This window comes from Acipenser ruthenus, chromosome 44 (assembly GCF_902713425.1).
Source record: "Acipenser ruthenus chromosome 44, fAciRut3.2 maternal haplotype, whole genome shotgun sequence".
Lineage (NCBI taxonomy): Eukaryota > Metazoa > Chordata > Actinopteri > Acipenseriformes > Acipenseridae > Acipenser > Acipenser ruthenus.
The window spans coordinates 1,374,160-1,662,517 of NC_081232.1; the positions used below are offsets into that span (position 1 = coordinate 1,374,160).

Here is a 288,358-nt window from a genome sequence, read left to right on the forward strand (position 1 = left end):
TGAAGTTGCACATGGATAAATGGTGTTAGTAATTGTAAATGAGGTAAGGTGAATGAAGGAGTAACATGAATTTGTATTTGAAAACGAAATTAGATCTACCATTGTAAATAATAATAATAATAATATTAATAATAATAATAATAATAATAATAATAATAATAATTGCAATTTACTTGTGTGTAGTATAACAGTGTCTGTTACATTATTTGGACATGTTAATAAAAAAAAATACTTTTAAATAAGAGGGAATGCACATACCTGAATGTAAATCTTCTTCTTTCATACGTGTTTCTTGCGTTATCATGTCTTTTAACCAAACCTAAAAACAACATCCAACAAAGCAAGACACAGAGAAAAGTGTAACATCCAAACATACCTGGAAACAAATGGTGTGTCTGAAACAGGTTGATTCACATACCAAAAAACATGCAACCTGAAAACACACCTACAAGATGTACTTACCAAAAACACACCTCAAAAAGAAGCCTATTATTATTATTATTATTATTATTATTATTATTATTATTATTATTATTATTATTATTATTATTATTATTTATTTGGCAGTCTTTATCCAAGGTGATGTACAGGTGTTACAGGGCAGTAAAGGGTTACAATGCAAGCTTAATATATAAATAGTGTAGTTTACAGTAAGTGCAAATAATATGACTAAAATATAATATGCGATAGGATGCAACAAGTTAGGATTACAACAAGTTACATCTACAAATGACATATTAGCAGTGCAATAGTGCAAGGATAGCGCATCATCTGAGGATCCAGTAACGTGGTGCTGAGGTCAGGTGAGTCCAGTGCATAGTAGGAGGGGTAGAGTAATAGATCTACAAGTTAGAGTCTAAACAGATGGGTCTTGAGGAGGCAGCGTGTGACTGGTTCCACCACAGAGGGGCTAGGGAAGAGAAGGAGCGGCACGGGAGGATGGAAAGTGGAGAGGGTAGTGTGTTGAATGCGAGCAGAGATAGGGAGCCAGTGGAGGGTGCGAAGCAGAGGGTAGCATGAGAGTAGCGAGGTGTGGAGAATACAAGACAAGCAGCAGTTTTGAATTAACTGAAGGGGGCAGATAGCCGAAGCAGGGAGACCAGCAAGCAGAGAGTTACAGTAGTCCAATCTGGGAATACAAGAGCTCGGACCAGGAGTTGGGTGGAATAAGTAGTGAGAAAAGGACGGGTTCTAGATGTTGCTAAGAAAGAAGTGGCAAGTGGGTGTCAGGGAAGAGATGTGTTGAGAGGAGAGGGAGGGGTCAAGAGTAACACCTTGGGTTTTAGCAGAAGGAGACAGAGAGAGAGTGAAAGTCAATGGAGACTGTGATAGAGAGGTCAGAGGAGGGTGAGAAAATAGAATAAAAGTAGAGGTCAGATTTAGAGGTTGAATTTGGGGTTGGTGAGAATGCGTCTGAGTTGAGATAGCCGAGAGGCATTCTGAGATGCAGGTGAGATGAGGAGTCAGAGGAGGTAAAGGAGAGGAAGATCTGAGCATCATCAGGGTAGAGATAGTAGGAGAAGCCAAAAGATGAGAGTGCCTAGCGAGCGGGTGTAGAGCGAGAAGAGGAGGGGGCCCAGGACAGATCCTTGAGGTACACCTGTAGAGAGGGGGCAAGGAGAAGAGAGAGAAGTAGTGAAAGGGAAAGGCTTTGGACGGGTTGGCCTGACAGTTCATTCCCTGGGTGGGAAAGTCAGTGAGCCTGGAAAAAGGCAAGGCTCCGTTGCAGGAACGTATTAACCCGGAAGGTAAACGAGGTAGCAGTTGCAGGCAATAGTCAGCTGTAATCGTTTACCAAGGGGTCATGCATGATTACATAAAGGGGGCTGGAGAATTGTAAATCTTTTCCTTTGCTAGGGTTCAAAGATGCACAGAACTGGAAGGGCCGGGAGAGTTCCCCAAAATAAATAAAAAGTATCTGTGAGTGTTTTGTTTGTTTGAAGCACTGTTAGTAATTGTCTTTTGTTTGTAAATTCACTAGACGGCTAACACGTCTCCAGAGCTGTCACCTTGGGCCAGCACTACCCGGAACAACAACACCACAGTCACTGTTATTTGTTATCACCCACCTTGAGCACTTCTGCACGCACCCGGACTGGTGATTTGTGTTCGTAGTATTGTGGGAGCGGATAATGTGTTATTATCTGTTTTGTTTACAAATCATTATTATTATTTTCTTGACGAGCTTTACACCAGGGGTGTATTGCCGGAGGATTATTGTTTGTTCACCCGACCAGGATTTGTGTAATAATAAAAATAACATTTCCAAATTGGATTACAGTTTTCACTTGTGATTATTTCTGCACTGCATCACCTCTGCACCTGTTCTTAATCAGCAACCACTTTGCCACAAGAAGTCAAGGAGGATTAGAATGGAGGAGAGGGAGGCAGTTAAAGATAGGAGGGCCGTTTTTGTGGAATGTGCCGGACGGAACCCGGATTGGAGAAGGTCAAGCAGAGAGTGCTCGGTGAGGAAGGATGCCAGCTGGAGGTGGATCCTATGCTTTCTCCTCATATTGTTATTGCCTTTGAACTTGTTGGGTGGGCTGGATTATGTTGGCTTGCGAGGGAGGGGTGTATGTATATTTCTGGCAGCTTTTCACTAGTGCATTAGCGCCCCTAGATTGTTTTATGATTATGACTGTGATTTTTATATATGGGGTTTCATTTGTATTTTAATAAAGGCTCTATTAAATGACTTCTGATACTAGACTGCTGCTGTAACCCCTGGGCAATCTACCTGCCTCTTAATGAATACAAGCATACCTTGTCAAGCTACTCACCCAACATGGCTTTCAGTCACTCATCCGTGGCTTTGTCACGCAACTTAAATATAAATAAATCATTAAATATTTCCTGAATGACACCTCATACTGAAACCCTTTTCTGTATTTAGGGTGCAGCCAACTCGAAAAAACAAAACTGGCAGCTAACTATATTCTACAACCTCAATCAAGGTGGAAGGTTCAAACAAATGCTGACACGAAGGAGTCATAAGAAAGGGCTTTCCAAATATTGGTTTTGGATAAAGAATAAATGACAAATCACTTCGACTTAAAGGAAAAGTGGAAAAAAAATAAAAGAAAAAAAACAAAAAAAAAATGACACTATAAGCTGACACATTGAAACAGAGCCAATTGAAGTGGATTTTCTTGTCCTTCTCGGCAAACTGCATGCCATCACTTCTTGTAGAATAAGAGACACCTACACAGGATATACAGGTTTTTTTTGTGAACAACAGCAAAGCATTGGGTGTGGGTGTTCCACCTTTTGAAGGGACAGTGACCCCTAGTCATCAACGTGTCGGGGTTCAGAATTTTGTCAGAAATGTTTTCTGAAATTTCGTGTTTACATTTCTTCTTAAATGGGGAGTGATTCGTCAATGTTTTATTTGTAAACCCTGAAATTCGGAAAGCCTTTTCTGTCACTCTTTCCACCTTTTTCATGAATAGATTAAAGGAAACGTTTCCGTGGACCGCCTGCAGGACAGCCTAATCTACATAACAAGGGAGGAAAGTCGATCACTTATTGTCTATGATACGGGAAGAACAAGCGATGAATCAGTGCAAGAAATGTTAAGGCAGGTAGGGTCAATTGCAGGGTACTAGTGATTTAGTTCACATCAGGTTTAATGTCACATCAGGTAATGTTGTTGAAGCTGACACCCTGGGATCCTTCAAGAAGCTGCTTGATGAGATTCTGGGATCAATAAGCTACTAACAACCAAACGAGCAAGATGGGCTGAATGGCCTCCTCTCGTTTGTAAACGTTCTTATGTTTTTAAGTGGACTAACCCTGCTCAATGCACTAGTTAGACACATCAAGTGAATAAATGGTATGCTGCAATTGACATGTAAATTTTTTTTTTGTTGCTGTAAACAAGATTCAATTTAAATATTAGGATTCACTGTTTTACTGTAGGTCCAGGTTATTGTTTGTATTCCTTTTGAAGTGTTCAACATCCTTTTTTCAAGTTTTACTTGAATGTTTCTTTTTTCTTATTTTGTATCCAGCCATGGTAGGTGTTTTTCTGTTATTGTTTTATATGTGAGTAGCTCAATAAAGCCACCTCATACATGGATCATTATGCGAGCTTGCATGTGAATACCTTCTCACGTCTGAAACTTTGTTATGGAATAAGGCAGGAATCAAGGCAAAAAAAAACTAAAAAAAAAAACTACCCAGTAAACCACCATCAGGATATCTGTCTGCCTCAAAAAGATGATAGGAGCTGGAGTGCATTAGAATATAAGAGCCGTGGCATGATCCAGGAAAGTTTGCAGAAACACTGGTGGTAATACAATGGCGTCACAAACTACCTGCACGTCAATACATGGGAAGCCCCTGCGGTTGATAAACCCTGCGGCCCCCTGTGTCGGTGCACTTAGTAAATACAATGAATGGATAAGAATGATTTCAAATAAGAGCAATTACAAAAAATGTGAATACGGATACCTATAAGAGTAAAATCAAGTACAAGATGCAGGAAGTAGTTATAATTAATAGCAGTAGTAGGATACAGCAAGGTATGGAGCAGTTCAGTGCAAGTACAAGCTGGTGTAAGTACTGGACCATATATAAGCAGATGCAGTTAGAACTACACGCTTACTGCTACATGGAGGCGAGATGGCTTGTGTTATTTTTATGTTTTGCTGTATTGAGTTTTCAGAGAGCAGATGCTGCTTAAGTTTGTTGTGTTAACAGAGGCCATATTGCAAAACATGACTATGTGCTTGGTTGCTAGGATACAGATTGTCAGAAGTTAAGGCAATCTGGCCCTGAATATCAAAAAGTGTCTACCAACAGCCGAAACTCAAAACTACAAAAAAACAAAAAAATGGAATAAATTATTACAGACTATAAGCAGCTCAAATTGTGTAATGTCCCCAAAGTCCTTTCAGGCAGGTTTCAGTCCCCTTCTTCCCAGTCCTTATTTCCTCCGCTCTCAGCTCACAGGTTTCCCCAGGAATGAGTCTCTGTGGTGAGGTATAAAGTAAAAACAATACTGAGGACAAAGTTAAAAGCAACACTCTCTTCTGTACCCCTGGTCTCACTGCCTCTTCCTTCAAGTCCAGCCAGAGGCTCCAGGAAAGTTAGGTCCCTATACATTAGGAGACCCCACCTTACCAATCAGCCTGGACCTATAGACTAAAAGTAGAGGTCCTTACCAATATGGCCCACCAGAGAGAGGTACCTCTTTGTCTCTACCTTACCTGACCTCACAAAGATGGTGATCTTTAAGGGCTATCTCAGCTATCCATGTGAGGGAAGCCTGCAGTTGACATCAGCGTCACTTATAGTTGGGAGTCCGGACATGGTTAAGTGCTTTCACCCTGTTACAGGTACCCACTTCATTTGCCTAACATTCCTCATACTGTCGGAATTGGGGTTTTGCAACTGTTCTCATTCTTCCTGGCCATTTTTTATTTCTGCTCAGAACACGAAAAACAGTCGGAAAGTTAAAATCCCGCCACAAAAGCCCTCTCCGATGGTCAGAAAAGTTTTGATATTTACAGCCTGTGGATCTGTGTGACTGAGAGCAAAATAAAGCTGTTGATTTTTCAGTGAACTCTTTGTATTGTGTGTTCTCAGTGCATGAGCACCCGATTCTGTCCTGAGTCTTTTGTTCGTGTTCCCAACTACTAATATGTGTGAGACGGGATTCTCAAGCCTGCTGATGATCACAACGAAGCATCGGAGCAAAAACCTAATCACAGGGAGAGTGAATCTACAGTGTGAGGGTGTCAGGATGTGGGGTCCTAATACCTGCTGCACAGGGTGAGTGAATCTACAGTGTGAGGGTGTCAGGATGTGGGGTCCTAATACACCTGCTGCACAGGGAGAGTGAATCTACAGTGTGAGGGTGTCAGGATGTGGGGTCCTAATACACCTGCTGCACAGGGAGAGTGAATCTGCAGTGTGAGGGTGTCAGGATGTGGGGTCCTAATACCTGCTGCACAGGGAGAGTGAATCTGCAGTGTGAGGGTGTCAGGATGTGGGGTCCTAATACCTGCTGCACAGGGAGAGTGAATCTACAGTGTGAGGGTGTCAGGATGTGGGGTCCTAATACCTGCTGCACAGGGTGAGTGAATCTACAGTGTGAGGGTGTCAGGATGTGGGGTCCTAATACACATGCTGCACAGGGAGAGTGAATCTACAGTGTGAGGGTGTCAGGATGTGGGGTCCTAATACACCTGCTGCACAGGGAGAGTGAATCTGCAGTGTGAGGGTGTCAGGATGTGGGGTCCTAATACACCTGCTGCACAGGGAGAGTGAATCTACAGTGTGAGGGTGTCAGGATGTGGGGTCCTAATACACCTGCTGCACAGGGAGAGTGAATCTACAGTGTGAGGGTGTCAGGATGTGGGGTCCTAATACCTGCTGCACAGGGAGAGTGAATCTGCAGTGTGAGGGTGTCAGGATGTGGGGTCCTAATACCTGCTGCACAGGGAGAGTGAATCTACAGTGTGAGGGTGTCAGGATGTGGGGTCCTAATACCTGCTGCACAGGGAGAGTGAATCTACAGTGTGAGGGTATCAGGATGTGGGGTCCTAATACCTGCTGCACAGGGAGAGTGAATCTACAGTGTGAGGGTGTCAGGATGTGGGGTCCCTATTACCTGCTGCACAGGGAGAGTGAATCTACAGTGTGAGGGTGTCAGGATGTGGGGTCCTAATACCTGCTGCACAGGGAGAGTGAATCTGCAGTGTGAGGGTGTCAGGATGTGGGGTCCTAATACCTGCTGCACAGGGAGAGTGAATCTGCAGTGTGAGGGTGTTAGGATGTGGGGTCCTAATACCTGCTGCACAGGGTGAGTGAATCTACAGTGTGAGGGTGTCAGGATGTGGGGTCCTAATACACCTGCTGCACAGGGAGAGTGAATCTACAGTGTGAGGGTGTCAGGATGTGGGGTCCTAATACACCTACTGCACAGGGAGAGTGAATCTGCAGTGTGAGGGTGTCAGGATGTGGGGTCCTAATACACCTGCTGCACAGGGTGAGTGAATCTGCAGTGTGAGGGTGTCAGGATGTGGGGTCCTAATACCTGCTGCACAGGGTGAGTGAATTTACAGTGTGAGGGTGTCAGGATGTGGGGTCCTAATACCTGCTGCACAGGGTGAGTGAATCTACAGTGTGAGGGTGTCAGGATGTGGGGTCCTAATACCTGCTGCATCGGGTGAGTGAATCTACAGTGTGAGGGTGTCAGGATGTGGGGTCCTAATACCTGCTGCACAGGGTGAGTGAATCTACAGTGTGAGGGTGTCAGGATGTGGGGCCCCTGATACCTGCTGCACAGGGTGAGTGAATCTACAGTGTGAGGGTGTCAGGATGTGGGGTCCTAATACCTGCTGCACAGGGTGAGTGAATCTACAGTGTGAGGGTGTCAGGATGTGGGGTCCTAATACCTGCTGCACAGGGAGAGTGAATCTACAGTGTGAGGGTGTCAGGATGTGGGGTCCTAATACACCTGCTGCACAGGGAGAGTGAATCTACAGTGTGAGGGTGTCAGGATGTGGGGTCCTAATACCTGCTGCACAGGGAGAGTGAATCTACAGTGTGAGGGTGTCAGGATGTGGGGTCCTAATACACCTGCTGCACAGGGAGAGTGAATCTACAGTGTGAGGGTGTCAGGATGTGGGGTCCTAATACCTGCTGCACAGGGAGAGTGAATCTACAGTGTGAGGGGGTCAGGATGTGGGGTCCTAATACCTGCTGCACAGGGAGAGTGAATCTACAGTGTGGGGGTGTCAGGATGTGGGGTCCTAATACCTGCTGCACAGGGTGAGTGAATCTGCAGTGTGAGGGTGTCAGGATGTGGGGTCCTAATACCTGCTGCACAGGGAGAGTGAATCTGCAGTGTGAGGGTGTCAGGATGTGGGGTCCTAATACCTGCTGCACAGGGTGAGTGAATCTACAGTGTGAGGGTGTCAGGATGTGGGGTCCTAATACACCTGCTGCACAGGGAGAGTGAATCTACAGTGTGAGGGTGTCAGGATGTGGGGTCCTAATACACCTACTGCACAGGGAGAGTGAATCTGCAGTGTGAGGGTGTCAGGATGTGGGGTCCTAATACACCTGCTGCACAGGGTGAGTGAATCTGCAGTGTGAGGGTGTCAGGATGTGGGGTCCTAATACCTGCTGCACAGGGTGAGTGAATTTACAGTGTGAGGGTGTCAGGATGTGGGGTCCTAATACCTGCTGCACAGGGTGAGTGAATCTACAGTGTGAGGGTGTCAGGATGTGGGGTCCTAATACCTGCTGCATCGGGTGAGTGAATCTACAGTGTGAGGGTGTCAGGATGTGGGGTCCTAATACCTGCTGCACAGGGTGAGTGAATCTACAGTGTGAGGGTGTCAGGATGTGGGGCCCCTGATACCTGCTGCACAGGGTGAGTGAATCTACAGTGTGAGGGTGTCAGGATGTGGGGTCCTAATACCTGCTGCACAGGGTGAGTGAATCTACAGTGTGAGGGTGTCAGGATGTGGGGTCCTAATACCTGCTGCACAGGGAGAGTGAATCTACAGTGTGAGGGTGTCAGGATGTGGGGTCCTAATACACCTGCTGCACAGGGAGAGTGAATCTACAGTGTGAGGGTGTCAGGATGTGGGGTCCTAATACCTGCTGCACAGGGAGAGTGAATCTACAGTGTGAGGGTGTCAGGATGTGGGGTCCTAATACACCTGCTGCACAGGGAGAGTGAATCTACAGTGTGAGGGTGTCAGGATGTGGGGTCCTAATACCTGCTGCACAGGGAGAGTGAATCTACAGTGTGAGGGGGTCAGGATGTGGGGTCCTAATACCTGCTGCACAGGGAGAGTGAATCTACAGTGTGGGGGTGTCAGGATGTGGGGTCCTAATACCTGCTGCACAGGGTGAGTGAATCTGCAGTGTGAGGCTGTCAGGATGTGGGGTCCTAATACACCTGCTGCACAGGGTGAGTGAATCTACAGTGTGAGGGTGTCAGGATGTGGGGTCCTAATACCTGCTGCACAGGGAGAGTGAATCTGCAGTGTGAGGGTGTCAGGATGTGGGGTCCTAATACCTGCTGCACAGGGAGAGTGAATCTACAGTGTGAGGGGGTCAGGATGTGGGGTTCTAATACCTGCTGCACAGGGTGAGTGAATCTACAGTGTGGGGGTGTCAGGATGTGGGGTCCTAATACACCTGCTGCACAGGGAGAGTGAATCTGCAGTGTGAGGGTGTCAGGATGTGGGGTCCTAATACACCTGCTGCACAGGGAGAGTGAATCTACAGTGTGAGGGTGTCAGGATGTGGGGTCCTAATACCTGCTGCACAGGGTGAGTGAATCTACAGTGTGAGGGTGTCAGGATGTGGGGTCCTAATACCTGCTGCACAGGGTGAGTGAATCTACAGTGTGAGGGTGTCAGGATGTGGGGTCCTAATACACCTGCTGCACAGGGAGAGTGAATCTACAGTGTGAGGGTGTCAGGATGTGGGGTCCTAATACCTGCTGCACAGGGAGAGTGAATCTACAGTGTGAGGGTGTCAGGATGTGGGGTCCTAATACCTGCTGCACAGGGAGAGTGAATCTACAGTGTGAGGGTGTCAGGATGTGGGGTCCTAATACCTGCTGCACAGGGAGAGTGAATCTACAGTGTGAGGGTGTCAGGATGTGGGGTCCTAATACCTGCTGCACAGGGTGAGTGAATCTACAGTGTGAGGGTGTCAGGATGTGGGGTCCTAATACCTGCTGCACAGGGAGAGTGAATCTACAGTGTGAGGGTGTCAGGATGTGGGGTCCTAATACCTGCTGCACAGGGAGAGTGAATCTACAGTGTGAGGGTGTCAGGATGTGGGGTCCTAATACACCTGCTGCACAGGGAGAGTGAATCTACAGTGTGAGGGTGTCAGGATGTGGGGTCCTAATACCTGCTGCACAGGGAGAGTGAATCTACAGTGTGAGGGTGTCAGGATGTGGGGTCCTAATACCTGCTGCACAGGGAGAGTGAATCTACAGTGTGAGGGTGTCAGGATGTGGGGTCCTAATACACCTGCTGCACAGGGAGAGTGAATCTACAGTGTGAGGGTGTCAGGATGTGGGGTCCTAATACACCTGCTGCACAGGGAGAGTGAATCTACAGTGTGAGTGTGTCAGGATGTGGGGTCCTAATACCTGCTGCACCGGGTGAGTGAATCTACAGTGTGAGGGTGTCAGGATGTGGGGTCCTAATACCTGCTGCACAGGGAGAGTGAATCTACAGTGTGAGGGTGTCAGGATGTGGGGTCCTAATACCTGCTGCACAGGGAGAGTGAATCTACAGTGTGAAGGTGTCAGGATGTGGGGTCCTAATACCTGCTGCACAGGGTGAGTGAATCTACAGTGTGAGGGTGTCAGGATGTGGGGTCCTAATACCTGCTGCACAGGGTGAGTGAATCTGCAGTGTGAGGGTGTCAGGATGTGGGGTCCTAATACCTGCTGCACAGGGTGAGTGAATCTACAGTGTGAGGGTGTCAGGATGTGGGGTCCTAATACCTGCTGCACAGGGAGAGTGAATCTACAGTGTGAGGGTGTCAGGATGTGGGGTCCTAATACCTGCTGCACAGGGAGAGTGAATCTACAGTGTGAGGGTGTCAGGATGTGGGGTCCTAATACACCTGCTGCACAGGGAGAGTGAATCTACAGTGTGAGGGTGTCAGGATGTTGGGTCCTAATACCTGCTGCACTGTGCAGTCTCAAATGCAGTGTTATATTATACAATGATTTATACAAGAAACATATTATTTATAGAATATATTTGTATGTGTGTTTTGTTTTTATCAGTCTTTGGGCAATTCATAAGAATATAAGAGCATAAGAAATTCCAGAACGAGGAAAGGTCATTCGGCTCACCTATGCTCGCTCGCTTTGGTGCCAGCGTGGTCCGTTAGCACTCAGGAGAGGGAAAAAAAAAAAAAAAAAAAAACCAGGGTAGTAAGGGAAATGAAACCTCTGGGAATCCCTGGCTAGACCGGACCGCCCTTCCTCCAGGCAGCTAGCTAAAGGTCTTATTGTGGTCACAGAGAAGGTTATACAGTATTGATCATGACATCATCCAGTCTATTGAAGGATCCGATAGTCTCTGCTTCAACAACTCTGTCCAGCAGCCTGTTCCAGTGGGTCACCACCATTTCCTTGAAAAAGCTCCTTCTCCCCTCGGTTCTGAATGTGCCCTTCTTCAGCTTCCACCCGTGGCCTCTGGTTCTGTTCTCTGTGACCTGTGAAAAATAATTCTCAGCAGTTACTGGTCATCCTTGCTTTGATTTCTATTTTTTATTGGTTAAATGTAATTACTGTATTTGTTAAATGTTTCCATTAAGATTCCCATGTAGCACAAAAGAGATTTGTTCATGTGCTATGCTAAAGTTGTGCCAATAGGCTATTGCCATTACTAACTCAAGTGAAGTTAATTTTTTAAAGTTAAAATCGATTGTCTGGTGAAAAATACATGATTTCTAATTCCAAACCAATTCAGTTTTCAAAGCAATGTACAGTACGATGAGGGTATGATGACATCCAAATTCTAGAAAGAGAATGCTCCATTCTGGGTGCCACGAGTCACTGTAAACAAAGTAATCAACTTCCAAACTAGCCCTAAGATATCAATTTGAACTGGAACTTTCACCCAAACACTTGGCATAATCCAGTACTGAAAAATACAATCTAAGCATTGAAACCAGAGAGGTTTACCAAAATATGAATACAACGTCAATATGCCAACTCATAATTCTAAGAATCAATTAGTTAAGTTGCCTTTTGCTCTAATATTTAAATGACATGTTGCTTGGTGTCTACTTTTTCTGACAATATAAATGACTAATTATAAGTTCAATATTATACATTTCATGAATAATACAGACAGTACAGTATATTTCTATAGAATAACTAAGGCAGCAGTGTGTAGTAGTGGTTAGGGCTCTGGACTCTTTACCGGAGGGTCGTGGGTTCAATCCCAGGTGGGGGACACTGCTGCTGTACCCTTGAGCAAGGTACTTTACCTAGATTGCTCCAGTAAAAATCCACCTGTATAAATGAGTAATTGTATGTAAAAATAATGTGATATCTTGTAACAATTGTAAGTTACCCTGGATAAGGGGGTCTGCTAAGAAATAAATAATAATATCATTGGTTGTCTGTATAATAATATAGCTATCTTACAGTTTATGAGTGTTTCTTTAAGTCTGACTTGATATGTCTCTAAGCTGCTTTGTTTTGTGTTTGTCCAGAGAAACTGAACAGAATTTTTCATTCAAATCATGTGACAATGTAACCTTTGAACTATCTTGGCCCCATCTGTAGACAGATATGGCGAACCCTTATAATAACTCACTATCGGGGCACCAAAATGTGGCATTTAATATTTAACCATTTCACTGACAGTTGTTGTGTTTTTTCCCCACTTTTTACAGTATTTCTATTTCTTTAAATGCTTGCTAATAGCAGAATCATGGGATCTAGAAATATGGAGCAAGCATATTCAACAGTCATCAACACAATGAATATGATACACAAGAAGGTAAGTACCCCCTTTTATCAGAGCTCAATCGTACCATCAAACAAACACAGCTACTCAAAAGAGCTTAGAGCTGCTGTGACCCTGCCTGGAGGCATTCATCTTTGTTGAGATTTTATTTATTTATTTATTTATTTATTGCATTTATATAGGGCTTTTTATACCAAAGTATCGCAAAGCAGTGTACAGTACATAGCAGAAAAAAAGAACAGACCACAATACATTTGTATAGCATGTCACACATACAACTGCCACAGCCAGACCATTTAAATAACACATTTAAATAACAGTATACACATAATACAAAAGCAGCAGTTTTAAAGTTACATTAAAACCCACTAAGATAAGAAAGCCATTTTATAAAAGTGTGTTTTTAGTCTTGCCTTGAAAACTGTAACGGTCCCAGCTTCCGTGACAAACGAAGGCAGAGCATTCCATAATTTCAGAGCTCTTCGAGATAAAGCCCTACCTCCCGTGTTGCTCTTGTTGACCCTGTGAATAACCAGCAGCCCCGCATCCTGAGATCTCAGAGTGCGGTTTGGAATATACAGGGTCAGTAACTCCTGCAAATAACTAGATGATGGTAACAGTTCATATTTGGAAAAAGGCAACCCACCCTCCGAATGCCTTTCCATTCACTTGAATGGGCTGAGATGTTCATTCATTACAATGTGAATCTATAGAAATTTATAGAAATATACAGAAATCTAAAGACAAGTATGTATTTCGTCTGACCTCAGTTCTAGCAGTGCCACTGTCATGTATGAATGGCCCTCTATACTTGCTGGTCATCTTTACGTGGTGTAGGGGATGAGACACATCTACCTGTGTCTTTCAAGAATCAGCTATTCGGTGTGTCTGTCACAGGTAAACAAAGGCATGATTATTGTAGTTCTCTACTTTAAAATACTGTAGACAAGATACTGGAGGCATGGGGGTCTAGCGGTTAGAGAAATGGGCTTGTTCCCAGTTCAATCTTGGCTCAGCCACTGACTCACTCTGTGCTAGCCTGAGCAAGTCACTTAACCTCCTTGTGCTCTGCCCTTCGGATGAGACGTAAAACCAAAAGCTATTACACTAAGGACAGTAGAAGTAATTCACGGATTGTATTCATTTTAATTTTGCTTTCTCTATTATGAAAACAAAGGTTTTAACTGCAGATGCACATGTGCTTTTTCAAGCAGCATCCTTCATTATAAACTTAGAAAGTCGCTTTGGATAAAAGTGTCTGCGGAATGACTAATTCATAATAACAATAACAATAATAACAATACCAGGACTGTCACAGGTAATACATGCCAAAACATTCAAGCACTATATATTATCTACAGAGACTGCAGATTGTTTGCTATCGTACCCCATGGTTAACCATGGTCCAGTATAGCAAAGCACAGTAGGAAGCCATGGAAAAAGTGTGTAAACACTATGATAAATCCACCACGGTAAACTTTCATAAGGGTATTTTACAATCAAAACTGCATTTTCTTTTCTTGTCCTTTTAATTTTTTTATTCCAACTTCATTAAATTTTAGTTTTAGACTTATTTAATGGTTCTTCTTCTACAAACTAGCTTTTTTACAATAGAAAACACATTTTGTATCTCTTTTTTTAATTTGTTTTATCAAATTCTGTATTAAGACTGTTTTTTAATTTAATGGTTTAATTGTTCATTTGTGTGTGTGTGTGTGTGTGTGTGTGTGTGTGTGTGTGTGTGTGTGTGTGTGTGTGTGTGTGTGTGTGTGTGCGTGTGTGCTTGTGTGTAGCGTTTTGGGATCCTTGTGTTGAAAGGCGCTATAGAAATGGGAATTATTGTAGCTGCTGACTCCCAACAGTAACCACCACTTTCCAATGACTGGAAGAGAAACACCTGCCATAACTGTCAATAGAAAGTAGGTCCACCAAGGCTGTTATTCAATGTGACATGATTAGATTAGACAGATTAGACAGATTTACTGTACTCTTGTTTGTTTCATGCAGATAGATTTGTAAACTTTAAATGTCATCTTGGTAGTGAGTCGTCTATACGTAGTGTCAGGGTGTCGCAATGAAAAGGGGTCCCCTTCTTACAAACCTCTGGTCTGTGCAAGCCTGCATTGGAATTTACCTGATCGAAAGCATCATTCATTATGAATACAAAGAATATTAAAACACTTATCAATATAAGAACAGAAGAAAAGTTTGGGGGAACTAATTTAAAAGCACAGCATCTTGTCTTTTTTAAATGTTCACAGTGTTTTAGATCCTAATGCTTCACATATTAGGCTATTCCATGCATTTAAACTGTAAAACAAAACCGTTCCTTTTAATTGCAGTGGGCTACCGGTACGATGAGTTCGCTTATATTTTCAGGAAGTTAGAGAAAGAGAGTGAGAGGTGAGAGGTGAGGCCATATACATTTTTTTTATGCTTTTTATTCAAAGCAATAATTCACTATTCTAAAACAAATGTACATGTCAAATAAAAAATAAAATAATAAAATAATAATAAAAAAAGAATCATTGAACCTGGAAGGAATTGGAGTCGCAGAGGAGTGGGTGCAAAGAGAGTCAGAGGTGAGTTTGTTTTGTGCATTATAGTATTTATTTCAACTTTAATAAATAATTTGTTCTGCTTTTTATTGTTCTTTTAATGCCAATGTGGGACAAACACATGACCCGACAACATAAAACGAAACAAAAAAACCTCAATAACCTCGACAAAAGGTTAAAAATATATGCACCATTCTTTTTTTTTCGTTAGGCTTCAGTTACGGAAACAGCAAAAATAAGCGGCCATCTTAAATCTCAAGAAGACAACAAAACAGTCACACACAATACCATAGCAGCCACACTGATGGCTTAACAGGTATCATCAATTGCATTCTTAAAGGGCAGTAGAAAAGTTTTAGTAAATCAGAAGCCCTAAATATACAGTACCACAGAACACTAATTTGAAAGTTATTATTCATGGAACCTGCATTAAGATAAGACTGCAATGGGACCCAACACAAGATACATGCCTCCTTAGTAAGAGCTAAAACGGATCGTATCCATGAAAAAGAACAATCTAAGAAGAGCACAGAGATTAAAATTACTGCCTCTCATGCACACCACAGCAAGAGACTTTTTTTTAATCTGTCACAACAAAAGGAAATCAGCTTGAAATAAGAGATGGAGCCCGTAGAACCTAGTCCAACAGCTAAAAAAACAACACAAAAATGAGGGTGAACTTTCAACACTCAAGAAAATTCAAAAAGGAGATTTGAAACACGGAATACAAATAGAGCAATATCACAGGATTTTAATACTTCCTGAATACAAATGCTTCCTGAGCTACAAACTGTGTCTACATATCCTCCGATACACCACATGGAATATGCAATACAGTGGAGAAACTGGAAAAGTCGTCTATCTTACACCGGTTTTACTACATTTCTCACAACATAACAATTCATTTTTAGAAGCATCACCTATTTGTTTTCTGCCTCACTAGGACAACTGATGATCGTAAATAAAAAGAGCAAGACAGATTCTGACAGATTATCTCACGAGAATGAACAAAATCACACTGGCTTACCAAAAACTCTCCTCTACCTAATCCAATTCATTCTTTCTTTCTTTCTTTCTTTCTTTCTTTCTTTCTTTCCATTCTCTTACTAAGTTACTTTGTAAAACTCTGTAAACATGTCTCCCTCTTTCCTTCCCTCCCCACCTTTTGGACCTCTACCCCACTCCCGATCACCCATCATTAACAGACTAATCACAAGGATGGGTGCTGCTCACACACAGATCTCAGAGGGAGGTACTATCATCCCTACATGATAGACAGACACCAACATGTGCAGTTTGAATCAGTACACTGAAGTGCTTGTGACCTTGGCTTATAATTTTATCCGAGACCTCTGATCTGAGTAGTATGGATGACACCTGTCAAGGCAGTCACCATTTCACAAAATCATTTTATTCCCACCCAGTTATTTAGCATTGGCCATAAGTGAATTACATTGGGCTACCACTGCACATAGGGGACGTGCTTCTTATTAAAATGTTTATTATTTTTAAATGGGACAATCACTTATTCAGGGCTTCCAAGATGTTTGATTGACAAGAGGTCTGAGTGATTGTGATTTAATGGGTAATAAAAAAAAACACCCCTAGTTGTTCTGTACTCCTGGAAAATGGGAAACGTTTTGGGGAATGGTTGCATTTCTCATTCAAATCATTTGCGTATTTTTAGAGATGACGTCTCAGCGATAGAAAGATATTTAATAAGTAAGGGGTCTGGGGGATACAGGGGGCGATGCAACACCCACCCCTGTTCATTATGTTATAAGGCTGCTGTCCCAATGTATTGCTTAATTGTATTAATACTTGTACTGTGATTCTTGAAATGTATTTTTGTTTATGACTGTAAGTCGCCCTGGATAAGGGCGTCTGCTAAGAAATAAATAATAATAATAAAATAATAATAATGTGTGTGACTTTTGGCAGGGTAGTGTATATTGCAAGGAGATTGCTTTTTTTTTAGTCCTGGACATAATCTTAACAATCTTTTCTTCTTATATACAGACCTCAACGCAACATCAACACTCATATGGTAAGTAACATTGCTCACATATAAGAACTTCATTTTACAGTACTTGACTTGAGGCTTGGAATAGAAAAGTGTAGCCTTTAAGGTGTAAAAGTGACACAGCACAGTCAGTAACTGCTTTATTATTTACTTATATCTATCTATTTATCTATATCTATATCTATATATATATATATATATATATATATATATATATATATATATATATATATATATATATATATATATATATATATATATATACAGACGTGCTCAAATTTGTTGGTACCCTTACAGCTCATTGAAATAATGCTTCATTCCTCCTGAAAAGTGATGAAATTAAAAGCTATTTTATCATGTATACTTGCATGCCTTTGGTATGTCATAGAATAAAGCAAAGAAGCTGTGAAAAGAGATGAATTATTGCTTATTCTACAAAGATATTCTAAAATGGCCTGGACACATTTGTTGTTACCCCTTAGAAAAGATAATAAATAATTGGATTATAGTGATATTTCAAACTAATTAGTTTCTTTAATTAGTATTACACATGTCTCTAATCTTGTAATCAGTCATTCAGCCTATTTAAATGGAGAAAAGTAGTCACTATGCTGTTTGGTATCATTGTGTGCACCACACTGAACATGGACCAGAGAAAGCAAAGGAGAGAGTTGTCTGAGGAGGTCAGAAAGAAAATAATAGACAAGCATGGTAAAGGTAAAGGCTACAAGACCATCTCCAAGCAGCATGATGTTCCTGTGACAACAGTTGCAAATATTATTAAGAAGTTTAAGGTCCATGGAACTGTAGCCAACCTCCCTGGGCGAGGCCGCAAGAGGAAAATCGACCCCAGATTGAACAGAGTGCGAATGGTAGAAAAAGAACCAAGGATAACTGCCAAAGAGATACAAGCTGAACTCCAAGGTGAAGGTACGTCAGTTTCTGATCGCACCATCCGTCGCTTTTTGAGCGAAAGTGGGCTCCATGGAAGAAGACCCAGGAGGACTCCACTTTTAACAGAAAAACATAAAAAAGTCAGACTGGAATTTGCTAAAATGCATATTGACAAGCCACAATCCTTCTGGGAGAATGTCCTTTGGACAGATGAGTCAAAACTGGAGCTTTTTGGCAAGTCACATCAGCTCTATGTTCACAGACGAAAAAATGAAGCTTTCAAAGAAAAGAACACCATACCTATAGTGAAACATGGAGGAGGCTCGGTTATGTTTTGGGGCTGCTTTGCTGCACCTGGCACAGGGTGCCTTGAATGTGCAGGGCACAATGAAATCTCAAGACTATCAAGGCATTCTGGAGCGAAACGTACTGCCCAGTGTCAGAAAGCTCTGTCTCAGTCGCAGGTCATGGGTCCTCCAACAGGATAATGACCCAAAACACACAGCTAAAAGCACCCAAGAATGGATAAGAACAAAACATTGGACTATTCTGAAGTGGCCTTCTATGAGTCCTGATCTGAATCCTATCGAACATCTATGGAAAGAGCTGAAACTTGCAGTCTGGAGAAGGCACCCATCAAACCTGAGACAGCTGGAGTAGTTTGCTCAGGAAGAGTGGGCCAAACTACCTGTTAACAGGTGCAGAAGTCTCATTGAGAGCTACAGAAAACGTTTGATTGCAGTGATTGCCTCTAAAGGTTGTGCAACAAAATATTAGGTTAGCGGTCCCATCATTTTTGTCCATGCCATTTTCATTTGTTTTATTATTTACAATATTATGTTGAATAAAAAATCAAAAGCAAAGTCTGATTTCTATTAAATATGGAATAAACAATGGTGGATGCCAATTACTTTTGTCAGTTTCAAGTTATTTCAGAGAAAATTGTGCATTCTTTGTTTTTTGTGGAGGGGTACCATCAAATTTGAGCACGTCTGTATATATATTATATATATATATATATATATATATATATATATATATATATATATATATATATATATATATATATATATATATAATGTTTCCACTTTAACCCCACAAATCTGCTGGTCATAGTTGTTTTGCTATTTACTTAAGACAGTTCCTACACACTTGTTAAAATCCAACTTAGATTTCTGAATACCAGTATGGGAAGTGAACCTTGAAGAGACGTGAAAAGGTAGAAAAAAAGAAAAAGCTGAGAGGGTGGAGGAGAATTGTAGATTTGGTGAGATCTTAAGTGGGAACTATGTTCTGGTATGCTGGTGTTATTGTGTTCATTCCGAATGGAATTAGTTGTGCTATCGATTGCTGCTGCTTCTTTCTGAAGTGCATTAGTGGTGGTGGGCTCTTTCCCATTCCCTTACTATTGCATGTTTGCAATAATTCCGGGTGCTTCTGGGATCTGTTGCTCCAACACTGAGCTTTTATAATGTGATCCTAACTCAAGCTCTGTGTTCCAGGAGCCCATGGACTGTGATGAACAAGGAGCTGGCACTGCAGACTGCTCTCAGAGCGAGGTGAGGGTTAGGAACACAAGTACTGTACAAGGCCAGGGCCCAGTTACACAACACAAAGACGTACACACTGCCAGTGGGGTCATACTTCATTATGGAAAGCTATAAAAGCCATGTGGCTGATTGTGAGCATCCCAGACAACAACTTTGTTACTGCTTCACTTAGTGAAAGAAAGAATAACACAGAGAAAAACTCATGACACATCAGGGCCAACGGTGCCCACATCTCTTTATCGTTTGCCATCCCAATTCCGTTCAGCTGAAACCCACTCTTTTCTTTTTTTGCTTCTGACTTTAACATGTGATTCTGTGTATTTGTACCAGTAGTACTAGCATGCTGGTGTAATAGTTATGTACTTACACAGTACTGAATGTGTAATTACTGCCACTTCAAATAAAGCAGAGCCTTCTGTGCACTGTAATGGAATTAGTTGTGCTATCGATTGTAGCTCCTTCTTTCTGAAGTGCTTTGTTAGATGTTGGCTCGTTCCCTTTCCTTTACTATTGAATGGTGTTTGGCAGTGTTGGGCATGTTACTTAAAAAAAGTAAACTTATTACTTTTACTCATTTCTTCAGAAAAAAAAAATAATATAATGTCCTTACTTATTACTTAATACAAAAAGTAGGGCGTTATATTTCTTTCTCTTGTCTCATCCTGCGAAACTGTGACTATTGTTTACTATTTAACTGTATGTCTGGTATTTAAGAACATAAGAAAGTTTACAAACGAGAGGAGGCCATTCGGCCCATCTTGCTTGTTTGGTTGTTAGTAGCTTATTGATCCCAGAATCTCATCAAGCAGCTTCTTGAAGGATCCCAGGGTGTCAGCTTCAACAACATTACTGGGGAGTTGGTTCCAGACCCTCACAATTCTCTTTATAAAAAAGTGCCTCCTATTTTCTGTTCTGAATGCCCCTTTATCTAATCTCCATTTGTGACTCCTGGTCCTTGTTTCTTTTTTCAGGTCAAAAAAGTCCCCACATGCTTTAAATGTGTCAAACAGGCTTTTAAAATGTTTGTAGTGTAACAACTCTTAATATTTTACTGGACACAGCAAATAGTAAATTGTAATCATTACAATACATGTGACTGTGCACAACAGTGCGAAAAATAAACTTAAGTTATTTTAAGGCTTTATATAAGAGAATAACGAGCATTAGTTGGAAATAAACTGACTAATGTATATAAAACATTGTGTTATATAAATTATTTAACATAACAGATACACACATATTTTGTATATACATACTTATGCATCAACTATACTGAAATGTACAAACTTTTTTTGTGGAAAGTAACTAATATTATTACTCCCTTTAAAAACTGAACACATTATATTACCTTGTTATTGACACAAGTAATATTATAACAGTAATGCGTTTCTTGAGTAACTCTGCTGCTTGCAATCATTCTGGGTGCTTCTGGGATCTGTTGCTCCAACACTGAGCTTTTATAATGCGATTCTAACTCAAGCTCTGTGTTCCAGGAGCCCATGGACTGTGATGAACAAGGAGCTGGCACTGCAGACTGCTCTCAGAGCGAGGTGAGGGTCAGAATTAAACACACTCAGAATTGGATTTGGATAGTTTATCTGTACAAGGTTTATATATAAGGTAACCATATGCCTCCATGTTCACCGGGACAGTTTATGACAGTTGAAGCTTTTTTTACTCACAACCCAAGGCATTCTGGTACGTTTAACCTGTCTCAGGTACCATTTCCTTTTAGAGAAGCAGGACTACGCTTACCAGAATGCATTGGGTTGTGAGTTGAAAATCCTGAACTAACCCAAACTGTCCTGCTCAACACGGAGCCATATGGTCACCTTATTTATATATTATAAATCGGGCTTCTGATTTTCGGTTTTACCAGATAAAAACCGACCCCAGACACAAAAACAATTTAAATCGGTGTATAGCCAATAAACACCGAAAACAGTGAAAAACACTGGGAATGGTTACACAAATCACGTTGACTTCACCCCTTTCCCCATTAAAAAAAAAAAAAAAAACTACTACAAAAACAAACTACCTTTCCATGCTGCTGGGCAATGTCCCTCCTTCCTGACTTGTATCTATTACTGATACCGTTCTGAATACTTTAAACCCACCTCAACTACTGAGTGACAGCAAATTCTACATTTCTGCTGGATGATTCTACACACTTGCGACATTTAAAACGAGATTACAATTAATTGCTCGCGAGATTTAAAACTATATTACAGTTCGATATGGTTGATTTACACGCTTGTGGAAACAGAATTGCAAATTCAGGTACCTGTCGAGTTACTATACATATTGTGACAGAAAAAAAAACGCGCAAGAATTTTGGAAAGTAACCGAAAACAATAATTTCATACAGTATATCAAAAATAAAAACCCCGAGAAAAAAAACGATTTACACGAAAACAGCTAAAAATAAGCACAGAAAAATTAAATTAATAAAAACCAAAAAACAGAAACGATAAACCAGAGGACATGAATGAGACAACGGTACTTTTCTTAAACAGTCATTAACTTAAGCGATACCGTAAAATAGCGAATTTTGGAATAGTGAGCTGGAATATGAAAAGGAAAAGCATTTCAATGTTTTTTTTTTCTTTTTGTAACATTTTATTTCAGTATTATGACTTCATATAAACCCTGGTAACACATTATTTTAAGCACTACATATTAGGCATATTAGGAGGCTGTGTGGTCCAGTGGTTAAAGAAAAGGGCTTGTAACCAGAAGGTCCCGGGTTCAAATCCCACCTCAGCCACTGACTCATTGTGTGACCCTGAGCAAGTCACTTAACCTCCTTGTGCTCCGTCTTTTGTGTGAGATGTAGTTGTAAGTGACTCTGCAGCTGATGCATAGTTCACACACCCTAGTCTCTGTAAGTTGCCTTGGATAAAGGCGTCTGCTAAATAAACAAATAATTAATTAATTAGCACATAATACATCATGTATAGCCTCCTAATAAGAGTTTGTTAGGTACTTGTTATGCTTATTCTCAAACATGCCTTACTAACAGGTTACTGGACATTAATAAAGGATTTGCATGCCTTGCAGTGAAGTGAAGACTCTTCTTGGCCATATTAGGTCCTACTAGCTGCTTGTATATGATTAATACCTTGGTAATAAAGCAACAAAACAAAGTGGACCATGCATGGATAGCACTCTATTCCAGAGTTGGACTTTGTTTCCAATAAAGAGCTTATTAGGATGATGTAGGTCACTAGTAAAGAGTTTTGCAGCCCCTATTCTGAAGTGCAGGTTTCATTTTCATTAATTAACAGCATATTAGAAGCATATAGGTCATTAATAAAGACTTTTGCAGCCCCTATTATGAAGTAAAGGCTTCTCTCACATTACTTAAGAACTTATTAGCAGCATATGTTATTAATACAGTTTTGATCTAACAAATAATGCACAAAGAAGCAATTACCACCAGGGCATCAGTTGTGTAACCTGTATACTGAAGTGAAGACTCCAGGCACCCCGTGAAGCTCTTACTCACATTAATGAACCTCGCAAAAAAAAAAAAAAAAAAAGTTGAAGTAAAAAAGAAACATACAAAATCCTTTTAATTAGGAGTTTATTTCGTTTTTTTTTTTAAAGAACTGTTAAAACTTGTAACAAACTCCTGTATAATTATTTTCCCAGTAAAACATACAATCTTAAATTGGAAATATGTTTTTTTTTTCTAAAAAAAGGTCAGACACATTCTGCATTCCTAAACAGATATAGCACCCACCAGTGCAGTGCATAATGTATCATTTTTTTTTTCTCATCAGCAGTCTTTTGTAAAGGGATAACATGTGCAATAACATTGGAAATTTAAACAAAGTACTATTTATTTTTTTCAGTATTCGGTATTGTTGGCATTACAGAAATCGGGATAATTGCAAAATATGTCCTTTTAGTTGACAAATATCTGTCTTCATACTTAGAATTATCTACAACTTGAAAAGCGCTCAGTGCCTCCTGGCGCTGGTGTGTAACACCTGTAACATGTTAAACCAGCGCTCAGTGTATAACACCTGTAACATGTTAAACAAGCGCTCAGTGTGTAACACCTGTAACATGTTAAACCAGCGCTCAGTGTGTAACACCTGTAACATGTTAAACCAGCGCTCAGTGTGTAACACCTGTAACATGTTAAACCAGCGCTCAGTGTGTCACACCTGTAACATGTTAAACAAGCGCTCAGTGTGTCACACCTGTAACATGTTAAACCAGCGCTCAGTGTGTCACACCTGTAACATGTTAAACAAGCGCTCAGTGTATAACACCTGTAACATGTTAAACCAGCGCTCAGTGTGTAACACCTGTAACATGTTAAACCAGCGCTCAGTGTGTAACACCTGTAACATGTTAAACCAGCGCTCAGTGTGTAACACCTGTAACATGTTAAACCAGTGTTCAGTGTGTAACACCTGTAACATGTTAACCCAGCGCTCAGTGCCGCACCGCCGCGGACCAGCAGCCCATTGCAAGCTAGCAAGCCAATATAGAAAGTGTCGCATGACAAGTGTTCGTGTGAGTGTTTTAGCTTGCTGAAATCATCTTCTTTAGAAACTTTATTTTTATTTTTGATGGCGCACATTGTAAGTGATATTCTGGAAGACGAAACTCCCTTTTCAAAGCGTGTAGAAACAACCAATCAGCAGCGACAGTGCTTCCCGGCAGCTTTTGTCGAAATTCTCTTTTTATATTTATTTTCTGTTAACATTAGTTTATGGATAATCTTGTTTGCTTTTAAACCAATTAAATTGTTAAAAAAAAATATTTTAATTCCGTACATGGTCTTGTTGTACTAGTGCTCAAATATACACTCCCTTTTTTCTTTATATATTTACCCGAAACCTCGGTTAATATAATTTTAGGAAATGACATGTCAGCACTGTACTTGCATCCAGAGCGCGTCTGCCGATGAAAATAAAAATACGGCTAAAAACAAAACAGTATTCGGTTCAACAGAGACAGTCAGTAGCTTAAAAACACATAAGCGAAATACTCCGTGTGTGTCTGTACAGTTTGAATTTTGAATGTGCCGCCCCTGCTAGCTCTGCGGCGCTCAGCCAATAGGCAGGGACGGGACGTTGAAAGGAATTGTGGGAAATGTCGTTTTAAGACCTTGACATATACCTTTGCTTCTATGCCTGATCCCACATTTCCCACAATTCCTTTCAACGTCCCGTTCCTGCCTATTGGCTGAAACTGTACAGACACACACGGAGTATTTCGCTTATGTGTTTTTAAGCTACTGACTGTCTCTGTTGAACCGAATACTGTTTTGTTTTTAGCCGTATTTTTATTTTCATCGGCAGACGCGCTCTGGATGCAAGCACAGTGCTGACATGTCATTTCCTAAAATTATATTAACGTGTTATACACTGAGCGCTGGTTTAACATGTTACAGGTGTTACACACTGAGCGCTGGTTTAACATGTTACAGGTGATACACACTGAGCGCTGGTTTAACATGTTACAGGTGTTACACACTGATCGCTGGTTTAACATGTTACAGGTGTTACACACTGAGCGCTGGTTTAACATGTTACAGGTGTTACACACTGAGCGCTGGTTTAACGTGTTACAGGTGTTACACACTGAGCGCTGGTTTAATGTGTTACAGGTGTTACACACTGAGCGCTGGTTTAACATGTTACAGGTGTTATACACTGAGCGCTGGTTTAACATGTTACAGGTGTTACACACTGAGCGCTGGTTTAATGTGTTACAGGTGTTACACACTGATCGCTGGTTTAACGTGTTACAGGTGTTACACACTGAGCGCTGGTTTAACATGTTACAGGTGTTATACACTGAGCGCTGGTTTAACATGTTACAGGTGTTACACACTGAGCGCTGGTTTAACGTGTTACAGGTGTTACACACTGAGCGCTGGTTTAACATGTTACAGGTGTTATACACTGAGCGCTGGTTTAACATGTTACAGGTGTTACACACTGAGCGCTGGTTTAATGTGTTACAGGTGTTACACACTGATCGCTGGTTTAACGTGTTACAGGTGTTACACACTGAGCGCTGGTTTAACATGTTACAGGTGTTATACACTGAGCGCTGGTTTAACATGTTACAGGTGTTACACACTGAGCGCTGGTTTAACATGTTACAGGTGTTACACACTGAGCGCTGGTTTAATGTGTTACAGGTGTTACACACTGAGCGCTGGTTTAACATGTTACAGGTGTTATACACTGAGCGCTGGTTTAACATGTTACAGGTGTTACACACCAGCGCCAGGAGGCACTGAGCGCTTTTCACCTCCAGCGACAGTGTGTCACTGACGCGGGCATGCGTATCGGGTGCATTTACAGTATATGCTATGACAGCCGTATTTTGCGTGTGTGTTTTTTTTAAATCCCAATGTATTACAGTGCTTATTATTTCAACCACTTGCATTTCAGTTTGAGCCATTTCAGGTTTTACGAGATGCAGGCTCTATTCACATTGTACTGATGCAGCAGGAAAAAAAAATGCTTACAGCTCGTAAAGCGCTTTTCTATAACCACTGGACCACAACACAGCCTCATATCTCCCCAACCACAGCAGCTACAGTGAATCTTTTCACAAGCTCTCTTTTACATGTGAATCCTAAGAATAATTTGTGAAAAATAAAATACCGCATATATGTCCTGGCATCAATGAAAAGACTTTATACAGGGCAGCAGTGTGGAGTAGTGGTTAGGGCTCTGGAACGGAGGGTTGTGGGTTCAATCCCAGGTGGGGGACACTGCTGCTGTACCCTTGAACAAGGTACTTTACCTAGATTGCTCCAGTAAAAACCCAACTGTATAAATGGGTAATTAAATGTAAAAATAATGTGTGAAAAATAATGTAATTATATGTAAAATAGTAATAATATTGTGATATCTTGTAACAATTGTAAGTCGCCCTGAATAAGGGCGTCTGCTAAGAAATAAATAATAATATCCCTAATCACAGCAGCTACAGCGTTCAAACCAACTTTAATTTAAAGGAGGCCAAATGTGAACTGTTTCACAGCTTCTGCTTTACATGTGAATCCTAAGACAATATGTAAAAAACAAAACATATCGCATATGTGCACACTTACATGCGTAAAATGGCTTGATATGACCAACCATTTGTTTTTCATAAATTATTTGTAGGATTCACATGTAAAGAAGAGCTTGTGAAACGATTCACAATTGGTATTCTTTACATTTAAGCTGGTTTGAGCACTGTAGCTGCTGTGGTTGGGGAGATAAAGCAGTTTTCATTCATGACGGGTTAGCGGGAGTCGAATATCAAACGAATATCAAACGTCAAGCTAACTTTACCGCTGTGTGTTGATCGGGTGATAACAGATTTTCAGTCCAGCAACGGCCTTCACCCAAGTATTAAACGAAAATAAATGACTAAGCAAGCATTGGTTTGTGATGTTGATAGTCACTGTATTTTTTGTTATTTATATACAAGTAGGTATTTCAGAAAAACAACTTACCAGTAGTTTTTATCACCTGATGCGGTCCAGTCCAGTCTTCTTAATCACTCAAGTCTTGACGAGAAATTAAAACTCCTGCTCGATTCATACTGCAGTTTATTGGTACTATTCTCATAGTATTCTCCTTCCTAGGGCGTCAATTCAGACTCGGCTGAATCATTACTGTCATTGGTGCCAGAGTTTCCTTTGCTCGGAAGCTGAAAGTGAATAGTCATAATTAACAGCTTTTATTATAGGCCCATGCACATGACTCGGTGTGATCTGTGGTTTTCACTGTGAATACCACGTAGACTTCTTTATTCAAGACTGAATAGATTCAATTCTTTTAGCCTGTCTGCATACGACATGCCTTTTAAACCCGGGATAATTCTGTTTGCTCTTCTTTGCACTCTTTCTAGAGCAGCAATATCCTTTTTGTAACGAGGTGACCAGAACTGAACACAATATTCTACACTTTTCTCTATTAAATGTCATTTGCCATGTGTCTGCCAAGTTCTGAATGCTGTCTAGATCATTTTGAATGACCTTTGCTGCTGCAACAGTGTTTGCCATTCCTCCTATTTTTGTGTCGTCTGCAAATTTAACAAGTTTGCTTACTATACCAGAATCTAAATCATGAATGTAGATTAGGAATAGCAGAGGACCTATTACTGCTCCCTGTGGTACACCACTGGTTACCTCGCTCCATTCTGAGGTTTCTCCTTTAATCAGTAATCAGTACCCTAGTTTGTTGCCAGATAACTTCACTCAGACGACTTGCTCACTAAATATCGTGGTATCCCTGAATCTAAAGTAAACACAGATTATTTTGTAATCATTTAAACATAAACCTTCTGTGTACTTCTGTGTTTTTTCTGTACACTAGTTACACCTCATTTCAAACATTATATACATGAGAGAGAGACAGAGAGACAGAGTGAGAGAGACAGAGAGAGCTCAGCAAAACAGGAATTTCTATTCTGAATCAGCAAAAAAGTACCGCAATACACTTCCATATGCGAGCATGCACACCCCCTCGATGTTACACACTGCCCTTTCCTTCTCCAGCCCCTGTTAATTACAGACTCAATTTAGGGCATCAGGATTTTAAATCCTTCTTCTCAGTTCATATATAAATGATACAGAACAAGGTTTAGTTACAAAAATACATTAATTGTAATGATCTAAGCCAACGGTTCTTGACTAGTGTGTCGCCCCTCTCGTTCTTGTTGCCTAGTCCAAATTTGCCAACCGAATTCTCGTCTTCTTGCTGGGCTCCTATTTTGGCGTTGAAGTCACTGATGATGAACTTATAGTGTCCCTTCCCATTTTTGTATAGTTCTTGTACTTCATAAAAATCTTCAACTTCTTCATCCGAATAGCTTGTTGTTGGTGCATTACTTAGATGACCTGAAGTTCATACTTCCTTCAAACTTTCACTGTCAGTCTTGCGGACCTCTCTGACGCACTGTCAATCTGTACTACATTATTCTTGATTCTCTTGTGGACAATGAATCCAACGCCTCCTGTTCGTCCATCTGTAGTACCTCAGTAGAAATGAAGATGTCCACTTGTAGTTGTTTGTCTTTTCGCCGTACTTCGCTTAGTCCCACTTGATTCTTCCAAGTTCTTCTTCTAGCTCTTGAAGTCTTGCTTCATCTGAAAGAGATCTGCAGTTGTACGTGGCCAGGGTCAGTGTTCTGTGGCAGCCTAAAATTGTAACCCGGTGATTCCTGCCGTTGCCTTGGTCGGCGGCAATCCAGCCTCCGGGGAATGCTTTTTTCTGTGCTTTCATCATGGGTGGGGGGGGGGGGGGGGGCAAGAGCCCGTTGTCACCCTCCTGCCACTTTGAGGCAGTGGAAGTTGGACTTCAGGAGGGATATATATATATATATATATATATATATATATATATATATATATATATATATATATATATATATATATATATATATATATTTATTAGCTGACGCCCTTATCCAGGGCGACTTACAATTGTTACAAGATATCACATTATTTTTACATACAATTACCCATTTATACAGTTGGGTTTTTACTGGAGCAATCTAGGTAAAGTACCTTGCTCAAGGGTACAGCAGCAGTGTCCCTCACCTGGGATTGAACCCATGACCCTCCGGTCAAGAGTCCAGAGCCCTAACCACTACTCCACACTGCTGCCCATATATATATATATATATATATATATATATATATATATATATATATATATATATATATATATATATACAGACGTGCTTTCTCTGAAATAACTTGAAACTGACAAAAGTAATTGGCATCCATGTTTATTCCATATTTAATAGAAATCAGACTTTGCTTTTGATTTTTTATTCAACATAATATTGTAAATAATAAAACAAATGAAAATGGCATGGACAAAAATGATGGGACCACTAACCTAATATTTTGCTGCACAACCTTTAGAGGCAATCACTGCAATCAAACGTTTTCTGTAGCTCTCAGTGAGACTTCTGCACCTGTTAACAGGTAGTTTGGCCCACTCTTCCTGAGCAAACTGCTCCAGCTGTCTCAGGTTTGATGGGTGCCTTCTCCAGACTGCAAGTTTCAGCTCTTTCCATAGATGTTCGATAGGATTCAGATCAGGACTCATAGAAGACCACTTCAGAATAGTCCAATGTTTTGTTCTTAGCCATTCTTGGGTGCTTTTAGCTGTGTGTTTTGGGTCATTATCCTGTTGGAGGACCCATGACCTGCGACTGAGACAGAGCTTTCTGACACTGGGCAGTACGTTTCGCTCCAGAATGCCTTGATAGTCTTGAGATTTCATTGTGCCCTGCACAGATTCAAGGCACCCTGTGCCAGGTGCAGCAAAGCAGCCCCAAAACATAACCGAGCCTCCTCCATGTTTCACTGTAGGTATGGTGTTCTTTTCTTTGAAAGCTTCATTTTTTTGTCTGTGAACATAGAGCTGATGTGACTTGCCAAAAAGCTCCAGTTTTGACTCATCTGTCCAAAGGACATTCTCCCAGAAGGATTGTGGCTTGTCAATATGCATTTTAGCAAATTCCAGTCTGGCTTTTTTATGTTTTTCTGTTAAAAGTGGAGTCCTCCTGGGTCTTCTTCCATGGAGCCCACTTTCACTCAAAAAGCGACGGATGGTGCGATCAGAAACTGACGTACCTTCACCTTGGAGTTCAGCTTGTATCTCTTTGGCAGTTATCCTTGGTTCTTTTTCTACCATTCGCACTATCCTTCTGTTCAATCTGGGGTCGATTTTCCTCTTGCGGCCGCGCCCAGGGAGGTTGGCTACAGTTCCATGGACCTTAAACTTCTTAATAATATTTGCAACTGTTGTCACAGGAACATCAAGCTGCTTGGAGATGGTCGTGTAGCCTTTACCTTTACCATGCTTATCTATTATTTTCTTTCTGATCTCCTCAGACAACTCTCTCCTTTGCTTTCTCTGGTCCATGTTCAGTGTGGTGCACACAATGATACCAAACAGTAACTACTTTTCTCCATTTAAATAGGCTGAATGACTGATTACAAGATTGGAGACATGTGTGATACTAATTAAAGAAACTAATTAGTTTGAAATATCACTATAATCCAATTATTTATTATCTTTTCTAAGGGATACCAACAAATGTGTCCAGGCCATTTTAGAATATCTTTATAGAATAAGCAATAATTCATCTCTTTTCACAGCTTCTTTGCTTTATTCTATGACATACCAAAGGCATGCAAGTATACATGATAAAATAGCTTTTAATTTCATCACTTTTCAGGAGGAATGCAGCATTATTCAATGAGCTGTAAGGGTACCAGCAAATTTGAGCACGTCTGTATGTATAATATATATATATATATATATATATATATATATATATATATATATATATATATATATACACACACACACGTGTGTGTGTGTGTGTGCGCGTGTGTATGCAAGTATTGTAAATACTGCATTAACAAATGGTGCTATGGCAATAAATAACATTTTCTAAATCAACCAATTCCCACCAGTGAATTACCTTCAAAAAAACAACATGAAGGGGACAGATTAATCATGTGAAAGAGTAAAGCACTTTCCCTTTTACAGTTTTGTTTTACAAATTAAAGATGAGTGAAGACGATACCACTTTTTCAGGAACAGCAGCTTGAAGCCTGGTTCCAGGAGACCTAGCTTGAGGCAACTGCTGAATCAAACCCCAAGTCTCCTCTTGTCTACCGTACAGTGGCCTAAAACCTAGTCTCCTTAAACCAAGTTCCAAGCCCCAAAGTGTCTTCGTGTATCTTCAGCTTTAGTCATTAATGCTCTCTTTGCCTTTTAGCCGGAGCCGATGGACATTGGAGGAGAAGGTGGTGACAGAAGAAACAACATAATGAAATGCACACTTGAAGTTACCATGTCACTGTTTTATGATGCTTAACTTTATTGCAATAGCATTAAAAAAAAATCTCCCTCTCTCTCTATCAAACTTTAATTTTAGCAATATCCAAATGAGAAGCACGCTTGCATACATAAAGTTATATGTGATATTAATTATAAAATCACATTCAGTGTGTTGATATCGTGCTTATTCAGATAGACCTTGCAATAAAATGAGCTTAAGGTCAGTTATTCGCTGCAGCGCCCCTACCGAAATTTATGTGACGTCGAGTATATCTCACATACCAAGTTTGGTGGTCCTAGATCAGTGCTGCCCAAACACGGTCCTGGAGAGCCCCTATCCAGTAAGTTTTGTAGGTCACCCTAAATCGCTAATTTCTAAAGACTGGGAACACATGGAAGTTATTGATCGATTAAGCAAATAACTTGTTCAATTAAGGGAACTCTGGTCACTGGGCCAGTTTACATGCTGGGAAAATGTCATGACTTGTTTACTGTCATGACTTATTTAAGGTGGTATGGTCTGGATTACAATTTTAGTTAGTTTTGGTTTATGTTTAGTTTATGTTTGAATACAAATATAATACATTATACAAAAATCAAATACAACATGAAGTTTCAAAGCAGGAATTGTTAAATTAAACAAACCAAAACGATCTAAAATTATAATTCAGCCATACCACCTTAAATAAGTCATGACAGTAGACAGATAAGTCATGACATTTTCCCAGCATGTAATCCAGGCCATTGAGGGCTGAAAAGGGTAGTTCATTTTTTGTACCAAATGATCTCTAAATGACTTCATTTAATAAATCACCTGCTTAATTGATCACAATGAAATTGTTCCAGGTGTTAAGAAATTGATGATTAAAGGTTACCTATAAAACCTGCTGGATAGGGGCTCTCCAGGACCGGGTTTGGGCAGCACTGTCCTAGATGATCGGAAAGTATGTCAAAAAAGTCAGTTAGCTATTTGCTGCAGCGCCCCTGTAGGTGGCACAGCAATATGAATGGTACCGAAATGTAGGTGACGTCGAGTACATTCACATGCCAAGTTTGGTGATACTAGTCAAAGTAAGTCAAAAAAGCCAGTTAGCTATTCAGTTAGCTGTTCGCTGCAGTGCCCCTATAGGTGTGTGGCAAAGTGGTGAGTGAATACAGGTGAGTGCAGTGCAGAGCGAATATAAAACAGACAGAAAATGATGTCCAGGTGCAAGGGTGTTTATTGATTTAATTAACAATGTCCAGAGCCTTATGGCAAACACCTGTAAATAATAATGTTGGAGTGATACAGCGGCGTGTATCACTCGGTATTTGTAATTCCCCGGGTTTGACCCGTAACCAAAAAGTCCAGATTTACACACCAACACTAAACACAAAACACAAACACAGTTCTTAGTGACAGTGAATACGTGCAAGTGTTGTAATACAGTTCACAGTGAAATGTACGGGTGAAAGTGATGTCCGGGTTTATGCTGGCTTTCGCTACAGCTCCGGATCGTGCAACTGGTAGTCTATTAAAAACAGACGACAGTTAACAAAACACTAACAAACACAAGACAAAACTCACGGTTCACGAAACAGCACAGACTCCTTGTAAGTTTTCAACACTAACCATTTACCAAGTAACAGACCACGTATGCTAAGTCCCCTATATCCTCGCTCATGACCCCTAGGTTAACGAGCTCATCCGCTCCTCCAGTCCTCAGATGCCACACCGTTTACCGTCTGGGTCATTGAGTTTGGATATCGTAGCTGCGCCCCTTTCCTAAATGACCAACTTCCACCTACCCTACGGAATAAATTGTCGTGCCATTTAGTTAAGGGTACTCTGTTCCCATTACACAGTGCCCTCACAGGTCGAGAGGGAGATCTAACACCAAGCACCATTCGATCTCTGTCACAAGGTGCTACAGCAATGAATAATAGCAATCTGGAAACCCTAATAGCAAGATGGTCAGGAAGGAGGCAGTGTAAATACCCCGGGCGGAATTACATTCCATGGTGATGTGGGCAGGGGCAAACCCGAAAAGCCTCCCCTAGATCAAGGACAATATATTATATATGTTTTTATATGATTATCCGAGATGTGTCTCTACTTTTTTGTTATTGGGCGCTGCAGATAGTGAGTAGTTCACTGGTGCCCTCAAATCCTGTGCATTCAGCCAATAGGAAAGCTCGTGATTCCTGCAAACAGACAGAGAGCCTTCCCATTGGCTGTCTGGTGTGGAAACAGCGGTACGAGCTGCCAGGGGGGCTGCGCGGTCTGCAGCCTCAGTGACAGGTAAGTTACCAGATGAGACAGACTGGAGTTAGTAAGAGGTGAGCCGCTCATCATTTCCACAACGTGTATTTATTTTTGTGCACAATAATTGTAAACTTAAGCAAAATCAAGTGTTCCTAATATTTGCACCATATATATATATATATATATATATATATATATATATATATATATATATATATATATATATATATATATATATATATATATATATATATATATTACCGTGCGCGTTATAGATATCAGCTCATTACATTTTCTCCACAATTTTTTATTTTATTATTATTATTTATTTATTTATTTATTTTTTTACCGTTTTCAGAAATTGGAAAACTGAAAATATTGTTTGTACTTTTCATTTTTCAGTTTTTTCATCTACAGTTCGAAAATGGAATAGCAAGCTGTAAAAATCAATAGCAAGGTGTAGAAACGGTCCGTGTACATTCCGGCCAATCGTTTTTGCATTCTAAATCGGAAATCGGAAAACCAGAAAACGACTCGTTTTTCTATTTCGTTTTTTTCATAAAAACAAAAATCGACCCGTTTTTCATTTTCCAACTTCTGAGTTTAAAATACAAAAACGGATTCAGGCTTGTTTTCCCATTTTTCATATTGCTTTTTGTAACGAAGTATTCGAAATGGAATAATCTAATACAAAAATAAATAACAGACTGAAGAGAGGGAAAATGAAATCAATCTCCAAGAGTCGGTGATAAAGAAGGTAGTCTGTATTCAAGCAGATATCTGGAGAGACAATACTTCGCAGGGAATCTGTTAATGCTTCTCTAACAGGTACACACTTAAACAATGATAGATATACTAACGTACCGGAAGAGGGACAGACCTATTCAGCCAAGCGTGCCACCCCCCTTTAGTGATCCTATGGCAAGCTCTGTAAGATGCTAACATGTGCCCTCTCCCTGCGGTTTGCAGCGCTTACAAAAGACAGAACTGCGATACAGTGCGAAACTGTAAACAGAATTCACCCCCACCCTTCACCATATTCTGTTACCAAAGAACCACCCACTGCAGCATGAAAACACTCCACAACATTTAATATCTTAAAAATGATGTAGCTCCTTCAAGACCTTTAAAAAAAAGATCAGACACGGCCAGCTCTCTGTGTCCCGCTGTTATGACGATGCGCCTGTGCTTATTGTCGTGGAAGTGTTCTGTCTGTTTACCAACATTATTTATTTATTAATTAATTTAGCAGTTGTTACAAAGTACTGTATTACAATACAGCCGTAGGTCTACTTTAAGTTAATATAATAATCATCATTGTATCACTTAGGTACAGTGCATTATAATAATACTAAAAATAATACGCCTTCACATGAAGGGGAAAAAAATCCAGGTAGCCTACAGTTCTTAATATTTATATCCGGCTTTATAAACTTAACTGGATTATATTATCATAGCACATGTGTCAAGGGCGCTCACGTATGTTTAGAGCTCCCCTTTCACGGGTACCCAATGTGTTACAAGATATCACATTATTTTTTACATACAATTCCCCATTTATACAGTTGGGTTTTTTCTGGAGCAATCTAGATAAAGTACCTTGTTCAAGGGTACAGCAGCAGTGTCCCCCACCTGGGATTGAACCCACAACCCTCCGTTCCAGAGCCCCTAACCACTACTCAACACTGCTGCCCTGTATAAAGTCTTTTCATTGATGCCAGGACATATATGCGGTATTTTATTTTTCACAAATTATTCTTAGGATTCACATGTAAAAAAGAGAGCTTGTGAAACGATTCTGTAGCTGCTGTGGTTGGGGAGATATGAGGCTGTGTTGTGGTCCAGTGGTTATAGAAAAGCGCTTTACGAGCTGTAAGCATTTTTTTTCCCTGCTGCATCAGTACAATGTGAATAGAGCCTGCATCTCGTAAAACCTGAAATGGCTCAAACTTATCCAGGGCGACTTACAATTGTTACAAGATATCACATTATACATTATTTCACATTATACAGATATCACATTATTTTTACATACAATTACCCATTTATACAGTGGGGTTTTTACTGGAGCAATCTAGGTAAAGTACCTTGCTCAAGGATACAGCAGCAGTGTCCCCCACCTGGGATTGAACCCACGACCCTCCGGTCAAGAGTCCAGAGCCCTGACCACTACTCCACACTGCTGTCATAACAACGAGACACATTCGATACGAGTAGAGCACGCATCAGTAGTTTTTTTTTAATGTTCTATTATTTAGTTTTGTATTACAGATTATTCCATTTCGAATACTGTGTTACAAAAACCAATATGAAAAATGGGAAACAAGCCTGAATCAGTTTTTGTATTTAATATAGTCAATCCGATTCATTGGGGCCAGATATTGTCTCTGTCAATACGACAGTAGCTTCAATACAATAAGAATCACTCAGAAAAAATTGAGCTTGCTGTTATACAGAGAATCGCCACAAGGTGGTGATGGTACTCTATACCATAAACCATAATCAGGGTACTAATCAGGGTATTAAACCAGATACGTGGGGGGCAGTAAGTAATGACACTATAAATATAGAATTAAAAAAAAAAACATCAAACAGCACTATACCCTCTCTATATAAGAGAAATGTGGATATAACAGGATACCTATCAATCAACTGATATATATATATATATATATATATATATATATATATATATATATATATATATATATATATGAGATATATATATATGTATATATATATGTGTATATATATATATATATATATATATATATATATATATATATATATATATATATATATATATATATATATATCAGTTGATTGATATATTGGTCATAATTAATACTAAGAGTCAATCAACACGTTAGCATGGTAAAATGGGTGTCGTTACATAGAATTACGTAGTTTTTGAACTTTGAAAGTTGGAGGACTGACTATAAAAATTAATGTTGTCTGTGAAGCAGAAGGACAGACAGCATAGTGTGCATGTTTGAAAGAAATGCATGTTACAGCACATTGTTCAGAACTGTCTGCTGGGTTACTGGACCTCTGGGTGACCAAGGAAGCATGGCTTTACTATAATATGTGCTTCTTTGAAAACTAGACCTATAAAAACCACGAGTGAGAGAGAGAGAGAGAGAGAGAGAGAGAGAGAGAGAGAGAGAGAGAGAGAGAGAGAGAGAGAGAGAGAGAGAGAGAGATTGAGATTGAGATTGAGATTGATTTTCATACTTCATTGAAAACGCCCGCAGTCTCGGATTATGTTGTCATGTCCTGTATTCCTCTTGTGATCTGGATGTATCGAAAACTACAATCTTCACCACGGAGCCGTAACGGTGAGTTTATTGTTATTATTATTGATTTAGCAGACGCTTTTATCCAAAGCGACTTGGAGACTAGGGGATGAACTGTGCATCACAACTGCTGCTGCAGAGTCACTTCCAACAGGACCTCGTTTGTTTTGCATCTCATCCGAAGGACGGGATTAGTAGTCGTTGTAGTAGTGTAGTCATTACAAACTAATCAAGTATATGTTAAATTTAGCATATCCTTGTGATCGTTAAAAACACATCTATACTAGTGATTTATTTTTACAATTAAAATCTCTTTTTAATCGCTGTTTTCAATATATTCTTTACCGTTTTTAATGTAATGGTCTAACTGTTGTACTACAAAATGAACCTTATTGTGATTTTCTTTGCCTTTGATTTGATATTAGAATTCTAATACAGAATATACCAGCAACACCAATACTACTACGACTACTACTACTACTACTACCATTAATAATAATAATAATAATAATAATAATAATAATAATAATAATAATAATAATAATAATAATAATAATAATGTGCTCTAGTAATAAGAAACTGCACTTTTGAAATGATTAATTTGTAAAGCATGAGCTGAATATTTCTATAAATAGATTACAGAATGTAAAGAAGTGTAGAGTAGAGCCTCCTCTTATTTTAGGGTTATGGATTTTGTTTAAAATATTATACATGAGCGCTATTTATTTATTTATTTATTTATTTATTTATTTATTTATGTGTTCATTTAAATTTTAATTGACCCTTTTCTACCACGGCCTGCCTGTGTCTCTGTTCTCTGATATTTGTGGTTTGTTCGTCTTACACTAGCAGAATTAATCATTTATTGATGTTATTTTGTAGGGGGAAAAAACAGCTGTACCGGGTTTTGTTCTTAAAAATATTCACGTTGAGCCAAAACAACTCAAACTCAAACTACGAAAATGGTTTACCTTGTTAAGATAGGACAGGTTTGTGGGTGTATTGAAATAGCAGGGCGGTCATACCTCCAGATGGTCTCTTTCTGGGAGCTCGCGGTTATGGTACACAGGTCTCTTTGTAAACCTATCGCTTTCCCAGCGGGATGACGTTGTTTCAATGTGTATAATCCGATTAATTCCGCACCCTTGCGGTTTACCATTACATCATCCGCTTCGAAAGAAAGGAATGCAGAGACAGGCTTACATTTACCTGACTTCTTACCATTATTACTGGCTTTTATTGTGCTCTAAACTAGGTTCATTCAGGGTATGGAAGTATTTCAGATCCATCGCTGTAGATAAACTGCTGCTTCCTGTGCTGTAGGTCACCGTGGGAGTGAGTTTGACCTACAGCACAATGAAGTGATTATGAAGCAGGAACAGCAGGAAACCGGTTCAATGAATACTTATACTCGTGCTACCAGTATAATACAAAACTATCTGTCTCATTACCATCAAAGATCATTTAATGACAGAATCTTCTGAAAACAAGACACGCAGATTTTTACGGACGTGTCTTAATTTAGCTTATGGCAGTACAGTGTGAAGAAATCGTCTGGGTGTCTGATTAATAATGATTCGAAAATGTCACACTCTTAGTGAATGTGCAATTTGTCTCCCAAATGGCCCACAGCATCGATATTGTAAAAGAGCAGCTGTCTTAAATACAGATGGAAGGAAGCACCTACCAACCAAGCACTCCCTCTGTCAAATCTCATCTGATCTGGTGACATCCTGGGGCCGTTTTTTCAAAACGCGCAATCTGGATAACAGCGATCCCGATTTTGTAATCCTATTTATTGTGATCGAGATGACTTTAAAAAAAAAGAAAAAGGATTTTGTAATCTTAATTATTTGTAATCTGGATAACTATAATCCAGTAGTGACATTTAAAAAAAAAAAAAAAAAAAACCTGATCAAAACGATCCAGATAAAAGTCATCTCGGTCACAAACAATAGGATTACAAAATCCGGATCACCGTTATCCAGATTAAAAGTTTTGAAAGCCGACGCCAGGTGACTCAACAGACCTTTCAGAATTGTGTCTAACCTACAGAATATCTGGCACACCAGAGTGTAACCACTGACCTGTTCCCCTGCAACACTCTGCTCACTAGTGGATGAAATAAATACTATATTTGTTCTATGTGGTGATTTTTCACTTCTAGGGCAGAGTGTTGTGGGGGGGGGGGGAGGGGGGGCAGGTTAATGGTTACACTCTGGTGTATAAAGAAGACATGTTTGGGAGCTCCATAGAGGCCACCGGGGGTGCTTTTAATATCCAGGACTCATGTTGCTTTGACTCTGCGTTCAGGAGCTGCTCTTCAGATTTAGTTGCCTGTCATAGATATATGCTCCTAATACCTCCAGATCATCAGGACCATCGGTGTAGCTTCTGAGGCTGTCACTCCAAGGGTTCAGGTAATCTGATCCATTGTCTATCTCTGTTAATACTAGCGGCATGTATTGTATCTAAACAATAACGCTCCATGTAGAATGTAATGTGGGTATTTGGAAGTAATAAATGGTAAGCATTGCAAAAATTCAAAACGTGATCTGGTCTCATCCTTATAGCGAATATAGAATCCCTAAGTGAAATATTTCTCTGAACTGTACACTACAGAACTGTGCCTGTGCTACTACCGACTGATGTGACAATCACACCAAGTTTGTGAAATGCAGAAATGCAGGAAGCAGTCAGAAGTATACTAAAACGTTGCATAAACTCTGCAGACATCTTACCAGAATGAATACAAGCAAATAGTAATAGCAGATCACCGATATTCATTCTGATAAGACTGCAATTCCATTTCTAAATGCTTAGTGATGTTATATCATTCATGGATTACAAGCTCATGTTTAGGACAAGAGGATGTAGTCCTACACTGGCTTGAATGGATGTGTATGTGTGGCTGCTTCTGAGGATGCTTTTTGTATCGGTTAGTTTCTGGGAATGTACAGTACTAGTTTTCTCTGTAGTGAGTTTTTATTGGGTTAGCTGGGGATGTATTAGCCTCTGGTACCTGCTTGGTAACACTTTATATTAAGTCTCTAATTACTGTGTATTTACATAATGGTTACTTAGTAAATACATGTGCTCTTACACCGAATTACAATGTTATTATGCATAGTTACAATGTACTTAATGTGTACATTTCTTTGCACGATATATGTAAGTACACAATTGTATCAGAAAAGGGTTAGTGTTAGGTTTAGGGTTATAGCATGCAAAAAGATTTACACATTAAGTACTTTGTAACTATGCATAATAACATTGTAATTATGTGTAAGTACACATGTATTTACTAAGTAACTACTATGGAAATACACAACATTTGGAACAGTCGCGTGGCCCTCACTGTTTGTGAACCTCTGCTCTAGTCTGTTGATAACCATGTCTTGTTCTTTCTTTCTTTCCTTACAGATAGACTCTTGCATAACATTCCACCAATGGAACTAGGAAGCCATCAGTTTCATTAAGAAACATCTCAAGCAGCTTCTTGGTGGACATCCATAATTTGGTGCAGCGTCTCAGTTTTGGAATCAGCATTATAAGTAAAAGAGGACCTTCTGGTACCTTCTTCTTTGGAGTAGGATCATAATACTTGCTCTATCCAGAACTTTGGTTGACTTTCATAATTTGGTTAAATGGTTTGATTCTAGTCTAAAAAGGACTAGCCTTTGATAGTCAGATATCTTCTTGGTCTGTTTAGGAGTTCCTACTATACTTTGTATGCTAGTGGACATCCATAATTTGGTTGAACAAGCTCACTTCTGGGTGTAAAATCTATGCAAAAAAGGACTTCCTGGTATCTTGGTCTACGTTGGAGTTTCTGAGGATCAAATTGTTTGCAGAGGCTTTCATCAAGAACTTTGTATTTTGGTGGACTTCCATAACTTGGTTAAACATCTCAGTTGCTGGGGGCAAAATATAAATAACAAAGGACTAACCATTCAAAATTCAAAATTTGATTCTAGTCTAAAAAGGACTAGCCTTTGATAGTCAGATATCTTCTTGGTCTATTTTGGAGTTCCTGAAGATCAAACTACTCGCAAATACTTGTATCCAAACTTCCTATCTTGGTGGACTTCCATAACTTGGTGAAAGATCTCAATTCTGCTGTCAAAATAGTCAGAGAGGACTACCCATTCAAAATCTTGTGTCTTCGTGGTCTAGCTGGTAATACATCTCAATTCTAAAGCATGAAGTTGATTAAGTTCTCAGTAGTTTTGATTCTGAGTTTGAAGTTCATCTCAGTCCACTCTCAGAATGACACGGATCCCATTGTCCTGGAGGGGAAGTGTCTGGTGGTCTGTGATTCTACTCCCACTTCAGAGCCGGCTGGGACGGCGTTGGGAATGTCGGTGCGTTCCGGGACTGGGAAAGTGGCTTTTTCCGCAATTCGGAAAACCAACCATGAACCGTCGGAAATGAGCAACCGTACAATGACGATCTACTTTGATCAGGTAAGGCTGTGTTTACATGTTTGAATAGACTATAAGGACAACAGGTAGCCTTTGGTACATACAAGTCTACCATGGTAAATTTACATGGTCATTTTGCAGCTTTCCCCATGCTTTTCCCATGTTTATACTATGCATTTACTGTAGTTTATCATGATTTATTTTTAATATGCTTTACCACACCTCTCTGTGCTTTATAATGCTTCCCTATGCTTTACCATACCTCTCTGCGCTTTACAATGCTTCCCTATGTTTTGCCATACCTCTCTGTGCTTTATAATGTTTCCCTATGCTTTACAATAGCTCTCTGTGCTTTAATGCTTCCCTATGCTTCACCATGCTTTCACTGTGCTTTTTCAATGGAATTGAAGAAGTGTTTATTTCAACTTTATATCCACCGTGGTTTTCTCCACAGATCCTGGTTAATGTCGGGAATCATTTTGATCCAGCCAGAAGCATGTTCATCGCCCCGAGGAACGGAGTGTACAGCTTCTGCTTCCATGTGGTCAAAGTGTACAACAGACAGACCATACAAGTAAGAGGCAAACCCCACTATAATTAATTCAAGTCTTTCTCTGTGTCTTCAATGACAAATGTTTCGACATGAAGTCTTTCTCAGTGACTTCAATTAAATGACAAACGTTAGAAATCTTTCTTGTGTCTTCAATTCAGTGACAAACATTTCCACTGAAGTCTTTCTCTGTGTCTTTGGTTCAATGACAAGTTTATTGACGAGTTGATTCATGCAACTCGACCTGCCTGGTACATGGATTCTGATGCTGTTTGCAGTTAGACGGGACAAAACTAAATAGCGATTGGCAAGTACATTGAAATGCTAGTTTGCTGATGTAACTACATTAGCTGGTTGAAGGAATTCATTTTCTAAAGTGTTCAGTGGTTGATTGAAGTGAATTTAGATAGCATGTAAACTGTACCAGCTCTAGACCTGCAGGACAGTATAATTGGCAAACAGTGTCTTAGAATGCCATCCATCTAAGCGCCAGCCAGTCTAAGGGCCACGTGTCCAAGAGCAGTCTGAGCTTTGGCAGTCCGAGCGAGGACAGGTAGAGCGAGGACCTTATCCATATCTCTCCCAGTGGCTACTAGAGGCCTAATTCTCACTCTGACACCTAACGTCTGGATCCTCCGTGGTCAAATCTTCCTTCTACCACCTTCAAAACATCACCAAAGTCCGTCCCTCCTTTCCCTCCTAGATGCGGAAATACTCTGTCAGGCATTTGTCTCGACTCGACCTTGACTACTGCAACTCTCTCTATGGCGGTCTTCCAGCACTCAAAATTCAACTGACTGCAGCTAGTTCAGAATGCCGCTGCCAGGATCCTTACCAGATGTAAAAAATGTGAACACATCACCCCCCGTCTTGCCCAGCTGCACTGGCTACCTGTAAAGTTCAGGATTATTTTCAAAACTCTCCTGCTCACCTACAATGCCCTTCATCACACAGGTCCTCAGTACCTCCTCAACCTGCTGACCCGCTATGTCCCTGCCTGCAAGCTCCGAGGTCCTCCGACTCTAGCCTACTCGTTATCCCCAAGCAAAAGCGCCCCACACTTGAAGAACGCTCCTTCAGCTTGTCCTTTCTGGAACTCTCTCCTAGCCTTGGTGCTTTAAATCAACTCTCAAGACCCGCCTGTTCTCTCTTGCTTTCCATGCTCTTTAAGCCTGATATCTGTTACTAGCTGTTGTGTCTTTGCTATTTCTAACTTTTTTAGTTTTTAGTTTTTTTGTTTTGTTTTACTATACTTAATGTATTATGCATTCTTTTTATACTGTATCTTGTAAAGCGCTTTGTGATGGTGGTCCACTATGAAAGGAACTATAAAATAAAATAAAGATTGATCAATTGATTGATTGATTGACAAGCGTTTCCCCTAGAAGTCTTTCTCAGTGTCTTCAAATAAATGGCACACGTTTCCACTAGAAGTCTTTCTAGGTGTCTTTAATTCAGTGACAAGTGTTTCTACTAGAAGTCTTTCTCAGTGTCTTCAATTCAATTATTCCATTTGAACAACCGCTCAATTCCTTGTGTACCTTAAGGGGTTAAACCCTATATTGTCCCATTACAAAATTACAAAATTACAAAATTAAAATAGAAATATGGTAGCAATCGTCTGTTTGGCACTCTGTCTCAGTGAGTCCCTCTCCTTCTCCAATCAACCCCATAATGAGCCCAGTGGGTCCTTTTATACTGTTGCTGGAGCCTTAACTAGCCATCAATAAATCGGTCAGCTCATTGAGGCTCCAGCCACATTCTTCACAAGGTTTTTTATTGGATGGAGAATTAACCCCATCCGTGCCACCACACACAATTCAAAATAATATTAATAATACCTAATGGAAAATAATACACTATAATAACACCAATAACAGTAATATTAAATGCATAAATATATAAAATGGGAGGGCACCGTGTCACAGGAGTTCCGTAAGCTTGCTGTCACCCCAGACTGGGATACTATCTGGGAGAATATTTTTATATCGTCAGCTTCAGCTTATTCATTTTAAAATGGCTCACAGATTCTATGCTACTCCACTTAGGATCTGCTACCATTTTCATCTGGACTCTCCTACCTGCCAGGCTTGTGCCTTGGGAGTGACAGGCACATACAGGCATATGTTCTGGGAGTGCCCGTAACTTTTGGCAGTCTGTTGTAGCTACTCTCTAGTGGTCATGCCCCTCTCTCCTGAGGTGCTTTTGCTGGCTGATGACTCTCAGTTAGCATTGCCATTACAATCTAGGAAGATGGTGGCAGGGATGATGGCAGCCAAGAAAGCTATCCTGAAGGGTTGGGTGGAGCCGTCTATCGCCTTTTCTTCTGTCTGGTTGGACTATTTACATGACATCATTCTTTTGGAAAGATCCAAAGCTCGGCTACACTTAGCCACTGCTAACACGATGGCAACATGGGATACTGCTGCCGATAGTGGCACAGCTGTTTGAGTTAGATCAAGTTCATCAAGTGCATATTATTATTATTATTAAATTAAAGTTATTATTATTATTATTATTATTTTTATTATTATTATTATTATTATTATTATTATTATTATTATTATAAGGACAACTTTCATTTAATTAATTAAAGAATATTCTTAACATTTGAGTTTCAATAGTTTATTGTATTTTGTTGTAATATTCTTGTTTTTGTCTGGATATTATATTGTATTTCTGTAGTAATGTGAAGTTTTTTTTTAATTGTACTGTCTCCCCCAGTTCCCTTTTCCCGAAGGGTGGGGAAAATAATAAGAAAAAAAAAAAATCATTAAAAATAATTGTTCACAAAAAAAAAACATCTTTCAAAATTGCAAATTCGAGACCTATATGGTCAATGGGTGTGCATGGCAGAGAAATGTTATCAAATACAATTGCTTAGCAAGTTACTTCTGTCTGATAGATATGAAATTCCCTTTCAGTGATGTCACTCAGATGAACTGTGATGCTGGTTCAGTGATGTCACTCAGATGAACTGTGATGCTGGTTCAGTGATGTCACTCAGATGAACTGTGATGCTGGTTCAGTGATGTCACTCAGATGAACTGTGATGCTGGTTCAGTGATGTCACTCAGATTAACTGTGATGCTGGTTCAGTGATGTCACTCAGATGAATTGTGATGCTGGTTCAGTGATGTCACTCAGATAAACTGATCGTGATTGTTCTCTATTTCCTCTTGTGTTCCAGGTGTCTCTGGTGTTGAACGGCTGGCCTGTGATCACTGCCTTCGCTGGGGACCAGGATGTCACAAGAGAGGCTGCCACTAATGCGGGGCTCATGACCATGGAGAAGGGAGACAAGGCCTACCTGAAACTGGAGAGGGGGAACCTGATGGGGGGCTGGAAATATTCCACCTTCTCTGGCTTCCTGGTCTTTCCACTGTAATCCCAGAATTAAGAATGGTTAAGATTAGTTAGGAAGTATGAAACAATAATTCCCATTTCTATAGCGCCTTTCATCACAAGAATCACAAAGCGCTTCACACACACACACACACACACACACACACGCACGCACACACGCACGCACACACACACACAAAATGTGTCTAATACAGAATTTGATTAAACAGAAATTCAAAAGTAGATACAAAATGCAGCTTTGATTGTAAAATAGGAAAACTAAGATTTTAAAACAAAGTTATTTTACAAAAATACGTTTTCAATCCCAGCTCACCTGACAGAAGAAGGCAGAGCATCCCATAATTCAGGAGCTTCACAAGTAAAAGCCCTTCCTCCCTTGTCATTTGTATTCACCCTGGAACAGCCTGTAGCTCTGCATCCTGTGATCTAAGAGTGTGGTTAGGAGTATACAGGGGCAGACATTCCCCTTGTAAAAGTTTCCCATAGTAAAGGCAGAGCAAGTCTATGAGTGACACAGACCCATGCCATTGCTCTACAAAATCAGAGCTATCAGTGTGATGAAAAAAGATGATGCAGTACAGAATAGAATAAGAAATCAAATGTTTCATCGCTATCGGATAAGTGGTTCTCCAGATAGATCACAGCAAAAATCTAAGTGTGATATACGGATGGACAGATGTACAGACAGACACCCCTCAATGCCCCAGAATCTGATACTCTCAATAACTTGTTAATCATGTTAATAGCAAGTTTCATCACAATTGGATAGACAATAGCATGTGGCAAATTTGTATAAGGGTACATATCAGATAAGACCATTTTAAATTAATAAACAAAATCCACTTTCTTCACTCTAATTGTGCAACATTTTACCCCCTTCTCCCTCTGCATTACAGAAGTGTTAACCAAGCTTTTCAAATCCATTTCTATTCCTCTCATTAACTGAAGACTGAAGCTTTCAAATCAATTTCCTTTTTTTTTTTTTTGCACAAGCAACATTTTCTCTGACATCAGAGTAATTTACAATAATCCTTTATGAATTGTTCACAATACAACAAACATTTGCAAGTTTTTTTTTCTATAAAGAATATTTCTTTTAATATAATTTGATTTCATTTTGTGTAAATGTTACATATTTTTAGGATGTTTGCAATCTTTCTGAGGTGTTAAATCTGGAGAATCCGAACTGCCAGGCACTGGACCGTCATGTGACAAGGAGAGCAGCTCCTGAAGTCATAGTTAGCACTGACTTACAAAAACACAGCATTTGAGTTCATAAGAAGCACACAGAATGATTGCAAACATAAGACTGTAGGGGGCAGTAGAACTAAATGAAATCTGAAACTAGCATAAAGCAGAATTAACCGGATTTCAAAAATCCACTTTCCCTTAAAGAAGACATTGTAGTTTATAAATAATTAGGGCTTCTAGTTTGGGGTTTTATTTTCCATCTCTCTCCCTCCCTTTAAACATTAATTAATAGTTGTTAAGCTATTAATTACTGGGTAGCAGTGTGGAGTAGTGGTTAGGGATCTGGACTCTTGACCGGAGGGTCGTGGGTTCAATCCCAGGTGGGGGACACTGCTGCTGTACCCTTGAGCAAGGTACTTTACCTAGATTGCTTCACTAAAAACCCAACTGTATAAATGGGGAATTGTATGTAAAAATAATGTGGTATCTTGTAACAACTATAAGTCACCCTGGATAAGGGCGTCTGCTAAGAAATAAATAATAATAATAATAAGCCTTAACTGAAAACCAGATTGTTTAAATTAGCGATGCACTAATAGAAACGAAAGCATAGGAAATTAATAAGATGAATTTGGCGTTTAGAGCCAGATTGTAATGCAGGTTCAGATAGAATCAGGTGAGATCAATGCGTGTCATTTAACTCAATCAAGATATGAGGGTAAAAAGAAACAACTTCCTTTGAGAATTAGAGCTTGATTAAGAAAGTGAATCAGCTCAAAATATGTTTAAAGAGACATCACATGATCAAAAATAAACCCTGGAAACTAGAATCCCTATTTATAATCCATCTTTATTTATTGAAAATAATCTTAAAGCATGCATTGATGTCAAAGGTATTGTCAAGAATATTAATAATGTAGATATTTTTCTAGGTTTATTGTAAGACATTAAAGTTATTGTAGCTCACACAAATTATTTCCACCCATTTTTAACTCCTATTAGCTACACAGGTCTCCAATGTGCAGTTTTAACAAACAGTGAAGGGGTGTGGCCAATTTCACCCTCACCAATTTGACCCAAGAAGTGCGACACTAAAAGCATGGCTTGTGCAAACAGAGGTTTATTTAACCTAGTGTACTTCCAGATGTTTCCAAATGAACATACAGTCCTGTGCAGATCTATTAGAACACCCCATTGCTTCTGTAGTTTTGATTTGTTATGCAATATAGGCAAAGTAGTGACTGTCTAATTGAATTGATGACTTTAATAAGCCACACATGCAATTCATTTAAAATAGTAAGAGAAAGGGAACACAGAGCCACAAATGGTGAAATGCAGGAGGCTTTTTAGAAGTTGTTTAAGATGCCTAATTAAAGCACAAAGCGGTCTAACATTTTCACACACCAGTGCCTATTGTTTTTAAAGCACTGAGTGGAAATTGAAATTCTCACACCCAGAGGTTTTCATGCAGGTGGGTGTATAAAGGATATAAATGATAAATCTCGGGGTGTTCTAATAGATGTGCAAACTACAGTACATGCTTACAATAATTGCACATTTTAACCTGTATAACATATAAACGTGCACAACAGGTACAATCTATGGAAATATGTTGTTAGTGAAACTATTTTAAGAACTGCCATATTCCTGTATTAATGTCTTTTAATAAAAAAAATATCTAAATAAAAACAATAAATTATTCCAACAAAATTCTGTTTTTATTATTATTTAGCTTTTAAGAGGAATATAGGAAATAAAAATGTTGATCGATCGGAGATCCTATTTAAAATACATTTCCTTGAGTCTTATTAGGACTAATAACATTAACATTAACAAGACTGCTAGTATTAACAGAGATAGGCAATTGATCAGATTAGCTGAACCCCTGGAGAGACAGCCTCAGAAGCTACACCGATGGTCCTGATGATCTGGAGGTATTAGGAGCATATATCTATGACAGGCAACTAAATCTGAAGAGCAGCTCCTGTCTGTGTCGCCTCTATACTCTAGTACGCTCAGAGCTCACGTGACTACAGTTTTGTGTTATCCTATTAATTATAATAGAAATGATGTATTCAGCTGTTACTTCATTCAAGTGCAACCAACCACTAACTACCCTCTTTCACAAAGTTACGGTGGTTAATTCTTTAGAATATTTCTCCTTCCCAATCATTCCTGCACGCGCTTTATCACTCAACATCTAAGGCCAAGCGAGTCATTGCCTTAGCCACTCTACTTATGCCGAAGTCACTTTCAGCAAACTGGTTTAACATCACTGTGAAAGGATGGCATCAGGAATGAGACTCAGAGTTAGGAAGCTGCAGTGAAGGTGCTGTTGCACTCGTTTATTAACAGAACTAAACAAAAAACACTGGAGCAAATAAACCAGGTACAATGACCAAAATACTGATGTGGTTTTAGACAATTCCTGTTAGGACATTTTCCTGCCGAAACCTGGAACTGGGTCCATGATTGGAGAAGTCGAATCCATAATGCGAAGGTAAGAGACAGCAACCTGCAGGATACGTGACCAAAGGATACGTGACCCTTTATTGTGAACAAAATTAAACTTGTTCTTTCAGCAAATAACTACTTACACTGATCTTGGATTTAAAAAAAAGAGAAATATTGGCCAGAAAACACAGTGCAGTCGTATCCGTGTACAGAAACACCTCCTAAGAGAACACTTCGCCTGGTGGTGAAACTGATTTTTCCCATTGTAAATGCTCCAGCTAAAGGAACAGGCACTGCTCTTAAAAGATCACCTTCTTGACACCGACAGCGATTCGTTCACAATGGATACAGAAAGTTTTGTAAAAAAACGATTTCCACATCGCTACAAAATGGCATGTAAACAAACATCAAAGTGTGTCGCTGTTTCTCTTGCTGCACACAGTGGGAAATTGTTCGAGTCACTGAACAATTTGGTGTTTCCCGTTCTGGTGAGTTGCTTCACCATTCTGTTAAATAATGCGCATGCCTTGTATATGCTGCCGCATTTTGTAACGTGTGTAGGGATGCTGTGTTAATTTAGTTTGACAGTTTATTAACGTTAATTAACGCTCATTATTTTTGCCTCTGCCATTTTGATACCCCGAAACACACCCGTCAGCTAATACCTAGCGATTGAGGTTTTTGACCATGTTGTTTTGCTTTAGTTTTATTATCGTTAGTTTGTCTGTTACTTTATTATTATAGTTGATTTGCATACACCTTTCTATTGTTTTGCTTTTACTTATTCAGTTCATTTCATATGTTGATGCACGTGCGTCATGACAAGTAATACAAATGTTTTTATTTATTTATTGATTCATATTGTGTCTGGTGGCTCACTCTGTCTTCGAGAACACTTCGGCTATATGAACACTTCGCTTGCTTCCCGAGGGGTGTTCTCTTAGCCGGAGACTGCTGTACTTATATACCTAGGCTACCACAGAGGCCAGGTACTAACCTCCAGCCATACACTCAGAGCTCCTCATACTGACCTCTTTTATACCTTATCTCAGGTATTATTATTATTATTATTATTATTATTATTATTATTATTATTATAATATAGGCAAGATTAAATGTCCCCTGTATGGAAAAGGTGAACGCGACCCCGAGAGAACCGCGCATAAGCAGGAGCCTCAGGCACGAGCTTCCCTTCCCACACAGACAACAGCCGGGCACAGACTTGCATTACCTGCGCGCCTTAAATCCAATTTAGCATTATGTCTAAAACTAATTCTTAACAATCTTACAATTCACAACTTATTTATGCAAAGAATCAGTAAAAGATACAAGTTCACTTTACTGGCACCTCGCTACCCAAAATACCCCAAATACCCAAAATACATCGCACTTAAAAAACAACAACAAATGCATCTATTAAAATACACGAGTCATTCTTCTACCATTCCCCCGATTCCTGACAAGCAGATACACACAGGCTGAATAAACATTAATGTATGGAGTAGTTTTATCTGTCCATTTATAAAGAGAAAGTCAATCATTTTCAGCAGTTTCTTTTTTAAAGCTACTGTGGGCAGAAAACCGCCTTCTGGCTGAGTGATGGATCTCTTGCTACAGTCAGACAGAGAATTACATTTCGCTATCATATGACACAACATGCTTTCAAACTTAAAGAAACTTTTTTTGGGGTATATTCCAGGATCCACCAGATAAGACAGCTTGCAGGTTACTTTAATGGAGAGCAGCATGCTCTCTCCAGGACTTGAATGTTGGTTGTGAGTGAAGCATACAGATACATTATTATTTATTTATTTCTTAGCAGACGCCCTTATCCAGGGCGACTTACAATTGTTACAAGATATCACATTATTTTTACATACAATTACCCATTTATACAGTTTGGTTTTTACTGGAGATGTCATTAAAGACATAATCACTTCAGGACAGGCAATCACCACTTCCTCAAGACAATGACTGTGAGACCACCCTTGCAACTCTTTCTTTCTTTCTTAGCAGACGTCCTTATCCAGGGCGACTTACAATTGTTACAAGATATCACATTTGTTTTTACATACAATTACCCATTTATACAGTTGGGTTTTTACTGGAGCAATCTAGGTAAAGTACCTTGCTCAAGGGTACTGCAGCAGTGTCCCCACCGGGATTTGAACCCACAACCCTCCGGTCAAGAGTCCAGAGCTCTATCCACTACTCCACACTGCTCCAACTCTCCCAGGACTCACAGAATGCTGGTTCACACAAAATAGAGTCTGGCTCCATGACTGCAAAGAATAGTCTACAATAATTGATACATTATAACTTGACCAAAATATCCTTCCAAAAGTGTCTTTCTCCATCTTGTCAGAATGCTTTACTTTATGTACGTGTCGGTGTGTCAGTGATAAGCCTTGGAACGTTAAAATAAAACTTGTTTTCAAGGCTAAATTGTAGGAAAACTCATTTTAATTTATTGTATCTGTTTCCCTTCCTATTATGATGTCTGTCAACTATTCTGAGTTGTTCTGTTGTTTTCAATCTTGAGTTCATTTTTCTCTAAATCTGCCTTTACCCGGCTGAGCTGCTCTGAGCTTGTCTGGAGAATCCTAACTGCTGGGCTCTGAACAGCCTTCCGCATTCCATTCAGATCATGTGATAACCTTTCAACTCTGCCAGCCCCCCACTTTACATTCATACAGACAGAGAGAGTATTGGGGGTGTAGGGCGGAGAGCTGAAAGGTCACACTGACAGCCTTCATGCCAGCATTGAAATAGTTACATGATCAGAATAGAAGTCCCTTCTGAATAGCACAGTACGCAAACATTCAAAATCAGATTACTTTGAGAATATTCTGCCTACCTAATTTGAATTAGCTTGTTGTAATTGAATCAGCCGCATTAATTTAATAAACACTGTCTTGCTGATACAAAAACTCTGGTCACTTTGACCCCAAAGTGCTGGGTCATCAATTCTCAAACCAAGCACAGTATAGAAGTGGATTTATACTGACCCCTAGAGGTGAGGCCATGTTACTGCACGCAAGGACAAACAGTTGTGTAAACTGCATGAGGCTTTATATTGAAAAGATAGTATGACATTAACATCCAGAAATCATTCCTTCCCATCAAAAATGTTAATACAGGAGCACACCACTAATAACGGATCCTGTTAGAATGGAGTTCTGTTTACAACGTATTGATGAGGCGTGTCCCTGCCAAACAACATGGGTTTTAATGGAGAACTGCTCTGGTTAAAATGGACTGGTCTATAATGTATATACCGTTTAATACATCAGTTTTCCTGCTCCACAGGAAGGTCTTTTGCATTTAATACATACAGTATCACTTAATACATACAGTATCATTTTATAAGTACAGTTTTCCTGTTCTACAGGTAGATATTTTACGCAAATAAGGTACACTCGGCACAGTAAATGACAGTCATGGTAGCATTTGTGACATCAGGCAGGAAAAACAGACTGTTTTCTATGTTGCCAAAGTATTTTTTAGTATGCAGCGCCATCTAGTGCACAGCTAGTGTATTGCCAGCTAAACAAAAGGTAATCCAAAGTGACAGATCACTAGATGGCATTCAGTATGATAATGCACCCGTCCAGCAGAACTGGTTTGAGGAGCATGACATCTTCCATGGCCATCCCCAGATCTCAATCCAACTGTCTGAACGATTCGTCATCCCCATCCTCTGCCTGCCTAAATATTAATGAGTGAATGGATCACTGGAGACACCTTCCAAACACCTTGTGGAGTCTGTGCCATGTCAATAATGAGTGAATGGATCCCTGGAGACGCCTTCCAACACCTTGTGGAGTCTGTGCCATGTCAATAATGAGTGAATGGATCCCTGGAGACGCCTTCCAGCACCTTGTGGAGTCTGTGCCATGTCAATAATGAGTGAAAGGATCCCTGGAGACACCTTCCAACACCTTGTGGAGTCTGTGCCATGTCAATAATGAGTGAATGGATCCCTGGAGACGCCTTCCAACACCTTGTGGAGTCTGTGCCATGTCAAGGCTGTGATCACAGCAAACGGTAACCTGACCCTGTTAATGCTTCGCCACACTATAGTGAAGGTGAATTTTTAATGGAGACATACATTAGTGTACAAAGTGTGTGATTGTCTAAGTATTGGTTGACTTTAATAAGCCACACATGCAATTAATTTAAAGTAGTAAGAGGAAATGAACACACAGCCACACATGGTGAAATGCAGGAGACTTTATAGAAGTTGTTAAGATGCCTAATTAAAGCACAAAGTGGTCTAACATTTTCACACATGAGTGCTTATTGTTTCTGTATCACTGATTACTGAGCGGAAATTGAAATTCTCACCCCCAGAGGTTTTCACCCAGGCAGGTATATAAAGGATATAAATGACAAATCTTGAGGTGTTCTAGAAGCTAGGCACAGGGAGAGTCATTGTCTAAAAAACAAAATGTTCAGAATTGGGCCCATGAGTATGAAAGTGATTTTGAGATACATGCATTTTTCCAATGTCTGGATCCTAATTTAATAGTACAAAAATGGGCTAAGCTGTGTATATTAGCTAGGGGTTGTTTTATTACTATGTGATGTTATGGGATACTCAAATTGAAAAATGGGCTATGTCAAATTACAATGTGAAAAAGTAGTCTATGTCACACAGTAAATAAAAAATGACGTCTGAGAGAGGAAAGGAGAAAGCTCAGAGAAAAGTTTTTACAACTCCTCAGCTTCATTCACCCATTTTTGAAGATTCTGATTCATCTTTGGAATATGATTTGTCCCTTAGTGGATCAGGTAAACCCACACAAAAAAATACAAATACAATTAATGTTGTCTGTTTTTAAGTAGTAAACTGGTATGCAAATAGATAACTAAATTAAATAATGGTGCTTACTTTGCAAATCTGTCACAAATTTTACAGAGTGGATGAAATTGTGGAGGCTGTGTGGTCCAGTGGTTACAGAAAAGGGTTTATAACCAGAAGGTCCCCAGTTCAAATCCCACCTCAGCCACTGACTCATTGTGTGACCCTGAGCAAGTCACTTAACCTCCTTGTGCTCCGTCTTTCAGGTGAGACGTAGTTGTAAGTGACTCTGCAGCTGATGCATAGTTCACACACCCTAGTCTCTGTAAGTCACCTTGGATAAAGGCATCTGCTAAATAAACAAATAATAATGAAATTGGTTTCTTAGCCTCAAGAGTTTAAATTTGTTAAGATTTCAATGCTTCTCTGCTTGATATGACACTGTGGAATGTATATACTAATCATGTTACAAATTATATATTTAAATTTGCTTTGTGTTTGTATTTCAAATGAATTTTTATCTGCTTTGCTTAAGCACAATATATATATTTTTTTTTTAGCTCGGGAACGTTATTAAAAAGTGTAGCTGCATCGGTACTGCAGTCTTGAATCCGTGTGCATTAATTGCCATGTTAGTTCTTCAAAAGATCTCAAGACCTCTAGCAATGATTAGATTACCAAGACTGCAAGTTTTGAAAAGTGTAGCGAAGATTAGACAACCTAGACAATATACCTTTCTCATCATTTTTTGAACAGAATATGTGAGGATGAAAATGGGGTCAAGTGCAGCTGAGACAGTGCAGCCAGAAGCTAGTCAGGAAAACGAGAATCATTTTAATGAAGGGGAAGAAGTTGTTTTTGTGCCTAGTGAGTTACCATCTGGAGAAAGTGAGGAAAGGACAGTCAGAAATGGAAGGAAGCGCACTAGAGATGAAGCTAACTGGAAAGCAAATCAGTTGAAATTCAGGGAAAGCCTGCATCAACTACAAGGGAAAAGACATTCCTGCAACAGAATTAAACCCAGCTGAACATAAGTGCAGGTGTAAATGTGCCAATAGACAAAAAGCATTAATTTGTGGCAGTGTGAAAGAGGTACGTCCTAGACAGAGGTGTTCTGATCAAGCAACAGATTATCAAAATAACTTTTCCAGAGGGTATAATTTATCCACTGCAAGTGGAACTGTAAGTGTGGGCAAGAAGTTCTTTCTACAAACAATACAAATAAGTAATGAGCGACTGGACCGTGCCTTGAGGTCACAACTGTTGAATGATGGTGTTCCTAAGCCTGATGGAAGGGGAAAACACAGTAAACATCATAGGCTTGATCTTACTTCAGCTTGTGAACACATCGGCACTTTCCCTCGATATGAAAGCCTCTGGACTAGAACTTATCATACAAATGAAAAGCGTCGCCAGTTCTTGCCTCCTTACCTAACCATTTCATAAATGTATGTGCTGTATTGTACATGGTGCCTAGAGAAATGCACTGAACCTGTGAAGGAGTGGGCATACCGTAAGGTTTTTAATGAAGAATTCAGCCTGAGCTTCCATCAGCCACTGAAGGACACTTGCAAAGCATGTGACAGCTACAGAATTCAAATAACTGCTGAAATAACCACAGAAGAAAAACTGTGCCTGCAAGCTGAATGGAATCTCCATCTCAGAAAGGCACCAAAGCAAGATAATCTCTGAAGTTTTCAAAAACCAAACTCTTCACCTTCGACTTAGAAAAGACATTTTCTACTCTTACACAAGCACTGGTGTTGCCTATTATGCCCGTCAGCTCTGGACATACAATCTAGGTATTCACAGAATGACAGACGATGATGTTTCCATGTATATGTGGCATGAAGGACAAGCATCCAGAGGCCCAAATGAGATTGTATCTTGCATCATGGATTACTGCAGTAAACGTCTTCATGAAGCAAAGACAAGGTTTACAGTGTTTTCAGACAGCTGTGGTGGACATAACAGGAACTTTAAAATGGCAATGGTTTGCTCTTACTTGGTGGTGCAGATGTGGTTGAACAGATGTGTATGACACCTGGTCACAGTTATCTTCCCAATGATGCAGACTTTGGGGTTGTTGAAAGATCTAAATCTAAACATCATGATATATTCATTCCTGAACACTGGATGAAAGTAGTTGAAACTGCCAAAAAGAAGAACCCATCACAAGTTCTACTGGGATCTAACAGTAGATGGTAACAACTACAGTCAGGAATTCCATTCAGATGATGTACCAGTGACTCAGAAGACTGCAGTTTATTATTATTTGTTTATTTAGCAGAAGCCATTATCCAAGGCGACTCACAGAGACTAGGGTGTGTGAACTATGCATCAGATGCAGAGTCACTTACAACTACGTCTCACCTGAAAGATGGAGCACAAGGAGGTTAAGTGACTTGCTCAGTGTCACACAATGAGTCAGTGGCTGAGGTGGGATTTGAACTGGGGACCTCCTGGTTACAAGCCCTTTTCTTTAACCACTGGACCACACAGCCTCCTTATGTTTTTGATGATGAGTCCTAGAGTGAGAAGCTTGAAAATGACTGAATGGTGATCATACTGTAAAGGATGTAAATGAATCAATCCTAGAGGAAGATCTCCAACTAGATCACATCTTTACAGTGGAAATAAATCTGAAAGACTGTAATATAGTTGTTTTAAAGCTACCTAAAAAGGGAAAACTTAGATGTGTCACAGCAAAAGTTCTTTCTTTTTCACAAAGCTGAAGATGATCCACTTTATTATGTTATATTATTTTTCTTTTTTACATAAACTTTCTTTATATTGCATGAGAACAAAAAACATCCTTAGAATAAAACTGGACTATGTTATAGTCTTGGCCAAAAAAATATAAAAATGTTTCATTATTTTAAGTTTAACAATTATCTGCTGTATTATTGAATTGTGTTTTGTCACACTTGTACTTTGCTTGAACAAAAGTTATTGTATTTCTTGCTCTTATTGTATTACTTGTATTGTAACACTTGAAATGTATTTGCTTACGATTGTAAGTCGCCCTGGATAAGGGCGTCTGCTAAGAAATAAATAATAATAATAATAATAATAATAACAATTAGAACTTAAAGACCACAGTGTAATGTTCCTCTTCACATTAAAACAAATTTTCTGATTTTTCTGCAGTCATTAAACTTTGACCTTTTTCTACAAAGTGATGATAATAGACATTAGATTTCCTGGAATTATTTTGTCAACTATATGTACTTAGAGGCAGCTTTTAAATCAGAAGAATACAAATGCTGTGAATGTATTGCCAGGAAAATGTCAAGGCTGGCGCAATCATTTATAAATAGCAGTTCTGCAAATCATAGACTGCAGATGGAACCGGCTGCAGCCCCAGTTTGATACTGCAGCGAGATGAGATTGAGTTCTACACACTGCCACTACTAACAGATGGGGCCTCTTTCTGTGTTCATATCAAATTAAGACAGTTGGGGGTGGAAGTAAGTAAGGATTTGGCTTCATCATGTAATACATTACATCATTGTTTACACCGGTATTGTAGCTGAGCCACACTGATACTTGTAAAGGACAGGGTAAGATAGTGACATAGCCATCACCTTATTTAATTCCAGTGGACTTTACGTAATAACATTTAAGAACGAGAGGCCATTTGGCCCATCAGTGTGCATCCGGTTCCTGGTAGCTGATTGATCTCAATACCTTGTCAAGTTGGGTCTTAAAGGATCACAGTGATTCAGCATCAACAACATGACTAGGTAACCCATTCCATCCCCTCCCCACTCTCTGTGTGAAGAAGAGTCTCCTTCAGCAACATGACTAGGGCAGCCCATTCCATCCCCTCACCACTCTCTGTGTGAAAAAGAGTCTCCTTCAACAACATGACTAGGTAGCCCATTCCATCCCCTCACCACTCTCTGTGTGAAGAAGAGTCTCCTTCAACAACATGACTAGGTAGCCCATTCCATCCCCTCACCACTCTCTGTGTGAAGAAGAGTCTCCTAATCCTAAGACTATCTCCACTTCATTTCCAGCTGTGTTCTGAGGTCCTGGTTTCTGTGCTGTGCCTAAAGTATTGGTTAGGGTTACTGTGTCAACTCCTTTCAAGATTTGAAAGACTTCAGTCGTGTCCCCCCGGATTCTTCTTTGTTCAGTTCTTCCAGCCTTTCTTCGTAGCTCACTCTTTAAGTCCTGGGATTCGTCTGCTTGCTCTTCGCTGGACTCTATTTTGTATAAGTGCTTGTTTTCATTCATTCCACTAGAACATGCTATATTCAGTAGTGTTAGCTGTTAATGTGTATAATAACTGAACTCAGGAAAGGGTTAAGTTTGGGCTTTGATTTAAAATACTTCCTTTTCCATGTGAGAATGTGGATGGAATGGAGTAAAATGTGGACCTTGATTGGAGGTGAATTATTCAGTGTGGTTTAAATGATGCAGGTGTGTATAAAAGGCTGAACCTGGTCTGTATGTTCAGTCCTATAGATGCTGGGGTTAAGAAGGCGCGCCAGTGGGGTTGGTGTGAAATGAAATGAAATGAAATGAAATGAAATGAAATTCAACGTGTGACTGTATATTGTTATTATTTGTTTAGAAATAATTTGTTTTCCTTTATTTTTGTTAAATAAAAATGCTCTGTCAGTAGCGTCACGACTTCAATGGCTGCTTGATCTCATGCGCCAAACCCTCGCAGCACATACATATACATATATATATGTGTGTGTGTGTGTGTGTGTGTGTGTGTGTGTGTGTGTGTGTGTGTGTGTGTGTGTGTGTGTGTATCTGTGTGTGTTAAATGTTTTATTTAAAATGTTCACAGTTTAAAAACGAACTGCCACACCTTTTAGTTTTCATGTGTAGCTAGATGGTGTGTAGCAATTCCTAGATAGTTCTACTTCACCTGGTAAATGTTCCATGATACTGGCTGCTTTCACTCTCACTCTCCTAACCCTGTGCCCCTGCCTCTCAGACAAACCAGCCTCTATCTCTCTTTTAGATACTAACCCCTCTAGGGCTGTCTCTTTTAGACCTTCTAACCCTGTATCTCTCTCCCTGTCTTTTAGACATTCTCTCTCTCTCTCTCTCTCTCTCTCTCTCTCTCTCTCTCTCTCTCTCTCTCTCTCTCTCTCTCTCTCTCTCTCTCTCTCTCTCTCTCTCTCTCTCTCTCTCTCTCTCTCTCTCTCTCTCTCTCTCTCCACAGTGGTTTCGTCTCCCTTTCTCTTATGGGGGGCCGTCTGTGTAGTGTGTGTGTGTGTGTGTGTGTGTGTGTGAAGGAATTCTATGTGATTTCCGCGCTCGGTTTGAATTTGGGTTCCCGCCGAGCATGCAGGACAGCGAAGAGCAGACCGCAGGGAAACTTTACAACACATATCCGACGACCGACAGAGTGCAGACGTGCGAGGGAGGAAACTGCAAACACAGAACGTACACTCGCCCACACAGATCACAAAATGCAGAACTTGTATTTGTTCTAGAAAGACTTGTGGAACTCTATTCCGGTTGACGTCAGGCAGGTTGAAACTTTGGATTATTTTGAAGTCTAAATTGAGAACACGATTTTTTTAATGTGCTTTTATATAATTGGTTGTAACTGCAATGTATTGAGCTATAGACTTATCAAAGTGCTACCATTGCCCCTTGGTATATTACAGAACTATTATTGCATTGTCATTGTAGTGCCACTGTCTGTATGCATTGCCGCTGAAGATCATTTGGGAAGGGAACAGTTAGCATGCTGTGGTACCATTCTACCAGCCTCATCCCATTGCAGCTGACCCTCATTGTAATACAGAACCCGGGCCACTGTCTGTCTGCATTACCATTGAAGATCCCTTTGATTTCTCTCTCATCACAGTTAAAGGGTTTCTGTATTAACACAAGCTGGCTCCTGTATGTCCCACTGCATGGTGGGTGAGGTGATGTAGTGAGCAGATGGATCACTCTGAGTGCCAGGATCCCAGAGTCTCAACACCAGCCTTGTCACAATCTGTTTGCTCTCTTCTTCTAACAAGCCAGAGGCACAGTGGCATTGCTATACTGAAACACCCTTTGCCTGGCAGCCTGCCACATGTATGTCTGAGTTAACCCTTTAAAGACATGGTTGATGAAAGGAAAGCTTGAAGGGGTGGGACAATTCCACCCTCCAGGGGACCCAGGAAGTGCAACATTAACTGAAAACATGGTTTGCAAACAAATAATTATTTAACCTTGTGTACAACTAGATATATCGTGTTTTAAAATTAAAATACATGTTTGCTATAACATGTGTTTCTTTCAAAACTGCACAGTTGAGACCTGTGTCGCGAATGGAAAACAGAAAAAGCACATGTTTTATATTATCAGTGGTATTAGAAATGCTTAGGTGGGATAAACAATACATAGTGGTGAATCACAGTGTGTCAAACAAGAGAAATCCATCTTCAACGTGAAATCAATGTGAAAACGGCTTGGAATACAGAACCCGTTGATTGAGCACCCTCTTGTGGTCATTAAGGAACATAACCGTTTCGTGCACGGCTACTGCTTATGGGGACAGCTAGTCCTTATATGTGGACATTAGGAAGACGCAAATGCATGATAGCTTCATATCAGCTGAGCTTTGAGCTAGCCTGTGTAAAATCAATAGCAGCCAACCAGCAATGAAGCGCAGCTCCTGGACTCAGATTTATAATAAAACACAACAACACAGTTGACTAATTGCAATAAGAAGCACTCGAATGATTGCGAACGTCATAAAACAGAAAAGGGACAGAACAACAAAAGAAACTACATTGAAATAAAGCTGCTAATTAGAAAACATACTAGAAAACTGAGCTCATCGAAACTCACATGATCCTATCACTGGGGCGACACGGAGCGCGTGTAGCAGGTGACAGCTTTCTATTGCGAATGGCATGCCTGACTCAGACGCGATAGAGAAAGACCGAAACAAAGATAAAATGTTGAATCACCCATTCCAAGTCAATTTAAGACAGATAGCAAACATACGTTTATTGAGTGTGTGTGTATATATATATATCCAATGTACCAGCCAACAAAATACAATTCGTAGAATATTTTAATTTCAGTGTTTGCTTGACTCACAAAGTTAAAGTGACACTGATAAGTGATACGTCGGTAAAGGAAGAGTACCGTGCGACTCCACCAGAAGAAAAGGAAGCATCTGTTTTTTATACATTGGGCAGAAAAGATTTTAGAATAGTATGCTAATATACATTGGCAGCCATGTCACCAGCTATGAAACGGAATCCATTATCCACTGTCAGGAATGTGAAACGACTCAGTGGGGCTTTTTAGATCATAAATAAGTGCAAAACAATTGAATTCAAAATCCGTCCCACCGGGTGCAGTGACTGTGCGGGACAGTTGTTCTTCTGTTTACCCCCAAAACATGTTTCTGTAATGGTGACAGTCAAGACAGCAGGATAACAACCTCTCTCCTCCGACGCTTTCACAGCTTGGTCGATTGGTCCCGTCACCCCGTCTTGGTTCACCTCTGGCGGCATCAACTCATAGTTAGATTGCTCCTTTTAAGCCTGGACCACAAAATACAGTTGTGTCACTGTATTTGTTCAAGAAGTAAAATGCATTTTCCATTTTCTAAATAACTAGAACCAGTAGAACATCTACTGGCTGCTGCATTGTTGGAGTTTCTTAATATCGGTGAGACGCCTGCGTTTTCTTTCTTTTTTTCGAAAGACGGCTGAATTGGAAAGTCAAATATATCTCTGTTTACGCGCCACACTATTTTCTCCCAATAAAACCGTGATGTAGACAGGCTTGTTGTTTGACTCGGTTACCGTGATGTACTCCGGCTTATTGTTTTACTTAGTTAGCGGCACGAAAGCGTCACATTTATTTTTTAGCAATTCGATATATAGTTTTTGACGTGAAATTCTGTATCGGAAATGTAAACTAATCAATGAGGTATCGCTGCCCAGAAAGACTTCGATAATATTGAATAAGCAATAGAAGTCAGACCAAGTAAAACACAAGTACTGAGCAGCGTGTCTTTTTTTAATTTATTTTACTCTTCTGTTAAGTTAAAGCTCTCTTGCAGACTGCAAATAAATCTTTGGCTGCGTTCACATTACTCCTAAAAAGTCTGCGTTGCAGTCGGGAGTCTTTTGTACAGACTGTCCTGTGAGGTATGAGTTCATTTGTATTAAACACTGGGGTCCCCCAATATTCTACATGGGTGGGGGTACAGTATAGCTATTGAGTACAGTCTGTACAAAAATCATATGACACGAGCCATTAAACTGGTCCATGGGGTACCAAAATCAGCGATTCGCCTGAGCAAACCCTACTGCCAATATTACTGAGTCATCGGGGATGCACATCTGCAGCACTCACAGCATCGCGCTTTTACGTCTCATCTGGATAAGTGCCTTGCTCAGGGTCACACAGTGAGTCAGTGGCTGAGCTGGGATTGAACCGGGGACCTTCTGGTAACTTCTTTGACCAATGAAACCACAACAAGAGTGTTGCCAATAATTTAACACCAGGGCTGGTGAAAGAAAGGCGTTTCTGGCCAAATATGTTTGTATACAGAGGTTAAGTGAAGTGTTAAACACACTGCTTATGAAAGGCGACTAAAACTTTACAACACATAGCGAAACTCAGACTAATCATTTCAGGGCGCTGCTGTAAATACTGCGCGGAAGTGGAATGCGAAGGTTAAATAGGAAGTTCCCAGCGCCCAGTGACGTCACTGGAATCCCCCGAGAACCAATCGGAAATAATCTAGAAGTACATCATCCATTATGTAAAAACAGACAAAACCAAACCCAAAAAATATTCTGCTGTTTCATAATAACAACATGCATCAATATATTTTGCAACCATGTGTTGATCCTGTAGTGAACTAAAGCCAGCCTACTTAATTCACGTCTGTATCCACACGCTTAAACCCAGAGGAAACACAGGAAATCGCAATTTAACTTTGAAGACAGAAAAAGAGAAAATACAACCAAACACTACCGGACTGTTTTCACTGGGGAGCAGGTCTATGCGAGCTGCATTTCTGAAATATGAATCTTTTACTGATTATAATATATCATTGATTATTATCGAACAATTAACAACATTACATCGACAGAGTAGCCTGGATGCTGTCAGTTGGTGAAATAGTTTATTTCCTTATTTTTTTGCACAAAATACAATAGACTTCTTTTGGGTTTAAAATTTAAAAACGATCGATTGTTTTAAGCGATATTCCTATTTGACTTATTTAGGTATAAGATCGTTTACCTGTAGCCTATTCGTATTGCTATTTGTGTGTCGCTAAAGTCGTTTGTTTAAAGTCTGAAGGTCGGTGTACCTTTTTAGTTTCGTTTCGTGTTTCCACACAGTAAGCCAACTTTTAAAAGACACGTTTCATTGTAAAGTGCAGCTACCAGGTATTTCTTGTTTCGTATTTAAAATTAAATCTTGTTTTCGGAAAGAAAAAAAAGAAAAAAAAAGGTTTTCTGTTGCTAAGTTTAGTGTGTGTCGCAGGTCACACTTTTGTTGTCAGTTTTAAACGGAACTACACGGCCATTTAAAAAATATATATATATATATATTTCAGGTAGGCCCACAGTATAATCAGCAATGTGTTTGCGCTTATAATTGTACTTTATTACCCGGTTTATATTATATTTGTTTTATCTGTGTATTCTGAGGGCGTTTACATCTGTTATTACATCTATTTTTTATGACTTGACCTTTTAATTTTTTTTGTGTGTGTTTTGTTATTTAGAACTTGCCTAAAAAGCCATTTTTAAAGTTTCAAAAGATATAGTTTAACACCTAATAACGTACACTTTATTATTTGGCCTAACGTGTAGTGTTTATTATTATTAATAATAATAATAATAATAATAATAATAATAATAATAATAATAATAATAATAATAAAACCCAACTTTAAATTGATAAGATTAATTTGATTTTTGGTTGGCTGTTTTATAAATATATTGCTTTAAGGAGAAACAAAATTTCGCAACCCCTTCCCTGAACCCAGAGCCTTTTTCTCGGACCCCTGGCCGTTTGAAATGAACCCGAGTCCCGCTGACTACCAGGTGGAGTTGGACGAGTTCGCCGCGCCGGCCGCGGTGGAGGGCACACTGCGGGACAACAAAGAGCGAGTTGAGGATATTTTCAGGGTAGCGTTTAATATTATCGGGGTGCTTTCCACGGCAGGGGAGCCCTGTAGTTCACAAAGCTTGGACTGTAACGAGGAGGACCGGCAGACATGGCTGCAGCTCCGAGGGAGACGGGCCGACGTGCACTCAGCCAAGGTATTATTAGCTATTTAGCAGACGCTTTTATCCAAAGGGACTTACAGAGACTAAGGGGTGAACTATGCATCAGCAACTGCTGCTGCTGCTGCAGAGTCACTTACAATAGGACCTCAGTTTTATGTCTAACCCGAAGGACGGAGCACAAGGAGGTTAAGTGACTTGCTCAGGGTCACACAGTGAGTCAGTGGCTGAGATTTGAACCAGGAATCTCTTGGTACACAAGCCCTTGATTAGAAAGAAGGAGTCATAGCTGACTTAACGGCCGAAACTGAAACATGGTTTTCATTCCAACTGAGCTCTCAATTACTTAAACCATTAATTGAACTGATAATTTGTTTAATTATACTTTTTTACTTGTTTTCAGCTCTTAAACAGTTGCCGATTTCAAGTTAGCTATAACATTTTATAAGTAACTTGAACTCTAACTGTTTAGAGCTGAAAACAATTAAAAAGTTCTAATTAAACAAATTATGAGTTCAATTAAGGGTCTAGTTAAGTAATTGAGAGCGCAGTTAAAATGAAAACCAGACCCACGGATTGGGAAACTGCTCTAAATCACTGCAGGAAGAGCGATTAAAAAAAAAAAAAAGTTATAAGTGTGAAAAGTTATCAGGATGTGAACAATGAAAAGAGACTTACTCTTTAAAGTTATTTATCCTACTCTCCTTCTCTCTCTCCCTACCCTTCTCTCTCTCCCTCTTTCTCTCACCCTCTTCTTCCTACCTCTCCCTCTCTCTCCCTCTCTGACCCTCCCTCCCTCCACCTCACACTCTCCTGTTATCTCCCCCTCCCTCACTACCTCTCTTTCCTTCTCTCCCCCTCTCCCCACCCCTCTCAGGTGTTTATCAGGGGGCTGTGCTCCCAGGAGCTGCAGATGGAGGTGCTGTACCCCTGGGACCTGCACTGCGTCTTCACCGGAGCCAAGCAGCTCTTCCTGGAGTGCCTGATCAGAGGGAGCGGCGCATTCATCGCGGTGAGAGCCAGCCGGCACACAGACAGCTGCTGCTTTAACTGCTTCCACACACTGACTGCACTGTCCCAGCAGAGAATCAGAGTCTCACAGCCTGCTCTGCTCACACACTGACTGCACTGTCCCAGCAGAGAATCAGAGTCTCACAGCCTGCTCTGCACACACACTGACTGCACTGTCCCAGCAGAGAATCAGAGTCTCACAGCCTGCACACACACTGACTGCACTGTCCCAGCAGAGAATCAGAGTCTCACAGCCTGCTCTGCACACACACTGACTGCACTGTCCCAGCAGAGAATCAGAGTCTCACAGCCTGCACACACACTGACTGCACTGTCCCAGCAGAGAATCAGAGTCTCACAGCCTGCTCTGCTCACACACTGACTGCACTGTCCTAGCAGAGAATCAGAGTCTCACAGCCTGCACACACACTCACTGCACTGTCCCAGCAGAGAATCAGAGTCTCACAGCCTGCTCTGCTCACACACTGACTGCACTGTCCCAGCAGAGAATCAGTCTCACAGCCTGCTCTGCACACACACTGACTGCACTGTCCCAGCAGAGAATCAGAGTCTCACAGCCTGCTCTGCACACACACTGACTGCACTGTCCCAGCAGAGAATCTGAGTCTCACAGCCTGCACACACACTGACTGCACTGTCCCAGCAGAGAATCAGTCTCACAGCCTGCTCTGCACACACACTGACTGCACTGTCCCAGCAGAGAATCAGAGTCTCACAGCCTGCTCTGCACACACACTGACTGCACTGTCCCAGCAGAGAATCAGTCTCACAGCCTGCACACACACACACTGACTGCACTGTCCCAGCAGAGAATCAGTCTCACAGCCTGCTCTGCACACACACTGACTGCACTGTCCCAGCAGAGAATTAGTCTCACAGCCTGCTCTGCACACACACTGACTGCACTGTCCCAGCAGAGTCTCCCTGTCCGTCTAATATATCTAGAGAACAGCTTTTCAAATCTCATCATCATCTGGGGGTGTGTGGACGTTGTCTGTTCAACTGTATGTCACTCCCCTCTCTCCAATTTTCGAAAGAAATGTGAAAATAATAGTCACCATAAGGATGGTAGGCATCAGGGGGTTGCTAATGCTTTGAGAAGTATTTATTGGACAGTATTAAATAATCCATTCTTTAACGTGTTGATTTCTGAATGAGAAAAGCTGTCCTTCCCTCACCTTTACAACTGGAAATGCTTACTTGAAAAACAATACATGCTAAATTGTAGAATATTTCATTTTTTATGTACAACTTTTAAAGACATTCTATTTTCACCATCAGTGAATTATCAAACAAAATAATAAAACAACAAAAAAAAAACCATAAATACATCTAAAAATAACTTTGATGCCACTTTTACATTTTAAAGAAACTGTGCAGCTCTATGCAGTGTGTGTTCAATCATTTACTGGAAGCAAACTAAACCGGCTGCCAGGTTCCTAAATGCAGTGTAACTGGCAGTGCGTCAATCAGGCAAACGTTTGCTGTATTTATTTTTAAGTGATAAAAATAATGTGTATTTATTATTTGTTTATTTAGCAGACGCCTTTACCCAAGGTGACTTACAGAGACTAGGGTGTGTGAACTATGCATCAGCTGCAGAGTCACTTACAACTACGTCTCACCCGAAAGACGGAGCACAAGGAGGTTAAGTGACTTGCTAAGGGTCACACATTGAGTCAGTGGCTGAGGTGGGATTTGATCCGGGGACCTCCTGTTTACAAGCCCTTTTCTTTAACCACTGGACCACACAGCCTCCTACCATAGTCTCCTATTTACGCTATTCTTTCAGAAACAGGAGTTTTCATGAGGAACTACATATTACGGCAATGGGTACATTTCACGGAAATTGTGAAATCTGTAATAACCATGAAAAAAATACAGAAGCAATGGGGAGTTCTAATACATTTGCACACGAATTTGACTGGAGAATAGCTGACACAATTGTAATAACTTCATTGCTTATTCTATACTATTCTCTCTGTTGATATACATGATGTACCATATGCGATGTATGTTAATCTCTAGTTTCACTCCAGGTGCAGTCTCAGGGTCGTCTCCTCCTCTTGGGCCTCACTGAGCCTGTGGTTCTGGCCAGGAGCAGGATTCTGGACCTGGTGGAGAAGTACGAGCGCAATCAGCGCATACCAGAACCACATGAAACAGCCACCAAGAGCAGATTCAAAATGCTGGTGGAGAGCAGAGCGGACAAGCACACCCTGGACCTGCTGCTGCTGCCCAGTGCCGTGAAGGAGGAGCTGCTGGAGCTGGCATCAGCATGCACGGAGCCGGGGAGCCCCAGACTGAAGCACAGAGCCTGCGCCCCCACATTCAACACCCCGTCTGTGACACAGCATGCTGAAGAATCCACAGAACCCAATTTTTATCCCCAATTTGACATTTTGGATCTACCGAAAACAGCCACAGAATCCGTGAGCGAGGACCCCCAAACACCTCCGTTCGACCCTTGTCATCCCCAACTGCACCAGGCCTCGGGGGACAGCCTGCTCCTCTCCTCTGGCACGGAGAAGGAGTTTCAGATCCTGCTCAAGTTCTTCACCACCATGGGCTACCAGGAGGAGGTGGTGGGGAAGGTGCTGGCTGAGTCTGGGCTTGTGGAAGCCTCTCAGATTCTGGATAGGATTCAGCAGGAGCAGGAGAGCAGTGTCCCAGAGGAGGAAGAGGAGCCCGACTTGGGCAGCGATGACTTCGTCTTGGGGGTTATCAAATCAGCGGCCGCACGCTGTGGCTACACGGAGGAGGAGGTGCTGGAGGTATACAGGGAGTCAGGAGGGGCCTCCATCCACGGGCTCCTGGCTCAGCTACAAGCAGACAGGGAGGGGGAGACAGGGGGCCCCCAGTCCGAGAGTGCTAGGAGAGCGAAGGACAGAGGAGCCGTGGAACCAGAGTGTGAGACTAAACCCAACAAACTAGAAGAATCTCGAGAGACAGTGGACGAGAGGGAAGTGGAGACCAGACTGGATCACTACAGCAACCAGATTATGATGGCCTATCAACATTTAGGAGAAAATAACAAGACGCCTGACCAAGCTGTGGGAGTCCTCCAGGACCAAACTCTAAACCAGCGAGATGTGTACCTTGATTTCTTTGATCAGGTTCAAGCTCCTCAGTGCACACCCAAAAAGAACCGAGCTAAAGCTGGCAGCCCACCTTTTCTTGACCAGACCAGGCCCAAAATGGACAGGCATTCCCCGCCGACTGTGAAAGGCCCCCCTCACAACGTCTACAACTCCGGGAAGCAAGACAGCCCCCTGCTGGACCCCCAGCTGAATCGCCCAGCGATGGGGGGGAAGGCAGTGCGGGGTAAAGACAGGAAGAGAGCCCCTGAGAGGGGGGCCATGGTGACGGGGCAGCAGCGTTATCTGGAGTCCCTGCAGACGCCCTTTGACCTCAAGCTGACCGACGCCCCCGGAGAGGAGAGCCTTCGACACGTGATCATCGACGGCAGCAACGTGGCCATGACGTAAGAAAAAGCTTGCTTTGTTTTCTCTTCTGTCTGCTCCGTTCTTTTTTGTTTCTTACTTACAAAGCATTTCCTTCATTCTTATAATTAACTCCTGGGTTTTTTTTTTTTTTTTAATTCCTGTCCATTTTACAAAACGAGAAACAGACAGCTTGAGAGCTCTGGTGAGGCTGGATTCTATTAATTGGTTGCTTGGTTCTCGTTTTGTAAAATGATCAGGCTTTTTACATCTTTCAAAAAATAGGAGTTCATTAAAGTGATTGTAGCTAACTAAATAATTCCATAAATCTTACCTGTTGTGCCATCAGCTACACTGGTCTCAAATGTGCAGTTTTGAAAGAAACACACGATACAGCAAACATGTATTTTCATTTTAAAACATCTGGTACTACACTGGGTTACAGAAAGTTCTCAGTTTGCTTGCCTTGTCTTCCAAGAAGTCTGTTACTGCTTCACTTCCTTGGTCATTTCACATTGGCTTCTGGGCCACTGGCTGAAAGCATGTCAGTCAATAGTCAGTCTATATAACTTCATCTCTTTCTTCAGGCATGGTCTGGGACAGTACTTCTCCTGTCGAGGGATCGCTCTGGCAGTCCAGTTCTTTTGGAATAAAGGACATAGAAACATTACTGTCTTTGTACCCCAGTGGAGACAGAAGAGAGACGCTAGAATCAAAGGTAAGTGCTTGAATTGTAATGAATGGGCTTCTTTAAAATCACTTTTCATACCTCTGGATAAAGAACTACAGCTCCCATCATCCAATGCTGGTAGCTGATTCTGAGGCATGCTGGGGGCAGTAGTTTATTTATAGTACAGTATAATTATCCCTATTTGATTTGTTTTTGTTTGAGTGTCACTACTAGGGATGAATATTGGAATATTGTAACAAATGCTGCTATTCAAATGACCGTGTTCATATTCATTGATATAATCAAATTTATGAATGGCTGTATCAAAACGATGCAAAGGAAACAAAGGCATGGATGAGGTCTGAATTAAACAACACCCATTATTTTATAATCTTTTTTCTTACCTCTTAATTAGCGCTAGCAAGATTATCACTGGCCCCCTTATGCCATTGTCGTGAAACTTGGTATTAACATTATTTAGCAGTTATCGCTACCGAAGTTATCGAAGTTATCGCTACCAATCTTGGCCTGTCCTTTTCACCCTGTTAAGAACATAAGAAGAACATAAGAAAGTTTACAAACGAGAGGAGGCCATTCAGCCCATCTTGCTCGTTTGGTTGTTAGTAGCTTATTGATCCCAGAATCTCACCCCAGGGTGTCAGCTTCAACAACATTACTGGGGAGTTGGTTCCAGACCCTCACAATTCTCTGTGTAGAAAAGTGCCTCCTATTTTCTGTTCTGAATGCCACTTTATCTAATCTCCATTTGTGACGCCTGGTCCTTGTTTCTTTTTTCAGGTAAAAAAAGTCCCCTGGGTCGACATTGTCAATACCTTTTAGGATTTTGAATGTTTGAATCAGATTCGTAGTCTTCTTTGTTCAAGACTGAATAGATTCAATTCTTTTAGCCTGTTGACAGTGTTATGGCGGGTGCTTCTCATTTATTGACACTTTTTATTTTCTTCTTCAGAACAGAAGTATCTGACAGAGCTGCAGAATGTGGGTCTGCTGTCCTACACGCCATCGAGAGAGGTGGAGGGGAAGAGGATCAGTGCACATGATGACAGGTACCGAACAAAAACACGATCAAGCTCTCAGATCACATCGAATGCTTTCATACACTTGTGAAAAAGCTGCCATTGACATGTGAAAACTAGCGGTCAGAAGGTTCATTTCTACCGGTCCCCGCCTGCAATGAGACTGTATTGAGAGAATCACAGAACGCAGATTGTACCTGTCTGAAATGGTCATAATAGAAAACCTGTATTTTCATTTTGAAATATGGAATCTGCCTCTACTTTAGCTAAATGGCAGTTTCAATTTTTCCCGCCATTTTCACAGGTAGTATGTTATGCTTGTACTTCCTGGGTCATTTCACCCCAGTGGTCATGTTACTGGCTGATAGCATGTCAGTCACCAGGGGAAGCCGCTGATAGCGAATGTTCTGGATCTATATTAGGTTAAAGAAAGCTTTGTTTACAAGCCCTGCTTTCTAAAAATGTTGCACTTCCTGGGTCACCTGGAGGGTGAAAATGTCCCCCCCACTTCAATCTTCTCTGTCAGTAACCAATCAGCTGCTTCTCCTGTTGACTGACATGCTTTTAATCAGTGACCCAGAAGACACTGCTGAGGTGACCCAGGAAGTAAAACAGCAACAGACTTCTTGGAACACAAGGCAAGCAAACTGAGAACTTTCTTTAGCCTTGTGTAGTACCAGATGTTTTCAAATGAAATGAAGTTTCCTATGACGTGTGTTTCTTTCAAAACTGCACATTTGAGACCTATGTAGCTGATGGAAGTGCTGAATGAGTAAGAGTCATGCAATTATCTTGTCTGCTACAAGCACTTAAAGTCTAAAGAACTTGGTTGTTAGGAAATGGTGCATGTTTATGATTACTCCAATATCATATAGAATAATGATTTCTGAATTTTCAAGGGCACGGGGAGTGCTTCATTTTGGGGCGTGGGATTATTACTGTCTCTGCTGTCTTGTACTGTGGGCAGCAGTGTGGAGTAGTGGTCAGGGCTCTGGACTCTTGACGGAGAGTCGTGGGTTCAATCCCAGGTGGGGGACACTGCTGCTGTATCCTTGAGCAAGGTACTTTACCTAGATTGCTCCAGTAAAAACCCAACTGTATAAATGGGGAATTGTATGTAAAAATAATGTTGTAACAATTGTAAGTCGCCCTGGATAAGGGCGTCTGCTAAGAAATAAATTAATAAATACTGCAAGTGTTGCCCTGTTTCTCCTCCTGGAGAACTCGTGCAGTGCTGTGACTGTTCAGCCCCTCTCCCTCTCTCAGGTTCATGCTGCATTTAGCGGAGAAGGCAGACGGAGTGATCCTGACCAACGACAATCTCCGAGACTTCATCGACAAGTCCCCAGCCTGGAGAAACCTGATCAAGAAAAGGTGAAAAACAGCCAGCAAAATAATACCAAGTGTTTTCAGACTGCACTGCTTAGGCCTCCACTGTGGAGCTTTAAAAGAATGTTCTTTTTAAAACGCCTGCTTCTAATTTCCATGTCTTCAGCAAGCAGCTGATTGGTTAGACAGGGCACCCCACTCTAACTGTATCTCTGCTCTCCCAGGCTGCTTCAGTACACGTTTGTCGGTGACCTCTTCATGGTACCAGATGATCCATTGGGCAGAAGTGGACCACACCTGGACGAATTCCTGTCTAAAACACACAGGTACTGTCTGTCTGCCTGCCTGCCTGCCTGCCAGCGTGTCTGCTTGTCTGTCTGCCTGCCTGTCTGTCTGCCTGCCTGTCTCTCTGCGTGTCTGTCTGTCTGTCTGTCTGCCTGCCTGTCTGCCTGTCTGTCTGTCTATCTGCCTGCCTGCCTGCCTGCCAGCGTGTCTGCCTGTCTGTCTGCCTGCCTGTCTCTCTGCGTGTCTGTCTGTCTGTCTGCCTGTCTGTCTGTCTGCATGTCTGCCTGCCTGCTTGCCTGTCTGTTTGTCCATCTGTATGTTTGCGTGTCTGTCTGTCTGTCTGCCTGCCTGCCTGCGTGTCTGTTTGTCTGTCTTCGTGTGTCTGTCTGTCTGCCTGCCTGCCTGCCTGTCTGTCTGCCTTGCTGCCTATCTGTCTGCCTGTCTGTCTGTACAGAAAGGCTGCAGGGATCCGTGCCAGGACCTTTGCTGTTTCTTAGTAGAACTTCATCAATCAGCTGCTAGGAACCGGACGAGCACCGATGGGCTGGATGGCCTCCTCTCATTCAGAAATAAGTCTTTTGTCTTTGGCTTGAAGTTTGGGAACAAGAAATCCTTCGGCCCATCTAGGCTCTTCCCTTCCTGGCAGACCAACTGCCCCGGCTAAGGGGGGGGTCTAGTTTTATAGGACAGAATCTAAGGGGGTCTGTCATTCAAAGAGTGCAAGAGAAAGCACACTCTCAACATGATTAGAGGGGGCCACCGAACACTGAAACATATTAGAAATCATTAAATCTAAATAAAAAACAGAGACCCTGATAATAATGTGCTTGACCTGTTTCTACAGAACCTGTTGTTGTGCGAGCACTTTGTCACTGAAACTCTAAGTGTGAGATCTGCATTCTCTGATGTTATAAGTGCAGCTGCTTCTAAGAGTTTCCAATGAGGACGGGACTTCTAGTTGGTTTTTCAATGTTCTTACAGTTTTAGACGCTTCACTTGGTAGACTACTCCATGCATTTCTAACTCTAAGCTCGTCCGGTTCTGAGCAGCTGCTTGATCTCAGAACTTTGTCAACTCTGGTCTTCAGGTTTTAAAGGATAGATGTGTTTAATCTGAAAGGTTTAGGATAGTTTGTTTGATTAAATGTCTTTATTTCAGATCCCCAGCTGCGGGCAGCCACACATACGCAGGCAGAGTTCCAGCAAACCCAATCCCCTCCCCCCCAAGAGCCCAGACGGAGGTCCTGCAGTACCGAGACCACACACTAGGGGGAGCTGCAGGAGTCCCGCAGTACCGGGGCAGGCCAGCAGGTTTAAGCAGAGAAGAAGAACAGCAGTACCCCAGCAACCCAGCAGGTGTCAACAAAGCAGAGGATGGACTGCTGCAGTACAACAGCAGGCCAGCAGATGTCAGCAGAGTAGAGGCAGGACTGCAGTACCCCACCAGGCCAGCAGGCGTCAGCAGAGAGGCCCCAGAGGGTCACACAGGGCATAGGAGAGCACAGGAGACCGAATGCTTGAAGAAGCAGCTGCTGGAAGTCTTCTCTAATCAGGAAAGTGCTCTGGATATCGTGTTGAACTGTAACCCGACTGTCCGCGATGTCAACAAGCTTTCAGAAATGATACTCAGCTTCGAGATGTGATTTGTATATTTGAACTGTAGTGGGTTCTTACCGGGCCAGACCCTGCTCCTGCGTAGTTTATCATTCTGAGATCTGCTTCCAATCCAAGAAGAAGAAATGCTGACCAGACCACAATCACTGTACTAAAAAAAAGGTGAGGAGCTCCTGAGTGGCGCATCTAGTAAAGGCGCTCCACGTGGAGTGCAGGATGCGCTCTATAGTCTGGACGTCGCGAGTTAGAGTCCAGGCTATTCCACAGCCGACCGAGGATGGGAGCTTCCAGGGGGCGGCGCTCAATTGGCCGAGCGTCGCCCGGGGGGAGGGAGGGTTAGGTCGGCCAGGGTGTCCTCGGCTCACCGCGCACCAGCGACCCCTGTAGTCTGGCCGGGCGCCTGCGGGCTTGCCTGTAAGCTGACCAGAGCTGTGTTGTCCTCCGACGCTGTAGCTCTGAGGCGGCTGCACGGTGACTTCGCAGTGTGTAAAGAAGCGGTCGGCTGACGGCACACGCTTCGGAGGACAGCGTGTGTTCGTCTTCGCCATTCCCGAGTCAGCGCAGGGGTGGTAGCGGTGAGCTGAGCCTAAAAAAATAATTGGACATTACTAAATTGGGGAGAAAACAATACAAATAATTGACGACCACTAAATTTAAAAAAACAAAACAAAACAAAAAAAGGTGAACATTTTTCTGGACTCTTTGGAAAGAGAGCTTGTCAGGTTAAGGGTTGCTCTCTTGTTGTGGACCAGCTGCAGAGAGAAGACGTGTTTGAGAGCTCTATTGAAGACATTACACACTATTGCTATGCTTATGTGTTTATAATGTGGATCTGCATCGGCCACACGAAACTCACCTGTTTACAGATTAAAAGGCGATAATTTGTTTTTAATTGAAAGCACTGTGGAAATTATACACACAGCACAACCTAATTGTGTGATTTAAAAGTTTACCGGCTTTCAATTGAAATGTGTCGGTTCAGTGAGACCTTAAAGGAAAATTATTCTGAACCTCTGTATTCGTCCCATCCCTAATATATATATACCTATATGAACATGTTTGAATTATTTCTTTGATCTTATAAATTATGTATTTTCAAACAAATATTTCCATTGAAATGATTTCTGTTTCCAAACGTTAATAAATTGATTTATTTTCTTTGTCATAACCCCACTCAATTTTAAACTGTGTGTGTGTGTGTGTGTGTGTGTGCGAGACATTCAAAATGTCTGTTTCTTGAGTGATACAGAGCTAGTTCATCCAGAACTTCAATCAGAAACTACATTTGTCTCCATGACTTTCTTAGTTTCTTGTGGTTTTACAAAAGCAGTTGCTTAGCTGTATGTCTTTTTCAAAATGATACATGATATTTGAAAAGTAAAAAGTTCACATTTATTTTCAGATTTGTACAGTTGCATTTTAAAAGCACATTAATAAAAATCAGTCTATTTTTCATTCTACTGTAGAAACAAACTGCTAGGGATTGAGAACGAACACCATCACAGTGTCACTTAATAGATACAGAAACATTATTGCATTGCCAGTGCAGTGCCACGGTCTGTCAGCACTGAAGATCATTTGAGAAGTGTATATCATATATACACAGTGCCTATAGTAAGTATTCACCCCCCTTGGACGTTTTCAGTTTGTTGAGTTACAACCTGAAATGTTGATGCATTTAAACAGGATTTTTTTTCCTTTGATTTACACAACCTACTCAACACTTTGAAGAGGCAAGAGAATTTTTATTGTGAAACAACAGATAATGAAAAATAAAAAAAACCTGAAATGTCTTGGTTAAGATAAGTATTCACCCTCGAGTCAATACTTGGTAGAACCACCTTTGGCAGCAATTACAGCTCTGAGTCTTTTGGGGTAAGTCTCTGCCAGGTTTGCACATCTGGATTGTGCAATATTCACCCATTCTTCTTGGCAAAATTGTTCAAGCTCTGTCAGGTTGGATGGGGATCGTTGGTGGACAGCAATCTCCAAGTCTTGCCACAGATTCTCAATCGGATTCAAGTCCAGGCTTTGACTGGGCCACTCTAGTGTCACTTTGGCTGTGTGCTTGGGGTCATTGTCCTGCTGAAAGGTGAATCTCCGTCCCAGTCAGGTCTTTTGCAGACTGAAGCTGGTTTTCCTCAAGGATCTGCCTAATTTGCCACTTATTGTGTGAATTCTGAAGGCAATTGGTTGCACCTGAGCTTATTTAGGAGTGTCACAGCCACGGGGGTGAATACTTGTCTAATGAAGACTTTTCAGGTTTTTATTTTTAATTGATTTGTTTTTTCACCACCCCATTTTTTCACACATTGAAAGTGTTGAGTAGGTTGTGTAAATCAAAGGGAAAAAAAATCCCATTTAAATGCATCAACATTTCAGGTTGTAACACAACAAACTGTGAAAATGTCCAAGGGGGGTGATTACTTACTATAGGCAGTGTAGTTGGCATACCAGCCTCCACCAGCCTCATCCCATTATTATTATTATTATTATTATTATTATTATTTATTTCTTAGCAGACGCCCTTATCCAGGGCGACTTACAATCGTAAGCAAAAACATTTCAAGCGTTACAATACAAGTAATACAATAAGAGCAAGAAATACAATAAAACAAGTAAAGTACAAGTTTGACAAACCACAATTCAATAATACAGCAGGTAATAGTGATAGTTACATCAGGATATGATTAAATAGTGATAGTTACATCAGGATGTGATTAAATACAAAGTACTACAGGTTAAAAACTTGGCAGATTACAGTATTCTGAAGTACAGGATTAAATGCAGTAAAATAGGGGCTGATAAGAGCAAAATAAAGCACATTTACATGAAGGGTGATAGTGTCCCAGGATACAAACAGAGGAGTTCTACAGGTGCTCTTTGAAGAGGTGAGTCTTAAGGAGGCGCCGGAATGTGGTCAGGGACTGGGCAGTCCTGACATCTGTAGGAAGGTCATTCCACCACTGCGGAGCAAGGGTGGAGAAGGAGCGGGCTTTGGAGGCAGGGGAGCGTAGCGGTGGTAGAGCTAGTCTTCTAGTGCAGGCGGAGCGGAGAGGTCGAGTGGGGGTGTAGGGAGAGATGAGGGTCTGGAGGTAGCTGGGTGCAGACTGGTCAAGGCATCTGTAGGCTAGTACAAGAGTCTTGAACTGGATGCGAGCGGTGATCGGGAGCCAGTGGAGCGAGCGGAGTAGTGGAGTAGCGTGGGCGAAGCGAGGCAGAGAGAACACTAGGCGGGCAGCAGAGTTCTGGATGAGCTGGAGCGGACGGGTGGCGGACGCAGGGAGGCCAGCCAGGAGGGAGTTGCAGTAGTCTAGGCGGGAGAGTACCAGGGCCTGGACCAGGAGCTGGGTAGCATAGTTGGTGAGGAAGGGTCGGATTCTTCGGATGTTGCTCAGGAAGAATCGGCAAGTGCGTGCCAGAGTGGAGATGTGCTGGGAATAAGAGAGGCAGGGGTCCAGGGTGACTCCAAGGTTCTTAGCTGAGGAAGAGGGAGAGAGTGTGGTAGATTCCAGAGGAACAGAGATGGAGAGATCAGAGGAGGGGGAGGAGGAGGGAAAGAAAAGGAGGTCAGATTTAGAGAGGTTGAGTTTGAGGTGATGCGAGTGCATCCAGGAGGAAATAGCAGACAGACAGGTAGAGATACGGGAGGAGATGGTGGAGTCAGAGGTGGGGAAGGAGAGGAAAATCTGAGCATCATCAGCATAGAAATGGTATGAGAAACCATAGGATGCGATGAGGGGGCCCAGGGAGCGGGTGTAGAGAGAGAACAGGAGAGGACCCAAGACTGACCCTTGGGGGACTCCAGTTAAGAGAGGGTGAGGTGTGGAGGTTGCTCCACGCCAGGTTACCTGGTAAGTGCGGTTGGAGAGGTAGGAGGAGAACCAGACCAGAGCAGTGCCAGAGATCCCCAGGTCAGCAAGAGATGATAGTAGAATAGAGTGATCAACAGTGTCAAAGGCAGCAGAGAGGTCGAGGAGAATTAGGACAGAGGAGAGAGAGGCAGCTCGGGCACATTTAAGTGAGTTGGTGACAGACAGGAGGGCGGTTTCAGTAGAGTGAGCAGAGCGGAAGCCAGATTGGAGAGGGTCAAGCAGAGAGTGGTTGGACAGGAAAGCAGAGAGCTGGCGGTGTACAGTCCGCTCGAGGGTTTTGGAGAGGAAGGGTAGGAGGGAGACAGGACGGTAGCTCTGGAGGGAGGTGGGGTCGAGGGTAGGTTTTTTGAGGAGGGGAGTGATCGAGGCTTTTTTGAAGGCAGAGGGGAAGATACCAGAAAGTAGAGAGGTGTTGAGGAGGGAGGAGATGAAGGGGAGTAGAGCAGGAGCAGCAGCTTGAAAGAGGTGAGTGGGGAGGGGGTCCAAGGCATACGTGGTGGGTTTGTGACCCTGGAGCAGGGAGGAGAGGTCAGAGTCTGAGAGGGGCAAGAAGGTGGAGAAGGAGGTCGAGTTAGTAGGGGATGTAGTGGGTGTAGGGGTTGGAGCAGGAGGGGGTGCGGGGGAGGGAGAGGTGTTAAAGAGTTTGCGGATATCTGAAATTTTAGAAGAGAAGAAGGAGGCAAAGTCATCAGGGGAGATAGAGGAGGGAGGAGGAGGGGGGGAGGGTTAAGGAGGGAGGAGAAGGTAGAGAATAGTTAAGTGGGTTGTTAGTGGAGGCTTGGATTACAGATTGGAAATAAGCACATTTAGCAGAGGAGAGAGTAGAGGAGAAGGAGGAGAGGAGAGTGTGGTAAAGGTCTAGGGCAGCAGGGAGTTTGGTTCTCTTCCATTTCTTTTCAGCAGATCGCAGTGCGATTCTTGCCGAGCGGAGCGCAGAGGAGAGCCAGGGATGGGGAGGGGAGGGGCGAGCAGGACGGGAGGTGAGGGGACAGAGGGAGTCGAGGGAGGAGGTGAGTGAGGAGAAGAGGGTGGAGGTAGCAGAGTCTACGGAGAGTTGTGAAAAGGAGTCGATAGGAGGGAGGTGAGAGAGAGCAGTGGAGGCACGGACAGAGGGGGAGAGAGAGCGGAGGTTACGGCGAGAGGTGACAGTGGGGGTGGGAGGAGCAGGGAGAGGGGGGAGAGACAGAGAAAAAGAGATGAAATAGTGATCAGAGAGGTCCAGGGGGGTGACAGAGAGGGTGGAGGGGCAGCAGGCCCTGGAGAAGGTGAGGTCCAGTTGACGGCCAGCTTTGTGGGTAGGAGGGGACGGAGAGAGACAGAAGTCGAAGGAGTGCAGGAGAGGGAGGAATCCAGCAGAGTGGCTGGGGTTGGAGAGATGGATGTTGAAGTCACCCAACAGGACAGTCGGGGTAGACAGGGAGGGGAGGGAGGAGAGTAGATAGTCGAGTTCATCCAGAAAGTGAGTGAGAGGCCCAGGGGGGCGGTACAGAACAATGAGCAGGAGTTGACAGGGAGAGGTTAGTTGGACTGCATGAAATTCAAAGGTACTGACAGAGAGTGAGATGAGATCGGAGGGGACAGAAAAGAGTAAGGAGGGAGAGAGGAGAAGACCCGTCCCACCTCCCCGTCCAGTGAGACGCGGGGTATGGGACAGGACGTAGAGAGAGGACAGGGCAGCAGGAGTAACAGTGTTATCAGGGGACAGCCAGGTTTCAGTGAGAGCAAGGAAATCGAGCGAGAGGTGGGAGGCAAAGGCAGAGATGAAATCAGCTTTGTTAGCAGAAGAGTGACAGTTCCAGAGTGCACCAGAGAGTGTGCGGGAGGGGGGGAGAGGCAGAGAAATGAGGTTAGAGGGGTTAGAGGAGCAGTAGCGGAGGGAGGGCAGAGGACGAGGACGGGAGGACAGAACAGGGATGTGAGAGACAGTCATAGCAGGACAAAAGGCACAGTGGGAGCAGTAGGGTGGAGGGTACAGACCTGACTAGTAGAGAGCTTCTTCTAGAGCCCCATTGTAGCTGTCCTATACTTGTGCTACCTTTGGCCCCTAAGCAGGGCTTCATTTCTAAAGAATTTGTGTTTCCAAGCCCTATTATTAGTTGTTTATTTAGCAGACACCTTTATCCAAGGCAACTTACAGAGTCTAGGGTGTGTGAGCTATGCATCAGCTGCAGAGTCACTTACAAATACGTCTCACCCGAAAGACGGAGCACAAGGAGGTTAAGTGACTTGCTCAGGGTAACAGCTGCAAAAAAATCAATTCAAAATCTAGTCATTTTCTTATTGATGTCACATCCTAAAATATACCGAGCATCAAAAGAAACATATCACTTATATTTGGATAAAATTCACTAGATGTGATTGAAAAATGACACACTCTGTTTTAGAGCAGGTGCAGTGACTGTTTATTGTGCTGATTAACAATTGACATCACGAAGATGTTGCTGAATGATCTGTGGATCTGGGGCAGGTGTTGTGACTCTTGGTCTCCCAGTTGGTGGCGCTGTCATTGACAGAGTGTGTGTGGTTATACCGTCTCGCCAGGTTTGAAATCGCTGGCTGTGAGCACCCAAGACGGCGAGCCACAGCACGCTGCCCTCGTCCAGCCTCCAACATGCCGATCGCACGAAGGCACTGCTCTCTTGACAGACGTGGCATATTGTTGTTTTTTTTCTGTGATTTTCTTTATTGCTTTTATTCAAGCATGCAATGCAACAGCTGAAATCACTCCATACCCAGCGTCCAATCAACTGTCTCACTAATTAGGTGATTAAGAGCATGTGCTTCAGTCAAGGATGAATGATCAAGTGATTTAAAAAAAAGATTGTCAATGTCCAGCATTTATATACCTTATTTTTTTTTTCGAAAATAAATGTGTTATAATATAAAGTTTCACTGAAGATCCTTTGTGCCATGGTGTAGAACGCTTGGATCGTTTCTATTCGTGTCACTTTGCTTTCTTTGTCTTCTGCTTCTTGTCTGTGGTTTTTGTTATGTGCATCACGTTGTTATGTCCAACCTGAAGTCCAGACACATTTGAGGCTGTGAAGTGGATAACTACATTGAGAGAGACACAGAGAGAAAGAACAGGCTTAGATCTGTATCCCATCTGCTATACAGGGCGATTCAGAAGTCACACATTGTTTTCAATTCTACTCTATTTCATTGAACGTCTAAAATACATGCTTGCTGTAACTTCTTTCAAAACTAAATGAAGTCACAATTAGAAACGTTTGTCTACTTACTTAACTTAGTTTCTAACCTTAAAAAAGGTCCTACCTGGCTGTGATTGGCTCAAAGGTTGTCCCATATACCAATCCTGAGGTTTGAAGGCAGGCGGTGAAAAGGGATTCTAGAAGACAAAGTGACCAGTATCACACACAGAATTCAGTACAGATTGCTGTTCCTGAACTGTTAAACACTCAATACTGCTGAATTTATCGTGGAATTATAAAGCTCCCTCTTGTGGTCAACAGGGAACATAACATCCTTTCTTACAGCAATATGCTTGTTTTCACCTGTCCAGTTTTGTTAACAGTATTATGTTATTGGGAAAGTTTCATATTCATAAATCAAAATTTACAAACAAAAACCCTTCTTTCAGGCTTTTCAAACAAGACCTAGACAACTTTAAGAATACTCTGGATTGTTCTTTAAATCCCCAAATTACTTACACCAGATCTTTGTTATAATTTAAACCTAACATTATATATATATATATATATATATATATATATATATATATATATATTATATATATATATATATATATATATATATCCTTTTTGTTCTGTACCTCTTGTTCTGTTTTATTGTTATATATTAGAACAATTGGTTTCTTTGCAATAATAAAAACATTGAAAAAAACATGTTTTCACCTGTCAATGCCTTTTTCCATCCAACTTTTAAGCTCGGTAAAACTTAGGCGAGTAAGAGAATATATGCGACAAACGCTAAGGGAAAAGATTCAAGTCAACTTTTAAGAAGTTTTAGTTCACATGACAAGCTCGCTCCCTCGAGGTTATTGGGGAATCCTTCTGAATCATATTATATGTTAATTCAATTCATGTGATAAATACTATTCATATACGGACTGTATCGGGGGTTTCCACAAATATAAACCATTCAGAAGTATTAGTAATTTTTTTTTTTTTTTTATATCGTGTCACTGCCAAAAACGCACTGATTTGCCTGACAAGCAAATCTTATTGAATGCGTCACCTTTTAATTATTATTATTTATTTCTTAGCAGACGCCCTTATCCAGGGCGACTTACAATTGTTACAAGATAACACATTATTTTTACATACAATTCCCCATTTATACAGTTGGGTTTTTACTGGAGCAATCTAGGTAAAGTACTTTGCTCAAGGGTACAGCAGCAGTGTCCCCCACCTGGGATTGAACCCACGACCCTCCGGTCAAGAGTCAGGAGCCCTAACCACTACTCCACACTGCTGCCCACAGATATTATTTTAAATTACTATCCACAGATATTAATTTAAAATAAATTACTCAGTAACCCCCCCTCCGACTGCAATTTGTAAATGAGAGAACTGTCAGCATTATTTTCTCAAGTCTCCACGCTCCACTGAATGTTTAATTGTCTTTTTTCTTAAGAGCATCCATTCTCTCTCACACACACATACTTTTTTAAATGGCTTTATAATACTGTTTTTTTTTTCTTCCTGCAGTTTAGTAGTATGCATCCGAGTAGCCGACACTGCTACACAAAACTGGAAGACTTTGGAAGCAGAAATAAAATAAGCAACCTTTAAACTAGTGGGAAAATATGTGAAAACAATGCTGCAGGTTTTATACCTTTACCTTTGTAAGTACCCTTTACGCATGCAACACTAATTTACATCATTTTTGACACTCGCTGCAGGTTCAGTTTTTTTGGTTTTGTGAACTGCATATGTGGAACAGGGCCAAGGTTCACTGATTAAAAAAAATCTATGGAAAATTATCTAGCGAGTATATTTCTTGCGAATAACCTGAAAACGTAGCGACACATGTAAATTAGGCGATGACATCACGAAACATCACAGGGAATTCCCTTTGACTGGCTAGAATTTGCAGTGGATGGAAAACTATTTTTTCGCCCTTATGTCGCTACTATTTTTGTAGCAATTTTACCGAGTAACTTATAAACTCGCCCGATAAATGGATGGAAAACACACTTCAGATATATGAATCAGATATCTAAATTCACACTGTTAGTTACCTGGTAAAAAGCATACTGTTGATTGGTTGTCTGGGTTCTGGCTTCAGCAGAATGCATTCTCATTGGTGGAGGAGGATGATGTTCTTAAAAACACAAAAAGTACATTTTTAGAAGGAGCTGGTTCATTATCTGCTCTGTGCTTTACTACACTGTGCTGTGCTTTTACCAGGGGGGATACCACAGCAGTACACTTTGAGAAGGGGGCTGGTTCACTGGGGTAGATGTAATCACAGCTTCAAATTGCGGTTTCAAAATTTAAATTGCATTGTGGCCAGGCAATTATTTTGCACTGCGCCCTATGTAAGCTTAAGAGCAATGCAAATTACTCAACACGCACATATAATGATCTGGAATTATGATAATGAGAGTCTCAATGAGCTCATTGGTCTGACACTTGGGCGATCCCTCCAGACATTCCAACTGTGGTCTGAAAAGAACCAGAGGCTAAGTAGTGCAGAGAACACAGCACTTTCACATGTGCAGGGATAGCGGGGTCTAGACTGACGTTGGGGTCTAGCTCACCCCTCAGTTCAGCTGTTAAGTCTAAGGTGACCTGCGGTGTGAGATGATTACATTTTAGCACTGTATCCTCCAGAAACCCAAACAAAGTGACCCTGGGATTGAATATGCAGGGTCTTCTTCGTCTTGCCCTTCTTCTCAGAACGTGTTCCTGCCTCTCCCCAACAAGAGCCAAGTGTCGCTGCATCAGGAAGTGTACCATAGCAGCCATCCTGAAGCCAATGACAGGTCTCTGCAGGTGTCTGCTTTTATACAGCTCTTAATTACTCGCTTCTACAATGGTTTACACCTTGTAAGAAGAGGTGTGAAGTTTTTGAGAAGGGGCTGGTTCATTATCTTCTATGTGCTTTTCTTTACACTTAAAATGAAATATTAAAAGTTGTTTATTTACCTGGCTTTATATTTTTGCTTCGAACTGACTCTGAAGTTTCCTAGTGAAAGAAAAACAACAAGATTTGAAACATTTATTTTGGTATCGAATAAAGGTGGTGTTTCAGTTTTCTGTTGAATTGAAACATTTCTCATTTGAGAGACATTTTAGCTTTTCTGTTCGACTCCTTACAGCTTTAGCAAGTTTGCAATCACTGTTAATAATACTGTGTAAAGACATGTACAAATCAACACATTTGGATTTTCTAGTACTAAACGTTACCTGGCAATAAGCATACTGTTGATTGGTTGTCTGGGTTCTGGATTCAGCAGAATGCATTCTCATTGGTGGAGGAGGATGATGTTCTTAAACACAAAAAGTACATTTTTAAAAGGAGCTGGTTCATTATCTTCTCTGTGCTTTACTACACTGTGCTGTGCTTTTACCAGGGGGGATACCACAGCAGTACACTTTGAGAAGGGGGCTGGTTCATTATCTACTCAGTGCTGTTCTATACACTTCTACAATGAAATATTAAAAGTTGTTTATTTACCTGGCTTTATATTTTTGCTTCGTACTGACCCTGAAGTTTCCTGGTGGAAAAAAGAGATTTAAAACATTTATTTCCGTATCGAAAGAATGTGGCATTTCAGAGTTTAAACAGCTTTCTGTTGAATTGAAACTAGTTCCTTTTTACTGCGTAGAAAGTGACTGACTTGCTTGGTAGAAATCAGTACTGTTTGTCTGTCAGCTTTTTCAGTAAATTAATGGATTTCTAATTTTCAAACTTTTTTTTTCTTTTAGTCTCCTAACATTTTTAGGATGTTTGCTTCCGACACTCATGTAGGGTAGATCAGCCAAAGTCTTTATATTAGCAAGCGCCATCTAGTGCACAGGCAGTGTACTGCCAGCAAAACAAAACCTGCTCCACAGCGGCAGATCACTAGATGGTGCTGGCTCTTGCTTCTATAAAGACACTTTGGCTGATCTAGCCGACTGTCTAAATGGTGTTTATAGTTCTGGGTTCTCCAGTATTGAGGTTATCTAAATGATCTGCCTTTACCTGGTTTGGAGCTTGTCCTGAGAATCCTACGTGCCGGGCACCAACAGCCTTCCTCATTCCATTCAAATCATGTGACAGTGTGACCTCTCAACTCTGCCTATATAAAGCTGTTCAGAGCCCAGCATTTAGGATTCTCCAGAGAAGCTCAGAGCAGCTCAATGTACTCTGAAATATTGCAAACACCATAAAGAAATGCAATTTATAAATAGCAAATTTAAATGACTCTAAGGCTGTTCTGTGCAAACCGTTGAAGTATCTTGAATGTGTTTTCTTGCCTGCTGTGGACCTGGTCCTGTTGCTTGGTGCACCGGGATGTGTTTATCCAGAGGCACACCTTCAAAGCACATTTCAAAAGGAGTCTGTTAGTAACGCAGTTACTCTAGATATAAGGGAAAAAACTGATAGGTGCCTCCATTTAACATCAGATTTGATACCTCGGGGTTGAATTCACCAACGTGGATTAACCACTAACCCAGATTATATCCAGCTAGGTCTTATATGTAATCCTTGTTTAAATCCAAGGTTGAACATTTCTTAAACATAAAAGATTAAAATATAAATCACATTGCACCACTAATTTGAATCCAGGTTTACATGTGAAAGGTGGATTACATTTAAACCTTCCTTTGGAGGTGGTTTAAACTTGGACACAATGGCAGCATACATCAGATGGATTGAGTGACAGGAAAGAGTTCCACAAAGAAAAATCAGAGACAGACGAAAGTCGTGCGTCGTGTTTATATATCATTTTTTAAAACACCAACAAATAGTATCCTGGATCTGACAGGTGACCTTAAATGAATGCTCATTCCAAATGCATCGTCTCCAATAAATGTATTGCCTAAAACAACGTAATCAAGGACAATAAAATAATTTGCCACTTTAGGTAGCCAATAAACACTTTCGCGCTAAAAGAGATATTTGAACGTTGACGTAAAAGTAAAACAAAGCTACTCTTACAGTTAACTGATATTCAGAATTAATGCTGGCAGAACTGGAGATTAGGTTAAGGGTTGTAGGGAAGCCTCAGGCTGCATGTGGAGACTAAATTGTCGCTTTTTGATAATTTAAAACATCATCTGAACAGAGAGATCGTATATAAGGAGTAAAACAGAATGTTTTCTTTTGCTTTTTTGTTTACATTTGCTAAATACCTTGTATACAAAAAATGACCGATTGCTAATCAGAAATCTAGGATCACCTTCTTAATCCAAGATCTGCTAGTCCAGGTTTAATTTTTTTGTGGTGCAATGCAACTGATTAAAAATAACCCCAGATCATCTAATCCCAGACTAACACTAAACCAAGTTTTATTGAATCCACGTTAGTGCATTTGACCCGCAATAACTTGTGAGCTAAAGATGGTCCATAGCAAGTTCATCTTTACCTGCTGGTGACTGCTGATCAGATTTAACCCTTAAGTTGCTGATCTCCTTGCTCAAACTGTCCATGCTTTCCCTTGTGGGCATTTTGCTCTGAAGACACAAAGAAAAACTTCAGAAATATAACACTGGATCTTCAATAGCAATGCAGAAGGACTGACAGTAATGGTAGCTCAAGTATAGTGCAGCTGCAATGGGATGAGGCTGGTAGAATGGGACCACAGTGTGCTAACTATACCCTAAATGATCTTCAATGGCAATGCAGACAGACAGTGGAGCTACAATGGCAATGCAATGGTTCTGTATTATTCTAATGAGAGATGGTAGTATAGGGCAGCTACAATGGGATGAGGGTGCCATTGGTAGAATGAGATCCCAATGAATTGATGGTGTGAACCAATTCACACAGTTGGTAATCCACTGCAGTCCAGTCCAGTACTATAGTGCCACAGTAGACAGACAGCGTGATCATGTATCCAGACCCATCTGTACTGTGCAATATATGTATTACAGATGCATTGTACAGTTTGTTGTTAATGCTGCGGTCTGCTAGCCCCCACACCCCCCGCCCCCCCCCGCCCCCCCCAAATGAAAATAAACTTTACCAGAATGTCTTGGACTCTGTGAATGGCATCTAGGATCCCAGGTCTGTAATGTTCATAGACTTTCTCGGTGATTAGAATACAATCTGTAAGAAACAATGGAAATACTTTCATCCCCACAGCTGTACATTCAGAATCAGAGCTGCCAGTGTGGTGAAAACGGTGGCCATGGCGTATAGTACAGAATAAGGACAGTGAAATGTTTAATCACAATAAGCGATTCTCCACATATGTATGCAAAAATCTCCCTACATCCCCAGAATCTAATACTCACAAACTTAATACTGTTAATCCCAAATTTCATGACAATCAGAGAAGTGGTTCTGCAGTAAGTGTGACTACCCCTTCACAGTTCAGGAGCTGCTCTTCAGTTCAAGCTGTCTGCCATAGATATAGTGCCCTCTAGTGGATAGCTAGTGCACTGCCAGCCAAACAAAAATGTATCCAATAGTGGCACAACACTACACAGCCAACAAAATAATTATATGACCCACTCTGCACTTCGCTGTGTTGTCCTGTTATAGCACACACATATTTTCATTTTAAAACATGGTATCTGGGACTACTTATTAAAAAAAGTGCACAACAGAGCTAGTTATGGAATTATTTTGTGTGTTCCTAAGTGTCCGGTGGCTCCCTCTAGTGTATTTCTCATGCACTCTTTGCTGTGTCAAGAGTCTGTCATACAAAGAGAGGTAGGGTTAGGGCTACGGCTACCGAACCACTTAGAAACATTACATCATAGCATTAAATCATTATAATTTAATGCGCTTAATCTGTTTATGTGGATCCTGTTGTGGTTTAAATGCGCTGGTGACATCATTAGGGAATTGACCAATCAGAGAACAGCTTAAAATCCCGACTCAGCCACTGACTCACTGTGTGTGACCCTGAGCACGTCACGTGACCTCCTTGTGCTCCGTCCTTCGGATGAGACGTAAAAACAAGGTCCTATTGTAAGTGACAAAAGCGTCACCCAATAAAATCACATCGCTTCTGGTGTGTAGCGGCCTTAAAGATTAAGTAGCGGGGTTCCAAAAAAATCTAGAGTTCCACGTCTCCACGTGTTGCTACAACTGTTTAAATAACAAACCTGTAATTTTTATTTTCATTGTTAGCATCCTGACAACTTTTTACACTTATAACTTCAAAGTCTGTTTCAAAGCTCTTTTCCAAATGTCTGCTCTAGTGCACTGATAGTGTCAGGACTATTGCCCACATTGTCACACAGCAATAATGATCCATGATGTTGTGAGGAAAAGAAAAGCCAGAGCGCTTGTTTTTTTTAAATCGCTCTTCCTGTAGTGGTTTAGAGGACAGATCTCAAACCCCAATGCACTAGAGCGGACATTTTTAAAAGAGCTTTGAAACAGACTTTAAAGTTCTTAGTGTAAAAAGTTGTCAGGAACAATGAAAAGAAAGATTACAGGTACGTTATTTAAACAGTTGTAGCAACACGTGGGGACGTGCAATGCTGTATTTTTCTGAACTCCGCTACTTAAGTGTAGAGCTCTTTGAAAACTGCTCACCGCTGAACAGGGGTCGGTTGTTCTGGTCTCTGTCCCAGCAGCTCTGCATCAGCTTCATCATGTCTCCCAGCTTCTCTACTGCAGTCGAGTCGATGTGAGAAATATCCGGCCTCTGTCCTCGAGGGATATGCCACTTGATCAAACTGGATTTCGCATCTGCAAATCAAAGAAAGAGGGCTGGTACTCAAAATGTTTCTAAATCTGCTTGAGCTTGTCTGGAGAATCTGAAGCACCCTTCCTCCTTTAAAATCAATGAGACTGTTTCTGCAGTTTTGTACCAGTCTTGGCAGTCACCATTGCATCGCAGACACACACTTTGGGGGTAAAAGGAAGAACAATTGTCCCACACAGTCATTCTGCATTGGGAGTAAATTGATTATAATTCAGGGTACCACTGCATCAATGGGGTGGATTTGTAATTATTTTCCATGTATTTACTATCTATTCAGGGATAGCAAGATATTTAGTTTGAAGGATGGTGACGCCATCATTTTGACTGCCAGTGTACAAAGAAGGCGGGGCTGGCAGAGTTGAGAGGTCACACTGCCACATGAATGGAATGCAGAAGGCCAGGCGCTTAGAATTCTCCCGACAAGCTCAGAGCAGCTCCAAGCCGGGTAAAGGCAGGCTTAGAGAAACTCAATATTGGAACAACGGGACCCAGAAGCACCAAATGATTGCAAACAGCATGAAATAGTAATGGGAATGTTACAAGGCTGAACACTTACGAGAGTAGGGTTTTTCTCCAGTGATTAGGGACCAGAGCAGAATGCCGAAGCTGAAAATAATGGGAGCAGAAATTGTAAACCAAAAAGAAAAACTGGCATTCGTTTTCAGTAGATTTGAAAAGTTCTCTATCTAAATATTCTGTCAAATAATTAGCAACCTTGTTTAGGGTATATTTTACCAAAAATATAACAAAATAAAGTGTTAGCAGCATTATATAAACTACAGAATCACCTCTCAAACATCAGAAATACAAAAGTAAATGAAACAGTTCAACACTACACTTACCTGAACACATCATATGCGGGTGTGGGTTTGTAGTTCACATCTTCTATAGCTTCGGGGGGCATGTAGCTTATGGTCCCACCTTGACTCTCTCTCGAAACTGAAGACACGGAACTCATCAGCTTGGCCAGGCCAAAATCTGTCAGCTAGACAACATTGGAACAGTTACAATCACAAGGAAGTACATCAGCAACATCCATCCCCCATTGCCTCGCCTGTGAATTCAAAACCAGAGCTAACAGTGTGATAAAGTCAAAGACCTTGACGTATATCAACAGCACAGCGTAGAACAGAAGAAAAATTAGCAGTGACACGTTAAAAGGCAATTTGATAAGCAGCTCTCCAGACATCTGCAGAAATGTATGACATACAGATGAAAAGATGCACGGACAGACAGACAGACAGACACCCCCCATAACCCCAGAATATGATATTCTCATCATCTTATGTTAGTGTAAACACCAGGCTTCATGGCAATGGGATAAGCGGTTCTCCAGACTCTTCCGTTGTAAATCGTATGTGTGTGTCCGTTTTTGACTTTTCCTAAATATATGAATTAAATATCCTGACAGCGTTTGATAGCCAGAATCGCAAAAATTATAAAGTTATGAACAGTTCTACCTAGAACCGCCACATGGGTCAATGTGACCCATGCATTACAATACATACTTTTTTTAATACAACGTAAGATATTCTATTATCATGGTAAATGCAGCACACAAGACACGCCTCCTCCTCCTAGCACACATGTTTTTTTTTTTTATTTCAAGCCTTTCTTTGTTTGTAGACTGACTACGAGACAGAGATTGCTATGATTGTGGATTTGTCAAGATGCAAGCTCAGTGAAACCCTAGATGCTTATTTTTCAATATACTTGGGATACAACAATCCTTCGTTTTGTTGCACAAATGCAACTGGGAATATATCACAAGGAATTATTGAATCTTGAAAGTAGTCATTTTGATTGGAATACGGCAAGCTGCACTCAGATGCATACATCAAACTGAAATGACAGGTAGGATAACAACTTATGTGCTTAATAAGAAATGTATGTTATATATTATTTTTTTTATATTACTATTAGAACAAAAAAAAACATTTTGGTTTTACAGGTTTGTATGTACCAGTTTACACGTGTTTACACAATAGTGTTCAATGGAACTGCGTCTGTGTTTACAACACAGCTCCTGGATGCAGGCACAGTCAGCTGGCAGACGCGTACGCTCCTCCATAGAGTACAATGCAGCAGTCATACCAAAAGTAGTGTTATATTTTATTTTTATGTAGTATTAGAAACAATGATTTTGGTTTTATATTTTATTTTTTTATTTTCATAACAAAGCAGTTTAAAAAATGTACGGGTCAAAGTGACCCACATGGCGGTTCTAGGTAAAAAATCTGGCGGTTCTAGTGTTAAGCGGAGTGGGCGTGTGCTCGTTATCCACGAATGGGACGTTAATCTTGCAGAGGTGGGAGTGGCTAGTTAATCACGTTGTAAGAATGGAAAAGAAAGAAGTGAGAATTAGAAAGGGTGATACAAGAGAGAGACGTAGAATAGTGTGAGGTATTAAGTGGGAATCATTTTCACGAGCAGTGCTGCATGTTGTTCAAAAAAGGCTGCCTGGTATTAGCTGTTCTACTGCTCGTTGATCTGTGTTCTTTTTTCACTGAGCGTTTTGGTTACAAGTGTGCAGTTAGAAATCATTCTGGATGAAGTGCAATGAGACTGGAGCCTGTCTGAAGTCCCAGTGCTAGCTCTCATATTGCAGTGCAATCCTATACTGTATGCCTCCCCCTGCACCCCACGCGGCTGTGCACTACAATCCTACCTGAGCGTTGAAGCTGTCATCCAGGAGCACGTTACTGGGTTTCAGGTCCAGGTGGAGGAGAACAGGGCTGCGCAGATGCAGGAAGTTCATCCCCAGCGCCACCTGGTGGGCAAGTCTGAAAGTGAGGGGCCAGGGCAGGTGGCTGAGTCTCTCCAGCAGGGCCTCCAGGGACCCGTTCTCCATGAACTGCATGACGAGTCCCAGCCTCCAGGATCCCTGGGGCACGGGGGACTGGCACACCCCCAGCAAGCGCAGCACAAACTGGCAGCTGCCTTCACACATCAGCCTGGCTTCACTCAGCACGTCGTTGCTGGAACAGAAACAGGAGCCAAGTTTAAACAGGGGGAGCTGATGCTGCTTCAATGAAGGCTTTAAATATTAAAACTTTGCCTTAGGAAATGTGCATGGGCATGTGCTTTACAATGCCTGCCTATGCTTTACCACACCTCTCTGTGCTTTACAATGCCTGCCTATGCTTTACCAGACCTCTCTGTACTTTATAATGCTTCCCTATGTTTTACCATACCTCTCTGTGCTTTACAATGCTTCCCTATGCTTTACCAGACCTCTCTGTGCTTTACAATGCTTCCCTATGCTTTACCAGACCTCTCTGTGCTTTACAATGCTTCCCTATGCTTTACCAGACCTCTCTGTGCTTTACAATGCTTCCCTATGCTTTACCAGACCTCTCTGTGCTTTACAATGCTTCCCTATGCTTTACCACACCTCTCTGTGCTTTACAATGCTTCCCTATGCTTTACCAGACCTCTCTGTGCTTTACAATGCTTCCCTATGCTTTACCAGACCTCTCTGTGCTTTACAATGCTTCCCTATGCTTTACCATCCCACTCTGGTGATGAAACCCCCCTGTGGTCGTACGTACGCATGTCACACATTTTTCCATAGAGAACCACTTTTCAACTCCGTCCATCTGTATGTCACACTTGCATGTTTGCATATATCTGTATAACGGCTCATCAGGTTGTCATGAAGCTGGCAATTCTTATTCTAGTCTATTCTGTACATATGTATAATATAATTCATGGTCATTCAACCGAGTGTAGGACCAGTAGGTCGGTTTTAAAATGAAAATACACACACTGACATTTTTACTTATCTAGAGAAGCGCTTGTCCGATTGTGATGAAACTTGTTAAGGATCTTCTTCGTAACAAATCTGAGGGCTGGTGATTTAAATGTGATCATATGTACCTACCAGTGTTTCACAATGCAAGTTTCGTTCACAGTTGACAAAATCACTGAATTACCTGCTCGGTCCATACAGCTCTTTGACAGCCACAGGAATGGCCCAGTCTTTGTGACGGGCTTTATAGATGATCCCGAATCCTCCTGATCCAATCTGGACCCTGTCTACCAGGCTGCCTGCATCGATCAGGTCCTGTCTGATGCACTTTTCTTCAGTCATTGTACAGCCTCCTCTTCACACAGAGAGCTGCACGACACAAACACAACACAGGGGAAACACTCCTTCAATTGGGGGCAGTGAGAACACTGAAACTGCTTCAAAAACCCTTCTCCATGCTTTCCCCATGTTCAGACTACACAGTTTGCCATGTCTTTTAATATGCTTTACCATACCTTAAGAACGTAAGAACATAAGAACATAAGAAAGTTTCCAAACGAGAGGAGGCCATTCAGCCCATCTTGCTCGTTTGGTTGTTAGTAGCTTATTGATCCCAGAATCTCATCAAGCAGCTTCTTGAAGGATCCCAGGGTGTCAGCTTCAACAACATTATAAACAGTGGTACAGTGGTAATGTTGCTGGAGCCAAGATGAGAGAAGAAAATTGACTTGAAACTGTTGTTGTTGTCCCTGCTTCATCTGGACAGTCACGATTTGGGGCCTGGAGTAGTTTTGACACTTCTAAAGCTGATTTGAACACAAAGCCACTTTCAGGAACAGCGGATTGAAACCTGGTTGCAGGAGATCACCGGGAGACCTAGTATAAGGCTGCTGTATCAAACCCCAAGTCTACCCTGAAACCTAGCCTCCTTCGTGGTGTGCCCTCAGCCACTCCACAAAATACAGTTTAGGAGGCAAGAATAATAACTCTATTGTTTTAAAATTATTTTTGCTAAGTTGCGTGTTTATCCTCACAGACCTTATTAAGGATCAAACCAAAAGGTGGCGCTCCACTCAAATGGGGAGACAGTGATAATTATTATTTGTTTATTTATTACTTGTTTATTTAGCAGATGTCTTTATCCAAGACGACTTACAGGGTGTGTGAACTATGCATCAGCTGCAGAGTCACTTACAACTACGTCTCACCCGAAAGACGGAGCACAAGGAGGTTAAGTGACTTGCTCAGGGTCACACAGTGAGTCAGTGGCTGAGGTGGGATTTGAACCGGGGACCTCCTGGTTACAAGCCCTTTTCTTTAACCACTGGACCACACAGCCTCCTATTAGTACTAATGCTGCAAGTACTAATACTGTAGTTTGCAAAAGAGGCAAGAAAATAAGACATCAAGCAAGTGGTACAACAACACGATTCTGTAAATCTGAAACTAATATAGCGCCAGGGTTGGGTTCAATTCCTGTTTTTCATTCCAGTTCCAACACACCATTGATCAAAATTGCAATTAACATTTAGCATTCTGTTAAAATGAGCTTCTCACAGTGGCAACAAATTACTGAAATTAAAGTCACTTTTGTTAGTAAATTAAACCGGCTTCAAATGAAAGCAGTTGCACAAACAGAACAATTATCACGCCTCGAAAATATCAATTCCAATTTGAATTGGGACTAGCACAGACCGTTAGGATAAAAAACGACAACACCCAGAATACTTCCGCCCCGGTTGTAACGACGAGGGTTGATGGGAGTTGTAGTTCTTTAAAGAATGAAAGTGTTGGTCACTGGACAGACAAGTTTTGCTGTAGCCAAGTAAATTAATATGTTGCAAATTGTAAATAAAACAGCCATTTACTTACATCAGCGGCGAAGGATGGCGAAACCCCAGACGTCTTTGAAGGAGTGTAATACTTTCTTTTTTTGAAATAAGAGAAAAAAAATCCACTTTGTTTTAAAGTGTGTCGTGTTTCATTCACGACATTGCTGTTGCTCACAAGCACAGATTCGTTTGGAAGGCCCGTTTAAACTTTAATGTGCGTGTGAAATTTAAAATAAAATGTGTTTTTAAAAAAAATATTTAAAATGTTTCACAACTTTTTAAGCCTACGTTATTATTTACCGACTCAAAACCGTCTTTCCACGAAACTACGTTAAAAAACAAAAGCAAGAAATGTACTCCGACTTCCTGGTAGAGCTGTAACAATGGAAAAAATACAACTTCCTGCTTTTATTATTATTATTAAAATACTTCTTTTTTTTTTTAACGAATTTCGTTATTGTTACCAAAACACTGTTTATGTTTGTACATGGGTCGTTGTACTTACAGTACTTAATTGAAAGTAAATACACAAAAAAGAACACCTCAATAACTTCCTCTTTTTTGTCGAAATTGGTATAAAAACGACCTTAATTGTTACTAAAATTAAATTTAAATAATAATAGCGAGTAGTGTATTAAGTTACAACATCGACGTTCATATGTAAAAAATGCATAATTATACAAATGACACGCAGGTACTGTTTTTTTGTTTTGTTCAGTTTTTTTTTTTTTTATCGAAACTGGAACTTAAAAAGGCTTAAAAAGCAACGATTACATTTTAAATTAAAAGGCGGTACCACCGACGTTAATGCCGCTACCTGGCAAAACAAAAGCACAGATGTACTCGCGTCCAGTGAAAACACATTTCAGAATAATATTAATAATTGCTATTAAAAAAACATCTATGTATTGCAAAGTGCAATATAAATGGAGTTACGCCGTCTAACGTTTCGAACTACAGCGCTCTGATTTGCCTGTAAATTTTAGTTTTTTGGAATGGGAAGGGTCAGCTATACAGCGGTATACCGTATAAGGTCGAAAAAACGCGCAGTTACATTATTGGGCAGAGAAGCCGCGCTCTTATTTTATCTAGTTCATTATTTATTAATGTATGTTATTGTAATATTCTCGAAAATGAATGACACAGAAACGCGCATTTTGTAAAGACAGCGCTCAGGCCGAGTAACATGGAACAGCGTCCCGTGTCACACACAGCCTCAAAAGTAAAGTACCGTTGATAGACACTACACAAGTTCAGGAGCGGCTCTTCCGTTTGAATTACCTGCGGTAGATGTGTAGGATACCCAAAACGGGGCGCATTAGGAACTCATCTCACAGTGTATTTATGAACGGTAACATTGACTAGCGTAATTTAAGTTAGGGTGGAATGTATTAGGTAATATACGGTAATGTCTGTGATTTCCAAAACGTATTGGGGTTTTCCCCAACGTCACAGTTAAAGGGACAGGCAATCGTAATATACAAAACAAAAAAAAAAACAGGCAATCGCGAAAACACGGAGAACATGTGATCCTAAGAAAAGGTTGGCTTCTTATTCGTATCCCGCAAATGTAAATTGAATAAGTATCTGGGGGTGTTTCAGGGGTTAAATCGCTTTGGGACACTTATTTCAATGTGGATTTATCCCGACCCAAAATGGATTTTGATACAAAAAAAACAGCGTGCAAACATGGTACAGATAGCAAGTTGGCCAATAACGTCAATTGAATAAGTAACTGGCTTAAGTCCCTGCATTCCTGCCCTTGTGTAACACCCGCTCGGTGACAGGGGCTAAAAACCCCAGGGTTATTTTTTCAATAATTTTCAATATGTAGTCCGACTACGCCAGTTCAGTGCGATAGAGCACAGAATATTAGATACATGTAAAAGCAATGAGAAGGTTTTTATTGGACAGCACATTGTTAAAATATACAAGTGATCAATTACAGACTTTCCTTCATAATTAAGATTTATCAAAACGCTACAGTGCAAACTTTTAAAAAGTGCTGAGTGCATTTAGGAAAAGGACTGTGTTCGTTGACCAGGCATTGACAGCACATCTCTTTACTTTCCGTAGTCTCCAATCAGCTACCGACAAGCTAGAACTCTTAATTCACTCTGACTCATTGTTTAAACAGGCACACATAGGCCCCCCGAATCCTTATCGTCAGGAAAGTCCATGTACAGGCTGGTTTCACTTCCCTCTGTTACTCTCCGTTCCAAACAATACATGTGTTCACACTCCTGCACAAACAAAATCACACAGACACAAACCCCTAGGATGGATGAAGGAAGACAGACAGACAGACAGACAGACAGACAGACAGACAGACAGACAGACAGACAGACAGACAGACAGACAGACAGACAGACAGACAGACAGACAGACAGAGAGAGAGAGAGAGAGAGAGAGAGAGAGAGAGAGAGAGGATTTGTCAATCCGTCTCAGTAAGCTCTCTCTAAACGCCACAATCAGTGTTAGAGCTGAGCTGTGATTAAGGCTTAGGCTATTTTCTTGATCAAGACAGTTTGTCAGTGCCAGCGTTTTCTAAGTTTGGGTTTGCGAAATCTATGAGGAAATATATGACTAAAGATTCAGAATTAGATTTAATTATAACACAGTACTCATTTTCATGAACTGAGAAAACATCTGTGATTATTATTATTATTATTATTATTATTATTATTATTATTATTATTATTATTATTATTATTATTATTATTATTAATTTACCTATCACTTTTACCCAAGACGACTTACAAGTTTACAATAGAAAATATTCAAAAGTTATTATTATTATTATTATTATTATTATTATTATTATTATTATTATTATTATTATTATTATTATTATACGATTGCTATCATTAATCGTAGCAGTACTGGTAGTAGTAATGCTACCAACCGTCCCGATTTTCTCAGGACAGCCCTCTTTTTATCTTAGTTTTGTCCCGCTTTTGGCTAGTTGTCCCATTTTTTCATGAATGTCTGTGTTTGGACATGGGCTCAACTGTAATTAAGCAGCACCCTGCTGGACGGAGGTCAATCTAAAGTCAACTGGTCCCATAACCCCCGAGACACTGAGAGGACAGGTTTGTAAAACTGACCCTCAACTGAAAGAAATGAATCTGTAATGAGGTGTAAACCTTTGCTCCATTGATAGTGTTGTTTAATTACCACAGGGCAGCATGACGATACACCAGTAAAACGCAGATTGAATCTTTTTATTTACATTAGGATGTTATTTGGGAGTTCAGATATACAGAATAAAATGCAGAACAACAACTGTGTCCTGATAGTAAGCTCGCAGTGACTCATCTAGACACGCCGCGCAGAAAATATTATTAAAGGAGGTGAGGAAACTATTTCATTGAAAGAAAGCGGGCATTGTTTTTTGAATGCTTTATATATTAAATAAAATTACACTTGCGGTGGTTTTTTTACTGTATGACATGTTTTGAGTTCACGCCTCGGTACTGCAGACTGGAGAAGCGCGGATAATCTTACTGAGTTACGGTGTGCAGATCGTGATTCCCGGATTTAGGCTTGGAAAATTTGTAGCTTTTAGTCGTAGTAGTGCATCAAAATACATAGAGGGGTTCTCCTCTGTGAGATTAGATTAGAAGCTGGAATGCGAATAAGACAACTTCAGGATCGTTTGGTCCATCAATATTTGTCAATCTTAACCCTATTCACAATTTCAGGGTTAAATAAAACGAGCGCGTTTGCATTGTCCCGTTTAGAAAGCGCTACCGCGTCATGATAAGCAACTTCACCTATAAACACAGTCGTATATATATATATCCCCAGAATCTGATATTATCATTTATTAATGCGGTATATATTCTCTATGTGATAAATACATGTTACGCGTATTTTGAACTCAAGCCCTTATTCAATCTACGTTCATTCATTTTAATATGCTTGCTGTTCTTCTTTTGTCCACTAGATGGTACCCTAAACTAGGTAGCTGTACACCACAAATAATTATAATTGAGACCTCTGAAGCATCATATTTAGTCGTTTACAGTAGGATTTTCCAGAAGCGTCTTTTAGTTCAAGTATTTAGTTTAAACCACTTGCAAAATGTATTTAGGGAATAGATTCCTTTAGAAATTGTAAGGTGTTTGTAGAATTGGTTACACTTCTTGTGTAGACTGAGGTTCACCCTCATAAATGATGTCCACAGTAAAAGCACAGCAAAGTGTTATAAGAACATAAGAAAGTTTACAAACGAGAGGAGGCCATGTTCGTTTGGTTGTTAGTAGCTTATTGATCCCAGAATCTCATCAAGCAGCTTCTTGAAGTATGCCCACCCCCCAGTGCTGACCGCTGTGTGAGTGTGTGTGTGAGTGTGTGTGTGTGTGTGTGTGTGTGTGTGTGAGTGTGAGTGTGAGTGTGTGTGTAAGTGTGTTTGTGTAAAATTAAAGATCTGAATGTCTTTTAAATTGCTGACCAGGGAATGAAGTGTTTAAAAACCTGGAAATATAATCCTGACCCTGCCCAGAATGGAGCATTGTTATCTGAGCTAGGACATGGGGCCAGCTTGACCATTACCTCACAAACAGGAACAGTTTGGAGACAGAAGACTTAAAGGGACGGCACATTAACTCTAATTGAAATAGTAAAAAATACTTGACAAGTCCAATGACAAGCGTTTCCACTAGAAGTCTTTCTCAGTGTCTTCAATTCAATGACAAGCGTTTCCACTAGAGGCCTTGCACAGTGTCTTCAATTCAATGACAAGCGTTTCCACTAGAGGTCTTGCACAGTGTCTTCAATTCAATGACAAGTGTTTCCACTAGAGGTCTTGCACAGTGTCTTCAATTCAATGACAAGCGTTTCCACTAGAGGTCTTGCACAGTGTCTTCAATTCAATGACAAGCGTTTCCACTAGAGGTCTTGCACAGTGTCAATTCCATTACATTATGTTACATTATTGTTTGGTTCAAGTTTGGTAAAATGATCACTTTAACAAAAATAGGAGTTAGTTTTAAACCAATGCCTTATACAACAGAGAGGCCGACGGTGTTATGGCAGGTGTTTGAAGCTGTGTTGTTTGGTAAAGAGGCCCAGTTGATTGTGGCTCACTTATCTCCTGTTAGCCCCCACAGTGAGACACATTGGTAAGAGCACACTGATATTTAGTTAACTAGTCCTGATTCCTGCATTATTATTAGACCAAGCAATTATTATGAAAATAACAATGAGAGGAACATAACTGGAGAAACAAAAAAGAGGTCATTCAATTAGCATAGGGAGAGGACGGGAGAATGAGAAGGGGAAAGAAAGGAGAAGAGGAGGGGCAGAGAGGGGAAGATGGAAAGGGATAAGGAGAGAGAGAGAGAGGGGGGGAGGGAGAAGGGGAGAGGGAGAGAAAGGGGGACGTGCCAATGGAAAAAGCTGCTCTTCAGTTCTATTTGCCAGCCATAGAAATGTCTAGACTAAAATAACCTTTGTAGAAGAGCCAGCTCCACCTAGCGATCTGTCACTTTGGATCAAGTTTGTTTTGCTGGCAATACACTAGCTGTGCAGTAGATGGCGCCCTAATATTACTTCCCCCCCCCCCCCTTTCTTAGCTAGAGAATGTCTCTTCAGTTCACACAACAAAAAGAATGACCAGAAACTACCCGAGGATATATAAACAAACTGGAAAGTCAGCAAAGACTGGTTTCAAATTAAGCAGAGTAGGCTTATGGAAAATGTGGTTAAATAATCACCCTGTTTCAAAATGTACAGGATAGTGTCTGCAGCTTTAAAATACAGCGACGTTTGGTACCAGAGAACAGGGTCCCACCTCGCCGTGCAGTCTATACGCAGCTGTGGTTCTGTTAACTGATTCTAGTTTTAAAAGCACGTCATCTTCCCCTTTCAGTTACTTTTTTTTTTCCAGCGATCTATTCAACTCTATAACGTAGCAATCCACGTAACAATAGTGACTCTGTCTGTTCCGCCTTGAAAAATGTGTCCAGCACAAAGCCGAGCCACTGAGACTGCACCTGGGATATTAAAATAGCAACTCCCCGGAGCTATCTTAAGTTATTTTGTTTTCGACATAGTTGCTTGACTAGTTCGACCCGTTTTTTTTTTTGTTTTTTTTAACAATAACTTCTCTAAAACCATTCTGTGAATAACGTCATCTTCCTTTCACTGTGACGTTTTTTTTAATCTATTTTTATTTTTATGAATGGAAATAAAACCCGTGTGAAAAAAAATTTATTGAAGAGAGTAGTGTGTGTCGCTGTTTTAAGAAAACTGACGAAACTCTGAATCCTAAGGTTTGCGTGAAGCTATTTACTAATATAACTTATTTTTGTTTCGTTTTTTCCCCTGTATTTCGATTACATTTTCTTATATTCTGTTCTCAAGACAACGACTAAACAAATAAAAAAAACAGGACATGTATCGGAGGACTGTCAACCGTGTGCAGCTTTACCTTCTTTAAGGAGGAAGTCAGTGCACTTTGTTTTTCTGGACTGTAATCGTTTTTAGATTTTTTAGTTTCATTTGCTATTTGCGGTGTTGCTCGGCAGTTTTCTTTCAGGCTTTTTTTCACTAACCTGCATAAATCTATCTGGTTGGGGAGAATTGCGATACACTAAGGGAACCAATGTAAGTAACTTCATACTGTCACATTGCTATTTATTTATTGGTGTGTTTGCTTATTACTTAGTTGTTAGTAATTATTGTTTTTTTAGCCCTTTTTAAAAAATATGAGTTTGGTGATCTTATTTTTTATGTAAGAGAATTGCTTAGGAAGATCTGCTGGTATGTTACTTGTGCCGTTTTATTTAAGCAACAGTTGTTGAGAATATCCTGCACAATGACAATTTAACTGTACATGTTTCTAGTATTCGGTGTGTTGCTCACTGTAGTTCCTTCACACACCTTAATGTATCCTATAATATTGTTTCTAATATTCTTTCAGCTCCCCTTTCGACCGGGTTTCCATATCGCTAAGTGGGGGTGGGGGGGCTCTCTGTGGTTTCATTTTAATAATAAAGGGCAGCTCATGTTTGTTTTTGACAGTTCAAATTATATACGTTGGGGGAGAGACAGTGAGGGAGCAGAAGTAGAGAGAGAGAGATAGAGAGAGAGAGAGAGAGAGAGAGAGAGAGAGAGAGAGAGAGAGAGAGAGAGAGACCCTTATAGAAGGAAAATATATTTTGTAAATGTATTGTCATTTTAGTCTTAAGGTTTTTAATATTCTTGAATGTTTTTCGTTTGTTTGTTTGTTTTTATTCCATTTGCATAACTACTAACTACTTTAAAAATATTCACACGTCAAAAAAAACACGATAATAAATGTTTAAATCTTCAATATATTTAAATATATTAATTAATATATTACAATATATATTTCTCACTATATTCAAATATATTTCCGTTCTGTAAGGGTAGGGAGGGAGAGAAGGGGGAGTGAGAGGAAAGGAGGAGAGAGGGAGGGAGGGAGAGAGAGAAGGGGGAGCGAGAGGAGAGGAGGAGGTCAAAACTCCAAACAGTTATCTCCAGTTCAGATATTCGCAGGTACAAGTTAAGGTAGGTTAGAATATATTAACTTGGGATATTGCTTTCCTGTCAATAATATATTATAAAAACACGTTTGTTTATTTATTATATTTTACACTACAGGCAAAGAACGGTGTAGGCTTTTTATGTTGAATAAAAATTATATATATTAATAGTTAATAGATTCATGCTTTAATTATGTCGATAAAACTTTTCTCTAGACTGTACTGAAAACTTTTTTTAAACTTTCAATCTCAGTAACTTAATTGAAATTGTAATAATTGTAAGTCATTGTAATAGTATATCTGGTTTTAAATATCGAACACACATCTTGAATTCGCTACATGCAAATGTCAGTGTTTTGTGATAATAAATTACTTATCAGTAAGCAAAAATAACATGTTCATGTTTCGCTTTTTAAAGACTGCTGCCAGAAGAGAAATGTTTCTATTTTAATTTGAGTTTAGCAAACGGGAAGGGTGTAGTTAACCCTTCTTCAAAAGCAGAGCATGTGAGCCAGTGTGAGTAATCATTTGCTCATGGCAATCTTTTTTACATTTAAAAAAAAAATGCATTGGTTTACAAATATTAAATATAAATCGTTTTGTCATTTGAAAATAAAGCTACGCCGTGAATTTAACTGAAATATAAACTGAAGAATTTCCCTCGTATTTATAAAGAATAATTCAATCTCACTTTTACATGAAGTGATGAAAACGCTTTGGGTAAAGTGAATCTTCTGCACCTCGAGGGGATCCTTCGACCCCAAGCCGAACACGACACGATTTCAGCGATCTAAAAAAGTCATTTAACCCCAATATGCACTGACCCTTTTGCACATACCGTGGTTAAAGATTTTTTTAATTGTGTAAGCTTTGTGAAATGTGCAATTAACATGGTTCATATACAAGCACACAATAGCTTTCGCTGTTGTAATAAAACTCCCACTGTGCAAATGGTATATTATTGATTATTTTGTTAACTTGAATTCTCTCCATGCTTTACAATGCTTCCCTATGCTTTACCAGACCTCTCTGTGCTTTACAATGCTTCCTTATGCTTTACCAGACCTCTCTGTGCTTTACAATGCTTCCCTATGCTTTACCAGACCTCTCTGTGCTTTACAATGCTTCCCTATGCTTTACCAGACCTCTCTGTGCTTTACAATGCTTCCCTATGCTTTACCAGACCTCTCTGTGCTTTACAATGCTTCCCTATGCTTTACCAGACCTCTCTGTGCTTTACAATGCTTCCCTATGCTTTACCAGACCTCTCTGTGCTTTACAATGCTTCCCTATGCTTTACCACACCTCTCTGTGCTTTACAATGCTTCCCTATGCTTTACCATACCTCTCTGTGCTTTACAATGCTTCCCTATGCTTTACCAGACCTCTCTGTGCTTTACAATGCTTCCCTATGCTTTACCAGACCTCTCTGTGCTTTACAATGCTTCCCTATGCTTTACCAGACCTCTCTGTGCTTTACAATGCTTCCCTATGCTTTACCAGACCTCTCTGTGCTTTACAATGCTTCCCTATGCTTTACCAGACCTCTCTGTGCTTTACAATGCTTCCCTATGCTTTACCAGACCTCTCTGTGCTTTACAATGCTTCCCTATGCTTTACCAGACCTCTCTGTGCTTTACAATGCTTCCCTATACTTTACCAGACCTCTCTGTGCTTTATTACGCTTTGTTGTGCTTTAATGTGGGGAACCTTTATTAGGGTACTACTTTTATTAATCATTTTCACTCCTGTTAAAGTCACCTCTGCTTATTATCAGAATATAATGGGAGTGAATGTGATCAAGCTTAATAATAATAATAATAATAATAATAATAATAATAATAATAATAATAATAATAATAATAATATAACTTCTGGTGTTATCGAGTTATTATAATTGGTTAAATAAATGCTTTTTAAATTATGGTGAAACTTGCTGAAGACGTTTTTTAAGAGACGTTACTAAGAGAAGCAGAATCTGGGGGTGTATGAAGGCTGTCTGACTGCCTCTCTGTGCAGACCCATATTTTTCTATATTTAAATTGACCTGGTAAGCTCATATTGAACATTTGAGGTTGAAAATGTCATTTATAACCTTCTACTGCTGCAAGTACTAGCAGGTGCAAGGCTATTCTATTCTGTTCGGTTCTATTCCATTCTATTCTGTTCTGTTCCATTACATTCTGTTCTATTCTATTCTATTCGGTTCTATTCCATTCTATTCTGTTCTGTTCCATTACATTCTGTTCTATTCTATTCTATTCTGTTCTATTCTATTCTGTTCGGTTCTATTCCATTCTATTCTGTTCTGTTCCATTACATTCTGTTCTATTCTATTCTATTCTGTTCTATTCTATTCTATTCGGTTCTATTCCATTCTATTCTGTTCTGTTCCATTACATTCTGTTCTATTCTATTCTATTCTATTCTGTTCTATTCCATTCTATTCTGTTCTGTTCCATTACATTCTGTTCTATTCTATTCTATTCTGTTCTATTCCATTCTATTCTGTTCTGTTCCATTACATTCTGTTCTGTTCTATTCTATTCTATTCCATTCTATTCTATTATGTTCTATTCTATTCTATTCTATTCTGTTCTACTGTATTTGGCTCACACAGTGACACACATGCAGTGTCAAGCAGGCTTGGGGGCGGGGGGGGGGGCTGTAAACAAACTGGACTGTCAACAGTCTCACACCCCTTTCAAACAGCGGGGTTCCTCATTGGAACACCTTGTTACTCACATAACAGATTTCAGTTTATGAGTCGTTTCTATGATTGACACCCGTTTCATTGGATTTTCCTCTTGTCAGAAGCAAAGAATAAAGTGAAAATGATGTCATGGAGCAGAAAGCCCCTGCATATGATGTGTTTTCATTTGCTTTTCACTTTGTTTTTTAGGTCATCAAGCATCGTACAGCACATGACACACAGCACACACTTTGGAGAGGAAGACAACAACGTAGGACCAGAAAAGCTGACACATTTGTCCGTCATTGAAAACCACCCCTACTGAACCTGAAGCTGTCGTTTTTTTGTTCCTACTCTATGATGTCTCTATGAAATTTCCTGTTAAAATAATCCTTGGGGAAACTGGGTCAATTATTTGTTAGATTGAAAAAACGTTATATTTGCACAGAAACCCCTCTTGGATTTAAACAAGCGGGTATTAAAATTTGGAGGAAAATCTAAAATAATATTTATTGGATTTAAAAACAAACCAACGTAACAGAATTTGAAAATTTGAACTTCCTCGATGCGGAAAACTGCACTCTTGCAAATGCACTTGGAAGATTTGGTTCCTTCTATTAAAAAATCACAAAATCACAGTGGAAAAAACAACTATAAGGACTGTTAAAAATGTTTACACCGACTGTGCGTCACTGAAAAGTGCCCCTACATGCAAAGCTTGGTTCCTAGGATACAAAGTGACCTCCATGCAGTCGTGCAAGTCTTAAAACTCCCCTCCTTTCAACTTCAGCTGGAGTGTTTTGTTTGCTGGAACATTCTTCCCCTCCAATTAAATTTTACATTTTTTATTTGGTTACTAAGCTACAAACAGTCATCCAACAGTTCAACGCTAAGAACTATCCCTCTGGAAACCAAACCTGGGATATCTTGGTTCCTCGAACATAGATTGAAGACAAACAAGTTGTGCCACATTAAACACTGCCCCCCTGAAACTGAACCTGGACAGTGTGTGACAATAAAAACTGCTCCCTCTATAACTGAAGACAGATTCTTTGGTTCCTTGGATATAACTGGACCCTACTTCACTTGCAACACTAAAAACTACCTTCCTGAAACCAAACCTGGAATATTTTGGTTCCTAATTTACAAACTGACTACCAACCTTAAAAACCATCCAACCGAAACCCCAAAACATTCCTATTTTACAAACTGTCCAGTTGCACAACCTCAAAAACCATCCCCACTGGAACCTGAAAACATCGGTTCCTACTTTATAAACTGACGCGCAACCTGAAAAACCTTCCCCACCGGAAGCGAAAGGTGCAGCCCCCACTTCACGTGACGCTCCCCTGGCTGGTGTGAGGGATGTCAGTGGAGAGAGCACGCAGCATGGTCATGGAGCCGGGTGCAGCGGGCGCCGCTCCCGTGACAAGGAAGAGAGAGGAGGCGCTGTGTCAGACCTCCTACAGACCGATGCAGCAGCAGCAGCCAGCCAGCCTGTTCACACTGCTCATCATCCTGGGCTTCAGCCTGACCCTCGTGGCTGTGTTCTTCATCTCTCAGCGGGTGCGGAGCAAGGCTTACCACTCGTATCAGTGTCATTAGTATGAGTTGTACTAGGAGTAGTACCCTTATAACAAATACAACAAAGCATAGCAAAGTGCAATACAGTGTATAGCTACGGATACAAGGTTTGCCTCACCCTATAGAATTAACACATTGTGCTTCATAAAGCCCAATGAAACCTGCTGAATAATGTTACGTTCACATATTGAATTACACACTGCTTTGTAGTTTCCCATAAACGTACAAAAGGTGACATTTTGAAATCTAACATGAAATACTGTACTGCTATTATGGCTTCCGGTAGACTAGGAATATCATTTTGTAGTTACTTTGATCACATGATGTTAAATAAAAGATCTAAATGATGTATATATAGTTTTTTTTGGGGGGGCGGGGGGGTTCACTGCCGAGATTGGCAGACTGGTGCTTTTCTATGGAAGTGGAAATCAAAAGGAAGTGATATCAAACAGATCAGTAGCAACTGCGCTCATCCAATCGTCATGAAACTTGGGACTAACATTGTTTATCAAAACATACTGGGAATATCAGAGGGCGTCTGTCTGTCGGTACATCCGTCCATCTGTCTGTCACCCCAACACTTTAGCACATATCGGGAGAACTGCTTATTCAGATGTTATGCTACTAACATTGTTTAGCTTTAGTTATTGAGCATATCAGACTCTGGATATATAGTCTGTAAATCCATCCATCTGTATATGTCACTCGAACTTACAATTTAGCATCTATCTGGAGAGTTGCTTATCAAATTGTGGATAAACATTCAATTGCTAATTCTTATTCTTCACTATTCTAATACTAGTCCTCACCCGCTAGCTGCGATTCTGAATTGGGGGGTGGGTGTCACTGACAGGCTGCTTCTGAATGGGATTCCCCTCTCTCGTCTCTGCAGCCTGTCTCTGGTCACCTTGGCTTCGTGATCACCGTGTTCGTTGCACTGGGAGCGTTCGCCCTGCTGTTCATGCTGGCGTGTGCGGAGCCCCTGTTCCAGCGCTGCCATGGTCTCATCTCCCTGCTGGTGTGGGGCTGCCTCCTCACCATGGCCTTCGTCTTCGCATTCACTGGGGGGCCAGTGCAGGCCTGGGAGCAGGTAAATTGGCGATGGTCTGATTTAATTGACAACTTTAAAAGGGCACACATGCAGTTCATTTAAAATACTAAGAGATTTTATTATTATTATTTATTTCTTAGCAGACGCCCTTATCCAGGGTGACTTACAATTGTTACAAGATATCACATTATTTTTACATACAATTACCCATTTATACAGTTGGGTTTTTACTGGAGCAATCTAGGTAAAGTACCTTGCTCAAGGGTACAGCAGCAGTGTCCCCCACCTGGGATTGAACCCACGACGCTCCGGTCAAGAGTCCGGAGCCCGAACCACTACTCCACACTGCTGTTTGCACTACTCCAATGATTCAAGATTCAATGACAAATGTTTCCACTAGCAGTCTTTCTCAGTGTCCAAATAAAAAAGACTTCTATTTCAAACGTATATGAAACATTCTCACATTATGGTAAACATGAAATTCATATTCTTTAACATAGATTTATTTAAACGAATACTTCTTAATTAAAAAAAAAATGTACTTAAATGGGGTCGAAACTAGAAGAAACTAAGCTAGTGCCTTCATCAGTGCAATGTGTGTGTGAGAGACATTGGAAGTGTTTGTTTGTTGAGTGGGTCTTGTGAAGTTACAGTTCCATCCTCACCTCTCCTCTCAGTTCCTGATCTCTTCCTGTTTTCTTGTTCAAGGTAGCGTTCTTCCTCTTCATCACCATCATCGTGTACACGCTGTTGCCCCTGTGTCTGAAGTATGCTTTGATTGGAGGGGTCGTGACCTCGCTGGCACACATCATTGTGTTCAGTATATACGTGCCAGTGACCAATCACAGCATAGAGCACCTGGAACTGCAGGTAAGACACGCCTTTTGACAGGACCCCCCTGTATATCGCAAGGGTTCTATGTGGCTGCCTGTCTGTTTCTGTCTGTGTGTGTGTGTTTGTGTGTCTCTGTGGCTGTGTATGTGAGTCTCTCTGTGTCATTTGTGAAGGATTTAATTACTATACTGTAGTTCCATTCTACCAGCCTCATTTCATTGCCCTATAATTGTGCTGCCATTACCCCTCAGTATAATACAGAACCATTATTGCATTGCCATTGCAGTACACCGTCTGTCTGCATTGCCATTGAAGATCATTTAGGGTATAGTTAGCACACTGTGGTCCCATTCTACCAGCCTCACCCCACTGTAGCTGCACTATGCTTGAGCTACCATTGCCCCTCAGTATAACACAGAACCCCTGTGTGTCTCTCTGCATTGCCATTGAAGATCATTAAACAGCACTAAAGAGGAAACTCAACAGCAGCTGATTTCCATACCCAGCTTCATGGCAATCTCGTGACAGACACTTTCTCTTTCTTCTGCTTATTTTCTAAATATTTGCATGGAAATAATGTGTGCTGTTGTCTTTATATAGAGACTCCCAAAAGAACATTTGAATATATTCTATTTTTAAAAGGGTAACTTGACACAGGTCTGTTAAATAATGTTCTCTTCTTGTTTAGAATCACCTTGTATAGCATTTCTCTCTAAGTACAGCTGCTACACCGAGTGTAACCATTAAACTGCCCCCCTCTGGCAACACTCTGCCCCCTAGTGGATGGAAGTAATACAACGTAGAACAAATGTGGTATTTATTACTTTCACTAGGGGGCAGTGTGTCGCAGGGGGGCAGGTTCATGGCTCCACTTTACACCGTGGAAGAGAGGAGTAAACATTCAGTCAGGACAAGGGTAGAACAATATCTCCCCCAGTCCCCTCCCTCCCTGTCCATCTCCATCTCCCTCCTCTCTCTTTCTCATTTTCTTCCCTCTCCTCTCCCTCACTCCCAGAAAAAAGGGCTTGGGGTCCCCTTAAGCTTTCAGCAGCAGTAGAATCTTATTATTGTATTCTGACTGTCAACACTTTTCATATTATTATTATTATTATTATTATTATTATTATTATTAATGTATTTATTTATTTGGCAGACGTCTTTATCCAAGGCGACTCACACAGGTGTTACAGGGCAGCACTGGGTTACAATGCAAGCTTCATATTTAAATGCAGTGTAGTTTACAGTCAGTGCAAATAATAACACTACTAAAATACAATATGAACTAGGATGCAACAAGTTAGGATTACAACAAGTTATATCTACAATGAGATACTAGTAGTGCAATAGCGCATCAGCCGAGGAACCAGTAACGTGGTGCTGAGGTCAGGCGAGTCCAGTGCAGAGCAGGAGGGGCAGATCCAGAGATCTACAAGTGCAGTCTATACAGGTTTACCCCAATTCAGCTGTTAAACGCATTTTCTCCACTAGCAAACAGAGAAAAGAAAACAGCAGCCCATCATAGTTTATTCTAATACACTTAACTGTTCAATTATAAAATGCACTGTATACAACATTGATATAGCGTTTCGATTTCAACACGTCACTGACACACTTTTTATAAAATATTTTCTAAACAAAGTCGTTACGGCAGGAGAAAGGCAGACAAAAATCAAGCGCATCCTACATAGACTTAATTTGCTCAACTGAAATAAATGACCAACTAAATAATGATATACCTTAAAGACGAAAAAAAAGTGAACAAACTAGATTTGTTCCCAGAGAAAGGAAGTGGTATCATAATATGAAACTTTGAAACTATATCTCACTTTACTGATGCTATCGTTGTCACAATGCACCAAGCATACGGGCGCGCAGTGTCTTCTGGGAATAATAGTTTATCTGGTACACGCTGTAAGGTGTTTCCAATCAGCAGAAATGCAGATGAAAACTACAACTCCCCTAACCCACGCATGTCAACAAAGCTGGCTTCGATTGCCTCCAATGCTTCCAACACCCCTCCCCCTCTTACTCCCTCCTTTCTTTCCCCCCAGTTTCTCCCTCATTCACTCTCCTTCTCCTCCCCTACCCCTCTCTGTCCCTTCCCTCACTACTCTCTCCTCCTCACTCCCCCTCTCTGCTCCCCTTTTCCATCTCCATCACTCCTTCTCCCCTTCATCCCTCCCCTCCCACTCTCTCCATCCATCCCCTTCTCTCTCATTTCTCTCTCACTACCCATCTTTCCCCCCTCCCTCTCCCTCTTCCTCTCCCCTTCTCTACTTCAGCCCCTCCCCATTTCTCTATCCCCTCTAAAAAGATTTAAAAAACAACTTAAGAAAATGTCAGTTGAAGCTAATTACTCTGTGTCACATCTCCTCCTCTCCTCTCTCTCCCCCCTTCCTCTCCTCTCCTCTCTCCTCCTTTCCTCTCTCCTCCTCTCTCTCTCCTCCTCTCCTCTCCTCTCTCTCCTCCTCTCTCTCTTCCTCTCCTCCTCTCCTCTTCTTCCTCTCCTCCTCTCTTCTCTCTCTCCTCCTCTTCTCTCCTTTCCTTTCCTCTCCTCTCCTCTCCTCTCTCCTCTCCTCTCTCTCCTGCTTTACTCTCCCCTCCTCTCTCTCCTCTCTTCTCCTCTCTCTCCTCCTCTCTGCTCCTCTCTCTCCTCCCCTCTCCTTTCCTCTCCTCTCCTCTTCTCTCTCTCCTCCTCTCCTTTCCTCTCCTCTCCCCTTCTCTCTCTCCTCTCCTCCCCTCTCCTTTCCTCTCCTCTCTCTCCTTTCTTCTCCTCTCCTCTCCTCCCCTCCTCTCTTCTCAGCTCCTCTCCAATGCGGTGGTGTTTATCTGTGCTAACCTGGTGGGCGTGTACCACAAGACCGTCACTGAGCGCGCTCTGCAGAACACCTGCAGGGACGGCATCAGCTTCCGCCAATCGCGAAGCAAGCTGGTGAGCGAGAAGAAGCAGCAGGTGAGTCTAGCCTCCTTACTCATCTCTGTGGCACCGGCCACACAAATACTGTGGAGTTTTGTGTCAAAGTGACTATATTAGTAAGCATCAGCACCATCTAGTGACAATTTAAATTTCTTTAGTTGTGCTTTTTATACTGTGGAACAGGTTATAAGGCGGTCCGGTCAAGGCTCCCATTTGCCCTATAATGCCATTACACTAACACTAGTATTCTCGTTATAAGGAAGAACACAAACAGCACAGTCTCTTAACTATGGCTCCAGACTACAGCGTGATAAAGGGGGAGCCCTGTATACAAGCAAGGCTACTTTATACCAGTCGCACATAAAATTCTTTCAATTCATTTGTAGTTATCATTTTGGAGTGTTCCAGTTTAACCAGACTCATCCCAACGACATGAGCTATGAAGATATGAATCTGTTTAGAACTAAGAATAATCAGGGGAGTCTTGAGTGAAGTGACAAACTTACCAATACGCACAGTGACCAGAGGACACACACAGCTGGGAATGAAGTGGTCTTAAGACAGAGGGTAGGAGACACTTCTTCACGCAGAGAGTGGGGAGGGGGTGGCGTTCTGGAATCGGACTAGCGCTGAAGGGCCGAGCGGCCTCCTCTCGTTCGTAAACTTTGTTTTGTTTTAATTTCCCAGGAGCACTTGCTGCTGTCAGTACTTCCTGCCTACATCGCTTTGGAGATGAAAGCCGAGATCATCGAGCGACTGAAAGACAAACAGCCTCGCCTGGAAAACAAACACAACTTTCACAACCTGTATGTGAAGCAGCACAAGCATGTCAGGTAGGAGAGAAGCTAAACGAATGCATTTCTGCAGCCGCTACATAGATTACACCTTAAAGAATAAGTAGCGGGATTCTGAAAAATATAGCGTTGCACGTCCCCACGTGCTGCTACAACTGTTTAAATAAGCTCTTTTCAAAATGTCTGCTCTAGTGCACTGATAGTGTCAGGAATATTGCCCATATTGTCAAACAGGTAACACAGCAATAACGATTCATGATGTGGTATCGAACAGAAAAGACACAGCATTGCTGTTATGTGTGTTGTTGTTTTTTGTTGCTCTTCCTGCAGTGATTTAGAGGACAGATCTCAAACCCCGGTGCACTAGAGCAGACATTTTGAAAAGAGATTTGAAACAGACTTTAAAGTTATAAGTGTAAAACGTTGTCAGAATGTTAACAATGAAAAGAAAAATGACAGGTAAGTTATTTAAACAGTTGTAGCAGTTGTAGCTTTATTTTGTGAACCACACTTCATACTCTTTAAAGGGATTGCAGCTCACAAAATAATTCCATGAATCTTTCCTGTCCTGCAATCAGAATAGTGGTTCTCCATATAGATGAAAAAATATCCAGAGTGACATAAGAACATAAGAACATAAGAAAGTTTACAAACGAGAGGAGGCCATTCAGCCCATCTTGCTCGTTTGGTTGTTAGTAGCTTATTGATCCCAGAATCTCATCAAGCAGCTTCTTGAAGGATCCCAGGGTGTCAGCTTCAACAACATTACTGGGAAGTTCAACAACATCACTAGGTTATAGAAAGCTCTCAGTTTATACACCTTACTCTCAGGCTATCTGTTTGCACTTCCTGGGTCACCCCAGCAGTGTCTTCTGGGACACTGGCTGAAAGCACGTCAGTCACGAGGGAAGCAGCTCAACTCCACCCTCCAGGTGACCCAGGAAGTGCAATACTGAAGCTTGTAAACACATCTTTACCCTTGCACCAGATATTTTTTAAAATCTAAAAGTTTAATTATAATATGTGTTTCTTTCAAAACTGAACATTTGAGGCCTACAGGGAAGACTTATAGGATTCTTTTGTTATGCAATCATTAGTGGACTATCTCTATATATTATAGGCAGTTCATCCTGAACTTCACTCAATCAGAAACTCAAGAAGCAGACAAGCATTTTGGCTAATGCCTTCATCAGTGTATTGTGTGTCATTATAGGTAATTAATCTATATATTCAGTAAGAAACTCTGCATGGGTAAAAACTAGAAGAAACTAAAACAAGCAGCTAGTGCCTTCATTATTATTATTATTATTATTATTATTATTATTATTATTATTATTATTATTATTATTATTATTTATTTCTTAGCAGACACCCTTATCCAGGGCGACTTACAGTCGTAAACAAATACATTTCAAGAATCAGGGAGCAGATAAGAGCAAGTAAAGCGCATTAAGGAAGAGTGATAAAGTGTCCAGAGGGAAAAGAGGAGTTCTACAGGTGCTGTCGTCAGTGTAGCGTGTGAGAGATATTGGAAGCATCTGTTTGTTTGTTGAGTGGATCTTGTGATATTACAGGCAGTTCATCCAGAAACTCAACACTGTCACAGAACACAGCTGTGCCCAGAGTATAAGCCAATATCTCAAAGGCTGGGCAGCAGTGTGGAGTAGTGGTTAGGGCTCTGGACTCTTGACCGGAGGGTTGTGGGTTCAATCCCAGGTGGGGGACACTGCTGCTGTACCCTTGAGCAAGGTACTTTACCTAGATTGCTCCAATAAAAACCCAACTGTATAAATGGGTAATTGTATGTAAAAATAATGTGATATCTTGTAACAATTGTAAGTCACGCTGGATAAGGGTGTCTGCTAAGAAATAAAATAATAATAATAATAATAATAATAATAATAATAATAATAATAATAATAATAATAATGCCTTCATGAATGTCCACAGAGCTGTGGAAGGATTCGGATTATATTTCTCTTGTATTTCGCAGTATCCTGTATGCAGACATCGTTGGGTTCACGCAGTTGGCCAGCATGTGCTCTCCTAAAGAACTGGTGCTGATGTTGAACGAACTCTTTGGAAAATTCGACCAGATTGCAAAGGTGAGTGAAATGAGTCTCACTGACACCCCCAGCTGGTGATGAGTCCCCTGCAGAGGGGATGCAGTGCAGATGGTGGTACGCACACATGTCACACTGCACACATTACAACACCTATCTGGAGAACCAGTTATCCCATTGCCATGAAGCCTGGTGTTAATATTATGTTGCATGTTATTCAGAATATCAGATTCTGGGGATATGGGGGGGGGGGGGCAGTCTGTCCATACATCCGGAAATTTTTTTTTTTATATATCTAGAGAAGCTCTTAACTAATTGTCATGACCCTTGGTCTATTCTATTCTATACTGTTGCCCTGTGTCATGGTCCCAGGGATTCATACGGATTCATATGGATTCATACGGATTCATACGGATTCATACGGTTTCATACGGATTCATACGGATTCATACGGTTTCATACAGATTCATACGGTTTCATACGGATTCATACGGATTCATACGGATTCATACGGACTCATACGGATTCATACGGATTCATACTGATTCATACTGATTCATATAGCCATGGCGGATGTTCCTGACAGGCTTGTTTTCCATTCTTTTCTTCCAGGAGAATGAATGCATGAGGATTAAGATCCTAGGAGACTGTTACTACTGTGTATCTGGCCTGCCTGTGTCTCTCCCCAGCCACGCTAAAAACTGTGTGAACATGGGCCTGGATATGTGCCATTCAATCACGTGAGTTCTTATGTCACTCTGGATATTTTTGCATCTATCTGGAGAACCACTTTTTTGATTGTCATGAAACGATATTAACATTATTTAGCAGAACCTATTTACATTCTGGGGCTATGGGGGGGGGTGTCTGTCTGTCCGTACATCCGTCCGTCACACTTGCATTTTTACATTTGTGAACAAGCTATTCCACATCCTGTAAATCAGTCATTTTAATATACCATGATTTTAACACCTCTTTTGCTTTCCTGATCAAGGTCTTAAATACCTGGTCATCAACGTCACACTGATGGTCTGATTTTGAATTCACAGCCATGGCGATGGGAGATGCGTACTGACTGGCTTGTTTGTTTGTTTCACAGTCAGCTGCGTGAAGCCACGGGTGTCAGTATTGACATGCGTGTCGGCGTGCATTCCGGTAACGTTCTCAGCGGCGTGATCGGGTTGCAGAAGTGGCAGTATGACGTCTGGTCCAAAGACGTGACACTAGCCAATCACATGGAGTCTGGAGGGCTGCCAGGGTAAGCACTTCCTGTTATAACCACATTCAGTCACTTGAATCGCTTCTTGACGTTCATCTTACTAGCATAGGGAAGCATTGTAAAGCACAGAGAGGTCTGGTAAAGCATAGGGAAGCATTGTAAAGCACAGAGAGGTCTGGTAAAGCATAGGGAAGCATTGTAAAGCACAGAGAGGTCTGGTAAAGCATAGGGAAGCATTGTAAAGCACAGAGAGGTCTGGTAAAGCATAAGGAAGCATTGGAAAGCACAGAGAGGTATGGTAAAGCATAAGGAAGCATTGTAAAGCACAGAGAGGTCTGGTAAAGCACAGGGAAGCATTGTAAAGCACAGAGAGGTCTGGTAAAGCATAGGGAAGCATTGTAAAGCACAGAGAGGTCTGGTAAAGCATAGGGAAGCATTGTAAAGCACAGAGAGGTCTGGTAAAGCATAGAGAAGCATTGTAAAGCACAGAGAGGTCTGGTAAAGCATAGGGAAGCATTGTAAAGCACAGAGAGGTCTGGTAAAGCATAGGGAAGCATTGTAAAGCACAGAGAGGTCTGGTAAAGCATAGGGAAGCATTGTAAAGCACAGAGAGGTCTGGTAAAGCATAGGGAAGCATTGTAAAGCACAGAGAGGTCTGGTAAAGCATAGGGAAGCATTGTAAAGCACAGAGAGGTCTGGTAAAGCATAGGGAAGCATTGTAAAGCACAGAGAGGTCTGGTAAAGCATAGGGAAGCATTGTAAAGCACAGAGAGGTCTGGTAAAGCATAGGGAAGCATTGTAAAGCACAGAGAGGTCTGGTAAAGCATAGGGAAGCATTGTAAAGCACAGAGAGGTCTGGTAAAGCATAGGGAAGCATTGTAAAGCACAGAGAGGTCTGGTAAAGCATAGTGAAGCATTGTAAAGCACAGAGAGGTCTGGTAAAGCATAGGGAAGCATTGTAAAGCACAGAGAGGTCTGGTAAAGCATAGGGAAGCATTGTAAAGCACAGAGAGGTCTGGTAAAGCATAGGGAAGCATTGTAAAGCACAGAGAGGTAAGGCATATTACAAAAAAATCAGGGCAAAGTATAACCATGAGCAAATCTAATTTACTGTGGTAAACTTTTTTAGGGGCTTGCCTGGAGAATCCATCAGCCTTTAACATTTCATCAAAATCATGTGACAATTTACACAAAACTATTCTTAATCCATACTATTCTGCACGGTTGAGATACGCCATGGTTAACGTTTTCCTCGCGCTGCTCGCTCTGATTTTGAAAGCACAGCCGTAGTGATGGAGAGTGGATGTTGCTGAAAACTTTGTTTCTCAAACAGGCGTGTTCATATCACAGAAGCCACATATTCTCACCTGGACGGGGTGTATGAAGTGGAGGAGGGAGAGGGGGAGACGAGAGACAGCTATCTGACTGGGCTAAAGACCTACCTGGTCATTGACCCGCGGGCAAGGGATTTCACTGCAGAGGTTGTTCAGTTACTAGTTCTATTAGGTTATATAGTGCGGTCCCGCCAGCATTGCCCTGTGTACAGTACAGCACAGCAGGCAATGCCAGCGCATTAGATTACAACTTTATATAGACGCCATGTTGGGTAGCTGCTGTAGTTCTGTACAGGGTTTTATATTTGTGTTATACAGTGTGGTTCCGCCAGCATTGCCCTGTGGCTCTGCCCAGCACACAGCAGGCAATGCCAGCGCACTAGATGCACAGTGTTGCTATGTCTCTCCCCCAGTCAGGGTAGCTGCTGTGGTTGTGTACAGTGTTACAGTGTTGCTGTGTCTCCCTGTCAGGTCTCTGCTCCGGACAGTGCCAATGGCCTCTCTCCTCCTCCTCACGAGGGGGTAAGGCAGCAGCGCGCCTCAGTCCGAATGGCCCGGTACCTGGAGTCCTGGGGGGCGGTCAAGCCCTTCGCTCATCTGAGCCACCGAGAGAGCGTGGAGCTGTCCAAACCGCCAGACCTCAACGCAGCCGTTAGTATTACCGTCTCTGTCTGTCTGCCTCTGTCCAACAAACTTCCCATCTGTGTATCTGACTGCAGTTAATATTTTCTTAGCAGATGTATGCCTGTCTGTATCTGACGTATCTCGTCAGTCTCTGTTTGTCTGCAGTGTGCCTGTCTGATTACAGCAATCTGTCTGACTGTCTATCTCTTTGTCTGTCTGTCTATCTCTTTGTCTGTCTGTCTATCCAGCAATCTGACCATCTGTCTACTATCTATCTGTCTTTCTGTGTGTCTGTCTGTCAAAATAAACAGTATCTGTCTAGAAGTTTACTGTCCTGTCAAACTAACAAACTGTCTATCTGACTATTTGTCTATCAAACATTATTGTTTACGTGTAAACTATTTTATTATTATTATTATTATTATTATTATTATTATTATTATTATTATTATTATTATTATTATTTGTTTATTTAGCAGACACCTTTATCCAAGGCGACTTACAGAGACTGAAATACTGAAACTGAAAAATGTTCTAAATTTGACAAAAACACTCAATTCCTGCCTGGTGTCATTTTTTTTAGGCCATTCAAATGTACAACAATCAAGACAGGACTATAGACAGGTAAGAACCATCCTTCAGAAATACTACAAGAAACTAAATTCAATGACAAACGTTTCCACTAGAAGTCTTTCTCAGTGTCTTCAATTCAATGACACACGTTTCCACTAGAAGTCTTTCTCAGTGTCTTCAATTCAATGACACACGTTTCCACTAGAAGTCTTTCTCAGTGTCTCCAATTCAATGACAAGCTCAAACTTATCAAATTTCTCTTCTATTAAATTGTATTTATTTTTTAAACGTTTAGAACACAATCACAAAGACCAGAAGACCATATGAATGAACACATTGAAAGTGTCTATTCTCACAAGTAAGTGTCATTTAATGTTAACAGGCTACATTAGTCGACTGTATGGTGCTAACCATCCCTGAGACAAAACTCGTTTTCATTCAGATATCTCATTGCAAAGTCACCGAGACAAGCGATTTGAAGCCAGTCCATTACATCTGTTGTCCTGATTCATCCTCTGTGTTTCAGGCACTGGGTGAAGTCTGGCTCAATGAACCCCATCACTCTGTATTTTAAAGACAAGTCCATTGAAAAGGAGGTAGGCACAAACTCATTGCGGGGATTAACTGGGTTTCATAGTCAAAGCTCAGTATATCATAGTGTATTACAGAAGGCAAAGGGCGTCCTATTCATTACAGTGCTCTGTGTGAAGTCATACCCGTGGACACACTGCCACTGCGCTCTTAACCCTATTGTTGCCTGTTGATTTTAATTAAAAATGACCTCACAGCCGTTGTTTGACTGCAATATGCCAGTGGGCGTGGGGTTGTGGGATAGCGACACTTCCCAGGTTGGTTGAAGACACTCGGCTTCACCTCGGGACTCACAGTGCACCCCAGGCACAACAACACACAGCCTGGTATAATGCTTAATTATAGTAGTGTGGAAGGCTGTGTAATCTTGTATAGCTTCTGCTTTCCACCTGTGTGTGTCTGTGTGTGTCTCTGTGTGTGTGTGTCTGTGTGTGGTAGCTGGTTGTGTTCTCCTCTCTCTCTCTCTCTCTCTCTCTCTCTCTCTCTCTCTCTCTCTCTCTCTCTCTCTCTCTCTCTCTCTCTCTCTCTCTCTCTCTCTCTCTCTCTCTCTCTCTCTCTCTCTCTCTCTCTCTCTCTCTCTCTCTCTCTCTCTCTCTCTCTCGATGGTGGTGTTCTTTGCATTCTTTGTGGTTGGTTGTGGTTGGTTGTGGTTGGTTGTGGTTGGTTGTGGTTGGTTGTGTTCTCATCTCTCTGTTTCTCTCTCAGTTTCGCTGGGCCCCTCTCCCTGATTTCCACTTCTACATGGCCTGCTCCGTCCTCATCTTCATTGCGATCTTCATCATCCAGATGTTCATTTCCTACAAGTGAGTACCAGAGCAGCACAGACACAGACACACACACACACACACACACACACACATACAGAAACACAGAGAGAGCAATACACACACACACACACACACACACACACATACAGAAACACAGAGAGAGCAGCACACACACACACATACAGAAACACACAGAGAGCAGCACACACACACACACACACATACAGAAACACACAGAGAGCAACACAGACACACACACACATACAGAAACACACAGAGAGCAACACAGACACACACACACATACAGAAACACACAGAGAGCAACACAGACACACACACACATACAGAAACACACAGAGAGCAATACACACACACACACACACACATACAGAAACACACAGAGAGCAGCACACACACACACACACATACAGAAACACACAGAGAGCAACACAGACACACACACACATACAGAAACACACAGAGAGCAATACACACACACACACACACATACAGAAACACAGAGAGAGCAGCACACACACACACATACAGAAACACACAGAGAGCAGCACACACACACACACACATACAGAAACACACAGAGAGCAACACAGACACACACACACATACAGAAACACACAGAGAGCAATACACACACACACACACACACATACAGAAACACACAGAGAGCAACACACATACACACACATACAGAAACACACAGAGAGCAATACACACACACATACAGAAACACACAGAGAGCAGCACACATACACACACATACAGAGTATGGCAGATACACACAGGGGAACACACACACACACACACACACACACACACACACACATACAGAAACACACAGAAACACACAGAGAGCAGCACACACACATACAGAAACACACAGAGCAGCACAGACACACACACACATACAGAAACACAGAGAGAGCAGCACAGACACACACACACACACAGAGCAATACACACACACATACAGAAACACACAGAGAGCAGCACACACACACACACATACAGAAACACACAGAGAGCAACACAGACACACACACACACATACAGAAACACACAGAGAGCAACACAGACACACACACACACATACAGAGTATGGCAGATACACACAGGGGAACACACACACACACACACACACACTTACAGAAACACACACAGAAACACACAGACAGCAACACAGACACACACACACACACAGAGCAATACACACACACACACACACACACATACAGAAACACACACACACACACACATACAGAAACACACAGAGAGAGCAGCACACACACACACACATACAGAAACACACAGAGAGCAATACACACACACACATACAGAGTATGGCAGATACACACAGGGGAACACACACACACACACACACACACACACACACACACTTACAGAAACACACACAGAAACACACAGACCGCAACACAGACACACACACAGACACACACAGAGCAAAACAGACACACATACAGAAACACACAGAGAGCAGCACACACACACACACATACAGAGTATGGCAGATACACACAGGGGTATACACACACACACACACACACACACACACATGCAATGTTAAAGTTGCAAAAAAATGTAAACATTAATATGACAAAGAAGCAGATTTCAGTGTTCGGTACATATACAGACGGATAGATAAAACTAAAGTTTATAAAATTCAATGACAAACGTTTCCACTAGAAGTGTCTCAATGATTGAATCCCTGCTTCCTCTCTGTTTCTGCAGGAATGCTGCTCTGGGAATCTCGTACGGAGTCTCCTTCTTCATCTTCCTGCTCCTCCTCTTCACCTGCTTCACTGGACACCTAACGGTGAGTCAAGGAAGTGCAGCGCTACCTGAAAGCTGAGATTTCTTTAATAGTATGACATGCATTAAAACAAAAAACACTGCGATATGAACCGTCAGTATGTCTTTCTGTAGGGCACACTTCTATTTGAACTTTGCTACAGAAGTGTCCAATGGAGGTCTGGTAAAGCATAGGGAAGCATTGTAAAGCACAGAGAGGTCTGGTAAAGCATAGGGAAGCATTGTAAAGCACAGAGAGGTCTGGTAAAGCATAGGGAAGCATTGTAAAGCACAGAGAGGTGTGGTAAAGCATAGGGAAGCATTGTAAAGCACAGAGAGGTGTGGTAAAGCATAGGGAAGCATTGTAAAGCACAGAGAGGTCTGGTAAAGCATAGGGAAGCATTGTAAAGCACAGAGAGGTCTGGTAAAGCATAGGGAAGCATTGTAAAGCACAGAGAGGTCTGGTAAAGCATAGGGAAGCATTGTAAAGCACAGAGAGGTCTGGTAAAGCATAGGGAAGCATTGTAAAGCACAGAGAGGTCTGGTAAAGCATAGGGAAGCATTGTAAAGCACAGAGAGGTCTGGTAAAGCATAGGGAAGCATTGTAAAGCACAGAGAGGTCTGGTAAAGCATAGGGAAGCATTGTAAAGCACAGAGAGGTCTGGTAAAGCATAGGGAAGCATTGCAAAGCACAGAGAGGTCTGGTAAAACATAGGGAAGCATTGTAAAGCACAGAGAGGTGTGGTAAAGCATAGGGAAGCATGGTAAAGCACAGAGAGGTCTGGTAAGCAGATTAAATAACAACCCATCATAAATTTTGGTAAATGCATAGTATACCATACAAATTTACCATCGTAAACTTTTTAGGGGTAATTGTGGTGATATTCTTTGTTTCTTTAGAGATGGACACAGAAAGGTCCCAAGTTTATCCAGTGGATTCCTTCCATCTGTGCAGCTGCAATCAAGCAGCCTCTCGCCCGAGTTACTCTAGCAGTTATTACAATCTTACTGATCCTCATCATGGCTTTACTCAACTTTGTAAGTATCAACGAACACTTCAATTACAGTCGAACCAACTGAAAGTGATTATATCAAGCAAAACAATTCCATATTCCTTACCTGCCCTGTACTTCCATCAGCTACATAACTCTCAAATGTGCAGCTTTGAAATAAATGTCATAACAAACATTTTCATTTTAAATCATCTGATACTACACTAGGTGAAAAAAATCGGTTTGCACAAGCCTTGCTTTTAGATAGTGCTGCACTTTCTTGGTCACCTGGAGGGTGGCATTGTCCCCTCCCCTTCAATCTTCAATAACCAATCAGCTGCTTCCCTTGTTGACTGACGTGCTTTCAGCCAGTGACCCAGAAGACACTGCTGGGGTGACCCAGGAAGTGCAAGGTAACAGATTTCCTGAGAACTTCCTTTAAGCTAAAGCAGTACCAGATGTTTAAAATGAAAGTCCATGTATGCTGTAACATGTGCTTCTTTCAAAAAAGACTGTAGCTTGTGAAAGTGCAAAACAGAATTGTGTGTCTCTGTCTGTCTGTGTGTCTGTCTGTGTGTGTGTCTCTGTCTGTGTGTGTGTGTGTCTGTCTGTCTGTGTGTCTGTCTGTGTGTCTCTGTCTGTGTGTGTGTCTGTCTGTGTGTCTCTGTCTGTGTGTGTGTCTGTCTGTGTGTCTCTGTCTGTGTGTGTGTCTGTCTGTGTGTCTCTGTCTGTCTGTCTGTGTGTCTCTGTCTGTGTGTGTGTCTGTCTGTGTGTCTCTGTCTGTGTGTGTGTCTGTCTGTGTGTCTCTGTCTGTGTGTGTGTCTGTCTGTGTGTCTCTGTCTGTCTGTCTGTGTGTCTCTGTCTGTGTGTGTGTCTGTCTGTGTGTCTCTGCCTGAGTGTGTGTCTGTCTGTGTGTCTCTGTCTGTCTGTCTGTGTGTCTCTGTCTGTGTGTGTGTCTGTCTGTGTGTCTCTGCCTGAGTGTGTGTCTGTCTGTGTGTCTCTGTCTGTCTGTCTGTGTGTCTCTGTCTGTGTGTGTGTCTGTCTGTGTGTCTCTGTCTGTCTGTCTGTGTGTCTCTGCCTGTGTGTGTGTCTGTCTGTGTGTCTCTGTCTGTCTGTCTGTGTGTCTCTGTCTGTGTGTCTCTGCCTGTGTGTGTGTCTGTCTGTGTGTCACTGCCTGAGTGTGTGTCTGTCTGTGTGTCTCTGTCTGTGTGTCTGTGTGTCTCTGTCTGTGCGTCTCTGTCTGTCTGTCTGTGTGTCTCTGTCTGTGCGTCTCTGTCTGTCCGTGTGTCTGTCCAGCTGTCTGTCTCCAGCATTCAAGAAACTAAGCTCTGGAAGAATGTAGTAAATTAATAGACACCAAGAAGGAATTATAATGTAGTGTCAAAATGAACAGGATTGTGAGACTATTTCTTTCTTTCTTTCTTTCTTTCTTTCTTTCTTTCTTTGTTATAAATGCATTTTTTTCTAGTTTTTTCTACCTGAGCCAGTTTCAACCAATTCGACTGAGAAAAACTCAAACCATCTGTACACTGGGCCAGTAAGTACTTCAAATAAACAGATACACTAACTTTGAATTAGACTAGACTGCACTAAAATTACATTGGAACTGCAGTTTGAGATCACTAGACTACACTGGACTGGAATTACATTATAACTGCAGTTTGAGATCACTAGACTAGCCTGTGCTGGAATTACATTGGAACTGCAGTTTGAGATCACTAGACTAGACTGTATTGAATTACATTGTAACTGCAGTTTGAGATCACTAGACTAGACTGCTCTAGAATTACATTGTAACTGCAGTTTGAGATCACTAGACTAGACTTATTGAATTACATTGTAACTGCAGTTTGAGATCACTAGACTAGACTGGACTGGAATTACATTGTAACTGCAGTTTGAGATCACTAGACTAGACTGTATTGAATTACATTGTAACTGCAGTTTGAGATCACTAGACTAGACTGTATTGAATTACATTGTAACTGCAGTTTGAGATCACTAGACTAGACTGTATTGAATTACATTGGAACTGCAGTTTGAGATCACTAGACTAGACTGTATTGAATTACATTGTAACTGCAGTTTGAGATCACTAGACTAGACTGTATTGAATTACATTGTAACTGCAGTTTAGGATCACTAGACTAGACTGTATTGAATTACACTGTAACTGCAGTTTAGGATCACTAGACTAGCCTGCTCCTACCCTCCCTGTTTGAAACCGACAGTCCGCTCTCACACTGTCTCTCCTCAGTATTATCTCTACTGCTGTCTGCTCAGTATGCTAAGCTGCTCCGTCTTCCTGCGCATGAACTTTGAACTCAAGCTGACCCTGCTGACCCTTGCCCTGGTGGTCTATGAGGTCATCTTCCTGTTCAGCCACGGCTATCGGTCAGACCACTACGTGTCTGAGCTGTATACAAACTCCAGCAGGTAAGCGATTGAGGAGAGAGGCCAACGAAGAGCAACCAGACTAAGCTATTAATCCCAGGGCCTGAAGGAATGAGCTATGGAGATAGGAATCTATTTAGAATAAGGAAGCATTAGGGGGGACTTGATTGAAGTATTTTATATCTTTAAAGACATGACATACGTCTTCTCCGAAAGGTCAGTTGTGGTCCACTTGATCAATGCCCTGTTCCTGTGTCCTGGGCTGGCTGAGTTAGAAAACATCCTCCCATAGCTGCTTACCTTACAGCTGTGCTGAGCCAGTGTTCTCAAGTGTGCTTCACAATATTTTACCCTACAGTGCAATATTAAATGAAAGTGCCCCAGCTCTGTATGTGCTGATGGAGATGTTGTTATAGTCCTGCTGTGGGGGGGGTGAGTGTTGCACCTCCTTCTGTCTGTACTGAACTGCGCTGCCCCCTCTCGCCTCTCTCTCTGCAGGCCGGGGGTGTTGAAAGAGCCCAAAGTCATGGCTGGAATCTGGCTCTTTGTGTTTTTCTTCACAGTCCTGGTGCTCGCCAGACAGGTAAGCTCATTCAAAGAGGAGTGGAATTGAATTGAAATTGGAGTCCAACAGAATGAACAGGATTTCACTGTGTCCTCTTTCAGGACGAGTTTTACTCCCGTCTGGACTTCCTGTGGAAGAGGAAGTTTGGTCAGGAGCGTGAGGAGATCGAGACGATGGAGAATCTGAACCGGGTTCTTCTGGAGAACATGCTGCCGGCCCACGTAGCCACACAGTTCATCGGACAGAACCGACGCAACGAGGTGAGAACGCCAAAGTCTCAGCGTCTTCAATTCAGTGACACACGTTTCAACTAGAAGTCTTAATTTCTTTCCTTCACACAGGATCTGTACAGCCAGTCGTACGAATGTGTCTGCGTGATGTTTGCCTCCATTCCTGATTTCAAAGTCTTTTACTCAGAAAGTGATGTGAATAACGAAGGACTGGAGTGCATCAGACTTCTCAACGAAATCATTGCAGACTTTGACGAGGTAACAACTTTCAAATGCACATTCAAATAACCAGTCGCTTTTTTACATCGCCTTTTCTGTTTTATGATGTTTGAAATCACTGGCCGGATTTCAATCAGAGTCAGAGTCACTGCACCCACACCAGAGTCAGAGTCACTGCACCCACACCAGAGTCAGAGTCACTGCACCCACACTAGAGTCAGAGTCACTGCACCCACACTAGAGTCAGAGTCACTGCACCCACACTAGAGTCAGAGTCACTGCACCCACACTAGAGTCAGAGTCACTGCACCCACACTAGAGTCAGAGTCACTGCACCCACACTAGAGTCAGAGTCACTGCACCCACACTAGAGTCAGAGTCACTGCACCCACACTAGAGTCAGAGTCACTGCACCCACACTAGAGTCAGAGTCACTGCACCCACATCAGAGTCAGAGTCACTGCACCCACATCAGAGTCAGAGTCACTGCACCTACATCAGAGTCAGAGTCACTGCACCCACACCAGAGTCAGAGTCACTGCACCCACATCAGAGTCAGTCACTGCACCCACACCAGAGTCAGAGTCACTGCACCCACATCAGAGTCAGAGTCACTGCACCCACACCAGAGTCAGAGTCACTGCACCCACATCAGAGTCAGAGTCACTGCACCCACACCAGAGTCAGAGTCACTGCACCCACACCAGAGTCAGAGTCACTGCACCCACACCAGAGTCAGAGTCACTGCACCCACACCAGAGTCAGAGTCACTGCACCCACATCAGAGGCAGAGTCACTGCACCCACACCAGAGTCAGAGTCACTGCACCCACACCAGAGTCAGAGTCACTGCACCCACATCAGAGTCAGAGTCACTGCACCCACACCAGAGTCAGAGTCACTGCACCCACACCAGAGTCAGAGTCACTGCACCCACACCAGAGTCAGAGTCACTGCACCCACACCAGAGTCAGAGTCACTGCACCCACATCAGAGTCACTGCACCCACATCAGAGTCAGAGTCACTGCACCCACATCAGAGTCAGAGTCACTGCACCCACATCAGAGTCCGAGTCACTGCACCCACATCAGAGTCAGAGTCACTGCACCCACATCAGAGTCCGAGTCACTGCACCCACATCAGAGTCAGAGTCACTGCACCCACATCAGAGTCCGAGTCACTGCACCCACATCAGAGTCAGAGTCACTGCACCCACATCAGTCAGAGTCACTGCACCCACACCAGAGTCAGAGTCACTGCACCCACATCAGAGTCACTGCACCCACATCAGAGTCAGAGTCACTGCACCCACACCAGAGTCAGAGTCACTGCACCCACATCAGAGTCAGAGTCACTGCACCCACACCAGAGTCAGAGTCACTGCACCCACATCAGAGTCACTGCACCCACATCAGAGTCAGAGTCACTGCACCCACATCAGAGTCAGAGTCACTGCACCCACATCAGTCAGAGTCACTGCACCCACACCAGAGCCAGAGTCACTGCACCCACATCAGAGTCACTGCACCCACATCAGTCAGAGTCACTGCACCCACACCAGAGTCAGAGTCACTGCACCCACATCAGAGTCACTGCACCCACATCAGAGTCAGTGTCACTGCACCCACATCAGAGTCAGAGTCACTGCACCCACACCAGAGTCAGAGTCACTGCACCCACACCAGAGTCAGAGTCACTGCACCCACACCAGAGCCTTTTAGACAGAGCCTGTTTGAAACAGGTTTCCATAGGTTTCCACTTTAGACGGAAAATCCTCAATCCGACCTCCTCAACCCGTTTGATTTTTGCACAGTGTATGTTAATTAGGTACCCACCTCATTTGCAAAACATTCCTCATACTGTCGGGATTGGGATTTTGCAACTGTTCTTACCCTCCCTGGCCATTTTTTATTTTTGCTCTGAACACGAAAAACAGTCAAAGTTAAAACCCTGCCCCACAAGCCCTCCCCGACGGTCGGAAAAGCTTTGATATTCAGGGAAATAGGTATAGTAACTCGACAGTACCTTCTTTCCTTTGCTGTCTTCACAACCAAATCCTTCACAACCACATTATTCTGTGGTTTTTGTGTTTCTTATTCAGAAGCCCTTACTATATTGTAGAGTCAAACTGAACAGGATTGTGGGGCTCTGTAGCTTGTAATATTGAATATAATTATTTGTAATGATAAATACATATGTTTTATTTTTGTGCCTGCAGCTGCTATCGAAACCAAAATTCAGTGGCGTTGAGAAGATTAAAACTATCTGCAGTACGTACATGGCAGCAACTGGACTGAATACTGTGTCTGGAAATAATGAGGTATTTCACATTCAACATTTTGAAACCTTTTACTAGAATACCGTACAAATGAAATAATTCTCTCACCTTTGTATCTTTCATAACACCCTTAAAACGTATTATTAAAAAGTTCAGCACACTTCGTAGCAGTATCTACTGAACACAAAGAGAGTGAGACTGGTTTGATTATTAGTCGGGCTGTATTTTCTTCACTGTGAAAAATGGCCTCATTCACGGTCGAAGCATTTCAAGTAGAGGTCGGCACGGGCTGAAAATCCTGAACCAGGTACCCACTGTCAAAATTACCCGGGTACTGGAAACTTTTTCGGGTAATGATTAAAAATAAAAATAGTAAATCACATATCTTAATGCTTTATGCTTAATGCATGGTACATATTTAAATACTATATATATATATATAGATATAGTACACATACATTTAGTCCCTTCAGATTTGTAGACTTGTTTTTAATATATGGTAGAAAAGTATGATCCTTGTATTTTTCATACATAGAAATTAATATCTATATATATATATATATATATATATATATATATATATATATATATTATATGGGATATATTTAAAATATATTTTAGTCTGTAATCCATATATTTATTGAAGAACATTTGTTTTTCAGCTACTTGCTGCTGGTTTTCATTGATTTTGTGCACTCTGTCTCCCCCTTCAGGACACTGATCGCAGTTACGCCCACGTTGGTATAATGCTAGAATTTGCAATTGCGTTGATGGGCAAACTGGATTATATCAACAAGCACTCCTTCAACGACTTCAAACTGAGAATAGGTAAGAAGTAAATCTACCAGTGGCAGCCAGATCCCATTGCAGCGGCCCTATACTTAAGCTACCATTGCCGTGTGTTGCTTGTGTGTATCGTGTGTTACCCGTGCATTTCTTATGTTTCATGTTTCATGTGTGTTCCCACAGGTATTAACCACGGGCCAGTGATAGCCGGAGTGATAGGAGCCCAGAAACCCCAGTATGATATCTGGGGGAACTCTGTGAACGTTGCCAGTCGAATGGACAGCACTGGAGTTCTGGGGAAAATACAGGTGACTGTGAATGATGCTGGGGTGGATTTAACAAGATTTCTGAACAAGGGGAGGCCATTCGGCCCATCAGTGCTCGTCCGGTTCCTGGAAGCTGTCTGATCTCAAAACACTGTCAGGTCTTAACGTGATTGTGGCTGACATAATGAATCTGACCCATGTTGCACTTCCATTAGCTACACAGGTCTCAAAAGTGCAGTTTTGAAAGAACTTCTATTTTCATTAAAAAAAAAAAAAAAAACTTGTTTGCAGGCCTTGCTTTCAGATAGTCTTGCACGTCCTGGGTCACCCCAGCAGTGACTTCTGGATCACTGGCTGAAAGTCAATAAGGGAGCTTATTGGTTACTGACAAGAAGCTGTTGAAGGGGCGGGGATAATTTCACTCTCCAAGTGACCAAGGAAGTGCAACACCAAATAAAAGCACGACTTACAGAGATTTCTGTAACCTAGTTCAATACCAGTTTTAAAATGGAAATGCATGTTTGCTGTGCCATGTGTTTCTTCACTAATGCAAGTGCAGAACAGGTAAGATTTATGGAATTCATTATCTGTTCCCCTATAGAACTCTGCCCTCTAGTGGAAGTAAGAAATAAGAAAAAACAACACCCTAGAGCAGGGGTGGGCAATCCTGGTCCTGGAGGGCCGGTGTCCCTCCTGGCTTTTGTTCCAACTGTGCTCTAAATTACTTAATTAGACCAATAATTGGTAATAATCAGTACAATTAAGTAATTTAGAGCACAGTTGGAACAAAAGCCAGGAGGGACACCGGCCCTCCAGGACCAGGATTGCCCACCCCTGCCCTAGAACAAGCCAGGCTCCGAATGAGCTCAGAGCAGACACCTGCAGGTGCTGCCTTTGTCCTGCAGGGGGTGCTAACTCACATCCGCTGTGGAGCTCCTGGGTGTAAAGAGGCGATTGGCTTGGGGATCGGAGGACGCCCGCTGTGCTGTTTGGGGCGTGTAATGTAATGTAGTTGGCAGCCCCATGTTCTAGAATGATGTGATTTGAATATCTTGTCTTCATTCGCAGGTTACAGAAGACACCGCTGACATCCTGCAGTCTCTGGGATACTCGTGTTCGCTGCGAGGAGTGATTAAGGTGAAGGGCAAAGGAGACCTGCAGACATACTTTGTAGAGACGGACACTGGCAAAACAGCAGGGAGTATGTTCAACTGAAGACAACTGAGCCTGCAATTCAATTACAATCCAGTCTCTTACCTCTTGTTACTACTAGCAACGTTATCACTGTGTAGAAAGAAATAAATAAAGAAATAAAGAAATAAAGAAATAAAGAAATAAAGAAATAAATAAATAAAGTATATATATATATTTATATTTTTATAGCGCCTTTGACCAAGGCGCTTTACAATTATTAAGCTAAACTGTACAATCAAGAGAAATGGCGGAAGGAAGAAGGTACGTTTATTGAGCAAGGATGAGGAAGTAGAGAGTGGTGCTACTGTGAGAACAGAGGCTAGGGCAGGGTTGGGCAAGCAAGCAGGGTCCTGACCGGGGGGTTAGGGGCTAGGGCACGCAGAGGGATAGGCTAGGGTGAAAAGATGTGTTTTAAGGGAGGAGCGAAAACTGCGTAGTGTAGGTGACTGTTTTATATGGAGTGGGAGTTTATTCCAATGAAGGGGAGCCAGGAGGGAGAAGGAACGGAAACGGGATTGGGCACAGGGCGAGGGTGGGACCGAGAGGGACAACAGAGTTTGAGCGCGTAAGGGACGGGAGGTGAACATAGTAAGTGATAGGTACAGCCAGGTAGGGTGGGGCGAGACCATGGAGGGATTTATAGACTAGAGTAAGGAATTTAAATAAGCGGCGATAGTAAACAGGGAGCCAGTGTAGCTGGAGGAGAAGAGGGGAGGTATGAGAGGAGCGGGGGAGGTTGAATATGATACGGGCAGAGGCGTTTTGAATTTGCTGTAGTGGTGTGAAGGCGTAGGAGGGAAGGCCAAGGAGGAGGGAGTTGCAGTAATCGAGGCGGGTGAGGGTGAGAGCATGAACCAGGAGAAAGAGATGGAGGGGCGTATTTTGCAGATGTTAAATATATATATATATATATATATATATATATATATATATATATATATATAAAACATACAGCAATGATACTTAGAGAAGATGCCTGAATTGTATTAGAGCCATTTTTAGACCAGAAGGCATTTAACTTTTTTTAGGATTTGATGTTCAAACTGTAATAGAAAATATTTTCAACAATAAAGTGCAATAAAAGTTGTTTCATTTATTTTTGTGCTCAGCATGGTATCATGAGTATGAATAGCTACAATGCGACGAGGCTGGTAGAATGGGACCACAGTGCACTAACTATACCCTAAATGATCTTCAATGGCAATGCAGATACATTGCTGTTGCATTACTGAAGGGCAATGGTAGCACAAGTATAGGGCAGCTACAATGGGGTGAGGCTGGTGGAATGGGACCACAGTGTGCTAACTATACCCTAAATCAGTGGTACTCAACTATGGCCCTCGAGAGCCAATCCAGTCCTGGTTTTTATTCCAACCAGGTCAACATTAGTCAGTTGCCTCTTAGATACATGTTCTCTGCCCCACACAGCCTCTCTATATAGGGTCTCAAATGTGCAGTTTTGAAAGAAACATGTATTTATATTTTACACACGAGGTTAAAGGAATTTCTGTTTGCATAAGAACATAAGAACGTTTACAAACGAGAGGAGGCCATTCGGCCCATCTTGCTCGTTTGGTTGTTAGTAGCTTATTGATCCCAGAATCTCATCAAGCAGCTTCTTGAAGGATCCCAGGGTGTCAGCTTCAACAGCATTACTGGGGAGTTGGTTCCAGACCATCACAATTCTGTGTAAAAAAGCGCCTCCTATTTTCTGTTCTGAATGCCCCTTTATCTAATCTCCATTTGTGACCCCTGGTCCTTGTTTCTTTTTTCAGGTCGAAAAAGTCTCCTGGGTCGACGTTGTCTATTCCTTTTAGGATTTTGAATGTTTGAATCAGATCACCGCATAGTCTTCTTTGTTCAAGACTGAATAGATTCAATTCTTTTAGCCTGTCTGCATATGACATGCCTTTTAAACCCAGGATAATTCTGGTTGCTCTTCTATGCACTCTTTCTAGAGCAGCAATATCCTTTTTGTAACAAGGTGACCAGAACTGAACACAATATTCTAGATGAGGTAAAGCCATGCTTTCAGATAGTGTTGCAGTTCCTGGGTCACCTGGAGGGTGAAATTGTCCCCACCCCTTCAAGCTTTCCTGTCAATAACCAATCAGCTGCTTCGCCTCCTGACTGACATGCTTTCAGCCAGTGACCCAGAAGATCTAGGAAGTGACCTCCGAAGCAAAGCATAAAACAGACTTCCTTGTAGGCAAAGCAAGTTTTTTTTTTTAACCTGATAATGATAAGAGAAAACTATTCAAAAGTATCCTGCTATTTTACTTTTGATATTTCCTCTAAAGTGCATAATTTGTGTAATAATTTTGTTTCTTTTTTTCAGTTAATGTTTAAAAAAAAAATATATATATATATATATATATATATATATATATATATATATATATATAACAGTTTTGCTATTTTCACCATGTTGCAGCAGTGAAACTAAATCACTTAGCATTACCATCTGTACCAGTACCAAAAGTCTGAAACTTTCTTACATCAAATGTGAAAACATTTTCAAACACATGCTGGTCAACATCAAAATAAACCAGGGAATGCAAGCAGTTTGACATCCGCACCATTTATATTAAACCATTTATTTATGTTTTAAAACAGCACATTTCGCACAAAAAAAAAAAAAAAAAACAATGACCGTTGTTTGAACCTGGTCGGTTACATGGGTAACTGTATGTAAACATAACATGATATAATTGTACATTTGTAAGTCGACCTGGATAAGGGTGTCTGCTAAAAAATAAATAATAATAACTTAAATGCAATCTAACACAACCACAATTTCAGCAATCTCCAGACCGATCACAGCCCGTTGAGAGTTATTATCATGCAACTGTCAATGTCAAATATTCAGAACAAAATCCACCCATTGAGGAATACCGTCGTGCAACTGTCTGTAACACAACCCAGCAGAATCAGCATCGCAATGAGCCACAGGCCAGACCCCAACAGCAGCAGGAACAACGTCATTGGGGGCAGAGGTTAAACAAACAAATTCAACAACAGGAAAATGACATGTCATTTATTCACAAACAGCCAGATTTGCATTACTTGGAGACACAGCACAAAACACAACAGCAGAAATCATGACTTTATCAAGAACCAGAGCCAGAGAAATTTAAATTACAGCACCACATCAATCATGCCTCAATACAGCACCACACCAATCATGACCCAATACAGCACCACACCAATCATGACCCAATACAACACCACATCAATCATGCCTCAATACAGCACCACACCAATCATGACCCAATACAGCACCACACCAATCATGACCCAATACAGCACCACAACAATCATGACCCAATACAGCACCACACCAATCATGACCCAATACAGCACCACAACAATCATGACCCAATACAGCACCACACCAATCATGACCCAATACAGCACCACACCAGTCATGACCCAATACAGCACCACATCAATCATGCCTCAATACAGCACCACACCAATCATGCCTCAATACAGCACCACACCAATCATGACCCAATGCAACACCATACCAATCATGACCTGATACAGCACCACACCAATCATGACCCAATACAGCACCACACCAGTCATGACCCAATACAGCACCACACCAATCATGACCCAATACAGCACCACACCAATCATGACCCAATACAGCACCACACCAATCATGACCCAATGCAACACCATACCAATCATGACCTGATACAGCACCACACCAATCATGACCCAATACAGCACCACACCAGTCATGACCCAATACAGCACCACACCAATCATGACCCAATACAGCACCACACCAATCATGACCCAATACAGCACCACACCAATCATGACCCAATACAGCACCACACCAATCATGACCCAATACAGCACCACAACAATCATGACCCAATACAGCACCACATCAATCATGCCTCAATACAGCACCACACCAGTCATGACCCAATACAGCACCACATCAATCATGCCTCAATACAGCACCACACCAATCATGCCTCAATACAGCACCACACCAATCATGACCCAATACAGCACCACACCAATCATGACCCAATACAGCACCACACCAATCATGACCCAATGCAACACCATACCAATCATGACCTGATACAGCACCACACCAATCATGACCCAATACAGCACCACACCAGTCATGACCCAATACAGCACCACACCAATCATGACCCAATACAGCACCACGTCAATCATGCTTCAATACAGCACCACACCAATCATGACCCAATACAACACCATACCAATCATGACCTGATACAGCACCACACCAATCATGACCCAATACAGCACCACACCAATCATGACCCAATACAGCACCACACCAATCATGACCCAATACAACACCAATCCAATCATGCCCCAATGTTTAAAACAGAACAGCAAGGAAATTACAAACCACAGCCAGACCAAAAACAACGACAGCGGGAATGTCGCCCAAAGAACCCAGAACCAAAACAACGAAAACCTTTACAACACCACGATAAGGACCCACATATCCAAACAGAAAGGCAACAACAACAGCTTCCACCAGAGGCAAGGCGACGGGAGCGCCAAAGCTGCAATAAAAACCCAGAGCCAAAGCGACTTCAACAAAGGGAAAGCTACAATAAAAACCCAGAACCGGAAATCCTGCTTTACAAACAACTGGAAAGAAAAGCATTTTAAGACACCAACGCCGAAAACAATACTGCATCACACAACTAGTGAAAAACTTAAAAGGCAGGAGTCATGCTTCAAAACTCATGACAGCAATATATCTTGTTGACCTTTCCATCAAGGTTTCTTTGAAAAATGCGGAACAGCCTACAACGTCTGTTTACTGCACTACAAAGCAACACACACGTCCTTCTTAATCAAATACTTGTACAGGACAATGTCTCCCAAAAAGCAGAGATGTGGCCCAAGTCAACACACATCACACACTTTTAGGAAGCCACATATAATGGCATTCTTCTGCATTCCCATTAATGAGAAAGGCCAATGCCAGATTTTCCCTGATGTGCAACTGAAAAAAGACCAAAAGCATGCTCAGCCCCAGCCACTGCCAGATGAAGATGACAGTGAAGAACGAATAACACCTTTGCAAAAAGCCTTGGAAGATGGTGATGAGCACACTGTGACAGAACTGTGCAAACCTTATTTGAACACACCGGCCGTGCATCCCCAGGAACATCCAGAGCTCTTACTGAGAGATGCATCCATTCTCACAAAGTATCATGCACAATTTCTGACTTACACAGCTTACACACCAAAACACACTTGCGCTTCTTGTGACAATGTGTGCCACAGAAGAGAATGTGTTGAAATAGCTGGCATGCAAACAACACCAGAAAATGACAGGTGTCTGAATCGAATGATTTACTTAGATAATACCAACACACCAGCAAAGTATGTCTGCCACTACTGCCTGCAAAAGTTTTGCACCAACAAACTGCCACCCCGATGTGTCCTCAACCAAATGGCCATCGCCAGGATCCCTCCTGAAATTTCATGCCTCAATGATGATGAAAAAATTCTTATTCAATGTGCAAAACCATTTCAAGTCATCTCAAGAATGTCTCCAGTTTCCACTAACAAATAGTTGCCTCAACGGCAGAGGGTTCAGAAAGTGCATGGCCGAATCTTTCACCTGCCCTTGCCTCTTCAGGAAACCCTGAGCAACCTGCCCCCGCCAAACCAAGCCTTGCCAGATGACTTGGAACTGCACATCCTGGTACGCGGTGCACCAACAAAATCCCAAACTGTTTGGGAAGACATTGTGGATCTCAATAAAGTGTACAATGCTTCACAGAAGTTGAAGGAACTCAATCCTGTCTACAAAGACATCATCTTGCCACAAAACTGTCAACTTGCTTACTAATCACAACTTGAACGCATTTCAATGTCATTCTGACACTGAAGAAGAAGATGACGATGAAATCACTGTGGAGGAAACAACCAAAGAACAACCTCACCCCAAAGAACCTTTGCTACGTAAGGTTCAACCGGAGGAAGAGGCCGTCATTTACCACAATTACACAATATATCCCATACACAGTGAAAGAAAGAAAGGCACGGCGACTGATCTTTACAAATGCTACACATACAGGATGACGCTCTGGAAGACTGCGAGAAAAAACTAGACCTACTGTGTTTCCCAGACTTGTACACTCATGGAATTCATGGAATGCATGATGAACGGACACCCCATTTGAATCCAGCAGAGTTTGTCAAAGCTCGGCTTCAGTTATGCCATGCACAATTTAGGCTGAATCAGCAATATATCTCTCACCTGCAGCATCAGGCCAATCTTTTCCAGATTAACGAAGGACCTGGACTGACCTGGGACAATACATAAAGGAGGTGAATGGACCAGGGTTTGCAAACATGCCCAACACTGAACTTGTCGCACGAGATCCTGTCAGTGCATCTCGGTTCATGCACAACAAGTTTTTTGCTATCTTGAATGTTATCACATCCCCAAATGGCCCTCTGAGGAAAGTTACACATTACTTTGCTGGCTGGAAAGCACTCAAACCTCATGGCAGACTCTATCATCTACCACGGAGTAGTACAGAAGTCAGAATCAATGACTACAGTCCAGCCATTTTGCTAGCTTGGGAAGGCAATATTGATATTCAGTTCATTGGTGAACAATCTACAGCCCTCAACCGCTGCATTACAAACCTGAGAAGAGTTTTGCCCTTGGCATCATGAATGACATCAACTCAAACAAGTCTCTGGCCAGCAGACTGTGAAACGTTGCACTCCAACAGAGAATGTGGTGTACTTGAAGGAGCAGACAATCGCCTAGGCCAGCGGTTTTCAAACTGGGGTACTCGAGCTCTCCTCAGGGCGTACTCGAGAGAAAACCTGTAACAGCTGACAATGTTTTTTTTTTTGTAGTCGTACTTTGCGACTTTGCAATCGAATTAACAATGTTGAATCTCCTTTCAAATAAAAGCACAGCCGTACGGGTGTACATTTCCTTTCTGTTGGGCGAGGTTAACTCTATGAATACAGCCGGCAGCTGACAGTGAGTGATCAGTCTACGGGCTAAAAAAATAAATAAAAAAATAATAATTGTATGATGTTGCTTCTTTTAAAAACGTGTAGTATTTACTAGGTACGTTGACTTTCTGGAGTTTCAATGTTCAGTGTGTTTTATCTAAGTTTATGTTTTTAAATAACAGTATTATTGAGTTGAGCAAGCCCTGCTTCGACAGTGAACTCACTCACTTGTTCTACGCTGCAGCCGGAGCGACACGACTTATCTTTACTCGCAGTGCTTGTGTGTTTTTTTCACTGTGACTAATTGCATTAGCCTACGCGTGTAAAAGCAAAAGCGCGCTATTATTATTATTATTATTATTATTATTATTATTATTATTATTATTATTATTATTATTACAAACATGGGATCGCAGGATTTAAAAAAATAAATAAATAAATCCCGAACTCCTGGGATTGGGAAGTTGAGTGTGTTCATATCATACAGCGAGAGCCCATCAACAATCTGTGTGGCCGCTGATTCACATGAACAGAGGACTGCACTAAACACCAACATGGAAGCATTTTGCTAAAAGGCATTTTTGACTTTCCACTTTCTGCAACCATTCTTCCTGCTAGAAGCCAAGTTAGAAGCAACAATTGTGTATTTATTAGTCGAAAAAAAAACACGCTTCTTTCATTTCCATCGGCTAAACTAGTTTCCCCCGGCTGGCTCCCATGCCCTTTAAGAAAGTTTCCCAAACTCAAAGTGGAAATTCCCTGAACACGCCCATTTCCGTCATTGATTGGATAGATTAGAACAGGTCTTTAAAATGCTCTACTCTCATTGGCCCTCTTCGCAGCGATCATAACATTTCCTGGTTTTTGCAAAAGTTTCTCTCAAAAATGTTTCATGTGATGAAAAAAAAGAGGTTGTAATTCGGCGAGAAGAAATATATATATAAATATACTGTATGATTATTAAATAAAATAAACGGAGATAGTACAACCACAATGGGTTGTTTACATGTTTTCCGCTAATTTTAAATGATTTTTACACAGCTGTTTTAGGTTCTAAAGTCGGTAAGTTGTTTTTAACATTGTCTATTTGTCGTATTGATCTGTGTTGTGTTTGAATAACAACGTTATTGGAACGCGTTCTTTCTCGACCCCTTTTCAAGTCTCTCTCTCTCTCTCTCTTCCTCTTCCTCTCTCTCTCCCTTCCTCCCTCTCTCCCTTCCTCCCTTCCTCTCTCTCTCTCCCTTCCTCCCTTCCTCTCTCTCTCTCCCTTCCTCCCTTCCTCTCTCTCTCTCTCTCTCTCTCTTCCTCTCTTCCTCTTCCTCTCTCTCTCCCTTCCTCCCTTCCTCTCTCTCTCCCTTCCTCCCTTCCTCTCTCTCTCTCTCTCTCTCTCTCTCTCTCTCTACTGGGAAAATATTCTGTACGCCAAAAATTATATATTGTAGAGTCAAACTGAACAGGATTGTGGGTCACTTTTCTTCCTTTCTTCTTTCTTTGTAAGTGAAAGCATTATTTTAAATTATTTTTTAGTTAAAGGGTTTAAAATATATCTCAACATATCAACAGTATTTAGCGGGTTCTTGGCCGCAGTAGCTTACAGTGTCCACCAGATGGTGCCCTTATCTTACCTGTTTTAATAGCGTCCACCCACAGTTTCCTGTATCTTTTTCTGCATCAGTAAGTAACCCATTTACTGAACACCAGGCTGGATAATATAACTCCTGTAATAACTGTATTATTGTCAATGCAGAGTCTAGCAAGAGCCTGATTGCTCCTATTTTAGTAGTCTGTATAAAAGACTACAGCTCCCATCATTCCCTGGGGGCTGTAGTTTTAGTTCTGGTCATTTTGGTAACACCACTTGCTATAACCAGCACGGCTCCCTTACCTTTTTGTGCAGTTTGCATCCTGAGTGCTTCTTATTGTAATGTGTTATTTTTGTGTTGCTTTGACTGTGAGCTGTTGGGTTCAGGCTGTTCAAGCTTATCAGCAGCATACAGAGATCAGAAAACAGTGTATATATATATATATATATATATATATATATATATATATATATATATATATATATATATATATATATTAAATGTGATTATGGACTGAAATAAGTTAGTATTTTGTTGGAAATTGACTGTTAATTGTGAGGAAAACATAAAAAATAAAAAATGAACGTTGTCATCGTATCTAAAAACAGCAAACTAACAAGAAAATTGGAGTTAGGAGGCTGTGAGGTCCAGTGGTTAAAGAAAAGGGCTTGTAACCAGGAGGTCCCCGGTTCAAATCCCACCTCGGCCACTGACTCACTGTGTGACCCTGAGCAAGTCACTTCACCTCCTTGTGCTCAGTCTTTCGGGTGAGACGTAGTTGTAAGTGACTCTGCAGCTGATGCATAGTTCACACACCCTAGTCTCTGTAAGTCGCCTTGGATAAAGGCGTCTGCTAAATAAAGAAATAAAAAATTGGTAGGCTTTACGTACTACGTGCAAAAGAAAAAATGCAGCCTTCTCCAGTGGTGTAACTAGGCTTGGAAATGTGGGTGAGCCCCAATTTAGGTTGGACGGCCAATGACCAAAGGTCTGACGTCACAGACAGCTGTTCAATTTGAACCCACGTTGCTCTCAAATCTTCATTAGAGTGCTCCCTGGTTGACTTTCCCAAAGATGAAGTAACAAACGAATCATCCAGTCGATTTGGTCATTTTCTCTCCAGACTTTTATTTTCAAATGTTGCCATCTCCACTGCTGAAGTAGAATATATATATAGAGATATAAATAATAATAATAATAATAATAGCAATTATGTCATTTTACTTCAACTTGGCATTCACTTAGTCACAGATTTGGGTGGACTTGATGCATGGGCTTGCAGCGATCCTGAATTTCTGTCGAAACGGGTGGTTTAATTTGTCGTTGTATTGTTGTTGTCTATAGCAGAAGATCTGCTAGTGTATTTTGAGAGATGAAGGCGTGTTCAGCACGCAGCAGACTAGATGTACTCGTGTGTGATACTGGAACTCGCTTTAACAGTAGACAAGTAAGCGTCTTTCTGTCCAATGAGCTATCAAAATGGAAAAGAAAAAAAAAGAAACATCCCATTCATTTTTAGTTCTTTGCTTCATTACACGGTTCAGTGCCTGACTTTCTATTTAAACAATAACTGCACTCAGACACTCAATCCAATGCTGTCACAGCCAGGGTTGAAGTACGAAAGGATCAAGACCCAGCAATGCGATTAACACACATTAAAAAAGATTAATCGCGTTAATGCGATTAATTGACAGCCCTACTTTATAGAATTGAGAGCAACATCTAGTGATCTGACACGTTGGAAGTTTTGTTTTGTTGGCAATACACTAGCGGGGCACCAGATGGCGCTGTCGCCTCGTCTATAAAGACACTTTGGCTGATCTAGTTGTGTCTAATGCAGAACTGAAGAGCAGCTCCTGAACTCACAGTCACATCGAACACGGACTATGAACAAAACAAATAAAATGTATTTTTAAGCTGCTTTTAACTAAAATCTTTTGTTTTGCAGGTGCTACTTTTTGGGAGTGAACTTTAAACAGGCAGACAGAAAAAAACACATTCTCCAGCCCCTAATATGGCGAATAACCAGGATCGATCCAGGCGCCCCCCGAAAATGTACTTGGTAATGACCGAGTACAAAGCGAATGACCAGCTGGAAGGCGCCATTCGCATCCTGCAGGGGAGTCTGTGTCAGAGGCAGGAAGAGGCATTAGAAATGCGCCCTCAAGTGGTGGCGGCTCAGAAACGCAACCGGTCTGAACAGGTGTGGGTTAAGGTGAGTAGTGGTGGTACTGTCTGAATGAGGGGAAAAGAACTACACCTCCCAGCATGCCTCTGCTTTAGCAGCTGTAGTTCACAGTTGTGTGTGTGTCTGCAGTGGAAACACTGCAAGAGAATGTAGAAAAACTACAGCTCACAGCATGCCTAAGCTCTCGCTGCACCAGCAAGGGATGATGGGGGCTGTAGTTCTTTACACAATTAACATTCATCTGTGCTTACTCCAAAACTAGAGAAATAACCATCATTTTACACAAGTTCAAGTGGTTGTAAGGACAGGTTACAGAATAAAAACTACAGCTCCCAGCATGCCTTAGCACCCGTGGCACCAGCAAGGGATAATGGGAGATGTAGTTCTTTGGATCCCCCCTTTTAGATTGTGCTTGAATGAAATCTGTGTTATCAGAATTAAAAAACTACAGCTCCCAGCATGCCTCGACACCTGTGGCAACAGCAAGGGATGATGGGAGTTGTAGTTGTTTGCATTTCCTCTAGGTGCTGGACTCAGGCCACGTATTAAAGGTTGGGAAAGGCGCACTGACAGAGATCAGCGAGGACCTGGCTTCCCTTCTACAGCCAGTGTCCGACCTGCAGGAGAGGCTGGCTCTGTCCAGCAACCCCGCCCGTCTGCTGCGATTGGGCAACCTGCACCTGGGGGCGGGGCTTCGTGTCCAGCTCCACCAATCACGGGAAAAGGCCCCGGGAGTGTTGCGATACGTGGGTCCACTGCCAGGGGGCAGTAGTGGGGTTCATTTTGGAGTGGAGCTACAGGTGAGTGTTTGCAGAAAACACTATAGAGGCAAGCCTTAAAGTGACCGTAACTGTAAAACAGGTCCATAGATTTTATAAGCCATGCACATCCATTCTATACTGTAGGTCTCAAATATGCAGTTTTGAACGATGTTTTAGCAAAGATTTTAAAACATTTGGTACTACACTGGAATTCAAGAAATATAGTTAGTGTTGCACTTCCTGGGTCATCTGGAGGGTGAAATTGTCCCCACCCCTTCAGTCTTTCCTGTCAGTAACCAATCAGCTGCTTCCCCTCCGGACTGACATGCTTTCAGCCAGTGACCCAGAAGACACTGCTGGGGTGAAGCAGTAACAGACTTCCTGGAAGACAAGGCAAGCAAACTGAGTACTGTCTTTAGCCTAGCATAGTATCAGATGTATTAAAATTAAATTACAACTTTACTATTAATATTATTTAATCATTTAGCAGACGCTTTTATCCAAAGTGACTTCCAGAGACTAGGGGGTGAACTATGCACCACAACTGCTGCTGCAGAGTCACTTACAATAGGACCTCGTTTTTACGTCTCTTCCAAAGGACGGAGCACAAGGAGGTTCAGTGCCTTGCTCAGGGTCACACACTGCGAGTCAGTGGCTGAGCTGGGATTGAACTGGGAACCTCCTGGTAACAAGCCCCTTTTCTTTAACCACTGGACCACCAAGCCTCCTATTATCTTTCAACGCTGCGCATTTGAGCGCTGTGTAGCAGAATGGGTCAGATTCATGGAAGTGTTTGACAGTGTGTGTGTCTCTGCCCAGGGCTGGGCTGTAGGTCACGGCTTCACTAATGGCTCCTATAAGGGGCACCAGCTGTTCCAGTGCCCGGAGAACGGGGGCGTGTTCGTCCCAGTGAGCCGGCTGGAGCGGAGTGGGGGGGAGGCGGAGGTCCTGTCCCGAGGAGCAGACTGCTCCATCACGCCTGGCAACCGGGTGTACTTCCACATGGAGAACACGGAGCAGCATGGAAACGTGGCGTTCTGCGGAGTCCTGCCCACCAAGGAGGAGCTGGGGGTCTTCGTGGGAATCAGACTGGTAATGTTAATAATAATAATAATAATAATAATAATAATCGTATTAGATGTCTTTCTCAGTGTCTTCAATTCAATGACAGTTTCCACTAGTCCAATGTCTTCAATCCTCATTTAAAGGAGTGCTGAAGGTCACATAGTCTCAGTGTTTGTGTTTGTGTTTGATTTATTCCCAGGATAATGCTGTCGGCTCTTGGGATGGTTATTTCAAAGGGACCCAGTTGTGTAATTTTCCGTCGCCTAACTATGGCATTCTTCTACCCATCAGTAAAGTTGTTAAAGGTAATATTCACTTTCATTCTCACTGAATATCTTGGGATCCCTGAATTTCTGACACCCTTCATGTATTTCTGTTCTTTCAGTTATTTCTGAGAGAAGCCAGAACACCCGCCTGCACAGAAAATCACACAGAGGTAAGAACTTACTGGACATTTAAAACCGAATAAAACAACAAGGAACTCCAGCAGTCTAGTAAAGCACACACAGCCAGCACACCCAATCCAGCACATCTACTACGCATATCCCCATCGGAGAGCTCGCTTCTTTCCTATATGAAAGACACACACACTATGATAAACGTATATTTGATTTTAATGGTAATTTTTTCCCAAGTGTTTGTAAAAGCTGAGGAACTGTGTCAATATTCGTGAACATAAAGAACATAAGAAAAGTTTCCAGTGTTTCTACTACTTCAACTAAAAAAACTTTCTCTGTGCTAAACTTGTAGTGTCCTGGGTTAACTTTATCAAGACCATTTAGGATTTTAAAGACTTCTATCAAGTCCCATTGTTTTCCTTCTTATATCTAAGCTGAAGAGATTCTTTTAACCTCATAGCTCATGTCATTAGAACTGGGATCAGCCTAGTTTCTCTTCTCTCTGTACCTTCTCAAGTGCAATGATGTCTTTTTTGTAGTGAGGTGACCAAAATTGCACACAGTATTCTAAGTGGGGTCTAACAAGGGCATTGAATAATCTTAGCAGAACCTCTAGACCTCCGTAGCTGGGGATTCCACAGGGAGCCTTGGCTCTGTCGCTATGTGACACAAAGATACCGTTGTCCTCACTGAGCTACAGCGGCCCCTACTGGCTAAGTGAGCTCAAACTGCAGAGCTGGCCTTTATCCTCCAGGGGGCGGCAGCTCGTATGCACGTTGGAGCTCCTGGGGTAAAGAGGCGACTGGCTTGGGGATCGAAGGACGCCCGCCTACCTTCAGCTCTCCTGAGCTGTTGTGAGGAGTAGCTGCAGAGAGGGAACGTAATTGGATAAATTGGGAAGAAATCAGGGGTCAAATAATTGGGCACCTTTTTAATGAATAATGTTGCTGTGTTTATTGCAGACCACAGTCCTGAGATCGAATCTGGAAGTACAAAGTGGTACGTCGGCAAGAAAGAGCATCCAACTAAGAAGGAAGCTTCAGAAAGGACAGGTGGGTTTTACATTGATTACAATTAGCAGTACGCATTTCTGTCGGTGATCTTATCTCTGCAGAGGCGATACAGTGCAGGCGGTGGTGCGTACGCATGTCACACTGCACACATTACAACCCTCATCTGGAGAACCTCTTATCCCATTGCCATGAAACCTGGTGTTAATATTATTTAGCGCAAGTTATTCTGAATTTCAGATTCTGGAGATATAGTTGGGTGTCTCCCTGTCTGTCCATGCATCTGTCTGTATGTCACATCTTTTACATGTGGAAGTTATTCCACATATTATAGATCATTCATTGTAATAAATCATGATACTAACACTGAATTTGTTAGCCTAATCTAGCTCTTAAATATCACTTATCCAATTTTCATTAAACTTTTCGTCATCATTTTCAATTTACAGCCATTGAGAGAGACAGATGTTACTGACATTTTTTTTTTTAGAAAGAATATTAGATTTGAAGTATAATTTAGGCATGTCCTGGTTTTGCAAAAATGTCAACATTTTTAAGAATTTGTGTTTTTTTCATACAGGTAGAAGTGGGGACTACTCGGGTCCTTCAGAGGACCCCTCTAGAGTTCCCAGAACAGTGCCTGTGCGTCACCACCTCCCAGAACCCCTGCGATTGGATGAAAACACACAGGCTTCTCCCCCAGTTCCTCAGACCAGCCAATCCTCTCCTTCCCACACTCACATGTCCCGCCCAGATCACCAGGGCAAACAGTCTGAATGGGAGGGACCAGGTCTGGAGGTTAATTCCATGGTTCAAGTCAATGACCCTCCCTTATATGGTGTAATTCGATGGATTGGGAAAATAACAGGCTATCCAGATCCAATAGCAGGACTAGAACTGGTAAATTTCCAATTGGAATTAGTTGTTTTTTTTACAGTAAAAAGGTTTTTTCAGGGCCTCCGAGGGTCTCGCATGGTGTGCAGGGGGTCACACAGTCAAGTGAGCACAGGGGTCTCTGAGGGTCTCCCCTGGTGAAGGCACGGCCGCGTGGTGTGCAGGGGGAGTCACACAGTCAAGTGAGCACAGGGGTCTCTGAGGGTCTCCCCTGGTAAAGGCACGGCCGCGTGGTGTGCAGGGGGGAGTCACACAGTCAGGGGAGTGCAGGGGTCCCCGAGGGTCTCCCCTGGTGAAGGCACGGCCGCGTGGTGTGCAGGGGGAGTCACACAGTCAGGGGGGCGCAGGGGTCCCCGAGGGTCTCCCCTGGTGAAGGCACGGCCGCGTGGTGTGCAGGGGGGAGTCACACAGTCAGGGGGGCGCAGGGGTCCCCGAGGGTCTCCCCTGGTGAAGGCACGGCCGCGTGGTGTGCAGGGGGAGTCACACAGTCAGGGGGGCGCAGGGGTCTCCGAGGGTCTCCCCTGGTGAAGGCACGGCCGCGTGGTGTGCAGGGGGAGTCACACAGTCAGGGGGGCGCAGGGGTCCCCGAGGGTCTCCCCTGGTGAAGGCACGGCCGCGTGGTGTGCAGGGGGAGTCACACAGTCAGGGGGGCGCAGGGGTCTCCGAGGGTCTCCCCTGGTGAAGGCACGGCCGCGTGGTGTGCAGGGGGAGTCACACAGTCAGGGGGGCGCAGGGGTCCCCGAGGGTCTCCCCTGGTGAAGGCACGGCCTGCGTGGTGTGCAGGGGGAGTCACACAGTCAGGGGAGCGCAGGGGTCCCCGAGGGTCTCCCCTGGTAAAGGCACGGCCGCGTGGTGTGCAGGGGGAGTCACACAGTCAGGGGGGCGCAGGGGTCCCCGAGGGTCTCCCCTGGTAAAGGCACGGCCGCGTGGTGTGCAGGGGGAGTCACACAGTCAGGGGGGCGCAGGGGTCCCCGAGGGTCTCCCCTGGTAAAGGCACGGCCGCGGGGTGTGCAGGGGGGAGTCACACAGTCAGGGGGGCGCAGGGGTCCCCGAGGGTCTCCCCTGGTAAAGGCACGGCCGCGTGGTGTGCAGGGGGAGTCACACAGTCAGGGGGGCGCAGGGGTCCCCGAGGGTCTCCCCTGGTAAAGGCACGGCCGCGGGGTGTGCAGGGGGGAGTCACACAGTCAGGGGGGCGCAGGGGTCCCCGAGGGTCTCCCCTGGTAAAGGCACGGCCGCGGGGTGTGCAGGGGGGAGTCACACAGTCAGGGGAGCGCAGGGGTCCCCGAGGGTCTCCCCTGGTAAAGGCACGGCCGCGTGGTGTGCAGGGGGAGTCACACAGTCAGGGGGGCGCAGGGGTCCCCGAGGGTCTCCCCTGGTGAAGGCACGGCCGCGTGGTGTGCAGGGGGAGTCACACATGCATCGTTAACAAATCATCCCATAGTCTCTGTAAGTCGCTTTGGATAAAAGCTAAATGACTAAATAATAATAGTAATAATAATAATAACAGCACATCTTATTAACTAAGTAATAGTTCCTTCTGTTCATGTAAATTCAAGTAAACAGCCTTGCTTTTTATGTTTCTTGTTCCTCGTCTCTCAGGATGATTTCCTGCCAGCAGGCACTGACGGTACCTATCTTGGGGAGCGATACTTTCATTGCACCCCAAACAAAGGTCTCTTCGTCAAACTGAAAAACTGCCGCTCAGATTCTAGATTCCCCGCCCACCAATTCCCAGCCAATCAGATCCAGCGCTGCAACTCGATAGGTGAGCATTCAAAAAATAATTCTATTATATTTAGAAACGTAATAAATTCAATGACACACATTTCCACTAGAAGTCTTTCTCAGTGGATGTGACCCATTTTGCATTTGCATTCGCTACAAATGTACAGTTCGTAAAAAAGAAACACATGTTATTGTAGCTCACATGGATTTCATTTAACCCTGTGGTACTGCACTGTGGTAACAAATTTCTCAGTTGCCTTTTTCTCAGGATATCGCTCAAACTTGCACTTCCTGGGTCACCCCAGCAGTGTTTTCTGGGTCACTGGCTGAAAGCACGTCATTCAATAGGAGAAGCAGCTGATTGGTTGATGAAAGGAAAGATTGAAGGGGTGGGACAATTCCACCCTCCAGGTGACCCAGGAAGTGCAACATTAACTAAAAAGTATGGCTAGTGCTAACAGATTTCTAACCTAGTGGAGTACAATGAAAATACATGTTTGCTGTGACATGTGTTTCTTTCAAAACTGCACATTTAAATCTGTGTAGTGAATGGAAGAACACAGCAATGGAGCTACAGTCACTGTCAGGGTCCGTCTCTTGTGTTTCGGTCACTGTCAGGGTCCGTCTCTTGTGTTTCGGTCACTGTCAGGGTCCGTCTCTTGTGTTTCGGTCACTGTCAGGGTCAGGCTCTTGTGTTTCGGTCACTGTCAGGGTCCGTCTCTTGTGTTTCGGTCACTGTCAGGGTCAGTCTCTTGTGTTTCGGTCACTGTCAGGGTCAGTCTCTTGTGTTTCGGTCACTGTCAGGGTCCGTCTCTTGTGTTTCGGTCACTGTCAGGGTCCGTCTCTTGTGTTTCGGTCACTGTCAGGGTCAGTCTCTTGTGTTTCGGTCACTGCCAGGGTCAGTCTCTTGTGTTTCGGTCACTGCCAGGGTCCGTCTCTTGTGTTTCGGTCACTGTCAGGGTCAGTCTCTTGTGTTTCGGTCACTGCCAGGGTCAGTCTCTTGTGTTTCGGTCACTGTCAGGGTCAGTCTCTTGTGTTTCGGTCACTGTCAGGGTCCGTCTCTTGTGTTTCGGTCACTGCCAGGGTCCGTCTCTTGTGTTTCGGTCACTGTCAGGGTCCGTCTCTTGTGTTTCGGTCACTGTCAGGGTCAGTCTCTTGTGTTTCGGTCACTGTCAGGGTCAGTCTCTTGTGTTTCGGTCACTGCCAGGGTCCGTCTCTTGTGTTTCGGTCACTGCCAGGGTCCGTCTCTTGTGTTTCGGTCACTGCCAGGGTCCGTCTGTTGTGTTTCGGTCACTGTCAGGGTCAGTCTCTTGTGTTTCGGTCACTGCCAGGGTCCGTCTCTTGTGTTTCGGTCACTGTCAGGGTCAGTCTCTTGTGTTTCGGTCACTGCCAGGGTCAGTCTCTTGTGTTTCGGTCACTGTCAGGGTCAGTCTCTTGTGTTTCGGTCACTGTCAGGGTCAGTCTCTTGTGTTTCGGTCACTGTCAGGGTCAGTCTCTTGTGTTTCGGTCACTGTCAGGGTCAGTCTCTTGTGTTTCGGTCACTGTCAGGGTCCGTCTCTTGTGTTTCGGTCACTGTCAGGGTCCGTCTCTTGTGTTTCGGTCACTGTCAGGGTCCGTCTCTTGTGTTTCGGTCACTGTCAGGGTCCGTCTCTTGTGTTTCGGTCACTGTCAGGGTCCGTCTCTTGTGTTTCGGTCACTGTCAGGGTCCGTCTCGTGTTTCGGTCACTGTCAGGGTCAGTCTCTTGTGTTTCGGTCACTGTCAGGGTCCGTCTCTTGTGTTTCGGTCACTGTCAGGGTCAGTCTCTTGAGTTTCGGTCACTGTCAGGGTCAGTCTCTTGTGTTTCGGTCACTGTCAGGGTCAGTCTCTTGTGTTTCGGTCACTGTCAGGGTCAGTCTCTTGAGTTTCGGTCACTGTCAGGGTCAGTCTCTTGTGTTTCAGTCACTGTCAGGGTCCGTCTCTTGTGTTTCAGTCACTGTCAGGGTCCGTCTCTTGTGTTTCAGCTTTTGCTGAGTGGACTAGCGAGGTCGTTGAAGATCACACGCCCCCCACATTCGGAGAAGAAGCGAAGGAACGATTCATTGGTTGGAAGAGAGGGATACAGGGCAACTGTAACTCCTGCTACCTCGACGCTACTCTATTCTGGTAAAAAAATAAATAAATGACCCATTCTTTTTTTTTTTTTGCTGCCTCTGTGTCTAACATGCTTAGAGATATCAGTTATGATTTGTTCATGTGCAAAGATGGCAACTGTGATCTTTCTTTCTTTCTTTCTTTCTTTTTCTTTCTTTTCATTCTTTGTTTTCTTTTTTCTACTTCTCTCTCTCTCTCTCTCTCTCTCTCTCTCTCTCTCTCTCTCTCTCTCTCTCTCTCTCAGTCTCTTTTCATTCAGCTCAGTTCTGGACACGGTGCTCCTGCGCCCCAAAGGGAAGAACGATGGCGAACTGTACCGGGAAACGAGGGCCCTGCTGCGGAGCGAGATCGTCAATCCCCTGAGAAAGTGAGCAAAGAGATAGAGATCACAGCACTGCACTGAGACAGGCTGTTAACAGAGATCACAGCACTGCACTGAGACAGGCTGTTAATAGAGATCACAGCACTGCACTGAGACAGGCTGTTAACAGAGATCACAGCACTGCACTGAGACAGGCTGTTAATAGAGATCACAGCACTGCACTGAGACAGGCTGTTAACAGAGATCACAGCACTGCACTGAGACAGGCTGTTAACAGAGATCACAGCACTGCACTGAGACAGGCTGTTAATAGAGATCACAGCACTGCACTGAGACAGGCTGTTAATAGAGATCACAGCACTGCACTGAGACAGGCTGTTAATAGAGATCACAGCACTGCACTGAGACAGGCTGTTAATAGAGATCACAGCACTGCACTAAGACAGGCTGTTAATAGAGATCACAGCACTGCACTGAGACAGGCTGTTAACAGAGATCACAGCACTGCACTGAGACAGGCTGTTAACAGAGATCACAGCACTGCACTGAGACAGGCTGTTAATAGAGATCACAGCACTGCACTGAGACAGGCTGTTAACAGAGATCACAGCACTGCACTGAGACAGGCTGTTAACAGAGATCACAGCACTGCACTGAGACAGGCTGTTAATAGAGATCACAGCACTGCACTGAGACAGGCTGTTAATAGAGATCACAGCACTGCACTGAGACAGGCTGTTAATAGAGATCACAGCACAGTGTTGCATTTCCTTGATCACCTGGAGGGTGAAATTGTCCCCACCCCTTCAGTCTTTCCTGTCATTAACCAATCAGCTGCTTCCCTTACTGAATGACGTGCTTTAAGCCAGTGACCCAGAAGACACTGCTGGGGTGACCCAGGAAGTGCAAAGGTAACCAGATCATCTGCATCATTTCTCGCCCGAAAAAAGGGTACCGGATCTGGGATCTGGGTCAGTCCTGCACAAATGAGCCTCCGTGTAATCATATCCACAAGCATGGGCTGTGGTGTATTTCACGAAGAGTCCACACATTCGAACACTAAAGTGTTCTTGAATGTATTATATTGCTGTGTATAGTAAAGTGTTCTTGATGCCTTCGTTTCTTTTCTAGACATGGTTACGTGTGCGCCACCAAAATAATGGCTCTTCGGAAAATTCTAGAAGCTGCAGGGAAATCTTCCGGATTCACGAGCGAAGAAAAAGGTCTTTTTAAAATTCTTAATTCAATTTTCTTCTTTTTTTCTTAATGCCCCCTTAGGTTTTTTTTTGATGTTTGCAATCATTCTGAGCGATTTTTGCAATTTTCTTTTTATTCTTTTCAGACCCTGAAGAATTTCTCAACAAACTGTTCCAAGTCCTCAAAGTTGAACCACTTTTAAAAATCAGGTACGATTAAAGCTGCAGTGTGTTTAGAACATAAGAACATAAGAAAGTTTACAAACGAGAGGAGGCCATTCGGCCCGTCTTGCTCGTTTGGTTGTTAGTAGTTTATTGATCCCAGAATCTCATCAAGCAGCTTCTTGAAGGATCCCAGGGTGTCAGCTTCAACAACATTACTGGGGAGTTGGTTCCAGACCCTCATAATTCTGTGTAAAAAAGTGCCTCCTATTTTCTGTTCTGAATGCCCCTTTATCTAGTCTCCATTTGTGACCCCTGGTCCTTGTTTCTTTTTTCAGGTCAAAAAAGTTTAGTGTCATTGAAGCTGCAGACAGACAGACAGACAGACAGACAGACAGCATCCCACAATCCAGTTTACTACATTCTAACATTTAGTTTCATTAAAGCTGCATTCAGGCAGTGTTGTACTTCCTTGGTCACCTCCCCTTTCAGGGCTGCTTTCCTGCCATTAACCAATCAGCTACTTCCCCTTTTGACTGACATGATTCCAGCCAGTAACATGACCCAGAAGCAATGGCTGAGGTGAAATGACTTAGGAAGTCCTTTTTTTTTCCCACCAGGTCAGGTGGCCAGAAACCCCAAGACTGTTATTTCTATCAGCTGTTTCCAGAAAGAGAGACAAGGGTTCGAATTCCTTCTGTCCAGCAGCTTCTAGAATGGTCTTTCGTCCACTCCGACCTCAAATTCAGTGAGGTCAGTTTGTTTGCCTTCCTCAAATATTATGATAATTAAAATATTACACAGGGCTGTGCAAGTACTCAGAGTTATTCCCTTCACCACGTTTCAAGTTGTTGGGTAACACAAACAACACAAAATCAAACGTTCCCTGGTTTGCCCTCATCTACGCAATTATTGAGCACTGATCAGTGTGATTTAATATAAAACCTGTATCTGTGATTATATGTTTGATATAAAGTCATTTATATGTTTGATATAAAATCATTGTGATTTTGCTAGTTTCCTTAGAACTGCGTCATATCTGCAGTGCATTGTGGGATTGTAGTCCTAGTTTGAACCTCTGTTTAAACTCAACAAACAACTACATCTCCCAGCATGCACATCGGTAGTCAGAACAGAAGCAGGCATTCATTGGCTTTGATTTGTATAGACGAGGGCAATGAGAGAAAGGCAGCTGATTTGTTTTAATTATTACCTGCAGACAAACAGTTAAAGGGAATGACCGGGGAGCACAGCACTGATAATTCTTGTTTATACACACTGTAGTAATATTTCATCTCTGCCAATCCCGCAGGCTCCTTCGTGTCTCATAATTCAGATGCCTCGATTTGGAAAGGATTATAAAATGTTCAGCGCGATTCTCCCTTCCTTACAGCTCGACATCACAGACCTGCTGGATAACAGTAAGTCTGCACTTCTGTGTTTTGAAGTGATTTGAAGAAAATAGATCTAGAAATCATCTCACTACACAGCACACTTAACCCAGTGCAGTACCATTTCTCGTTCAAAACATTTGAATCAATATAGTCATGCATTCATTCATATATTTTGTAGGGAAAGAGTACAAGTTTTAATGTTTTGCTCAATCTGTGTTGACTGTGAGTTCAGGAGCTGCTCTTCAGTTCTATAGATGTATAGCCATAGATGTGTGCCAGTCTTTATAGAAGAGCCACCGCCATCTAGTGGCAGCAAAACAAACTTGATCCACAGTGGCAGATCACTAGCTGGCTCAAATTCTCTTCCTAAATCTGCTTTCAAGCATGTCTGTTGCATTTGGTTCTGCGTGACTGGTTCTGATTTTTCCGCAGCCCCTCGCGAATGTTCTCTTTGTCAGGGGCTGGCATTGCTGGAGTGTAAGGAGTGCTATGAAGAGACAGACATCACTCCTGGGAGAATCAAGCAGTTCTGTGCCACCTGTAGTAAACAGGTAAGACACATTGGAACAGTATTTAAAGTAATTGCATCTACGAAAATAATCTCATGAATCTTTCCTGTCCTGCACTTCCATCAGCTACACAGGTCTCAAAGTTCAGTTTTGAGAGAAACACACGAGCACATGAGATTACAGCTTTACAGACACCATGTTGGGTAGCTGCTGCAGTTCTGTACAGGGTTTTATATTAGTGTTATATAGTGTGGTCCTGCCAGCATTGCACTGTGTACAGTACAGTACAGTGAGGCTCTGCCCAGCACACAGCAATGGCACTAAATAAAAACTTCACATAGTTGGATATGCTGTAGCTGACTTCTAATTTTGTTTTCTGTCTTGTTTTAGGTCCACCGGCACAGGCAAAGGCTGTCCCACAGTCCTCAGCGGGTGCGTGCTCCGGAGGGGGAGTGGCCTGTGGGTGGGGAGGAGTCTCGTGCGATGCCACGTGAGACTCTTGATTTGTACGCTGTGCTGTGTATTGAGACCAGTCACTATGTCAGCTTCGTAAAGTACGGGGAGAAGGTGACCGACTGGCTCTTCTTTGACAGTATGGCAGACCGGGAAGGTAAGGGTTAAACGCATACAGCGGTGAAACAGTGGCAATAAAGTAATGGTTCTGTATTATACTAAGGAGCAATAGTAGCACAATTATAGGGTAGCTGCAATGGGAGGCTGGTAGAATGGGACCACAGTGTGCTAATTATACCCTTTCCAAATGATCTTCAATGGCAATGCAGACAGACGGTGTACTGCAATGGCAATGCAATTGTTCTGTATTATTCTAATGAGAGATGGTAGTATAGGGCAGCTACAACGGCATGAGGCTGCCATTGGCAGAATGGGATCCCAATGAATTGATGGTGTGAACCAATTCACACTGCTGCTAATCCATTGCAGTCCAGTCCAGTCCAGTACTAAAATTAATAATCAGAAGTAATTAATATTGTTACTATTATTCATCTTATTCTTGTTTTTTCAGGAGGAGAGAATGGTTTCAACATTCCCCAAGTCTCCCCATGTCCAGAGGTCGCCCCCTTTCTGCAGATGTCTGCATTGCAGCTGAGAGATTTTGATTCAAAATCCATTCAGGGTTGTGCCAGGAGATTGCTCTGTGATGCGTACATGTGTCTCTACCACAGCCCATCTCTCAGCCTCTACAAGTGAGCCACCGGCCTCTGCAGCTTTAATTCCCTTAAAGTGATTGTAGCTGACAAAATAATTCCATAAATCTTTCTGCACTTCCATGAGCTGCATATGTTTCAAATGTGTAGTTTTGAAATAAACACATGTTCTAGAATAACATGCATTTTCATTATAAAAACATGTAAATACATGTGTGCTAAAACATGTGTTTCTTTCAAAACTGCACATTTGAGACCAATAGAATAAACGTATGGAACTATTGTGTTTGCTACAATCACAAAGAAGGGTAAAATAGTAAATGGCATTTGAATTGCTTCTATTGCTAATATGTGGTGTTTGCAATCCATGCTTCTGGGTCCTGTCTCAGTATTGAGTTTGTTTTTCTCTAAATCTACCTTTACCCGGCTGAGCTGCTCTGAGCTCGTCTGGAGAATCCTAACTGCTGGGCTCTGAACAGCCTTCCGCATTCCATTCCTTCTATTCCATTATATTCCGTTCTGTTCTATTAGGCTGACACAGTGATGACGTAGTGGTTCAAGGGGGAGGGGCTTGTGCCCTTACAGCTGAAGAAAAAAAAACGACCTGTCTTTGAGGATGTAAACAAACTGGACTGCCAGCAATCTCTGTCTTTCTGATAAAGTACGCAATAAACGAAACTATGAAAGACAGCCAGGAATTAAACTGAGCCTGCAGCTTTACACAATGTATGCTAAGATGGGTTGAGTGTTAGACAATTACACTTATAAACGATGATATGAAGAAAGAATCATTATAATACTGAATGTCACATTTTTAAAATATATTTGTCAATAGTTTTTATATTATGAATGCAGTGCTGTTTTAAATAAAAAAATAAGTGCTTTTGAAAATGGATATAAGTGTATGTGACACGATGGCTCCTACTGTGGTATGGAAGCGCTGATGCACGAGTTTATTGAAAATAACGAGAAAACAAAACGCTGAACAAACCTCCGGTTCGGGTCCAGGCTATTCCACTGCCGTCCGTGGACGGGAGTTCCCAGGGCCGGCACACAACTGACTGAGCGCCGCCTGGAGTGGCGAATGCTTAGGTCGGTCAGGGTGTCCTCAGCTCACTGCGCACCAGCGACCCCTGTAGACGGGCCGGTGCGGCTGCTGCCCTGCCTGTAAGCGGCCCAGAGCTGCGTGGTCCTCCGACACTGGAGCTCTGAGGTGGCTGCATGGCGGGCCTGCAGAGTGAAAAGAAGCGGACGGTATTTCAAATTGGGGAGAAAATGGGGCAAAAAAAAAGAAGAAATTGGCGATTCCAAATTTATTTTAAAAAAACAAAAAATAGAACAAACAAAACAGCACGATGGTCAAACAGACAAAAAAAAGCCCAGCCAGCTAACCCATAACAAGTATCGTGCTGGTCCTCCAGCGAGAGAGCAATTGTTATTTTACACTTCGTTCTCTCCCGCGCTTTCTCTCTAAACACCAACCCGAGTGAGCGATTCATGCCTCTATATACACAGCTGTGCCGCGACTCAATTGCTGATTCACTTGAATCACAGCTCGTGAACTAATTTGCACAATCCCTGTGCCCCCCATACTAATACACATTTGATCTGCATGTGAAGTGATTAATGCAATCCCCGCGCCTAAATACAAATCTACATTTTAAATCACCCGTGCTACATAGCCCACTTTATACCCCGTGCACCAACAATAACACGCCACATACAACATAAAACGCAAAGTACGCACAGGGGCACCCTGCCACAGTGCAGTTTTATGCAATGTTTTTATTGTGAATTTATTTTATTTCAATAAATAAGTTAAGGATTTGTTTAAATTTAATTTTTTTTTTTTACAAAAAATAAAGTGTTTTTATGAAAAAATCATTTTTCTTTCTTGAACAAAAAATGATATTTGTCCGGGGGAAAATAATGACTGTGAAATATAATAATTATCATAATAATACTCAGAACTTGTATGATGTTATGATGGATTATATTAAACTACACCTTTTTCTGAAAAGGACTGTGCAGGACGGCAGCCTGAGAGGAAGGGAGTTTTTGACGTGGGTATTTTTTCGTACTAAAATGGCTCATGGGTGGATTAATCTGGTTGCAACTGTAAATGTGGATTATACTTGGAATAAGAAACAAGAAATAACTCATTTGCATATCAACCAACAAAGACATCCGAAATAAGGAGGAAAATAACTTTCTACGGCAAGGCCCAATTTAACCAACGTCCCGAGCGCACAGATGGACACTCGGGCAACAGCCCATACATTAGAAAACTGAAGGACAATAACACTGAGAAACAATGACGCAAAATGGCTTTAATATTTGCTGGAAGACTGAAAAGGGAAAGTCTGAATAGGGATTGTCTCATAAGTGAGGTTAAAGAAGTGTCTTATTTTTCATAGGATCTACCCTACAAAAAGTGTCTGGGCTAGGGTTCAAATATACATAGATTATAATTGTATATTCTGTAATACTGAAAGAGAAACTGTGCTTAATCTATTTTGTCAATGTGTTCACAAGGTTTTTTTTTTAATTTTTATTTATTTATATTGCTATGCAGCATTATTGACTAAGAATGTTTGGTAAACAAATGAGATTTGATGGTGTTGATATTTAGTTTTATTTTTCAAAGGCGCGTGACATGAAACAGGATGTGATTCATCTTTTGATTATTTAGGGGAAACACCATATTCATAAAATGAAATGGTTAAAATATAAACCAGACGACAAAAAGAAGTGAATGACATCAACACCATCAAGATGCTTAAAAAGAAAGAAAGAAATTAAATAAACATGTGTTATCTTTAGTTTAGTTTATTTGATTTATTTTCCAATTAGTAATGGTACCCCTGGCATTGCCTTTGTATTGTAGTTTACACACAGAAATTGTATTCCGAGGTGATGGAGTCATGGTGTTATGTATTGTATTGTAGTGTTATGTTTTGTTGAGAAAATAAAAACAAATACATCTTTAACATCCAATTAAGAATCGCCCCAATCAAATATCAAATAATCAAATATCTCTGAGGGACATTCTAAACCAGCATGTGTAAGGCACATGATTTGATAACCCAATATGTTTTTGTTTAATGAGGTGAAACAGTTTATCTACCTGTCTCCCTAACATGTCATTAATGCAATCAGAACGCCTCATTCTTTATTCTCGTGTTGTTTTCCACTATGCCCCTCGTTTGTAAAATAAATAATCAAAAATAATATATATCTATGTCTGAGGCTTTAGTGATGAGGTCACACTGCGCGACCCTGACACCAGGAGGACGCAGCGCGTTCCCGTCGCCCTGTGAAGCGTCATCATTAGTCGCTGCTGAAGGAGACGGTGTTTGATGTTGTTTTTAATGTCTAGCTTGTATAACTGAGGTAACAAACTGGGAATATAAACAGTAAGCATCGATAGTAATATTAGATAACATAGCGGGGCCTCGTTTGATACGGTGAGTGATTTGAAACTGAGCGGTTCAGGTGCAGGTTTGGGGCTGAGGTTAATAATTAAGACGTTGCTAAGTTAATGTGATTGTATTCTATCCCCTTCCGTCTTGTGTGTATAATTGTACCATGTTAATCTTCCTACCGATGGATCTATTTTATATAGAATGCATATATTTTTTATTTATTTATTTTTGTTACGGTAAGAACATAAGAAAGGTTGCAAACGACAGGAGGCCATTCAGCCCATCTTGCTCGTTTGGTTGTTATTCGTTGGGTCGATATTCGCGCAAAACAATAATATTTCATACAATGAAAGATGTCATGCTAAGGAGTAATTTAAGCCATGTCTCGTTGATTTGCGAGTTAGCAATCTCTGGTTATGAACATGGAAGATACGCATTCATATTCACTTTACATTGTACAGTAGGTTACGTCACACAGTGGTTCATAGCTCCTACATAAAAACTCGCAAATAACTTATTTCACCTCATGAAAGATGTCATGCTAAGGAGTGATTAAAGTCATGTCTCGGTGATTTGCGAGTTAGCAATCTCTAGTTATGAACACGGACAAATAAGCATACATATTAACTTTACATTGTACAATAGTGTAACACCTACCCAATAAGGCAAGGGCTATAGCAAGTAAAAACCTGGGAAATATTATAACCCAGGTACACAAGTTATCTATATGTAGTGTACACACACCATCACAGACTCTTTTGGAAATCCGGTAAGTTATCACAATAACCTTTCAATGAATGCCCTAGACACAGGTTTTTATAAAAATACAGATCAGCTTTGGTTTTATTTCAGTCACAGCTGTACCAGGAGGGGTGGGTGGCTGGAGACGCAGCTCTGGCAAACAAAAATAATTCTAGTGCCACAGAAATCACTCAAATAAATAAAACTGTAAGTCTTGTGTAACATAAAACAATCAAATAAACCAATAGAGTAAAACACCCAAACTCAACCCGATAATTAATCACAATATTAACAAAGGAAACACAAAGTACTATTGAGTGTGTGAAGCAGTGGTGAGGGCTCTGGACTCTTGACCAGAGGGTCGTGGGTTCAATCCCAGGTGGGGACACTGCTGCTGTACCCTTGAGCAAGGTACTTTACCTAGATTGCTCCAGTAAAAACCCAACTGTATAAATGGGGAATTGTATGTAAAAATAATGTGATATCTTGGAACAATTGTAAGGCATTAAAGAACTGCAGCTGCCAGGGCATCCCTCCTGTGGTTTATAATGTTATAAAGTGTGAGAAAACTTGCAAGTATCAGGTTAGAGAAATAGCACAGCAAACGAAGGTGTAGCATCAAATGACAAAACACGATTAGGGTACTGTATGTTTTGAATAAACAGCCAGCACTGTTTATAGGGTCCTGGATGTTGTTCCTTTCATTCTCTTGATGCTGGTTTTGTTAAGATTGAAACAGGATCAATAATGTCCATTATATTTAATGTATGTATTTGTCACTTGATTGTTTTATTTTTATAATTTCACACTTGGATTTGAATAGTGCATGTTTTTTTTTTTTAAATATATTGTCGAATGGATGTGGGTGAGTGCCGAAAAAAGTGGTAACTTCAGGATTCGCCCAGAAGCCCTTGGCGAAACTAGACTCGCCAGACCACCAGGTTTCGCCCTTAACATATATATAACACTGGAGATTGAAACTCAGGAGCTGTTTGAATCATGTTTGGTGTTACTGTGTAATATATAATACTATAGGATTTTGTGCCACTGTACGACGTGTATTTATTTTCCCCCCAGGTTTCTTGGTTGCTATGTCATCGCCGGGGAGTACTAGTGTTGCCGCGGTAGCAGTGAGAGGAGGTGGAGCTAAGAAACTCAAGTGGAGTCTTGAACTAGGTCTTGGCAACCCACGGTAAGAATCGAGAGTGGTCTGCCTCCAAGTACTGGGCCAGAGCAGAATTGAGTAGCTGTTTCACCCCCGTACACAGCCCCCTTCCTGCCTTCCTACCTTGCATTTTTGATTTTTTTCTCACTAAGTATCTTGGTGTCCTTGAAGCTGTCCCACAAATGCAATGGTACCCCAAAATGTTCTCTACTTACTACTTGGAATTGGTGGAACACTGTCTAAAGAACACATTTGTCTGCTGCTTCACTTTCTTAGTTTATTGTTTTTGCCTGTGTTCCTGATCGAGTGAAGTTCTGGATTCACTATCTATAGTATCACACTCCACAAACCTGAGGAGAAACAGACACTTCCAATAACTCTCACCCACACACACACACACACACACACACACACACACACACACACACACACACACACACACAAGTTTCTTGTAGTTGTGAAGGGTGCTCTGTAGGCCCCTCTCACACTTGCTTGTGTTGTGTGTTTTCTCCACAGTCGAGGTGATAGACAAGGTAACCAGGGGGATTGTCTTTATCCAGTCGGCTACTCGGATAAACCCGTCCCAGACACCAGCGTGCACGAGACTGATCGCAATCTAGTGGAGAAGGTAAGGCAGGCATTGACTGACTCGTATAACCACAGCGCTGTGCATACTGTGCAGTATACCTCTAGGAGAACGTAAGAAAATGGATGAACGAGAGGAGTCCGTTCAGCCCCTCGGAGCAGCTGAGTGATCTCAAAACCGTCAAGTCGGGTCTTAAAGTATCCCAGTGATTCAGCTGTAAATGATCATGCTGACTATCGGATGAATAAATACAATATGTACAGTTTCTTGTAACGCATCTGGTTATTTCTAACTTTTTTTTTTTTAAAAAGCAATACAACCACATGTAAGTTTTCTTGGCAGCTTTTCAAATTTTAAATCTAGGCTATGCAATAAAGAAAAGTTTTAAAAAAAAATGCTTTCCACTTCTACAAGTTCTAAATTGCCATTCACAAATATCAGCTGTTTCAGCAGAAAAAAAAGAAAAGAAAAATGGGAAAATGTTATAAATATTTATAATACTTAAGACTGTTGAAAAATCCCGGTTGGGATCTTCATACACAGCACTTGCTAATTTTATTTTTGAACCCAAAAGTTAGGGTTGCAGGGGTCCCCGAGTGGCTCTCCTGATAGATGCGCAGGGTGAGTCACACAGCCCAGGTTCGAGTCCTGGCTGTGTGATAGGCCAGTCTTCATTGGGGACTCTGAAGGGAGCGTCTCATTGGCTCAGGCGCTGCCGTGGGTTAGGGAGGTAAAACCAGCCAGGACTGTTTCTCCTCATCGCTCTGCAGCGAACCCTGCAGGCCAGGCATCCAGTGAGCTCAGAGTGGACACCTGCAGGGCTGGCCTTTGTTCTTCAGAGGCTGGTAGCTCGCTGACATCTGCTCTGGAGTTCCTGGGTGTAGAAGAGGAAGCTGGCTCGGTCATGGGATCGGAGGACGCCTGATGAACCTTAAGGTTTCCTGAGTCATGTGGGGACTGGCTGCGGTGAGGAGAAAAGGGATTGTGCATTTCAAATCTGACACAATAAATAAACAATTTTATAAATATATATTATAAAATAATGAGGAGTTAATACTTCCACTTCAGCTCTTTGTATTGGCTCTTGCTCCCCCTCTCTCTCTCTTAGCGCTGCTGGGATGTAGCTCTGGCTCCTCTCAAGCAGATCCCTATGAATCTGTTCATCATGTACATGGCTGGGAACACCATCTCGATCTTCCCCATCATGATGGTGTGTATGATGGCCTGGAGACCCATACAGGCACTCATGTCCGTGTCTGCCAGTGAGTATCCCATTATAAACCGTTGTGCAAACGCTTCTATAAACCCATGCTCCCTTCCTTTAATATCACCGGTCCCTCTTCAAAAGAGCGCTGACCATCTTTAAAATCCATTCTCTTATCTCTTATTAGCTTTTTTAACATGATCACTGGCCCCTCCCTTTTAAAGGAGTGCTGACGAAGGCTTTTTAAATCCTCCTCCTATCGCTGGGTCTTAAAGAATCCCAACGATTCAGCATCAGCAACATGACTAGATAGCCCATTCCATCCTCACCACTCTGTGTGAAGAAGTGCTTCCTAACCTCCATCTATCTGCAGAACCACATTGAGCATCTCAGTAGTGCTGTTTGTCATTTTTAATGTCCCGATCCATGGGATGGTCCTGGTGGGCTATATTATGATGCATAATAAGCTGAAATGATCAACTAATGAGTGTTTTATTAAATGAAATGAGATGGGGAGAGTTTGTATTCCTACCAACGATAAACACGCTTCATTCCAGAAGCACTTGGTGAGCTGCACTGCGGTGTGGTCTTGCATCCCGATAGCATGATCCAGGCTGTGTTACGATGTGTGATGGAGAGAAAGCATCCCGATTGGTTGATCCGACGGTCTTCCTTCCTTTCTACAGCCTTCAAGCTGCTGGACAGTTCCAGTCAGCAGTGGCTGCAGGGCCTGGTCTATCTGATTGGAAACCTTCTCGGCCTGGCATTGGCTATCTACAAGTGTCAATCAATGGGGCTGCTTCCCACCCACTCATCTGATTGGCTGGCTTTCATTGAGCCGCCTGAGGTATGTCTCACTTCCTGGGAGGGCATGTGAATAGATTCTAGAATATTTGTATTGTAGGTGAGGTTTAGGAGCAGTGTGTTCCTTCACAACAGGTATTTTTCAGGGTCTCACAAACGAGTCAGTCCCTGCCCTTGTAGAGTATTTCCTGGGGTTCCTCATTGGAACACCTTGTTAATCACACAACAGGTTTCAGTTTAGGAGTCGTTTGTGACCAGCTGTGATTGAGAGGGGCGGAGCTATCAAAAGAGCAATGGGAAAGCGTCAGGTATGATTGACACCCGTTTCATTGGATTTTCCTCAGCTTGGAAATCTCTGGTCAGAAGCAAAGAATAAAGTGAAAATGATGTCACAGAGCAGAAAGCCCCTGTAGCACAGTGCACAATGAACAATAAAGACCTCCAGTCAAACACTCTGAAAGGAGGGAGGGATTTATTACAGTATTTGAACAATTTTAATAATGTGTGTGTTTTTTGTTTTTACAGAAAATGGAATACCTGGGTGGTGGAATGGTTCTGTAATCCTACTGAAATCTCTTTTGAAGTACAGAAGACTTTTACACACTTTCCCCTCCAAAAATACATAATCCAGTTGTATGTGATCAAACGCAGGGATTGAGATGGTGTTATTTACAGAGGAAGCCCTGTGATCGTCTTTTTTTTTTTCTGCATTAAAGTTGTTGCTAACACTGGATTGTTTGCTTTTGTTTCAGTTTCTGATGAGTTTACTACATTCTTACAAAGTTTAGTTCCCACAATCCTGTTCAGCTTGACACAATAGAAGTTGTTTTACCTTTTAATGGAACTACCATAGGGGTGTATTTGCAGAACATGTCTGTTGTCTTCTTATTCCTGTGTGTATCAAATCCTATGAGGCTCGCTAGTGCTTTCTTTTCTCATTTTAAGGTTCCTACTTTGCAACATTTTTAAAATCCCTATGTGTGTGGCTCTGCATGCATCTTAAAATCCGATACTGTTCAGAGATGCTACTTGCATTCAAAAGCTGAAAATGTGCCTACACTGGATTCGATACACACAAGAAAAAGGAAGACTGCAAATATAACCCCTGTGGTAGTTTTACTAAAAGTAAATTCTGTGAGAAATTTCAGTTTTGGTCATATTCTCATCTTCTGAACCCTTTTTATCATTTTAAAGGGTGAAATACATAATTAGCCACAACAAAAGCAATGTTTAGAAGACTTTACTTATTTTTATTTATTTATTTATTTTGAAATGAGCAACTCGAATACAAACATCACAGCTATAAATACTCTGGGACCGTCCTGAACCACACCATTGACCATATTCTCACAACTACAGTAAAGAAGTGTGCTTGCATAGAAGTTCTGTTCTTGAAAACTAACAAAATAAATCGAAAAAGGAAAGAATAATTTACCCTCACATTGTATTAAAATATAGAGCTTTCTCACGTTTCAATAGCTTCAGATTACAGTCTCTTGTTTATTTACGGCCCCCGTATCTTGTTACGATGTTGGCAATCACAGTGGCGTGTTTTTGATTACTCCATCACTGTTTTTTGGCGAGTCTGTGTCAAGGTGACAGAGTTCAGGAGCTGCTCTTTCTAGTTGTCCGTCATACATACAAGTAATGTCTTTATATCAGTAAGTGCTAGCACCACCTGGTGTATTGCCAGCAGAACAAAATCTCCCAAGGTCACTAGCTGGCACTCTCTCTTCTAGAAAAGACACTTTGCCTAGCCTGCGTCTCTCGACTGAAGAGCAGCTCCTGAGCTCACAGTCAACACAGAATTATAGAAAAACAAATTGTGAGCAATTGAAATAACTCAGAATTATTGCAAACATTAAAAGGCAGTTTTAAAAAAAATAATAAGAATGACATTTTAAGCTAGTACATCTTTAACTTAGTTTAAAAAAAAACCAAACACCACAGCAACATTCAATACGTTATACAGTGGTGCGTTTCTTAAAACATTTCGTTCTCAGCGTTCTGGTCCCCTTTTTTTAATCAAGTTGGAAATCTGCAGCGAAAAAAACAGGATACATAAAAAGAACGGCGACTCCCAGCTGGCTTGTTTTTTTGCCTAGTGTCTGTGTTGACAGAGTTCAGTAGCTGCTCTAGGGTGCAACTTGCCTCCCATTTATAAAAAAAATAGGATAGCCAATGTGTCTATAGTTGAGCCCCAGCTAGTGATCTGCCACTTTGGATCATGTTTTATTTTTGCTGGTAATACACTGGCTGTGCACTAGATGGCGCTGGCTCTTCTTCAACACTTGGTCTGACCTAGCCTACATTACATGCGTCTATAGCAGACAACTAGAACTGAAGAGCAGCTCCTGAACTGTGAGTGAAATGACATTAACATTAAAAGAAAGCCTCACAGCATTTGAGCCATTTTAACAAGAACCAATGCGGAGGATTAAAAAGAGGACCATGGGAAAAAAAAAAAAAAAAAAGCAATGTTACTTGCTCTTTAGACAAAATGAATGGAAAAAAAAAGTTAAATTCTTGCCCACTTTATATAACTTTTGCCATTGCTAACCAGGCTTTTAAAATCAAGTTTCTTACCTCTTATGAGCACCACCAATGTTAGTTCATAGTTCACCCCTAGTCTCTAGGATAAAAGCGTCTGCTAAATGACTAATTCATAAGAATCTCTCAAAGACTGTACAGTAAGAAGAATGGCTTTTAAAGAGGCTATATAGTCAGCACTCCTTTAACTCTTTCAGTCCCAAATGATCTGTGTCGAGCTGAATAGGACAAACTTTATCTGTTTTACACACTACCTTAGTCCAGACAGTGCTAAGATAAAGTTAGAGTTAGGGTGTAGACAGTGCTAAGATAAAGTTAGAGTTAGGGTTAGGGCAGCAGTGGTAATTTTGCTAGGGTTAATAACATATAAGACAACAGATTGGAATGTTTCGTTTAGCGCTCCATGAATGGAGACCACTGATAACGTTGCTGGTGCCATAAGTCGTAAGAGAATGGATTTGAAAGAAGCCTTTAATTTGCACTCCTTTAAAAAGGGGGATGCATTTCAAAGATTTGGATAGCTGGTGGTAAAACTGAAATAATAAAACCAGGAATAAAAAGAAAAATGCATTTTTATTGAAGACATTTAGAAGTGCGTTCAACTTTAAAAAGACAAAAACAACAAAGAAATCCCTTTTTTAAACAAAAAATGTCCCTCCGTCTTCAATATATGTAATCATTTTTAAAGTGTCGAAGTGTGGGAGGGGCTTAAACAAAGAGGGTAAGGACTCCTCTTTAAGCCCCGCCTCTTCATGTTCTATTGGCCCCACCCCTGTTGCTGGGCAAATATTAGGAATAAATCGTGATGACCTCACTTCCTCCTCCTCTGACCAATAGCACTCGTTCTAGACCTTCTGTTAAAACTTCAAGGAATTCCATATCTAAGAAAAGAGATCGTCAAGGACAAAATAGTGACAAACAAATCTGTCAGTGACATCCATCCAGAGAACAGCATAGAAGAAATGGTGATGGATAGTTTCATGAAAAATTTTGGTTAAGTGGTATTTAAGACCTAGATTAAGTAAGCAAATGAGTTGTCCTGGTAAAGTCTATTAAAATGACTGATTTACAGTGTGTGGAATAACTTCTCCTGTTCTCAAGAACATGTAAGAATGTGGCAGACAGACACCTTCATAAAACCCCAGAATACCTAGTTTCGTGACACTTGGATAAGTGGTTCTAGTATGGGGAATGTGTGAAGTGTGACAGTTATTAAAGGATACAGTTCTCGTCCCCCTCTGGGTTGCGGGGAGGTCCCGGCATGTTGAGCAGCACGAGGCGAGCATCATGGGACTTGTTGACGATGACCTCATTCAGCTTCACTGCTGTGTGCATGCGGCGCACATTCGACTGGTCACTGCGGAGAGGAGAGGGTAAGAGAGTTAGACCAGAGGAACACCCACACACACACTCAACTGGTCACTGCAGAGTGGAGAGGGTCAGCGTGTGTTTGTCTATTTGCCCTGTGGCTCACAGATAAATGTATAGTCAGCACCACCTAATTGGGATACTGAGAAATCAGGATTTCTGTTTAAATGGGATATAACTCTGGGAGACGGTTCTTCCCAATGTTGTTTATGTAGTTTAATTGGGACGTCACTTCGTTTAATTGGGATACACTATTTTCAAATAATGAACGGATTTCGCTTTTCAGAGCAAGACAGGTTTGCGTAGCACAGAGTAGTGAGTAAGAACATAAGAAAGTTTACAAACGAGAGGAGGCCATTAAGCCCATCTTGCTCGTTTGGTTGTTAGTAGCTTATTGATCCCAGAATCCCATCAAGCAGCTTCTTGAAGGATCCCAGGGTGTCAGCTTCAACAACATTACTGGGGAGTTGGTTCCAGACCCTCGCAATTCTCTGTGTAAAAAAAGTGCCTCCTATTTTCTGTTCTGAATGCCCCTTTATCTAATCTCCATTTGTGACCCCTGGTACTTGCTTCTTTTTTCAGGTCGAAAAAGTCCCCTGGGTCGACATTGTCTATACCTTTTAGGATTTTGAATGCTTGAATCAGATCACCGCTTAGTCTTCTTTGTTCAAGACTGAATAGATTCAATTCTTTTAGCCTGTCTGCATACAACATGCCTTTTAAACCCAGGATAATTCTGGTTGCTCTTCTTTGCACTCTTTCTAGAGCAGCAATATCCTTTTTGTAACAAGGTGACCAGAACTGAACACAATATTCTAGATGAGGTCTTACTAATGCATTCTAAAGTTTTAACATTACTTCCCTTGATTTAAATTCAACACTTCTCACAATATATCCGAGTATCTTGTTGGCCTTTTTTATAGCTTCCCCACATTGTCTAGATGAAGACATTTCTGAGTCAACATAAACTCCTAGGTCTTTTTCATAGTTCAATTCTTCAATTTCAGTATCTCCCATATGATATTTATAATGCACATTTTTATTGCCTGCGTGCAGTACTTTACACTTTTCTCTATTAAATGTCATTTGCCATGTGTCTGCCCAGTTCTGAATGCTGTCTAGATCATTTTGAATGACATTTGCTGCTGCAACAGTGTTTGCCACAGTATTGTACAGTCAGTGCTCTATCTCTTGCTGTGTGACTCACGGACGGATGCTCAGCATGTCTCTGAACCCCTCTGGGGTGCCGCTCCCCCCCCCCGCTTTGACCCCCCGCGAGGCCAGGTGCTTCTCCTTGGTCCAGGTCATGTGGACGCGGTCAGTCCGCTCCGGACCCCCGGCACCACTGTCCGTCTCATCATCATCGTCCGAGCCGATACTGGTCAAGCGGAGCATCGAATTCCTGTCCTTCACTAACTGAGCCTGAGGGAGAGCGAGAGCGAGACAGTGAGACACATGCAGGGGAGAGAAAGGGAGAGGGGGGTGGTGGGGAGGACAAAGGTAAAACAGTTAAAACTAGAGTTCTCTTAGTTCTGCTTCGATACACAAACCGCTAGTGAGCATTCCCAGTGCACCACTCGGTCCCAAACTGCAGGTAAAACTGGAAGAGTTCTCTTATTTCTGCTTCGATACACAGCAGCGTGATTCCTGAGCAGCCTTCACCGTTCTGTCAAGCCCTAAATCAGCCCAATGCTTTTCAATGGGCCAGTATACCGTGGGACCATTTCACACCTCAGTTACAGCCGGGGGCTCAAACACACTGGTCTAGGAGAATAGCTCTCTCAAAACAGACTGGTCTAGGAGAATAGCTCTCTCAAAACAGACTGGTCTAGGGGAATAGCTCTCAAAACAGACTGGTCTAGGGAATAGCTCTCAAAACAGACTGGTCTAGGGAATAGCTCTCAAAACAGACTGGTCTAGGGAATAGCTCTGTCAAAACAGACTGGTCTAGGGAATAGCTCTCAAAACAGACTTGTCTAGGGAATAGCTCTGTCAAAACAGACTGGTCTAGGGAATAGCTCTCAAAACAGACTTGTCTAGGGAATAGCTCTCAAAACAGACTGGTCTAGGGAATAGCTCTCAAAACAGACTTGTCTAGGGAATAGCTCTCAAAACAGACTGGTCTAGGGAATAGCTCTGTCAAAACAGACTGGTCTAGGGAATGGCTCTCAAAACAGACTTGTCTAGGGAATAGCTCTGTCAAAACAGACTGGTCTAGGGAATAGCTCTCAAAACAGACTTGTCTAGGGAATAGCTCTCAAAACAGACTTGTCTAGGGAATAGCTCTCAAAACAGACTGGTCTAGGGAATAGCTCTGTCAAAACAGACTGGTCTAGGGAATAGCTCTCTCAAAACAGACTGGTCTAGGGAATAGCTCTGTCAAAACAGACTGGTCTAGGGAATAGCTCTGTCAAAACAGACTGGTCTAGGAGAATAGCTCTCAAAACAGACTTGTCTAGGGAATAGCTCTCAAAACAGACTTGTCTAGGGAATAGCTCTCAAAACAGACTGGTCTAGGGAATAGCTCTGTCAAAACAGACTGGTCTAGGGAATAGCTCTCTCAAAACAGACTGGTCTAGGGAATAGCTCTCAAAACAGACTGGTCTAGGGAAATAGCTCTGTCAAAACAGACTGGTCTAGGGAATAGCTCTCTCAAAACAGACTGGTCTAGAAGAAAAGCTCTCTCAAAACAGACTGGTCTAGGAGAATAGCTCTCAAAACAGACTGGTCTAGATAATAGCTCTCAAAACAGACTGGTCTAGAAAAATAGCTCTGTCAAAACAGACTGGTCTAGGAGAATAGCTCTCTCAAAACAGACTGGTCTAGGAGAATAGCTCTGTCAAAACAGACTGGTCTAGGGGAATAGCTCTGTCAAAACAGACTGGTCTAGGGGAATAGCTCTGTCAAAACAGACTGGTCTAGGGAATAGCTCTCAAAACAGACTGGTCTAGAAGAATAGCTCTCAAAACAGACTGGTCTAGAAGAATAGCTCTGTCAAAACAGACTGGTCTAGGGAATAGCTCTCAAAACAGACTGGTCTAGGGAATAGCTCTGTCAAAACAGACTGGTCTAGGAGAATAGCTCTCAAAACAGACTGGTCTAGAAGAATAGCTCTCAAAACAGACTGGTCTAGGAGAATAGCTCTCAAAACAGACTGGTCTAGGAGAATAGCTCTCAAAACAGACTGGTCTAGGAGAATAGCTCTGTCAAAACAGACTGGTCTAGGGGAATAGCTCTGTCAAAACAGACTGGTCTAGGGAATAGCTCTCAAAACAGACTGGTCTAGAAGAATAGCTCTCAAAACAGACTGGTCTAGAAGAATAGCTCTGTCAAAACAGACTGGTCTAGGGAATAGCTCTCAAAACAGACTGGTCTAGGGAATAGCTCTGTCAAAACAGACTGGTCTAGGAGAATAGCTCTCAAAACAGACTGGTCTAGAAGAATAGCTCTCAAAACAGACTGGTCTAGGAGAATAGCTCTCAAAACAGACTGGTCTAGGAGAATAGCTCTCAAAACAGACTGGTCTAGGAGAATAGCTCTCAAAACAGACTGGTCTAGGGAATAGCTCTCAAAACAGACTGGTCTAGAAGAATAGCTCTCAAAACAGACTGGTCTAGAAGAATAGCTCTGTCAAAACAGACTGGTCTAGGAGAATAGCTCTCAAAACAGACTGGTCTAGGGAATAGCTCTGTCAAAACAGACTGGTCTAGGGAATAGCTCTCTCAAAACAGACTGGTCTAGGGAATAGCTCTGTCAAAACAGACTGGTCTAGGGAATAGCTCTGTCAAAACAGACTGGTCTAGGGAATAGCTCTGTCAAAACAGACTGGTCTAGGAGAATAGCTCTCAAAACAGACTGGTCTAGAAGAATAGCTCTGTCAAAACAGACTGGTCTAGGGGAATAGCTCTCAAAACAGACTGGTCTAGGGAATAGCTCTCAAAACAGACTGGTCTAGGGAAATAGCTCTGTCAAAACAGACTGGTCTAGGGAATAGCTCTCTCAAAACAGACTGGTCTAGGGGAATAGCTCTGTCAAAACAGACTGGTCTAGGGGAATAGCTCTCAAAACAGACTGGTCTAGGGAATAGCTCTCAAAACAGACTGGTCTAGAAGAATAGCTCTCAAAACAGACTGGTCTAGAAGAATAGCTCTTTCAAAACAGACTGGTCTAGGGAATAGCTCTCAAAACAGACTGGTCTAGGGAATAGCTCTGTCAAAACAGACTGGTCTAGGGAATAGCTCTCTCAAAACAGACTGGTCTAGGGAATAGCTCTCAAAACAGACTGGTCTAGGGAATAGCTCTCAAAACAGACTGGTCTAGGGGAATAGCTCTGTCAAAACAGACTGGTCTAGGGGAATAGCTCTCAAAACAGACTGGTCTAGGGAATAGCTCTCAAAACAGACTGGTCTAGGGGAATAGCTCTGTCAAAACAGACTGGTCTAGGGAATAGCTCTGTCAAAACAGACTGGTCTAGGGGAATAGCTCTGTCAAAACAGACTGGTCTAGGGGAATAGCTCTGTCAAAACAGACTGGTCTAGGGAATAGCTCTCTCAAAACAGACTGGTCTAGGGAATAGCTCTCAAAACAGACTGGTCTAGATAATAGCTCTCAAAAAAGACTGGTCTAGATAATAGCTCTCAAAACAGACTGGTCTAGATAATAGCTCTCAAAACAGACTGGTCTAGATAATAGCTCTCAAAACAGACTGGTCTAGAAGAATAGCTCTGTCAAAACAGACTGGTCTAGAAGAATAGCTCTCAAAACAGACTGGTCTAGGGGAATAGCTCTCTCAAAACAGACTGGTCTAGGGAATAGCTCTCAAAACAGACTGGTCTAGGAGAATAGCTCTCAAAACAGACTGGTCTAGAAGAATAGCTCTCAAAACAGACTGGTCTAGGGAATAGCTCTCAAAACAGACTGGTCTAGAAGAATAGCTCTGTCAAAACAGACTGGTCTAGGAGAATAGCTCTCAAAACAGACTGGTCTGGGGAATAGCTCTCAAAACAGACTGGTCTAGAAGAATAGCTCTCAAAACAGACTGGTCTAGGGAATAGCTCTCAAAACAGACTGGTCTAGGAGAATAGCTCTCTCAAAACAGACTGGTCTAGGAGAATAGCTCTCAAAACAGACTGGTCTGGGGAATAGCTCTCAAAACAGACTGGTCTAGGAGAATAGCTCTCTCAAAACAGACTGGTCTAGGAGAATAGCTCTCAAAACAGACTGGTCTGGGGAATAGCTCTCAAAACAGACTGGTCTAGAAGAATAGCTCTCAAAACAGACTGGTCTAGGGAATAGCTCTCAAAACAGACTGGTCTAGGAGAATAGCTATGTCAAAACAGACTGGTCTAGAAGAATAGCTCTGTCAAAACAGACTGGTCTAGGGAATAGCTCTCAAAACAGACTGGTCTAGGGAATAGCTCTCAAAACAGACTGGTCTAGGGAATAGCTCTCAAAACAGACTGGTCTAGGGAATAGCTCTCAAAACAGACTGGTCTAGGGAATAGCTCTGTCAAAACAGACTGGTCTAGGGAATAGCTCTCAAAACAGACTGGTCTAGGGAATAGCTCTCAAAACAGACTGGTCTAGGGAATAGCTCTCTCAAAACAGACTGGTCTAGGGAATAGCTCTCAAAACAGACTGGTCTAGAAGAATAGCTCTCAAAACAGACTGGTCTGGGGAATAGCTCTCAAAACAGACTGGTCTAGAAGAATAGCTCTCAAAACAGACTGGTCTAGGGAATAGCTCTCAAAACAGACTGGTCTAGGAGAATAGCTCTGTCAAAACAGACTGGTCTAGAAGAATAGCTCTGTCAAAACAGACTGGTCTAGGGAATAGCTCTCAAAACAGACTGGTCTAGGGAATAGCTCTCAAAACAGACTGGTCTAGGGAATAGCTCTGTCAAAACAGACTGGTCTAGGGGATAGCTCTCAAAACAGACTGGTCTAGGGAATAGCTCTGTCAAAACAGACTGGTCTAGGGAATAGCTCTCAAAACAGACTGGTCTAGGAGAATAGCTCTCAAAACAGACTGGTCTAGGGAATAGCTCTCAAAACAGACTGGTCTAGAAGAATAGCTCTGTCAAAACAGACTGGTCTAGGGGAATAGCTCTCAAAACAGACTGGTCTAGGGAATAGCTCTGTCAAAACAGACTGGTCTAGGGAATAGCTCTCAAAACAGACTGGTCTAGGAGAATAGCTCTGTCAAAACAGACTGGTCTAGAAGAATAGCTCTGTCAAAACAGACTGGTCTAGGGAATAGCTCTCAAAACAGACTGGTCTAGGGAATAGCTCTCAAAACAGACTGGTCTAGGGAATAGCTCTCAAAACAGACTGGTCTAGAAGAATAGCTCTCAAAACAGACTGGTCTAGAAGAATAGCTCTCAAAACAGACTGGTCTAGAAGAATAGCTCTGTCAAAACAGACTGGTCTAGGGAATAGCTCTCAAAACAGACTGGTCTAGGGAATAGCTCTCAAAACAGACTGGTCTAGGGAATAGCTCTCAAAACAGACTGGTCTAGGGAATAGCTCTGTCAAAACAGACTGGTCTAGAAGAATAGCTCTCAAAACAGACTTGTCTAGGGAATAGCTCTGTGAAATCTGATTTTGAGGTACAAACAGGAGAAGAAACAGACACTTCCAATATCTCTCACACACACAGAGTACACTGATGAAGGCGCTTGCTGTCTGACTGTGTCTTCTAGTTTTACCTGAGTTTCTGATTGAGTGTTTCTGTACCACCTATCTCAGCGACGGAAAGGATGTTTGGCAATTCAGAACTGCGATCATTTTTACAAGAAAGAAAGACAAACTTTTTGTGGGGTTTGCTGGCAGTGTGAAAATAAATCCAGGTTTTCTGTTCCACACTAATTTAGGACGAGTAAAACTAAGCATTCTTTGGATCCCAAAATGACATCCTTCAGATGTCATTTTGTCTGTACATGTCAGACCTTTGTAGCTCACAGAAGTGCAAAACAGGGAGGATTTATAGAAATTCTCAATTTTAAAAAATGAAAGAACGCCACAAAATAGGAAAAAAACTGAATTCTCAAATATGGATACAAAATGTCTTTAAACTGAATTCAGAAAAACAAGTGCAGAAAGTAAGTATATATCAAAATGTCATCACAAAAACATTTACATACCAACGTGAAACCATTTGAAACAAAACCTTTTAATAGTTTTTTTTTTTTTTAATTAGGAAAAAAATGTTGATAAGAAATAAGAATTATAATAAAAATGTAAAATATTTAAAACGTTTAACAAAAAAGCATTTAAAAAGACTTGTATTTAAAAATATAAGTAGAATAAATATACAGTACTGTGCAAACGTTTTAGGCAGGTGTGAAAAAATGCTGTAAAGTAAGAATGCTTTCAAAAATAGACATGTTAATAGTTTATATTTACCAATTAACTAAATGCAAAGTGAGTGAACAGAAGAAAAATCTAAATCAAATCCATATTTGGTGTGACCACCCTTTGCCTTCAAAACAGTATCAATTCTTCTAGGTACACTTGCATAAAGTCAGGGATTTTGTAGGCATATAGTCAGGTGTATGATTAAACAATTATACCAAACAGGTGCTAATGATCATCAATTCAATATGTAGGTTGAAACACAATCATTAACTGAAACAGAAACAGCTGTGTAGGAGGAATAAAACTGGGTGAGGAACAGCCAAACTCAGCTAACAAGGTGAGGTTGCTGAAGACAGTTTACTGTCACAAGTCATACACCATGGCAAGACTGAGCACAGCAACAAGACACAAGGTAGTTATACTGCATCAGCAAGGTCTCTCCCAGGCAGAAATTTCAAGGCAGACAGGGGTTTCCAGATGTGCTGTCCAAGCTCTTCTGAAGAAGCACAAAGAAACGGGCAACGTTGAGGACCGTAGACGCAGTGGTCGGCCAAGGAAACTTACTGCAGCAGATGAAAGACACATCATGCTTACTTCCCTTCGCAATCGGAAGATGTCCAGCAGTGCCATCAGCTCAGAATTGGCAGAAAACAGTGGGACCCTGGTACACCCATCTACTGTCCGGAGAAGTCTGGTCATAAGTGGCCTTCATGGAAGACTTGCGGCCAAAAAGCCATACCTCCGACGTGGAAACAAGGCCAAGCGACTCAACTATGCACGAAAACACAGGAACTGGGGTGCAGAAAAACGGCAGCAGGTGCTCTGGACTGATGAGTCAAAATTTGAAATATTTGGCTGTAGCAGAAGGCAGTTTGTTCGCCGAAGGGCTGGAGAGCGGTACACGAATGAGTGTCTGCAGGCAACAGTGAAGCATGGTGGAGGTTCCTTGCAAGTTTGGGGCTGCATTTCTGCAAATGGAGTTGGAGATTTGGTCAGAATTAATGGTCTCCTCAATGCTGAGAAGTACAGGCAGATACTTATCCGTCATGCAATACCATCAGGGAGGCATCTGATTGGCCCCAAATTTATTCTGCAGCATGACAACGACCCCAAACATACAGCGAAAGTCATTAAGAACTATCTTCAGCGTTAAGAAGAACAAGGAGTCCTGGAAGTGATGGTATGGCCCCCACAGAGCTCTGATCTCAACATCATCGAGTCTGTCTGGGATTACATGAAGAGAGAGAAGCAACTGAGGCTGCCTAAATCCACAGAAGAACTATGGTTAGTTCTCAAAGATGTTTGGGCCAACCTACCTGCCGAGTTCCTTCAAAAACTGTGTGCAAGTGTACCTAGAAGAATTGATGCTGTTTTGAAGGCAAAGGGTGGTCACACCAAATATTGATTTGATGTAGATTGTTCTTCTTCTCATTCACTTTGCATTTTGTTAATTGATAAATATAAACTATTAACATGTCTATTTTTGAAAGCATTCTTACTTTACAGCATTTTTTCACACCTGCCTAAAACTTTTGCACAGTACTGTATATCATGAAATAATTAAAAAGACTTAAAGAATTGAAAAAATTGAAAAAAAGCCAAAAATTACAAAAAAGGGAAAGAAATATAAAACACATTATAAAAAAAATAGTACAGTAAAAAATGATCAACAAGACTACAGAACAAAAAGTGAAACACAAATAGAACATTCAAGAATATAGCTTAAAAATTAAATACATATATAATTTAAAAAGTGGGAAAAAAAAGGAGAAAGCTGTAACTTGAATAAACATGCGAGCAGAGAGCTGGGAGGAGAGAGGATTGCTGAGCCGAGGCTGCACAGGAGCAGCCCTGATCATCGTGTACCTGAATGTTTCTAGTACTGTCGCTGAGGTAGGGTCGTGAAGGGAAGGCATCTGACACTTTCCTGCTTGAATCCCCCAGCGCTGCCTTAAAAACAACAGCTCAGAGGAGTCAGGATCAAACCGACACACACACACACACACAGAGACACAGACACACACCCAGACACAGAGAGAGAGACACACACAGACACACACACACACACACACAGACACAGAGACAGAGAGAGACACAGACACACACCCAGACACAGAGAGAGACACACACAGACACACACACACACACACACAGACACAGAGACAGAGAGAGACACAGACACACACCCAGACACAGAGAGAGAGAGACACACACACACACAGAGAGGTAGAGAGACACAGACACACACCCAGACACAGACACACACACACACAGAGACAGAGAGACACAGACACACACCCAGACACAGTGAGAGAGACACAGACACACAGACACCCCCAGACACCCCCAGACAGAGAGACACACACCCCCAGACAGAGAGGGACACACACACACAGAGACACAGAGACAGACAGAGAGAGACAGACAGAGAGAGAGAGAGAGACACACACACACACAGACACAGAGAGAGAGAGACACACACACAGAGACAGACACGGAGAGACAGAGAGAGACACAGACACACACACAGACAAACACAGGGAGAGACAGAGAGAGAGAGAGAGACAGAGAAACAGATACACACACATACACAGGGAGAGAGAGAGAGAGAGAGAGAGAGAGAGAGAGAGAGAGAGAGAGAGAGAGAGAGAGAGAGAGAGAGAGACAAACACACACACACACACACAGGGAGAGACACAGACACACAGACAGGGAGAGACACAGACAAACACACACACAGGGAGAGACACAGACACACACACACACACACACACACACACACAAGGAGAGACACAGACACACACACACACACACAAACACAGGGAGAGACACAGAGACACACACACTGCACTGACTGCCATTTTACAGGACTGGTCACTTGGGCTTGTAGAGTATCACACATCATCCGTTTAAATACCAGTGCTGAAATAAGAAATACTAAAAGAAACTTAAAAGTTCACTGACCGATGTTTCCCATAAAAGTCTCTCAATGTCTTTTATAAAAGCCTTCAAGTTATTAAATTGAAAAAACAGTGAAAGACTTCAAGTCCTAGATATTGTCTTGGGGTAAACTGTATGTAACTATGTATGGGGTACATGAATGCATTTTGATCCCATCATACTTACCATATTATACCCATAGGTATGCAATTGCAATCTACTGCTAACATCTACACTAAAATAAGTACTGCGGAAGCTATGCAGCACTCTGCAACTTACATCATCAAAACTCCAGCGGACTCGCTAGAAGAACAAGTCAGCATTTATTACAAAACTAGAAAAAATATAGCACTGTCTCTTATACAATGTACAACATTCTTCTAGCACGTTATAGGAAAAAAACTAAAATATATCATTTATATGTGGTTATACAGTATATGAATCATACATTCTATATTTTAATATATAACATGGTAGAAATTGATTTTTATAATACAATTTGATTCTAACGTTTGTGGGGTGATTTCTGCTTGTATCATACAGCACCCTACACCATATTTGACCTACAATACAGTACAATACAATACAATACAATACAATACAATACAATACAATACAATACAATATCCACTGCTCCCTCTATTTCACTATCTGACTCGCACATCAAATCCTGGCTCGGCTCTGCGGGCTGCGTGCTCTGTGGGCTGTGTGCTCTGTGCTGGCTCGGCTCTGCGGGCTGTGTGCTCTGCGGGCTGTGTGCTCTGTGGGCTGCGTGCTCTGTGGGCTGTGTGCTCTGTGCTGGCTCGGCTCTGCGGGCTGTGTGCTCTGCGGGCTGTGTGCTCTGTGGGCTGTGTGCTCTGCAGGCTGTGTGCTCTGTGCTGGCTCGGCTCTGCGGGCTGTGTGCTCTGTGGGCTGTGTGCTCTGTGCTGGCTCGGCTCTGCAGGCTGTGTGCTCTGTGCTGGCTCGGCTCTGCGGGCTGTGTGCTCTGTGCTGGCTCGGCTCTGCGGGCTGTGTGCTCTGTGGGCTGTGTGCTCTGTGCTGGCTCGGCTCTGCAGGCTGTGTGCTCTGTGCTGGCTCGGCTCTGCGGGCTGTGTGCTCTGTGCTGGCTCGGCTCTGCGGGCTGTGTGCTCTGCGGGCTGTGTGCTCTGTGCTGGCTCGGCTCTGCGGGCTGTGTGCTCTGTGCTGGCTCGGCTCTGCGGGCTGTGTGCTCTGCGGGCTGTGTGCTCTGCGCTGGCTCGGCTCTGCGGGCTGTGTGCTCTGTGGGCTGTGTGCTCTGCAGGCTGTGTGCTCTGCAGGCTGTGTGCTCTGTGCCGGCTCGGCTCTGCGGGCTGTGTGCTCTGCGGGCTGTGTGCTCTGTGCTGGCTCGGCTCTGCGGGCTGTGTGCTCTGCGGGCTGTGTGCTCTGTGCTGGCTCGGCTCTGCGGGCTGTGTGCTCTGTGCTGGCTCGGCTCTGCGGGCTGTGTGCTCCGTGCTGGCTCGGCTCTGCGGGCTGTGTGCTCTGCGGGCTGTGTGCTCTGTGCTGGCTCGGCTCTGCGGGCTGTGTGCTCTGTGCTGGCTCGGCTCTGCAGGCTGTGTGCTCTGTGCTGGCTCGGCTCTGCGGGCTGTGTGCTCCGTGCTGGCTCGGCTCTGCAGGCTGCGTGCTCCGTGCTGGCTCGGCTCTGCGGGCTGCGTGCTCTGTGCTGGCTTGGCTCTGCGGGCTGCGGGCTGCGTGCTCTGCATTGGTTCGGCTCTGCGGGCTGCGTGCTCTGTGCTAACGGCTCGGCGGGCTGCGTGCTCTGCGCTGGCTCAGCTCTGCGGGCTGTGTGCTCTGCATTGGTTCGGCTCTGCGGGCTGCGTGCTCTGTGCTAACGGCTCAGCGGGCTGTGTGCTCTGCGCTGGCTCAGCTCTGCGGGCTGTGTGCTCTGCATTGGTTCGGCTCTGCGGGCTGTGTGCTCTGCATTGGTTCGGCTCGGCGGGCTGTGTGCTCTGCGCTGGCTCGGCTCGGCGGGCTGTGTGCTCTGCGCTGGCTCAGCTCTGCGGGCTGTGTGCTCTGCGCTGGCTCAGCTCTGCGGGCTGTGTGCTCTGCATTGGTTCGGCTCTGCGGGCTGCGTGCTCGGCGCTGGCTCAGCTCTGCGGGCTGTGTGCTCTGCGCTGGCTCGGCTCGGCGGGCTGTGTGCTCTGCGCTGGCTCAGCTCTGCGGGCTGTGTGCTCCGCGCTGGCTCTGCTCTGCATGCTGTGTGTTTTGCTCTTACCTCTCTCTCCCTGTCAGATTTGGACAGCCTCATTTGCCTCAGCATCTGGGATCTCTGCTCCATCATCAGGGTTCGTTCATAAGTGTAGGCTGAGATATCACTGTCGTGCTGGAAACATGAAGAGGATATATAATACTAGCGATTACTATTTAGGCTGAAAAGATGTTAAAGTACAACAGAAAGAGAATAAAAAGCAAGAGAGTGCAGGAAAGAGAAAAAGGAAAAATAAACAGAAAAGAGAAAAAAGGGTCAGAGAGAGAGAGAGCGAGAGCAATATATTCAAAGTACTGCAGGCTTTGAAAAATACAGAATGAAACAGGATGAAACAAAATGAGAAAGAAATGTTATTCTTTATTTGTTTGCACAGAAATAAAATCATTTTTTGAAATGAAAGAAATTCACGAAAGTTGTAGTGTCCCACAATCTTGTGCAGTTTGACACTACAATGTAATTCAGAAAGAGAAAGGAGGAGAGGGGCTGCTGCCTCACCATCTCCACCACCTCCACCTCAGCCTCCATTCTCAGCTGGTACAGGAAGGTGGCCAGGTCCTTCTTCATCTGGATGCTGTTGTCTTCCATCTGAGCCACTGTGAAGATCCGCATGCGACACTTCTTCCACACCTGAGAGGAGAGAGCAGGCTTTCAGTGGGATTGAAGCCATGCCTCACCATGTCAAGGATATCAATACTAACAGGACACACGCACACACACACAGTGCACCCTGTATCCCAGACTCACCTTGTGCTGGCGCAGCAGGAAGGGCAGCAGCATCAGCATGCCCCCGTCGTGCACGATCCACCACACGTCGATGCTGCCCTCCGAGAGCTGCTCCGAGTTCGAGGGGAACAGGGAGATGTTCTTGGGGACCAGCAGGGCCTGGTGAGCGGCCGTGGTGCAGCGCACAGTGTCTGAGGAGCAGAAAGAGAAACGAACCAACTCTCCATCAATAACACTGAGAAACGAACCAACTCTCCATCAATAACACTGAGAAACGAACCAGCTCTCCATCAATAACACAGAAACTAACCAACTCTCCATCAATAACACTGAGAAACGAACCAACTCTCCATCAATAACACCGAGAAACTAACCAACTCTCCATCAATAACACTGAGAAACGAACCAACTCTCCATCAATAACACTGAGAAACGAACCAACTCTCCATCAATAACACTGAGAAACGAACCAGCTCTCCATCAATAACACAGAAACTAACCAACTCTCCATCAATAACACAGAAACTAACCAACTCTCCATCAATAACACCGAGAAACTAACCTGCTCTCCATCAATAACACAGAAACTAACCAACTCTCCATCAATAACACTGAGAAACGAACCTGCTCTCCATCAATAACACTGAGAAACGAACCTGCTCTCCATCAATAACACCGAGAAACTAACCTGCTCTCCATCAATAACACAGAAACTAACCAACTCTCCATCAATAACACCGAGAAACTAACCTGCTCTCCATCAATAACACTGAGAAACGAACCTGCTCTCCATCAATAACACCGAGAAACGAACCTGCTCTCCATCAATAACACCGAGAAACGAACCAGCTCTCCATCAATAACACCGAGAAACGAACCAACTCTCCATCAATAACACCGAGAAACGAACCTGCTCTCCATCAATAACACCGAGAAACGAACCTGCTCTCCATCAATAACACCGAGAAACTAACCTGCTCTCCATCAATAACACCGAGAAACGAACCTGCTCTCCATCAATAACACCGAGAAACGAACCAACTCTCCATCAATAACACCGAGAAACTAACCTGCTCTCCATCAATAACACTGAGAAACTAACCTGCTCTCCATCAATAACACCGAGAAACTAACCTGCTCTCCATCAATAACACCGAGAAACTAACCTGCTCTCCATCAATAACACGAGAAACGAACCTGCTCTCCATCAATAACACTGAGAAACGAACCTGCTCTCCATCAGTAACACTGAGAAACGAACCTGCTCTCCATCAATAACACTGAGAAACGAACCTGCTCTCCATCAATAACACCGAGAAACGAACCTGCTCTCCATCAATAACAATGAGAAACGAACCTGCTCTCCATCAATAACACTGAGACTGAGAAACGAACCTGCTCTCCATCAAATACACTGACTGAGAAACAAACCAACTCTCCATCAATAACACTGAGAAACGAACCTGCTCTCCATCAATAACACTGAGACAGAGACTGAGAAACGAACAAACTATCCATCAAATACACTGACTGAGAAACAAACCAACTGTCTCTGACTGCTATGCAATGGGAGTCTCATTTCCAGCCCTGCAATAATAATAATAATAATAATAATAATAATAATAATAATAGGGATGGCAATAAGACTCCTATTGCACAGCACTTTCACCCATTCCAGGTTTTACTACCAGCTTGATTAGCCGCGGTGTGTAATCGGTAACTCACGGTAACACCAGGAGTGGATCAGAGTGCTCTGCAGCACTGGTACTCACTGATGAAGGTCTTCCAGGCTCGGGGGTCCTCGCTCTGCCTCCAGCCCTGCGGCCAGCCCATCACCACGCTGTTGTGCTTCATGCCTCCCAGACCGCAGGACTGAATGAGGTGTGAGATGCCCTCCCTCACCTTCACTGCTACCACCAGCTGGCAGAAGCCCTTCACCTTCTCCTGCTGCATGAGATGCTTCAGAGTCTGGGGATCAGGAGGGGAAACACCAAGAGAAACTGCAGCCAGTCTGTCTCAATTCATTCTAGTTTTAGTTTAACTTCACACTCTACCATGTGTATTTAAAACTGCAATTAGTTGAAACATCTAATTTCTGCTCATCTCACCGCCCTGTCATTCCACTGAGTTTCTCAGATCATTGTGAAACCCTGAGCCCCCATGATTAGCAATGGTGATTTGACCCCTGACCCTGCTTCACCCCTGACCTGTTCGGCCGCCAGCGCTTCTCCGTAGCTCTCCAGGAAGTTCCCAACGATGACCGATCCCACGATGGTCAAACCCTTACCGGCCTTCAGCTGAGAGGCAAAAGTCAAGAGCCGAGGGTACTTTACATGGAGGTCTTCATCCAGCTTCAACAGGACCAAGAGCTGAGGTCTGAGAGAGAAGAGACAGTCAGTATATACACTGCACATGGAGGTCTTCATCCAGCTTCCAGGACGAGGGAAGGAGTCAGTCAATATATACTGCACAACTGGAGAAAGCTAGGAAAGAAAACTAGATCAAGGAGAGAGGGGGAAAAGGAAGGGAAAGGAAAAAACGAAAGTAATGATTTCACCAGCTCGTCCCTTTAATGGACTGTGCCAGAATCCCAGTCACTCCTCAGTGTACAGTCTGGCTCTATGCAGTATACACTATGCACTCCTCAGTGTACAGTATGCATTATACATAGGGTTTAACCGATAAAACACCCCCAATACAAACAAAATTAAATTGCTGGATAGCCAATAAACACCGGAAAAACTGTGGAAATGGTTAATCTATACTCGTTGACTTCACCCTTTTCACATTAAAAAAATAAAACCAGCTACAAAAATAATAATAAATACATTTCCCAGGGCTGCTGGGCAATGTCCCGCCTTCCTGACTTGTATCTATCATTGATTCTTTCTGAATACTTTAAACCCGCCCCAACTACTGAGTGACAGCACATTCCTACATTTCTATTGGAGAATTAGGATGGAGGCTTGCTAGCGGGATTTAAAGCATTACATTTCGTATACACTATGCACTCCTCAGTGTACAGTATGCAGTATGCACTCTTCAGTGTACAGTATGCACTATGCACTATGCACTCCTCAGTGTACAGTATGCACTATGCACTCCTCAGTGTACAGTATGCAGTATGCACTATGCACTCCTCAGTGTACAGTATGCACTATGCACTCTTCAGTGTACAGTATGCACTATGCACTCCTCAGTGTACAGTATGCAGTATGCACTATGCACTCTTCAGTGTACAGTATGCAGTATGCACTCCTCAGTGTACCGTATGCAGTATACAGTATGCACTCCTCAGTGTACAGTATGCAGTATACACTATGCACTCCTCCGTGTACAGTATGCAGTATGCAGTATGCACTCCTCAGTGTACAGTATGCAGTATACATTATGCACTCCTCAGTGTACCGTATGCAGTATACAGTATGCACTCCTCAGTGTACAGTATGCAGTATACACTATGCACTCCTCCGTGTACAGTATGCAGTATGCACTCCTCAGTGTACAGTATGCAGTATACATTATGCACTCCTCAGTGTACAGTATGCAGTATGCACTCCTAAGTGTACAGTATGCACTATGCACTCCTCAGTGTACAGTATGCAGTATACACTATGCACTCCTCAGTGTACAGTATGCAGTATGCACTATGCACTCCTCAGTGTACAGTATGCACTATGCACTATGCACTCTTCAGTGTACAGTATGCACTATGCACTCCTCAGTGTACAGTATGCACTATGCACTATGCACTCTTCAGTGTACAGTATGCACTATGCACTCCTCAGTGTACCGTATGCAGTATACACTATGCACTCCTCAGTGTACAGTATGCAGTATGCACTATGCACTCCTCAGTGTACAGTATGCAGTATGCACTATGCACTCTTCAGTGTACAGTATGCACTATTCACTCCTCAGTGTACAGTATGCAGTATACACTATGCACTCTTCAGTGTACAGTATGCACTCCTCAGTGTACCGTATGCAGTATACACCATGCACTCCTCAGTGTACAGTATGCAGTATGCACTCCTCAGTGTACAGTATGCAGTATGCACTCTTCAGTGTACAGTATGCAGTATGCACTATGCACTCCTCAGTGTACAGTATGCAGTATGCACTCCTCAGTGTACAGTATGCACTATGCACTCCTCAGTGTACAGTATGCACTCCTCAGTGTACAGTATGCAGTATGCACTCCTCAGTGTACAGTATGCAGTATGCACTCTTCAGTGTACAGTATGCAGTATGCACTATGCACTCCTCAGTGTACAGTATGCACTATGCACTCCTCAGTGTACAGTATGCACTATGCACTCCTCAGTGTACAGTATGCACTATGCACTCCTCAGTGTACAGTATGCAGTATGCACTCCTCAGTGTACAGTATGCAGTATGCACTCTTCAGTGTACAGTATGCAGTATGCACTATGCACTCCTCAGTGTACAGTATGCACTATGCACTCCTCAGTGTACAGTATGCACTATGCACTCTTCAGTGTACAGTATGCACTATGCACTCCTCAGTGTACAGTATGCAGTACGCACTATGCACTCCTCAGTGTACAGTATGCAGTATGCACTATGTACTCCTCAGTGTACAGTATGCAGTATGCACTCCTCAGTGTACAGTATGCAGTATACACTACGCACTCCTGTGTACAGTATGCAGTATGCACTATGCACTCCTCAGTGTACAGTATGCAGTATGCACTCCTCAGTGTACAGTATGCACTATACACTATGCACTCCTCAGTGTACAGTATGCAGTATACACTATGCACTCCTCAGTGTACAGTATGCAGTATGCACTCCTCAGTGTACAGTATGCACTATGCACTATGCACTCCTCAGTGTACAGTATGCAGTATGCACTCCTCAGTGTACAGTATACACTATGCACTCCTCAGTGTACAGTATGCAGTATGCACTCCTCAGTGTACAGTATGCAGTACGCACTATGCACTCCTCAGTGTACAGTATGCAGTACGCACTATGCACTCCTCAGTGTACAGTATGCAGTACGCACTATGCACTCCTCAGTGTACAGTATGCACTATGCACTCCTCAGTGTACAGTATGCACTATGCACTCCTCAGTGTACAGTATGGAGTACGCACTATGCACTCCTCAGTGTACAGTATGCAGTATGCACTATGCACTCCTCAGTGTACAGTATGCAGTATACACTATGCACTCCTCAGTGTACAGTATGCAGTACGCACTATGCACTCCTCAGTGTACAGTATGCAGTATACACTATGCACTCCTCAGTCTGGCTCTAGGACAGTGTTCTTACCTCCAGTTCTTGGTGTGGGGAGGCCCTTCTTCTAGTCTGAGCAGAGCGTAGCGAGCAGCACTGAGAGACAGGCCTCTGATCCCATCTCCCCACTCCTTCTCAGCTCTGAAACCCACACAACAAGTTAATATACTCCGACACACACACACATTAATAAACAAACACAGACAACAAATTAACTAATACACACACACACACACAAATTAAAAGTCTGTCAGTAACGCCCATCCCCTGCAACAGCTGTCAGTTCAAACATTACAGCCATCAGTGAGATGAGAATTTGTACCAGCAGTACAGAAGAACTACCATTCTACCTTTAACAGGTTTGATTTACAGGGTGTGGAATGAACTCCAGTCAAAAACATAGGGAGACGTACCCATTATATTCAATGTACTTGTAGATCATGCCTGCGATCACCATGGCAACGATGGCGTAGTACCAGGATGAGATGAACATCAGCGCCAAACAGATACTCATTCCGAGAAACGACAGCGTCCTGAGAGAGGAAGCCGTCGGAGAGCGGTCAATACTGCACAGGCACCACAGCACACAACTGCAGTTTCTCAAATACTGGGAATTATTATCCGAGATGCCTGCGTTACAGTGACTGAGTTCAGGAGCTGCTCTTCAGTTCCAGCTGCCTGCCATAGACATGTGTAGGGTAGATCAGCCAATATTAGTTAGCACCAGCACCATCTAGTGCACATCTAGTGTATTGACAGCAAAACAAAACTTGTGATCCAAAGTGACAGATCACTAGATGGCACTATCTCTTCTGCACAGACACTTTGGGTACATATACTTACAGATGGCAAACAGAACTGAAGAGCAGCTCTTGAACTCACAGACAAAAGCAATACACTTACAATTATCATAGGAATTATTAAAGACTAGATGTAGTGCTTTGATAATATACTCCCCTAGTCTGTTGATAACCAATGGAACTATATATTGTAGTGTCAAACTCAAAAGGATTGTGGGACACTGTCTGTCTGCAGCTTTAAAATGTGCAGTTTTGAAAGAAACACATGTTATAGAGCACATGGTTTTTTAAAACCCATCTGGTTCTACACTAGGTTAAACAAAGTTCTTTGGTTTCTATGCTTTTATCTCAGGAACACTTGCACTTTCTAGGTCACCCCAGCAGTAATGTATTAGTCATTTAGCAGACGCTTTTATCAAAAGCGACTTAGAGACTTGATGCTCAGCCTGTACTCACCAGTGATAGTATGTGAATCTCGGTCTCCAGTTGGGGGTTCGTAGTAAAGTCTGTACAGCGCAGGCCAGGTTTACAAACAGGTAGCACATCAGAAAAAACCTGCGAGACAAACTCCATTGAAAACCACAAACACTAACAGCATGTACAGAACAATACAGGATAAGAAATGACAGTGAATAGCGTGATGAGAATATGTGGCAAAGCGTAAGCAAATGAGATGCGAGTATCAGGGTATGTTAAAGTGGTTTAGTGCGTGGAATAACTTCTTGTGCTCTGAAGATACAAGTGAGACATACAGACCGATGTACAGACAGACAGACACCCCAGAATCTGATACTCTCAACAGCTTATGCACAATGTAAAAACAAACCAAAGTACACGATACACAGACTGACGGATGTACGGACAGACAGACACCCCCATAAATCCTCAGAATCCGGTATTTTTAATAACTAATTATTATTATTATGTTTATTTAGCAGACTCCATTATCCAAGGCGACTTACAGAGACTAGGGTGTGTGAACTATGCATCAGCTGCAGAGTCACTTACAACTACGTCTCACCTGAAAAATGGATCACAAGGAAGTGACTTGCTCAAGGTCATACAGTGAGTCAGAGAGTGAGCCGGGATTTGAACCGGGGACCTCCTGGTTACCCACTTACCCACTGGACCACACAGCCTTCTCCTAATGTTAGGTAATGTTAATAACAATATTTCATCACAATCGGATAAACTGTATAACCCCACTGACAGTGTTGTGGCAGGTGTGCGGGACTCACATGGACAGGATTGGAGCCACCAGGTCCAGAGAGGCAATGAGGATCCCCAGCTCTGCAATCAGAGCAGTCAGCAACAGGGCCCAGGTGGGCTCACCATTCGCTTTGCCATGACCGAATACCTGGGAGAGAGAGAGGAGAGGAGGGGGAGAAAGAGAGAGAGGAGAGGGGAGAAGAAAATTGATCACTTCATACTTAGTGGCTGACAGCATGTCAGTCAATAGGTAATGCACCTGATTGGTTATGTGAAGTGTGATACAAAGGATGTGCGGATGTAAGGACAGACACCCAACTATACCTCCAGAATCTGATACACTCAATAACTTGTGCTAAACAATGTTAGTACCAAGTTTCATCACACTCAGATAAGCTGTTCTCCAGATATATGCAAAAAAGTGCTGTAGGGTTGTACAGACTCACACTGTATGTGTGTGTCAGTGCTGTAGTGTTGTACAGACTCACACTGTGTGTGTGTGTGTGTGTGTGTGTGTGTGTGTGTGTGTGTCAGTGCTGTAGCATTGTACAGACTCAGTGCAGTATTTCAAAGACTCACCCTGAGAAACGGGATGATATTGTCCTTCGCTATGGCCTGCAGAAGTCTGGGCGCTCCGGTCAGACTCTGTAGCCCCGCCCCACAGGTGGAGAAGAAAGAGCCAATCACAATGACCCAGGGGGAGGGCCAAGACAGGATTCCAACGACAAGGTTACCCTGCACCGAATCTCCGAACCTGCAGAGACAGGGACAAGGTTACACTGCACCTAATCCAACCTGCAGAGACACGTTACCTTTGCTGTGTCCTGTGTTGTCTGTATCGCAGCTTTACAACTGTCGACTCTTGATATTTTAATCACACATCACTGGTCATAAATGCACTGAGCAATACATTTCACTCGGGAACGCCCGCTAGCAGAGAGAGAATTCCTCTTCCAAGGATCGCAGTGCATCCAGATCACACTCCCTCCTGCTGCAACAATGCTGGTTTTCTGTTCCCACAGAGCGCCACTCGCTTCAGTCACCAGCATTGTTTCAGGAGGGAGCGTAATCTGGATACACTGCAATGCTCAGGTGAAAAATCTCTCTCTCCTGGCGAACGTTTCTGAGTGGAAGTTGAAAATAAAGTAATTCCCTGGTTTATTTACCTATAATGAATGAATAAAACAATTTCAAAACCATCGGCAATATGTTGGAAAAAAAATTCTGTGATATGGACAACTTTTTCTTATTACAGCGACTCAAACATCGTGTTAACTTGTGAAAAGCTATCCTGCCCCGTTCAAATATCTCCCCATTGTTTAGAGTTTGAAGCTGCAGTTAAAATTTCATTTTAAAACTTTGTTTAAAACTTTTCTGTATGAAATATAGTTAAGACAGTTAAAGCCCCCTTATCTTGTGCTTCTTATTCCAGTTACTCAAATGTTTTCTTGATCAGTCTGTGTTGCTTTGACTCTGAATTCAGGAGCTGCTCTTCAGTTTCAGTTGCCTGCCATAGATACGTTTAACACGAAAAGTGTCCTTACAGAAGAGCCAGCGCCATCTACTGATCTTGAGTGTCAGATCGCATGTGGACTAGACGATGCTCATTAATATAAACTTTGGCTCATCTAGCCTACATTTCACATGTCTATGACAAGCAACTAGAACTGAAGAGCAGCTCCTGAACTCGGTCAAAGCAACGCAGCCTGATCAGCTCATGCAAGCACAGTGTTTGAGTTAATAAGAAGCACTCGGAATGATCGCAAGCATCATGAAAAGGTAAGAGGTAAAAACAAAAGGAGATTTACTTTTCTGCTACTTCCTGCTTTAACAGATATTAATAAAGAAATGTTAAAAATGTCACTTACTTGTCTCTCAATACTACACCTTCAATACAGGCCCCAAACAGAACAACGTTACTCAGATCTGTTAAATCAGCAGTCAAAGAAACTGAACAAAACTACACTGTACTGTACACAGGGCAATAACACTAATATAAAACCCTGTACAGAACTACAGCAGCTACCCAACATGGTGTCTATATAAAGCTGTAATGTAGTGCGCTGACATTGCCTGCTGTGTGCTGGGCAGTGCCTCACTGTGCTGTACAGTACACAAGGCAATGCTGGTGGGACCACACTATATAGCACTAATATAAAACCAAGGTACAGTATTAAGGATACAAACTAGGGAAGTTGTCAGAATTGCCAGGATGGTTCCGAGGGGAATGGATTTTTGAGCATCTTTCAGATCACCTGATCGATTGGAGCCAGCCATGATCCCTGTCATACAAGAAACACGCGTGTTACACCCACACAAAGAAACATGCATGTTAAACCCACACACAAAGAAACATGTGTGTTAAACCCATACAAAGAAACATGTGTTACACCCACATGTTACACCCACACTGAAACAAACACGTGTGTTACACCCACACAAAGAAACACGCATGTGACACCCACACACAAAGAAACACGCATGTTACACCCATACACAAAGAAACATGCGTGTTCTACCCACACACAAACAAACATGTGTGTTCTACCCACACACAAACATGTAAGTGGTCAGACTTGCTCTTACTTCTTTTCAACGGCTCATCAAATTATAATTCACTCCCTTTTCAGAGTATTTGACTGGAGTTCTTTATTGTTCATTGTGGTTATTGGGCAAATTAACCAATGACATTGAATGGGCACGAATGCAATTCAAGCCCACTAAATCAAGGAGCATCTCTATAATTAAAAAGTAAAGTAGTAGATAAAACGTTCTTCATTAATGGTGAGGCAATACCAACAGTGTCTGAGAAGCCAGTGAAGAGTCTTGGGATATGGTACGACGGGGATCTAAAGGACACAGTTCGTGTGGGAGAAGTTAGACAACAAGCAGTGGAAGGGTTGAAGAGCATAGACAGCAGCGCTCTACCAGGCAAACAAACTCTGGTGCTTTCAGTTTGGTCTACTGCTGAGGCTGCTGTGGCCACTGACTGTGTACGAGGTTTCTTTGACAACAGTAGAGAAGCTGGAAGCTTTAATCAGTTCATACATCAGGAAATGGTTGGGAGTTCCACGCTGCCTCAGCAGAGTGGGACTTTATGGTAAAGGAATACTGCAGCTACCAGTCTCCGCTCTAACCGAGGAGTTTAAGTGCGCCAAGGTCAGACTGGAAATGACATTAGCAGAGTCACGCGACAAATGCGTAAGGGAGGCAGCACCTGTGTTGAAAACTGGAAGAAAGTGGACGGCAAAGAAAGCCGTGGAAGATGCAAAGGCTGACCTTCGAATTGGTGATATCATGGGGCAAGTTCAGCATGGAAGAGGGGGTCTTGGTCTCAGTTCAGCTCCTCCTACATGGCACAAGGCAGCCCCAGCTCAATGGAGGAAGCTGGTAGTCGACAAGGTGCAAAAAAGTGTTAAAACCAAGCCTCGCCCAGGACAACTGGAAGCTGATAGAGACTGAAAAATGCTGGCAGATGTTGGTCAAAGGCTTATTTTTCCACCTGAGATTGCCACCACTAACCTTCGACCAGATATTGTCTTGTGGTCTGGATCAGCACGCCTTGTTCGCCTGGTAGAGTTAACAGTGCCATGGGAGGATGCTGTAGATGAGGCGTATGAGAGGAAGAAACTGCGGGTTTACCCCACTGGGCATAGTGCAGTTTACCCAGTGGAGGTGGGTTGTCGAGGATTTGTGGCACACTACAACCCGGTTTTTCAGAGACGTTGCACAGTGAAGAACTTATCTGAAGCAGCAGAGAGGAGCAGCAACTGGCTGTGGTTGAGATGGAAAGATTCTGGTTGGGGATCTCAAGAACAATAGAAAGAAAGAAATGCTGATGTACAGGTAAGGAAGCTGGGCTGAGTTGAGTGGGGGACGGAGGGGGGTGATACTGATGCGCTGGGGAGACCGCACTGTGGTTGATCTCCGGAGACAGCATCGCAGCCGTTGTGTGTGCTGATGCGCTAGGGAGGCAATAAGCTGATCCCTGGAGCCATCAACACCAGGCAGAAGGATATCCACATCATCATATGGAAGGAAACGCAAATGGATGGAGACACAGATGGATCACATTAGTTTACTGTAAAGCTACGTCTTGGTTAAGAACAGAAGAACATTTGGTTGGTTAGTAGCTTATTGATCCCAGAATCTCATCAAGCAGCTTCTTGAAGGATCCCAGGGTGTCAGCTTCAACAACATTACTGGGGAGTTGGTTCCAGACCCTCACAATTCTCTGTGTAAAAAAGTGCCTCCTATTTTCTGTTCTGAATGCCCCTTTATCTAATCTCCATTTGTGCCCCCTGGTCCTTGCTTCTTTTTTCAGGTCAAAAAAGTCCCCTGTGTCTATACCTTTTAGGATTTTGAATGCTTGAATCAGATCACCGCATAGTCTTCTTTGTTCAAGACTGAATGGATTCAATTATTTTAGCCTGTCTGCATACGACATACCTTTTAAACCCGGGATAATTCTGGTTGCTCTTCTTTGCACTCTTTCTACAGCAGCAATATCCTTTTTGTAACGAGGTGACCAGAACTGAACACAATATTCTAGGTGAGGTCTTACTAATGCATTGTAAAGTTTTAACATTACTTCCCTTGATTTTAATTCAACACTTCTCACAATATATCCCAGCATCTTGTTGGCCTTTTTATAGCTTCCCCACATTGTCTAGATTAAGACATTTCTGAGTCAACATAAACTCCTAGGTCTTTTTCATAGATTCCTTTTTCATAGATTCCTTCTTCAATTTCAGTTGGTGCTTATCTTTGCGAGAGCCGAGTTCAAATCAGTATGAAGTTTTAACATCTACTCTCATGTAATGGAAATCATGTGCACCAGGCTGCAGGGGCTTTCTGCTCCATGACATCATTTTCACTTTATTCTTTGCTTCTGACCAGAGATTTCCAAGCTGAGGAAAATCCAATGAAACGGGTGTCAATCATACCTGACACTTTCCCATTGCTCTTTGGATAGCTCCGCCCCTCTCAATCACAGCTGGTCACAAACGACTCCTAAACTGAAACCTGTTGTGTGATTAACAAGGTGTTCCAATGAGGAACCCCAGGAAATACACTACAAGGGGAGGGACTGACTCGTTTGTGAGCACCTGAAAAAAACCTGTTGTGAAGGCTCAAGCCTATTGTGTTTAAGTAACTGTAGGCAACACAATAGTTCCATACATTCTCTGCCTTGCACATCCATATGTTCTATTGGTCTCAAATGTGTAGTTTTGAAAGAAACACATGTTTAGCACACATAGATCTATTTTACAACATCTGGTATTACACTACGGTAAAGAAATCTGGCTGCAAGCCGTGCTTAGACTGTCCCGCACTTCCTAGGTCATCTGGAGTGTGAAATTGTGCCACCCCTTAAATCTTTCCCTCCGACTGACATGAGGCGAGTGATAACACATATCATTAATACATTATTATTATTTGTTATTTAGCAGACGCCTTTATCCAAGGTGACTTACAGAGACTAGGGTGTGTGAACTATGCTTCAGCTGCAGAGTCACTTACAACTACGTCTCACCCGAAAGACGGAGCACAAGGAGGTTAAGTGACTTGCTCAGGGTCACACAATGTGTCAGTGGCTGAGGTGGGATTTGAACCGGGGACCTCTTGGTTACAAGCCCGTTTCTTTAACCACTGGACCACACAGCCTCCTTACACAGCCTAAATACACGTGCTATAAAATGCGTCTTTCAAAACTGCACCTTTGAGAAGTGTAAAATGGGCAAGATTCATGGAATTAACTTGTCAGCTACAATTATTTTAAACTCATTATAAAAATGCATTTAAAAATACAGACAAACAGGTTACCTGTGACAGACGGAAAGAATATGCCAACCAGCAGAGTGAATGAGGTGGTGATGTCAGCGAACACGTACGGAAAGCGATTGGACGGGGATCCTGAAACAGCGGGAGAGGGGAGGGATCCCTTCTCAAGCACCTCCCCTTTGCTGAGGTAAGCACTCCACAGGTTTTCTATTGGAGAAAGATACAGACACCTTAATTTTATTGGTTAAAACCAAATTGGAACACATGTGAAAATCATACGCGTTTGAATACAAATAAAACTGAATACAAGGAGCTTAGGGGTGTCTCAAAGAATCGTGATGCTGTCTTTACACAATGTATCGTAACAGAGATGTGTATCGTGATACAAGAGCACAGCAGTGTGTTTCATAGCTGGTATACATAGAAACTCTGCCTCGCTCATTTATTTTTTGTCTTTTAAAAAATAGTCATTAAATGATCATCGGATCTTATTGCGTATCATACAAGTAGCCCATCAGGAATACCAAACATAACTTAAATTTGAGCATTTCGACGTTTCGACTTCAAAACGTGAAGACTCCAAGAAAGATTTCTAGCGGAAACGTTTGTCAAGGAATCGAAGACACAGACAGCCTCCCAGTTGAATGGTCAGTGTCTCCGAGTACTCAGTACCTGCTATGACCCCGCTAGCGACCCCCGGGATGCCCTGGATCTCAGTCAGGTTGCTCTGGCTGAAGTACTCGTCACAGGTGGCGTTGAGCAGCGAGGAAGAGGAGGAGGAGGAGGAGGAGGAAAGGGCCTGGCAGAAGGAGCTCCAGAGCCTCGTGGGGACCGTCTCGTTGTCACGGATCACCGACTTCGCACAGACGCTCATCTCCACATGAGACAGGGTGCGGTTACCCAGCATGCACACCCTGGGGAGAGAGATCAACTTAACTACTTCATTCACCAGGCCATCCCTGGGTGACGTGGCATGCCAATAAACACTGAATTGAATTTGAATTGAGAGAGGGAGGAAAGAGGGAGAACGGACTGAGAGATGAACTTAACTACTACACCAACTTGGCAATACTTTAAAGACCATTTGAATTGAGAGGGGGAGGAGGAGAGAGGGGAGAAGAGAGAAAGAATTAAATACTACAGGAGACCTTAATAAAACGATACTGATTTAGGCACCCTTGCATTATTATTTTGTGTGCCCACCCTTTGCTTCCTTTACAGCTTGCAGTCTTTTTTGTATTTTGAAACCAGTTCCTGGCATCTTTCCGAAGATATTTTCGCCCACTCTTCAACACATACAGCTTTGAGTTCTGCAATCGACTTTGGTTTTCTTTTTGCAACAGCAGCCTTCAAGTCAAATCCACAACATCTCGATGGGATTCAAGTCTGGGGACTGAGAGGGCCAATCCATTACTGTAATCTATCTATTTCAAAAATTCCTTTGTAGACTTCGCAGAACGCTTAGAGTCATTATCTTGCTGGAATAGAAACTTCCGTCCAATAAGCCTTCTAGCACTGGGTAACAAATGAGAGTGCAACATTTCTTGATATTTCGCAACATTCACTGATCCTTCTACAATACAAAGGTCGCCAGTGTCTGAGGAAGAAAAACAAGCCAATACCATCACACAACCTCCACCATGTTTAACACTGGGCATGATTAACGTTTCATTAAATTCTTCTCCTCTCTTTTTCCAAACATACTGTTGCTTTCTAGGCGAATTCGTCTGACCATAAAATTTGATCAGGCTTCTTCAAGTATTCAATGGAAAACTCCAATTGTCTTGTGTATTGTTTAACAAAGGTTTGCATCTTGGTTTTTGCCCATGGACATTCATCTTGTTAAGGTATCGTTGAATTGTTCACTCGTGAGTTTCTTGTCTAGCTGTCTCAATTCTTGTGTCAAATCTTTTGCAGTAATCCAAGGATTTTGCTGCTCGAACGATTCTGCTTCCAGATTTTGCAGAAATCTTCCTTGGTCTTCCACACCTGGAGCTAGTTGCAGTAGTTCCTTTTCTCCTGTGTTTGTCAATAATAGCCCACACAGTGCTTTTCTGCTATTTTTCTGGTAGTTTCTCCTTTTTCGTTTAGTTGTATCACTGCCATTTTGAGATTGTTGCTGTACTCTTTAGTTTGAACCATTTTTGTTGCTTTTCTTTTTTTTTTTTAAATCACAAATTTCCAATTGATTTTTTAGTACTTGATTATGTATTTATTCTATAATTATCAGGTGTTGGTTTTCAATCATGGTAACTGTCAAAAATTAGCAACGAATGGGTTGCATACAAAATATGTTGATTGCCCAAATACTTTTGTCAAAGTATGAAATTAGTTTTTGCATGCCATGTAATAATTTGTTGTTTTAGTATAAAGCTGAATCTCTAATTGATATCTTTCAATAGAACAATTAGAAATTATATAAATCACTTTTTGTGGTTTCTCTTTACCTGCAAAATTAAAACCCAAACATTTTTGGTCTGCGACTAACTATATTGGCAATTTCTTTATATTTTATTTTTGTCTTTAATTATATATTAGTTGTATTTTCTTTATTTTGCTTTATATTTTACGGTTTCTTTGGTGTGTTTTTTTGTGGTTTTCTTGCGTTTTTTTGCAGTAAATAGTGAGACCCCTGTGCAGTTACACAGCACCCTCCAGTTTCACCTGACGAAAATGCAGCCAAAACAAAGGGAAGAAGAGACAAGCTAGGGTAATGTAATAGTTAATCATTAAACAGTTTTAGATACTGTGATGTCATTTTTATTTTAAATCTGTGATCTTTAGTTGTTTTGGTGCACTTTCATTTGCAAGTGAACTGTGACATTAGGGCTTTTTTTTTAAAAACCTTTTGATAAATTGCATTGCCTTTTACGTTGTACATAGTTCTGTGCATGGGTAACATTTTGATTTAATTTTGCTGTTGGGTCGTTAACGAGGAATTTTACATACTTAAATGCGTTTCCATCGTCGGTTGTTTAATATGCCATTACAGCTTCATACTTGGCTTCCTGTAGTTCTGCTTTTAGTCGTTCTGAATCTTGTTAGAGGTACCCGAGAATACTGTGGCTACTGACAAGTGATTGCTCAACATGCCGTCGTAGTCACAAATCAGAGAAAGTAATTCCACATAATTACGTATGTTTGAGGAATTGGCATCTTCATCGTGCCCTCTGAATGCCAGTTCTTGCTTGCCAAGGCAAAGAGAATCAGTCAAGCGTTAAAGAACCTAATGACTTTGTCTTGCTTGCTCATTGTGATGTATCAATCCGGGTTCGTTCAGTTGTTTTGAGTGTCACAGTGGCTCGCATGTGACTTTGGGAACGCTCATGTTTTTGTGGTGACTTGGTTAGACATCGTAGATTGCTGTAGCCAGTGCTTTTCCATATCGCCTTTTCTGTACCGAACAAAATACAGTTCCAGCAGTATACTTATTATTTATTTCTTAGACGCCATTATCCAGGGCGACTTACAAGATATAACATTATTTTTTACATACAATTACCCATTTATACAGTTGGGTTTTTACTGGAGCAATCTAGGTAAAGTACCTTGCTCAAGGGTACAGCAGCAGTGTCCCCCCACTAAATATTACTTCGAAGTTCTCAATATAATTTTCAGTAAGTCTCTATAATATTAGCAAAATCATGCAAAATTCAGCTATTCTTACACCACCGCACACCCTAGCATATTTATGTCCCGCCTCTGCTCACTCATGATTGGACACCTGCATAACAAGGGGCAGATCTTTGACTCTCCCATTGGTTAAACCTACTCAAGACCGTCAAATAAAATTCTGCATGATTAAATTGTAAAAAAAAAAAATCACAGTTGATTAATCGGTCCAAGGATGACACGCAAAGGAAGAAATCTGTACATCTGTGACAGAGACACTGACACACCATTCAGCCACCAGAGGGCTGTTCAACAATACTGCAGAATTGAAGCAACGCAAATCAACACGTCCACATGAATTCTGAACCTCCCTGTAGTTCTATAGCACCCATTCGTTATTTGGATCCTGAATTTTTGTACCATTAGACCAGATTAGAACACTGTGTACTCGCGGGAGGCGGGGGGGGGGGACCCTGCGTACTCGCGGGAGGCAGGGGGGGGGACCCTGCGTACTCGCGGGAGGCGGGGGGGGGGGGACCCTGCGTACTCGCGGGAGGCGGGGGGGGGGGGACCCTGCGTACTCGCGGGAGGCGGGGGGGGGGGGACCCTGCGTACTCGCGGGAGGCGGGGGGGGGGGGACCCTGCGTACTCGCGGGAGGCGGGGGGGGGGGACCCTGCGTACTCGCGGGAGGCGGGGGGGGGGGACCCTGCGTACTCGCGGGAGGCGGGGGGGGGGGGACCCTGCGTACTCGCGGGAGGCGGGGGGGGGGGACCCTGCGTACTCGCGGGAGGCGGGGGGGGGGGGACCCTGCGTACTCGCGGGAGGCGGGGGGGGGGGGACCCTGCGTACTCGCGGGAGGCGGGGGGGGGGGACCCTGCGTACTCGCGGGAGGCGGGGGAGGGACCCTGCGTACTCGCGGGAGGCGGGGGGGGGGGACCCTGCGTACTCGCGGGAGGCGGGGGGGGGGACCCTGCGTACTCGCGGGAGGCGGGGGGCGGGACCCTGCGTACTCGCGGGAGGCGGGGGGGCGGGACCCTGCGTACTCGCGGGAGGCGGGGGGGGGGGGACCCTGCGTACTCGCGGGAGGCGGGGGGGGGACCCTGCGTACTCGCGGGAGGCAGGGGGGGGGACCCTGCGTACTCGCGGGAGGCAGGGGGGGGGGGGGGGGATCCTGCGTACTCGAGGGAGGCGGGGGGGGGGGACCCTGCGTACTCACGGGAGGCGGGGGGGGGGACCCTGTGTACTCGCGGGAGGCGGGGGGGGGGGGGACCCTGCGTACTCGCGGGAGGCGGGGGGGGGGGGACCCTGCGTACTCGCGGGAGGCGGGGGGGGAGGACCCTGTGTACTCGAGGGAGGCGGGGGGGGGACCCTGCGTACTCACGGAAAGTGGGGCGGTGCGAAGGCTGACTTGAACGCCCCGGTGTAGATGGACAGGATGGAGATGACCACACAGGCCAGGAACAGCGAGGCCAGCTTGTTGACGTACTTCACCCCCACGAACACCAACAGCCCCATGAGCACCAAGAAGCACGTCCCGTACACTCGCATGTTATTGAGCATCGCAGCCGCCTCGCCGTCCTCACTCTCCGAGCGGAAGATAGCAGCTGCAGGGACGATGTACATCTGCCGGGGGGGGGGGGGGGGGGGGGGGGGGGGAGAAAAGGAGAGGAGAAGGAGGGAGAGCAAGAGAGGGAGAGTGGAGACAGAGTGAGAGACAGAAAGAGAGAGAGAGAGAGACAGACAGAGAGAGAGAGAGAGAGAGACACAGAGAGAGAGAGAGGGGGGGGGGGGGAGAAAATTACCGTTGCATGATATTTTTAGAAATGGATAAATCGGCTAACAATTACTCAAAAGAACACAGCCCTAACAAAGTAATTCCAGTAAATCTCATCTAAGCAGCTTCTTGAAGGATTCCATGGTGTCAGCTTCAACATTACTGGGGAGTTGGTTCCAGACCCTCACAATTCTCTGTGTAAAAAAGTGCCTCCTATTTTCTGTTCTGAATGCCCCTTTATCTAATCTTCAATTGTGACCTCTGGTCCTTGTTTCTTTTTTCAGGTCGAAAAAGTCCCCTGGGTTGGCATTGTCAATACCTTTTAGAATTTTGAATGCTTGAATCAGATTGCCGCATAGTCTTCTTTGTTCAAGACTGAATAGATTCAATTCTTTTAGCCTGTCTGCATACGACATGCCTTTTAAACCCAGGATAATTCTGGTTGCTCTTCTTTGCACTCTTTCTAGAGCAGCAATATCCTTTTTGTAACGAGGTGACCAGAACTGAACACAATATTCTAGGTGAGGTCTTACTAATTCATTGTAAAGTTTTAACATTACTTCCCTTGATTTAAATTCAACACTTCTCACAATATATAGCAGCATCTTGTTGGCCTTTTTTATAACTTCCCCACATTGTCTAGATGAAGACAATGGTCTTACTAATGCATCAGTAAGGTCAATACTAATGCAAGTTTTAACCCTGGGTTCTGTGCTGAGAGTCCTGCTCAGGGTTAACCGTCAGCTCCTGTTAAGAAACGGTTTCTCACCAGGAAGATCTCGATGGCTCCCAGGATGTACATGGCTCCAGCGAAGGTGGTGCCCAGATAAAAACACAGACCCACCGCACCCCCAAACTCAGGACCCAGAGAACGAGAGATCATGAAGTATGAACCGCCCGCTGAGGAGGAGGGGAGGGGAGGAGAAAAAGAAAGAGAGAGAGAGAGAGAAAGAAAGAAAGAAAGAAAGAAAGAAAGAAAGAAAGAAAGAGAGAGAGAGAGAGATGGGGAGAGCAGAGGGAAGGGTCGAGAGTAGATAGAGATGAGGATAGGAGGAGGGAGGGAGGTGGGGAGAGAGGGAAGGGGCGAGAGGAAAGAGATGAGGAGAAAGTGAAGGAGATGGGGATGAGATGAAGAGAGAGGGAGAGGAGAGGGAAGGGGAGGAGAGGGAGACAAATAATACAATGTTAAAATCAATACATACTCTCAGACACCTCCATATGTCTGATATTCTCAATAACGTGCTAAATAATATTAATATCAAGTTTCATCAGTTGTATATGTGGTTCTTCAGATGCATGGAGAAATGTAAGACTGACACACACACACGCACAGACACAGACACACAGTCTCCATACACCCCCAGACTTGTGTAAGCAATGTCCTACCTGGCACCACCCCATTGGTTGCAATTGCACTCATAGAAATGGCTGTAAGCAGGGTCTGTAACAGAGGAACATTAAAAATTATAAATGTACAGTGTATTATACAGTGTGTCCAGGTTTGTGCTGGTATAGAAATATGAACGTGTTTTTTTTGCTATCGAACACATTTCAAGCAGAGTTTGTTCTGGTACCAAGATATCTGTTATGGAAGCAGTGGTGGAAATAAAAATCTTATTACAGAGCAGATTCACCCATTCCAGGTTTTACCAGAGCTTGACTGTCCACAGTGCAGAGGTAACAAGCTCAGGTGCGTCTTCTTTCCATCCCTGCTTCCTTAACAGATGTGTGTGCCGGCCCCTGTCTCTCTCAGTGGCTGTGTCCCGGTCCCTGTCTCTCCCGTGGCTGTGTGCTGGTCCCTGTCTCTCTCTCTCTCTCTCAGTGGCTGTGTCCCGGTCCCTGTCTCTCTCAGTGGCTGTGTGCCGGACCCTGTCTCTCTCAGTGGCTGTGTGCTGGTCCCTGTCTCTCTCAGTGGCTGTGTGCTGGTCCCTGTCTCTCTCTCTCTCTCTCAGTGGCTGTGTGCTGGTCCCTGTCTCTCTCAGTGGCTGTGTGCCGGTCCCTGTCTCTCTCAGTGGCTGTGTGCCGGTCCCTGTCTCTCTCAGTGGCTGTGTGCCGGGCCCCTGTCTCTCTCAGTGGCTGTGTGCTGGTCCCCGTCTCTCTCGTGGCTGTGTGCTGGTCCCCGTCTCTCCCGTGGCTGTGTGTTGGTCCCTGTCTCTCCCGTGGCTGTGTGTTGGTCCCTGTCTCTCCCGTGGCTGTGTGTTGGTCTCTCTCTCAGTGGCTGTGTGCTGGTCCCTGTCTCTCTCGTGGCTGTTTGTTGGTCCCTGTCTCTCCCATAGCTGTGTGTTGGTCTCTCTCTCTCAGTGGCTGTGTGCTGGTCCCTGTCTCTCTCTCTCTCAGTGGCTGTGTGCTGGTCCCTGTCTCTCTCTCTCTCAGTGGCTGTGTGCTGGTCCCTGTCTCTCTCTCAGTGGCTGTGTGCTGGTCCCTGTCTCTCTCAGTGGCTGTGTGCTGGTTCCTGTCTCTCTCAGTGGCTGTGTGCCGGTCTCTGTCTCTCTCTCTCTCAGCGGCTGTGTGCTGGTCCCTGTCTCTCTCAGTGGCTGTGTGCTGGTCCCTGTCTCTCTCAGTGGCTGTGTGCTGGTCCCTGTCTCTCCCGTGGCTGTGTGCTGGTCCCTGTCTCTCCTGTGGCTGTGTGCTGGTCCCTGTCTCTCTCTCTCTCAGTGGCTGTGTGCTGGTCCCTGTCTCTCTCTCAGTGGCTGTGTGCTGGTCCCTGTCTCTCTCAGTGGCTGTGTGCTGGTTCCTGTCTCTCTCAGTGGCTGTGTGCCGGTCTCTGTCTCTCTCTCTCTCAGCGGCTGTGTGCTGGTCCCTGTCTCTCTCAGTGGCTGTGTGCTGGTCCCTGTCTCTCTCAGTGGCTGTGTGCTGGTCCCTGTCTCTCCCGTGGCTGTGTGCTGGTCCCTGTCTCTCCTGTGGCTGTGTGCTGGTCCCTGTCTCTCTCTCTCTCAGTGGCTGTGTGCTGGTCCCTGTCTCTCTCTCTCAGTGGCTGTGTGCTGGCCCCTGTCTCTCTCTCTCTCCCGTAGCTGTGTGCTGGTCTCGTCTCCCTGCTCTACTCACACAGCAGCAGCAGATTAGCACGATGAGCAGAGCCTGGAGCACGCCGGCCGTCCCCACCACCCAGGTGAGTCTCAGGAACAGGATCACCCCGAAGATGTTCTGAAGGCAGGGCAGGTACACGCCCATGAAGGTGCCCATCTTAGGAGACTGAGACAGGGGGAGAGAGGCCATCACCACTGACATCACTACACAAAACTACACACACTGCAGGACATCACTGTACAAAACTGTACTACACCATACCAAACTAAACTGTGCATCAATAACACAGCACTGTACTACACCATACCAAACTAAACTATACTGTGCATCAATAACACAGCACTGTACTACACCATACCAAACTAAACCATACTGTGCATCAATAACACAGCACTGTACTACACCATACCAAACTAAACTATACTGTGCATCAATAACACAGCACTGTACTACACCATACCAAACTAAACTATACTGTGCATCAATAACACAGCACTGTACTACACCATACCAAACTAAACCATACTGTGCATCTATATCACAGCACTGTACTACACCATACCAAACTAAACTATACTGTGCATCTATAACACAGCACTGTACTACACCATACCAAACTAAACTATACTGTGCATCTATATCACAGCACTGTACTACACCATACCAAACTAAACCATACTGTGCATCTATATCACAGCACTGTACTACACCATACCAAACTAAACTATACTGTGCATCTATATCACAGCACTGTACTACACCATACCAAACTAAACTATACTGTGCATCTATAACACAGCACTGTACTACACCATACCAAACTAAACCATACTGTGCATCAATAACACAGCACTTGGGCATGCCCCTGGATTGTGTTGGGTGTAGTTGTGACCTCCTGCCTCTATAGGGTGTGGTGGCACTGTGTCACTACCTTGGTGGGTTTCCTCTTGTCCCCCTCGATGCTCTCCGCCTCCTCATGCTCCTTGGCGCCCTGCGTCAGGTTGGTGTAATTCGCCAGGTGGCTGAGGAGAGACGACACTTTGGGCCGAGTGTCCATCTCTTCCTGAATCAACAAAGAAAAAGCAGAAGGGAGTCACAAAACCACGAGGAGAAAGAATTCACCCACACAGCTTACTGACTGCCAAGACCAGACCCTGCCCGGCCATTTCATTAGGACCTGCACCTAATATCGGACTGGGTCACCGTTTGTCCTGATCACAGCATTGACACGGCACAGACTCCACAAGGTGTTGTGAGGGATCCATTTAGCTGCAGGAGTTATGAAGGCATTTCTTTACGGCGTACTTATGTTCAGAAAAGAGAACACACAAATTAAAAGCTAAAAGAAAAATCGTACGTAGTGCCATAATGAAAACAGCAACGAGCGTTCTTTCAGTTTCTGCTTCCATTGCTCGGACTAAAACAAAACACACAATGCCACTCCACAATTCCCCAGGGACACACGGCATGCATTCACAAAGTCAGCTAGGTTTGGGAAAAAAAAAAAAAAAAAAGCACCGATATGCCCTTTGATTTCGCCAGCAGAGGATCGGAATCCTCCAAGCTCATCCCATACTGGACTGAGATCCGGGGGGTGTCCATGCAAAATGCCGGCAGTCTCTGTCTCGCTCCTCAGTCCCCCTTGCTATTTTAGTGTGCTTGCAATCATTCTGAGTGGTTCTGGGTTCTATTTTAGTGTACTTGCAATCATTCTGAGTGGTTCTGGGTTCTGTGGCTCCACTATTGAGTAACCATCATTTAAATTTTAAATCATCATGGAATGCAGAAGGCTGTTCAGAGCCCAGCAGTTAGGATTCTCCAGACAAGCTCAGAGCAGCTCAGCCGGGTAAAGGTAAATTTAGATAAAAAATGAACTCAATATTTAAACAGGACCCAGCGCCACTCAAAATGATTGCACACCCCATGAAATACGAATAGAAATCTTAAAAGAAATGAAAAATGCCTCTTGAAGCTATAATATTAAAATGCCCGTACTGTCCAGCACACTTACCTCAAACAGAGCCAGATTTCGATCATAGAAGTCATCATCATCCACATAGTGAGAGTTATTGATGTAGAGATTGGAAGCCTTTGGGTGACTGTCGACTAAAAAGGAGAGAAAAACACAGCTAAATAAGAACTGAAAAACACTTGCAACACCTTCAACATCTTACAGACCAACTGACACACTCCAAAGAGACCGGTACCAGCGCGGTGCACCATGTGCTTTTCTCTAAAAGTGATTGTAGCGAACAGAGCAGTTCAGCACACGGGTCTCAAATGTGCAGAAAGGTTACAGCAAATAAGAATTTTCATTTGAAATCATCTGGTACTATTTCCAGATTAAAGAAAGCCATGCTTTTAGGGTGTCCTGTACTTCCTGGGGCACCCAGAGAGACATTGTCCCACCCCTTCACAGGCTCCTTCCCTGTCAATAACCAACCAGCTGCTTCCCCTAGTGACTGACATGCTTTCAGCCAGTAACATGACCCAGAAGACACTGCCGGGGATGAAATGCCCAAGCAAGCAGAACAGTAACACACTTCCCGGAAAGGCATAGTAAGCAAATTGAGAACTTAGTGTTTTAAAATGCATGCTTCTTCAAAACTGCACATTTGAGATCTGTGCAGTTAATGGAAGTGCAGCTTGGGTCAGATTCATGGAATTATTGTTATTTACATGGTTTATAAAAAGTTGCACATGTTAATTCATGGTTTTATATTAGTGTTATACAGTGTGGTCCCACCAGCATTGCCATGTGTACAGTAATTTATTAAAGGTTACATAGACAGACTAACCAATAACTTGTACTGTGTTTTCTAATTTACATTAATATCATATGGGAGATACTGAAATTGAAGAAGGGAACTATGAAAAAGACCTAGGAGTTTATGTTGACTCAGAAATGTCTTCATCTAGACAATGTGGGGAAGCTATAAAAAAGGCCAGCAGGATGTTCAGATATATAGTGAAAAGTGTTGAATTTAAAATCAAGGGAAGTAATGTTAAAACTTTACAATGCATTAGTAAGACCTCACCTAGAATATTGTGTTCAGTTCTGGTCACCTCGTTACAAAAAGGATATTGCTGCTCTAGAAAGAGTGCAAAGAAGAGCAACCAGTATTATCCCGGGTTTAAAAGGCATGTCGTATGCAGACAGGCTAAAAGAATTGAATCTATTCAGTCTTGAACAAAGAAGACTACGCGGTGATCTAATTCAAGCATTCAAAATTCTAAAAGGTATAGACAATGTCGACCCAGGGGACTTTTTCAACCTGAAAAAAGAAACAAGGACCAGGGGTCACAAATGGAGATTAGATAAAGGGGCATTCAGAACAGAAAATAGGAGGCATTTTTACACAGAGAATTGTGAGGAACCAACTCCCCAGTAATGTTGTTGAAGCTGACAGCCTGGGATCCTTCAAGAAGCTGCTTGAAGAGATTCTGGGATCAATAAGCTACTAACAACCAAAAAAGCAAGATGGACTGAATGGCCTCCTCTCGTTTGTAAACATTCTTATGTTCTTATTTAAGCTAATATTTATGACACAGAAATCTCCCTTCCAAAGGAGATTAACACTAATAGAAGAGGACAGTCTAAGATTAAACAATGACACACAGACACCAGGGTTAGAAACTCACACTAGCCCTGCTGCTGCTGCTGCACCCAGTCCTGGGTTTCAAAACGCCCCTTAATGAAGTCTATTACTATTAATATTGAAATGATCAGGAGCCAGGAGTTTGGGCAGGGTTAGAAACTCACACTAGCCCTGCTGCTGCTGCACCCAGTCCTGGGTTTCAAAACGCCCCTTAATGAAGTCTATTACTATTAATATTGAAATGATCAGGAGCCAGGAGTTTGGGCAGGGTTAGAAACTCACACTAGCCCTGCTGCTGCTGCACCCAGTCCTGGGGTTCAGAACTCCCCTCAAATGAAATCTACTATTGAAATGATCAAAATGAAAATGATAAGAAATACAATAAGAAAGTGGAGAAGGCACTATCTAAAACTGAAATCGTTACTACCACAGTGGTTTTTGTTCCAGTCTTGGCAGTGACCATTGCATTGCAGAAACATGTTTTTGGGGTAAAACAAAGACAATTATCCCACAGTCATTCTGCATTGGGAGTAAATTGATTCTATTTCGGGATACCCCTGCACTGGTGGGATGGATTTATAATTGTTTTGCATGTGTTTAATATCTCTACAGGGAGAGCAAGATATTCAGCGAGCGAGGAGCCCGAGTGGGAAGCCCAAGTCTCTCCACATTCCTGACAAAGCATTTGAGGAAGCACTGCACCTGGGAGATGCTAGATCACTACAATCATTTTCACAAGCTATTCAGGGATGACATTCAGTAAGGTAAGGGTCAATCATTCTCTTTCTGGCATCACTATCAGTTTGACCACAACTGGACAACAGTCATTTGAAGAAAAATATATATATATATATATATATATATAACCATACCTAACAGCCTATCATCTTCTGCAGATCGATTTCGGTCTGAAAAATGAATAAAAATGAATAATGAATGATGAATGGGTAACAAGGAGCCCGGGCTGGTATGGGTGCGTTTCCATTAATGAAAGCAGCCCTGCTCAAGGCTTTCCTAAAGAGGCTGCATTTCTGTTGCTGCTTGGATTTGAATGACGTGGTTTTCTCAATGAACATGCAGGGTGTGCTGATTCACGAGGCATTGTCAGAGCATTGTGGAAAGTAGAGGCTACATGGCGGATGAGATGCAAATGAATGTCTCTGTGACACACCCTGTATGACAAGTTAGGGTTTAATATTACAGTCACCGCTGTTGCACTGTATTGTGCACATGTATATAGTTAACATTCGGATACTTTATTTTAGGTTTGAATCTGGATGGAAATGTTACCTTGTGAAAGCGATGTGGAACAGGAGCAGAATAAGGAAAATAAATATTACAGTTCGACATATCAAAAGGACACATTTCTGTGGATTGTTTTAAAACTTACGCTAGCTGTTTTTACTATGTGTGTTTGCACAAAGCTTTTTTGTCAAAGGACGTGTCCTGGGGCCCCAAAATTCCTGACTGTGGCCCTGCTTACAATACTCAAGAGATGGTCCTGATGGGCTACTTGTATGATCCATAACAAGATCAAATTATTCACGATTCTGTTAATCTCAGAAATATAACACACTTCACTTCAGAAGCACCTGCTCTGCAGCGAGCACTGCGGTGGTGTCTCGACACTAACGATGCATGCCTCGATCACAATACATCAAGTAAAGAAGGGTTCAGGAAGTGTTTCTTACCTGAATCGATTGTGTCATTCGTGTCCTCGTCCTCTGAAATGTCAGGGACCTTTGTGACTGTAAAATGCGGCATTTCCACCCGACAATCGCGTCTGCAATCTCTCTGTCTGAAACTCTCTCCTGCGGTAAAAACGGTTTCCTTGTCCTGTCCTATTAATGTTATTTTTTTTATACTGCTATCAACATCCCATATTCGTTTTTCTTCTCAAATCCCTGTAAACATTCGTAATCTAAAAACTTTACGTCAATCAAAAATTCATGCAATAGAATTCTGTGCTGAAAAAAACTAGCAAGCCAGTATTGTGAAATAATACAATATGGGCTTTAATTGAGTTAATGGCTAACATTAGCAGTTAACTTGAATAAGCCCATCACACATTTCAATAGACCTGCTCTTTATGTTAATCATTACTTTTTTCATTAACCAAAACTGCATTAGCAGCGCAATACTGACCCAAATACTCAATGTTACTTTTTTAATTAAATCCAGATTAGTCTAGTTTAATTGGAAATCTAATAAAACGAAAGTTTAAACAAAGTTTAATTACGTATAAATAATTATTACTTTGAAAAAAAGGATTTAATTACACTTTAATAGGACTGTAATATTGCTACTTTGATTTAGTGTTGACATTGCACACATTTTCTAACAGTAAAGCTCAGAGTGACAGTTATTTGTCTAATGATTTCAGAAACTTTGCATGACTGAATTAATTAATTCAAGTGAAGCAGACTCACCTTTAATACATAACGTATAAACACTGACAGTTTGAAAATGCACAATACTAAACTCTAAGAAATAAGTCAAGCAGATAAACGTCCACTGCCTGCGATTTAAAAAAAAAAAAACGCTTTAAAATTTGAAAATACCCGATACTAAACTCTGTAAGAAACTATGAAAGTCAAATAGACAAACGTCAACTAATCCCTGTCGTTTAAACACTGTCAAACCGAAAATGCTCAATACTAAACTGAAAGTCAAACCGATACAAATGTCCAACTCCTTGACCAGCTTCTCACTGAACTCCAGCAGACAGCCTGTCTCCCTCCTCTCAGCTTGCTCTCCCTCTGTAATCTTTTTCTCGTTACTCTTCAATACTTCTCTTTATCTTCGTACAGTAAATGTCGTTCTGAACTGCGTCTCACTTGCGTTCACTTTGTATCAGGATCCCAACTCTCTCCTCTCGCCACGCCCCTTCTCTCTGCGGTCACATGACTAAAGGATCATTTAAAGAAAAACTATTTAAAGCTGCAGGTGAGAGTCCTCCTCCTTTGTGTCTGTGTGAGTTACTACATGCTATCAGAGTTAAAGCTACAGACACACAAAGCCCCACAAACCTGTTCAGCGTGACACTGCAATATAATCCCTTCTTGAATAAGATTGTAGGTTAAATTAAACACACACCCATTGTAGGGCACTCCTAATTCAAATAAGACTCATGTTTACTTTAGATTGAGAGCACAAACCATAGCTGTGCCTTCCTGAGACAAGCAAATCTGTAGTTTGACACACCCCCACAAAAAAATAAATAGAACTTGTGGTTTTGATAGGAACCATTCACACTGAAGTGAAGCGGGAAAACAATAGGACTGCTGTCTACTTTAGCGGTTTTGTCACACGACAGCTAGGGAACTGACCAATCAGAGGAAAGGAAAGGTCTTGCCCACCAGACACGGGCGATGCGATTTGTCATCGGGCGACGAGATACTTTCGCAGAGACCTGAAGAGACACACACGCGATGAGACAGGTTTGAAAACTGCCAGATCTTTACAACTATAAAAAAAATTGCTATTGGCAAGACAATGAGGAAGACTGGTACATAGTTGTCAACATGATACGGACATTATGAGCGTCTTCTCTGACAGTATTTCTTCATATATGGTAATAAATCATATATACTGTACCAGGCTTCTCCAGTGCCTTCCATTGGCCTTGCCTTTCATCTGTATCTTTTATAATTGCGATGATCTTTGTCACAAAGCTTTGGATATTTTTTTCCCCCATGGCAAGAATTCCGTTTCCCCCCGCTGTCACAACTGTCTTCCACAACGAAATCCCTGCGGTCACGGCACATTCTTCTGGGGTTTTTGTGTGGAATTTTTGTACATTTCGTCGAAATTCTGTTTTAAATCCTCCGTATTTTAACTGTAATACAGCTTGAAATCCCGCTAACAAGCCTCCATCCTGATTGTAATCTCATTTTAAATCTCGCAAGCGGAGTCTCCAATAGAAATGTAGGAATGTGCTGTCACTCAGTAGTTGGGGTGGGTTTAAAGTATTGAGAACGAATCAATGATAGATACAAGTCAGGAAGGCGGGACATTGCCCAGCAGCACTGGGAAATGTATTTATTATTATTTTTGTAGTAGGTTTTATTTTTTTAAATGTGAAAAGGGTAAAGTCAACGTGAATAGATTAACCATTTCCACAGTTTTTCCAGTGTTTATTGGCTATCCATCAATTTCATTATTTTTTTTATCGTGGGTGTTTTATAGGTTAAAACCGAAAATCAGAAGCCCTAAATATATAATGTCATGCTGCCACCATGTGTATTATTCGCAGTATTTAAGAAACAAAGAGGTGCAGCTGTTGGTTATAAAAACTGTAACATACAAAGAAAAGAAAGTGCTCTGTTTAGTTGATGATAAACAGAATTAGGAAATGATTGGTCATGCTGCTTAAAAACACAAACATTTCCTAACACAGGTTATTATATAAGAGCAGAGAACAGTTATTTTGGGCACTGGGCCCCCCAATACGTATAGCAATACCATTAAAGATGAATTTTTAGGACGTATATTATTGGATTTCTATCTACAGTTCATGTGACTTTGCACAAGTTGTTGCAAATCATTATTACACATAGAGTTTGTACAAAAAAAAGACACTTACCTAAAAAAGATGTGACTACTGTAAATAAGTACCGGTGTGGTGTTATTTTGTGGTACGTGTTAAAAAGTGGTAGACAGTGTACTGCGCATGCACGAGTGATTTTAGTTCAGAAAACACGGAAATGCACATCTGAAAGGGGTACGATGCACAGAGTTTGACCCTTTAAAGTTTTTTTTCAAAATTCAGCAAATTTATGTGACTTTAATTGATGAGCAATACATCTGGTTATCTGAAATTGCAAACGTACGATTTTGTGGGTGAACTAGAGTCTTGTCTTGTTCTTAGTGATTTGTAAAGTCGTCAATCACAGCATTGACAGCGTTCCATTTTCTGGCGTTCCACATTCTGACGATGTCCCACTCTCTGGCTCTATCCCGCTGCGGTCGCTTGTCTCTGCTAATCGAAACACTGAAACTTGTATTCTGTGTTGCCTCCAAAACCACGAGCAAAATACAGTAGAATCAGTTCACAAAAAGATCTTCCTCAGACAATGGGCCTCATTTACGAAAGGGCACGAAATGTCAAGTGGTGAGCCTAACATGCCCATAAATCTAAATTTACTGTCCCATTTACTAACAAAGAACACACTCATTTTCGTGCACACTATTTGGCTAATTTACATACCATACCATGTATTGCGAGTGAACATTCATCGTGCTCAATAATGTCAGAGCTCTCAATTACTTAACTAGACCCTTAATTGAACCGATATTTGTTTAATAGTGCATCTATGATTAAAGCCTGCTTCCCATACGCACTAATAAATGATCATCTCATTACTCTGAGCTGGATGCTGATTTAAATACATTATCATGCACTACCATACACATCACATATTCATTCTGATTACCATAGTGTGGCACAATACAATCAGTGTGCACGATAATGAATCAAATTGCAATAGTAAATATGGAAATCAGTTACGTGCAAACCAATTGCAATTATCAAGCACCATAAAGTTTAGCACCCTTTTGTAAATGAGGCCCAATATGTGCGAGACAGTGGTGATGACAGTGATTGACAGCCAGATACAAGTGGATGGAATGTGCATGCGTGAGTCGAGGTGAGAGAGCTGCACTGAGACTTGTTTTGTACAGGATGTTGAATAAAAAAGGTATTTCAAGTCAAAACAGTATTTTCCTTCACTTTGTTCATAGGAACACAAACATGGGGAGGGGGGTATGGCAGCGATAACATCGCCAGTGCTGGGATGAGATACCGTCGCCAGTGCTGGGATGAGATAACGTCGCCAGTGCTGGGATGAGATACCGTCGCCAGTGCTGGGAAGAGATAACGTCGCCAGTGCTGGGATGAGATACCGTCGCCAGTGCTGGGATGAGATAACGTCGCCAGTGCTGGGAAGAGATACCGTCGCCAGTGCTGGGAAGAGATACCGTCGCCAGTGCTGAGATGAGATACCGTCGCCAGTGCTGGGATGAGATAACGTCGCCAGTGCTGGGATGAGATACCGTCGCCAGTGCTGGGATGTGATACCGTCGCCAGTGCTGGGATGTGATACCATCGCCAGTGCTGAGATGTGATACCGTCGCCAGTGCTGAGATGAGATACCGTCGCCAGTGCTGGGATGAGATACCGTCGCCAGTGCTGGGATGAGATACCGTCGCCTGTGCTGGGATGAGATACCGTCGCCAGTGCTGGGATGAGATACCGTCGCCAGTGCTGGGATGTGATAACGTCGCCAGTGCTGGGATGTGATAACGTCGCCAGTGCTGGGAAGAGATAACGTCGCCAGTGCTGGGAAGAGATAACGTCGCCAGTGCTGGGATGTGATAACGTCGCCAGTGCTGGGATGTGATAACGTCGCCAGTGCTGGGAAGAGATAACGTCGCCAGTGCTGGGAAGAGATAACGTCGCCAGTGCTGGGATGTGATAACGTCGCCAGTGCTGGGAAGAGATAACGTCGCCAGTGCTGGGATGAGATAACGTCGCCAGTGCTGGGAAGAGATAACGTCGCCAGTGCTGGGATGAGATACCGTCGCCAGTGCTGGGATGAGATAACGTCGCCAGTGCTGGGATGAGATAACGTCGCCAGAATCTCATCAAGCAGCTTCTTGAAGGATCCCAGAATCTCATCAAGCAGCTTCTTGAAGGATCCCAGAATCTCATCAAGCAGCTTCTTGAAGGATCCCAGAATCTCATCAAGCAGCTTCTTGAAGGATCCCAGGGTGTCAGCTTCAACAACATTATAAGAAACACTTGGAGAAACACATGGGAAAATACAAATTAGCAAAATAGCCCCGTTCAGTTCTGCAAAGATACCGCCAACAGCAGCTGCATTGACATAATAAACATTTAATTTCTGGTCGAAAATTCCTCACGCTTTTTTTCGCTTACCTGGTTCGGTCCCCACGGCGCTCCTATCGGGCGTTTCAGCTCCGGTTGTGCCGACAGACGTGGTGAGCGCTCCGGACCCCTCGCTCAGCGGCTCGCTCCGACTCACACTCTCCCGGGAGCCGAACCGTACCCGCGAACTGGACCGCGAGCTGACATCGGGGGAGGTGTCTGGCAGGCCCGGTACGTCCTCCGCTTTGGTCGGCGTCACGGTGAACCGAACCGAGGCCATGTTTATGTTGTATGCCGTACCGGTACTAATATCAATTAAAACGACCAAATTCAGACCCGAATCACAGGAATATCGCGAACCAACCACAGACGGGGTGATATTATTAATATTATTTTTAGCAATGTAATGTCAGAGTACGGCTAATATTTTACTTGTCGTTTTGTTTTTTATAACAATATTGTAAACAATGTGGTTGGCTTTAAAGGTTATTATTATTACTATTGAGAAAAGGTAAACAGATATGCCCGAATACTGTTTTGAATGGATTTACCGTTACGTCCTGTAACCAAAACAAAATACTGTAGTTTCTTAATGCACTATAATACTATTTTGTAGACTTTTTATTGTAACATAGCAACCAAACACGCATTTAAAATGTAAAACAATTTCATATAGAAGACATGTTAACTAAATAGCAGCTTTTTCATTTATTTTTTTAATAAGAAAAATAAAATAGCGAATGCCTTGTCAAATTATAAAATAACAACAATTAAAATATTTGGCTTTATGTTGCTTGTATAATAATTACAATTATATAGTTCCGGCCACAAGCCTATTTCAAACTAAACACTAACATTTATGGCACGCTTTTCGCCATATATGTATTTGTGCGTGTATTTTAATAAAATAAAAACGTAATCACAATGATGCTAGACAAGCTTAATAATAATACATTTCAGCAGATTAAAAGTACTAAATTGCATATATTGCAAAATATTAGCCAAACATCACGTGTACTACTAGTACTGCATTGTCAGATTTGAACGAGACACCCTGCAAACATATGAGTGTTGTTGTAAATATGAAGGTGTACAGCCAATTTCGCAATGAAGTCGTTGCTTTTTTTTGTTTTTTTTCAAACACCTATACCACTATTGTCGTGTTTATTGATTGTTTGGTCGTATTCAGTCATGGAATAATTCGCACTGATGAAAATAATACAGAATCCGGTACAGACCTGTTTTGAGGAAGTACCGAGTATGTACGCTGTTCAGAATAACTAAAAACGAAGCTGACAGTTGGCCGTTAACCAATCCAAATTTCAAATACACAGGATGTATTTTTGTACAGATGTTTACAGTTTTGCTATATTACCGGTACAATAACAGCAAACATCACATCTTTGTTAATGACATTGCATTTACAGCAGCAGTGCCATACATATATGATGCTATGCTGTGCTCCTGGCTATTATTTTACAAGCTTGTGGTTTTTTTTTTTTTTTTTTGGTTTTTGTTTTTCTAGCCAAGGATTCAATTTAAATATGCGCCCTGGTATTACAAAATATGACTGTATTGTCTGTTGTTATATAATAACCCGAATGCGATCTACCCGTCTGTGGCGTTTTTTGCTTTCAAGGCAGACCCCCGGCTTGTACAGACTCCAGTCTTGGCTCGATATTCATATTTAATAATTAATAATCGTAGTTTTTTATCGTCTCCATGCTTCGCTGTCGGGACGGTTCTTCTATTTTGTTCCACGCTGACGATTATTCAGAGCCGCGCGCTCCCGAGTCCCCAAGCCTGGCTCACGCTCTCGTAGCTAGTTTCTCTCCCTGCGCTTTGTGCGCTTGCGCGTATCTGGGGTAGTTAGGCGATGATTGGTTATTAGGGAGCGGTGCATGCTGGGTGATGTAGTCTTTTAAAAAAAAAAAAAACACTGTGCATTTTGTTAAAGCTACAGTCCACAATTTTTTATGATCATTTTATTTTTTTATTTTTTTTTTACATTCAGATGTACCAAATAGATAGTTTAGTCTTCATTTAAAATATCTGGCAATGTATTACCGTAAAAAAAAAAAAAAAAGTTGTATATACATCTGTGTTACGTTTCTTTGGAACAATAACATTTTAATAACAGGAGAATACAATATACAAATATTGTTTACAGCCAGCAATCTGAAGGAAAAGCAAATGTGAGGAGGCCTCAGCCATGCAGATCGCATTGTTTCTCCGCATGGTGCATGATGCATGATGCGTGCGTACTGCGTAGTCCCATAAGAAAGAGCGGCGTCCTTCAAAAACAGCCGGTGGGTAGTTTCTACTCGTTGCGTCATGAATAACCAATGAATCATCAGTCACAGACCCCAGGCTGCCCTGCAGCCAAGTGTCAATGCTACAGAGCCTTATACAACACACATCACATTCCTATTCTCTGTGAACTTAACGACATTGTCGACTTGGGCTGCATTGTTAGAGCATTTTACAGCATCGAGGAATCACCCTGGACTCCATCAACCTGGGATCACCACTAAAAATAGGTGGCTGATGAAATCCAGGGTGACTCCCCAGTGCTGTACAATGCTCTAAAATCCAGCAGTGGCTTATCAGGGTGCAGGCTGATGAAACCAACACAGCACAAAATGTTTCAGAGAGTGCCTTGCATTCCCTTCCGCTCGCCGCTAATCAGCTTCTGTCTCAATGATTCCCCGTCTAAAATGCCTGCTGTACACAGCTACGAATCTCGATGCTTCAGGTAACACACAAGCGGGTAGGAGCTCCAAATGAAATATTGCCTGTGAAAATCGACCCTGCTTGTATTCATTTCCATGCAGGTCCACCTGTGCAGTTCTGCTCATTTCAAGGTTGTTATCCCCACTTTGCATTATTTTTGGTTTTAAATTGAGAGCCGTCTTTTAAATAACCTCGGTATTATGAGTTGCGATAAATATTAAAAGGTGATTTTATAGCTGCATGAAATTCAGCAGGCCTGTCAGCATCCCGCATTATCAGGCTGACAGACAAAGTTGGTGAGGAAAAAAAAAAAAAAAAAAACCCTAACCAGGGTAGTAGGGGAAATGAAACCTCTGGGAATCCAAAAAAAAATGTTTATTTCCCTTTTTCCCTTACATTGAATTCACATGCATCATCATCTTCCTAAAAACACTACCAAAATGAACCAAGCTGTGTTCATTTTGGTAGTGCTGTGTTGTATTAGTAAGTATTGTAGAAAATAGGTGTTAATCAAATCAGCATGGCTGATAATTAGGACATATTATAAGTATAGCCTCGAAAAAGCTTAATTCCTCAGTATATCCATACAAATGCAATCATGGCCAGTCGTGTTCAAAACTACACAAATGAGCAAAAACTGTATTTCATAGAGTGCATGCAGGATTCTGTGGAGACTGAGGATGGCTGAAAAGGATTCCACGACCATTCTGCAGTGCATGTGATCTAATGCTGCCTCCCAGAGAGACGGCCAAGTACGTGAACACATCACAAATCTGAGGAAGAGGCTTCAAGTTGAGACGCGCAACGCTGTCTCAGCACAAAGACAACAGCATTCATCTGGAAAGCCTACACAACCTCTGTCCCAGATTTACAGCCAAGTACAGTCAATGGTATCCAATTTACTGGCAACAGTTGAAGGTGCTATTGACAGTGACGGCATGAATAGACTAGAGGCTGTCTCTAGAACAGCAGGTATAATTTACTAAAATGATTGTTAATCGGATTAAATATTAAGTCTACAATTGAATATTACTTTACAAAAAGAGATCATACTTATTTAAGTAAGACATTCTACTGTTTTTTTCCCCACAATATATTTTCATAATGCATGCTACAGAGGGTCAAAGGGACACGGGCAGTTAGCTCCTTATGAGCAGTAGTTGTCTATTGTGTAACGTTGATTGGTAGAAATGTAACACAAGATTTATCCAGGTGTAATCAACACACTTCAACTCTCTGCACATCAGAGTTGGTGTCCATTCCATTTTTTTCAATTCCCTTTTAATCAATTCCAGATCCTATTGCATTTTATTGCATAATCTTTACTGAGGTTATGTTTATTATCAGGTTACAAGCTGAAAAGTTCATTATTAAGTTGTATACAGTATTTGTTTGAAAAAAAATGTTGTAAAATGAATGGAACAGGAATTGGAATTGGAAATGGAATATAAAAAATGTAACTGACGCCAAATCTGTACTAAGAAAAAGATTTTGTAGGTGGAAAGATTTCACATTTACAGAGAACACAGTTTCACATCCTGAACTCGGTATAAACACAAACCACTGCAGGATCATCCACGACTTCAAATATAGAAGCAATTTGTGAAGCAGCAAACATTCACAGGGCAACTCATCCTCCACCGATACGGTCATTTCATTTAACAGATTCAGAGGACGAAGGTCCGACTGACGTGGAAGCAGACGAAAATAGGGGTAGGCCTGTTGAAATGGAGAGAGGGGGTGAGGAGGAGAGTGATGCCGGTCGTGCAGAAATCCCAGATACGGGGAGAGCAGGGACCGTGCAGCCAGCACCAATGGGTAGAGCCCTCCTCTCATGCACCGACAAACTTCGGTGTTGGGCCCATTCCAAACACTGAATGACATATTGGCGCAAATTTAAGGCGGCCTCTTACTTTTCAAAGATATTTTTTTTTAAGTACTAAATTATGCAACCAATGGGGAGGCTTTCGCGTTCGTACAGTTTCCGAGACGCTTGTTAAAATGCTGCGCATTCGTTTGCATTCATTTTCTTCATTCTGCTTCGAAATCAAAGGAAATAATTGTCCTAAGAAACAACGGATAGATGTATAAATGAAAAATGTCTCTGCATTATCGTTTGTATTCTCGCTTTAGGGATGTTCAATGTCATCCACTCATTAAATTAAGCTTAAAATGTACGAACTGGCACAGAGCCCATACAAAAAGAAAATATACAGAATATATATAAACACATATAATTACACAGTCGATGTTTTTTTATTATTATTATTATTACTGAGACAATCTAGTACTTGCTTGCTCAAGGGTACAGCAGCGTGTCCTTCACCCGGGAGTGAACCCACAACCCTCCTGTCAGGAGTCCTGCGCGCTAACCACTACTCCACACTACATTATGCATAGTCTACATATCTTAACTATATATTTTATATAAATTGAATGTATTTCAAAGAATTGAAAATATTTTCTTCCCGTATGGGAGTCTATTTTGCGATAGGACGGAGGCTGTACAATACGGGCTATCTAATTGTGTTTTGTGTGTGTGCAGTCAACAGCTCCAACAACACCTGGTATTGCTGCTTTGGTGTAGAAGGCTGTGCAGATGTCCCCCTTACTCCTCCTCAATTGGCATGGCACTATGCGATTCGTGTAGCGTTGCAAGGAGTTTAGTGACCTTATGAACTGTACGGCAAACGGTGCTCTCGTGTGATGAAATCGCCCCCGCAGCGATAAACGCAGGGTTAACAAAACCTGCAGTGTGGGGTCAACGGGGTGCCCCACTCTTCCCCCAAAACGTAGCCGTGCTCCCAGTATCTCAATTCATCTTCTGGCACCATTTTTGGAAAAACGATACCTCATTCTAAATTCCTATTCACTGTATCGAGTGAATGGGTCACGCAAACAGCGATAATAACTTGAAAATAGCCAAGGCCTATATATATAAGCCTAGGTTATTTTCAAGTTACATTTATTATAGGCTATACATAAAATATAGGTAAACTATAGCTGGATTTGTGGCTATGAATGATTAGTTCAGTTGAAAAGCTGTCAATACATTTTGGGATTTTTCACATTTGTCCCACTTATTACGGTACTATAAATAGCTAGTCTATAGAAAGGGTTAGACTAACTTAGTATCCTCTGGAGGGCAGCAGCGGTTACTGTGGGTTCGTTGCAATTGAGATCATTTTTAATACGCAGCTGGGGACTATCTGGAGCTGCTTTTAATTCTTTGCAATTGTGTTCAGAGAGATGGTTATACAATATCTTTCATGACAGCATGGTTTTATTTGAAATGAAACCATGATTTTCTTTCTTTGAATGTTTATATGTACAGGCATATGCATGTGTGGATCTCTCTCTCTCTCTATATATTGCATATCACTTTGGGGGTATAGTAAGGGAACAAACTGAGCTGAAACGTTTGTACCAAGTTTCATCACAATTGAATAAGTGGTTCTTCAGATATGTGCTAAAGTGTGACAGACAGGTGGTTGAATACAGGCAGACACCACCTTATATACCCAGAATCTCACAAACTTAAATTAAGTAATGTGAATGGGCTAGTAAGGTAGATTGTTGTATATTACTATTAATACCAACCATGTTGGGAATCGTTTAACTGACAAAGGACCCCCCTGCTTCCTAGCTGTTAGAGCTGGTGCAACACAGCGCTCCAGGTGAGCCGGCCCAGAGCTGACTGGACAGTGTTGAAGTTACAGGAGTGTCTGTATTCACAAGAGACTCATTTAAAACCACACCACCTCAGAACAAGAATACTATTTATTTACCATAAAACAAACAACGATACAAACTTGCTGTGTTTTTTTCACAAGTGTATTTAGTTTTGATTCATAGTAGTTGTATCTTTTGAAAACTCAGACCAGTTGCCTCTATGATAGTAACCATTCTTCCTGGTCGGGAGGCCATCTTTAAACATTGGAATAATTCATTTAATGAAAGACATTTTTCATCCATAACAGGAATTACTTTGCTCAGGTTTTATGGAGAACTTTGTTTTATGCTTTACACACTATTAGTTTGTGTTACAAGTGAACAGCTTCAACTAAAATAACAAAAACATGGTTAAAAACAGAACTTGGACTTTTTTTTGTTAAATTACACAAAAACAACAGCTTGCTTTTGAAGAAACCGACTCGTGGGCAGGAATTTATTCCGAATGTCTGCTGGCATCTGAAACGGGTGTTTTTTTTTACAGCATGAAACAGAGTTCAGGTCATTCGCAGTAGTACTCTGCGGATGGTGAAGCCTGTTTCCTGGGTCTCCGGTATGTCGTGGTTTACAGGACGGGCCGCGGCTTCTGGGTCATCAGCACTCCGAAGCGCTTCTTCAGCGTGACACGGTGTCGAGAGTACTGGTCATCCGGGGAAAACCTCGCCGGGTGAGCCGAGCTGGTGGGTTTACCATCCGGAGAGACTTTCTAAAAGGAAGAGAGTTATTTAACAGAGCTGCCTTTCCCAAATGCAAGACTGTGCATAGGTTAAAATATATATAAAATAAACTACAGATATTTAAGTAATGGCTTTTAAAGCCCCTTTATAAAATATATTTTAGTATTTAATAAAATACACGTAGCCTGCATTTCAAGGGGTGTAATGCCCAAGCACTAAACACACAGGGTCTAGAACACTAAACATTACACATTACTCTCCCAAGTGTTTGCCTCAGATCCCACAGCGGTGTGAGAATAGCGAGTTTAAACTCAGCTACACCCAGACACAGACCCGAAGACCCAGTCTGGTGTATCATTATTAGCATGGAAACTCATCACAGGCAAACACACAGGACACGGCTTGTTTTAAAATGTAAAACGGCACAGCGACACGCCTCCCATTGAATAGCACTCTGGTCCACAGCGGATTTTATTACGAGTTTAATAAAACACGTGAGATTGTTGCCTATATACACACTGTGGCTAATCAAGTATGTATTAAAAACCTGGACTGATGAAAGTGCCGTGCAATAGCAATATCACTTCTATCCCTGCAGCACTAAAAGCACAGAGAAGATAATGAACAGACCCTTCCAAAACTGCTTTGGTATCCCCCTGGTAAAGTAGATAGCGAAGACAATGAACCAGCCTTTTCCAAATTGGAGTTTGTTGTCCCGTGGGGGTGGTATAGCAAAGGGTACCAGTAAAAAATATATATATCTTTGAGCTCAAAATGTGTGTATACAATTGAACGCATAAGCCAGTATTTACTTTGTTCGGATCATTGGAATTGCGTTATAATCTGTACAGATTTTTTATCAATTACTGTGCGTGGATAAAACACCCCCTCAATACACGAATACCGCAGTTCACTCAACTTAATTAAACCAACCAAAAACGTGTTCTCTTTAGTTTCAAATCACACATGTAAACAAATAAAAAGTACACGTACACGTTTGGTAGATAGACTAAAGCATTGTTTTACTTACTTGCAGGGTGTACACACGCTCTCCGTTCTCGTTCAGATAAAACTGAAGAAACATTTTGATATTTTATAGAAATACAAGATTGAATTCAAACGCAGCTCTGCTGTTCCGACAATGAGGCCGAGTTACCGACACGTGTTGCTGCTGCTGCCGCAAAGTGACTTCCGCTCCCGCCGAGAGGCACTCTGGGAAGTCTTTTCGAAACCTCTTTTAAGAAGCCGTGTGCAAGTGCGAAACAGTGCCATCTACCGTCAGGTGAACTACCACTGCACCATATAAGAAAAACATTATAATAATCAACATGACATGTGTACGTTACTGTGCATTTAAACATCATACTACTACTGCTAACATAAATTATCATCATCATCATCATCATCATCATATAAACCTAAATGCGTCCCGCAGCAGACATTATGGGAAATACATTATTTTTAAATTATTTGACTTCATCCTTAATTCATCAATATTACAAATAAATTCTATGCATTTGTAATTATATGAATGATATAAAAATGATTATTTCAAAGAGTATGAATGGTATCTTATTGTATATAAGAACATTGATGTATGAAGTATTTCATCTCCATTTATGTACATTCTTTTATAACTACAGTACAGATTATTTAACGTATAGAACTTTACATTCCAAAACTTTTTAGCTTCTATATTTAAAATGACGTTAATGGGGCGGCTGAGTATATCTCTTACAAAAATTTACCATTCAATATTACCATTTGTATTCCACTGGATTTCAAATGGTAGTTCCAATGGTGTTTTGTAACACTGTATGGTTAATGGTAATATAAATGGTATTTTCAGTGGTAAACTGAATAGTAATTGTGGCAGGGCAGACCCCTGCCTGTAAATAATGTGTGTGTTTTGGTGGTAGTTGGCAGGGATGGGGTTAATCCCCAGCGTGTGAGAATGTGGCTGCTCTTTAACAAGGAAATTGGTGCTAATAGGGAAGATCCACATGCTATAAAAAGAGAACCTGAAGCTCCATTAGGGAGGACTACCGGGGCACTGGAACCAGAGATAAGTGATAGTAGAAAACCAGCGAAGGCTTTGCACAGCCTGCTTTAAATTAAGAGGCTTAGCCGTCCCAGAGGCTTCTGAACTGGAGCTGCTACTGCAGAAAGTGGTGTGGCTGGAGCAAGAAGGACTGCTGCCAACCAGAGAAGGGTGTGGAGCCCACCTCCACCACCCCTGTGAACCAGTCCAGCGCCCGTGGGTGCAGTCCCTTGCCCCATGCATCTAGAGGGTAAGAGTGATTACATTACCATTATAAATGAGTATATATATTGTGGTATTGAGTTATCTGTCATTTTAAAAAATATAAACATGTGCAACAAACAGCAATAGTTCATTGAATAAACTCTACATTTGAGTGGCTTCTGGACCAGGCCTTGGTACTCTCCCACCTAGACGGGAGTAATGTTAAAACTTTACAATGCATTAGTAAGACCTCACCTAGAATATTGTGTTCAGTTCTGGTCACCTCGTTACAAAAAGGATATTGCTGCTCTAGAAAGAGGGCAAAGAAGAGCAACCAGAATTATCCCGGGTTTAAAAGGCATGTTGTATGCAGACAGGCTAAAAGAATTGAATCTAATCAGTCTTGAACAAAGAAGACTACGCGGTGATCTGATTCAAACATTCAAAATCCTAAAAGGTATAGACAATGTCGAGCCAGGGGACTTCTTTGACCTGAAAAAAGAAACAAGGACCAGGGGTCACAAATGGAGATTAGATGAAGGGGCATTCAGAACAGAAAATAGGAGGCACTTTTTTACATAGAGAATTGTGAGGGTCTGGAACCAACTCCCCAGTAATGTTGTTGAAGCTGACACCCCGGGATCCTTCAAGAAGCTGCTTGATGAGATTCTGGGATCAATAAGCTACTAACAACCAAACGAGCAAGATGGGCTGAATGGCATCCTCTCGTGTGTAAACTTTCTTATGTTCTTATTACCGTTTTCTCCCCCTAACTTGCTATGGGTGGGATCACTGTGGGACCTTGGCGATTGCGTCAGTGTAGGGGTGGAGTTAGTGTGCGCGTGCGTGATGTTTACTGGTGTTTAAGAATTCAGTTTCAGATTTTGTCCACCTTAAATCCACCAAAATCTTAGGGTGGATATCATTTGAAACTGTACAAGAGATTGTATCCATATTCCAAATATGTCATTGTGACTAGTACACCCCGCCCGTCTTTATTTAGTATTATTATTACATATTACATATATCTAAAGAGCGGATCAGCCTCTTATCAGGGTTGGTTGGAGAAAGGAGAGAGAGAAACACTTGCTACTCCTGCTGGATTAGGACCAGCACGATACTTGTTTGTAATTTGTTTTGGCCAACGTGCCTTTTTGTTTTTGTGTAAGATGTGTTTTGTTTATTCAAATATGTTTAGTTTAAGTAAGAGTGCATTTGCCTCTCACCTCGGAGTACTTGCTTGCCTGTCTGTTTCCTGGTTTAGTCTATTATTATTATTTGTTTATTTAGCAGACGCCTTTATCTTTATACAGAGACTAGGGTGTGTGAACTATGCATCAGTTGCAGGGTCACTTACAACAACGTCTCTCACGAAAGACGGAGCACAAGGAGGTTAAGTGACTTGCTCAGGGTCACACAATGAGTCAGTGGCTGAGGTGGGATTTGAACCGGGGACCTCCTGGTTATAAGCCCTTTTCTTTAACCACTGGACCATTTACTTCATTACTAATATCATTTGATCCTTTTCCTAAATCCCTATTCCACATTCTTTTCTTCTTGTGTGTTTTTTTATTTTTTTATCTGGATTCGGATTAATATATTTGCAGTTAATATATTTGATATGTACTTATTTCTAGTACCTTCAAGTATTTCGACCCAGGGGACTTTTTCGACCTGAAAAAAGAAACAAGGACCAGGGGTCACAAATGGAGATTAGATAAAGGGGCATTCAGAACAGAAAAGAGGAGGCACTTTTTTACACAGAGAATTGTGAGGGTCTGGAACCAACTCCCCAGTAATGTTGTTGAAGCTGACACCCTGGGATCCTTCAAGAAGCTGCTTGATGAGAATCTGGGATCAATAAGCTACTAACAACCAAACGAACAAGATGGGCTGAATGGCCTCCTCTCGTGTGTAAACTTTCTTATGTTCTTTTTAGCAGCAGCTACACTTGTAATGTCTCTGAGTGTAGATCTCACACTCACAATGTCAATGGCAAAGCATTGTAAACGTTTTTATGTAAAGCAGATTAAATACGTTTATGAGCTTTTCATCTTATGTAGATTTAATGACTTACAATGTTTCTATGTATGTGGTGGCTACCTCCAATCAAGTTGAGGGTTTATTTTCTCTTGCACTCTGTGTGTGAGAATGAAATACACTCTCAACTTAATTAGAGGCAGCCCCCGAACACTAAGCATACATTATAGTAATAATGATAGCCCTGATGATGTCATCGGTGATGGCGCCAATGCTCGTAATGACATCGATGATGTCAGAGATGATGATTGCATGGTCACAATGGCTGTGATGTCACAGGGATTGTGACACGCTCTGTCTTGCAGGTTCACTGAATTTGAGCCTTTCGGACTCCCAGTACAGTCGACATTACTGAGAAGGGTGAGGCTGCCAGCAGAGCAAAACCAAGGAAGAGACGAGTCACGGCCAGTGCCGGTAAGTAAAACTATAATATTTCGAAAATACTAAAAGAAACTTAATACATTCAGTGACACACATTTCCACTAGAAGTCATTCTCAGTGTCTTCAATTCAATGGCACAGGTTTCCACTAGAAGTCTTTCTCAGTGTCTTCAATTCAATGGCACAGGTTTCCACTAGAAGTCTTTCTCAGTGTCTTCAATTCAATGGCACAGGTTTCCACTAGAAGTCTTTCTCAGTGTCTTCAATTCAATGGCACAGGTTTCCACTAGAAGTCTTTCTCAGTGTCTTCAATTCAATGGCACAGGTTTCCACTAGAAGTCTTTCTCAGTGTCTTCAATTCAATGGCACAGGTTTCCACTAGAAGTCTTTCTCAGTGTCTTCAATTCAATGGCACAGGTTTCCACTAGAAGTCTTTCTCAGTGTCTTCAATTCAATGGCACAGGTTTCCACTAGAAGTCTTTCTCAGTGTCTTCAATTCAATGGCACAGGTTTCCACTAGAAGTCTTTCTCAGTGTCTTCAATTCAATGCCACAGGTTTCCACTAGAAGTCTTTCTCAATGTCTTCAAATGAACTCCTTTTTTGCCCGATGCTAGGAAGGCGCAGGCCTGGCAGTCCATTACAGTGCCTCCAGTGTCGGGAGGCTGGAAGTATCTGGTGCTTCACTATCTCTGTTTGTAAACCATGCTTTCAGATAGTGCTGCACTGCCCTGCCCCAGTCTGTGTCATTAAGAACCAGCTGCAGAGTAATCTGTTTGTTTTTACTACATAGAAATGTTTACCACAGTAAATTTGCATGGTAATTTAGCAGTTTTCCCATGGTTTATACCATTTAGTTTACTATGGTTTGTTTTATATTATTTATCAGACCTCTCTGTGCTTAACAATGCTTGCCTATGCTTTACCAGACCTCTCTGTGCTTTACAATGCTCCCCTATGCTTTACCAGACCTCTCTGTGCTTTACAATGCTTGCCTATGCTTTACCATGCTTTCACTGTGCTTTATTACACTCTGACTACTATGGAACATTTTGCTAAGGGGGTGCATTTTGAATAAGGTACTTTAAAAAAAAAAAAAAGATTGAGTGTCTCCCCCTAGTGTGCAGGCAGACCAATGACACCCTGCTGTGTCTCCTGCAGGTTACGTGCTAAAGAAAACCAACAGGAAGGGATCTAGAGCGCCCCCTGGTGTTGAAGCTGCTGCCCAGCCACTTCCATTCCCAAGGCTGCCTGAGGGGGTGGTAGAGCAGTACGCAGAGGTCATGAGGCCATAGAGGAAGGGGGAGAAGGAGGAAGAAGAGGAGGATGACCCAGAATTCATCCAATATCTGGAGAAGCTGTGCGAGGAAAGCAGGTTAATCGGCCAGGTAACTTCCTGTGTGGTTCTCAGTGTTCCGTGGCTCCTGCTAATCAATGCTTCCCAATGCTTTACCAGACCTCTCTGTGCGTTACAATGCTTCCCTATGCTTTACCAGACCTCTCTGTGCGTTACAATGCTTCCCTATGCTTTTATCAGGCCTCTCTGTGCTTTACCAGACCTCTCTGTGCTTTACAATGCTTCCCTATGCTTTACCAGACCTCTCTGTGCTTTACAATGCTTCCCTATGCTTTATCAGGCCTCTCTGTGCTTTACAATTCTTCCCTATGCTTTACCAGACCTCTCTGTGCTTTACAATGCTTCTCTATGCTTTACCAGACCTCTCTGTGCTTTACAATGCTTCTCTATGCTTTACCACACCTCTCTGTGCTTTACAATGCTTCCCTATGCTTTACCAGACCTCTCTGTGCTTTACAATGCTTCCCTATGCTTTACCAGACCTCTCTGTGCTTTACAATGCTTCCCTATGCTTTATCAGGCCTCTCTGTGCTTTACAATTCTTCCCTATGCTTTACCAGACCTCTCTGTGCTTTACAATGCTTCTCTGTGCTTTACCAGACCTCTCTGTGCTTTACAATGCTTCCCTATGCTTTACCAGACCTCTCTGTGCTTTACAATGCTTCCCTATGCTTTACCAGACCTCTCTGTGCTTTACAATGCTTCCCTATGCTTTACCACACCTCTCTGTGCTTTACAATGCTTCCCTATGCTTTACCAGACCTGTTTGTGCTTTACAATGCTTCCCTATGCTTTACCAGACCTCTCTGTGCTTTACAATGCTTCCCTATGCTTTACCAGACCTCTCTGTGCTTTACAATGCTTCCCTATGCTTTACCAGACCTCTCTGTGCTTTACAATGCTTCCCTATGCTTTACCAGACCTGTCTGTGCTTTACAATGCTTCCCTATGCTTTACCAGACCTATCTGTGCTTTACAATCCTTCCCTATGCTTTACAAGACCTCTCTGTGCTTTACAATGCTTCCCTATGCTTTACCAGACCTCTCTGTGCTTTACCGTGCCTTCTCTCGCTGCTTAATTTGTGCCGGGGCACAACCCGCTAGAAAATATTACCAAATTAGAAATAGAAAAGCAACAAATGAAATCGCTACAATCTGAAAACGGTAAAAGATGTAAGCCTACATGGATTATAGGAGGCTTGGTGGGCCAGTGGTTAAAGAAAAGGTCTTAAAATACCAGGAGGACCCAGGTTAAAATCCCGGCTCAGCCACTGACTCACTGTCTGTGCGTGATCCTGAGCAATTGGAGATGAGATGTAAAACCCTATTGTAAGCGACTCTCAGCAGCAGCTGTGATGCGTAATTAACCCCCTAGTCTCTAAGTCGCTTTGGACTATAGCAGTCAATTCTGGACTGAACCATTCCATGAATACGGGGTGGGGGGGGGGTTGAACGTTATATTTTACAGAAATATTGAAGCTATTCCCGGTACAATCTTCATTTTTTGTAATTAGTTAATAGTTGTCGGTTGTCTCTCTTATTTTATTGGGGTCCTCTTGCCCAAACTGCACGAGATGTCTTCTCATATCCAATAAGAGACACCCGACACACCACTGATTAAGTTATAGCATCACATCTTCAAATGTATCCTCAGGTAGAAGCAGTAATTCACCCAGAGTTTCTAGCAGACCTTGTATCTCCAGCTGAAAGGAGTGATCTGAGTGACCTACTCCAGGAACTAGAGCTGGAGGAAGGCTTGTCACTGTCACAGGTAGCAAACTGCAAGCACTGTTAACTATGCATTTCAAATATTGTTAGGGTGCTGGTATTAAAAGCCCCACCACGAGTTCTTCCACGTTCCTAATAATGGATTCCAGGGTACCACTGCACTTGTGAGATGGCTGCATCGTTAAAATCATTTTTAAGATGATTACATATTTGGGGATACCAAGATATTTGGATACCAAGGAGTGGGAGAAAACATTATAAGATTCTAGATGGTTCCACACAAGGGCTTTTTGCATCACCAGTGAAAGACTAAAGTTAAGACAGCGAGACTGATTCGATTAGTCTTCAGTACCTGTACGAGCTTCACGTGAATTGAATTAGCAGCAGCAATGAACTCAACTAGCCAAAACCTGCTCTACTTGTGAACACACATTGTTTGGAAAAAGCTTTAGAAGTTAGAATGCATTGCTCAGGGTTTGCTGCCTTGTGGCTCAATGAATCTCCCTTCCTTTGCAGATCATGCAGAAGCAGACTTGTGAGAAGCCTGAAGCTCAAGCAGAGAGCTCTCTCTCCACAGACAAGAACCAATATCTCCCATCAACCAGCAGCCACACAGAGATCTCTGTGCAGCCTTCATCAGCGCACGAGACTGCTTTAATAAACTGCACCCCCCAAGCGCTCCAGACAGACTCCAACCCCCAGCATGCACTTCAGAACTCCCCACCGGAAATATCACAGCACAGTTCTGACATCCAGTCGTACTCCAACTCCCATGATGCACCCTTCCATACAAACTCCAGCTCCCAGAGTTCACCTCAGGGGATCCTTCAGCTGTACACGAAGGCCAAGGATACTTTTCAAACGCTCCGGATAACCTTCAACCCCCGGGATCAACTTCAGCCTGTTCAGTCAAACTCCAACTCACAATATGCACCTATGAACAACCAGGTTTCAGACTCCAACTCCCAGGGTGCATTTCAAAGCCTTGAACTAAGCAGCAACTCCAAGAATGAGCTTCCAACACTCCAACTGGACCCCAATTCCCAGAATGCACCTGTGGATATTCAGTTAGATGCTAATTCCAATAATGAAGCTCTAGACACTCAGCTGGACTCCATTTCCCAGAGTGTATCTCTAGACACTCAGCTAGACCCCAATTTCCAGACTGTACTTTCTACACTCCAGCAAACCTCTTTTGATGTGCCTAGAAGATTCCAGGAAGACTCCCAGGATGCACCTGTAGCCCATAAAAACTTCCAGGATGCACCTACAACACTTCAGCTAGACTCCATCTCCCTAACCCCCCAGCAAGACCCTGCCTCCCAAGATGCACCTCTGGGCCTCCAGTCCAACTCCACTCCCCAAGAAGCAGCAACTCCACCCCATCTAGACAACTCCAGCTCCCAGCATGCTTTAGCTGCAACGCTCACCGATGAAGTCTGCGACTCCGTCCTATCAATCTTGAGCTCGGAAGAGGTGTCGGCTCTGCTGGGGGAAGGCTTGGTGTCCTTCTCACCCGAGCCCACCATCCTCCAACTGCTGGAGTTTGTGCTGGACAGCGAAGCAATCGACTCCACAGACTGTTCCGAGATGCTCCTGGGACCCTGGACAAGCATTTCCACTCAAGAGACCACACTGACCCCACCCAACACCTTCAAGACCCAAGCAGACCCTGAGGTGAGCTCTACTGAAGCCATGGAGCCTGTCCGACACCCAGAGAGCGACCAAGAAGGACAGACATCCAAACCAAGCCTGGAAAGAGGGCGGCAGACCCCAGGTGAAGCTCTGGTTGCCTGCCTCTTAGATGAGAATAACCACGTGCGCTTGGGGGACCAGGAGCTTCAACAGCTGAGCTCAGGAGGGGCGGAGATCTCTGAGGAAAGCTGCCAGACGTCCGAGCTGAATCAGGAATCTTCTGTTCTCCGACCGGATCAAGGTGAAGTGGCAGCTCCTCTTAAAGGAGAGCCGGCTGGAGAACTGAATCAGGATGTCAGAGATTTCGGGGAAAGCCAGACCTTTACTTTAACGGAGGAATCGGCCAGTGTGTCAACAGCAGATGGAGAGATAGAAGAAAAGGACAGAGATGAAAGCCCTCTTGGTGACAGCCCACCTGAGGAGTTCATCATTGGGCCACCGAATTCTGTATGCTCCAGCCCGACTGCCATAGAGGCAAATGCCAACCCTGAAACATTTCCGAAAGACAGCTCCCAGATGTCACAGGAAAATATTGATCTTGCAAACCAAACGGTTTCACTTGCTGCTCCATTTTTGGAAGATTTGGCAAAAAGCAATAATGTAGAAGACCTTTCTTTGTCCTCCGTCGTGGATTCAAACTTGGTACAGGAAAAAGACCACACCGTACTGCAGGTTTTCCAAGACGAAGCTCATCGAAGCAGCACAGATGATCTGGTCCCTCCAGATCTGTCTTCTGGAAATCGCAACAAGGTCTGCCAAGATTTGCTGAAAGATCCAGACAATTCCAGCGTTTCCTCCGATTCCAATGCCTTGTGTGTCAAAGATCAAAGCTTTTCCCAAGAAAAGGTGGAAAAAGGAGGCTCCGTAGATCTAGGCATCCCTGGTGCATATCTGTTCAACTTCACTTACATCTGCACAGATACTGTAGGAAAATATCCAGATTCGTCTGTGGTTTTAACCGTAGGAGAGAAACCGGCATCAGACCACGACAAAGAACATTCCTCAGTTGCGGAAATCCCCGAAGATAGAGACCCATCTGAAGGGAATATGGAAAGGGAGGATATGACCCAAGGTATCCCCGATTCAGACATCCAAGCAAAATTAGAAGCCAGATCTAGTGAAGGACAATCCGAAGCACTGGAGCCTGATGCCCCAAATAGAACTCTAGAAGATCAGGAAGTCCCAACCCTGGTGGAAGCACGACTGCCTGTGAAGCTTATCCGACGTTGCTGCTGCCGCAAAACAAAAAACAAATCTGCTTCATGTTCTTCAAACAGTATCGGACAAGCGTGTCAAAGTGGCAGCCTAAACCCAGATCCTCCACTGGGTATCGGGGAAGCCAACCAACTATCCAGTACCATGGGAGCAAAGACGAAATTAAAAAGAGGTCACCCAAGGAACCAGGACAAAAAATCCAGCCGTCCAACTGAGACCAACCATCCTACGCAGCAGTCTGATGAAGATTCAATTTCAGAACCAAACAGCGAACAGCTGCCGAAGAAACTCAAAGGGCAAAGACGGGGGAGAAGGAGAAAGATTTCAAACCCAGATTTGAGACAGGTGAGCAATCACATTGCTGGGGAGGCCAGCATTCAAATTCCAGAAAGGGATTTAGTAGAGGGTGGCCAACTAGAACGTGATCCATGGTTAGGTGAGGAAAATAGGCAGGGTTGTGCAGCAGTGTCCAGTGCAAATGTGCCAAAGCGTTGCGGGCGGAAAGGCAGGACCAATCTAACCACAGGGGCAAAAAAGCCAGGAAAAGGACGATGTCCGAGGACAAAATATCTGGAATCTGTCACAAGCCCAAGCCCAAGCCCGCTTGATGCTAATTCAAGTTTGACTGACATGCCTTTCCAGAGTATAGCATCTGGAAGTACGAAAAACGAGGTGACGAGAAGCAATCGAGACCAGGAATCAGACAACACGTCCGCTCTTGCGGTCTCCAGGTCGCGATGTCGCCGCAGGAAGCAGAATGATGCAGTTCCAGTTCAAGCGAGGACCGCCAGGCGACGTTGCCGTGCAGAGAACGACAGCATCGCAGCGCGGACCACCAAACGCAGAAAGAAAAACTGAAAGGAAATAAAAAAAATCAGGAACCAAACTGAGTTTCGTTTTTGAATACCCAAGATCCATTATCCATAACTAGGCTCCTTTATTATTCTTAAATGGCTTGAAAACGAACCAATCCCTGCCCTTGTAGAGTATTTCCTGGGGTTCCTCATTGGAACACCTTGTTAATCACACAACAGGTTTCAGTTTAGGAGTCGTTTGTGACCAGCTGTGATTGAGTGGGGCGGAGCTGTCCAAAGTGTCAGGTATGATTGACACCCGTTTCATTGGATTTTCCTCAGCTTGGAAATCTCTGGTCAGAAGCAAAGAATAAAGTGAAAATGATGGCATTGAGTAGCAATGCTCCTGTTGCACAATTATAGGTTTCATGATGTTTTAATGAAGAAATAAATACATCACAAAATAATACGATAGTGAAAAAAAGGTGAGTGATTTATTAAGGTATTTTGTGAGCCTCTGAGGAATTAACCTTAAAAAGGAGCAGGCCTGTTTATAACTGAAACACTCAGTAGTGCTACATTTAGAAATACTGTAAGAAATGTAATATGTTCAATACAAACGTTTCAACTAGAAGTCTTTTCAATGTTTAAACATTTAAATGTTTGTCATTGTAAAAGTCTACCACAATCAATTTGCATGGTTTTGCATTAGTTTTTACCATAGTTTAACATGACTTGCCATGTTTTTAAATATGCTTTACCATACCATTTATTTACATTTTGCTATGCTTTTACTATGGGGAAACTTTGCCCCACTATGAAATCTAGATGCACAGGGCAGCTACAATGGAGTGATGCTGGTAAAATGGGACCACAGTATGCTAACTATACCCTTCCCAAATTATCAGGCAAACAGACTGATAGATATCTACTGATTTTAACCCAAAACGCATGACTTCACATGCAGTCGGTACGTTTATACTAAGTTTTGTTTTAGTGTCATTTGGGGCTGTGCGTAGAATATATTGAACTAGTTGAATGTTTATCACGTGATCTGAATGGAATGCGGAAGGCTGTTCAGAGCCCAGCAGTTAGGATTCTCCAGACGAGCTCAGAGCAGCTCAGCCGGGTAAAAGCAGATATAAAATAAGAAGAACTCAACACTTGAACAGAAAATAGTAAGTTAAATGTAAAATAAATAAATAAAATTAAACTTTATAAATACACACATTTTAATAACAACTAAATAAACATATGTACAATTATAAACATTCATTAGGTGTCATTTTTATACAGCACTGAAACCCCCCTTTGAGAAACATTATTCCTTATATGGTAAAGCATGAGGTAGAATAGCAGAGGGGAGATATATTGGTCCCCGTATGGCTAGGAGCGTACACCCCATGTACCACTGCAGGTGCACAGAGAGTAGCTCAGAGAGAGAAAACTACATCTCCCAGGATGCAATGGTCTAATGAGCCCAATTGGGTCTGACAAATTAGTTACTTGTACAGGTGGTTACAATTTACTAGTAAAGGCTGGTATAAATGACCAGGTCAACAGTCCTTGGTTGTTGGTGTTAGTGTGGGGGTGTGGTTGCAAGCACTGCTCAAGGAAACCAGGGAGTAGAGTTAGCTAAACTGGACATACAAAAGTAAAACTAAAAATAGCCCTTTGGAGTAAGAAAGGGCAGCATGAATTCGCCCTCTCCTTGTATAGTCAGGGTCTAAACGGGTGAAATCACCCAAGAGAGAGCTCAGAGAGCTTGTTTTTTGTTTGAATTTAAAGGGCCAGTCGCCCTATTGCTGTGTTTTGGACTTTGAATAAAAGAACACTTACTCACTGCATATTAAGTGTCAGTACTCTGACTACAACCAAAAACCCCAGATATTACATGAGTGCGGGAGGACCGCAGCCTAGCCACACTACCAAAAGAGGGCGCTCTCTCCCACTTATTAAAAAATATAGTAGAAGTATTTTGTGGTACATAGAAATACAAAAATGATTCCAAAATAAAAACAATACAATACCTTTTTAAGTTTCTTTTGTATACAATAACTGTACCAGAAATTAAAAAAGCAATCTGGGTAAATGTGTTCAAAGTCACAGAGGGGGGAAATGTGAAGTCACAGGGATAGAAAATTCAACCATGTCTTTTTAAATACAGTATACCTACATACAAAATAATACGAGTCTGTATAGAAGTGTAAAAAAAAAAAAAAGGGAAATTAATCTAAATATTTAGTTTTATTGATTATGGTTTTTACAATACAACTCTTTAATCCTGCAAAACTTCAAGATTAAAGACATGATTTTATAATCTAGCCTTTCAACCTGATTTACAAAGATCAGTGTTTTGATCTACTTGACTTGCCTGTCATTCCGTGTCCTTCAGCCGTTTAAAGTTTTTTAATTGATCTTGTTATTATAATTAAAAAGTCTCTGTGTGCTTCTGCTGTGGCAGTTTCGATTTGTTTATCACAGCTTGCTTCATGAAATTCAGTTTTGGGGTATTGTGCCGTTCATGCTTTTGCGCACATTTCTGCCGTTTTGCTCATTTTTAAAATATACTTGCAATGGGGCCAAGTACTTGGTTAGGAGACAGAGACACTTCCATACATCCTCAGAACCTGATACACCCAATAACTTAAAAGTTAATACCAAGTTTCACCACAATTTAATAAGCGGGTTTCCAGATATATACACAAATAGAAGTGTGGCATGCAGATGCACAGACAGGCACCCCTATACCCCCACAATATAATATATTCACAGCCTTCCTGCAAAAGTGAACCTGAACCAACACTAAGTGTAGCACAGAAACCAGGACCAGAGGACACAGCTGGAATACGGAGCTAGATTTAGGACAGAGAGGAGACCCTTGAGAGTGGTGGGATGGAATGGGGGTACCTGTGTGTACCTAACCATGGTGTTGATATCTTTATTACTGCCTCTGTCTCCCTTCACATTGGACTTGGATAACTTCCACCATCAGTGAGGAGAAATCGAGTTCTGCCTAAATGGGGCTGAAACTGATCTCTGATGCTGACGGAAATGAATCTGATTTCAAACAGTTTTCAAGGAAACTATTGGAGTTGGGAGCAACAAATATACCGTAAGAATCTGTGGTTGAATACTGTTTAGGGATATATTCCTGATATCCAAAGACAGGAGAATCTATCCAAAAATAGATTAAAATAACCAATTCATTTTCAGTCCCACTTCTTATTGGGTGAGGCAGTTCCATTGGATGTGGCCTTCCCAGCTAGCCCCACCCCATTTGAAGCATGTCCCCTCCCATTGGCAAAAGGTGTGGTCTTCGCTGGTTCCTCCCCTTCTGGTCGTAAGTAGCAGGTAAATAAACTTTTGAAGTTCTGTTTGGATTTGAATAAATCCTGAAGCTCTTCTGCAATTCAAAGAAAGGAAAAAAAGTTATACTGTGATGTTTGCAGAGTGCTTCTGATTATTATTCCAGATACTCAAATATTGTGTTATTGTTTATTGATAAGTCTGTGTTAAGGTAGGGCTAAGGAAAGGTCACATGTGCGTGACGAATCATTACCGTTTTGCTAATTTGTATACTTTTTGTATAATTTATGGCACTCCTGACAGCGCATGTGAAGGACGTCCAGCACCCAGTGTTTGCTTCCAAATGTTTTTAAAACGTCCTCGATCACACAAGTGCCAGCGTTCATATCCCGTATATGCAAAAAAAGACACACTGAAAAAAACACCGCTCTCCAGCAGGCAGTTCTCAGAAATCCTGCTACGATGTCAACACAAAACATTTACCACAAAAAACATCTCTCATCACAACGCTAGAATAACGTGCCCCTAGAGACCAAGTTTCAGTAGCACATTATTAGTCTGACTCATAGATCTGTATTGTGCTGTTAATTGACCCTTATTGACATCATAATTAACACGTGCCTCAGAGCAGGCAGAGAATGAGATGTGTCTTTACGGTATCATTTCCTAGCATAATTTTTGTTTAGGAACATATATAAGCCAATAGCAATAATATAAAAACATGTATGTTTAATAATCCAATAATTAGGTCATTGAAGTATTTTGTTATTTGTAACGCATGCATTAAATTGCATTGTTAACTTGTCTGAAGAGGATAGGCTAATTGCTGGTTGGAAAACATCAAAATCAGGTTTGTTGCCTATTCGTTGTCTAATAGCAGGCTTCGGTGTGCTTGTGTGGGCTGTACATCAATATATATTGGAAGACGATCCTCCCAGAAAGACCTAGCAGATTTGAGCTGCGACTTGACCCTCTGGATTACTCCGAGGGTGTGCACAGGTATAAGAAAGTTTACAAACGAGAGGAGGCCATTCAGCCCATCTTGCTCGTTTGGTTGTTAGTAGCTTATTGATCCCAGCATCTCATCAAGCAGCTTCGTGAAGGATCCCAGGGTGTCAGCTTCAACAACATTATTAAAGTTAGCCGGCGTACAATTACGAACCTTTGGGGACAACGAGAAGCAAAGCTGCTCCTGTATTAAGAGTGAAAGCTCCCTGCATGACTTGTATGTGATGTTATTTTTCGTTCGTATATTCATCACTGCCGTGCACAGAAAGCTAGTACTTCACTTTACATATTTTTCAGAGGATTCCATCTACCGATATCTCAAGTAACAGCAAAGGAAAGAAGGTACAACTCAAGCGTGCAAGTACTGTGGAGTTACTACTATACATACTTTGACAGAAATAAACGCTCAAGCATTTTGGAAAGTAACCGAAAACACTAATTTCATACAGTTTATCAAAATCCCTGAAAAAAATGATTTACATAAAACTCAAAAATAGCTTAAAAAAAAAAAAAAAAAAGCACAGAAAAATACTATTAATAAAAACCAAAAAACAGAAGCCCTAATTATTTTATAGTCTTCCAATATGTATGAGTGTTTATTATTTACAGCTGTGGCCAAAAGTGCCTCACCCTATACAACAAACTAATTTTGCTTCCTAAAGTTGAATGAAACCTGCTGAATAATGTTCAGTTAACATTGAATTACACACCGCTTTGTAGTTTTCCAATTATACTTCACGAAAAAACTGACAACTGAAAAATGCAAACCTATCATGGACTACTACTCTGCTACCATTATGGCTGCCGGTAGACTTTTGCTGTTTCATTTTGTACTTTCTTTGATTACATGTTAAATAAAAGATCTAAATTATGTTTATATTGTTTTTCAATCTGGCTGTATTTATTTCTTGGAGTTTAAAATAAGCTTTTTGTATGGTAAGGTGCACTGTATCACTGTAAAACAAATGGGTTAAAAATGATCAAAAATTTAAATAAACATGCAACGCATCTCTCGGATTTAGTGACGAGAAACAGAGCGTAGATGCATTATTATTGCAAGTGAATGAATTGTGCAGATATTTGCAAACGGAGGGACTACAGTAACAAATACAAACATGCTTTCTTCACCATTTAAAATAGCCTACAATTCATTGTTAATGTAAACTGTGTGGTGCTGTCTTGCTGTATCATTTGTCATTCAAACAAAAGTTATAAATAAATGTTAGAAACGTGTGCTAACATTAGAGGATCCTTTTTGTTCTCAACCAAACTGTGAACTGTGACACAAATTACATTTCTGGTGGTTACAGTTCCTTTTCAGGAAGGCATGTGCATACACAAGCCATATAAATTATTATTATTATTTTTTATCAAAACGCATACACTGCCCCTAACCTGTTCTGCCTCCAGATGTGTCCCGTAGGCATGACGTGATGCTGTAAACAACGGTGTCCACTGAGGACTTCAGTAGGAGACACAGCTCATTTGTATACCTCTGACAATTGGTTAGATACAATCGTACCACTGCCTCCACTGTGTGAATCTGAAGAACAGGGACTGGTCTATATTATCCCCTTCGAATACTGACAGCAGTGCTTCTCTTACCCAACGGCAGCTCATATTTATCCCTCAGGTTTGTTTCTTCAATAATCTGGGCCACATCAAGTTCAGGACAGCTCAATAAAGCCTGCAGCAGTCTGGAGAACTCTCCTTTGGATAGCCAGCCTTTACTCCCCGTGTCAAAGAACTGCAACAAACGAAACAGGGCTGTGAGAGACCAGAACCTGTAGATGTGAGCAGCTTACACTGTCCTCAGAATAACTGCATAACCCTTACCTGCCTTTCCATTCGCTACACAGCTCTCAAACGTGCAGCTTTGAAAAGCACAGCAAACACATAGCTTCCTTTTAAAAGAGATCCGGTGCTGCTTTAGGTTAGTTTGTATGCCTTGCTCTCAGGAGATCTGTTTGCACTCCCCAGGTCACCCCAGCAGTGCCTTCTGCGACACTGGCTGAAAGCATGTCAGTCACGAGGGGAAGCAGCTGATTGGTTACTGACAGGAAAGATTGAAAAGGGGGGGCCAATTTCACCGTCCCGGGTGCAAACAGAGATTTCTTTAACCTCGTGCAGTACCAGATATCAAGTTTTAAATATGAAAATACTAAAATTAGCAAGAACATGCGTTTCTTTCAAAATTTGGAACCTATGTAGCGAATTGAAGTGCAAAACCGCTAAGATTAATTAAATTATATCAAAGCGACTTCCAGAGACTAGGGGGTGAACTATGCATCACAACTGCTGCTGCAGAGTCACTTACAATAGGACCTTGTTTTTACGATAAAACCCCTTGAAGGAATGACAGCCTTACCATCTCGGTACATTATTGCGTATTATCTAGGTACACTACTGCGTATTATGCACAGAGCTGGAGGAGTAAAGAGGTTCCAGTACAATGGACTAATACACACACCCTCATCATTCAATCCCATTCTGAGATGGGTGATTTGCAATGGAAAGACCCCCTTACTGTGAAAGCCAGTTCCAAAACTCTCTCGATACTCCACGTTTTATCCACAGCCAGCATTCCCAATACAAACTCCCTCAGGTCCAGTAAACCATCTGAGCCCTGCAACAAAGAAATGAGAAAAGGCTGTATAAAGTCCAAAAGTCTGAAAAACGGCACTACCCGTGTACTGTGTTCTAAGTTATTTTGTCCAGTTCAATTTGTCTTCAAGAGTAATTTGGGTGGCTTCACACAGACACACAGACCCAGACTCGCATACAAAGACACAGACTCCCACAGACACATACACAGTCACACACACAGACAGACCTAAGCTTGTTCGTAGTAAAACCTGCAACGGGTGAAACTGCTGCCCAGACGCACATGAACACAGACAGTGTATGAGTACCTGGCAGTATGGAGTCAATAGCGCGTGTGTGTCAGGCTGGCTGGCTGGCAGGTTCAGGAGTTTGGCGCACTGCTCCAGGGTGAGTCTGTGTGCAGGGAGCCGGCAGCACTCTTCAACCAGCCCTCCCATCCTGTTCAACACTGCCTGCATCCCAGTGCTGCGGGACAGACCAGAACACCAGTGAGTGAGGGGTGGAGAATACATCACACAAACCAAAACAAACATGCCTTTCTGTTGACGAGGGGACGGGAAAAAAACCTACTGTAGGAAGTGCAAGGGTAGCAGATGTCCTGAAAGGACATTTGTCATTTGCCATGTGTCTGCCCAGTTCTGAATGCTGTCTAGATCATTTTGAATGACCTTTGCTGCTGCAACAGTGTTTGCCAACTCCTATTTTTGTGTCGTCTGCAAATTTAACAAGTTTGCTAACTATACCAGAATCTAAATCATTAATGTAGATTACCTCGCTCCATTTTGAGGTTTCTTCTCTAATCAGTACTTTCTGTTTTGTACATGTTAACCACTCCCTAATCCACGCGCATGCATTTCCTTGAATCCCTACTGCGGTCAGTTTGAGAAAATCTTTTATGCAGGACTTTGTCAAAAGCTTTCTGGAAATCTAAATAAACCATGTCGTATGCTTTGCAATTATCCATGGTCGATGTTGACTCAAAAGACACTGCTGACCTAGGAAGTGCAAGTGTAAGAGATAACTTGAGAATCAGGCATGACAACTATGAACTTTCTTTAACCTTGTGCAGTACCAGATGGGTTCAAATGAAAGTGTGTGCTGTTTAATCTTTCTTCCGATGCTACACGTGAGACCTGTGTAGTTGATAAGGATTTAGGGAAGATTTCCTTTCACACACAAATTCGCAGTTCCATGTAAAACCATGGCGTGTTTGCTTTTGCTAGTGGCAAATGAAGAATTACATGCAACAAACAAAAAACTTCAATAGGGAATCTCACAAAGGGAACTCTCTGGTTACAATGACTATTTCAGACAAACAAAGATAAATAAAAAAGTGAACTTTAAAAGAGTTGCAGTATAATAGTGATAATGGCATTGCTCTGGCGTTCCACTAATAATGGAACCGCCTTGTTGAAATAATGCCTCAAGTTCCACTATTCCTTCACTATGAAACCCTCATTAGTAGATTTCAATGCCTCACCCAGTCTTCTGCAGCCGTTTCTCTGTCACTCTGGCTCCTGGCTGGACTGGGAGTTTGAGCAGCCCAACCCGAGTCACTGGTACCCTCCCCTCAAACTCATACTCTGTGGCAGGAACACCCAGAGCCCTGGAGAGGGGGGGGAGGTTTACAAGAGAGAGAGAGAGAGAGAGAGAGAGAGAGAGAAAAATTAAGGGAGTCAAACTGAACAGGCCTGTGGAGCTATGTCTGTCTGTCTGTCTGTCGCTTTAACAAAACTAAACTCTGGAAGAATTATATCATCATTACCTCGCCATTGTCTTCTGAACATTGCTGGCAAACAGGGCAGGATTATCTTTCTCTTCCTGGGTCGGGGTATAGACAGGTAGGAACTGCAACCAATCACAGAGCAGGTGACATATCAATGATGACGCAACAGACCCCAACACCCTACCCATGGCAGGGTTGTGCGTTGAAGTATGCAGCAGATTCACTGCAGAAGCCATATTGAAACTAAATCAAAATGGAGATTCCTGTTTTATTCCCCCCATTGTATCTTACCTCGATCTCAGCAGAGGTGTAGAATTGAGAGAGGGTATACCACAGCACCTGCACACTGACAGACACACACACACACAGAATAACACAGGGGTCAACTACTGCAGGATTGTGTCTGTCTGTGGTGTTAATGAAACTAAACTCTGGAAGAATGTAGTAAACTAACACAGACACCAAGAAGAAGGGATTATAGTGTAGCGTCAAACTGAACAGGACTGTGGGGCACTGTGTCTGCAGCTTTAATGAAACCATGAAAGAATGAAGCAGGACGTACATCACTGCAGTAACTTACATGTTTATTCCTTTCCAAGTCCACCTGATCGTATCCTAGCAACAACGCAACACAAAAAGGTTGTGATCAGCACCATTGTATTTACAACAAAAGCTCTGCTAATCCTTAAAGTTAAACAAGAAAAAAAAAAAAAAAAAAACGCCTGACAAATAAGACAGCCAGTTATAATCCCGAATGCGTGTCCGCGGATCCTGGTTTCTGTGCTGCGCCGAAGTATTGTTTCGGGTTAACCACGTCCACGCCGCTAAAGATTTTAAAGATTTCAATCAAGTTCTTTGTTCCAGGCTGTACAGATCAGTTCTTTCAGCCTGTCTTCGTAGCTCAGTCCTTTAACCCCAAGCTCTTTCTCTTGGTGAGTCTGTTCTACTTCTCTCCCCTCATTTGATATTTGGATCTTCTAGTTTTGTGACCGGCGTGTACCGCTTTCCATTTAATTTAATTTTCCCCGTTTCTGCCCAGTTCTGTATGCAGTCTGAATCTATTTGGATTTCCTGGGAGGCTGTAAGCACGTCTGCCACTCCCTTAAGCTTTACGTCGGCTGAAAGTGTGAAATCCTTAATTAGCACTCCTTGAACTTCTAAAAATGTAAAACAGGAACAGTGCTTACCAGTTTGTTTGGGTATCGTATAATCACAGGTTGGACTGGGACTCCAACAATAAAAGCCCCTGAAATGGATTGATAGATTTATATTATTAATAGTCAAATTTACAAGCACTAACAGCGACAACTGGGATAAGTGGTTCTCCAGATAGGTGTTGAAATGTGTGCAGTGTGACATGCGCAAGTACCTCCACGGGGGTGAGACGATAAGAGACACCACATATTAGTTTATAAAATAAATTCATTTTCACCTGCTTTGAATTTGATAAGAGCGGTTCCATTAGTCGTAGTCCCCTCTGGAAAAATAAGAACCTGTAAGAAAAGGAACAAGCAAAATCCCATTGTAAACTCTGACAGTGTTGAATGAACAAAGTCCACCACTCCCTGTCCTGCACTTTCATTTGTTACACAGGTCTCAAGAGTGCAGTTTTGAAAGAAACATGCTACAATACAGTCAGCACTCACATATCCGACCCTGTAAAATTCTGACTTCAGTGAGGGTTAAACGCGTGCGACGCATATCTGATTATTATATTGTAGCCTGTTTCAACGCTTGTCCGTTTTTCAGGGAACACAAAAAAATACAATATCATAAATACATAGCTGAAAGGACTGTGTTTTAAAATAAGTAGGCTTCCATTTAGATGTACAGTTTCCAGAATTAACAGTATCCAAAGTCAGTCTTCAAAACTGCAGAATATAGTGCTCGATAAGGCCCTAATGTCACAGTTCACTTGCAAATGCACCAAAACAACTAAAGATCACAGAATCTGTGATAGATTACCCTAGTTTGTCTCTTCGCTTTGTTTTGGCTGCATTTTCGTCAAGAGAAACCAGAGGAAGCACTGTGTAACTGCACAATATAAGACTGATTTGGTTAGGAGAGAATTTATAAAAAATAAAAAAAAAACAGGCTGTGAAGGATATTCAGATAAATTGTAACACTGAAGAGACAGGCTTTGTATCAAATAAATTGTAACACTGAAGAGATGGGCTTTGTATCAAATAAATTGTAACACTGAAGAGATGGGCTTTGTATCAAATAAATTGTAACACTGAAGAGATGGGCTTTGTATCAGAAAACTGGTGACTGAGTCGGAAATCACATGTGTCGGGTCAGCGCATTAATTTATATATAAATGGGATTGATTTTATTCTTAATACAAGGGCGTTAACATGCGATTGACGTGTATCTGAGTGTCGTATATCCGAGTGCTGACCCAAAACCTATTTTTATTTTAAAACATCTGGTACTACATTTTAAAGAAATGTTTGCCAGCCTTGCTTTCAGATAGGGTTGCACTTCCATCGTCACCATGGCGACGAGGGCTTCTATCCTTTCATTAACCGACCACCTGCTTCCCCTTTGACTGACATGCTTTCAGCCAGTAACATGACCCAGAAGACACTGCTGAGGTGAAATGCCCTAGGAAGTGCAAATGTAACTGAGAATAAGGCAAAGAAACTGAGAACTTTCTTTAACCTTAAGTAGTACCAGAAATCAAAACTTGATTTCACACCATCAATTCATTGGCAGTCTCATCCCATTGTAGCTGCCCTATACTACCATCTCTCATTAGAATAATACAGAACCATTGCATTGCCATTGCAGTACACCGTCTGACTGCATTGTCATTGAAGATCATTTAGGGTATAGTTTGCACACTATTGCCATGGTAGTGCCACTGAAGACCACTTGAGCAGGAGCTGACCTGAGACCACTGGCCACTAGCAGACACTCTCTTCTTGAGCTCCTCCACACAGCTCCTGCGGGATTCTGGGTCTTGTCTGGACACAACGATGGACTGGTTGAACCGCAACAGGTCTGGAATCAAATCAACTGAATTGAAGTGACTGTGGCTAACAAAACAATCCCACGAGTCTCCCCGTCCTGCACTTCCATCAGCCACACAGGTCCCCAACGTGGAGTTTTGAAAGAAACACATGTTATAACAAACATGTCTTCATTTTAAAACATCTAGCAACTACACTAGATTTAAAGAAAGTTGCCTTTTAATCATGATATTTGTCACTTGCACTTCCTGGGTCAACACTATCCAAAAGCATGCAAACTAATTGCGATACCAAATGCTTTCACACGAGAATGCATGTGTGCTAGCATATGTGTTTCTCTTAAAACTTGAGACCTACACAGCAGAGGGAAGTGAAATATCCCCACCCCTTACCGGCTTCTTTCCTGTCAACCAATCAGCTTTTTCCCTTATTGACTGTCACCGACATGCTTTCAGCCAATAACATGACCTGGAAGACAATTCTGTGGTGAAGAGTAAACTAGTAACAGCCTCTCTTTAACCTAGTGTAGCACCAGATATCTTGTGACGATTGTGAGACACAATGATTTTAACAATGAGGACTGATATTGCACTCCACTTAAACTCACCTCCCACAATTGGAATGGTGAGATTCTCCACGCGTGACATCACCGTGACAAGGCCGCACGGCACCATGACGATGGAATCCAGGAAGCTAGAGTGCGGCGCCACCACCAGGATTGGAGCTTCGGTGGGCGGAGCCATTCGACCCCTGACCTTTACCCTCATGAAGCCCATGACGAAGAAGAGGACCCTGCATAGTGTCCAAGCCAGCGCCTGAAGAAACCACCTGTTTAAAATTTTTTTTAAAAAGGGTTTGCAATAGGAAACCAATGCAAGCAAGCTTGATCCAAAGCGTCACTAGATGGCGCTGGCTCTTCCATCTATAAAAGACACTTAGTATGATCTAGCCTGCATTACAAGCATCTATGGCAGGCAACTGGAACTGCAGAGCAGCTAAACAGACTTGAGTAATTCTAATGAGCAAACAGCATAAAAAAGGTCAGGGAACAGTAAAAAAAAAAAAAAAAAAAAAAAAAAAGCAGCTCAGGTACGCACAGAATAATTGCACGTACATAAGTTCAAAAATAATTTAAAATATTTAGAAAATTGATACAGTGTGGTCGTAATATCTATCTGCCACTGAAGATCATTTGGGAAGGCTTTAGTTAGCACACTGTGGTCCCATTCTACCAGCCTCATCCTATTGTAGCTGCCCTGTACTTGTGATACCAGTGCCTTCTAGTAGAATACAGAGCCATCATTGAATTGTCATTGCAGTACCACTGTTTGTCTGCAATGCCAATGACGATCATTTGGGAAGGCTATAGTTAGCACACTGTGGTCCCATTCTACCAGCCTCACCCCATTGTTATACACTGCTTGTGCTACCATTGCATTGCCATTGTAGTGCCACTGTCTGCCTGCCATTGAAGATCATCTGGACATGCTCCCTTACCACCTCCAGCCTGTGATTGGCTGGGAGACCTGCTCCTTACTCAACCCCAAAAATCGGAGGCGGCTGATTGGCCAAAGGATGAGAAAGATGATGACTGTCAGGAGCATTCGGACTGGGAAGAGGATCGTGCCCAGCAGCGCCACCTGTGGACATGAGAAGGTAGTTATTAACAAAGTTTGTACAGGAAAGTAATCTGCTAGCCTTATCTGCACCATGAAACCTGCCAGTAAAACCCATCTAGTTTGGTTCCTCCGCAGCGTAGAATCCAACCTGCATCAGGACATGTTGGGATCCTTCAAGAAGCTGCTTGATGAGATTCTGGGATCAATAAGCTACTAACAACCAAACGAGCAAGATGGGCTTAATGGGGCCTCCTCTCGTTTGTAAACTTTCTTATGTTTTTCTTATGTTACAAAAGAGTCACCTGCATGTATCACAACTCAGGGGCCTCTTTAAAAAAACGTGGTCTCAATTCAAATTGATCTGCTGCTGATTGGGGGCGGGGGGATGATAATATTACCAGTGCTAACCTTACCTTCACTTTTTGCCTGTTTGTTAGAGTCACTTCATGCACGAACGGGTTCCCGTTCACGGTTTCAATGACGTCCTTTCCTTTTTTATATTCCAAACGGGACAGCTTTGACGTCTCCATTTAAAGAGTAAAATATTTTTAAAAATCGCAGTAGTCGTAGTAGGGCCCCAAAAATAACAAAAATTAAATAGAAGTTTTTAAAAAAAAAGAAACCACCAGTGCTGGATAATGATGTCTACAAGAACAACTTTCAAATTAATCCAGTGGATGAAAAATATAAATAAATAAAAAAATAAAAAGTTCGCAGAAATGGTTGATTTTAACAAATAATCAGAAGTATGTTTATTTAATGAAATAAACAAACACATAAATAAATACTCCACTTTAGTCGTAGTAAGAGATTTTAAAAAAGTATATGTGTGTGTGTGTATATATAGGTTTACAGGCGGTGATCTAAAAATAGACTCAAAAAATAAACAAATCCGTTTTCAAATGGGAAAACCATTCACCGTAATAATATTTTTAAAAACAACGTTACAAAGTTAAAAAATGTATGTCAAATTAAAAGAAATGTGTTAATTGTCGACACATATTTCCACAAGTGTCCTAGCAGCCTTGCAGCACTATAAATATATCTTCAGTAGCATACCGTCTACCGCCTTCAAAAACTCGTACTCTTCCGTTTAGAAAATCCAGCGAACAAAATTTTAAAAAAAAAAGGTAGCAGTTAGTCACCCAAACTAAACCGTACCGGTAAAAGCAACACTCCTCTCTGTGCTTTCCGTGTGCATCCTCACAGCACGTAAACCGCAGACTGCCCCAGAAACTCGCAGTCGCAAACTCCCAGTTACTCACTCATGTATACCCCACCCCCTGCTCGACTCCAGTATAACCAGTTCTGCAGATAGGCTGTCTGAGTGAAGAAAGGGGACGTCGGTTTCTTGAAAGGCTTGAAATGCATTCGCTCCGAATTATATTGATGCGTAAGGAATGCGCGCATTCCAAGCGGTGACAGCGAATTAGATTGCTGGCAACGACACATGACAAACCGATACCAAGTTACTCCAAGCTGTGTAGTATACATCAGCCATTTTAATACACTTAACCATGATAGGAACCCCTCTTGCAGACCTGTCAACTCTCCCTTATTTGCCGGGACTGTCCCGGTTTTTTGGACACTTCTCCCTAACAACTCCCGGGATAGATTTTCTAACTTACTTTACTCAAAACTCTACAGTTGAACCCTTTTATGTCAGCAAACCTTTAATTTCTCGCACAGTCATGTACGGTGTGTGGTTACTGCTATCCCTGTCTATATACATAGCGGGGTTTAGGACCCAGGGGAGTCCTGTGGCAGGCATGCATTCAGTGCGTGAGACAAGCGCACATACTTGACCATCTACGGTGGCTTTGCGTGCGATAAGACCTCCTGGGAAAAACTAAATAAATAAAAAAAAAAAACTAAAGTATTGATGCAAATTTCTAGCTTATTGGACAACAACATATTCTGAAATACTGGAAGAAACTTTGGAAAAAATGCATATTTTCTGTAAACTATACAGGACTGATTTGGGACATGGGAGCAATAATGATGTTTGGTAAGCACGGGAGATCACAAAAACGCCAGACAATCAGAAAACAGAGCTTCTATTTCTAACATCTTTCGTTTGCAAAAGAAAAAACAGAGATTTTTAAAAAAAAAAAATAAGTTGCATAAGTCCCGTTTCATCTGCATTAAATATATCCCGGGGATTGTATGCGGACAATATGTTTGGCAGAGTTGTGTCTGTCCATTCACTGCATGTTAACAGACTTTTCCTCCCAGCAAATTCTTTTGAAAACAGTCCCATGGCGGGATTTGAAGCGATCAGGAAAGCCATTTGAAGCAGTAAAGTCCAGAATGTTCCAAAGCCTTGCTAGTTCGTTCGCCTTTTCCATCATTACTGGACCGCTCGGTGTATTGATGCATCTCGTGATAGTTTGTGAAGAGCCTCATCTAACTCAGTATACACAGAAATGCGCGACCGTTTACAGGCAGGCGCAAACACTGAAGAATCGTTCACCGACTGGATTCTTGCATATCGTGTTCACTGTGCTTTTGGACAACCCCAATTCTGCCTGCTTTCGTCCCCTTTCCGATTTCACTGACAATGCAGAGTTTATCCTTGAGTGAGATAAACACTCGTATAGCGCTCGCCATGTTAATACTGCATACAGTAATCAAGCATGCAATATCCACCGCGCAGACCGCTGTGTGCCAACGTGGGGCGTGTGTGTGTATAAGAGTATGCACTAATGGAGCTTTTTAAAAAAGGATTTCCTGCGATTTTTATTTGGTTCCACGACACAGGTGCTTTATATCAGAGTCTATGTTATATACCAGGTACGATGTAAATGAGTTGGACTGTGTCTCTTGTAACTTTGTAAACAGATCAGTGTGGCGCTGCTAGTGTTAAATGCGGGGCATTGTTCTGTGAGGAGTGGTGTTTGTTTTCCACTCCTTTTGCAAACTGTTCAGAGAACTCACCCGAGCAAACCCAGCCAGTCACACCTGTTAAGTATCATATTCCTTTTAGTCTAAGACGCCCTTGAGTTTAAGGCGCGGCCCAAATTTACCACCCTCAATGTGAGGAACTAATAAAACATCAAATGTTTGCGGCCCTCTGCTATCACACAGAGCGTTACAGTTATGTGCTGTTTTCCTCCCAGTTTGCGAACTGTGGTATTGCTTGGCATGCTGAAAAATATGGGAGTTTGATCAGCACTTCCGATCTGTCCCAGCTGGTCCTGTTTGTTAGGAATGCTGAAATTGTAAAAACTTATCTTTGAATTCCTCAGGAAGCTAATGACGCCTCATTGAAAATGCCTGTGTATCACCGATGATCCGAGATCGGGCAGTAATGTTTTGGTTCGTCTTTTCTTGGCAGTCAGTCACGTTGCTGTTTGTGTACGCGGGTAGTCGCGTCTTTTGTTGTCAATTTTAATACATGCATACTGTCCTCGAATTTAAGATGCAGGCTGGACTAATACGGCTACCATTTCAACAGTCAGTGAGTAAATACAATAAAATACAGAAGTATGATAAAAAAAATACAGTAAAAAGGCAATAGTAGTTGTCTTGTAAATGATGGCCTATAAAGATATTTCTTCAGCCTGGTTTTAAAAGCTGCCATTGTTGGTGCCTCCTTTACAGAGACTGGCAATTCGTTCCACAGTTTAGGGGCCCTGTAGCTGAATGCTCTACGAATGAACCTGTTTGGAACGGTGAGATACCCAGCGTCCTGAGATCGGACCTGGCGACCTTCAACATATGGGACCAATAAGTGACTCAGTATAAAAGTAACTATGAAATATAGCAATGCCAGAAGATTTGTTGTAGACACTATACTTCGTTTTAAATCCTAAGCAGTGTGGAGTAGTGGTTAGGGCTCTGGACTCTTGACCGGAGGGTTGTGGGTTCAATCCCCAGTGGGGGACACTGCTGTTGTACCCTTGAGCAAGGTACTTTACCTAGATTGCTCCAGTAAAAAAACCCAACTGTATAAATGGGTAATTGTATGTAAAAAATAATGCGTTATCTGTATAATGTGAAATAATGTATAATGTGATATCTTGTAACAATTGTAAGTCGCCCTGGATAAGGGCGTCTGCTAAGAAATAAATAATAATAATAATCATTAAACAAACCATTTTAACAGATATCGAGAAGACAAGTGCTTGCATACATAAGGTTTTGTGTGATATTAATTACAAAATCACATTCAGCAGTACAATTAGCTTAAACGGGTTCACAAGACGGAGAGAGTTTAGCTGTGTGAGTTGTAAGCACATCACAACCAATGAGGGTTGCAGATCTAGCTGTTCGGTTGACCAGTCAATTTGATAGGCTGTTTGGCCATGTTCTGATCTATACTCATGAATATGCATTTGACTTCTACTAATGTGATTGGCCAGCTGCAAGGCTCCATGCAAACTGCAGCCCTATGAACTCGACACAACCCTCAACTCAACTACCAGTGTCTATCATACACTGTCTGAAATAAACCTTGAACTAATCCCACTTCAAATGCAAAAAGGGATGAAATGCATTTCTATTTGTGGCAAAGCAACATGTAATAGGGCAAATACATAATTATACATAAAAGGCATGTCATATGCAGACAGGCTCAAAGAATTGAATCTGTTCAGTCTTGAACAAAGAAGACTACACGATCTGATTCAAGCATTCAAAATCCTAAAAGGTATAGACAATGTCGACCCAGGGGACTTTTTTGACCCGAAAAAAGAAACAAGGACCAGGGATCACAAATGGAGATTAAATAAAGGGGCATTCAGAACAGAAAATAGGAGGCACTTTTTTTACACAGAGAATTGTGAGGGTCTGGAACCAACTCCCCAGTAATGTTGTTGAAGCTGACACCCTGGGATCCTTCAAGAAGCTGCTTGATGAGATTCTGGGATCAATAAGCTACTAACAACCAAACGAGCAAGATGTTCCGAATGGCCTCCTCTCGTTTGTAAACTTTCTTATGTTCTTATAATATGATTTGAATCGAGGCACGTGCCCCAGGTGTCTCATAGCTGGCTTATCAAAGCCATTGCGTTTAAAGTTGTTAGTGTTTTTGCTTTGCTGTGCAGGGTGGCTCCTTCAGAAATAATTTAATATTTTTGCCTTGTTTTATTTTATTTTTTGGTGGCGGTGAAATGCAGATTTTCGCTACTTCATCCACAATATTATCACCTTCACTCTTTAATTATCCAAGTTCCCTGTATATTTAAAAGTAGTTAAAAAAACATTATCACAGCAAAAGTAAAGACTACACACTGAAAGTCTGCCTGTCTGTCTGCCGCTGAAGTGGGTGACTGTGACAGGGTAGCCGATGTGGTGACATCAGGCCAAAATGCTGGAAGGAAAACACGGGCAGGACTGCAGGGCAAAAGGCGCGGCGTGTGTCGTTTATTTAAACAATAACAAAAAAAAAAAAAAAAAAAACTCTCGCAAAGTGAAAATAAAAGTTCAAACCAAAACAAATCACGAACACAAAACAGCCAATACAGGTCAGGCTGGGCAAACGCTGTCCCTGGCTCCTGGCCCTGTTACAGTGATGTTTCCTCTTCCAAAATTGAAATAGCTCTGATCACAGTTGCTGTTAAGTTGCTCTTCACGACTGTGCTGAACAGCTTCCCCGTGCCGGTGTACTGCCAGAATATGCCTCCCTGCCAGAATTTGCAATTTATGGCATATATGGTTGCCAAAATTTACCACCTTGCCAGAAATTGCCACCCTTGTAAATTGTATAGGAAAAGAAGGTGGTAAATGACGGTAAATCATACTGCAGAAAATACCACTCAGAACATGTCACTCCTGTATATTCTGTAGGACAAAGTAAGTAGTGAATTGTGGCAAGAGGTCAGAAAATGCCACTTGTATATTCTGTAGCCAAATCTCTCCCCCACCCACCCCCCTTAGACTTTTCACACTTGCACACTTGCACACCCATGGGTACAGACGTGCAGTCTCCCCAAACCTAAGGGATGGGTTGTTTGTTAAGGGGCTCTCTGTTCAGCTACTGTCTGAACCACATTGAATTTGCTTACAGAACAACGATACTTATTAAGTAAAGCCCTGTGAGGATCACTGATTTTTTTTTTTTAAAATTTAACTCAAGACAATGTCAGGGGTAAAGTATCGTATTTTGCGGAATGTGCATGGAAGTATTTTATAAAATTATTCATACAGATTTTTTTTAAAGAGCAAATAGAGAGATAAATGCACTGACATCATCAAAATCAATGTCAATGTTATTCAAGCACTTTACAATAGCTCACGAAACGGTGTTGTAACAGCCTGTAGGTAAAGTGTATCTGCAAGGACAGCTTTCAGTTCTACATCACATGCATGTTCACCCTTTGCGCCTTGCAAAACAAATACAATGTGTAACACACACTGAGAGGTATGACACAGGCCTGGTTTTTGGGATGGAACCTCATAACAGTCTAGCATTTTGATTGGTCCCTGTCCGTCACAGGAATATGACGTCAACACGAGTGTGATTGGAGAGAGAGAGAGAGAGAGAGAGAGAGAGAGAGAGAGAGAGAGAGAGAGAGAGAGAGAGACCGGCTTTTCAGAACCTTTAATTAAAATATAATATGGTATTTTGCTGTACTAATATAGCAAACTATGCGCATCAGCACACACAACGGCTGGGATGCTGGCTCCAAGGATCAACCACAGTGCGGCCTCCCTAGCGCATCAGCATGACAACCATCTGGACTGAGTAGGGTACTTCTCTGGGGTCTTCAAGTGGGCCCCTTCCATCCTTGGTTTCATCGACTGGCCCACGACACCTTAAGAGGGCTCGACAGTGATTCTGGCGTCCCAGCATCACCCCCTTCCATCCCTGTGGCAGGACGAAGAGCCCTTCTGATTTAAAATGCTTGCTTGTTTATTTTAGAACAGGGTGCCCCACGCCCCTGTGTATAGTTTGTATTATTTAGTATTTGTGTTATTGTTATGATTTATGTATTTTTATACAGGATGAGCGAGATGCCGTCCTTCATTATTTGTTATTGTTTTGTTTTGTTTTTAAATACCTTGGGAGGATGCGTGACTGATCAGCTACTGAGTATTTAACTAGCTCACAGTCACAATCATAATCAGATCATTATAGCTGGTTAATCCCTCAGTCACAGATATTAAAGACCTGCAGTGTAGCTGTACAGGGCGGTGCTTTTGTAAGAAGGAACAAGAGCAAGTGAGTGTTTTTTTTTTTTTTGTGTTGCCAGAGTTATAAAAGTTCAGTGAAGGCTCTACCCAGCCTGAACAGTTTCGCGTTGTATTTTGGCCAACGTGCCCTTTTGTTTTTGTGAAAGTGTTTGGTTTTGTGAAAACCTTGTTCATTTTTGTTTGTTTAAGTAAAAACACAGGGTGCGTTTCACCTAACTTCCTGTCTGTGGTCTCCATTCCTTCCTGGCCTGACGTCACCACTCAGTCATCTCTGTCAGAGTCCCCCACTCAGCCAAACCCAGCTTACCTTTCTTTACATCCATTTTTTTTCTACTGTGCTTGAGGTCCCCAACCAGAGTCTTTTCATCTCAACCAGACCCAGTTGCTGCTCCTCTCTGCTGCTTCAGATAAGTTCTTCACAATGCGTCGCAACTCTTAACCACTGAATGTCAGGGTTCTAAACCATTCTAAACCATCTTGAAATGTGGTATGCTGACAGCATAAGCAGGTCTCCCATTGCTCTGGGAGCTTTCGAACCCTCCATTTGTGTGAAAAAAATGGACATTCCGATGCTTATCAGTGCCCACTTTGGGATGGTGGTAGAGAGCACAGCAAGTTTCTTTTTGTATGTATTTAATTTTTATTTAGCGTGTTCTTATCTCAAACTCAGCTGTGGGTGAACACAAAATGCAAGACAGGTTATTTATAATTGGGCTTGCTACTCCCTACCTGCCTTTAAAGCTGTAATTAACATTGTTAAACCATCTCAATTTCTAAATTACATCACGGACATCTAACAAGCTGAAACATGTTTCTATACATTCCTTGAACAAAACCGATGGCTTTACACTCCCTGTAAGGAAGATGTAGTCAATACACTACACACTGCTTGTTTCACAAAATACATTCTGCCTGGAGAAGCACATAACAAATGCAGAATTAGCAGGAAACAATAAGGAGATTCATTACATGTAATTAAATCTGGTGCCAAGGTGCAATGAACCTGCTGGCACGCTGAAGTTGATCTATCACTCTTGCAGTTAACCCATTTTATGGCCAGTATGAATGTTTCCAAGTGGGAAGGACTTATACAGTAAATGACTGATCCCTCACTAGATGGAATCATTACTATTTTACAATGTATTCACTTTTTTCCCCCATTATATTTACATAGTCCAACTGTTTAAACATTATCTATAGCCTACAGTTTAAACTATCAGGAATAGATAAGGACTATTTGACCAATACAATACAATGACATTTATGTTAAGTTGTTGAAGGGCACTGGTCTCTTAAAACCCATAAGTGAAAGAGCTGATAAAGATAAAGAAATAAGCTTTTTCTTTTTTTTTAAACATTTAAATTTGATTTTTGTTTCTTCATAAAAAATAATGTTTTCTGGAGAGAGTAAAAACATACATTAACTTTGATTCATGTACTAAGGATTACTCTTAAATGAATTCACGGTCCAGTTCTGTTGTACATTTTTATGGTAAACTGAGCATGATCTAGAAACTCTAGACTGTCATCTGTAATAGCAGAACATCCCAAAAACTGGGAACATCCCAAAAACTGGGCTGAATGCCAGAGAACAGGGCAAGTCTATTGGTAAAACTGTGATCAAGTAATAGTCACCCATAGTTTGTTATATTAGTACAGCAAAACACCATATTATATTTTAATTGAAAGGTTCTGGAAAGCATGTCTACCTCCCTCTCTCTGATCACAATGTGGCGGGCAGCAGTGTGGAGTAGTGGTTAGGAATCTGGACTCTTGACCGGAGGGTCGTGGGTTCAATCCCAGGAGGAGGACACTGCTGCTGTACTCTTGAGCAAGGTACTTTACCTAGATTGCTCCAGTAAAAACCCAACTGTATAAATGGGGAATTGTATGTAAAAATAATGTGATAGCTTGTAACAATTTTAAGTCGCCCTGGATAAGGGTGTCTGCTAAGAAATAAATAATAATAATAATATAATTTACAAATGAAAATTCAGCGATTAATGGTGAAGGATTTGTTAAAATTCAAGATTGCTCCAGTAAAAACCCAACTGTATAAATGGGTAATTGTATGTAAAAATAATGTGTAAAAAATAATGTAATTGTATGTAAAAATAATGTAATTGTGTGTAAAAATAATGTGATATCTTGTAACAATTGTAAGTCGCCCTGGATAAGGGCGTCTGCTAAGAAATAAATAATAATAATAATAATAATAATAATAATAATAATAATAATAATAAAAAAAAAAACAATCAAAACGTGACACTGTTATGCGGTTCCATCCCAAAAAACGGGCCTGTGTCATACCTCCAGGCATACTGATCTTGGGCATCAGTCGGTTCGTCAGTGATCACTGACAAGCGGCCAGACTGTTATATCAATTCCATAATCTCCTGCTTGTGATACTCTGCAACTTTAGGTAAGTATTCACGTCTCAGCTGGGCTGATGAAGGAATCGCTTCACCATTTGCTACACTCAATGAAGAATTTATGATGTCCAATTTTTCAAGAGGGATATTTGCAAACAAACGCCTCTGTCAGGTCAAAATGTAAGGTGTCTTGTGCTTCACGGCTTTCAGTGGACTTTCGGTACATGGAGATACATGTCAATAGCCGATCGGTACTGATCTACAGTAATGTTGCAGGGCGTACAGAAGAGCTTACCTCCATCGCTGTGCGTGGAGAGCTTATCCTGGTCAAATCTACCCCTTACTGCTGAAAGGGTTAAAAATGCTAAATACTGTATGTCAAAGCTGAAATCCCTCTATGCTCATGGTTTAAAATATTACCCAATCTAACAATCGTGGTGCTGGGTTTATTTTTGTTCTCAACAATATGTTCTATTGTCGAATCACAAGGTTTTCATTGTGATTCGTCTATCAATGAACATGCGGCACTCAGAGGCTGGAGGGAGGCTGGTCTTTGCCTGTATCAGGCCTTCACAATTCATCCCTTGTGAGTACATGTTTCTGTTCTGCTCACACAACTCTGTTCATAATACGTGCAACTAAAATGTGAAAGAACAAATTCAAAAGGGTGAATTCGCAACCACAAAATACAAAATACAAACAAAGAATCAACACTACTTGGGTTTTTATTGGCAATTTATTTCTGTTATGCTTCTGGGGGCAGGAGCTAGGGCTCCTCACCTGCAAAATGATAAATGAATCGCTCTACTCAAACCCAGGAATGCACCCTATTCTCTCTCTCGCTTTTTCGGTGTCCCCCCATCATCTCCTCCTCCACTACACTGCTCCACCTCTGTAACAGTCTCCTTCTGGGGGTAAGAGAAGCTCACTTTCCAACCTTAGAGGCCCAGCCATCATCTGAGAGGAAGTTTCCCAAGTGGGGGGGACCCCTGGCCAAATCTATCCAAACACTCTCTCGTTTTCTCCTTCTCTATCGCTCCAGGTTTATTTTATTTTTATTTAACAGACAGACGCCTTTATCCAAGGCGACTTACAGAGACTCGGGTGTGTGAACTATGCATCAGCTGCAGAGTCACTTACAACTACGTCTCACCCGAAAGACGGAGCACAAGGAGGTTAAGTGACTTCCTCAGGGTCACACCATGAGTCAGTGGCTGAGGTGGGATTTGAACCGGGGACCTCCTGGTTACAAGCCCTTTTCTTTAACCACTGGACCACACAGCCACTGGACCACACAGGTTCCCCTTGGGGGTAGTAATGGTTGCTTCCCAGCCTTGGAGGCTGATTGGTTTGGTCTCACCACAATGAGGACGGCTGTCCACGAGCCAAGGGGAAACCCTGCACTCTTTACTGACGATCTGCTTCCTTCTGTGCCCGTCTCCCTCTCTGGAGACCCCTTCTTTCTTTGCATGTTTATTTGTTTCTTTCTATCAGCGTTCCTGTCTCCCCATGCTGACCTCCCTAGGAGTAGGCGATCCTTGTAAGCTAGGGAGACTTCTAGTCTTAAGAACATAAGAAAGGTTACAAACGAGAGGAGGCCATTCGGCCCATCTTGCTCGTTTGCTTGTTAGTAGTTTATTGATCCCAGTATCTCATCAAGCAACTTCTTGAAGGATCCCAGGGTGTCAGCTTCAACAACATTATTGGGGAGTTGGTTCCAGACTCCCACAGTTCTCTGTGTAAAAAAGTGCCTCCTATTTTCTGTTCTGAATGCCCCTTTATTTAATCTCCATTTGTGACCCCTGGTCCTTGTTTCTTTTTTCAGGTCGAAAAAGTCCCCTGGTTCGACATTGTCTATACCTTTTAGGATTTTGAATGCTTGAATCAGACCACCGCATAGTCTTCTTTGTTCAAGACTGAATAGATACAATTATTTTAGCCTGTCTGCATACGACATGCCATTCTAGTCGCTCTTCTTCGCACTCTTTCTAGAGCAGCAATATCCTTTTTGTAACGAGGTGACCAGAACTGAACACAATATTCTAGACAAGGTCTTACTAATGCATTGTAAAGTTTTAACATTACTTCCCTTGGTTTAAATTCAACACTTCTCCCAATATATCCAAGCATTTTGTTGGCCTTCTTTATAGCTTCCCCACATTGTCTAGATCAAGACATTTCTGAGCCAACAGGTCTTTTTCATAGATTCCTTCTTCAATTTCAGTATCTCCCATATGGTATTTGTAATGCACATTTTTATTGCCTGTGTGCAGTATCTTACACTTTTCTATATTATTCTATATTTTGATCTATCTGTGATCCTTCTCTTCATTTCCCTTTGGGGGAAGTAAAGGCTGCTTCCCAGCCTTGAATTGTTTTTATTTGTTAACTGTTTACACATTTGTAGTCATATTATTTTGGAATTAAAGTAAGTGGAGTTTAAGGTAATGTTGTTTCATGTGCAATTCTGGCCCACGCTACCATCTAGTGGTCAGAGTTAGTGCTTTCTCCCAAAAAAAGTTTAGCTCACTGGGGATGTCACACATTGATCTACTGGTATACAATGTGCATTTCTTAGGAAAACCATTAACTTACTGGTCATTTACATTATGCACATTAAGCCAGATCCTATGACTTATATTGTAACACTTGAATGTATTTGTATTTGCTTGCGATTGTAAGTCGCCCTGGATAAGGGCGTCTGCTAAGAAATAAATAATAATAATAATAATAATATATTTCTCGTTTAACCAATGGTTGTGCATACACATTAAATAAGTCATGTAGCAAAACACAAAATAAATTAACTTGATATATGTACAATTTTTATTATTGCCAAAAAAAGCTTGAAGGAAAGTCAGTACCTGCAACTCATTACAACTTTACAGTGTATGAATCTGTTCTGAAACATACCTCTAGCATTCTGTCATGCTGGACAGAGAACTGGACACTGTCTGAGTGCTCTCCAGTGCTCCATTAAACTGACCAGCCTCCAAAAGCAAGGAGAAGACTCCAACATCTCCTTCCTGACATCTCTACAAACGAATATATCCAGGAGGCTGTTCAGGCTCAGTAATCCTGATGAAATCTGGTAACAGAGAAAAATCCTCACCTCAAATCCACAGTTCTCAACAAGAACAATTAGCCCAATGCATTTCACAAACACAATGAGGTGGTGAGGACCAAAGACCAGGATAAATATGATCACCACTAGGGCTAGCAAGCGGCTGATCCTTTCCTTCTCTTCAGCACTCACTGAAAGGGAATCGGCAAGGCTCATCCGGGTCCTTCTGTGAACAAAAACTAGCAGGAACAACGGCAAAGGAAAGGTGAAAATCTTGAGAAATAACTGGAACATTGCATAGTCTCTTTTTGCAGGGTATAAGTAGACTGGATCTTGCAATGAGGCACAATTCATAAATCAGTTCATAAGGAAGCAGCTTGATATTTCTCCTGTACTCTACAAAGGGGCCAAATGTTTCTTTTTTTAAAACAGTACATTTAAATAAAATGAAAATAGTTTGATAGCACCACAAAGTACCTCCTTGTATTATTATTATTATTATTATTATTATTTTTTTTTATTTATTTATTTTTTTTTTTTTTGGTAAGCCAACGGATGTTTTCTAGGAAGAGTTCAGTTTTCATTTTTATTTGAATTATTTTTCAAAACGCATGCATAAAATGAGGAATGAAGAAAGTTTGATTAAGCGGGCTGTGGTGGTGATTGTGCTGTTATCTGGGGTCCATGTGTACAAACTACCTTTCAGAGTCTGGACACAGAACAGGACACTATCTGCACTGGTGTGCTTTCTACCTGGTCAGCTCTGGGAAAGAGTCCAACACCCCCTAGCATCATTCCTGAATATATACACCCCCTAGCATCATTCCTGAATATATACACCCTCTAGCATCATTCCTGAATATATACACCCTCTAGCATCATTCCTGAATATATACACCCTCTAGCATCATTCCTGAATATATATACCCTCTAGCATCATTCCTGAATATATACACCCTCTAGCATCATTCCTGAATATATACACCCTCTAGCATCATTCCTGAATATATACACCCTCTAGCATCATTCCTGAATATATACACCCCCTAGCATCATTCCTGAATATATACACCCCCTAGCATCATTCCTGAATATATACACCCTCTAGCATCATTCCTGAATATATACACCCCCTAGCATCATTCCCGAATACAGCCCCTAGCACCATTCCTGAATATATACACCCCCTAGCATCATTCCTGAATATATACACCCTCTAGCATCATTCCTGAATATATACACCCTCTAGCATCATTCCTGAATATATACACCCCCTAGCATCATTCCTGAATATATACACCCCCTAGCATCATTCCTGAATATATACACCCCCTAGCATCATTCCTGAATATATACACCCTCTAGCATCATTCCTGAATATATACACCCCCTAGCATCATTCCTGAATATATACACCCCCTAGCATCATTCCTGAATATATACACCCCCTAGCATCATTCCTGAATATATACACCCTCTAGCATCATTCCTGAATATATACACCCTCTAGCATCATTCCTGAATATATACACCCTCTAGCATCATTCCTGAATATATACACCCTCTAGCATCATTCCTGAATATATACACCCTCTAGCATCATTCCTGAATATATACACCCCCTAGCATCATTCCTGAATATATACACCCCCTAGCATCATTCCTGAATATATACACCCTCTAGCATCATTCCTGAATATATACACCCCCTAGCATCATTCCTGAATCTATACACCCTCTAGCATCATTCCTGAATATATACACCCTCTAGCATCATTCCTGAATATATACACCCTCTAGCATCATTCCTGAATATATACACCCTCCAGCATCATTCCTGAATATATACACCCTCTAGCATCATTCCTGAATATATACACCCTCTAGCATCATTCCTGAATATATACACCCCCTAGCATCATTCCTGAATATATACACCCTCTAGCATCATTCCTGAATATATACACCCTCTAGCATCATTCCTGAATATATACACCCTCTAGCATCATTCCTGAATATATACACCCCCTAGCATCATTCCTGAATACAGCCCCTAGCATCATTCCTGAATATATACACCCCCTAGCATCATTCCTGAATATATACACCCCCTAGCATCATTCCTGAATATATACACCCTCTAGCATCATTCCTGAATATATACACCCCCTAGCATCATTCCTGAATATATACACCCCCTAGCATCATTCCTGAATATATACACCCTCTAGCATCATTCCTGAATATATACACCCCCTAGCATCATTCCTGAATATATACACCCCCTAGCATCATTCCTGAATATATACACCCTCTAGCATCATTCCTGAATATATACACCCCCTAGCATCATTCCTGAATATATACACCCTCTAGCATCATTCCTGAATATATATACCCTCTAGCATCATTCCTGAATATATACACCCTCTAGCATCATTCCTGAATATATACACCCCCTAGCATCATTCCTGAATACACCCCCTAGCATCATTCCTGAATATATACACCCCCTAGCATCATTCCTGAATATATACACCCTCTAGCATCATTCCTGAATATATACACCCTCTAGCATCATTCCTGAATATATACACCCCCTAGCATCATTCCTGAATACACCCCCTAGCATCATTCCTGAATATATACACCCCCTAGCATCATTCCTGAATATATACACCCTCTAGCATCATTCCTGAATATATACACCCCCTAGCATCATTCCTGAATACACCCCCTAGCATCATTCCTGAATATATACACCCCCTAGCATCATTCCTGAATATATACACCCCCTAGCATCATTCCTGAATATATACACACACACCCAGCATCATTCCTGAATATATACACCCTCTAGCATCATTCCTGAATATATACACCCTCTAGCATCATTCCTGAATATATACACCCCCTAGCATCATTCCTGAATATATACACCCCCTAGCATCATTCCTGAATATATACACCCCCTAGCATCATTCCTGAATATATACACCCCCTAGCATCATTCCTGAATATATACACCCTCTAGCATCATTCCTGAATATATACACCCTCTAGCATCATTCCTGAATATATACACCCCCTAGCATCATTCCTGAATATATACACCCTCTAGCATCATTCCTGAATATATACACCCCCTAGCATCATTCCTGAATATATACACCCTCTAGCATCATTCCTGAATATATACACCCTCTAGCATCATTCCTGAATATATACACCTCTAGCATCATTCCTGAATATATACACCCTCTAGCATCATTCCTGAATATATACACCCCCTAGCATCATTCCTGAATATATACACCCCCTAGCATCATTCCTGAATATATACACCCTCTAGCATCATTCCTGAATATATACACCCCCTAGCATCATTCCTGAATATATACACCCCCTAGCATCATTCCTGAATATATACACCCCCTAGCATCATTCCTGAATATATACACCCTCTAGCATCATTCCTGAATATATACACCCTCTAGCATCATTCCTGAGTATATACACCCCCTAGCATCATTCCTGAATATATACACCCCCTAGCATCATTCCTGAATACACCCCCCTAGCATCATTCCTGAATATATACACACAAACCCAGCATCATTCGTGAATATAAGAACATAAGAAAGTTTACAAACTGATCTTGGGCATCAGTCGGTTCGTCAGTTTGAGGATGCAACATCGACAATGTATAACTGCAAAGCATACGACATGGTCTATTTAGATTTCCAGAAAGCTTTTGACAAAGTCCCGCATAAAAGATTAATTCTCAAACTGAACGCAGTAGGGATTCAAGGAAATGCATGCACATGGATTAGGGAGTGGTTAACATGTAGAAAACAGAAAGTACTGATTAGAGGAGAAACCTCAAAATGGAGCGAGGTAACCAGTGGTGTACCACAGGGATCAGTATTCGGTCCTCTGCTATTCCTAATCTACATTAATTATTTAGATTCTGGTATAGTTAGCAAACTTGTTAAATTTGCAGACGACACAAAAATAGGAGGAGTGGCAAACACTGTTGCAGCAGCAAAGGTCATTCAAAATGATCTAGACAGCATTCAGAACTGGGCAGACACATGGCAAATGACATTTAATAGAGAAAAGTGTGAAGTACTGCACGCAGGCAATACAAATGTGCATTATAAATATCATATGGGAGATACTGAAATTGAAGCAGGGATCTATGAAAAAGACCTAGGAGTTTATGTTGACTCAGAAATGTCTTCATCTAGACAATGTGGGGAAGCTATAAAAAAGGCCAACAAGATGCTCGGATGTATTGAGAAGTGTTGAATTTAAATCAAGGGAAGTAATGTTAAAACTTTACAATGCATTAGTAAGACCTCACCTAGAATATTGTGTTCAGTTCTGGTCACCTTGTTACAAAAAGGATCTTGCTGCTCTAGAAAGAGTGCAAAGAAGAGCAACCAGAATTATCCCGGGTTTAAAAGGCATGTCGTATGCAGACAGGCTAAAAGAATTGAATCTATTCATTCTTTAACAAAGAAGACTACACGACGATCTGATTCAAACATTCAAAATCCTAAAAGCTGTGTGGAGTAGTGGTTAGGGCTCTGGACTCTTGACCTGCTGGTTGTGGGTTCAATCCCTGGTAGAGGACACTGCTGCTGTACCCTTGAGCAAAGTACTTTACCTAGATTTCTCCACTAAAAACCCAACTGTATAAATGGGTAATTGTATGTAAAAAAAAATGTGATATCTTGTAACAATTGTAAGTCGCCCTGGATAAGGGCGTCTGATAAGAAATAAATAATAATAATAATAATAATAATAATAATAATAAAAGGTATAGACAGTGTCAACCCAGGGGACTTTTTCAACCTGAAAACAAGGACCAGGGGTCACAAATGGAGATTAGATAAAGGGGCATTCAGAACAGAAAACAGGAGGCACTTTTTTTACACAGAGAATTGTGAGAGTCTGGAACCAACTCCCAAGTAATGTTGTTGAAGCCGACACCCTGGGATCCTTCAAGAAGCTGCTTGATGCTACTAACAAGCAAACGAGCAAGATGGGCCGAATGGCCTCCTCTCGTTTGTAAACCTTCTTATCACTGTTCCAAATCAATCTGCCCAAGAATACGTAAACACAGTATTCATGTATTTTTTTCTGCATTCTTGTACACTCCCTCTGAATGTTGTCTGTCAATGTAGACTATTCTGCTTCTTTGCTGTCCTATCTCTCCAGTAGGGCTTTTAGCATTCTGTGGCCGGAGGTCCAGACCACTCGGCGCCGTGACGTCACAGTATTCCGGACCACTGGGACCACTCCATCAAAGTGGTCGGGACCACTTTACAATGATATAATAAATTCTAGTGTTTATGTCTGATATTAATGGGCTCGGGACCACTCCAGCAGTTCTCTGTCCTGTGTACTGTGCAGTGGTCCTCACTCGGGGCTATTAAATACTGTGTTTGGAGAACTGATTTTTCAGTTTTACTGTGAGAAATTTTCTTTTTTCCATTGGGTAAATAATTCCTTTTTTTAAAAACCTAACCTGATGGGTCGTATTTCTATTACGGTTCATGTGTTAAATTGGTAAATCTATAGATTAACTAGTAAATGTGTAGATTAACTGGTAAATCTATAGATTAACTGGTAAATGTGTAGATTTATTAGCTCACAGGTAAATCTATAACATAACGAGATCATACCCAGTTAGTAGGCTATGCTCCTTTCAGTTTGCTGCAATTGACCCCGGGGGTCGGTTTTTCAAAACTTTTCATCTGGATCACAGTGATCCGGATTTTGTAATCCTATATTTTTTTATCAAGATTACTTTTCTCTGGATCATTTTGATCCGGTTTTTCAGAAAATGTCACTGCTGGATTACATTCAGATAACAAATAATCCCGATTACAAAATCCAGTTTTTTGTAGGCTAGTTCTTATTTATTTATTTATTTATTTATTTAGAGGCCTTATTTATAACGTAACCTAATTTAACAAAAGACATAAGATCATGGTAATAATGATTAATGCACAAGTTTGTTTATTTTGTTTTATAATCTAAATCGAAATCACTTTTAATGTTAGTGCACACAAATAATGAGTATTTTATTTATGCCTACTTAGCAGACATTAAATAACTAAATCTAAATTGAATAAAGATAAAACTTTGGAAAAAAAAGGATATGTTTTTTTAGACATCTTCATCGTCTTTTACTCGTCGAGAGGGAGACCAGCATCTCTCAGACGAGCTTTGAGGAGGCGTATGTGAAGGCGCATGTGAAGGCGTATGCCTGCGTATGCTTTTTTTTTAATTAAAGCTATAACATTAAATGTGTTTTCCTTTTTGCTTGCATGGATACAAAACTTAAATAAATATGTAAATATTATATTCTAACACTCTATTTGGACATAAAAAAGAAACAAGGACCAGGGGTCACAAATGGAGATTAGATAAAGGGGCATTCAGAACAGAAAATAGGAGGCACTTTTTTACACAGAGAATTGTGAGAGTCTGGAACCAACTCCCCAGTAATGTTGTTGAAGCTGACACCCTGGGATCCTTCAAGAAGCTGCTTGATGAGATTCTGGGATCAATAAGCTACTAACAACCAAACGAGCAAGACGGGCCAAATGGCCTCCTCTCGTTTGTAAACTTTCTTATGTTCTTATATAGCATGTGCTTGCTATGACAATTCAAACAAAATGTCGATGTTCTATGATCATTCAAAAGCTAAATGCACCTCCGCAGTAGGATCACAATAATCCTGGTATTGTGGGTCAAAGTTATCCTGATCTCCTTTTTAAATTCTGAAGAACCCAATTGCATCATTTAATTGTGATTAAAAATGCGATCGGATTACTAAAACGAAATCCGGATCACAGTAACCCTGATCGCATTTCGGTGTTTTGAAAAACCCAACTGCACAATATAATCCAGATCAAACCTGGAAATTGATTTAACAAAGTTTTGAAAAACCAGCCCCAGGTGATAGTGTTGGGTGTGAAGATGCACACAGACTGCAATGCAAGTAGGTGATGAAACTTTTCTTAGTACATGACTGAGTCATGCATGCTAACATGTTGAGAATTCAATCTTCTTAAATACTGGACACTTGACTTGGCATGTTGTTTTACGTTTATAAACAGCTGTTAGGTTGCCACCTGGCCCCATAACTCCAGAACACACTGGGACGGGACAGGATTTTTAAATTCCCCTTAAACTGAAAGAAATAAACACTTAAACTGAGTGCTAAACACTTGCTTAATGTATACTGCTTCTTAATTATCCGAATCATTGTGATAATACAAATCTTAAAAAATAAAAAAAGCATCTTGAATATACATGTGTGTAGGTTTATTCAAGATCATTTTTATTTTATTAGTATTTCAGTTCTCAATATTTAAAAGTTGCTATTTATATCTTGTTAATTAGTAATCTATAGCCCTAATTTACACTGACTCTCTGGAATTAGTGTCAACTCTAGCTAGGGCCCACAATAAGGTCCTCCATTACTGAGGAGGGTGTGATATACTCTACAGGGCATCGTGGTGATTGAAGTTCTGCGCTGGTGATGAGCTCATAATCGAGAGGAATAGAAAAAAAGCAGGCATGATAAAAATAGCCAAACCACGAAAGACAAAATTTACCCACTAGACTAGATGCTTTCAACACTTTCAAAAAGCCACATTTGGTTGGATAATCGCCAATCTGGCAGCACTGATCAAGGGGCAGTAGCCTCCCTATTGTTACCTCAAGTTCAATGTGCAAATAGAACGTGAATTCGTATTTGTTTTAGAAAAATCTACATTTTAATTAGTGCTGGGACAAATATCAGAGTATTCGAACAAATATTTTTGACATGTATTCGGATACAAAAATCAGATGTTTGTATTCGCTACAAATGACAAAATTACCTTGCATTTATTTACCGTCTCACCAGAATTTGCGCGACAAATGGCAAATGGAAAAGAGTTCCGTGTGATATGTGAGATTTAACAAAACAACGTTTCACTTGAGCTGCTGTTTGGGATCCTTTGTTTTGTAGTTAATTCACTGGGGTAAAGCAAGTCCTACACAACGTATTCTTTACTCCTGGGATATTTTCTATTTGAACGTGTTGCATATTGTAAGGTGTTGCTGTAAAATAAAGGCACACACACAGGCCACGCCCCCTACCCCTGCTGCTACGCTGTCTCTGCCTGCATCCAGAGCAATATAATGGATTGTATTACTTTTTGAAAAACGAACGAATATTTTAGTTAGGAATACCAACACAACAACAATATCTCACAGGCTAAAGTAAAGCTAAAAAATACCAACAGAACTGTGATGCTCGTGCCTCCGGTGTGAAAGAAAGTGTGTAATAGGACTGTGTACATTAAAGAGGCCTAACTTGTATTTTTCGAGTTACATTACATATAACTATAGCCGCTGGTTATAGTCTCCCTGTGTAATACAATGACACGACAGAATCAACACACAATACTTCATATCTTATTCCTCGGTAAAGTAAATATCAATGATCATAATCAACGCTAGTAACGTGTGAGCACGTCAAACTCCAACTCCATGCTGTCCCCTACGTAACACGATGAGCCACCTCCTCTCACGGAAAGAGGGGCTAGATTATGCAGTGCCATCCGGGTCAAAAACGCACACGTAGTGATTTGGACCAATCAGAATACATAAAATAATTCGTGTTCTAAATAAATGCAAATTAACTACGTATTTTCTACGTAGGGCTGGTCATTTTACAGCAGTACTTACGTAGGGCCTGGTCATTGTACAGTCATGCTGACGTAGTCACTTGTAATTACGCTATAAATACGAAGTCATTACAAGAGTAGCCAAGCACCTTTGGGATAACATCAAGAATAATGAAAATTGAAAATCCCGCGGCGAGAGATTTTCTTCTGTCGTGCAGATATAGATGGGAGAGTGATTGAAAAACGTAAACTGCTAAGCAGGCTGGTTTTACCCCAGCAAGATACTCATTTCTTTATTTATATTTGTTTGGCCAACGTGACATTTTGTTTGTAGTGTGTTGTTTTTGTTTTAAATCTTTGGTTTGTTTATTATTTAATAAAACGCTGAGCGCCGTAGCGCTGCAGTTTCACCCGCCATTCATTGCTTTGGTTTCTGTTCCTGTTTCTGTTCCTACACATCGCACTACAAACAAGTATCGTGCTAGTTTAAACTAGTTGGTTTTTTTGTAATTATTTCTCCTCTCTCGCTCCCCCGTTCTCCACTCACAAACACCCAACCCCAAGTGAGTGACTCGTGCATCTATATATGCAGCTGTGCTGGGATTCAATTACTAATTAATCATTCACTTGAATCCCATCACGTAAACTAATGTGTGCAATCCCCGTGCTCCCATACAAATACACACTTTAATCTGCAAGTGAAGTGACTGTGCAATCCGTGCCTAAATAAAAAATCTACATTTAACATCACCTGTGCACTAATACATACACCAACATTAACACGCCACATACAACATAAAACACAAAAATACGCACAGGAGAGGGGCACCCCACCACAGGCCCTAAAGGGTTCTAAATTGTGAAATCGTATCTGTTGTTAAATAGCTCTCTATGTAGATTTGCAAACATGCAATAGCAAACATGTATTTTCGTTTTAGAAAACTATACCTGGTTTTGAACTTCAATAGGCATTTCTGTCAGGGAAAATGATGCCACTTTGGATCCTTATAAACGTTTAAACAAACTAAAAGCAGAGCAAAGTGTAATAAAGTATTGTGAAAGCATGGTAAAGTTGTTATGTCAAACCATCAAAATATAACCATGAGAAAAGGCAGAGGAACATTGCTGAATTACCACATATAAGGACAGTAAAGGCTCTCTGGCAGCTGTATGAATGGTTTCACAAACCCTGATTAGCATTAGTCTTGGACTACCTTCCCTAAGACAACATTAGGTTGGTGCTAATCATGGTATGTGAAGCCCTATCTTAATTTGTAGTTTTTGGGTAATCTGTTGTTTTTCGAGTTTGCAAGCGCCTTTATTTCAAATTACTATTAAAGTCATTAACTCTGACTCCAGTATAGCCATTTCTTCCCAGAAATACCTTTTTTATATATTTTGTTATTTACTACATCAGGAAGGTAAGACTAAAGGTAATGCCTGATGATCAGGGTTTAGTGCGATTCAGAATGGGCCTTTAATGTTATTCTAAACATCATAAATAGTTAATTAACAGATCTATTCTCCACTTCAGTGTTTTGGCTTTCCTTCCTTTTATTATTTTTTTAAAGATAGGGACTGCAATTTAACTTTCTGATTGGTGGAATAAAACTATGAGGTTTCTCATAAATTACAATACAGTTCATAATGCTGATACAGAGACACATACATTGGTGTTTAATTGTTGTTATTTATTATTAAAAACATGTTTGATTAGCAGATTACTAAATTAATTTGAAAAAGCTTTTAATGACATAAAGCAGAGTTCCTGGAAGTTATTTTGATAGCATTGTAATATTTCTCTCCAGACACATAACTACTTATTCCAAAAAATAACAATGAAATATAACATATAGATTTCAAATTGTCAAATGGCAGAGAAATAGAGACTGACAGCACACATATATACAACAGGCGTCTCAATGTCTTCAATGTTTTCTTATCTTGAAAAAGATTTCTAGTCGAAATTTTTTGTCATTGAATTCGCGTTTCAGTATTCATTCAAATCCAATGATGCTGTTCCAAATTATGCTGCGTTGTTAAGCAGGTGCAAACATTGAGTTAATTAATTCTCCGAATGCAGCTGTTAAATAAAGTTTTAAACATGCAGAATACACAGTGAATACACAGTGAGGGAGTGCTGTGGGTATTTCTCTCATGAGCCTAGCCATAAACGGCCCACTCATTCATAGATTAACTGCAGTATGCCCTCACCATTCATGGTGTTTCCTGCATGTCTCCAATTCTGCTGCATCACTAATGCAGTCACAACACTCTGGTCTCAACATTGCCAGCACGTCTAAACCTGACTCACACAGTAGGATGCAACACTCGACTCTGTCTGTCTAGAAGCCCTGCTTGTGTGACAGTCCATCAATCTAGCCACCCTCTGAAGAAAAGGAAAAGAGTGCAGCATGTGCTTCCGGACGTCTTTCCTGAGGAATATATACATGATGGGATCCAACAGGCTGTTCAGGCTGAGCATACCCCTTCCCAACTGGTAATAGATAAAAATCTTGGCCTCGAATATGCACATGTTCGTGTGTCCAATCAGCCCGATGTACTTGATGCAGCCTATCAGGTGATATGGGCCAAACACCACCATGAAGATGAGCAAGACCAGCGTCAGCAAGCCTTTGATGCGTTTCTTCTCTTCCTCTGGCAGCAAAAGAACGTCAGAAAGGGTCCTCTGAGTCCTGGCGTGCATGAAAACCAGGAACGTGAGCGGCAGGAAAAAGGATAAAACCAAGGTGATCAACCGGTAGGTGATAAAATTATGATCGGAGGGGTATTTTTCTATGCAGAAGTTGCCGCTATTTTCTTTTTTGAACAGAACTGCGAAAGCCACACAGGGTGGTACAGTAACTAGCACCCACAAGCCTACTGAAAGCAAGCAGGCAAAACGCAAACCCCGGATGCTTTGGAAGACCAGCGGATGGACGATGGCCAGGTATCTCTCCAGGGCGATACAGCACATGAAGAAGATGCTGACATACAAGCTGATGTAGAATATGCTGCCGACCACCTGGCAAGAGGTCCCCCCGAAGCGCCACATGTGCCCGTGGCTGTAGTAGTCAATCCAGAGAGGCAACGTGCTGATCTGCAGCAGGTCTGATAAGAGCAGGTTGATGACGTAGACAGGAAGGGCGTTGTCAGTCTTGACAAGGTGGTACAGCCTGTAGAGGGCCAGGCAGTTGGCGGGCAGTCCAATGCAGAAGACTAAGCCGTAGAGCACAGAGAGAAAGGTCTGGTCAGAGCTGAAGTCAATGTTGTCACAGGAATCGGAGCTGCTGTTGTTCATCATCTCTCTTTTGATGTTTCCTGGACTCTTGAGCCTCGCTGATTGACCGATTAGGTTGAAAATCAGTAAGAAGCTTCAGCAACTAAAACACAAAAAGAAACACAATGAGTTATAGTCATTAAAATGTTTAACTGCAAACCGTGATTAGGGATGAGAGTTTTGAGTTTAGTATTTCATACGCCCCCCTTGAATGTGGTATGAAGTCCATTTGAAATGGACCTGGTGTTTCGATGGCAAAACAACTAGGTTTATCCTTTAAACTGCTGTTTATTTTACTTCCTTCTCTTCCAGACCACAAATTACGAAACATGGCATCTCATTTCCAGCATCTGCTAGGATTTTCTAACCCAGACCAGCTACATTTCCCCAAAATCTTACAAACGTCTTCAAAGTGAGCTCTCAGTGACCTTATTATTATTATTATTATTATTCATTTCTTAGCAGACGCCCTTATCCAGGGCGACTTACAATTGTTACAAGATATCACGTTATACATTATTTCACATTATACAGTTATCACATTATTTTTACATACAATTGCCCATTTATACAGTTGGGTTTTTACTGGAGCAATCTAGGTAAAGTACCTTGCTCAAGGGTACAACAGCAGTGTCCCCCACAACCCACAACCCTCTGGTCAAGAGTCCAGTGCCCTAACCACTACTCCACACTGACCTTGGCACAAGAAAAGTAGGAACTTGTAACAGATGGTAAGGATCTCATATAGAAATTACCTTATGTCCTCATTACCACTTGCAGAATTTCCTTTTCAGGCAAACTATTGCAGTCAATAAAAGCTGATGGAGAAATCCTTTCTTGCCACATCACATTGAATTAGCCAACTGCTACCATTATGACTGATTCTGATAAAAAGGCTGCCATTACCCATAATACTGTTGTGCATGGGTGGGTGTTGGTAACTTTAATGTTGAAAATGTCTGTTACCAATCACAAAAGTCATCCTTAGAGCCCTCTATTCCTTTTCTATAATGAATGCCACCTGTATTTGTGCGTAAGATTGTATGTGCACAGCTTCTCATTGTATTTGGAAAATACTGAAGAAATGGGAAATAGGAAATAAATTGACCTACACTTACTACCATGTATATACTAATGCCAACACCTTTATTTGGCTGCATATTTTACACCCAGTACTCTTAAACTGATGGCCTATTGTAGGCTACTTCCTTCCACCTACATAATTTCAGAACTAAGGGACTGATAACGGAGTTAGGTATTTTGAGTTAGCTCATCTAAACCTTTGGATACCCTAGGCTTGATCATTTGAGAACCCTCAAAACTGTTCAAAATATGTATGCACTGATGATGAAAATACAACGTTAATAATAAATTGATGTTTAAAAGAACCCATTGGGTCCTAAACAGAAACACGCTGGCTGCCAGCTTCCTTTTCTTCCAGTAACCTCTCCTGTGTGCTTTACCAACCAATGGAAGTTTCTGAAAACTGACATTTTTGTGGGTTGTTGAGTTTTTCCCAACCCATCCTTTGTAAATGTTGTAAATCTAGCAGAGGTTACCGTAAAACTTCAAATAATCACCGGTCTTCAATACTTGCCGGTCTCTAATAAGTGCCAGGGCTTCTGGGAAATATGGTAAATAAGAACAAAAGAACATAAGAACATAAGATAGTTTACAAACGAGAGGAGGCCATTCGGCCCATCTTGCTCGTTTGGTTGTTAGTAGCTTATTGATCCCAGAATCTCATCAATCAGCTTCTTGAAGGATCCCAGGGTGTCAACTTCAACAACATTACTGGGGAGTTGGTTCCAGACCCTCACAATTCTCTGTGTAAAAAAGTGCCTCCTATTTTCTGTTCTGAATACCCCTTTATCTAATCTCCATTTGTGACCCCTGGTCCTTGTTTCTTTTTTCAGGTCAAAAAAGTCCCCTGGGTCGACATTGTCTATACCTTTTAGGATTTTGAATGCTTGAATCAGATCACCGCGTAGTCTTCTTTGTTCAAGACTGAAGTACAACTCTTACCTGTTGAGACAGGGGCACACACACAAGCACACGCACGCACACACCCACATGCACACACACACTGACACCCACACACGGGCGCACACTCCATACACACACACACTGACACACACATGCACGCACGCACGCACACTGTACACACACACACACACACACACTACCAGGTTTGAATATTTGACTCCAGTAATGGTATGTTGTCTCCAGAAGCAGCTATAGTATCCAACGGTTGAAATTGAATTCTGTAGAAGGTGCAGTAATATTTAGCATCTTATTTTATTATTTAAAAACCCATCTCACGTGCGTTGCAGACCAACTGTTAATGTTACTGAAGCATTCTGCTGGAGCAATTAATATATATACAATAATGATCTAATGCTATTGCTTCAAATCCAACGAGGTCTCGCAACCTGGCAGTTCACTGTCATTTTGTAATTTTATGATGAAACAGACCAAAGCAGTTCTGTTTTTTTTTTTTATTTTTCACGCAGTATCCGGAATGATGCATCTTTTTTTGGAACGGGGGAATTTCTGAATCATGGTATTGCAAACCTCTCCAGGGCAACCTTTCAACAACATTGCAAGACTGACATGTGGAGTGCAGCTACAATCAATATGCGCTTAGTCTTTTTTAATATATATGTTTAAACACCTCGATCTGGGAACATTGCACGGAGCAAGCAAGAAAGTTTTTATCTGTCACATTACATCATAGTTTATTTATCAGCATCTGTGTGTACATGAGCAGCAACAAAGGAAATGGAAAGTAGCGTCTGGTTCACCACACAACGCTGTTAAAACTACAGAATATTTATCATATATCATCGCCACTTTAATATCCTATCTGTTTAAGACCCTATATCGTGTGATCTTTATCATGAAGTATTGTTGCTTTTGATTAGACTATTATTTGCCATCCCTTAGTTTGTAAAAACAATAGCAAAGTGTAATACAGCTCAGTGAAAGCATCATAAAGCATAGGTAAGCATTGCGAAGCCCATGCCCACGGTACAGCATACATGAGAAAGCATGGTAAACATTTCCATTTCTATAAGGGATACTTCTAAAACTAAATGATTCTGAAAAAACTGTTACTGTAAGTTGCGCAGAGTGTCTAAAACATATTATAAATAATATTTTCTCTCTCAGTTTTGATTACACTGTAAATAGTTATATTGTGTTGCAATTAAATAAAGGAAGAGGTTTATGTACAGTGCCTTGCGAAAGTATTCGGCCCCCTTGAACTTTGCGACCTTTTGCCACATTTCAGGCTTCAAACATAAAGATATGAAACTGTAATTTTTTGTGAAGAATCAACAACAAGTGGGACACAATCATGAAGTGGAACGAAATTTATTGGATATTTCAAACTTTTTTAACAAATAAAAAACTGAAAAATTGGGCGTGCAAAATTATTCAGCCCCCTTAAGTTAATACTTTGTAGCGCCACCTTTTGCTGCGATTACAGCTGTAAGTCGCTTGGGGTATGTCTCTATCAGTTTTGCACACCGAGAGACTGAAATTTTTGCCCATTCCTCCTTGCAAAACAGCTCGAGCTCAGTGAGGTTGGATGGAGAGCATTTGTGAACAGCAGTTTTCAGTTCTTTCCACAGATTCTCGATTGGATTCAGGTCTGGACTTTGACTTGGCCATTCTAACACCTGGATATGTTTATTTGTGAACCATTCCATTGTAGATTTTGCTTTATGTTTTGGATCATTGTCTTGTTGGAAGACAAATCTCCGTCCCAGTCTCAGGTCTTTTGCAGACTCCATCAGGTTTTCTTCCAGAATGGTCCTGTATTTGGCTCCATCCATCTTCCCATCAATTTTAACCATCTTCCCTGTCCCTGCTGAAGAAAAGCAGGCCCAAACCATGATGCTGCCACCACCACCATGTTTGACAGTGGGGATGGTGTGTTCAGGGTGATGAGCTGTGTTGCTTTTACGCCAAACATAACGTTTTGCATTGTTGCCAAAAAGTTCGATTTTGGTTTCATCTGACCAGAGCACCTTCTTCCACATGTTTGGTGTGTCTCCCAGGTGGCTTGTGGCAAACTGTAAATGACACTTTTTATGGATATCTTTAAGAAATGGCTTTCTTCTTGCCACTCTTCCATAAAGGCCAGATTTGTGCAGTATACGACTGATTGTTGTCCTATGGACAGAGTCTCCCACCTCAGCTGTAGATCTCTGCAGTTCATCCAGAGTGATCATGGGCCTCTTGGCTGCATCTCTGATCAGTCTTCTCCTTGTATGAGCTGAAAGTTTAGAGGGACGGCCAGGTCTTGGTAGATTTGCAGTGGTCTGATACTCCTTCCATTTCAATATTATCGCTTGCACAGTGCTCCTTGGGATGTTTAAAGCTTGGGAAATCTTTTTGTATCCAAATCCGGCTTTAAACTTCTCCACAACAGTATCTCGGACCTGCCTGGTGTGTTCCTTGTTCTTCATGATGCTCTCTGCGCTTTAAACGGACCTCTGAGACTATCACAGTGCAGGTGCATTTATACGGAGACTTGATTACACACAGGTGGATTCTATTTATCATCATTAGTCATTTAGGTCAACATTGGATCATTCAGAGATCCTCACTGAACTTCTGGAGAGAGTTTGCTGCACTGAAAGTAAAGGGGCTGAATAATTTTGCACGCCCAATTTTTCAGTTTTTTATTTGTTGAAAAAGTTTGAAATATCCAATAAATTTCGTTCCACTTCATGATTGTGTCCCACTTGTTGTTGATTCTTCACAAAAAATTACAGTTTTATATCTTTATGTTTGAAGCCTGAAATGTGGCAAAAGGTCGCAAAGTTCAAGGGGGCCGAATACTTTCGCAAGGCACTGTACATAAACCTCTTCCTTTATTTAATTGCAACACAATATAACTATTTACAGTGTAATCAAAACTGAGAGAGAAAAGATTATTTCTAATATGTTTTAGACACTCTGCGCAACTTACAGTAACAGTTTTTTCAGAATCATTTAGTTTTAGAAGTATCCCTTATAGAAATGGAAATGTTTACCATTTTTTTTAAGGGGGCCGAATACTTTCGCAAGGCACTGTATGTGTAGACATCTTATAGAATGTTATGTATATTTGTATACCTTTTTCTTGTGATAAATAAAACGTTAAAAAAAAAATTATAAAATCACCAAAATGATTGTATTTCTGAACTATTATTAAAAATAAGAAAGTTGCATGTTCTGTGCACGGGATGACATCTGTACACAGGATAAAAGACTGGAATTTTAACAAATCCTTCACCATTATTCACTGAATTTTCATTTGTAAATTATATTATTATTATTTATTTTTTAGCAGACGCCCTTATCCAGGGCGACTTAAAATTGTTACAAGATATCACATTATTTTTACATACAATTACCCATTTATACAGTGGGGTTTTTACTGGAGCAATCTCAGTAAAGTACCTTGCTCAAGGGTACAGCAGCAGTGTCCCCACCTGGGATTGAACCCACGACCCTCCGGTCCAGAGTCCAGAGCCCTGACCGCTACTCCACATAATAATAAAAGTAATACAGGGTTGCGTTTAACGAATTGATTCATACGACTTCACAACATGACATGAAGCTTTACAGAAGTAATGCCAGTAAAGCAAACGTATTCCTTGTTAATGTGATATCTGTATAATGTGGAATAATGTGATATCTTGTAACAATTGTAAGTCGCCCTGGATAAGGGCGTCTGCTAAGAAATAAATAATAATAATAATAATAATAATAATAATAATAATAATAATAATAATAATAATCTCAAAACATTGAATAACTTTTCGAATACATTTTGTCTTCAAAACTGAGTGCGTCCATCTGTCTGTCACACTCTACATACACTATGCTTACAAGCGCTAGGTTAACCAGCACTTCACGTGCTGGTTAATTGTAATATGTGAGCACGGGGTTGCACAGAATTAATTCACGTGCTGGGATTCAAGTGAATAATTAATTAGTAATTGAATCCCAGCACAACAGTATATATAGATGCACATTTCTGTCACTCGGGGTTAGATGTTCGGTGAGTGGAGAACGGGATTGGAGACGGAGGTAAAGATAATAATAATAATAATAATAATAATAATAATAATAATAATAATAATAATAATAATAATAATAATAGGTAAATCTGCTCACCGTGTTTTGTCTGTGTAGTCCGTTTTGTTTTTATTTTTATTTTGGCTTGTAGTCCCGTGTTTTTGTGTTTCAAACCTTTTATTTTCTGTTCTGTTTATTAAATGCTGAGCGCAATCACGCACCCAGCTTATACCAAACCAGTTTATTTATTTCCTGGCTCTGGTCTGACACCACCCACTCCGGCCGTCTTTGTGACAGTGTACAAAAAAAGTGATATGACCAGAAATGTTGAACTCCCCAGTAATGTTGTTGAAGCTGACACCCTGGGATCCTTCAAGAAGCTGCTTGATGAGATTCTGGGATCAATAAGCTACTAACAACCAAACAAGCAAGATGGGCTAAATAGCCTCTCTCGTTTGTAAACTTTCTTATGTTATGTTCTTAAATAACTTGAATGCCAAGTATATGCAGGAAACACTGCATGAGTAAATGGTAACTGCATTTATTTTTGTTTACGACTGTAAGTCGCCCTGGATAAGGGCCTCTGCTAAGAAATAAATAATAATAATAATAATAATAATAATAATAATAATTTAGTTTGTAGGCGTCTCCCAGTAAATTGTCTATGAAGGTTGAATAATATTTAATAAAGCAGGTATGGTAAAGCATATTTAAAAACACATAGTATAACCAGGAGAAAAGCAGGGGTAAACTAAGGGAGGATCCTTTCAACAAATATAGATTCAATCATTTGCATTGAATGACAGGTTTGGTCCCAGCATATTTCAATGGTGGTGGTATTGAGAGAAACTGGTCATTTGGAGTTAACCCTTTTTCAAAGCCTTGGTATTTTAAAAAGAGCAGAAAAAGAAATAGGTTTTACTTACGTGAAACACTTGGTGCACCACAAACTCTGCGGATGACTGAGGAAGTCAGTTCATGTGAAACAGGAAGTTTCTGAAACGCCTGTACTAGCAAGAAGCAACCTGACCTTCAATTCCATTCTATAGGGGGTTTTAAAAATGAACGAATAACCAAAACTATGTGTAACCAGAGCAAAATGCATCAAATTACCAAAGTGGTTTAACCTTAAAATGTATAGCCAGTCCGTGCCAGTGCAGAGCGTTTGCACATGGAACAACAACACTATATATATATATATATAAAGGGGTCATTCTACAATTGAGGTGGCTAACACTGTCCCCTCCATTGGTGCAAAAGAGTTTCCAAAATTATTATTTATTTATTAGCAGATGCCCTTATCCAGGGCGACTTAAAATTGTTACAAGATATTACATTCTTTTTACAAACAATTACATTATTTTTTTTACACACAATTCCCCATTTATACAGTTGGGTTTTTTACTGGAGCAATCTAGGTAAAGTACCTTGCTCAAGGGTACAACAGCAGTGTCCCCCACCTGGGATTGAACCCACGACTCTCCGGTCAAGAGTCCAGAGCCATAACCACTACTCCACACTGCTGCCCACTGCAAACACTTACAGGAAGTCAATGTGTGTATATTGATAATGTAGAGTATATACAAATAAATGTGTGATTTTTGTCAGTTTACATTACATCCCCCTCATCTAAGCACACTGGGGTATGCAAATGTCTGTGTCCCAAAGGTGATGTGAACTGGATTGATCACTTAAATCTTGTACAATATTTGGACTGTTTCCAGTCTTAAACATTAGGCAGTACTCATATATGTTTAGTTTATTTAATAGACTATTATAAAAAATAAAAAAAATGTATATATATGTGACAGAAATACAACATTCTTGGTTGTAAATATCCCTCCCGACCTGTGAGGGCGCTAAGCAGCGAGAACAGAGTTCCTTGGATAGGCTGGTCTGACAGTTCTTTCCCAGGGTTCAAGGGAAGTCGACCAGCTAGAAAGGGGACGAGACTCCATTGCAAGAATGAATTGACCCGGAAGGGAAACGACTTGGCAGCCGCAGATTGGAGAGGCAGTTGCACTCGTTTACCAAGGGGTCATGTGTGATGGCATAAAAGGGGACGAAGACTCGTAATCTGTCCCTTCGCTTTGGTTTGTATTTGTTAGAATCGAAAAGGACTGTGAGAGACCCTAAAGAAACTGTATCGTGAGTGTTGTGTTGTGTTTGTTTGTAATTGTCTTGTACATTACCAGACAGCTAACACAGTTCCGGAGCTGTCGCCAAGGGCCAGCACTAAGCCAGAACAGCACCACACCAATTATCACTAAAGAAACTGTATCACCCACCACGAGCACTACTGCACGCACCCAGGACTGGTGACCACGTCTGTATTATTGTGGGGTGGATATTATTGCTTATTAGTTGGGATTGCAACCCTGTTGTTATTTACCTCATGCAGTACACGTTGTTGTGTATTGCTGGTGGATTATTGTTTTGGTCACCAGACCTAGAAAATAAAATAAAAACCTTTCCCAACCGGATTACAATTATCTCTGTCTGCTTCTTTAACGCACTGCATCATTCCTGCACCTGTTTCCACTCAGCCACAATATATAAATATCTTTAGTAAAATAAATGTCCAGAGATATTCTGTCATTGATGTTACAGATCACACCATAACAACTGAACAGACACTACAGTGAGCTACTTCCTGGGGTACAAGGTATCATTGGTGATACCCTCCTCTTGGTAACACCAATGACATGGAATTTGTGGATTCAAATTACTGTTTTCAGTACTTTTATAATTATGTAAGCTCTATTATTCTGTGTTAGGTATGGCCAAATTAAGTGCTGCTGAAAAGCAGAAGCTTTATCGACAACACACGGATTCCGACCTAATTTGCAGAGCAGCATATCTAGAAAAAAAGCAGCAGACATACGGCAGTGATATTGAAGGTAAAGGATTTCAGTGAGAACTATTCCTGCAAATACGCAGAGGAGATTCAATCTGTCCTCTTCGGTGCATCTCATCAGCAGGCAGCTCTCCATACTGGTGTCCTGTATGTTGAAGAGCAATCCCCAGTGTCCTTCTGCTCAATTTCACCGAGCAGAAGGAATGATCCACCAGCCATCTTGGCTCATCTTGATCCTAGACATGGCGAAAGACAGCTATCCCTCCGTAAATTGCCTGCATTTTTTTTTTTTCAGCGATGGCCTTGCGACTCAATACAAGCAGAAAGCTAACTTCTGATAACTTTCAAATATTTACAAAGGTAACTTTCAAATATTTACAAAGGAAAGTCAGACAAAACTAAAAACGGTATACAATTCAAATGTTTTATTGATTATTTAAAAATTGGTTTTTAAAATGATTTTTTTTGTAATGAATTTCTTTAAAGTGACACTCTCCTAAAATGATTGCACAAAAAAATACACTGCAAACAACAACAATATGAATCTACATACGTGCATTGGAGTGGGCGGTAACACCAATGACAAAATTGACCTTAAAATCTATATTCTGTTAAAAAAAAACCAGAAAAACAATGATTAATCTCTATATTTTGTGTATCTGAAAAGATAAGACATTAACAAATATTTTAAGATCCTTAAATCCACAGCAATTATAGAATGACCCATTATATATATATATATATATATATACAGTACTGTGCAAAAGTTTTAGGCAGGTGTGAAAAAATGCTGTAAAGTAAGAATGCTTTCAAAAATAGACATGTTAATAGATTATATTTATCAATTAACTAAATGCAAAGTGAGTGAACAGAAGAAAAATCTAAATCAAATCCATATTTAGAGCTTTTCAGGGCATCTATATGTATTCATTCAATTGGTTTGTTTTACCTGAGTTTTTTTCATTACCCTTTTACTGGGGGTTTTACGGTAATGCTTTGTGCTTGCTCCTTTTTTCTCTCCACTAGTCACCTGATGGAGGCAGGCCTTCAGTTCCTGTTTCCTGTTTTAGGGGGGGTAGGGGAAGGAAGGAGATTGGGGTGCGGTTGTTGCTCACCTTTGTTTGTTAGGATCTTTTGTTGTGGTACTTTACTTTTTAGTTTTTCCATTATTTGTTTGCAAAGTATAGTTTTTGTTTTTTTCTTTCAGCTATCCTAACAGCGCAGGCTGCATTTTCTTGACCACCAGTTTTTTCCCTGTATCCCTTTTTTGTTTGGGGTTCTGTTTGTTTTTGCCAGGTTTTTTTTGTTGTAAGGATTTACAACGCCTGCATTACAGATTCACAGAACCAGCACCAGATCAGGAGCAGCCAGGGTCAGATCTTCAATTCTTTCTATATTGGATTACAGTTTTTTTTTTCTGAATGGCCATTCGTGTTTTTTATTTTTGGGATGGCTTGGGATTTCTTCTGGGACATTGTTAGTTTTTTTGGTGATTTATATATTGCCTTTATTATAGTTTTTTTTTTGGATCGGGACTTTTATTGTGGTTTCTTTATTTTTTTACTACTAGTGATATTTATTGCCTTCCAAAATTTGCTATAGGATGTTATTCAGACAACTTTTGTTCATTTCCTCAGTAGCAATAAATTTATTTTTGGTAGCCTCTGTTTGGCCCCTTTTTCATAATTATTTTTTCGCTGTGGCAATTGACTGCCATTATTAGTCAATTTTGTTACAATGTCTCATCCGAAGGATGGAGCACAAGGAGGTCCAGTGCCTTGCTCAGGGTCACACACACACAGTGAGTCAGTGACTTGCCCAGGGTCACACACACACACACACACACACACACACACACACAGAGTGAGTCAGTGGCTGAGCTGACAACTCTCTGGACATGAAACACAAAAATCAATTAGGTAAGTCTTGTCAAACAATATTAGATCATTTGTTCACAGCACATAGCACTTACTCCCACAAGTATGAATCTCTACTGCACATGTGCAAATCCTCATTGCTCAATTGTTCAATCAACAATCAGTCCATAATCACATATAAATGAGGTCACCAGTGAGTTGGTGTAGGCGAGAAATGGTGCAAGTCAGAAAACAAAGACAAAGGAGAGAAAGAGGGGAACCACAACCAGGAGCCCATAGAGGAAGAGGGGTTTGCATGCGCAGTGGTACAGCAGCTCAAAGGGGAAGATGCAGAACAGATGTTTCCAATGACATAAGTGCCACTATCGTTGACCATGTGATAAATCATGGCCTTTCAATGAGAGATGCTGGGCAGAGGGTGCAACCCAATCTAAGCAGCTCAACTGTGGCATCAATAATTAGAATATTCAGTAATGAGAATAGGGAAGTGATCATATATTACTTCACTGTATTACAGTACTGTACGATATACATGTAAGGAGTTTTTCCGTCATCCTCCTTGACCATCAAAATGTCATTATATCCATTTATAGAATTGAAAGACAACCCCGCTCTGGTGGCCGAGGAAGAGTCTTCAGCGCTGAACAGGAGGCTGCCATTGTAGATATGGTTGTTGCAAACAACTCAATACGTTTGAGGGAGATCCAGACTACAATTATACAAGACCAGAACATTTTTCAGAATGTACATAGTGTCAGTCTGGCAACTATTTACCGGGTCTTGAAACAAAACCAACTAAGGATGAAACAGCTATACAGGGTACCTTTTGAAAGAAAGAGTGAAGGAGATTATGTTCCAGTATGTACAGGTAAGGGTTCATCACAGTAATGTACTTCCTTACAATATTTCATTGCAGACAGTTGGAATGGATACCCATGTTCATTTTGTGTTTCTCTCAGAGAGTAATGGAGCTTGAGGCAAATGTGATGCCACATGTCTTCATATACGTGGATGAAACGGGATTCAATTTGTCCAAAGTGAGGAGACATGGGAGGAACTTCATCGGTCACAGGGCCACAGTCAATGTGCCAGACCAAAGAGGTGGGGATATTACCATGTGTGCAGCCATCTCAAGAGAAGGTGTTCTTTCCCACATCCCCACTGTTGGACCATACAATACAGCACACCTGATTGCATTCCTCGACGTCTTGTACAAGAGAATTGAACCCCCTGAAGAGAGAGCGCTGGTAAGGCCTGATATGCCAAACTTTGTGATTATATGGGACAATGTAGCATTCCACCACTATCGTCTAGTAAGAGAGTGGTTTGAATCCCACCCACGCATGTGCGTGCAACTCCTCCCTCCATACTCGCCTTTTCTTAACCCCAGCGAGGAGTTCTTTTCAGCCTGGCGATGGAATGTGTATGACCAAATGTCGCTTCTCGATGCCGTGAATGTGGGTTGTCTGGCAATCTCCGCAGAAGATTGCCAAGGATGGCTCCGACATGCCAGGAGGTTTTCCCCTTGCTGTATTGCGAGGGAGAATATTCAATGTGATGTTGATGAGAATATGTGGCCTGACAGACAGCAAAGAATGGATTAATGAACAATTACACTGAGGTTTTTCTTGTTGCTTTTTTTTATGTAATATTTTTTTCTTGTCATAACTACCAGCTTGGTCCTGAGTATCTTCAGTGGACTTGATTTATATTCACTGTAAAGTATTTCCACCATCATTCGATGTATCAGGAACTCTACTGAAACTGAATAAAGTAACATCTTTTGTCACAGTATTTTTTGCTGTTGAGTGAAATTCTTTCTACTTTGGTCTTCTTGATAAGTCACCTCAGAGTACATGAATGCAGCTCATGATCGGGTGAAATGTTTACTTACCATTTACGCTTATTTTACCAACAAGCAGACCATAGACACGCAGAGCATGTACTCAGGGCTGACCACGTCACATTGATGCTCGTAGTTAGTATTTATTGTGCAATTGTGAAATGGCTGATAGAAAGAACTTTTCATTAGATGACAAATGACACTGTTTTGATGGACTTATTTGATTTTGTGACATGTATTTGCTGTTTTGAGAGTCTTTGTGCCTTTTGCAAATGAAATGTCATTTTGCAAAACATGTTACAGTTTAGGGGGTTGTGTTAAATGTTTTGAAAAGGTGGATAATGTTTTGAGAAATGTGCTCAAGCGATCGAGAAAAACTGTAAGTGCTTATTCAACAGAAAATGTGCACAACGAATAATTTAAATAACGTGTAAATAAAAATAAAAGGAAATCCTTTAAAGTGAATAATGAAAATAAGTTAAGATAACTACATACGGCAACTGTGTTTAATGAATTAATGCTATTGCTGCTTGACGTGTCAAAGTGTAATAAAGCATAGTGAATGCATGTAAACCATTGTAAAGCCCACAAAGGTATGCTAAACCATGGCAAACCATGATCAACTATGGTAATGTATATTTATAGCCATGAATATTTATAAGGGAAAACTGGAAATTTGCTATGGTAAACGTTTATAAGGGGAGGTCTGATCACTTCTTAATGCAGAAGGAAGGCAGGCTAAACTGATTTTACACTGTTGTAGCAGAATTGTATATATGAACTGTCATGGACTATATAAAAATAGATATTGAATATGATTCATGAGCTACAGTTGTAGTCAAAAGTTTACATACCCCAATGGAAATGTATCATTTCTACACATTTCTCGAAAAAAAGTTACAAGAAATAGATGTCTACAATTATTATTTCAGCATTTTTTTTTTAATTTTTTTTTTACAAAACTCCAAAAATGCTAATTCAAAAGTATTCATAGCATTTGATACTGTGACAGTATTATCTACAAAGTGCTAGAAAGTTCAATATGATAATGCAAAACCGAGTTCAAGTCTAGAAAATGCTGGATTGTAGGTGAACATTCTTAGGGAGTGTAAGAGGGCGAGGTGCCCTGTACATTGATTTGTTTATTTGATGTTAGAACGGGGTCCCCCTCCGCCCCTGTGTTACTTTGTATTTGTTATGATTTATTTATGTGACGGCGAAGCTCTGTTTTTGTATTTATTGGTTTTATTGTATTTGCATATGACAGCGCAGCAGAGTGGGTTTGTTTGTTTTATAATGTTTAGTAGCGTGGATGGGAAGCCCCATCCACAGCAGTTTCGGGGTGGATGTTAGAGCGGAGAAAGCGAGCGAGAGGAACGAGAGAAAAATGAAACTAAAAATTAAATACAGGATTAGCGAAGGCTACAGCCCTGCCTGACCTGTGTTGTTTAATATTTTGTGTTTGAGATTTGTTTTGTTTGAACTTTTATTTTGCTGTGTGAACACAGTTTTTTTGAATACGTTATTTATTTTTGTATTTGAATACGTCTTTTGTTTTGAACTGCAGTACTTGCTTGGTGTCAATATTTTTCCCTTCCTGCTTCTGATCTAACATCACTGACCCAGTCGCCCTGTCACAGGGAGTATAAAAGGGTTAGGCATAGTATGGTTGCTGTCATTACCAATAAGTCGATATGGGAAAAAGTAAAGAAGGTATCTGAAGACCTTAGGCAGAAAATTATTTATTCTCATAAAGCTAGAGAAGGATACAAGAAGATTTCCAAGCATTTGAGTATCCCAATTTCAACTGTTGTTACTATTATCAAGAAGTACAAGACTCATGGTACTGTCACAACGCTCCCTCGGTCTGGAAGAAAGAAGGTTCTTTCACCAAGAACAAGTAGAAGAATTGTGATGAAGGTTAATAACAATCTGAGATTGACTGCCAAAGATATTCAAAGTGAATTGGCTGCAAGTGGGACTGGGGTTTCCATTTCAACCATAGGTTGAGTATTGCACGGTGAAGGTCTCAATGGTCGCAGGCCAAAGAAAAAGCCACTCTTAGGAAAACATCACAAGGACAATCGCTTAAAGTTAAGGTTTTGTGGAGTGATGAAACAATCAAGCTATTTGGTCACGCTGATAGTCGTTATGTTTGGAGAAAGTCTGGTGAGGCGTACAAGGAAAAGAAGACCGTACCTACTGTCAAGCATGGAGGTGGTAAAATCCTTCTATCGGGCTGTTTTTCCTCTAATGGCACAGGAAATTTAGTTCCAATACATGGTAAAATGGATTCCATAGCATACCAAAATATATTGGTCAATCATCTGAAACTCTCCGCTACAAAACTTGGTTTAAAGCACAACTCGACGCTCCAACACAGCAACGATCCAAAGCACACATCAAAATCTACTTCAGAATGGTTAAAGAAGAATAAAATCAAGGATCTGGAATGGCTTGGTCAAAGTCCCGATCTAAATCCGATTGAGAATCTTTGGTATGAGTTGAAGAAGGCTGTGCACAAGAGAAGTCCTCGGAATCTGAATGAACTGGAACAATTTTGCATTGAAGAATGGTCAAAAATCACTAAAGAATCATGCCAAAAACTCACTGACAAATAACCTAATCGTTTAAAAGAGGTTATTATTGCTAAACTTGCCTCAACTAGCTATTCATTCAATTTTCCTTGTCAGGGTACGAATTGTGGGTTCAAGCCCAGGTGGGGGACACTGCTGCTGTACCCTTGAGCAAGGTACTTTACCTAGATTGCTCTAGTAAAAACCCAACTGTATAAATGGTTAATTGTATGTAAAAATAATGTGATATCTTATAACAATTGTAAGTCACCCTGGATAAGGGCGTCTGCTAAGAAATGAATAATATTAATTCAATTTTCCTTGTCAGGGTATGAATGCTTTTGAATTAGCATTTTTTGAGTTTTGCAAATCTATTTCTATTTCTTGTAACTTTTTTTCCTCATCCACAAAGCAAAACTTTTGCTGCAAAAGATTTTTCCTATAATTATTTGTTTTTGAGAAATCTCTAAAAATTATACATTTCCATTGGGGTATGTAAACTTTTGACTACAACTGTAGCTGTACACCATCACAAGATCCACACAACAAGCAAACATGAGAAGAAACAGCTGCATTACACTGAAAAAGGATTTAGTCTATTTGTCTGCCTTAATATATCTCAATCTCAATATTGGAGCAAGAGAACACAGAGGCAGTCAGAATAATTACAAACATCAATAAGTGGAAAAATGCTAGATGGCATCTGTAGATACAGTCAATTTGAATTGTCTAAGCAGTGGCAGATTGAAACACTGCCACGCTGTCATATTAATTCATGTATTGACCCACTTACTTGTACACTACAAATACAAACAATGTCTGAAAAATCAGGGCTTCTGTAGGTATGTTTTAAGGATCCTTCATTAAAATAGGCCATAAAGGTGGAGGCTGCTTACATGATACTTTTAATAATCATATTGCAATTCCATTGATTATATAGATCTCAATTGAAACATGCAAACATGGATTGCCAGGAAATCTGTAACACTTGCACTTCCTAGGTCACCTGAGCAGAGTCTTCCAGGTCAACTGGCTGTAAGCTCGTCAGTCAGAAGGGACAGCAGCTGGCTGATTATAACAGGAAAGGCATTCTCGAAAGAAAGCAGTTTCACTCTCCAGACGTCCGTGAAAGTGCAAGATTACTTAAAGGTAAGGGCTTGGAATGGAAAGGCAATACCTCACAAAGACAAACGTCTTACCAGTCAACTAAAGAGCATGATCTGCAGTCAAGAGAGAAGTACAGGTCTTACGCTCATCATATCCATTACATTGCATGGAAAATGTACGGAATTATTCAGTTAGCTGCAATCTCTCTAAACATCTCTGTAAACATCTACCTGTATTTAAATGGACCTGGAGAAACACAATCAGCCCTTTGTCAAAGCACAGGACAGGTGCTGTGGGTGTACTTCCTCATGAAGCCAAATGCCCTACCGCTCCCGTCAGCTCACACACACACTCACACACACACTTCATGTAAGTAAACATCATTCTTTATTGTTTTTATTTTATTCTTTGTTGTCTAAAATAACTACAAGGTTTAGTGTTTAATGCTAAACTTTTATTCAGATCAGTTTTATTTTTTGTCAGTACTTTATTTATCTTGGGGAAAAAATGGCTGAGAAGTTTCTATTTCCTGGATTCACTGTCCTTACTTTTCTGCTAAAAAACAAAGCAAAAAATGTGGGTTTTTTTTTTTAGCATTTTATGCAGTGTTGGCATTCATAAAAATACTAAAAGGCAGCAGTGTGGAGTAGTGGTTAGGGCTCTGGACTCTTGACCAGAGGGTCGTGGGTTCAATCTCAGGTGGGGGACACTGCTGCTGTACTCTTGAGCACAGTACTTTACCTAGATTGCTCCAGTAAAAACCCAACTGTATAAATGGGTAATTGTGTGTAAAAATAATGTAATTGTATGTAAAAATAATATGACATCTTGTAACAATTGTAAGCTGCCCTGGATAAGGGCGTCTGCTAAGAAATAAATAATAATAATAAAAGCAATGTAATAAAGTCTTTTTGCTCAGTTTCATCCTACTATGAAAATGTTGCCATTTGAATTCCTTGTTTGAGAATTTCCTTTCCAATCTTCATTCCTCTTTTACTTTTTCAGGTATCGAGATGGTCAGTGAGATCCAAGCACAGCAACTAGATCATTGACTGCATTTGAATCCAATGACAAAATTCACAGCATCCTGAACACTCAACAAGAACGTAAGAAGATGTATGAACATTATGCTTGTCCACTTCCTAGTAGCTGATTCATAATATTATCAAGTTGGGTCTATAAGAGCCACATGATTCAGCATGGCTGGTAGACCTAGAGTATCCAATTCATGCCCTCACCACTCTTTGTGTGAAGAAGTGAGCTACGTGCCAAATGAACAGCAGCAGCTTCATTCCCTGTGGCAGATGATGTGTTTCATAATTTGTGGTCTGGAAGAGATCCAGGCAACCAAGGAAGTAAAACAAACAGCAGTTTAGTGGGTAAACCTATTTTTTTAACACCAAAATACCAGGTCCATTTCAAATGGACTTCATACCACATTCAAGGGGGGCGGGGGGACTTTATGAAATACTAAACTCAAAACTCTCATCCCTAATCACGGTTTGCAGTTAAACATTTTAATGACTATAACTCATTGTGTTTCTTTTTGTGTTTTAGTTGCTGAAGCTTCTTACTGATTTTCAACCTAATCGGTCAATCAGCGAGGCTCAAGAGTCCAGGAAACATCAAAAGAGAGATGATGAACAACATCAGCTCCGATTCCTGTGACAACATTGACTTCAGCTCTGACCAGACCTTTCTCTCTGTGCTCTACGGCTTAGTCTTCTGCATTGGACTGCCCGCCAACTGCCTGGCCCTCTACGGGCTGTATCGTCTGGTCAAGACTGACAACGCCCTTCCTGTCTACGTCATCAACCTGCTCTTATCAGACCTGCTGCAGATCAGCACGCTGCCTCTCTGGATTGACTACTACAGCCACGGGCACGTGTGGCGCTACGACAGGACAGCATGCGTCTTCGTCTGCGTCATCTCCAACATCAGTCTTTACAGTAGCATCTTTTTCCTGTGTTGCATCTCTCTGGAGAGATACCTGGCCATCGCCCACCCTCTGTGGTATAGAAACCTGCACCCCCACAAGCTGGCTGCTGTGACCTGTGTGGGTCTGTGGGTTGTTGTTACCTTGGTGGTCTTAATGGACTATCACATTGGTTTGGGAACCGTAACAGATCCCCAATGTTCAGAACATTACCCAAGGAAGTGGAGCTATGCAATGTTCCAGTTATTTCTCAAGATTTTCACCTTTCCTTTGCCGTTGTTCCTGCTAGTTTTTGTTCACAGAAGGACCCGGATGAGCCTTGCCGATTCCCTTTCAGTGAGTGCTGAAGAGAAGGAAAGGATCAGCCGCTTGCTAGCCCTAGTGGTGATCATATTTATCCTGGTCTTTGGTCCTCACCACCTCATTGTGTTTGTGAAATGCATTGGGCTAATTGTTCTTGTTGAGAACTGTGGATTTGAGGCGAGGATTTTTCTCTGTTACCAGATTTCATCGGGATTACTGAGCCTGAACAGCCTCCTGGATCCCGTCTTGTATATATTCGTTTGTAGAGATGTCAGGAAGGAGATGTTGGAGTCTTTTCCTTGCTTTCGGAATGCTATAAAGCTGTGGAGAGAACTCAGAGCTGATCAGGATGGAACGTCTGTGTCCACTTCCCCATCACGTGTGTGACAATACTGGGCTTTTTCAACGCATCGCTGTACACTTTTAGCAGTGACGTGGGTCTAAGTTTAACAACCAAACAAGTGTTCTAGAACTAGAACGGGCTCCCCAAGAGAAAGACCTCGTGCTGTAATAAACTTTTCGCTGTCAGCAACCAGGCAAAACAAAAAGGCAAGCAATGCTTGGGTATATAGCCAGAAGTGTAGAGTACAAATCAAAGATTATATTATAAGGAGTATAATTCACAGGTGAGACTGCACCAGGGGTGCCACCACCAAGGGGGCCAAGGGGGCCATGCCCCCCCACACACACACTTTTCCTACTGGGGGGGTATGGTTATTTTTTCTCTGAAAAAATAAATCTGCCTACAGGATTTTAAACAAAGAGGTCACCTTGAATTCACTCTACCAATCTACACAACACAAACTGAACTAAACATGGCAGTATGTATTTTATCAGGTACATTTGTTTTTTATAATCCTTATCACTCTATAATTAAAATAACTGATCTCATTGTGAGAAGCGAATACTCCTCCGTTCAGAGTTAAACTGCGAGAGGTAATAAGTGCATGCAATTTTGTATGAAATCTGAACCAAATGAAGTCTATATATATAGAGAGAGAGAGAGAGAGAGAGAGAGAGAGTGAGAGAGAGCGAGATAGATATTTTAAAACCTCACCGTGATAGTGAAAGACTGAATTTGAAAAGGATTTTCTGTTTCATTTTGTCTGCGCGACTTGTTTTTTGTTTAACCTGTTGTTCTGGCTGGGTGAGCTGTGTTTTTGATATATGAAAATGAACCTCCAACGCTTCAGTCCTGAGCCACCTTGCCACAGCATCAGCCAGAAGTAACTTTTTACTTCTAAGTCTTTTTTTTACCCCGAATATTCAAATTTGTTCATTAAAAGAACAGTCTAAAATAAAGACATTTATCACTGTTGCAGGAATTTAAAACTTAAGACAAGTTAAACAGTCCCAATACCGCAAACAGTGGAGAAACACTGATCTGCCGAGACATCTGCATGGTCCTAGAATAAAGGGTGACAACCACAATCTATAAATGTGTAACTTAAATAGTTCACATTTCCCAGAAGAGGCACCGTTAAACTGAACACAGGATAGCTAAGTTAAATGTACGGTTTCCATAGACATTGATAAAGGAAGTAGCATTTACAGCTCAGGTGTTTACAGGAAGTAATCTTGCTATTTTCATAGACCAGTATATTTAGACTGTGATGTTTAAGGTTGGTAATCAATAGATTTGCTCTATTGTAGACTTATTTCTGACTTTGCATGACTTCTGTCTTTTTATTTCTGTTTTCAATAAACTGCTGCTATTCCTTAAACCTGCTTGTTGTTTGATTGTATTGTTCACTATAAGTCCTTGATCTAAACAAACGTATGCAATTGAAACTAATCACATGCAAATTTGCATAAAAAGTATAATTAATATTCCTGCAGTGTGTGACTGTGTGGGAGACTGTGGGCCTGTTTATAATACTTAGTGTCAAAGATAGTCCCCACTATGTATACCTGACAAGCCCTAACCCTAACCCCAGGGCATTATTTGTTGTAGGGCCTGAATGGATTAGCACCTAGTTATTTGCAGGAGTTACTGACCCCGTATCTTCCAAACCGCACTCTGAGATCTCAGGATGCAGGGCTGCTGGTTATTCACAGGGTCAACAAAAGCAACACGGGAGGTAGGGCTTTATCTCGAAGAGCTCTGAAATTCTGGAATGCTCTGCCTTCGTTTGTCACGGAAGCAGGGACCATTACCGTTTTCAAGTCAAGACTAAAAACACACTTTTATAAAATGGCTTTCTTATCTTAGTGCTGCTTTTGTATTATGTGTATACTGTTATATAAGTATGTTATTTAAATGGTCTGACTGTGGCAGCTGTATGTGTGCCATGCTGGAGGCAGCAGTGTGGAGTAGTGGTTAGGGCTCTGGACTCTTAACCGGCGGGTTGTGGGTTCAATCCCAGGTAGGGGACACTGCTGCTGTACCCTTGAGCAAGGTACTTTACCTAGATTGCTCCAGTAAAAACCCAACTGTATAAATGGGTAATTGTATGTAAAAATAATGTAATTGTATGTAAAAATAATGTGGTATCTTGTAACAATTGTAAGTCACCCTGGATAACGGTGTCTGCTAAGAAACTAATAATAATGCAAATGTATTGTGGTTTGTTCTTTTTTTCTGTTATGTACTGTACAGTGCTTTGTGATACTTTTGTATAAAAAGCTCTATATAAAAGCAATAAATAAATACATTTAAATACTGCCAGCTAGAGCTTGAAACCTTAGTTTGACCTGGTAGAATGTCAGCTCTGGTTCCGATGCTGATCATGAGGAGTCAAAGGGAAATGTCGGTTCCCTTTCAATTCAAAGATGACCGTCAGTGATACTTTTGGGATATGCCTGCTCGTCAGGTATTTACTGAGCATTTTATATCAAAGCTGCCAATTGGCCCCTCCGTGGAGTGATGTCCTCAGTCCCGCCTCACCAAGGTAATAAATAGTCACTGCGTGGAGATATCAGTCTCTTTTGCCTTTCACGAACAGGTAGGTAAGGTGGGTGAGTATTACTCTAACCTTGCGGTTGACTGTTTAGAGCTCCTTCTTCAAGGTCTTTTGTGAGTTCCCTTGCAATTAATTGCTGGAGGTCGGCTTGCCACTTCCCCGAAATCAAAAACTGGTCAACTGAAGGCTGAGCTAATGATATGCACCTGCGCTTCGACGCCCTTGAGGTTTTTTGAGCTCCGTGCATTTTGCCCTCGGTGGCCTCGGTGCCCCTGCGCTCCATAGCCTCGGAGCTTCGACACCCTCTGCACCTCGAGGACTCGAGGTGTTGAAGCTGACACCCGTGATCCTTCAAGAAGCTGCTTGATGAGATTCTGGAATCAAAAAGCTACTAACAACCAAACGAGCAAGGTGGGCCGAATGGCCTCCTCTCGTTTGTAAACGTTCTTATGTTCTTATGTTCTTATGTTCTTATGACTGTAGACCTCAGCTCTTCAACGCTTCGAGGTCTTTTTTAGCCTTGCGCCCAGTACCCTCAAAACCCTCGGGCCCCTGGTGCTCCATACCCTCAGTACCTTGGTGTTTCGACACCCTCGGTGCCTCAAGGACTCGCCGCCTCAACGCTTCACCCAGCAATCCCCTCTGGGTTTTTCGGTGCTACACAGCTTGACGCCTCGGTGCTACGGCCCCGTCGACGCTCCAGAGCTAAGCAGCCCGACTGCAATGTCGACTTTCCACCTGTGCACGTCCTGCAGGAGGGAATTGCTTGTGCACAGGTTCCACGGCACCCCCGCAATTGATCTAGATCTCCCTTGAGGGGCAGGAAGAGATCTAGAAATGCGGACCAGGCAAGGGATATTGCCGAGTTAAAGGGCCAAATGGCCCAAATTCTCGAGAACTTGTGCAGGCATCAGGTCCCCCCTGAACGGGACCATCTGTCCGCCTTAGGGCTCTCAGACGCAGTAGTTAGCACACCGCAGAACACTAAGGC

General features: G+C 42.0%; 12 protein-coding genes and 1 non-coding gene across 24 annotated transcripts; 7 read left to right on the top strand and 6 right to left on the bottom strand.

Annotated features, from left to right (window-relative positions):
- Nucleotides 1-40,896: 40,896 nt before the first annotated feature.
- Nucleotides 40,897-48,120, top strand: si:dkeyp-74b6.2 (cerebellin-1). Its single transcript, XM_033998026.3, has 3 exons — nt 40,897-41,354; nt 41,767-41,886; nt 45,053-48,120. The coding sequence occupies exons 1-3, from the start codon at nt 41,091-41,093 to the stop codon at nt 45,248-45,250; spliced, it is 582 nt and encodes a 193-aa protein (XP_033853917.1). The 5' UTR covers nt 40,897-41,090; the 3' UTR covers nt 45,251-48,120.
- A 14,311-nt stretch (nt 48,121-62,431) lies between these two features.
- khnyn (KH and NYN domain containing) lies at nt 62,432-74,489 on the top strand. Of its 2 annotated transcripts, XM_059012460.1 has the most exons (9): nt 62,432-63,066; nt 63,672-63,948; nt 64,790-64,924; nt 66,984-68,428; nt 68,975-69,105; nt 70,028-70,124; nt 71,361-71,468; nt 71,648-71,749; nt 72,867-74,489. In XM_059012460.1, the coding sequence occupies exons 2-9, from the start codon at nt 63,703-63,705 to the stop codon at nt 73,348-73,350; spliced, it is 2,748 nt and encodes a 915-aa protein (XP_058868443.1). In that variant the 5' UTR covers nt 62,432-63,066; nt 63,672-63,702; the 3' UTR covers nt 73,351-74,489. The 2 variants fall into 2 exon arrangements, with proteins under 2 accessions (XP_058868443.1, XP_033853829.3); XM_033997938.3 differs by having other exon boundaries at nt 62,432-63,948.
- Nucleotides 74,490-79,215: 4,726 nt separating this feature from the next.
- On the bottom strand, nt 79,216-94,716 carry ripk3 (receptor-interacting serine-threonine kinase 3). Of its 2 annotated transcripts, none has more exons than XM_033997961.3 (15): nt 93,681-94,716; nt 91,993-92,177; nt 90,726-91,035; nt 88,900-89,042; nt 88,614-88,663; nt 87,886-88,041; nt 86,360-86,442; nt 85,760-85,847; nt 84,618-84,706; nt 83,863-83,902; nt 83,592-83,674; nt 83,331-83,370; nt 82,421-82,503; nt 80,473-80,545; nt 79,216-80,250 (listed from the first exon to the last, which is right to left on the bottom strand). In XM_033997961.3, the coding sequence occupies exons 2-15, from the start codon at nt 92,148-92,150 to the stop codon at nt 80,141-80,143; spliced, it is 1,506 nt and encodes a 501-aa protein (XP_033853852.1). In that variant the 5' UTR covers nt 92,151-92,177; nt 93,681-94,716; the 3' UTR covers nt 79,216-80,140. The 2 variants fall into 2 exon arrangements, with proteins under 2 accessions (XP_033853852.1, XP_033853853.1); XM_033997962.3 differs by having other exon boundaries at nt 79,569-80,250; nt 84,648-84,706; nt 93,681-94,713.
- Nucleotides 94,717-104,098: 9,382 nt separating this feature from the next.
- On the top strand, nt 104,099-130,021 carry LOC117398838 (adenylate cyclase type 2-like). The gene is made up of 25 exons (XM_059012467.1): nt 104,099-105,412; nt 106,323-106,520; nt 107,190-107,351; nt 110,119-110,268; nt 110,920-111,065; nt 113,020-113,131; nt 113,702-113,829; nt 114,189-114,347; nt 115,642-115,789; nt 116,114-116,293; nt 116,850-116,890; nt 117,135-117,197; nt 117,366-117,435; nt 118,136-118,233; nt 119,965-120,049; nt 120,925-121,062; nt 122,485-122,553; nt 123,274-123,452; nt 123,909-123,993; nt 124,077-124,235; nt 124,317-124,463; nt 126,643-126,744; nt 127,416-127,530; nt 127,672-127,796; nt 128,823-130,021. The coding sequence occupies exons 1-25, from the start codon at nt 105,212-105,214 to the stop codon at nt 128,967-128,969; spliced, it is 3,207 nt and encodes a 1,068-aa protein (XP_058868450.1). The 5' UTR covers nt 104,099-105,211; the 3' UTR covers nt 128,970-130,021.
- A 5,924-nt stretch (nt 130,022-135,945) lies between these two features.
- On the top strand, nt 135,946-154,306 carry si:cabz01101003.1 (ubiquitin carboxyl-terminal hydrolase CYLD). Of its 2 annotated transcripts, none has more exons than XM_059012466.1 (18): nt 135,946-135,981; nt 139,488-139,754; nt 140,252-140,527; nt 141,308-141,580; nt 141,753-141,858; nt 141,939-141,989; nt 142,914-143,003; nt 143,542-143,861; nt 145,455-145,620; nt 147,582-147,723; nt 147,956-148,078; nt 149,165-149,256; nt 149,376-149,439; nt 150,012-150,144; nt 150,704-150,812; nt 151,218-151,336; nt 151,685-151,904; nt 152,319-154,306. In XM_059012466.1, the coding sequence occupies exons 2-18, from the start codon at nt 139,554-139,556 to the stop codon at nt 152,501-152,503; spliced, it is 2,670 nt and encodes an 889-aa protein (XP_058868449.1). In that variant the 5' UTR covers nt 135,946-135,981; nt 139,488-139,553; the 3' UTR covers nt 152,504-154,306. The 2 variants fall into 2 exon arrangements, with proteins under 2 accessions (XP_058868449.1, XP_033853826.3); XM_033997935.3 differs by lacking the exon at nt 135,946-135,981 and adding an exon at nt 136,782-137,018.
- A 1,429-nt stretch (nt 154,307-155,735) lies between these two features.
- Nucleotides 155,736-161,118, top strand: emc4 (ER membrane protein complex subunit 4). The gene is made up of 6 exons (XM_033998027.3): nt 155,736-155,927; nt 157,704-157,818; nt 158,308-158,419; nt 159,486-159,639; nt 160,268-160,428; nt 160,911-161,118. The coding sequence occupies exons 2-6, from the start codon at nt 157,718-157,720 to the stop codon at nt 160,944-160,946; spliced, it is 564 nt and encodes a 187-aa protein (XP_033853918.1). The 5' UTR covers nt 155,736-155,927; nt 157,704-157,717; the 3' UTR covers nt 160,947-161,118.
- Nucleotides 161,119-163,489: 2,371 nt separating this feature from the next.
- LOC117398837 (solute carrier family 12 member 6-like) lies at nt 163,490-211,346 on the bottom strand. 7 transcript variants are annotated; one of them, XM_059012464.1, is made up of 27 exons: nt 205,047-205,512; nt 204,309-204,428; nt 203,490-203,525; nt 201,030-201,124; nt 199,950-200,081; nt 199,037-199,183; nt 197,378-197,432; nt 196,761-196,891; nt 195,599-195,840; nt 191,277-191,518; nt 190,647-190,811; nt 187,004-187,102; nt 186,689-186,746; nt 185,400-185,574; nt 184,850-184,968; nt 184,068-184,166; nt 183,225-183,344; nt 182,848-182,952; nt 179,753-179,921; nt 179,318-179,513; nt 177,567-177,736; nt 177,318-177,449; nt 176,829-176,936; nt 173,525-173,608; nt 165,511-165,725; nt 164,159-164,292; nt 163,490-163,816 (listed from the first exon to the last, which is right to left on the bottom strand). In XM_059012464.1, the coding sequence occupies exons 2-27, from the start codon at nt 204,379-204,381 to the stop codon at nt 163,725-163,727; spliced, it is 3,393 nt and encodes a 1,130-aa protein (XP_058868447.1). In that variant the 5' UTR covers nt 204,382-204,428; nt 205,047-205,512; the 3' UTR covers nt 163,490-163,724. The 7 variants fall into 7 exon arrangements, with proteins under 7 accessions (XP_058868447.1, XP_058868448.1, XP_058868446.1 ...); XM_059012465.1 differs by having other exon boundaries at nt 204,309-204,458; XM_059012463.1 differs by having other exon boundaries at nt 204,309-205,512.
- Nucleotides 211,347-216,001: 4,655 nt separating this feature from the next.
- On the bottom strand, nt 216,002-217,865 carry nop10 (NOP10 ribonucleoprotein homolog (yeast)). Its single transcript, XM_033998046.3, has 2 exons — nt 217,679-217,865; nt 216,002-216,677 (listed from the first exon to the last, which is right to left on the bottom strand). Exons 1-2 carry the CDS (start codon nt 217,730-217,732, stop codon nt 216,537-216,539), a joined length of 195 nt encoding a protein of 64 aa, XP_033853937.1. The 5' UTR covers nt 217,733-217,865; the 3' UTR covers nt 216,002-216,536.
- Nucleotides 216,917-217,033, bottom strand: LOC117399097 (small nucleolar RNA U6-53/MBII-28). Its single transcript, XR_004544017.1, has one exon. It is a non-coding gene; the product is annotated as a small nucleolar RNA U6-53/MBII-28 (small nucleolar RNA).
- A 6,463-nt stretch (nt 217,866-224,328) lies between the features above and the next one.
- Nucleotides 224,329-228,676, top strand: LOC131709656 (uncharacterized). The gene is made up of 2 exons (XM_059012220.1): nt 224,329-224,439; nt 224,913-228,676. The coding sequence occupies exon 2, from the start codon at nt 224,916-224,918 to the stop codon at nt 228,162-228,164; it is 3,249 nt and encodes a 1,082-aa protein (XP_058868203.1). The 5' UTR covers nt 224,329-224,439; nt 224,913-224,915; the 3' UTR covers nt 228,165-228,676.
- Nucleotides 228,677-229,314: 638 nt separating this feature from the next.
- Nucleotides 229,315-242,786, bottom strand: lpcat4 (lysophosphatidylcholine acyltransferase 4). The gene is made up of 14 exons (XM_033997954.3): nt 241,755-242,786; nt 241,220-241,362; nt 240,330-240,550; nt 239,641-239,753; nt 238,180-238,240; nt 237,935-237,993; nt 237,328-237,362; nt 237,039-237,093; nt 236,787-236,869; nt 236,502-236,627; nt 235,330-235,486; nt 234,945-235,043; nt 234,023-234,164; nt 229,315-231,506 (listed from the first exon to the last, which is right to left on the bottom strand). The coding sequence occupies exons 1-14, from the start codon at nt 241,869-241,871 to the stop codon at nt 231,313-231,315; spliced, it is 1,605 nt and encodes a 534-aa protein (XP_033853845.3). The 5' UTR covers nt 241,872-242,786; the 3' UTR covers nt 229,315-231,312.
- Nucleotides 242,787-264,291: 21,505 nt separating this feature from the next.
- zgc:171579 (uncharacterized protein LOC557116 homolog) lies at nt 264,292-272,928 on the bottom strand. 3 transcript variants are annotated; one of them, XM_033997994.3, is made up of 2 exons: nt 272,892-272,928; nt 264,292-265,993 (listed from the first exon to the last, which is right to left on the bottom strand). In XM_033997994.3, exon 2 carries the CDS (start codon nt 265,912-265,914, stop codon nt 264,910-264,912), a length of 1,005 nt encoding a protein of 334 aa, XP_033853885.1. In that variant the 5' UTR covers nt 265,915-265,993; nt 272,892-272,928; the 3' UTR covers nt 264,292-264,909. The 3 variants fall into 3 exon arrangements, with proteins under 3 accessions (XP_033853885.1, XP_033853884.1, XP_058868522.1); XM_033997993.3 differs by lacking the exon at nt 272,892-272,928 and adding an exon at nt 272,065-272,199; XM_059012539.1 differs by lacking the exon at nt 272,892-272,928 and adding an exon at nt 267,842-268,201.
- Nucleotides 272,929-283,738: 10,810 nt separating this feature from the next.
- Nucleotides 283,739-286,057, top strand: LOC117398982 (G-protein coupled receptor 4-like). The gene has a single exon (XM_059012500.1). The coding sequence runs from the start codon at nt 283,862-283,864 to the stop codon at nt 284,849-284,851; it is 990 nt and encodes a 329-aa protein (XP_058868483.1). The 5' UTR covers nt 283,739-283,861; the 3' UTR covers nt 284,852-286,057.
- The last annotated feature ends 2,301 nt before the right edge of the window (nt 286,058-288,358 follow it).

Coding starts and splice junctions, on each gene's coding strand:
- si:dkeyp-74b6.2 (XM_033998026.3), top strand. CDS start 41,091: ATGAAGTTGATTAAGTTCTCAGTAGTTTTGATTCTGAGTTTGAAGTTC. Junction 41,355..41,766: donor TGACGATCTACTTTGATCAG/GTAAGGCTGTGT, acceptor TTTTCTCCACAG/ATCCTGGTTAATGTCGGGAA. Junction 41,887..45,052: donor ACAACAGACAGACCATACAA/GTAAGAGGCAAA, acceptor CTTGTGTTCCAG/GTGTCTCTGGTGTTGAACGG.
- khnyn (XM_033997938.3), top strand. CDS start 63,703: ATGAACCCGAGTCCCGCTGACTACCAGGTGGAGTTGGACGAGTTCGCC. Junction 64,925..66,983: donor GGAGCGGCGCATTCATCGCG/GTGAGAGCCAGC, acceptor GTTTCACTCCAG/GTGCAGTCTCAGGGTCGTCT. Junction 70,125..71,360: donor ATCAGTGCACATGATGACAG/GTACCGAACAAA, acceptor TCCCTCTCTCAG/GTTCATGCTGCATTTAGCGG.
- ripk3 (XM_033997961.3), bottom strand. CDS start 92,150: ATGACTGAAGAAAAGTGCATCAGACAGGACCTGATCGATGCAGGCAGC. Junction 83,903..84,617: donor ACATTCAAGATACTTCAACG/GTTTGCACAGAA, acceptor TTTTTCCACCAG/GAAACTTCAGGGTCAGTACG. Junction 82,504..83,330: donor AAGCAAAAATATAAAGCCAG/GTAAATAAACAA, acceptor TGTGTTTTTAAG/AACATCATCCTCCTCCACCA.
- LOC117398838 (XM_059012467.1), top strand. CDS start 105,212: ATGTCAGTGGAGAGAGCACGCAGCATGGTCATGGAGCCGGGTGCAGCG. Junction 111,066..113,019: donor AAGCAGCACAAGCATGTCAG/GTAGGAGAGAAG, acceptor TGTATTTCGCAG/TATCCTGTATGCAGACATCG. Junction 124,464..126,642: donor TCATTGCAGACTTTGACGAG/GTAACAACTTTC, acceptor TTGTGCCTGCAG/CTGCTATCGAAACCAAAATT.
- si:cabz01101003.1 (XM_059012466.1), top strand. CDS start 139,554: ATGGCGAATAACCAGGATCGATCCAGGCGCCCCCCGAAAATGTACTTG. Junction 149,257..149,375: donor ATTCACGAGCGAAGAAAAAG/GTCTTTTTAAAA, acceptor TATTCTTTTCAG/ACCCTGAAGAATTTCTCAAC. Junction 150,813..151,217: donor CACAGACCTGCTGGATAACA/GTAAGTCTGCAC, acceptor ATTTTTCCGCAG/CCCCTCGCGAATGTTCTCTT.
- emc4 (XM_033998027.3), top strand. CDS start 157,718: ATGTCATCGCCGGGGAGTACTAGTGTTGCCGCGGTAGCAGTGAGAGGA. Junction 157,819..158,307: donor CTAGGTCTTGGCAACCCACG/GTAAGAATCGAG, acceptor TTTTCTCCACAG/TCGAGGTGATAGACAAGGTA. Junction 158,420..159,485: donor ATCGCAATCTAGTGGAGAAG/GTAAGGCAGGCA, acceptor TCTCTCTCTTAG/CGCTGCTGGGATGTAGCTCT.
- LOC117398837 (XM_033997923.3), bottom strand. CDS start 209,786: ATGGCCTCGGTTCGGTTCACCGTGACGCCGACCAAAGCGGAGGACGTA. Junction 191,519..195,598: donor TTCGCACCGCCCCACTTTCC/GTGAGTACGCAG, acceptor CTCTCTCCCCAG/GGTGTGCATGCTGGGTAACC. Junction 177,737..179,317: donor AGCCTGGAAGACCTTCATCA/GTGAGTACCAGT, acceptor TCTGCTCCTCAG/ACACTGTGCGCTGCACCACG.
- nop10 (XM_033998046.3), bottom strand. CDS start 217,732: ATGTTTCTTCAGTTTTATCTGAACGAGAACGGAGAGCGTGTGTACACC. Junction 216,678..217,678: donor AGCGTGTGTACACCCTGCAA/GTAAGTAAAACA, acceptor TCTTCCTTTTAG/AAAGTCTCTCCGGATGGTAA.
- LOC131709656 (XM_059012220.1), top strand. CDS start 224,916: ATGCAGAAGCAGACTTGTGAGAAGCCTGAAGCTCAAGCAGAGAGCTCT.
- lpcat4 (XM_033997954.3), bottom strand. CDS start 241,871: ATGGAGACGTCAAAGCTGTCCCGTTTGGAATATAAAAAAGGAAAGGAC. Junction 241,363..241,754: donor CAAACAGGCAAAAAGTGAAG/GTAAGGTTAGCA, acceptor TCATGTCCACAG/GTGGCGCTGCTGGGCACGAT. Junction 236,628..236,786: donor GTTCAGAAGACAATGGCGAG/GTAATGATGATA, acceptor CCCCCTCTCCAG/GGCTCTGGGTGTTCCTGCCA.
- zgc:171579 (XM_033997994.3), bottom strand. CDS start 265,914: ATGATGAACAACAGCAGCTCCGATTCCTGTGACAACATTGACTTCAGC.
- LOC117398982 (XM_059012500.1), top strand. CDS start 283,862: ATGATGAACAACATCAGCTCCGATTCCTGTGACAACATTGACTTCAGC.